This window comes from Spea bombifrons, chromosome 6, assembly GCF_027358695.1.
Source record: "Spea bombifrons isolate aSpeBom1 chromosome 6, aSpeBom1.2.pri, whole genome shotgun sequence".
NCBI classification, from domain to species: domain Eukaryota; kingdom Metazoa; phylum Chordata; class Amphibia; order Anura; family Pelobatidae; genus Spea; species Spea bombifrons.
In genome coordinates, this window is record NC_071092.1 from 12,047,908 (window position 1) to 12,260,019 (window position 212,112).

At 41.2% G+C, this 212,112-nt stretch overlaps 1 protein-coding gene and 1 long non-coding RNA gene across 6 annotated transcripts; both read right to left on the minus strand.

Annotated features, from left to right (window-relative positions):
• Positions 1–12,762: 12,762 nt before the first annotated feature.
• LOC128500160 (coagulation factor XIII B chain-like) lies at positions 12,763–182,724 on the minus strand. 5 transcript variants are annotated; one of them, XM_053469201.1, is made up of 27 exons: positions 182,569–182,724; positions 178,983–179,165; positions 178,771–178,876; positions 173,410–173,486; positions 172,686–172,874; positions 171,958–172,128; positions 170,690–170,866; positions 155,969–156,148; positions 148,548–148,730; positions 147,984–148,160; positions 146,725–146,889; positions 145,429–145,593; positions 141,627–141,800; positions 120,305–120,355; positions 118,752–118,925; positions 118,146–118,196; positions 110,979–111,011; positions 108,130–108,309; positions 107,167–107,349; positions 106,000–106,173; positions 104,928–105,107; positions 103,566–103,748; positions 102,625–102,822; positions 101,109–101,288; positions 95,113–95,286; positions 94,833–95,033; positions 93,685–94,369 (listed from the first exon to the last, which is right to left on the minus strand). In XM_053469201.1, the coding sequence occupies exons 1-27, from the start codon at positions 182,630–182,632 to the stop codon at positions 94,173–94,175; spliced, it is 4,170 nt and encodes a 1,389-aa protein (XP_053325176.1). In that variant the 5' UTR covers positions 182,633–182,724; the 3' UTR covers positions 93,685–94,172. The 5 variants fall into 5 exon arrangements, with proteins under 5 accessions (XP_053325179.1, XP_053325178.1, XP_053325181.1 ...); XM_053469204.1 differs by lacking the exons at positions 93,685–94,369; positions 94,833–95,033; positions 95,113–95,286; ... (15 more) ...; positions 148,548–148,730; positions 155,969–156,148 and adding exons at positions 12,763–13,051; positions 14,227–14,418; positions 14,889–15,089; ... (10 more) ...; positions 43,025–43,207; positions 47,265–47,447 and having other exon boundaries at positions 182,569–182,723; XM_053469203.1 differs by lacking the exons at positions 93,685–94,369; positions 94,833–95,033; positions 95,113–95,286; ... (15 more) ...; positions 148,548–148,730; positions 155,969–156,148 and adding exons at positions 12,763–13,054; positions 14,227–14,418; positions 14,889–15,089; ... (10 more) ...; positions 43,025–43,207; positions 47,265–47,447 and having other exon boundaries at positions 182,569–182,723.
• Positions 122,041–122,478, minus strand: LOC128500163 (uncharacterized). The gene is made up of 2 exons (XR_008354896.1): positions 122,283–122,478; positions 122,041–122,247 (listed from the first exon to the last, which is right to left on the minus strand). It is a non-coding gene; the product is annotated as an uncharacterized LOC128500163 (long non-coding RNA).
• Positions 182,725–212,112: the final 29,388 nt, after the last annotated feature.

Consider the following 212,112-nt stretch of genomic DNA (forward strand, 5'->3'; position numbering starts at 1 on the left):
TTACTAGAGTTTATGGTGAGAGGTTGGAATGAATTATAATATGTGGCTGGCAATGTGGAATGTAAAATACATACACAAACGCCATAGCTGCATGTGTCTTATTCATTTTGTCTCCACAATCTATGCAACACAGGTAAGGACAACTTCCCTATATAAGCTCCATGTAGGCATTTAGATTTTGAAGAGTTGAGTTACATATGCAGAAAAGCGCAAAGCCTGCAAGCCAACAAATATTGTTAAGAGAGGTTAGAATAGATTATTTGAGCATAGCTGCCCAGTACCAGACTAACGTACAAAATAAATAGATGGCGTATATGTTATCTTATATTTGTGCAAGAAAACGCACAATATGTTACTGGATACCTAATGATACCATGCATCCTTGTATATGTTAACATTTCATGAATTTATAATCTACCATAGAAACATGGAAACTTTTACAACATACATGTATTCATCCTTAGAGCTTCCTGTGAAGCTCAACTCCCCCTCTGTGCCCAAGTTTTGAGGTCTAACAGTGTCTTTCAGCCAGTACATCTACAACTGAAGCTAGCTCAGGGGATGTTATTAAATGCTTGTGCCTTGGTACACATCATATGTAAGTAAGAAAACAGATATTCAAATAAGCTGCCATGATAGCGTTATTAGTTATGGTTGGACTACATTAGTATGGAAGATGGAGTCATGGGTAAGCAAGCATCCAGAAATACTAGAAATAAACAAGTACCATGGTAGGTACGTCTACACTTGATTATGTCTTATGGCTTTGTTCCATTGGTATCTTTTATTGCGTTTTTCAATTAATTTAGCATTTTAAGATATATATATTAATACAAAGAACAGAGAAGCAAATAAAATCCAGAATGGTTCAATGTGCTTTGGTTCCAACAGTCAACAGCAATAAAAAAAATAAAATAAAAAATATAGCAATTTGGGATAGTCCCAAAATAATTAATTCTTGTATTTTATCCAACATCATCTTTGGAGAACATGTTATATGTATCTGTAGACCTACACATTTACAGGCAGAGGCAATCGGGACACTGGATTTTGTACAATTTTGTACAATGAATCTACTATATAAATACATATGGAATTAATATATATATATATATATATATATATATATATATATATATATATATTTATTTTTAAAGTTCTCTAAAAGAAAAGAGAGATCACCTTCAGATAAAGGAGAGCATACAAATGATGAAACAGAAAGATTAGACTTTGGCTTTGCCCAAGCTTGGAAATAATCCTGTTGCTTTTATCATTAATGTGAAAGTTTAGAGGACAGATTCATTTTCAAGTCTCCTCTATACATTGTTAAGTAAATAAAGCCCTAAGCCAATGTACATGGTTTACATGTTTAATGTCGGACATTTTCATGTACAATATTTTTGACTGTTGTAATTCGTAAGTTAATTTCTTTCCTAAATAAGCTACCCAAAGGGGGAAGTGAAAAGGGAACAGGTATACAATAGTTGTTTTATCAGTCTTAGTCTTAGACACTAGTCGGCCGTGTATATTTATTAAATTGCTATGCCACTATATAGAAATCACGTCATTATTGTGTATGTCATGTTATAATTAAGTAAGATAATGAATATGACCCTGCCTAATTTAACATTTAACACAAATATTAACACCAATATTTATTTCTAGTGGATGATGAATACATTCCAGCTTAAGTATATAAGAAACTTGCTTTTTAATCAGTATTATGGACCAATGACAAAGAATATTCTATTATATATTATATATTTTATAAAAGTAAAACAATATATTATATTTATAATAAAATATCATAAACCTGTTGAAGAACTATATAAAGGTCAAAACAAAAACACCAGAATTGTCTTACAAGTTTAAAACAAAAAACACAAAATGAGCCAGGAGCGTTGAATGCAAATTACTGAAATTGCAGAATATATGACTTTAACTATGTTCGATGATACTATTGCACAATTACCGGTTAACCGTTAATGTCTAAGGGTATTCCTTATCGTATTAAATTCTTATCATCTTTGTCAACAATAATTTGTTTCTTTATAAAAGAATATGGTAAAATGTATCTTTTTTTGAGGATGTAAAATAAAACATAGCAGTAACAAAACTCTTTATAGTATATTGCATACATGATGTAAAAAAGTGTCCTAAGTATTTGTAATGACTAATGTAAAAATACATAAAATACTAAAATGTACATTCATTTAACCATTATATTGGACTTTGGTATCATTTCATTAACCCTTCATGTTTGTTTGGGGGCACTAATACAATGACTGGAGCTACTGCAACACCATCCTCTTAGCTTTTATATTTTTGGGATGGGAAGGGTAATAATTTTAATTGAAGCTGCTCACGGGCCTGTCCTACTTATCAATGTGCAGTTGGGGTAGGGGTTTAAAATACACCCAATGCATAGGGATTCCTTATATCCTCCCCCTATATTCCCCATCCTAATGTTTGTTAAGAGGGTAGAGTAGGCCATAACTCCCATCTAACACTTATCACCTATATTGTGCAGGGGGTGTCATAGATCTATTTGGCCCAATCCATGCTGAGGGTTAACATCAAAAAGTACTCCTTACCTATCCGCTAAGAAGTTGAGACAGGTGTGTCTTAATCACTCACACACTTTCAGTGAGAAAGAGATGCATAATATAACTGATTGGCTCTTCGTGATTATGTGTGTTTGCCTGGATATATAATAATGTGTGTCTGAGTATGTATGTTAGTGTCTGTCTGGGTATGCATGTGTGTCTGTCTGGGTATGTTAGCATGTGAACATGCATCTTTGGGTATGTTAGAATGAGTATCTGGGTATGTTAACATGTATATCTGGGTATGATAGTGAAAGTGTGTTAATTTGTGTCTTTGGGTATGTTAGTGTATGTGTGTCTGTATGTTTGTATACTTTAGTGTGTGAACATGTATCTTTGTCTGGGTATGTGTAGTGCATTTTAATAATATGACTCCTGGGACCTGGCTAGAGGGCTAGCCTGCATCACAGAACAGAAGCCGCCTATAGGTAACACCATGACGTAAGGACACTTGTCCCTGGATTATTCTGGAAAGTTCCCACAACGGCTAAAAAACCCTAAGGCCGCAACTACCAACTTTGAAGCCTCACCTGTGGTGTTTGTAATAACATGCACGGGCAGCCCAGGACGGATCCAGGGATCCTTGCGTCCGACACAAGTGGCTCTTCGAAAAGACTGTTCTGAGGGGTTTCCCAGTCCCTGCTGAGTTGCAAATTAATCAGCAAGAGGAGTGATAACTACTAGGCTGGGTGATTTATTACTGTATTGACATTTGACACTATAACATTGATTGCTGTGATATTGATTGATTGTTCAACTTGTTTTACACATACATATATACATAGATATAAGTTTACACACATAACTATTTTATATTTGCTGTAGTAAGAGTTCTATATTAAAGTTTTGCCTGATCAAATGGCTGTGTGTTGTGCTGTCATTCCGTATCCTCATTGATTGGGCCAAACAGTTTGTTAGTATGTGTGTGTCTAGGTATGGTTGTTAGTGTGTGTGGGGGGGGGGTATATGGGTGACAGGGCTGGCCTTTGGGGGTATGCGACCTGCAATGTAGGCGCCGTCAGTGCAGGGGGTGGGCCATATGTATGATGTGCTCATATGACTCCACCCCCAAGGCAGTATATAAAGGGGCAGCAAAATGAGTTTTTTCCTAGGGTGACAAAAATCCTTGCACCAGCCCTGTGTATGTTAATGTGATTGCCCCTCCCGAAGTCTTTTTTCGGGGAGAATCTTGTTCTTTTTTTTTATTAGTTGGTTAGATGAGCAATTAGGTTGGATAAATGGGTCAGTGTAAGGTTATTTATAATAATAAAAAAATAAAAACAATAAAAAATACATTTATAGTTATGTGTTCAAAATGCTCCATATGTATAGTTTGGACAAGGCTTACATCATAAATCTGGCATCCAGTTTAGACAACGCAACAGCCCCAGATATTGAGCCGATTAGTAAAAGTTCAAGGAGCTCTGCTGCAAGCCTGCAACCCCCAAAAAGAATAGTCTCTATGCCTATGCCTGATGGAAATCTGTGGTTGCCACCTAATTTTGTGCAACAGACATATAACCGTTCTTGGTGAACCAGGCATCCTATATAGACCAACCCGCTTTTTCCTGCCATAATGACCAGGAGAGGTTGAACTACTCTTCTGTTTCCTCCACTTCAATGACAATGCTATGTCATTCCCTCATATGACAGGCTCTATAAGTTAAGTACCTTTCTAAGTGATCTGTCATAAAAATATTCTGAAATATATATGCCTGACCAAAAGATTTGTAAAAAACAAATCACTTAGTCATCTGAAAAAGAAAATACACACACTATATGATTTCTATGGTTTTAAATATTAGGACATAATAACGTTTGTTCTTTATTAGGTCTAAAAATTAGGTAAATGCAACCCCAGATGAACAACAAATCATGACATATTGTCACAGAGCTAGCTAGTCCGACCGACTACCTCCGCTGACTTGTGCTCCCTTAGCCTGGGACAACACACTTTCCCTGGTTTCCCAGTCACTAGCCGAGACTCAGTGTAGGGTATAACCAAAACAAAGACTCACTTTATTTTAGACACACAGGGCTGGATATATCCAGCAAAACAAATATAAACATAAAACAAGATATTGAAACACAAACCGCCCCCTTAATCTGCCTCCCAGAGACAACAGGGGCAGTAACGGCATTAAGAATACAATAGGGGTCCCAACCTCCACTATCACTGGTCAAAATCAGTTCCAGGGATGGCCGGGTAAAATGTCTGTAGTAATGGCAGTGGGGGGGGGGATGAATTATACAACATAAAAAAAATGGTGGTCACTACCTGGTTGCAGATCCGGATGAAGATAATCCCATCAGGAAGTGATGAGATGATATACTGCTGGGGTGACACAGAAGTCTTTACAAAGTCAGGGCCCATAGTCAATAGGGGGGAGGCTGGCAATCAGGCCTCTCCAGTGGCCCCAGTGATGGAGGGTTCCGTCACACATATTACACCATGTCATGATTTACGCAACAAAAATAAAACCAAAATGGAGAAGCCATGTGTGAAAAACTAAGTACATCTCATGATTGAATAGCTTGTAGAACCATCTTTAGCAACAATAACCTGGAATATTAATTTTCCGTATGACTTTATCAGTCTGTGCATTATGGCCAAACATCTCTACTTTGCTCTTGTCTGTCCAAAGGACATTGTTCCCAAAGTATTGTGGTTTGTCCAGATGCAACATTGCAAACCTAAGCCGTGCTGCAGTGTTCTTTTTAGTAGAGAAGAAGCTTTCTCCTGGAAAACCTTTTAAACAAACCATACTTGTTCGTTATTTTTATAATTGCACTGTTGCCAAGTTCCACCCTACACAGCCTGGAGTTTACACTAATTATTGACGCTCATGTTGCTTTACTACCACTAGTGGCCACCCTTCTCGCTCTGGAGCACACAAACCTCATTATTACAAGCAGCAGAACCTTGTTCCTGGATTGAGCCTGCCTATATAAACCTGCCCAGCCCTTCAGTCAAGGCCTTTGCATTGAAGTTAGAGGACCATTTTTCTCTGGCCCTGTACCTGATCCTGACTTGTTATTGGCTTTCTGTGTACCTTATCTTGAATTGTTCCTGGGCTCCCAAGCCGAGTGCCCTGCCAGTGGGCTCCCAAGCCGAGTGTGCCTGGTTCCCTGCCAAGAGACCTACCACCTGTACTTGTTTTTCATACCAACATCTTCTATATAGCTTATAGCATAGTATCCTGCCTGTGGTGTCTTTCATTGCGCCTGTCTGTATCTTCCCTCAGCTATGCGGGGGAACAGACGGCCTGCTTGCCCAGTTCCTGACAACCATCATGAACTTTAACATTTACCAAGCTAATTTAAGCCTTTAGAGTCTCTTGGGTTTTTTGCAATTTCTCTGAAATTGGGGTGAGTTTGCTGGGACATCCACTACTTGGAAGATTGGCAACTGTCCTGAATGTTTTCCACTTTAAATTATCTTTCTCACTGTCATTGTTTGGAAATGGCCTTATAACCCTTCCCAGATTACAACAATTGCTTCTCTAAGATCATTGGTGGTGTATTTCCTCTTTGGCACACCTAAATGCTCCAGACCAGCAAACTTCTAAAACTTAGGCTTTTATAGAGGTAGTCACACTTGCTGATGATCAATTAATCAGGAGCATTTGGTTAGCAGCACCTGTATGCTACTTGGCATCTTAATTCCTAAGGAAGCATTAAGGGTGCATTTTGGCTTCTCCATTTTGGCTTTATTTTTAATAAATCATGACCCCGGTGTAATATGTCATGTGTTGTTCATCTGAGGTTGTATTTACCTAATTTTTAGACCTGTTAAGAAAAAGATGATTGCTATTATATCCTGGTATGTAAAATCATATAATAACAATAAGAGAGTGTACTTTCTTTTTCACAACACTGTTTATGATTTAAAGGCAGATTGCTTTTCAAACAATACATACCATCAAAAAGGCTTAAGATCAGTGTTCCCTCTAAGCTGTGCGCTTGTGCGCGCGCACATAGCTTTCAGAGGGAGCGCACACGAACAAAAATTGTGCGCACAACCAGTAGCGTACCGAAGGGGGGCGGTCCGCTACCAGTTGTGTGCACAGTAATGTCCTCCGATAGAGGAGCAAGCTCGGTTGGGGAGATCAAGGATCTCCCTCCAACCGGCTTAAAATGAAAAAAAAAGCCGCCGCCGCACCGATCATCAAAGATCGGCTAAAACAGCTTAGGAAGCGATCGGAATCGCTTCCTAAGCATAAACCGTGTTGCTGACATGCCTCAAGTTGATAAAGACCTCATCGTGAGGTCGAAACGTTGTTGTTCGTCTTTTTCAATAAATCTGCCTGATGGAACCCTTGAGTGCCTGGAGCCTTTTTCTATTTTGATTTACTGGGGAGCTGGCCCTGACTGGCACAGCTAAGCACCTGAGTTCCTGTGGGAGTGTGTGCAGATTCCTGATTCTGGTGACATGCCTCGATATCGAGGCATGTCAGCAACACTACTCCCCTACCCCGATAGCCTTGTGATTGCTCTGAAGAGCAACCACAAGTGCCATCCTGTAAATGACGTTGCCGTCATTCATAGGATGGCATCAACAATAGATATGAGTTCATAGAGGGTCTATCCAGACCCTCTTGTGAACTCTCGAGCTCCTCATGCAGGTTGAATGCAGGTACTGCATCCAACCATGCAAGGTCAATGGAGCCCAGCTCACTGAGTGATTAGTAAAAAAAAAAAAAAAATTGTTCAAAAATGTTTAAAAAAATTAAAATAATATGGTAACATGTAAAAATCCCCACTGTCACCAAAAAAAAAATAAATTAATAAGCAAGTCCTAAAATTCTTTATCTTTACAAAAATTCCAGCATTGAAAGAGTTAAAATGTTGGCATTACAAATGCCCATAGGGTGTCTTGTATTAAAAAATGCATGAGTGGATGGGATAAATCGAATTGGCCGGGTTCAAAGATGTCCCAAATATGGGACATGGGGGCAGTAGGATCAGATGTCTAAATGGCCTAAAAATACACACCTCACAAAGGCATAAATTTTCAGGTCCAGAATTTTCATTTCGGTGCATCTATATATATACATATACATATATATATATATATATATATATATATATATATATATATATATATATATATATAGATACATACTAGGCCAGAGACTAAAGTGGTAGGCCTACACCACATCAATGTTTGGTTTAGTATATAGTGATTGGGGTTATGCTGCATTATTGTCAATGTCTGGCTCAATGTATAGTGATAGGTGTTATGTTGTACCACGGTCAATGTGTGCCTCTCTATATAGTGATAGGTGTTATGCTGTACCACAGTCAGTGCGTGCCTCAGTATATAGTGATAGATGTTCTGCTGTACCACCGTCAGTGTTTGCCTCAGTATATAATGATAGCAGTTATGCTGTACCACCGTCAATGTTTGCCTCAGTATATAGTGATAGCAGTTATGCTGTACCACTGTCAATGTTTGCCTCACTATATAATGTTAGCAGTTATGCTGTACCACCGTCAATGTCTGCCTTAGTAAATAATTATAACAGTTATGCTGTACCCCTGTCAATGTTTGCCTAACAATAGAAGCTATGCAGTTTCAAAGTGTGTGTGGGGGTCCCACTTACAGGATCCGCCCCAGGTGCCCCAGGTGCGCACAACAGTTTTTCCCAATTTTTTTTTTATCCTTTATGCGGCCTAGAGTCTCCGCTCGTGATCCGCTCATAATTTACTTATGCAGTGAGAATTTCACCTTTAAAAAAACATTACAGTAAGTAATACTGTTGTGTAACTAATACTACATTATCACACTATAATGTAGTGTTATTAACCATGAGCGAGCTGTTCCAAAAATATAGAATAACAATTTAAATTGAACATTTGCAGAAGCATATTGTGCGCACAAAACTTTGGCTCTGGAAAATTTTTTGCACAAGAGAAATTTTTTGCGCACACCACCTTAGAAAAATTAGAGGGAACAATGCTTAAGATATGGTATAAAATTCTGTAAACTTTGTAGCACAGGGTATACTTTTGTATTTATGATGGGAAAAACTCATCTAGATCCTCTAAGGTGTCCCGATTCAACTGGAACAAATGAATGTAGAAGGTTTTGGCCAATATTATCGGTAAACCTATAGTTGCATGTGCTGCACAGTTCTTAAATTTGTCATCTGCCACTTTAAGTTCTTCAAAGAAAATGGCACATTCTTAGTTTTTTTTAAAGATTATATCTTTTTTTATATTTCAAAATATATACTAAGCTAAAGCACCATTCAGCTACCTGGGGTGCTGAAAAAACTTCTACTTAGCCCAGCAGAAACTGGTAGCAAAGTGAGTGCATGAAATTCTTGGAAATACTCATGGGTTTTATTTTAAAAAAACGATGCTTTGGTGGAAAAAGTTTGAGATGTGCACTGCTAAAGTGCTAAAGTGTGATATGGACCCCAAAACAATGTAAAATATCCATTGGAAACATTATTTTTGCCCTGTAAGGTCTAAAAACCACAAGACACCTATGCTATTTACAGTATCTCACAAAAGTACCACCCTAACATTTTTGTAAATATTTTATTTTATAGTTTCATGTAACAACAATGAAGAAATGGCACACTGGTATAATGTAAAGTAGAGAGTGTACAGTTTGTATAACAGTGTAAATTTAGTTTTCCCATCAAAATAACAACACACAGCCATGAACCCCTTCATTCCCCTATAGACGTACCGGGACGTCCAAAAAACGCCCACAAAGAAACCCCTATGGACGTCCCGGTACGTCCAGCCCTTCGTGCAGCGTCAGGGACACATCCCTGCCGCTGCACGGGAGACCAGGCTGTCGTTTGCTCCCCCCTGGCAGCAGAAGCCGGCATCGCCGGCTTTCTGCTGCCCGATCTCCCGTAACAGCTTCCGGCATGAAAGCCGGTAAGCTGTTACCGTTGCAAGCGCGCGATCGGGCATTTCCTTCCGGGTTGCGTCACTTCTGAGGTCATCGGAGGATAGTTTATTTTTCTGCCCTCCGATGAGGCACAGAGACGCTGCGATCTCTATGCAGGTCTGTGAGGACCTGCATAGAGATCACAGTGTGATCGGTGCAGGGGGATCACGGGGAGGGGAGTGAGAAACCATCTCTCTCACTCCCCCTCCCGTCCTGAAAGAGAAAAGCAGAAAAAAAAGTTAATTCATTTATAAAATAATATTAAATAAATCATTAAAATAATAATATAAATAATACAAAAACATTTTTTTAATGTGAGGTGTGATGTCATTGTGACATCACTGGCATGTTCAGGAGGTCCCTAGGAGGACCTCTAACCATTTCTGTGTAAAAATAATATATAAAAAATAAAAAAAAATGTAAAAAAATTAAAATTTAAAAAAAATATATATAAAAAAAGATAATAAAAAAATTATTAAAAAAAACTTACTTCCCATTGCCCTAGCATAACATCTAGCCAGTATAACCCTTCTGCCCCCGTTCACAACCCCCAAACCCGTTAAGCCATAGGCATAAAAATTATACAAAATTGTACACCTTATAGTATGGTCCCTGGTGCTTGGAAAGTCTGGAAAATCTATATAAATTTGGTATTTCTGAAAGCTCTATCTCTCCTTGAAAAAACAATATATAGTTTATATGGGTACACTATTCACAGGAAAACAGAATCATCGCTAAACCAACATACCCCAAAAATGGCATAATTGCTCTGGGCTTTGAGGTACCAAAAACCCCTGGGATTGAAGGGGTTAATGTCCAAACCTTGGCAACAAAAGTGAGTACACCCAAGTGGAAATATCCAAATTGGGCCCAATTAGCCATTTCCCCTCCACACTGTCATGTGGCTCATTAGCGTTACAAGGTCTCAGGTGTGAATGGGGAGCAGGTGTGTTAAATTTGGTGTTATCGCTCTCACACTCTCTTGCTGTACTGTGACATACTGAAGCAGAGCATGATCCCCTCCCTTCAGAGACTGGGCTGCATGGCAGTATTCCAACATGGTAACGACCCCAAAAACACCTCCAAGATGACCACTGCCTTGCTAAAGAAGCTGAGGGTAAAGGTGATGGACTGGCCAAGCATTTCTCCAGACCTAAACCCTATTGCCCTATTGAGCATCTGTGGGGCAAACTCAAACGTAAGGTGGGGGACCTCAAGGTCTCTAACATCCGCCAGCTCCTTGATGTCATCATGGAGGAGTGTAAGAGGACTCCAGTGGCAACCTTTGAAGCTCTGGTGGACTTCATGCCCAAGAGGGTTAAGACAGTGCTGGAAACCAATGGCGGCCACACAAAATATTGAGACTTTGGGGCCAATTATTTAATTCATTTATAAGTTAATTTATTTTTTCAGATTCCTAGTTTTTTCCATTTGCAATACAGTTTAAAAATTTGTGCCAACATTAATGGGAATGGCATAAGAAGATGGTGTGGTGGTGTCATTTCTATAAATAATCTAAATTATACTCTGAATCTGTGTGCGTTTTTTCCCCCCAAAAATGGTAAGGTCAAATTAGTATTAGCCGAACTATGTATTATCTAAAAATAAAACAAACAAAAACCCAAATGTAGCAGGTTGCCCCAAAAACACCTCCAAGATGACCACTGCCTTGCTAAAGAAGCTGAGGGTAAAGGTGATGGACTGGCCAAGCATTTCTCCAGACCTAAACCCTATTGCCCTATTGAGCATCTGTGGGGCAAACTCAAACGTAAGGTGGGGGACCTCAAGGTCTCTAACATCCGCCAGCTCCTTGATGTCATCATGGAGGAGTGTAAGAGGACTCCAGTGGCAACCTTTGAAGCTCTGGTGGACTTCATGCCCAAGAGGGTTAAGGCAGTGCTGGAAACCAATGGTGGCCACACAAAATATTGAGACTTTGGGGCCAATTTGGACATTTCCACTTAGGGGTGTACTCACTTTTGTTGCCAAGGTTTAGACATTAATGGCTGTGTTTTGAGTTATATTTGAGGGGGCAGCAAATTTACACTGTTATACAGGCTGTACATTGACTGCTACATTGTAGCAGAGTGTCGTTTCTTTAGTGTTGTCACATGAAAAGATATAATAAAATATTTACAAAAATATGAGGGGTGTACTCACTTTTGTGAGATATTGTATGTATTTTTGCAATTATGTAGATAAAGCTGAACATGCTTTGGGGGTTTTATCTTTAGCTGCACATAAGCTGTTTAAGAAAAACAGCAAAGCAGCATACACAAAAAAAAAAATGCTGAAAAAAATACTCAACGTATGGCATATATTTGTGGCAAACTGTCTTCAAAGGACACCAAATAAATACCTTGAGTTTCTACTTCTCAAGAATATATGGTTTCATGGGGGTGGATTTATAGCTGGCTTCTGCCTGGGTACCATTCATCAGGGGGGTGCCGCAAAGGCAGCCTAATGTGGGCCCTCAGCTTACCGCCGTGGCGGCGCAAACTGTGTGAAACATTTTTTTTCCCACCCAGGTTCCTTTTTCCCCTGGGCAGAAAAAGGATTTCCTCACACAGTGCCACCGTCGGGCTGTATAGACGTGTGCCTCGCCCTAGTGATGCTCGGCCGGCCCCCGGACCAGTGAAATCTGTAAGAGAAGTAAGGGAGTGCGGGAGAGTGAATGGGGGAATGAATGAGTGAGTGTTTAGGGGCAGAAATGGGACTGGCAGGGAGTTTTGGACGGGCAGAGGTGGCAGAGGCAGGTTGCTAAAGGGGCAGAGGTTAAACAGGAAACCTGCTAAAGGGGTAGCAGTGGCACAGGCAAGCTGCTAAAGGGGCAGCGGTGGCACAGGCTGTTTTAGGGGCAGTGGCCTACCATGTCAATGTCTAGCTTAATGTATAGTGAAAGCTGTACCACCATCAATGTCTGGCTCAGTATACAGTCATACAGGAGTTACGCTGTACCATATCTGTTCAGTGAACGTTATTTAGTTAAACTTATTTAATTCATTTATAAGTAAATTTATTTTTTCAGATTCCTAGTTTTTTCCATTTGCAATACAGTTTAAAAATTTGTGCCAACATTAATGGGAATGGCATAAGAAGATGGTGTGGTGGTGTCATTTCTATAAATAATCTAAATTATACTCTGAATCTGTGCGCGTTTTTTTCTCCCAAAAATGGTAAGGTCAAATTAGTATCAGCCGAACTATGTATTATCTAAAAATAAAACAAAGAAAAACCCAAATGTAGCAGGTTGCCACACTTTTTTAATTCTGTAATATAGTCTGAAAGTGTTTCCTGTGTAGATGATTATTTCAGTCATTTTACAGTACAAAGTTAGAGAACAAAATTTTTTTTTTTTAAATGCAGTATATAGAACATGTGGAACTTTTGATTTATAACCAGAGTAACATCTCAGCCATTAATGCTTTCTGCAGATTGGAATTGTTGAATATATACATCTGGAAAAAATGCGTGAATATAGTTGAGAGGTCTGGATTATCTTGCTTTTTGCCTTTAGTTCATACCGGAGATCCTCCTAGAAAAAAAAAATATTAATCTAAATGATATGCATTTAGTACAATACAGTTAACGTTATGATAAGTGCAGGTGTTTAGTTTCCATTAGCACCATAGGGAAACCACCTCCGGCAACCACCTCCTGCATGCACTTGTTTACTAACATGAACAATACCAGGAGGCAGCCCTTTCGACTGTGCAAGGGGTTTCCCTAGTGCGCGACTTACAACATCATGTAACTACCGTGAGAGAAAATGTAAGAGAGCTTAGTGTTTTCTCACAGTGACTTTCAAAAACATCTGGGTTAAAGCCAAATAATAATTGTGAGATGTGCCACACTCATTTTTATCTGAAATCACAACTCACCAGAAAAAAAACACTACATTGTTGAAATAAACCCTCAGTTTCCAAGGCAGCCACCTAGCTCCCTATATGGTAGCACTCCCCATAATATATTAATTCATATTAAAACTCATTTGAACATGTGTCATTATATATATCAGCCTGTGGAGGATGCTTGACGAGAGGGTCAATCTGATTTTGAAATTTGAGGCCACTACCTTAAGCTCTTACATGTGCTTGCCCTGCAATTCCATAAATAGGCATCAGGGTTGGCTAGAATAGCAAGCTCTTACACATTAACACCCTACGTGGGTGCTCCTTTTAAGGGATTTGTATACATTTGTATGTAATCTGTTTTGGACACAACTGGCCAGTGCACATTGAACACACAGTCAGCTAAATTTGGTATTAGCCACTATAATATTGGGCCACAAGGCTGGACTTGGCCCATGGTCTGATTGGTGCCAGTAAATCTACCATGTCTGCTTGACACATTTTGTTAAAAGTTTATATTGTTGGTGTTGTCCTTTCACTTACAACAAAAACAATGTAAATTGAGTGTAAATAAATCATATAAACAACCTAAAGTGTGAAACTCTATTTTCTTATAGGAATTACCATACAACTATAGTAACAACATAATATAGGAAATAAACTGAAAGAACAGTGTATGGTTACTTAAAATGTGTCAACTTACATAAGCCATTACTATGACAGAATTGCATCTTTCACAAAGTGCATTGATAATAGGGCAGATAAGGGTAATTTCTATTTTATGGAACATATCAGGATAGCGATGGAAAAAAATGGTAAAATAACAAAAACATAGAGATATAAGGATTCTACTTACCACTTGGTATGCATCGTGGATAAGTCAGTTGAGTCTTGGTACATTTTTGGGTCAGTTCTGATGTACTAGAAAATCCCATCTTACATTTGAATATAACATCTTCACCTTCTCCATAATAAATGTCATTATTGTGCACAGGATCCAGCTCCAAATTAAACTGATCAAATTGGTCTTGATTTAACCGACATGTTGCTATAACACAAAAATGAACTATTTATCAACATTAAAGTTCAAAATATTAACCAATTAGTGACATGTCCATGACTGTCCCTTAATGACAAAAGATAAAAAGATATAATAGTACCATACATGGAAAGATCTTGGGATTGGCTTCCTGGAGCTCTGCCATTTCTGAGGGAGTAGCTTCATGTGGCGGTAGGGTTAGCAACGTTGGGGTAGGGCTAGCCAAATGAAGGGATGGGGTTAGCCCCTGATATCAAATACCAGGAGGCAGAATGATGGTGGGGAGTGAGCATAGTGAAATTTTAATTTTCCACAGATTGAATAACAATTGTTTGACTATAAAACCATTTTGAAGACATAATCCTTTAATGCTGAAATATTTACACAAATATATATTTTTTTTGCCAAGAAGTAATAGTAACACATTGTGCAAAAGAAAATAAATAAACAAACAAATAAATATAGTAATTTATACTTACACCCAGAGAAACACCTTTGGTATTTCATTTTACCATCACTGCATTCCCCTTTTAGAGAAGATGATGGATTTGGATTTCGGAATCCTGAATTGCACTTAATATTAACCTCCTCACCATCTTTATAAATCTTATCCAGATCATCTGATGACTGCAGTGCAATATTTTTCTCCTTAAGGTCTTCTTCCAAAATTTTGCATGGTCCTGAAAAAATGGATTTTCATTTTACTGTCCATAAAGAAAATGTAGTTTTTGATAAACAAGCAGTTTACACAGTACTTACTAAGACATCGCGGAAGGTCAACCCAGATACCATTTTCACATTTAACATTTATAGACCCTGAGAGCGCATAATTCTCATTACATTCAAATTCAACAGATGAGCCTGACTCATAGCTGTCTTGTAGTCCATTCCTAATCTTCCCATTCAGAATTTCAGGAACAGATGTACATTTTTCTGCAACACAAGAAAAACAAATGCAAAACAAAAGGGAGTTACTTCTAATGGGACAGTGTTGAGACTTTGCATAGGCCTAAATTTAAATCCCCAACCCTAAACAAAAAGACTGCTGCTGCCACCCCACAGTCTACAAAACACATAACTGAATAATTGGAAAGACAGTTATTATTTCCTCTGAAGTTTTCAACACAAAAAGACACAAGAACTCCACAACTCCTTTCAGGTCATGCTACTGAATCACATGACAATTTGTTATCCTATGAAAATATATAATGTTATTAAATAATTATTTTTGGGAAAGGTTTGGACATTTCAACATTACTAGGCAGTGTGTTTGTAATGTAGAACTTTGTTACAAGTTGTACATTCAGTCATATAGGTCATATATGGTCATATATAGCCAAATAAAAGAAATAGTAATATTCTCACTTGGAGCTGTCTCTTTTGTGGTAGTGCTGAGGTGGGACTAGTCTTTAATGTGTGGTGAGTAGTTAGAAAGTTGGCTAGGAGAGGGAGCCAAACACCACTTCTCTGCTTGGAGAAAGAAGAAACCAAACTAGAGACCGGAGAAGCAGGTAGGGCCGGATAAATAGCATCATCGGCCTGGTGCTGAGGATTTTGGTGGGCCTTTTTACGGAAATAAAATAGACAGAATCTTAACTCCTCTGCATCCATGTGTACTGGATAAAGAGATCATCAGTGCTAGGAAGATAGTATAAAAAATAATCTTATGTGATGGGATTGGGAGTACATCAGTATACTAAAAAAGTCATGATACACCTGAAGCCACAATTTAGCGCCACAAATAACACAAATCCTTTACTTTTCCTCTCACTGATTTCTGGGCCTAGAAAGTATTCCTCTGAAGTGACTACAAATTCAGGAGGCGTTTTATCTCTGGATAAGTAAAACTGAGATAATTCAATTTATTCCTACAATAAGTAAAGTGCCAGGAAACACATGACCAACCAGACACACCAGGGCAGGATCTGCCACACCGACCCCCAAACACACACCGGACAGGCTCTGCTACACCGACACCCAAAAACACACACCAGAACAGGCTCTGCCACACTGACACCCAAACGCACACACCAGGATGGTCTCTGCCACATCGACACCCAAACGCACACACCAGAACGGGTTCTGCAACACCAACACCCAAACACACACATCAGGACGGTGTGGCTCTGTCACACTGACACCCAGACACACACCAGGCCAGGCTCTGCCACACCAACACACACACCAGGACAGGCTCTGCCACATTGACAACCACATCCGGACGGGTTAAGTTAACAATATTTTTTAAAAACATTTTCCACACTGCTTATGTCTTTTGTGTTTATGCCCCCTTGTGTATCGCCCCCAGTCAGCCCTATGTGTATCTATGCCCCCAGCCTGCTCCTCCCTCGGATATCGATGCCACCAGCCCCCACATGTATTTGTGCACTCCAGCGAGCCACCCCCCCAGCCAGCCCCACATTGTATATTTATCCCACCAGACAGCCCCCCTTTAGTATTGATTAATGTGATGCCTCAACCAGCACCCCCATGTGAATTCATGCCTCCGCACTAGGGCTGCAACTAATTCGTTGGCCAATTATTTTTTCGATTAATCGATTAATCGGATGAAGAAAAAAACAATTTTCGTTTATTTAAAATTTAATGAACTGGATGTTAAAAAACAACTTAAAATTTACATTAACATTCTTATTTTGTTATGATGTAATAAAAAACAATATTTTCAAAGTACAAGAACCCAAACACAATATTTATCAAACTAGTTTTAATAGCTAAACCACTCACTTTGCCCCAGCACTCACTTTGCCCCTTGCCCCCGCACTTTGCCCCTTGCCCCGGCACTTTGCACCCTGCACCCAGCACTTTGCACCCAACACTTTGCACCCTGCACTTTGCACCCTGCACCCAGCACTTTGCCTCAGCACTTTGCATTTTGCCGCAGCACCTAGCACTTTGCACCCAGCACTTTGCACCCTGCACCCAGCACTTTGCACCCAGCACTTTGCCGCAGCACTTTGCCCCAGCACTTTGTACTTTGCCCCAGCACTTTGCACCCAGCACTTTGCACCCTGCACCCAGTCTCCCACTCTGCCCTGCACCCACACTCACACTCTGCCCTCCACCCCCACTCTGCCCTGCAACCACACTCACACCCTGCCCTGCACCCACACTCACACTCTGCCCTGCACCCAGTCTCCCACTCTGCTCTGCACCCTGCCCTGCACCCACACTCTGCCCTGCACCCACACTCACACCCTGACCTGCACCCCCACCCTGCCCTGCACCCACACCCCCACCCTGCACCCAGTCTCCCCCTCTGCCCTGCACCCAGTCTCCCCCTCTGCCCTGCACCCAGCCCTGCACCCCCACCCTGCCCTGCACCCACACTCTGCCCTGCACCCCCACCCCCACTCTGCCCTGCATCCCCACTCACACCCAGCCCTGCACCCAGTCTCCCACTCTGACACTCACACATAGACATTCACACATAGAGAATCCCTTACCTCAGCTATGGACTCGTTCCACTTCCAAGCTTCAAGAAGTTGAAAACTTTATTCGAACTGCAGACCAACATCCTTTCTTAATTGAAGTGCGTCACGTAGCTCAAAGAAGGCGGAGACTGCAGACATCTCTACCCCCAAAACAGCCTGCCCGTGGCATCTCTGCTCCCAAAACAGCTTCCCTGTGCCATGCTATTCACTTATTCACAAATATTAATTCACAGATACTCAGATATTCACTTATTCAGATATTGATTCATTCACAGAAACTCATTAGTTCCCTCATTCAGATACTTATTTATATATATTCATTCCCTCATTCACAGATGCTCATTCATTCCCTCATTCATATACTCATTAATTCATTAATTTATTCACTCAATATCACATACTCATTCATAGGGCTTCGACAATGAATCGATAAAATCGATATAAATCGATTATGAAAATAGTTTTCAACGATTTTCATTATTGATTAGTTGAATCGATTTGTCTCGATTTATAAAATTAATTTTTTCAGAACAAATGCTCGGATAAACATCCTCCGCTTCTCTCCTCCTCTTCCGCTGGGGCTTCTATTACTGAACGTCGGTGTCACGTGACCTTCCGGTGCTCCATCATGGAAGTGGAGGGGAGAAGCGGAGGCTGTCTGCGCGCATCCCACAGACCCCCACCTGCTGCCAGAGAGGATCCAGGTCCCCTGCAGCGCTGCAGGAGATTTGGATTTTAGTGTGCGATGTGCGCAACCTTCGCTACTTCCCTTCACTTCCACTTCTACCTGCCCCACCAGGGGTTAACATATCAATAGAAGAAAAACGGGGCAAATAAGCTCCACTAGGTAAAATAAGCCTGGAGTATTATCTTTATTTTTATGCTCATTAGCCCCGTGTTCCTTCTGTTGATATACTAACCCCTGGTGGGGCAGGTAGAATGTGTTCAGTATCTATTAATTATGTGCATTCTTTAATTTGTGTTTTTTATTTTTTGATTGCTCTAATATTTGATTTATTGTTTGTATTGTTCATATATTTGTAATCCATAGGGGTTTCTTAGTAGGCGTTTTTTGGACGTCTCGGTACGTCTATGGGGGATTGAAGGGGTTAAAATATAGCTTTAGTTATTATGTCAGTAAAATTAAAATGCGAATAGAGAAATGCCATTGTGATAGAGATAAAAGTGTTAATGACACATCTTAATGTAAATTATAAGTTTTTATTTTAAATAAACAAAACATTTGGATATATTTTGTTTATCCAATTAATCGAAAAAATAATCGGCCAACTAATCGATTATGAAAATAATCGTTAGTTGCAGCCCTACTCATTCATACAGCCTCCCCCACCCCTTTACATGAACAGCACATGCCTCTGTGCAGATGTCCTGCTGCATCCTTCTGTGTTGTTCGCACTCTGTGCGAACAACCTCTGTTTACTGCAAAAGGGAAGCAGACGCGCAGCATAGTGTGCGAGCAACGCACAGGTAAGTAGCGGGCCCCTGCGGAAGTGATCGTGGGGGGTCGCCCGGGCCCCCTAGAATGACGGGTCCGGTCGCAACCGCGGGCTAAAGGGGAAGCTGCCCCTTTTGCCTGCATTAAAGACAGCCCTGGCGGCCGCATGACTGGGCCTATTTTCAGGTAGGGGCCTGGAGCTGCAGCTCCATCAGCCCCTACGTTAAACCGGCCCTGGAAGCAGGGCTTCACCTGAAGACTGTAGGTCAAACCGCAGACCCTTCCAGGTATAAACATTTTATTACAACTAACCATCACATATATCCAACACATTTACCGTATTGGCCCGAATATAGGCCGTACTTTTTTCCCCCACTTTAAGTCTTTAAAGTGGGGGTGCGGCCTATATTCGGGGTCTAGCTTTAAAAAAGCACCAAACTTTTAGGGTGCGGCCTATATACGGGGGCGGCCTATATCCGAGCCAATACGGTATATCCAGACATATATTGTCACATCCTATACTTACTTGAAATCACACATTTTGGGTAGTTAAGTTTTCTGTCAACACATGTTGCTGACAGGCTGGTTTCTGGGACCATTCCTTCATAACACTCAAAAGTAACTGTTTCTCCAGGTAGGATTTCCTTAGTTTTGTTCAAATATACATTTCTGGTCTTCATTTCTGATTGTGATAGGTAACAAGAGCCTACAAAACATACATTTGCTTCAGAAAAGTATACAATTAATATATGCAGATTCAAAATAAAAATAAATCTAACTGTATAGGCAAATTCAAAATATGAAAACTCATCCATATATTTCAAAAATGACCGTATTAGGCAATACCATGCTACCATACTCCTACTCTTTGAACTCTATGAATGCGGAGAAAAGTACTAAATGGTTATCTCCCTCTACACAAACAACTTTTTTATCTAAAGATGTTAGCCTAAAAGTGATCAGACTGACTTCCATCACCAGTCCATTCACTGCATAAGTGAGGAGCTGAGCACACTTTTTGGGCAAAGCTGACTCCTGTACTGTAAGATAGCACAAGTAGAGAATGTACAACACAGAGACCAAATGGGGATTTTAAAATGTGCGCTCAACACCAAAAATAAAAGATTCTGCAAACCCTACTTTTAATATAAATAAAACCGTATGAACTTATATAATGCTACCCACAACTTAAATACTTACATGTGAATGTATAAAATACAAAGACTAAATAGATATATAATAAAACATTTTATTATAATATAATTGAGAGCAGAAAATAAGTTTAATGTCACTGCTAAAAAATAACTCATCTTTACTTTAGCAGATATTTTAATAATAACTTAGTATGTCATATAACTGGGTGGGCTTACCCCCATCTTGCCACCAATGGCTTATATTTAAGCGCTTTGAATAGCTTGAAATGGGTAAGACATTTCTAGTATTGGTTCCCTGCCTCTGCTTTCACCCCTCACATTTATGTTTTCGCTTAATAATAGGATTACATTACACGCTGAAGCTGTTCAATTGGACTTTTTGTTCCAGTTAGGCCTAGGACAGTAGGTGCAGGGAAACTACAGGTCCAGGAAAGCAACAGGTCAAGGGGAGCAACAGATCAAGGGGCGCAGCAGCCTCTCTGCCACATAACACGGAGTCAATTGCCCTATTAAAGTGAATGATATCCCTGAAGCTCTGCTTATTATCACCTCTCAAAATGGCCCATTATCACTATGGAGGATTGTACTGAGCCAGTTTAATTCAGCAATGTACTGCTCTTTCATAAAAAGCAAAGATAAAGAGGTGCAGAGGGGCCAAGGGTGCCACTGCCTTGGGACAGTCCTAGGGAAGCACCAAAGAGAAATATTAAATTAAGGATGAATTAAATCCTGAGAACACCCAGATAGCTGCCCATATGGAACACACATAGGCTGGATTTGTAATACTTGTATTTGTTGTGGCAGTCTTTACCACTGAATGCAATTACAGAAAATGTAACCATGAATTTACATATATATATATATATATATATATATATATATATATATATATATATATATATATAGGGGCTTACCAGTCTTGACACACTTAGGATACGGGATTACGCCTTGATTACACTTTGTTCTTAGTTCTGTTTTATTAGCTATTTCATGTTCACGAATACAGGCGAATTCAATATTGTCACCATGTTCACTATAGAGTTTAGAAGCAGCTTCCCATCTAAGTACGATGTTATTTTGCTTCATTTCAATCTCTTTTGCTGTACAAGGCTCTGAAATACAAAGGAAGCATTTGATTTAATTTTAATGATAGCTCAACTAGTGAATGAACTATTTCAACAAGATGTCCAGAGTCCCAGTCCTAAAGATTTTGGTGGTTTAGAATATACAATAATATGTTAACAAAGCAATGCCAGACATCCTATGTAGCCTATTGGCAGATGTTTAAAATTGGAATAAAATATGCTGTTTATTGTATAACAGTACATTTTAGCTAAGTCCTATAATCATCCAGTCACTCTTTTCCTGAAAGAAGATACACGCTAAATAATTAATTTCAGTTTCTTATACAAAATTTCTCTTTTGCTGACCAGCTGCCTGTACACTTTTTTACTTAGGTTGTATTACTACAAAAGAGATATACTCTGCTCCTTTTCTAAATAAGTAAGCAATCAGGAAAGTGGTGTTTTCCCTGCCCGTCTCCCCTACTTGTCATTTCCTGCTTTTATTTAAATTTGTTTTATTAGGCTGAACAACGACTTATTTTCCCAATAACTTGCTGGAATGTTTGAATTTTTTTCTTAAATATGTCAGGGAAGATATAACCCCTTTAAAAATGCATACTATTTCTTTTTAGTTAAAATTAATATTTGCATAATTGTCAAATGATACATTTGTTAAAGTATGAACACAACATACCTAATATTTTCACAGACTGAGATATTACATTGATCCGAATACAGCTCCGAAGTTAGCTTTAAAAGTAGAGCTTTGCACAAACCTAGACAAGTTGGTGGCTCGCCCCATACTCCATCCTGGCATCTCACAAATTTATTTCCTTGCATTTTATAAAAATCTGGACACTTATACTCCACGTAAGAGCCCGATTCATAATAATTCCTTCTTTCTCCAAGGTAATCACCAAACTTAACAGTAGGTGGTTTGATACAGCGTTCTCCTTTTCCTAAAAATAAAAATATTATTTAATGAAATTATTAAAGAGATTAGGTAAATGTTATGGTACACATAAAAGTGAAATATAGTATCATGAACAAAAACAAGACAAAACAGCTAATAGCGAAAAGTGTTACTAATAATAGACACAGTCCTACGATGTGTTTTGGGGTCAATTGTTGTGATCAGAATAATAGACCTCCAGGGGACTTGACTGCCCAAGAGAGTGATCTGCCCCCTGGTTTTACAGAAGAGGAACAACTACGCGCCTGGAACTGCCATCCTAGACATAGTCAGCCTAGGCTAGAATAAGCCAATGGTGATGAATTATCAGAGAAAGAGAGTTTAAGAGCAAAGAGGACTCACATTTGATTTCCTAAATTCAACACATACCGCCACGCCATTCAAGGTGTTCAAAATCCTTAACTAATATAATTTCTCACAGATTCTGACCAGTGCATGAGTATCTCTGGAAGTGGTAGGTTTGTGTGGATTGCAATGGTTGAAGTAGAAGCACTCCAACAGTGGGAGCTACCTCATTTAGGACTGAGGCTAGCGGATGGTTGTGCTGTGCTGTGGCAACATCGGGGCAGGAAGAGATAGGTATATTGTACAGGAGAGGCAGAGGTATGTTAATTGTAAGGGTTATGGTCATGCTTTGGACACCTGAAATGTTGCAGTGGCAGTGTATGTTAGTGAATTGGCCAGCTATCAAGTACGACATAGCCTACCCAGTATTAATTTGCATGCATGTGCAAATATACCTTCTCATGACCACTGGCAACAATGCAGCTCTGTGCTGGCACGCAGTCTGTATTAAATAAAGATCCCCAGATTCCATGACTATCCAGCACAGTACAATACAGTACACAAGGTCACCCGAATATCCTTAACACCACTAGCAATATAGTTATACTCATATTCACATCATACAGAAGACAAACTCTTTTGTCATAAAAGCGTAGATTGAATTTTTTTTAAATCAGGATTTAATACTTGTGTCTATAGATTAATTTAAAGCATTACCATTTAAAGTTTAATATTATTACTGTAAAACAATACCTAGAAATAAGAATTTGTATCTTTACATATATTTTCATATAAATGTATTTCCTGAAAGTATGCTTATCTGTTACAGTTAAAAAATGTTTTGGTTGCATAAGGAAAACCTACTCCTGCACACTGGTATAGACTTCCATTCTCTTTCCTCACAAATGGCTTCATCCTTGTTGTTCTGGAACGCATAACCACTTCTGCATTCATAGTGCACCTTTTCACCAGATTGATACTCATTCTTTACAGGATATTTCAGATGCCCATTGTCAATACTTGGCGGTGAATCGCATGTGGTTGCTGAAAAGTAAAGCAATAGCATTTGTACTGAAATTCTTTTTAATTATAATTTCCTATAGTAAGTGAGTTAATGCATATTATCTGGGTCAACATAGAAAAATATATAAACAGGGGCCAGTGGGCAAGGCATGCAAGGGCCGACTGCCCTGTTATGGTTCTTGTCAGCTTTAGATATGAGGCCAGTATTTAAATACAACCTTACTTTTTGCTAAACTCTTACTTAATAATCAGCTTTATCACTGACAGGAATACAGGAGTACACATCCACTGCAGCATTACTGCTCCACACTGACTGAAAATGGCTGCTGTGCTCTCTGATCTGTGTGTAACGCCACTATTTTATGTGAGAGGGAAGAGAGAAGGAAGTGTACATTCCAAGTATAACATGCTCCTAGGCTGGTCTGAAGTTTTTATAAGTGTTTGACAGCTATTTTATATTTAGCCACCATGGTTTATTAAGTAAGATATATATATATATATATATATATATATATATATACATATATATATATATATGTATAGTTTGGGATCACTTTAACAAAAGCACATTTCAATGACTATTGGAATCTCTTCTAGGCATACAGAGGTCATTTATCACTCCCATCACTCCTGTGTTCCAATGGCCATTTATGGCCCATCGTGATTTGTCTGCACCTCTTTTTATTTTTTTTATACATTACCTTTCTGTAAATGTCAGAAGTTTGGTGCATACTGAGGCAGATTCACCGGGTGCAATTGCAAATATGATAAAGCAAAAGATATATAACAGTGTTTTGAGGTTGTTCAAGTACAATTAGATACAAGATTAAGCAAACTTCCAATATGACTCTCATAGCTTTAAATGCCATAATTACTTACATACACAAGTAGGGATGTTCCACCACTTCCCTTCTAAACACTTAGATGGTGTGTTATCTGTTTTCTTGAAGCCTTTGTGGCAGACATATTCTATGCTGTCACCATGTTCATATCTTACTTTTCTCGATAACGCAGCCCCATTTGCAACAGGTGGAGGCTTTTCACATGAATCACCTTGACAAAGAAAAAACAAGCAACAAGGATGATTGATTTTTTTACATTGAAGCCAATATGAAAGAGAAATATTGTATAATTATTAGTGGATCACACAGGAGAAGTGTTTTATAAATAAGAGGTAGATATGTACATGTTCAATGTTGTGTAAGATAAAACATAGAAACTTCAAACTTATCTCAGCTCCTTCAGCAGGATCAGTTCTCCTTCACAAAAGAACAGAACCTGGTCTCAAGTCCTTTAAGCTGTTTCTATATAGAGTGAACAGTAAGGATCCGGTTGATCCATTTGTTCGCCTGTTCACCGAAGACTGGAGGAATGTCACAGCTCATATTTGACACAGAAGCCTAATAGGTCCAATTGAAAGCGCTGAACATATTTAGCGGTATGAGAGTCAGTGCAATACATCTATCATCTATGCTTATTGCTGATACTGAAAGTACTGCACAATGCACTTTATTCCTTATTTTCTCCTTGTGAGGTTCTGATCCTTTGTGAAAGAGAAATGATCCATCTACACAAGCTGGAATAAGTTTGCAGTGTTTATGTTTTATCTTATACAGCTTTTACTGTTAGACATTATTTGATTTTTTTAGCGCAAATCTTCACTTTTCTATTTTGTATACTTTTCTTCTGTGCAGCTTATATACACGAGCGCAGTGTGTACACCTTTGTTTCACTACATGTATTTATCCCTTACAAGCTCCCTACTGCAAAATTATGCGATCAACTCAGTGTTCTGCTGCACAATAGACTGGTTACAAGGGAGATCTTTCATCAGTCTACCGCCTTTTAATGTGATAAAGATTAAGACTGTGGAGGGGGACAGTTGGAGGGGTCAGTCCTAGGCAGCCCCAAAGGTGAATATGTCATTCGATACATTTTCACTGGATGTATTTTCACTGTGTGGCATGTTACCAGTCTGTTGTGATTAGTATTAGAATTTATCTTTAAACTTTCATTTTACAAATATTTACTAAAAAAAAATCTCACCGATACATTCAGGAGGAGACAACCACTTTCCTTCCGTACATTGGCTTTCCACTGACCCAATAATGTGGAAACCACGGTTGCATCTGTATTTCACAATGTGGCCTGTAAAATAATCTCTGCTCTTGGTTTCTTCAATTATCTCACCATCAGTTATAGAAGGTGGTTTTTCACATTTGTGTAGTTCTTAAACAGACAATTTAAAAAAGAAAAATGAATTTATGGCAGATATGGCACCTTCTAGAATACCTTTTTGTTTTCATACTAATCCTAATTGTACAGTAAAATCCAGCAAGTTAACAAAATCCTTCTGTAATAGGGGAAGTATTATTCTTAATACATCAGAGAAATGGAAGAGGTTAAAAGCCACAGAATCACAGAGGATAAATTAAAAGCTCTGGTCATTATAATGAAATCATTACCTTCAGAAGGTAGATTCTTTACCTGGGTTTCAATCGTATACCAAAGCTACACAATATACAGTTTTTTTAAAAGAGCAATGCAACATAACTAAACATATTGTTATATACAGGAAGGAAATGATTAATGATATATTGATACCAAGACAGGGGTCCCTTTAACTATGCATTTACAAGCTTATTACATATTGAGCTGCTTTTTGGATCATTTGTGATCAGCTACACAAAGACAATCAGAGTATTCTGTAACACTGAGGGATCCCTCCTGCAAGTCAGCTCTGACACCACATGAAGACAATGCTCAAATTTCTGTTCAGTCATTGAGACCTCGTTACCCTGTTTCTAGCTGCAAGTAGCCAGTATCTCACCAGACAGCCTGACCTCCCTTATACTACCAGGGAGATTTTCCTGTTGATACAAAATGCATTCCATTCGGGGGGCAAAAATGTTGGTTTTGCAGTGGGAATAATATTAAAGCTACTGACATTAAAGGGTTAACACACATCATTTCCTATCACACAATAGACAAAGGTAAACATTACTCACGAATGCACTGTGCAAATGAATTCCATTTTCCATTTTGACAATGGATTACTGCAGGTCCATAAAGTGTAAATCCATGCACACATCTTATCTCAATTGTATCACCATCATAATATTCATTCTTTACTTCTACTATTTCAGCATTTGGCGGACTAGATGCAGGTGGACATTTCAGTCTTGCTTCTAAAAAAGACAGAAGAACTGAGCGATGTAGGTGGTTTCAAGAAATCTTATATGTTTTTTCGATTTAATTTTTTTAAATGTACAACACGTACTAAATTGCACTAAACCTTAAATTCCCCATAATAATGGATCATGACATAATCAGAACAGAATAATACAACAGAATAGGTTTGTTAAAACATTTTGTTAAACTTTCTATTTATATACAGTATGCTATTAACATATTTTGCTAAACATATTGGATAGGAAATAAACAAAATTACAGAAGTAATGGGAGGGAAGTGCCCATTGCACAATAGCCAATAGTTTTATAGGGTAATCCACCCCATGTGTGTTATTTGTTATTGTGCATCTAATGTTATGTTTTTAAATTTTGGTTGGGTTTTCTAATTTGTCTGACTAGTTTAAGATATCAGTTTGAAATTCAGATAAATGAATGGCACCATCCTGTACACATGTTGTGTCATGTTCGGTCTAGAGTTTTACCATTTACATAATGGTAAATTATCATGTCAACCACCACATGTTTGTGCTGAAGTTTTTAAAAGGGAACAGTAGCATTCCAGATTCTACCAAACCCAGATTTGCTAATTTACATTTCTTATAGTTTGTGTTTCCCTTTCACTCATCATTAGAAAATTACCTATATTTTTATTTTGTGATGCTTCCTCACTACATATTGTAAACAAATCTACCATAAGATATCCATGAGTTGTATCTGACTTGAGAAGTAAAATAATCCATGGCCCTTTTAAGCCAGAAGCCTATAAATAGCATACTTTTATTGCCTAGGAGCAGTAGCGTACCTAGCGGGGGGCGGGGGGCGGGGGGGCGGTCCGCACCGGGTGCCGCTCATCAGGGGGGTGCCAACCTGCCAGGACCCGGCACCCCTCCAGAGACGGACAGTAATGTCCGCCGCTGGAGGAGCAGACTCGCAAGGGAGCGGTATCGGAGGTCTTTAACAGACCACCGGCTCCCTTGAGTGATTTTAAGCCGGTTCAAGGATTTCCCTTGAACCCGGCTTAAAATCACTCAAGGGAGCCGGAGGTCTGTTAAAGACCTCCGATACCGCTCCCTTGCGATCCGCGCGGCAACAGCTGTTGTGCGCCGGGGTTTGTTGTCAGATCCCGGCGCACAACACTGAAGCCGCGCCCACCGCTGTCCGTGCCCTCTGAACCCCGTGCCCTCGGAAGAAGACAGAAGAACAGAAGAAGAAGAGGAGCGAAGAGCAGGAAAAGGAGCTGTAAGGAGAAAGGAGGAAAGGTAGGAAAGCATACAGTGAGAGTGGATTGGTGTATGTGTGTGGATTGGTGTATGTGTGTGGATTGGTATATGTGTGGATTTGTGTATGTGTGTGGATTTGTGTATGTGTGTGGATTGGTGTATGTGTGTGGATTGGTATGTGTGTGGATTGGTGAATGTGTGTGGATTGGTGAATGTGTGTGGATTGGTGAATGTGTGTGGATTGGTGTATGTGTGTGGATTGGTGTATGTGTGTGGATTGTTATGTCTGTGGATTGGTATATGTGTGGATTGGTATATGTGTGGATTGGTATGTGTGTGGATTGGTATATATGTGTGGATTGGTATATGTGTGGATTGGTATGTGTGTGTGGATTGGTGTATGTGTGTGGATTGGTGTATGTGTGTGGATTGGTGTGTGTGGATTGGTGTATGTGTGTGGATTGGTGTATGTGTGTGGATTGGTATGTGTGTGGATTGGAATATGTGTGGATTGGTATGTGTGGATTGGTATGTGTGTGGATTAGTATATGTGTGTGGATTGGTATGTGTGTGGATTAGTATGTGTGTGGATTGGTATGTGTGTGGATTGGTATGTGTTTGTGGATTGTTATGTGTGGATTGGTAAGTGTGGATTGGTAAATGTGTGAGAGTGATGGGTGTTATGCTGTACCATTTCCAATGTATTTTTCATTATATAATTATGCTCTAAAGTACATCATAACTCCCATCACTCTATACTGTTTCATACAGTGGCAGAGCTGGGAGACAGAGGCCTTGCACCCCCACCGCAGGACTCCTGAAAGGTAAGTGAACTTCAAAGAGGGAGAGGGTAGATAGTTAGGAGGGGTAGATAGGGAGAAGGGAGTGAGAAGGGGTAGATAGGGCAGAAGGGAGCGAGAAGGGGTAGATAGGGCAATCATACTCCTATCATGCCAAGTCTGCGAGTGCCTCCTGGAATCTGGGTATGCCTGGGCATGATAGGAATGTGATTACTGTTAACAATTATATATATATATATATATATATATATATATATATATATATATATATTGTTATTTAATTGTTTTGTCCTATTTTGGTGTGTTACTTTAAATAAAAGTGTTAGATTTTTTTATGGTGTGTGTGGGGGGGTCATATTCAGTTTCGGCCAGGTAGTTTTAAAGTGTGTGTGTGGGGGGGTGCCACATACAGGATCCGCCCCGGGTGCCAAATACTCTAGGTACGCCCCTGAGTTGGAGTGTGTGACAAGCTTAGCATAGCCTGAGACTGATGCTCATTGGTCATTTACAATGCTGCAAGTTAATAAAGATAAGGTAATACGCGTCTTATAATGCAAAATGTGTACTATTGTGGGGAGGATTGGAGAAGCTGTAGTGGATGTACAAAATTTATATATACCACTTACAGGGACTGCATCAGATATATTTCCCCCAATATATTTTAGGGCAAAAATTATAGTTTTTGGTCAACACACAAAAAAAAATCTTTGTAACAAAAACTAGACATTTGACTGGGCTTGCATACAACTTGCTTTAGTTGTTTATTAACACCCTAACGACCAATGACACGTCATTTGATGGGATGATTACACGGCTCAAACGAGACACATTGGGGATGGGACATAGATTATCATTTGATATGATGTTTTTTTGGTTTTCTGTCTATATTAGGTTAATTCACACTGGTCTTACACCACTGGAGTTCACGTTAATGATCTAATTATGTCACTAATTAAATAATATACAAATAGGGTATTTTTTGCTCTCTCTCTCTCTCAATTACGTCACTAATTTAATAATGTATTGGTGATTTAGGTATTAACCCCTTCAATCCCAGGGGTTTTTGGTATCTCAAAGCCCAGAGCAATTTTGCCATTTTTGGGGTATGTCGGTTTAGCGATGATTCTCTTTTCCTGTGAATAGTGTATCCATGTAAACTATATATTGTTTTTTCAAGGAGAGATAGAGCTTTCGTTTGATACCATAGTTGGATGATTAGCTGAAAATTTAGAATGAGAAATTTAGTAAAAACTAGCGAAGATTAGAAAAATAAACTAAATTTTTTTTTACATTTTCCCTCTGAATCCTCACAAAATTAGGTAAAGTGATGGAAAATCCCCTCCAAGTTCATCAATTCAGGTGTCCTGATTTCAGAAATACCTAATTTATATAGATTTTCCAGACTTTCCCAGCACCAGGGAGCATACAATTAGGTGTACAATTTTGTGTAATTTTTATGCCTATGGCTTAACGGGTTTGGGGGTTGTGAACGGGGGCAGGAGGGTTATACTGGCTAGATGTTATGCTAGGGCAATGGGATGTAAGGTTTTTTTAAGAATTTTTTTTATTATCTTTTTTTATATATTTTTTTTAAAAAAATTTTATTTTAATTTTTTTACATTTTTTTGTTTTTTTTTATATTTTTTTTCTTACACAGTAATGGTAAGAGGTCCTCCTAGGGACCTCCTGAACATGCCAGTGATGTCACAGTGACATCACAGCTCACATTATAATTTTTTTTAGTATTATTTATATTATTATTTTAATGATTTATTTAATATTATTTTTTAAATTAATTAACTTTTTTTTTTCCAGCTTTTCCGTTTCAGGACGGGAGGGGGAGTGAGAGAGATGGTCTCTCACTCCCCTCCCCGCGATCCCCCTGCACCGATCACACTGTGATCTCTATGCAGGTCCTCACAGACCTGCATAGAGATCGCAGCGTCTCTGTGCCTCATCGGAGGGCAGGATATCCCCGCAGGGGATATCCTGTCCTCCGATGACCTTTCGGGTTACGTCAGCAGTGGCGCAACCCGGAAGGGAATGCCCGATCGCGCGTTTGAAACTGCGCGATCGGGCAGTTTACCGGTAACAGCTTACCGGCTTTCATGCCGGAAGCTGTTACAGGCGATCGGACAGCAGAAAGCCGGCAAAGCCGGCTTCTGCTGTCAGTGGGGAGTCCAGGCTGTCAAACGACGTGTCCCTGACGCTGCAAGAAGGGCTGGACGTACCGGGACGTCCATAGGGGTTTCTTTGTGGGCGTTTTTTGGACGTCCCGGTACGTCTATAGGGGAACGAAGGGGTTAATAGGGAAATGTTTATATTTATTTTTTCATTCAGACTGGCCTTTTCTAGAAATACACCACTGGAGATTCACGTTAAAGATCCAACTACATCACTAATTAAAAAATATATTGGTGATTTAGGATACACATAGGGAATCTCTTTTGTTTCTCTCTCTCTATATATATATATATCAGGTTAATTCAAACTGGTCTTATTTATTTGTTGAATTACACCACTGGAGTTTCATTTTAATGATTCAATTATGTCACTAAATAAATAATGTATTGGTGATTTAGGTATTCATATGGAAGTTTTTTTTCTTTCCACTCTCTTTTTGCATCTCCCCCACTCCCCAAACCCTATTATTCATTTATATAAGGTATAGGGTAGCATTCTCGGAGGGAAGATAGCCTTCTACCTTGTGTCACAATGAGATATAGAAATTGCACTGAAGATGTAAACGGCATGATGGGATAAGCTGGGATGTTTTCTTTATGTGTCTAATAAGTTTTATGTGTTATGTTTTTTATGTTTTTGTTTTGTATCATTTGTTGATTCTGGGGGACTGGAGGAACCCATTCCGGTGGTTATTGATTAAGGTTAGATTGGCTTCGGTAAATGTGCAGGGCCTAAATTCACCATATAGAGCAGGGGCGTCCAACATGCGGCCCGCGGGCCAAATGCGGCCCGCGTGACCTCGAGGTGCGGCCCGCGTGAGATCGTCAGCCAGGATCACAAGCCCTGCCGCTTACTTGTGGGAGGGTCTATTCTCTGCTCCAGTCCTGCCTCCTATGTGGGGAGAACGAGGGAGGCCGCACCCCCTGCTGAAGTCTGTGAGCGGCATCGAGAGCTGTAGTAGGTAAGGGGGTGGGGGAGGTTGTTTGAATGAGTATGCCTGTGAGGGAATAAATGTGTGAATGAATGAGTATATGAATGAATGAGTGTGTGTGACAGCATGGATGTATAAGTGCTGGAACCAAGGTATGATGGGACTGTGATTGCTGTTAGCAATCATACTCCTATCATGCTATGTCAGCCAGTACATGCTGAAACCTGGCTAGCTGCCCCCCTTGTGTATTGATGCTGCCAGCAGTATGGGGTCTGCACTTACAGCCACCCTGTACCAGCATGTACTGGCTGACTTGGCATGATAGGAGTGTGATTGCTAACAGCAATCTGCTAACAGCAATCTGCTAACAGCAATCACAGTCCCATCATCAGGTTCCAGCATTTACTGGTTGCCTGGGTATAAAAAGAGTGTGTTTGCTGTTAGCAATCACACTCCTATCATGCCAAGTCAGCCAGTACATGCTGAAACCTGGCTAGCTGCCCCCTTGTGTATTGATGCTACCAGCAGTATGGGGTCTGCACTTACAGCCACCCTGTACCAGCATGTACTGGCTGACTTGGCATGATAGGAGTGTGATTGCTAACAGCAATCTGCTAACAGCAGTCACAGTCCCATCATGCCTAGGTTCCAGCATTTACTGGTTGCCTGGGTATGAAAAGAGTGCGTTTGCTGTTAGCAATCACACTCCTATGATGCCAAGTCATATTGTTGATTTTTTTTGTACAATTGTGGTGTGTTACTTTTAATAAAAGTGTGGTTACACACTAAAATTGGACAAAAATTACCGGTACAATGCCCAGCCCACCAGTACATGCTGGAATCTGGGTATGCCTGAGATTGCTGTTAACAATCATAATATATAATTTTATTTGTACAATTTTGGTGTGCAACTTACTTTTATTAAAAGTATGTGGGGGGGGTCATTTTCAGTTTTGGCTAAGTGAACCCTGAATTTTCGGTTTTGGTCCAGAATTTTCATTTCGGTGTATCCCTAAAATAAATAGAACTATTTCATTTTAACTTATCCAGAATCCTGAATTTGTAGTCACAAAACTTTCTAGGCCCAGAAATCAGTGAGAGGAAAAGTAAAGGTTTTGTGTCATTTACTTTATTTTAATCTGCATATCTTATTAAAGGCCATATTTTCACGCACTGAAAAATGAGTGCGGCCCTCGCACGTATACAATTCTGATGAAGTGGCCCACTGCAGAAAAAACTTGGACACCCCTGATATAGAGGGTCATTTGTGTATAAATTTCATCTTAGAAAATGAGTCGATATCAGATTTTTCCAAGAGGCAGACAGATAAAATGAAATGAGGCGGTAAGCAGCTTCCAACTAAAAAATTTAAAACGGAGTGGCTATAATATTTTCTTAAGCGATAAATCTGAGGATTGATTATCAGATATTGGATCCAGAGGGTTGATATTTGATTTTGATTTGCAAAATAAATGATGTAAAATATAGTTTAGTTAATATATATTTACTTGACAAAGCGTCGGTAAGATGTTTAAATAAGATATTAAGAAAGGTGGAGTAGATCAAAACGGGACATATTATGGTGGCAGGTAACTTTAATTGCATCTAAGACGTTAATATAGACAAAAAACTAACTCATGGGACAAAAGTAGATGAATCAAGCTAGATTATTGAAAAAATGTTTTAACAGCTATGATACCTGAAGGACCACGCATCCAAATGAAAGAGACTATACGTATATATCTAGAGCTCATCTTTCTTACTCTAGAATAGACATGATTTTGGGAAATGTACATAAGACTAAATTATGTATAATATTAGAAAACGTCTGGCCGGACCATAGTATTATGCTTACTAATTTCAGCGATGATTATTCATATAGGCCAAGAACTACTTGGAAAATTAATGATTATCTGTTAAGGTCTCAAAACAATATAGAGTGAAGTTATAGATTGCTTTTTATTGAAAACAAAGCTGCAGATGCTGAAATAATTGGTGTATGTTTAAATCGGTAATCAGGGGACATCTTATCAAAATGAATAATAAACAAAGGAAAGAGAAAGGATTTAAATTATGCGAGAAGGTATCCTCTGAAAACAAGATTATTTAATCTCAGGAAAAAGCACAAGAAAGGTACAAAATTCAAAAATTAATAAATCAGAGACCCTTAAAAGCGCAAACTCAAATACTACATTAAGGGCAATAAAGTTGCAGAGAAACTACAGAAAAAGAATGCCATAAATAGAATCACCAAACTAACAGAGGGCGATAAGTCTTATATGACTTCCGGGAGCATAGGCAAGGTGTTTAATGAATACTATATAATTATATAACTTATTGCAATTCCCAGCTGAAGATGCTATTGAAGAAAACTTACCTAAAACAGATACCCTGACAATTTCAGATCTACAACGAGATAGACTAAATATCCCCATTACCATTTCAGAGATTGATAGAGCTATTTCTGCCTTAGACAATTATAAAACTCTAGGCCCTGACGGTTTTAGCAACATATTTTATAAAGTGTTTAGAAGCAAAATAAACACACACACCTAGTCAAAACTTTAAATAACATTGTACAATAGGGTAGTTTTCCTCCTGAGAAGATTAGTGCTAACATACTACCAATTTGGAAACCAGATAAACAACCTATAGAAGTAACCAACTATCGGCCGATCTCACTAATAAGCGTAGATGTGAAGTGATTCTCTTCTATACTAGCTAAAAGACTGGAAGATGTGATAAATACCGGAATCTACCCGGACCAAATTGGTTTTGTCCCTGGCAGGACATCCAGTTATAACACTAGAAGAACGCGGCCACCAGGAGGAAAACTCCCCTGTTGACAATAGCTGTCGACGGCGAAAAAGCGTTCGACAGAGTAAATTGGAACTTTCTCAAGAATACGTTTTTACCTTGCTTCTTACCGTCTAAGTTTGTAAACAATCTAAATCTATTGGAGACACAATGTAAAGTCTCTAATAGATGGTATTTGGTGTCTACCAGAATATCTAAAATGTACTCTGACAGTTCCTCTATTGGTTGGAGATGCAACAAAGTATAGGGCTCATATTAACATGTGTGGTGGAACCGCGAGGATATCAGACCTTTATGGTCTAAGGCTTTTGATTTCATTAAAAAAAGACTAATATCCAACTAAAGAAAACACCAGAATTGCATGTAAAATTGCCTAAAATGAGAAGAATCGATCTACAATATATTACCAACAACCTAATGGCTGTTAAGATAACAATTGCACGAAATTGGAAACAACCTCATCAGCTGCTTTGGTCTACTGTTATACAATTTAGCCTCCTTAAAATGGAAAAATCATTGCGTTGGCCATATTTAAATTCCCCAAACAATTATGAAATTTGGAAATTTTGGCAAGATAAAATAGACAGAAAAATATCGGGCCGATGCACATAACTAATATTGACTGATAAATATTAGCTAATCTATCTTTGGGTAAAGTGTACCGTACCTATGGTTCTCCTCCATGCCTCGTGCAATAGGTATATGATATTTGTAGTTTTAAATACCACACATGGAGTTTTATATGCATGAAGACTACCTTTATCGATAATTAAGCCGAATAGGAGAAAGGATGAAGCACAATTGTTTCTATTTTTAATTATAATAAGTTATCTTATAACTTTGGTATTTGTATTAAATTAACTATGTAAGAGTGATTCTTTTTTTACTTTCAATATTATGTAGACCAAAACATGGAAATACAAAATAATAATGTTGCATTATAATAACTCCTAAGGTTTAATAACAATAGTATTATACAATATATAAGCTAGGTTTAAATTAGGATTCTAAACAATTCTCATCTCTCATATACATGTAATCCTATTTGGGGTGGTGATAATATCCAGAAGTGTAATTGAAAGATGGGAAAGAATATGGATTGCTGTCTGCCTATGCAAAGAACTAACACAATGTGTTTTTTTCTTTTCATAATTTACTTTTATTATGATGTTTTTATTTATGAAAACTGAATAAAGAAAAAAAAATACTAGCATCTGAAATACCTTGGAGTGTCTAGTTTTCAAAAATATATGGTTTGATGGGGTAAATTGAATTGGCTGGCTTCAAAGATGTCACAAATAGCACATGGGGTAGCATGACCAGATTTGTAAAAAATGGTTTTGCAATACCAAAATGCTACTTATTGCCCTATAACGTGCAAAAAAAAAATCTATTTAGTAAGTTTTTTATTGGCTTTTGTAGATGAGTAAAATATTTTTCAAATAAAAGTAAAATACAGTTTTCCGCTACTGCATCTTCTTGTCCTTCGTCTTCTATCTTCTCTTTCATCTTCTCTCTTTTATTTTCCATTTTCGTCTGCATCTACTGACATAACCTGGCACAAACTTCCACCAAAATGGTGGCGCTTCCAATGACATCCTCCAGCACAATCCTCCAATTGGGTTGGATGATGTCACCAAAATGCAATCCATCTTCAATTCTTGACTCCTGCTGGTATCTGATTTTGACTATCCACCTGCCTGACTTGCCTACAGCCCAACCTTTCTCCATTCCTTAACTTCAGCTTGTATCCGACAGCAATTATTCACCTGCCTGCCTGCTTGGTTACCGACCCTGGCTTGCCCCCTTCTGAATACTTACCTTAACTCTCAAGTATTACGGCAGGCTCCTTCATCCCCATTTATATATATTTACACCGATCCCCCATAACATTATGACTACCTTTCTAATATTGTGTAGGTCCCCTTTTGCCACCAAAACAGCCCTGACCCGTCGAGGCATGGACTCTACGGGACCACTGAAGTTGTGCTGTGCAATCTGGCACCAAGACGTTAGCAGCAGATCCTTTAAGTCCTGTAAGTTGGAAGGTGGGGCCTCCATGGATGCAGCCTGGTACCATTTGTTCTCCAGGTAAGCGACGCATACGCACCCTGCTGCCCACATGGAATAAAAGAAATCGTGATTCATCAGACCGGGCCACCTTCTTTCATTGCTCACGTGCCCATTGTAGGCGCTTTCAGCAGTAGACAGGGGTCAGCCTGGACACCCTGACTGGTCTGTGGCTACGCAGCCCCACACACAACAAACTGTGTGTTCTGACACCTTTCTATCAGAACCACTTTTTCAGCAATTTGAGCTACAGTACCTTGTCTGTTGGATTGGACCACATCGGCAAGCCTTCACCCCCCATGTGCATCAAAGAGCCTTGGACTCCCATGACCCTGTTCCCCATTCATCACTTTTCCTTCCTTGGACCACTTTTGATAGGTACTGACCACTGCAGATCAGGAACACCCCCAAGAGCTGCAGCTTTTGAGAGGTCTAGCTGTCCCGATCTGGCCCTTCTCAAAGTCGCTTAGATCCTTACGCTTGCCTATTTTTCCTTCTTATAATACATCAACCTTGAGGATGAAATGTTCACTCTCTGCCTAATATATCCCACCCACTGACAGGTGCCACAATAACACGATTATCAGTGTTATTCACTTCTCCTGTCAGTAGTCATAATGTTATGGGTGATCAGTGTAAATGGTCTAAGTAGGTATACTTTAGTCACCCATGGGACCTACCTGTTATCCACACACTTGTACGCCACTTTGCTGTCTAAGAGACATTAGTACCGACCTGCTCCAAAGCTGCACAGACTGCGAAGATCCATCACCAACCAGACTGTCTTTTACCTCTGCTTCTCTACCCACTGTTGCTATTTCAAATTGTTTTTGAGAATAGCCTACAAAATCTCTAGTTTCTACTTTCAAGTATAATGCCACTGTAATGCGACTATTACCCTGGATCCCGTGGAGCAGAGAAGACTAGGAGTAGGTCAAACAAGCCAGGTCTTTAACAGGAGATCACGGTAACAAGCCAAATCAGGAGAAAAGGCCAAACAACCCGGCCACAATGGGTTAATGAGTTCAAAATAGAGCAGCAGCACAAAGCACAGGGGGGGTCAGAGAGGTGCCACCAGGTGCCGTACCAGTTTTAGGCCACTTACTCAAGGCTATACCATTGGGTGTATACAAGTTTAAGCAAATTTCAGCTTGGCTTCCTCCATAGCTACCAACTACCCATTACACAGGTTCCGGCATTGCTGATCCTTCTAGCGTTACATAAAGGAGTTTTCTTTACCTAACAATGATGAATGTTGACTCATTCATTAACAGTGCATTCACTAAATATACAAATGAGGATAGCACCACATTTCTGATGATCACTTACCTGGCAGATTCAAATTATTTGGATTTGCGGAATGCAGAAGATGACTTGTTTTCATATTAAAGTTGATAAAATGTTATATTAATTTTGATCAATTTAAACCAATATTAGAAGGTAGTCTAATGGAGCAAGTGTGAAAAATGCTTTAACAGTAAAAAAAACACAGCTTATTTTGGAAATGGAAGTCCTTATTGATATAATTCTAACTTCCACCAGTCCTTTAAATAAAATAACCAAATTAATTAGGAAACAAAGTATAGTCTCTTAAAGTCTTAATCGTTGCATCATCATTAGTTAAATGTGTAACATTGTCAATAAAAAAAAGATCATATGAGAGGCATACCTAGAGCATTTGGTACTGAGAGCAGATCCTAGAGCCCCCCCCTCCCATTTTAAAATTTAAAAAACACACACACTCTCACTTACGACAGAAGAAAAAGAGCCAAGAAAAGAAGTGGGGCTGTGGTAAAGGAGACAGGGACCCGGAAACAGTGAGCAGAGAAGGTAGGGAGACATTTAGAGAGAGGGATTTTCCCGGAGACTTGGGTCCTCTGTGTGCCAGTGTAGCAACCCCCTAATAAGTGATACCCGGGGTGGAAAGGCCCCTAAGTATGCCACTTGATTATATGATCTTTGAATAGAGGTAGAATTAACATTTTATAAAATATAACTTTACTTTCACATGTTGGCAGGGATGGTTCCCATCCTTTGTGATCACATCGACTTGTTTCTGATCCTATTAATTTGGTGTCAGGTGGACAAGAAAATCGAGCAATATCACCAAATTTATAATTCCTTTTCTGAGATTTCAATTGCCCGTTTTGGACTGCGCATGTACCGTATTTGCTCGATTATAAGACGAGGTTTTTTCCAGAGCAAATGCTCTGAAAAATACCCCTCGTCTTATAATCGGGGTCGTCTTCTCAGACCCCCCAAAAAATGTCTGCTGGGGCCATGCTGCTTACCGGTCGCGAGCAGCGTCTCTTCTGTTAGAAGCAGGAGGACAGGAAGCTTGCAGCGTCCTCACAGAGCTCTATCTCCCCCTCCCTCCTCTGGGGGCGGGGCCAGAGAAGTTGCTCTACAGCCGGTCCCCTGCAGAAGTCTTCGAGTGAGAGATCTGCAGTTCAGGTAAGGGGGTGGGGGAGGGTTTTTGGGTAAGTATGTGTGATTAATGTGTGTTTAATGTGTGAAGTATGTGTGATTAATGGAATGAATGAGTATTTAAATGTGTTTGTGTGTGATAGCATGGATGTGTAAGGGGGGTGGGGGTTGTAGCATGGCATAGGGAGGCTGTAATCCCACTACTATCATCCCCAGGTTCCAGCATGTACTGGCTGCCTTGGCTTGATAGGAGTGTGATTGCTGTTAGCAGTTTGATATATATATATATATATATATATATATATCAAACTGCTAACAGCAATCACACTCCTATCAAGCCAAGGCAGCCAGTACATGCTGGGTTAAAAGGCATATCATGGGGCTGAGTGGCATATAGGGGGTCTGGACCTCCAGAAATGCATTTTAACCCCCTATATGCCACTCAGCCCCATGATATGCCTATATACCTCCAGAAATGCATTTTAACCCCCTATATGCCACTCAGCCCCATGATATGCCTTTTAACCCCCTATATGCCAGAGTGGCATATAGGGGTATAAGGCATATCATGGGGCAGAGTGGCAAATAGGGGGGTATAAAGCATTTCTGGGGGCAGAGTGGCATAACTGGGGGGGGGCAGGTTGGCAAATAAAAGGAAATTTAAAAAATATATTTTTCTCAATCATAGCTTTTATTAAACATGAAAAAATAATTTACATGAATTAATATTTACTGGTAAAACTTTTTTCCTATAGGGTCGTCTTATATTCAGGCTTTTTGTTTTTTTCCTAAATTAATATTTTGATTTTGGGGGGTCGTCTTATAATCGGGGTCGTCTTATAATCGAGCAAATACGGTAGTTTCTTAGGAAAAAACACATAATAAATAATTAAAAACATTGCTTTTGTTCATGGGCAAAATTATTTATTTTCTGCTGAGTGTCACTCTAAGTTTGTAATTACCGGTAGTTTTTATTTTATTACAATGTTTCTAATGCAGTTACTGAATCTTTAAGTAAGGCTAGAAGCAGAAGAGCTCAGTTTATTTAACTGGGAGACACTGCTTTATAAAAGAACACAAAAAGAAAACATTCAATGACTGGGGGTAGGGATAAAAAACAATTATTACTAGACTTGTGCATTCGTATTCGGGCGAACATGAAAACGAACACGAAGGGTGCGTTTTTCGTTGTTCAGCCCGAATACCAAACATGGCAGCGACAAAACGTATACGAAGATGAAGACACACAACATGAAGAATCTTCATGTTCGTCTTCGTCTACTAATCTCACTGGTCTCTTCTCCATCTAGCCTACCTTATCTACGCAGCATTGTGTTCACTTGCACAGCCCTTCAACTCCTCACGGTGCAACTTTGCCTGGGGAGACCCGTTCCAAGAGTTAAAGGTCCGTACAAGCGACTCTATTGGTCATTTGTAGGGACCAATAACTCTTGGAGCAAGGAGACCAGTGGTATATTGGTCGTTCGTAGGGACCATTAACTCTTGGAGTGGGGAGACTAAGCTGCATGGTGTGTACCGCGTTAACCCTGTATTAACACAAAGAATGTACACAAATATTCGCCCGAATATTTGTAGTCCTGCAGCCGGAGCCCAGAAGTTCCCAGGTTTGATGATTAGTTGAATTACTAACAGTGTCAAGAAAAAAGTTCATATGGTCAATCATTCTAGCGGTAGAATTAACATAAAATTAGCTCAATCTGAATTTTATGTATCATTAATGTTCTTAAGTAGAATATAACTTTACCTTCACACGTTGGCAGCGATGGTCCCCATCCATAATGAAAACACTGACTCTTGTCTGATCCTATTATTTTGTAGCCACGTGGACAAGAAAACTGTACAACGTCACCATATTTATATTGCCTTTTCTCAGATATTAACTGACTGTTTTGTACTGTACATGTGATTTCTGTGGGAAAACATAATACATAATTAAAAACAGTGTTTTTATTAATGTGCACAACGTTATTTTTTTGTGGGGTGCCATTCTAAGCTATTCAATGATGTAAATTGTGACCAGCTTTTACTAAATTACGAGAGTAATTGCTTAGCATTGTGGATGTTTGGTTGAGACATAAAGTGTAAAAATTCAGGTTAGTTTGCCAGTTTTGTATATTCGCTAAACTCAAGCTTGGTAATTCAATTTGAGGATACACGGAAATAGTAGATATGTCAATGAGTATGATTTACATATATTATGCTATGAAATTATATATATATATATATATATATATATATATATATATATATATATATATATATACTTTCACCCTCACTGGTGCTTATAAATTTCAGGATAATGTAAAAAAAAAGCATTATCTAGCACAATGTACAAAATAATTTGTAATTGTTTGTGGATGATATGTAAACTTAAAATATAGTTTCATGTGCTTCAAAATAGGAGGCCAAGCTTAGAATTCCCCAGAGGTGCAAAAATTTTGCTATACTAGTTGACAGATGTATTTTCTAAATATTTTTAGATATATAGCATTATTAGTTAATTTATTATACTTGCCTAAACCTCATGGCTTCTCACTAATTTTTAATGCAAGCCTTATATTTTATTTCGAAATAAATTGTTTTTAAATGGATTTCACTATGAAATGTCCTTTTGCTTTTTATTATATGGCTACATCTTGTTGATTTATAGACTTGGAGTCCTACCTTTAGGAACTAGAATCACATGCTCCTTATCACATTAGTAAAAATTTGGCTTTCACTTTGTTGAACTTGAATCTTGTATATTACATAGAGCACTATTGTGTATTTTATTTTCCTTTCCTTACATATACACTCCAGTGCAAGAGGAACAACACTCTCTGGATGGTTAAAGATATTTATTATGTATGTTTACTTGTTTTCACATATTCACAATAAGGGTGCTCAAGTTCTAATTGGTTTTGCCCAGCCTTCCAGGGTGAACAATGTGTTTCAACATCCAGCCCTTATAGAGTTAATAGCATAAAATATACCTACCGATGCATTCTGGAATAACTGACCAGCCACTGTTAAGACATTGAGCATTTTCAATGATTTTTCTGGTTTTAATCATAAATCCTTCATTACATTCAAAACGGATATACTCTCCAACATCAAATACTCTTTTATTCGGGCTGTATTTTCCATTAAGTAATTGTCTCATTTCACAGGTCTCTGTAGAAATGGAAAGCAATAACAACAACATTATGTTATGCATTACCTCCCTCTCAGTCCCAAATAAAAAACATCAAATGTACCAAGTGGCAGCTAAGTGAGGAGCTAAGCATGCTTTTATAATAGCAACAAATTAACAGATATAGGAAAGGCTGAACTTGATGGACGCATGCCTTTTTTCAGCCTAAATAACTATGTAACTCAGTCAGCTCCTGAATGGTCAGAGGTCAGCTTCAGTAGTGAAGACCGGTACAAGATAGCTGTCAGAAGTAAGCAATTCTGCAAACATTTATTTTATGTAAGGTTTTCTTAATCATTTTGCTAAAAGTAAAACAAAAGGTTTAATGCCACTTCAATGTTTTTATCATAAGCGATAAATATTAAATTACTCACTGGAACATTTTGCTGGAGTAAACCTCCCATTCGGAAGACATTCTTTTTCTCCATTTTCTCTACCATTTGGAGTTGAATAGCCTTTGTAACAAGTGAATTTCACTTTGTCACCACTCAGATAAATCTGTTCAGAAGTCTCAAGATAAGCATTTTCAAGTGAAGCTTCCAGATGACTACAGGTTTCTAATGAAAAAAATAAAGTAAAATTTTGCTCACCAAAAATATTTTATTCATGTTTACTTGGAGTACGTTTACACAATCTCAGTTTACTACAAGTCAGTATTTTTTTTGTGTTTAACTTGTTGAAAAAATAAAAATAAATAAAACACTTTACGTACAAGCTATAGCTCTAGGAGTATAAGATGCAGTAAGATCAGTAGCTTAATGCTGCAATTCAAATCAATGGGAGCACTTTCTGGGCAGGAACTCTCCCTGAGCCAGCTAATTAGCAGTGGCATTGCTAATAACACATAGCATTCTGCCCACCATGTGCTCCCCCAACTGAAACGCTGTTGGCCACTGGCCCCACTAGGAGCAGGACTGGTTGGGGAGATCATAACTAACCGACACAAAATAAAGGAAGTGCAAGGTCTGTTTAGACCTCTGTCTCCTTGCTCCCTCACAAAATATACCAGCTAATAATGCTGAGCGAATAGATATAACGGCATATCCCGGTGCTCAGCGCTGAAGCCAAGAGCTTCAAGATGGAGTAGTGAGAGATAGGTCTGTATCAATACAAAAACAGTAATGTTTGCATATATACATACACTGTCCATATACGCATGCCTTCCCATACAGACACATATACACTGCCCATACACACACCTGCCTATACACACACATATATGCACACATATATACACTGTGCATATACATGTCTGCTCATACATACACATATGCACTGCCCATACACATAAATATACACTGTCCATACATATTTTATATATACATAGTCGTGTGTAAAAGAAAGTATACTTTCTAGCGTTTTACATATCAGAACATAATAACAATCATCTGTTTCTTAGCAGGTCTAAAAATTACATACACATCACAGCACATTACATATTAGACTGTGTTATGATTTATTTAGCAAAAATAAAGCCAAAATAGAGAAGCCATTTATGAAAAACTAAGTAGACCCTTACTGCTTCTATAGGAATTAAGATGCTTTGTAGCAGTCAGGTGCAGCTCATCAAATGCCCTTGATTAATTCATCAGCAGCAAATCTGACCACCTCTATAAGGCTAGGTTTCCACTTGGGTTTTTTTAGCTAAAAACGCCTATAAAAACGCCAATAGCGCCACCTGGCGTTTTTTTGTGAAAAACGCATGCAGCCAGATGTTAGCTGTAATTCAATAGGAAATCGCAAAATGCCATTTCCACCTGGCGTTTTTCTGTTTGGCGTTTTTTTAGTCCTCTTTGGCGTTTTTCTGCTTTTTTGGGCTCTGTGGCAGTTTTTCAAAACTGCAGCATGTTGACACTCTGGCGTTTTTTGCAAGAAATCTTGGCTTTTTTTCTCCAATAGAAGTCTATGGGAGAGAAAAAACGCCATGAAAAAGCCATGTGGGTTTATTGCCTTGGCGTTTTTTATGGCGTTTTTTCCACAGTTACAATGCAGAGGATGGACCCAGTATCTGTGTGTCCTACGAGAAATAGGCTGAAAACAAACAGTTTCACACAAAACAAAGTCCTGGACTGGTTCATATTGAATTTTACACCATTTGGAACAAACATGCCATTACAAACAAACATACGCGACCGGATCCTGCGTGCCAAAAGCAACAGCAAACAATTTGCACCATCATTTGGGGCCAATCTTCCCAGAGGAGCAGACATTCGAAATAAAGCATGCCTTACAAACCACAGAAAAGAGACAAAAGGGTCTACCAAGTAAATGACATCAGGAGAGGGCAGATACTTGCCATTTATCCTAATCCCTTTTAGCTGGGTGAAACTTCTAACTTGTAAAGGCTGGAAAAACTGCCTAAGGTCAAAAAAAGCAATTTCCACAGAAAGGCTAAAACGCCAGAAAAAACTGCAGAAAAAACGCCAAAACGCAGGTAAATGCAGCGGCAGTTTTCTTGGCAGTTTTCCTGGCGTTTTTCATCAAGAAAAAAACGCCGGACAAAAACCCAAGTGGAAACCTAGCCTAAGGCTAGGTTTCCACTTGGGTTTTTTTAGCTAAAAACGCCTATAAAAACGCCAATAGCGCCACCTGGCGTTTTTTTGTGAAAAACGCATGCAGCCAGATGTTAGCTGTAATTCAATAGGAAATCGCAAAATGCCATTTCCACCTGGCGTTTTTCTGTTTGGCGTTTTTTTAGTCCTCTTTGGCGTTTTTCTGCTTTTTTGGGCTCTGTGGCAGTTTTTCAAAACTGCAGCATGTTGACACTCTGGCGTTTTTTGCAAGAAATCTTGGCTTTTTTTCTCCAATAGAAGTCTATGGGAGAGAAAAAACGCCATGAAAAAGCCATGTGGGTTTATTGCCTTGGCGTTTTTTATGGCGTTTTTTCCACAGTTACAATGCAGAGGATGGACCCAGTATCTGTGTGTCCTACGAGAAATAGGCTGAAAACAAACAGTTTCACACAAAACAAAGTCCTGGACTGGTTCATATTGAATTTTACACCATTTGGAACAAACATGCCATTACAAACAAACATACGCGACCGGATCCTGCGTGCCAAAAGCAACAGCAAACAATTTGCACCATCATTTGGGGCCAATCTTCCCAGAGGAGCAGACATTCGAAATAAAGCATGCCTTACAAACCACAGAAAAGAGACAAAAGGGTCTACCAAGTAAATGACATCAGGAGAGGGCAGATACTTGCCATTTATCCTAATCCCTTTTAGCTGGGTGAAACTTCTAACTTGTAAAGGCTGGAAAAACTGCCTAAGGTCAAAAAAAGCAATTTCCACAGAAAGGCTAAAACGCCAGAAAAAACTGCAGAAAAAACGCCAAAACGCAGGTAAATGCAGTGGCAGTTTTCTTGGCAGTTTTCCTGGCGTTTTTCATCAAGAAAAAAACGCCGGACAAAAACCCAAGTGGAAACCTAGCCTAAGGCTAGGTTTCCAATTGGGTTTTTGTCCGGCGTTTTTTTCTTGATGAAAAACGCCAGGAAAACTGCCACTGCATTTACCTGCGTTTTGGCGTTTTTTCTGCAGTTTTTTCTGGCGTTTTAGCCTTTCTGTGGAAATTGCTTTTTTTGACCTTAGGCAGTTTTTCCAGCCTTTACAAGTTAGAAGTTTCACCCAGCTAAAAGGGATTAGGATAAATGGCAAGTATCTGCCCTCTCCTGATGTCATTTACTTGGTAGACCCTTTTGTCTCTTTTCTGTGGTTTGTAAGGCATGCTTTATTTCGAATGTCTGCTCCTCTGGGAAGATTGGCCCCAAATGATGGTGCAAATTGTTTGCTGTTGCTTTTGGCACGCAGGATCCGGTCGCGTATGTTTGTTTGTAATGGCATGTTTGTTCCAAATGGTGTAAAATTCAATATGAACCAGTCCAGGACTTTGTTTTGTGTGAAACTGTTTGTTTTCAGCCTATTTCTCGTAGGACACACAGATACTGGGTCCATCCTCTGCATTGTAACTGTGGAAAAAAACGCCATAAAAAACGCCAAGGCAATAAACCCACATGGCTTTTTCATGGCGTTTTTTCTCTCCCATAGACTTCTATTGGAGAAAAAAAGCCAAGATTTCTTGCAAAAAACGCCAGAGTGTCAACATGCTGCAGTTTTGAAAAACTGCCACAGAGCCCAAAAAAGCAGAAAAACGCCAAAGAGGACTGAAAAAACGCCAAACAGAAAAACGCCAAGTGGAAATGGCATTTTGCGATTTCCTATTGAATTACAGCTAACATCTGGCTGCAGGCGTTTTTCACAAAAAAACGCCAGGTGGCGCTATTGGCGTTTTTATAGGCGTTTTTAGCAAAAAAAACCAAATGGAAACCAAGCTTTAAAGTCGAAGTTTTAGCAGTTTGCTGGTCTGGAGCATTCAGGTATGTGTTAACACAATGCCAAGTAAGAAAGACATCAGCAATGATCTTAGAGAAGCAAACAATTTAAAGTCCATCATTCTACAGTGAGAAAGATTATTTAAAAGTGCAAAACATTCAAGACAGTTGCCAGTGGACATGCATACTTTATAAGGAATTGTTTTTTATATTATTGTGTCTTTACATTGGGCTTACAACAATTGGTCTCTAAAATGGTATAAACTTGTTTATAGTACTTACGTAGACACCTTGGTGGGGGATTCCAACCATTTTCAGAACAAAAAGATCTGCCATAATAATCTTTGGATGGTGACGAATATCCGCTGTTACAAGTATAGTAGATGTAATTACCCAGTGATTTTGGAAACCCATAGTTGTTATAAAGACGTCCATTTTCAATGTTGGGCTTGCTACATTTTTTACCTGAAAAAAAAACACAACACAAATGTGCATATTCACATTACAAAAAGTTATAAAATCCAAGTTCAAAATATTTTTAAAGAAAAGGATCTGTTAATGTGTTATGTTATAGTATATGTTATATTATAAACCTTTTAATGCCTGCAGGCTGTTGATGCTGAACACCAGGATATGATGTTATATCCCGATGCTCAACATTGAAGCTGTGTACACTGGGATGGAGCACTGAAACAGAGGTCTGTAGGGACAGACCTTGCGCTACCACCATAGAACTTCAGAGAGGTAACAGGTAAGGAGAGAGGGGAAAGAAAGATAATGTCATAGTAACCCCTGAGGGTGAGGACACATGTGGGTAGGTTTGAGTTTGGGAGGGGGCACAGAAGGATTCCCGGGTAACTCCTTGCCTGCCTGGTCCCCTCTTCTGTCTAAGTCACCCTGTGCTCGTTGGGGGGCACAGGGTGACGGGAAAACCCTGTCTGGTCTGTCCTAACCAGACTCCCATAGACTAGCTGGCTATGGGTGCCCTATATGGCCAGAAACGCTCCATGCGCCTGACCCGGACCTAGCCACAAATTCATGTAACTGTACAGTGGCTAGGAACCACGGGGATGCCTGCCGACAATTGGAACTGCGTCGCACTTTTGAGGTTACACTACGCTCGCAGTGAGCAACACTTGGAGGTGGTTACGGAGAGGAAGCTCATTTGGGAACCGTGGCTTTATTACCCATCTTTAGGACTGGGGGGACATCGGCTCAAGTGGCTTTTTGGAACATAACATCCTCGGACCCTAAACTCTGCATTGGTACCCCGGGATTGATGCTGCTCCCTCTGGATTACCCTGAAATAGTGACTTTTTGTCTGGTGAGCATTGCTGGCCATAGAACTGGTATGGAGAGGCTGGGCTGTCTGGTAGTTGTATGTATAAATATCTGTGCTTTTCCAAATAAACTCAGTTCCTGTTTTACCTCAATATGAGTTCTATCTTGTTATTGGGGTAAGTCTCGGTGCTGTCCTTGTCAGGACAGTAAAGCACTGTTTTGCAATGCTACCGTGCCAATGAGCTGTTCCTGAGTTGTTTTTTCTTTCAAAGTATTTTGTTGGGTATGCTCTGAATTCTTTCTCTGTTTTGTGTATTTTAGGTCATTATTATTCTAGCAGCAATCTGGGAATCTGATGTGAGCTCCCCTTTCTGTACATTAATTAATTATTGAGCTCGCCGTCCCTGTCTGGATAATCTCTTAAAATACCTGCCTCTTTTTACAGAATGTCAGTACTGCGATTAAATGTAAAAAGGATCTCCCCATTGACTATCTGTCTTTTTTATTTTATTCTGTCTTCTTTAACAAGGAATCTAGGAATTACATTTAGTTTAAGATTGGAGGATCGGGTAGAGGACATCACTGGAAGCTCAGCCATTATTAGCAGAAGTTCCGCCAGGTTATGTCCACGGAGATGCGGATAAAGATTGAACTTCTCAGGGAGAAGATAAATGATAGAAGGATGAAGAAAAATATGTGGAAGTGGTAGAGAAGGTAGGGAAACATTTAGAGAAAAACTAAACGAGAGGGAGTGAGAGTGAATATGGCCACCAGACAACAAATCCTGTTCCTGAATTAAAAGTGCCCCCAAATTTGTGGCCAAACTGAATGGGCGGCGAACATAATATGTTGGTTCAAAAACGAATGGGCTCAAAACAAACTGAAACATTTGTCCGAATCCTTTTTGGCCCATTGGCTACTGTTTATAGGTGTCTTTTTATATTTGAGTTTGCAGTAAAGCAGTTACCTAGTTTTCCTTAACTATTTATGCAGTTCTTTTGGTGTACCTCGAGGTTTTAATCACCGCTGGCTTTTTAGTAACCTGTTTTTATGTTTTTTTTTCCAAGTGACTTGCAGTAGGGGCTCACTTGGTATGCTGTTATTCCACTCCTCAGTCTGCTGTACCGTGTACGGTCCTTAGGGTTATGAGTACACATTCAGACTTAGCATGATATAACATTAAGCATAAATGTGAAGTTAAAATGTAATGCTGTAAATTGTAGGGAGTATAGTTTACTCCAATCCCCAAAAATGTACAGATGTTACTCAGATAAATGTAAGCATCAAATTTGGAAAATTTACAAATTAGAATTTTGATAGGGCTAGTATGCTTTTTTCTATTAATATAGAATGTTAAAAGTGTCTTGTTGGAAAAGGTAGAGAGAAATAAAAGCATAATACTCAACATGAATGTATGTAGGAAAATCCTAACGTTCTTTCATTAGAAGTTAGAGAATGCTTTTGTACACTAATATCCAGAAACTATCCACTAGTGGACGAGAAATATCACATACAAAACTGTATGCATGTGACCTTTCAGTGCACAACACCTAACCCTTAATGGTCACAAGGGTTACATGTAAAAAAGGTAGTCTGAAACAGTCTTATCACTTTAGCAACCAATATTAGTCCTGCTGGTTGCATAAGTTTGCAATGGTGATAAGATAACATTTAAAACTTTGTGCTAAAAAAACCTTCTAAAATGTAATTCTACATTTTTATTTTGTGTTACATTGATCTACATCCCAGTATGCACTCATAAAGCATATTGCCCTCACCAGAAAAGATAAGCCAAATAGTTATAGATGAGATAAAAGCACTGAAACAATGATGTTTGTTAGGATAATTTTAATATGCCTATCTTTGCTAAACGAAAAAAGGATGGACAACTGTAGACATTGATTCTCTTTTTTTCTTTTCATATCTAAACTCAAATATATATTTTAAAACTAACCTATACATGCAGGCTCAGGGCTCCAACCATTTTTAGTACAAGTTTCTTCAGAATTCCAGAACACTTTGTAGTTATTATTATTTATTATTATTTTTATTATTTATTGTTTTACATAGCTCCATCAAATTCCGTAGCGCTATACAATGGGTAGACAGGACATAACAAGTAGTATGTAACATAACAAATTGACTTACAGAGACAACAGGTGAGGAGGGCCCTGCTCAAACGAGTTTACAATCTAGAGGGATTTAGGGTGTGTTACACAATAGGTAAAAGGTAAAAGTGCCATAGTAAGGGATGGAGCAGCCACACTAGTATAAGTACTGCATTAGAGGGACTAGGAGAGGTGAGCTAATGGAATATGGGTGGTGTTAATGTGCAATATTATAAGCGTCCTTAAAGACCCCACCTTCTCACACTATCTACTCCCACCTTCTCACACTATCTACCCCCTCCCTAACCCCCTTCCCTCTCCCGATCCCCCTCACTTACCGTGCAGTCCTGTGGTGGAAACGCGAGGCCTCTGTCTCGCTGCTCTTCCGCGATATGCGCGACTTCTCTGCTGAGTGCCGGCATATGACTCAGCAGGGAGCAGAGGAGACAGAAGGACGCCGAGTGGTTGCTGAAAACCACCGCTCGGCACCCCTCTCTCCTCCTGTGGCGTTTCTATTGGGGGGTTCCTGGGGGGACTTCTTCATTACCGGTCCCCCCTGCATGAGTTACTGGGGGGGATCTGTCCCCTCTGCCCCCCTGGTTCCTATGCACGTGTGTGGATGAATTGTGTGATTAGGGGAGAGAATGAATGCATTAATGTGTGGATGAATTGTCTGAATGAGAGAGTATTAATTAATGTGTGGATGAATTGTCTGAATGAGGGAGAGAATTAATGAATTTGTGAGACTGCATAAATTAATATGTGTATTAGGGCTGCAACAACTAATCTATAAAATCGATAATGAAAACGATTTTCATTATCGATTAGTCGAATCGATTTTCTCAAACAGAGATCGGATTATAACACTAGAATCCAGATCCCCGCAACGCTGCAGGGGATCCGGATTCCCCTCACTGTCAGCCGGTGGATGTCCGTGCGATGCGCACAGACAACTTCCTCCTCTCCCCTCCACTTCCGCTGGGGCTTCTACGATGCAGCGCCATCATCACATGATGTAGAAGCCCCAGCGGAAGTGAAGGGGAGTAACGGAGGCTGTCTGTGCACATTGTGCAGACCCCCACCGGCTGACAGAGAATCGAGGTCTCCTGCAGAGGATCATCCTCTCCGTCAGCTGGTGGGGGTCTGCGCGATGCGCACAGACAGCCTCCATTACTCCCCTTCACTTCCGCTGGGGCTTCTATGAAGCTCCAGTGAAAGTGCCTGTAAGCAACGGAGGTTCACAAAACACCAGGGAGTCGGGAGAGAGGCAGAGGGGTGTATGGGAGGAGGAGGATGCAGTGTGGTGTATGGGAGCTGGGGGAGGGGGAGGTAGAGTGGCATATGGGGAGTATAATGAATTTCAGAGTGGCATATCTGGGGGAGGCAGAGTGGTGAATCAGGGAGTATAATGAATTTCATTCAGGGCATTTATGGGGGGCGGAGTGGTATATCATGGTGCACAGTGGCATATAGGGAGGTATAAGGCATAAATGGAGGCGAGTGGCATATTGGAAGTTATAAGGCATATCAGGGGGCACAGTGGCATATAGGGGTATAAGGTATATCAGGGGGCTCAGTTGCATATCACTGGCATATAAGGAGTATAAGGCATATCAGGGGCACAGTGGCATATCAGGGGGCACAGTGGAATGTCTGGCATATAGGAGGTATAAGGCATATCTGAGTGGCAAGCTGGGGGTCAGATGTGCATAACTGGGGGCAGTTTGGTAAATAAAAGAAAATATAAACAAGGCTTTTTTCTCATAGTTTTTATTAAATATGAAAAATAGTTAACATATGAATTAATATTTACTAATAACTTTGTATTAAAACCTAGTTTGAGAAACACTGTGTTTGGGTTCTTGTAGCTTTTATTATTATGTTAATAAAATAAGAAGGTGAATAGAGAAATGCCATTGTGATAAAGAGATGAAAGTGTAAATTTTAATTTTTTTATTACATTATTTTAAATAAAACAAATTGCATTTTTTTATCCGATTAATCGAAAAAATAATCGGCCAACTAATCGTTAGTTGCAGCCCTAATGTGTATATTATTTGTGTGAGTGAGAGAGTAAACAATTATGTGAATTAATTATGTGAATGAAAGTGTGAATTAGTGAATGACTGTAAAAGTGTTTGTGGGTATCATATCTGTATAATTGATTTGTAGGAAGGCAAAGATGGCACAGGCAGGGTATTTATGGGACAAAGATGGAATAGCATGGGCTCTTTGGGGACAAAGTTGACTAATGCGATGATCTATATCTGCTGTGCTATGTTTCCATACATTATTTATGTACAGGGCCGGACTGGCCCACCGGGATACCGGGAAATTTCCCGGTGGGCCGGCAGGTCCGTGGGCTGGGACCAGGGGCGGGCTGGGACCAGGGGCGGGCTGGGCAGGGGGGCAATTGCCCCCCAGGCTGCCCGAAATCTAATCTGAGCGGCCGCTGGGTGCTGATGCGGCCGGCCGGCGCTACTATAATACTTTTTTCTTAATTTAATATGGCAAGCTGGTCTGGCTTGCCATATTAAATTTTAAAAATGTATTACAGTATCGCCGGCCGGCCGCATCGGCACCCAGCAGCCGTGTGTGATGGCCGCCTAGTGATGGGAGCAGCGTGAGGGGTGAAAGCTCTGCCCCCTCGCACTGACCTTTCACCCCTCACGCTGCTCCCATCACTATGCGGCCGTCAGATTGCTGGGAATGTAATCTAAACGGCCAATGCGTGCTGATGCCGCCGGCCGGCTCTGCTTTAATACTTTTTTTTTTTACTTTATATGGCGAGCCGATCCAGCTTACCATACAAATAAAAAAAAAAGTGTTAAAGTAGCTCCGGCCGGGGGCATCAGCACGCACCGGCCGTTTAGATTACATTCCCAGCAGTCTGATGGCTGCATAGTGATGGGAGCAGCGTGAGGTGGAAGCTCCGCCCCCTCGCACTCAGACTGCTGCAGCACCGGATGTCAGGTCAGTGACATCCTGTCAGGAGAGAGAAGAGATATGTGTAAAAAAGGTGAGAAAAACCAGTATAGGGAATAGGATAGTGAATGGTAGGAATAATCAACCTTAATGACTTTCCTTGTGTATCTGGAACCACAGCTGCAACCCTTAAGCAACACTCTCCGGGTGTTGAAGTAATACAGCAAAAAGTCCACTAGGGGGCGCTCGTGTGTTCCATTATATATTTTTTTTCTGTTTTATTTTTCATTGAATGGAACACACGAGCGCCCCCTAGTGGACTTTTTGCAGGAGAGAGAAGAGAACAGTGTGCGGCTACCAGAGGACGGAAGTCAAGAGAAGTAGAAGGTGAGTAAAGTAATGTATTTTTTTGTACAAAATGTATAATATTTTTTTGTATGTGTTAAAAACAAAAAAAATCAGCATGTGTATGTAAGTGTGTCCCCCTATATGCCACTCTGCCTCCAGAAATGCCTTTTACACCCCTATATGCCACTCTGTCCCATGACATGCCTTTTAACCCCCTAAATGCCAGAGTGGCATATATGGGTATAAGGCATTTCTGGATGCAGAGTGACATATAGGGGATTAAAAGGCATATGATGGGACAGAGTGGCATATAGGGGAACATAAGGCTTTTTTGGAGGCAGAGTGCCCCATGATATACCTTTTAACCCCCTTTATGCCACTCTGCCTCCAGAAATGCCTTATACCCATATATGCCACTCTGTCTCATGATATGCCTTCTAACCTCCTATATGCCACTCTGCCATATAGGGGGTTAAAAGGCATATCATGGGACAGAGTGGCATATAGGGGTATAAGGCATTTCTGGATGCAGAGTGACATATAGGAGGTCAAAAGGCATATCATGGGACAGAGTGGCATATAGGGGGCATAAGGCTTTTCTGGAGGCAGAGTGCCCCATGATATGCCTTTTAACCCCCTTTATGCCACTCTGCCTCCAGAAATGCCTTATACCCCCTATATGCCACTCTGTCCCATGATATGCCTTTTAACCCCCTATATGGCAGAGTGGCATATAGGAGGTTAGAAGGCATATCATGAGACAGAGTGGCATATAGGGGTATAAGGCATTTCTGGATGCAGAGTGACATAGAGGAGGTCAAAAGGCATATCTGGAGGTATAGTGGCAAAAGGGGGGTTAAAAGGCATATCACGGGGCAGAGGGGCATAACTCGGGGGTAGGTTGTCAAATGAAAGGAAATAAAAACCAAACATGTCTCAATCATAGCTTATATTAAATATGAAAAAAATAGTCTACATGAATTAATAAAGAAACAAAAGTTTCTTACCAGAATATCGTGAAGAATAATGTGATCAGTGTTTTGTTCCACTGAACTTTTTCATCTAAAATGTTCGCAGTAGTAAATGTTTTGATCCCATTATGTGTAATGTATTTAATTTATTAGGGCCTTTTAACACTTTTGCTTTCTGGCATTTTAATACAAATAATGAGATAAAAAGAATGGCGAATAGTGTGAGTCGGGTATGTATAAGGGGTGCGTGTGGTTAAAGAGCGCGACCGTGAGATAAACTATATGGGGCTGGTCTCCAAATTTTTCCAGGGCTGCTTTTCAGTCCCAGTCCGGCCCTGTTTATGTATGTAGTTATGTAGGTTTGTATGTCTTATTCGGTTGATCCATACATGAAAGCCCTGTTTTATGTGTTTATTTGATCTGTACCTATTTTTTGGTGCGGGAGGGGAGGGATTGCTAGGGAGCGTGGAGCAGGGCCCAAGGAAATGCTTGCCTAGGGTCCAATTTTTTTCAATATAAAATGTATTGGCAGCAGAGTCTAATATATATATATATATAGATATATATATATATATATATATATATGCGGCAGGGGATAATAGTATTATATATTGGCAGCAGGGTCTAATAATACCGCCAGTTCTACTGTTATTTTGACGTTCATATATTTAATCATAGTCTTTACTTCAGAGAGATAAGTACATATTATGTAGTTAAAAATGCATGTCTAACGCATAAATATATATATATATATATATATATATATATATATATATACACATACACCTGTGTGTGTGATGTCACGGGCTTCATAATGTGTCCTTGAATGGCAGAAATAAAATGTGGTCACCCTTTGTTGGGTGTGTTTAATGAGACACCCGACGCACATGCCCAAAAAACAATGGTAAATCAACTGGAGCATTTCCCTGCAACTAAATCTTTAGACTGCAGAAGGACATCAACTTTTGTAATGAAATGCCATTACAAACATTATTCTTAATCCTGTTGAATGCTTTTCTTTTTTGCTCATTTATAATTTTTGCAGGGAACAAATGCTTGTCATGTGCCACAAAAGCATGTACTATGACTATAGAAGTGGAATGAGCACCTTAAAAGTTTATGTGATGGACCTTATTTTTCAAGCACTGCTGGATTTTCAGAAAACACAATGAGGGTTATTAATTAAGGTGTTGCAAAAACACAACATACAAATTGCTTAAAATTGCTCTTTTACCATAATCAAACTACCAGCCTTTATGGAGACACTGGTTGTAGGGTGTAATAATAAGCCTTGGTTTTTTTGCTCAGGTGTAAATCACTAATTTTAATTTTTAGCTAATATCCTAAAGTAAGTTTACAAATAAATTACAACTCATAACATTTCATATAGTTAGAAAGGCTTTAAATGCAACACTGTATCTTATTGATAGTTATTTATACAATAAATTTAGGTATTACACAATGTTAATTATGCTGTTTCTATTCACTTTATTGTGACCTTTTGGACTGTAAAACACTGTGATACACTGGAACCCATTAAATATCTTCAGCTAAAAAAGAGGGACAACAGGAGATTAAAGATGCACAGGTGCCTTTGGGTCCCAAGGATGGCCTGTCCCTCCTAAAAGAGGAAACTCGGGTGGTATGAATCCCATCTCCTGAATGTCATCACCTTACATTAAGATAAATATTATGTGTGTTTGGAAAAATTACCAATTATGGTTACTAGCCATGTTTTGCCATGACTGGTTAAGCCTCAAGCCTCCCTGTGTTTCTATACACAGGTACGAGGCTGCACAGCTGTCAGTATCTTTTCTATTTTTGAATTAATGAAATTGTTTGGTATTGCATTAAAGTTGACATTCTACCTACTTTAATGAATGTAAAACATGTTTCCCTAAGAGCATCATTAGAACCATTATACTTAACAATAACTCTAAAATCATGTAGGTCATTCATAATTTTTGCTGGGAACACATGAACACCAATGCATGCACTTACCACAGTAACAGATGAGCATCTTAAGAGGTTTCTGTTAGAGAAGTTGCTTCTACTAAGCACTGCAGGAATTTTTAGAAAATGCATTGGATGTTATGTATAAATCTACCAGCCTGTAGAAATGCAGGCACGGTGAAGAATGTATGGTGCAGACACAAAATGCTAGTTTTAGCTTTTCAAAAGTCACAAAATTAACTTAGATTTGTTTTCCCCACAAATTAATGCAGTCATTCTTGGGAAAGCTAAAGGTGGGTAAACTGGTGCCAATTGTTTTGTTTGGTGGGTTTAGTTCTATCAAACTGTAGCTCATCCAGGCACACACATGTATTTACACACACACACATTATATATACAGTATACAGTAAAAAAAAAGTATAAAAAAGAATGGAACATATTTTCCCCCCGGAGTTTAACACAATTGTGCATTTTTCCTACACTGAACAACTACAGGGACCCTGTACATTATTTGTAACTGAATGTCTGTGGGGATGCAATTGTTTAGCAATATTTACAAACTATGTTCTGTAATCATGGAATGGCTAGCATCACCTGGCCCAAAGGGAAACCCAGCCGGATGGCTCATTATCACAGCAATGTAACATATTTGGGATGCAACACCAAGCCATCAAAACGGGCAACCTAGAGTAAGGATCATTTAAAAGGAATATGGAAAGGATCCAGACAATGGGTAAATGTTTCATAAAATAATTGTAATTGTACATAAAAAAAAATTCTACTAGAATGTTGAAATGAAAAACAGTCAAGGAGCCAACTCCTCTTGCCAACCCAAACCTGTAAGTATCAATGCTTTTTATCTTTAAGTATTAATATATAAAACAGGATCTAGAGCAAATAGTATAACAGAGCAACGAAAACATTTGATCCAAATGGGATATGTAGAAATATATTTTGTCTTACCTGGTGGTGAAGTAGAACAGCATAAGGCGGCTGTAAGCAAAACAAGGCATCCCAATAATAACATTGTCAATTAACTGAGCATTGGCTTCTGATTCTCTGCAACTCTTTCTCTGCCTGCCTGAGCCGATGAGTGTCAGAATGCAGACTGATCCTATCTGTTAATCTCTCTTTAACTTCCCTCTTGTTGATTCGATTTCGAAACCTCTAACAAATAATTCATTTGGGAGTTTTTTTTTCTTCCTCTCTCTTTCAGCAGTACTATTACTTCACCCTTTTCAAATTAACAACTAGAATCTCAATTGTAGATGATTTAAAATCCCTCCCACAGAGAAGGACATCTTATGTTTGGCCAACAAAGTAAATATTGGGTTGTCTCAAATGTAACTTTGCCTTGTGATAATCAGTGACAAGTTTTGCTTGTTCATGTTTGGCAATTTTCTTCTGGAGAAATGTCCTTAGATATCTTTATTCAGACTGAATTGTGAGAATTTAGCATTGTTTTATATATTCAAAATATTTATATTATTATTAAATGCACATGAGATTTACCAAATCATACTATTCTTTGTATAAATCCTTTAATCAATCACACACACAAATTAGCCATTTGAAATGGTATATAGAGATGAGATACAGCATAGCATTTTTTTAATTCAATAAAAAAAACACTGTTTTCAGAAAGAGGATTCGAGGAGTTACAAATTGCATTGTTATACTGTTTTTAATACTATTACTAGTACTAATACTTTATTTTTTTGCACCCTTCAAAAATTAACAGTTCTGCCGTGCTTGTATTTAGTTGTAATTTACTCCTTTATCATTTAGTGCACCCACACACATTATATATATTGTTCTTTTCAGGACAAGAATAGCTTTCTTTAGATACCATTATGTTGATTATAACATCGAATTTACCATTAAAATATATAAAATAAGGTGAAAACTTAAAAAAGCATTTTTATTTGAAAAATCTTTTACTCATCTACAAAAGCTAATGGAAAAAAAAACTGCTAAATAGATTAGGGTATTTGTCCTGAGTTTAGAAATACCCAATGTTTTTATGTTTCTTTTTTCAAGTAAAAGTAACAAAGTACAAGTAGCATATTGCTATTTCAAACTCATTTGTTTTCAAAACTGGTCATTCTACCTCATGTGCTATGTTTGGGACACCTTTGAAGGCGTCAGCTCAATTTACCCTAATCAAACCACATATCTTTAAAAACTAGACACCGCAGAGTATTCCAAAGGCCAATATTTCAACTCTTTCTGTGTACTAATTCTACATTGTCAAACATTGTGGTAGTATTTTTTTTTGCGTTTGTTTCACACACATTTTCCTTCAGAAATGAATTTATAGCCACGTTTGTGAGGTGTGTTTTTATTGGGAGGTTTTCAACATCTGTATATTTGGACCTTTTTAAAATGTTGTTGGAACTGGATGGTTCCCCTGATCATCGGTGTTATTTTTTTTTTTGTTTATTATTTTTTTTATTTTACTAATCATTGTGATTAGTAAGCTGGGCTCTATTGACTTGCACGGTTGAATGCAGTACTTGCCCAGAGTTCTCGAGAGGGTCTGGAGATCTTGATGTTGCTGAATGCCTCACCATTACAGAAAGCGATCATATTATACTGAGGACTTTTATACTGTATTTTCAACTCTGATTATGTGTTGGTGTGTATATATAAGCGGACTTTCACCGTATTGCTGTGTTTACATGACATCAAATGCCATTCACGTTATGAGGGCGGCAGTGATTTAGGACCTGTGTTTTTTTATTATTTTATACAAAAATACAAAAGACATAGATTACATAATTACATATAAAACATCAAACAGTTACAGAAAAAACACTATTAGGATTCCATTGTCCAGTGCATTACCAAGAAAAAAAAAGAAAAATGCGCTCTGAATAAGTGTGTAATTGGCTCTTATGGGGTATCGATTTTGCTAGTATTTCTATCAACAAGAATGTTTCAAGAAACTTATTATTATAAGGATTGCTGAGTATTACCAATCCAATTTACCCTCTAGAAGAATATTTATCCAGTTTTCGAAATCAATTTCTCCATATGACATTGGTGTAATATTTGGGCTAGAATTTCTGGCTAGAATTATCTTAATTGCCGTCAAGAGATGTAATAGAAATTTTCTCTTTCTGGTGTTAATTCCCATTGCAGACCAAATAGATCTATAAGCTTTTTGGAGACTTTCAACCAGACTATTTATCAAAGTACAACTCCACCAAATATGAAGAGTATCTCCTTTATAATATCCACATCTCCAGCAATTCGGTATGTTATTGGGGAACATTCTAGCCAGTGTTGCGGGTACTAAATACCACCGATTCATCCTTTATATTGCAGCTCATTTAAATTTAAGCAGTGTATATTTTTATATGATAAGTTTAATGCTTTATTCCATTCCTCTATTTTGATCGTAATTTCTAGATCTTTCTCCCATTTTTTTAGCGCTGGAGGAATATATTCCTTTTTGAGTAGCATTATCAAATTAGCAATTTTCTCTGGACTTCACCTTCAACTAAGTCACATAGCAGATTTTGAGCTTTGGAGCTTTGGTTCCAGTTTATCGATTTTGATAAGAAACTCTTGACCCTTAATTATAAGATTCATCTAATGGAAGCTTGAATTCTGATTGAAGTTGTGTAACTGTTTTAATATTAGTTCCATGAATCTAATCTGTTATATAAAATTTTTAAATTTAAATTACCAATTATATTTTCTATAATGTGAAGCGGGAGACCTATTATTATCTTGTCTTCAAGGCCCTTTTTTTTTTACCCAATTCCAATTCTTGAGAAGCTGTCTGAGAACTGAGCTATTTATTGTTACCATTATTTCCAAAGCTCTCTTAGGAGGGATCCAGAAAAGGGTTTGTAAATCGTTCTAAGGATAGTTTTTTGGAATCTCTCCCCTGTACCATGGCTTCATTTCTCTGAGTTATACAGGCTTGTACTAATAGAGCTGCTTGTGAATATTCCTGAATAAGGAGGCACACTAAGACCACCGTGGGATTTATTTTTTGTGATGAGTTGGGCTTTTAATCTAGGTTTCTTGGCTCCCCATATAAATCTATTTGTAGAACGTTGAATTAAATCCAACCAACTATGGGGTATATTCAGTGGAATCATCCTAAATAAGTATATAAACTTAGGTAAGGCATATGTTTTCACTACGTTTATCCTTCCCCACCAAGAGATGAAAAGGCCTTGCCATTTTTTAAAGGATACATTCATTCATGTCTTAGAGTAATTTAAGCAGTAAAGAATCCGATAGTATTTGTCACTTAATCTCAAGGATTCATTTAACAATCACTGCTGATAGCACTACAAAATCTTTTTATCTGTCCACCACAAAGATACACAAATGGTGATTTATTCTTTGTTTTAGATTTAACTTTTGGCTTAATAGCAACAGACAAAAACTACACAAATTGTCAAAAAGACAAATATGTCTTTTTAACATGCAAACATGTAGACTTGTCTCCATTAGATATCAAGGTCAGAAGATAATACATTCTGAAGAGAACACTTGGTGCTGATAAAAAGCAATGATAAACAATAAAAGTATTTGTCAAAGAGAATAGCACTGAATGTTTCAAGTTCCGCTGGAGTCTTCGTTACATAAGCTAAATAGCATAACAAAAAAAATTGCATACAAAAAGAAATGTACAATCTAAGAACAAAGGGAAAGAAAACAGAAACGTGAAGAAACTGCCAAATAAGTGTGTAGTGCCAAAAGCTTCATAGATTGTACAAAAGTATCAACATAATATTCTAACATTAATCACTAGGTTCTACAGCATATAGTGTCTATACATATTCAGAGATCAATAATGTGATGAGACCTGACTTGGGAATAGTGTTATGGAACTAGAATATATCAGCAAGAAACGCTTATTGCTTTAATGAATATAAGCTGGCCTCGACCAATAAAGGGTTACACCTCACGCAGATACGTGAGAGACGCAAGTAGCAGTGTATTCAGTTATCTATATTTTACTAACCGCAAGCGCCATTCTGGCTATATCTAGTTGCAGGAAAGTATCTAATATTTGCTTCTAACTGTTTTCTTCTTTTCTGCCTATTTCCGCATAGTTTCAGGATTAACCAATTAATAAGCTTTACGTAACCTGACGTCCCTTTTTCCGGGGACTATATAATCTATAATATAAACAAAATAAAGCAGAGTGATTTTGGACCTGACCCAGAGTGTGTCGTGTGTCTCATTTCTCTCTCCGTGCACGTACATTTATATTCATATAATTTGGAGCAGTTCAACAATTGAAGAAAGGCTTTATTGGAAAGCATCCAAAACAGTTGGCGCCCAACGTGGGGCTCGAGGAAGTCATACCTGTCGGAGGTCCTTCCCCGGGAGAGTTCACGCCGTGAGCTGACGATTGGACCCTGGGACTGCAGCCCAGTTACAAGGTAAGATCGTTTCTTATCTACCTTGTGTGTCACTCGTTACTCACGTGTGTATTCGGAGGAGGGAACTCAAGTGGTTAACGCACCCTCGAGAGGCAATAAAAGAACCCCATGTAAATATACTGTCGTAGTCACTTGTTGAACTGTGGTGCCTCCCTTTTCTGGCAAGCACACTGTAGTAGGAAGGAATCCTTAAAGTGTTTCAAGTCTACACCTGATCAACCCAGTTGCTCTGATCCCAGACGGTGCCGTAAGACTAACACTATTTTGGGCAGCCCAGTCGCCTGTCCCCAGGTTTAGCTGACTGCCTCAATGAATATTTCTGTTCAGTTTTTACAGATGAGAATGATGGAATGGGACCTCAGTTGGGAAAAAAGACTGAATCATTTGAAATACGTGAGTTTATCGAGGCGGAGGTTTTACTTCAGTTGTCTAAGGTAAAGACAAATAAGTCGATGGGGCCTGATGGGATACACCCCAAGTTATTAAAAGAGCTTGGGGGTGTACTAGCAAAACCGTTAACTGATATATTTAACGAATCATTGGTAACGGGAGTTGTCCCTGGGGATTGGAAAGTAGCGAATGTTGTGCCTATACACAAAAAAGGCAGTAGGGAGGAGTCGGGCAACTACAGGCCAGTTAGACTTACATCTGTAGTGGGAAAATTAATGGAAACAATGTTAAAGGAAAGAATTGTTGAACATCTGAAGTCACATGGCTTTCAAGATCAAAAACAACATGTGTTTTCCTCAGGAAGATCTTGCCAAACAAATCTTATTGATTTTTTTGATTGGGTGACTAAAGTAATTGATCAAGGTGGTGCAGTAGACATTGCGTATCTGGATTTCAGTAAGGCCTTTGACACTGTCCCACATAGAAGACTTATAAATAAACTGCAATCTCTGAGTTCAGATCCCAATGTTGTTGAATGGATTAAGGAGTAGCTGAGTGACAGAAAACAGAGGGTTGTAGTCAATGGCGTATATTCAGAACAAGGTCTTGTTACCAGTGGGATACCTCAGGGATCTGTACTTGGACCCATTCTCTTTAATATTTTCATTAGTGATATTGCAGATGGTGTTGATGGAAAGGTATGTTTATTTGCCGACGACACAAAAATTTGCAACAGGGTTGATGTTCCTGGAGGAAGAAGCCAAATGGCAAACGATCTAGGTAAGCTGGAAAAATGGTCAGAGCTGTGGCAATTGGCATTTAACGTGGATAAATGCAAAGTAATGCACCTGGGGCATAAAAACCCAAGGGCAGAGTATAGACTATTTGGTACTGTCCTAACCTCAACGTGTGAGGAAAGGGATTTAGGGGTAATTATTTCTGAGGATTTAAAGGTAGGTAGACAATGCAGTAGAGCAGCAGGTAATGCTAGCAGAATGCTTGGTTGTATAGGGAGAGGTATTAGCAGTAGGAAGAGGGAAGTGCTCATGCCGCTGTATAGATCACTGGTGAGACCTCACTTGGAGTATTGTGTACAGTACTGGAGACCATATCTCCAGAAGGATATAGATATGTTGGAGAAAGTGCAGAGAAGGGCTACTAAAATGGTTTATGGATTACAAAATAAACCTTACCAGGACAGGTTAAAGGATCTTAACCTATATAGCCTGGAAAAAAGACGGGACAGGGGGGATATGATAGAAACATTTAAATACTTAAAGGGAATCAACAAAGTAAAGGAAGAAAGTTTATTTAAAAGAAGAAATAAAACCGCAACAAGAGGACACAAGCATAAACTAGAGGGGCAAAGGTTTAATGGTAACATCAGAAAATATTACTTTACGGAAAGGGTAGTGGACGCATGGAATAGCCTCCCAGTGGAAGTGGTAGATGTTAATACAGTAAAGTCATTTAAGCAAGCATGGGATAGGCATAATGCCAAGCTAGATATAGGATAAGGGCAAGTACTAAAGGAGAGTACTGAGAGGTTGGGCAGACTGGATGGGCCTTCTGGCTCTTATCTGCCGTCACTTTCTATGTTTCTATAATATTACTACAGTGTGTGTGTGTCTCGCTCGTATTAGAAGGTTTCGGACGGTTGCGGACAAGGTTACGATACCGTTGCGGAATGGGGAACAAAAACAGCGTTCCGAGTGGGTTCTGTACGCCCTCCCAATTAGTTGCTGACAGACGAGGGAAAAGATATATTAAGCAATTATCTAAGTTGGAAAAACGATATAAAGTACCCAGAGGAGGAACCTTATCAACTTGCACCTGGCAAAACCTCCTAAATGAAAAAGCAGGAAAATTAGACGACGACGGATTGAAAGATGCTGTTAAAATCTGGCTAGATTGTAGCAAATAATTGAAATCGTTAGATGGCGAAGAAATGTATGATGAAAAGCACTCAAGATATCTGTGTAAAATCCCAATGTCTCATACGCCACCGCTCTATAATGGCGCCGAGTCGTCTGACAAGGGGTGGAGCTGCCCAGCCTGTAATGCAATGACGTCAGGAAGCCGTCGCTCTTGTCTGTACTGTGAGGCCCCCCGCCCCCTGTCTACTCCGGCTACTGTGTCGTGTCTGACACAGACACCAGCGCCATCTTGTGACGCACTTCACCAACTGTCTTCAGTGGAAAATCCCCACCAATTGCCTGCCCCGCCTTCTATGTTATATCCGGTACAGGCATCGGCGCCATCTTTGTTAACTGATAACGTCCAAAATTCTGGCCTACCTTCAGCTCTGTTATCTTCTATGTCTATTCCCACAGTGTCATTGTATCCAGTAGTTAATCCGGATGGCACATTTGTATTACCTACCCAGATTACAGCACCCAGACATATGGTCCCAATTATGATAATGGCAAGCGGTGAGGAAACAAAGAAGGAAAATATATCTACTAGTGCTGTTATGCTTCCGGCCCAACACCAGGCTGAGGAAGGCCTACTACTCCAGGAAGGCAAAACACTAGAAAAACCTCAAGCAGTACTATTTCCACCCACTCCTCCTGCAGTTACACCCCCGGTACCTACACCCAGCACTACTGTCCCGTTAATGATGATGGGCCCGGACGACAGTGCAGAAGGGGAGGAAATAGATACGACCGAGGGCGCAACAGCTGCCCCGACCCAATCCGATGCCAACAGCGGTATGGTACTTAAAAAGGGAAAAAAGTTACCTAGACCGAAACCAATACCTAAACCCCAAAGAAGAATTAAGCCCAAACACACACAGTCCCCCTTGGTGGGTTTTGACCCACCTGTTCTTCTTGCTGAGGAGATGGGAGCTAGGCCTAAGCACCAACCTATTTTCACTGATGAAGAAATAGGTACTCATTATAGTCTATCAGAAGAAGAGGGCTCAGAGGAGGAGGAATCCCGAAGCATTTACCATGGCTTACCTTTTGCACGTTCCCCTATAGGCCATCGCCGTATAAGACATACTCGACAATCTGATACCGAACAGCCCTCAAGTACGTCAGCCCCTCAGCCACCATCCATTGGGAATACAAATCCCAATAATCCGTTTTCTTCTCAATTCGCTGAAATTATGTCTGCAGCTATAGTACAAGCCACCCGACTCGCCACAGAAAATGCTACTCCACGAGATGGTCTCGCTTCCACGGAGCCGCGTTCCAAGTATGTAGCATTCAATCCGCAACAACTGTATACGATCGTCAAAGATCTCCCTGAACCTGATACTCATCCAATGCCATTTTATCGAAAAGTTTCACAGGCCTGGACTACCTATGGATGTACCTGGTCTGACCTTGTTAGTATGGTCCAAGCCAAAGCAGGAGATTACGCAGATCTTATTCTCAACCAAATTATACGAGATCCATCTTATCTACCTTGCGATCCCAGATCCACTGAATCAGGTCAACAGTTTATCAAGCAACTGGAAATCTGGGCGAAGGACAGATTGTCCGAACAAACAGTATCTCTACAGGATATAACTCAAGAAAAAGGAGAGTCAGTGGAGAAATATGCCTACAGAATCAAACGACATTTTCGTGATCTAGGATTCTCACTCCAAGAAATGGCACATATTCGTATGTTGGGTCGTGCCTTTGTAGACGGCCTCCATTCTGATCTCAACAAAGTACTCACTACCTGCCGCCCGGAATGGAGGTCAATGGAACTCGAAGTCCTTATACAGGTTGCTAAAGGATTGGAGGCAGGAAACAGCAAGAAAAAGTCCGCCATCGTGGCGGTAATGACCGGAGCCGACGCCACTAATGAAGCCACGGACGGACAGCGACAACCTCGTAAATGCTATGGATGCGGAAAAGTCGGTCATCTTAAAAGAGTATGCCGTAGTCGCCATCTGTGGGCCGCTTATCAAGCCCAGAACCAGAACATTCCTCCTCCACCTCCTCCTCCTCAGCTATAGGAAATAGGCGATCAAATGGAGGAGGGGGACTCTATTTGCATGGCCGTCTCCGCCCCTCCTTCCGGCCCTTCCCCTAAGATCACTCTTGATGTAGCCGGAAAACCTTGCTCATTTCTTGTTGACACTGGCGCTGCTCGCAGCGTGCTTTGTGAGACGGATGCACACCCATCCTGGTTATCTGATATACAACTCCCCTGTAGTGGGTTAGAAGGCGTGGTTCAACACAACCCACTCACACGCCCCTTACCTGTCACAAGCTCTTCAATACATCTGCCTTCATCTACTCTAGCTCAATTTGTGGTCAGTGCCACTTGCCCTTTCAATCTTCTAGGAGCGGATTTTCTCAGCAAAATCCAAGCTATTATCTCTTTTACTGACAATGGAACTGTCACTCTCAATACTGCTCTCGCCCCTGAAGAAACCTGTATGCTTATGGCAGTAATACATGATCCACCTCAAGATGAGCCCCCAGACTTTCTAAACAAATTGCTTGACAATCTTCCAGCTATTTTGTGGGCCTCTGGGCCTATGGATATTGGACGACTCAACGTCCCACCAGTACAAGTTGTGCTTAAGGATCCTAACGTTCTTCCATACAAGGCCCAATATCCTTTATCAGTGGTCCAACTAGATGCAATATCTATTCAAGTAGCTGCACTCCTAGAATCCGGTGCAATAATACCTACTACTTCTCCTTGCAATACTCCGCTGTATCCAGTCAAAAAGAAGCAGATCAAAGGCCAACCTCCAGTGTACAGGATGGTACAAGATTTACGCGCTCAATGAAGCCACGGTTCTGGATACCCCTATTGTGCCAAATCCACATACTCTTCTATCCAGCATTCCACCTATGGCATCCTGGTTCACTGTAATTGATCTTGCTAATGCCTTTTTCTCCATTCCATTACACCCTTCGTGTCAATATCTTTTTGCATTCACACATACTGGTCGGCAATACACCTGGACGGTGATGCCACAAGGAGCTCAAAACAGCCCGTCCAGTTTCAGCAAAGCTATGTCTTCTGTGCTTTCTTCATGGCAAGACGCTCACCCGGAAGTTGAGCTCCTGCAATACGTGGATGACCTACTTCTTTGTGCTCCAGACCCATCCATGTGTCAAGAAACTACTCTGGACCTACTCTATTTTCTAGCTACAGCTGGCTGTAAGGTCTCCAAATCGAAACTACAGTTATGCCTTCAAAAAGTGATTTTTCTGGGACATTGTATTACCAAAGGCCGTAAACACCTTACAATGGCACGGAAAAAGGCCATCCTGGAGTTGGCTCCGCCAGAAACTCCACATCAGCTACAGACCTTTCTGGGTCTCATTTCATACTGTCGTCCCTGGATTCCCGACGCTTCTGTTCTAATGCAACCACTATATGACTGTATACCTCGAGAACTACCAGCAATTTTTTATTTAACACCAGAGGCACTGGACTCATTCGACGCTCTACAACAAATGATTGCCTCATCTCCAGCTTTAGGAATTCCGAACTATTCTCTTCCGTTCCGTCTCTATGTTATGGAACGGCAAGGCCATGCCACAGGCGTTCTCACTCAGATGCACGGTGGTCGACATCGTCCCCTCGGATTCTACTCCAAACGATTGGACCCAGTTGCTCGCGCGACGCCTTCCTGTGTAAGAGCTATTCATGCTGCCAGTTGTCTTCTGGATGTCACTTCAGATATTGTCCTCGGACATCCCTTGACAATTCTAGCTCCACATGACATCTCAGCTATTTTACAACAGACCCAACCCAGACATCTCACTGCTCAGCGTCATCTTCGTCTCCAAGGGAGTCTGTTGTTGCCCGACAATGTTACTATTCAACGATGCAATGTTCTCAATCCGGCTGCCCTCCTTCCACTTCCAAGGGGGGAGTATACTGATATTCCGTCTACGGATTTTATTGATCTAGCCACAGAAGAAGATCTTCAGGAACAGCTATTGTGGCATACACAGTCATCAAATGTCGATTTTCCAGATGTACCACCCGAGGACGATCCACATGATTGTCTGACCATGATGCAAGCGGAAGTCGGTTCACCTCCGAACATACAGGATACCCCACTCTCAAACCCAGAATGGACCCTATTTGTGGACGGCTCCAGATATGCCGATGACAAGGGTCGCTTCCATACGGGAATGGCGGTTATGACTGACACCACTGTACTCTGTGCAAAAGCTCTACGGCCGGATCAGTCAGCTCAGGAGGCTGAACTAGCTGCCCTCACCGAGGCCTGCATTATGGCTAAAGATTCTACCGCAAATATCTATACGGATTCCAGGTACGCCTTCGGAGTTGTACATGATTTTGGAGTCATCTGGAAGGCAAGAGATTATATCACTGCAGCAGGGACTCCAATCAAGAACGGGAAAGCAGTTGAAGCTTTGATGACTGCGGCCCTACTCCTGAAACAAGTTGCAGTGATCAAAGTTAAGGCACACTCACGGGCTGACACTATGGAAGCAAAAGGAAACACCTTAGCAGATAGTGCAGCCAAGCAAGCAGCCCTCAATGAAGACTCAGCGGTCCCTTTAATGACGGTGACCAAGGAAGCACCAATGGAATTAGACTGGGATATTTTAATTCAATTACAACAACAAGCTTCAACCAAGGAACAAAATCAATGGATACAAGAAGGAGCATCCAAGGATGAGCGGGGAGCCTGGGCCAGAGGCCAATATCTTTGTTTACCCCGGACTTTATATCCTTTAGTCGCATCACTAGCTCATGGACCGACCCATCAGTCTAAAACCATTATGAAGGAGATTATCGACAAAATCTGGATCGCACCAGGAATCACCCCGATGCTAGCACGAACCACCGAATCATGTTTAATCTGTGCAATACCGGAAGGACAGAACCTACACCATCCAAATGTTTACCGAATGCTCAATACCCTTTCCAACGGATTCAAATTGACCACATTCAAATGCCGATGTGTCAGACATTTCAATATGTACTGGTAGTGGTCGATGTGTTTTCCGGATGGCCAGAGGCCTATCCAGTACGAAACCAAACCGCACCCACTACCGCCAAGAAACTCATTCAAGAACTTATTTGTCGCTTTGGGGTCCCTGAGGTCATAGAAAGCGACCAGGGACCTGCATTCACTGCAAATATCACCCAAGAAGTGTGGAAGATTATAGGTTCACATCTTGCTTTTCACACTCCCTACAGACGCCAGAGTAGCGGGAAAGTGGAAAGACTAAATGGCATTATCAAGTCAAAAATGTTGAAAATGACACAAGAGACTGGTCTAAATTGGGTACAGTGCCTACCCATCGTACTTTTTGCTATCAGACATACGCCAAAGGCATCACACAAATTGACTCCACACGAAATACTTTTTGGAAGTAGCCCTAGGCTAGGACAGTACTTCCCACAACAGTTGCAAATGAATTATGAAACAATGGCAAAATATGTTATTGCTTTGACTACTCAATTATCTAATATACATGCCCAAGTTTTCTCTTCTATTCCAGATCCCAATATCTTCGAAGGTACTCACTCTCTATTGCCTGGAGAGTGGGTGGTCGTGAAGAAACACGTCCGATCTACCCTGGAGCCGAGATTCGAGGGCCCTTTTCAAGTGTTACTAACGACTCCTACCTCAATAAAAGTTGAAGGGAAACCCACCTGGATACAGGCATCGCATTGCAAGAGAGTCAAAGGATACGACCCTCCAATCAATGACTCCTAGAATGCATATCCTGTGCATCCCACTATTATTATATTTCATTTTCCAACATACATGGGGAAAACCAGCCCAAGCTATCAGTCACCAGGGGGGTCGGGTAGCCATTACGAGAGATGCAAAACAAGCAGGTCCTCCCATTTTTTGGTACAACTCCAGTAGCACAACAGTAGCCACATACTCATTCCAATTTTGTCACATTATAGATTGTGTTTCTAAACGCTACACCAATGTATATACCGGTGTGATGACACAAGAAGGGGATACCACCGACAATTTTGACCCCGGGTATTGTGATGTTCAAATAGGAGAATGTGTTGGGTACATATGCTATGTTGGAGGGAAATGGGATGACAACTGTAGGTATTGGGGCTCTGTAATAACTAATTCAGGTACCAAATGGGGATATAAGCCCCCTGAAGCCCTAGCCCTCAAAGATCAATATGGTAAATCATTGCTCTCACGAATGACTCTCATATCCACCGGAACTGGTGATAACCAACGATACACCCTTACTATAGAGAATCCCCGGCCAACTGATGCTCGAAAATATATTTTCGGGATTTACAAATATGGTTTCATGAGCGGCAAGGCCCCCTTCTAGCTTAAAGATATGTACAATAGTTTAGAATGGAAAGAGCCACAAGGTAAACCATCAAACCAACCAGTTTCAGAACCACCAGGAATCCCATATATGGTCCAGCGTGCCATTCTACGCATGATAGCTATAGCGAATCCCACTTATGATGATACTGTAGCCATAGAAACTGGATATAATGATATTAATCTATGGCTCGAGTGGATGCAATATTCTGCTATTACGCACAATAAGTCCAATTGCTATGTGTGTGGTAGAGCCCGTCCACATCTGGGTACAGTACCCCTACAGTTGTCCGATCAGTCACTGTTATGTCTATTGAGTCTTTATACCAATACCAGTAACAAATTTACCGAATGTGAGAAATGGAAAAGAGAATATCCTCTATTAATCGAGGCTCCCAAGCTCAACGGAGGAATTACTATATATTCTGGCACTTACATTTGTATTTCAAACACCAAAGGAACAGGCAAATTTCTTGGTAAATTCTCTAATGGTAATTGTGCTGAATACAGCAATTTGACCGGTTCCCCCACACAGAATCAAGTATATTCTCTGGGAGACATCTATTGGCTATGTGGAGACATGAATCTGCGCACCAGATTAGAAGGTAGTTGGACTGGTGAATGTGCACTGGCCAAAGTTATAATGCCGTTATTTATAATGTCCGAAGAGCCAGAAGCTGTTGAGGCCCAGTCTACCCTGTTCCGTAAGAAACGCAGTGTCTCAAAAGCCCCCGAGGGAAGCTTCGACCCACATGTGTATATAGATGCAATAGGAGTTCCTAGGGGGGTCCCAGATGAGTATAAAGCCCGAGATCAAGTAGCCGCTGGTTTCGAATCCATTTTTCCTATTGTTACAATAAATAAAAATGTTGACTGGATTAACTATATCTATTATAATCAGCAGAGATTAGTTAACTACACCCGAGATGCACTCCAAGGACTTTCGGATCAATTGGAGGCTGCAACCCAGATGACTTTTCAGAATCGTATGGCATTAGATATGATTCTGGCAGAAAAAGGCGGAGTCTGTCAAATAATTGGAGAAACTTGTTGTACTTTCATCCCAGTTAATACAGGCCCCGACGGAAAAGTGACCGCGGCTATTAAAAAGTTAAATTCTGTAGGAGACGAATTAAAGCGCAACTCCGGAATTGATGGGCCGTATGGTTTGGCTGGCTCAAAGGATGGAAACAAGCTCTGGTCCAGCTGGGAATAATTTTACTGATTATTGTGATTATTGTCGCTTTTATGCTATTATGTGTAGTCCCTTGTCTTCGACGTCTATGCGATAAAATGCTTGCAGTAGGCGAGACTACCCCGTTAATGCTTATGTATGATGACACTATGCCAAGCTTTGCATCTTCTTATGAAACACCATTTAGTTCGATAGTTCCCCCTGACGGTAATCCCCGCCCCGTGTAGGGACATATAGATCCGAGGGACATGTCCAAGACCTGAAACCGGGATTTTATCCAATAGGGATAATTTGTCGCCACTGCAGGTGAAGAGGATGCAGGATTATGTCCGGTATGATCTGTCAGGATTAGGGACAGTCGGCCATCGTATATTCAAGGGGGGACTGTTATGGAACTAGAATATATCAGCAAGAAACGCTTATTGCTTTAATGAATATAAGCTAGCCTCGACCAATAAAGGGTTACACCTCACGCAGATACGTGAGAGACGCAAGTAGCAGTGTATTCAGTTATCTATATTTTACTAACCGCAAGCGCCATTCTGGCTATATCTAGTTGCAGGAAAGTATCTAATATTTGCTTCTAACTGTTTTCTTCTTTTCTGCCTATTTCCGCATAGTTTCAGGATTAACCAATTAATAAACTTTACGTAACCTGACGTCCCTTTTTCCGGGGACTATATAATCTATAATATAAACAAAATAAAGCAGAGTGATTTTGGACCTGGCCCAGAGTGTGTCGTGTGTATTATTTCTCTCTCCGTGCACGTACATTTATATTCTTATAATTTGGAGCAGTTCAACAATTGAAGAAAGGCTTTATTGGAAAGCATCCAAAACAGTTGGCGCCCAACGTGGGGCTCGAGGAAGTCATACCTGTCGGAGGTCCCTCCCGGGGAGAGTTCACGCCGTGAGCTGACGATTGGACCCTGGGACTGCAGCCCAGTTACAAGGTAAGATCGTTTCTTATCTACCTTGTGTGTCACTCGTTACTCACGTGTGTATTCGGAGGAGGGAACTCAGGTGGTTAACGCACGCTCGAGAGGCAATAAAAGAACCCCATGTAAATATACTGTCGTAGTCACTTGTTGAACTGTGGTGCCTCCCTTTTCTGGCAAGCACACTGTAGTAGGAAGGAATCGGTAAAGTGTTTCAAGTCTACACCTGATCAACCCAGTTCCTCTGATCCCAGACGGTGCCGTAAGACTAACACTATTTTGGGCAGCCCAGTCGCCTGTCCCCAGTGCATAATATTACCACAGTGTGTGTGTGTCTCGCTGGTATTAGAAGGTTTCGGACGGTTGCGGACAAGGTTACGATACCGTTGCGGAATGGGGAACGATAACAGCGTACCAAGTGGGTTCTGTACGCCCTCCCAATTAGTTGCTGACAGACGAGGGAAAAGATATATTAAGCAATTATCTAAGTTGGAAAAATGATATAAAGTACCCAGAGGAGGAACCTTATCAACTTGCACCTGGCAAAACCTCCTAAATGAAAAAGCAGGAAAATTAGACGACGACGGATTGAAAGATACTGTTAAAATCTGGCTAGATTGTAGCAAAGAATTGAAATCGTTAGATGGCGAAGAAATGTATGATGAAAAGCACTCAAGATATCTGTGTAAAATCCCAATGTCTCATACGCCACCGCTCTATAATGGCGCCGAGTCATCGGACAAGGGGTGGAGCTGCCCAGCCTGTAATGCAATGACGTCAGGAAGCCGTCGCTCTTGTCTGTACTGTGAGGCCCCCCGCCCCCTGTCTACTCCGGCTACTGTGTCGTGTCTGACACAGACACCAGCGCCATCTTGTGACGCACTTCACCAACTGTCTTCAGTGGAAAATCCCCACCAATTGCCTGCCCCGCCTTCTATGTTATATCCGGTACAGGCATCGGCGCCATCTTTGTTAACTGATAACGCCCAAAATTCTGGCCTACCTCCAGCTCTGTTATCTTCTATGTCTATTCCCACAGTGTCATTGTATCCAGTAGTTAATCCGGATGGCACATTTGTATTACCTACCCAGATTACAGCACCCAGACATATGGTCCCAATTATGATAATGGCAAGCGGTGAGGAAACAAAGAAGGAAAATATATCTACTAGTGCTGTTATGCTTCCGGCCCAACACCAGGCTGAGGAAGGCCTACTACCACAGGAAGGCAAAACACTAGAAAAACCTCAAGCAGTACTATTTCCACCCACTCCTCCTGCAGTTACACCCCCGGTACCTACACCCAGCACTACTGTCCCGTTAATGATGATGGGCCCGGACGACAGTGCAGAAGGGGAGGAAATAGATACGACCGAGGGCGCAACAGCTGCCCCGACCCAATCCGATGCCAACAGCGGTATGGTACTTAAAAAGGGAAAAAAGTTACCTAGACCGAAACCAATACCTAAACCCCAAAGAAGAATTAAGCCCAAACACACACAGTCCCCCTTGGTGGGTTTTGACCCACCTGTTCTTCTTGCTGAGGAGATGGGAGCTAGGCCTAAGCACCAACCTATTTTCACTGATGAAGAAATAGGTACTCATTATAGTCTATCAGAAGAAGAGGGCTCAGAGGAGGAGGAATCCCGAAGCATTTACCATGGCTTACCTTTTGCACGTTCCCCTATAGGCCATCGCCGTATAAGACATACTCGACAATCTGATACCGAACAGCCCTCAAGTACGTCAGCCCCTCAGCCACCATCCATTGGGAATACAAATCCCAATAATCCGTTTTCTTCTCAATTCGCTGAAATTATGTCTGCAGCTATAGTACAAGCCACCCGACTCGCCACAGAAAATGCTACTCCACGAGATGGTCTCGCTTCCACGGAGCCGCGTTCCAAGTATGTAGCATTCAATCCGCAACAACTGTATACGATCGTCAAAGATCTCCCTGAACCTGATACTCATCCAATGCCATTTTATCGAAAAGTTTCACAGGCCTGGACTACCTATGGATGTACCTGGTCTGACCTTGTTAGTATTGTCCAAGCCAAAGCAGGAGATTACGCAGATCTTATTCTCAACCAAATTATACGAGACCCATCTTATCTACCTTGCGATCCCAGATCCACTGAATCAGGTCAACAGTTTATCAAGCAACTGGAAATCTGGGCGAAGGACAGATTGTCCGAACAAACAGTATCTCTACAGGATATAACTCACATATTCGTATGTTGGGTCGTGCCTTTGTAGACGGCCTCCATTCTGATCTCAACAAAGTACTCACTGCCTGCCGCCCGGAATGGAGGTCAATGGAACTCAAAGTCCTTATACAGGTTGCTAAAGGATTGGAGGCAGGAAACAGCAAGAAAAAGTCCGCCATCGTGGCGGTAATGACCGGAGCCGACGCCACTAATGAAGCCACGGACGGACAGCGACAACCTCGTAAATGCTATGGATGCGGAAAAGTCGGTCATCTTAAAAGAGTATGCCGTAGTCGCCATCTGTGGGCCGCTTATCAAGCCCAGAACCAGAACATTCCTCCTCCACCTCCTCCTCAGCTATAGGAAATAGGCGAGCAAATGAAGGAGGGGGACTCTATTTGCATGGCCGTCTCCGCCCCTCCTTCCGGCCCTTCCCCTAAAATCACTCTTGATGTAGCCGGAAAACCTTGCTCATTTCTTGTTGACACTGGCGCTGCTCGTAGCGTGCTTTGTGAGACGGATGCACACCCATCCTGGTTATCTGATATACAACTCCCCTGTAGTGGGTTAGAAGGCGTGGTTCAACACAACCCACTCACACGCCCCTTACCCGTCACAAGCTCTTCAATACATCTGCCTTCATCTACTCTAGCTCAATTTGTGGTCAGTGCCACTTGCCCTTTCAATCTTCTAGGAGCGGATTTTCTCAGCAAAATCCAAGCTAATATCTCTTTTACTGACAATGGAACTGTCACTCTCAATACTGCTCTCGCCCCTGAAGAAACCTGTATGCTTATGGCAGTAATACATGATCCACCTCAAGATGAGCCCCCAGACATTCTAAACAAATTGCTTGACAATCTTCCAGCTATTTTGTGGGCCTCTGGGCCTATGGATATTGGACGACTCAACGTCCCACCAGTACAAGTTGTGCTTAAGGATCCTAACGTTCTTCCATACAAGGCCCAATATCCTTTATCAGTGGCCCAACTAGATGCAATATCTACTCAAGTAGCTGCACTCCTAGAATCCGGTGCAATAATACCTACTACTTCTCCTTGCAATACTCCGCTGTATCCAGTAAAAAAGAAGCAGATCAAAGGCCAACCTCCAGTGTACAGGATGGTACAAGATTTACGCGCTGTCAATGAAGCCACGGTTCTGGATACCCCTATTGTGCCAAATCCACATACTCTTCTATCCAGCATTCCACCTACGGCATCCTGGTTCACTGTAATTGATCTTGCTAATGCCTTTTTCTCCATGTGTTAATATCTTTTTGCATTCACACATACTGGTCGGTAATACACCTGGACGGTGATGCCACAAGGAGCTCAAAACAGCCCGTCCAGTTTCAGCAAAGCTATGTCTTCTGTGCTTTCTTCATGGCAAGACGCTCACCCGGAAGTTGAGCTCCTGCAATACGTGGATGACCTACTTCTTTGTGCTCCAGACCCATCCATGTGTCAAGAAACTACTCTGGACCTACTCTATTTTCTAGCTACAGCTGGCTGTAAGGTCTCCAAATCGAAACTACAGTTATGCCTTCAAAAAGTGATTTTTCTGGGACATTGTATTACCAAAGGCCGTAAACACCTTACAATGGCACGGAAAAAGGCCATCCTGGAGTTGGCTCCGCCAGAAACTCCACATAAGCTACAGACCTTTCTGGGTCTCATTTCATACTGTCGTCCCTGGATTCCCGACGCTTCTGTTCTAATGCAACCACTATATGACTGTATACCTCGAGAACTACCAGCAATTTTTTATTTAACACCAGAGGCACTGGACTCATTCGACGCTCTACAACAAATGATTGCCTCATCTCCAGCTTTAGGAATTCCGAACTATTCTCTTCCGTTCCGTCTCTATGTTATGGAACGGCAAGGCCATGCCACAGGCGTTCTCACTCAGGTTCACGGTGGTCGACATCGTCCCCTCGGATTCTACTCCAAACGATTGGACCCAGTTGCTCGCGCGACGCCTTCCTGTGTAAGAGCTATTCATGCTGCCAGTTGTCTTCTGGATGTCACTTCAGATATTGTCCTCGGACATCCCTTGACAATTCTAGCTCCACATGACATCTCAGCTATTTTACAACAGACCCAACCCAGACATCTCACTGCTCAGCGTCATCTTCGTCTCCAAGGGAGTCTGTTGTTGCCCGACAATGTTACTATTCAACGATGCAATGTTCTCAATCCGGCTGCCCTCCTTCCACTTCCAAGGGGGGAGTATACTGATATTCCGTCTACGGATTTTATTGATCTAGCCACAGAAGAAGATCTTCAGGAACAGCTATTGTGGCATACACAGTCATCAAATGTCGATTTTCCAGATGTACCACCCGAGGACGATCCACATGATTGTCTGACCATGATGCAAGCGGAAGTCGGTTCACCTCCGAACATACAGGATACCCCACTCTCAAACCCAGAATGGACCCTATTTGTGGACGGCTCCAGATATGCCGATGACAAGGGTCGCTTCCATACGGGAATGGCGGTTACGACTGACACCACTGTACTCTGTGCAAAAGCTCTACGACCGGATCAGTCAGCTCAGGAGGCTGAACTAGCTGCCCTCACCGAGGCCTGCATTATGGCTAAAGATTCTACCGCAAATATCTATACGGATTCCAGGTACGCCTTCGGAGTTGTACATGATTTTGGAGTCATCTGGAAGGCAAGAGATTATATCACTGCAGCAGGGACTCCAATCAAGAACGGGAAAGCAGTTGAAGCTTTGATGACTGCGGCCCTACTCCCGAAACAAGTTGCAGTGATCAAAGTTAAGGCACACTCACGGGCTGACACTATGGAAGCAAAAGGAAACACCTTAGCAGATGGCCAGTATCTTTGTTTACCCCGGACTTTATATCCTTTAGTCGCATCACTAGCTCATGGACCGACCCATCAGTCTAAAACCATTATGAAGGAGATTATCGACAAAATCTGGATCGCACCAGGAATCACCCCGATGCTAGCACGAACCACCGAATCATGTTTAATCTGTGCTCAGTGCAATACCGGAAGGACAGAACCTACACCATCCAAATGTTTACCGAATGCTCAATACCCTTTCCAACGGATTCAGATTGACCACATTCAAATGCCGATGTGTCAGACATTTCAATATGTACTGGTCGATGTGTTTTCCGGATGGCCAGAGGCCTATCCAGTACGAAACCAAACCGCACCCACTACCGCCAAGAAACTCATTCAAGAACTTATTTGTCGCTTTGGGGTCCCTGAGGTCATAGAAAGCGACCAGGGACCTGCATTCACTGCAAATATCACCCAAGAAGTGTGGAAGATTATAGGTTCACATCTTGCTTTTCACACTCCCTACAGACCCCAGAGTAGCGGGAAAGTGGAAAGACTAAATGGCATTATCAAGTCAAAAATGTTGAAAATGACACAAGAGACTGGTCTAAATTGGGTACAGTGCCTACCCATCGTACTTTTTGCTATCAGACATACGCCAAAGGCATCACACAAATTGACTCCACACTAAATACTTTTTGGAAGTAGCCCTAGGCTAGGACAGTACTTCCCACAACAGTTGCAAATGAATTATGAAACAATAGCAAAATATGTTATTGCTTTGACTACTCAATTATCTAATATACATGCCCAAGTTTTCTCTTCTATTCCAGATCCCAATATCTTCGAAGGTACTCACTCTCTATTGCCTGGAGAATGGGTGGTCGTGAAGAAACATGTCCGATCTACCCTGGAGCCGAGATTCGAGGGCCCTTTTCAAGTGTTACTAACGACTCCTACCTCAATAAAAGTTGAAGGGAAACCCACCTGGATACACGCATCGCATTGCAAGAGATTCAAAGGATACGACCCTCCAATCAATGACTCCTAGAATGCATATCCTGTGCATCCCACTATTATTATATTTCATTTTCCAACATACATGGGGAAAACCAGCCCAAGCTATCAGTCACCAGGGGGGTCGGGTAGCCATTACGAGAGATGCAAAACAAGCAGGTCCTCCCATTTTTTGGTACAACTCCAGTAGCACAACAGTAGCCACATACTCATTCCAATTTTGTCACATTATAGATTGTGTTTCTAAACGCTACACCAATGTATATACCGGTGTGATGACACAAGAAGGGGATACCACCGACAATTTTGACCCCGGGTATTGTGATGTTCAAATAGGAGAATGTGTTGGGTACATATGCTATGTTAGAGGGCAATGGGGGGACAACTGTAGGTATTGGGGCTCTGTAATAACTAATTCAGGTACCAAATGGGGATATAAGCCCCCTGAAGCCCTAGCCCTCAAAGATCAATATGGTAAATCATTGCTCTCACGAATGACTCCCATATCCACCGGAACTGGTGATAACCAACGATACACCCTTACTATAGAGAATCCCCGGCCAACTGATGCTCGAAAATATATTTTCTGGATTTACAAATATGGTTTCATGAGCGGCAAGGCCCCCTTCTATCTTAAAGATATGTACAATAGTTTAGAATGGAAAGAGCCACAAGGTAAACCATCAAACCAACCAGTTTCGGAACCACCAGGAATCCCATATATGGTCCAGCGTGCCATTCTACACATGATAGCTATAGCGAATCCCACTTATGATGATACTGTAGCCATAGAAATTGGATATAATGATATTAATCTATGGCTCGAGTGGATGCAATATTCTGCTATTAAGCACAATAAGTCCAATTGCTATGTGTGTGGTAGAGCCCGTCCACATCTGGGTACAGTACCCCTACAGTTGCCCGATCAGTCACTGTTATGTCTATTGAGTCTTTATACCAATACCAGTAACAAATTTACCGAATGTGAGAAATGGAAAAGAGAATATCCTCTATTAATCGAGGCTCCCAAGCTCAACGGAGGAATTACTATATATTCTGGCACTTACATTTGTATTTCAAACACCAAAGGAACAGGCAAATTTCTTGGTAAATTCTCTAATGGTAATTGTGCTGAATACAGCAATTTGACCGGTTCCCCCACACAGAATCAAGTATATTCTCTGGGAGACATCTATTGGCTATGTGGAGACATGAAACTGCGCACCAGATTAGAAGGTAGTTGGACTGGTGAATGTGCACTGGCCAAAGTTATAATGCCGTTATTTATAATGTCCGAAGAGCCAGAAGCTGTTGAGGCCCAGTCTACCCTGTTCCGTAAGAAACGCAGTGTCTCAAAAGCCCCCGAGGGAAGCTTCGACCCACATGTGTATATAGATGCAATAGGAGTTCCTAGGGGGGTCCCAGATGAGTATAAAGCCCGAGATCAAGTAGCCGCTGGTTTCGAATCCATTTTTCCTATTGTTACAATAAATAAAAATGTTGATTGGATTAACTATATCTATTATAATCAGCAGAGATTTGTTAACTACACCCGAGATGCACTCCAAGGACTTTCGGATCAATTGGAGGCTGCAACCCAGATGACTTTTCAGAATCGTGGCATTAGATATGATTCTGGCAGAAAAAGGCGGAGTCTGTCAAATAATTGGAGAAACTTGTACTTTCATCCCAGTTAATACAGGCCCCGACGGAAAAGTGACCGCGGCTATTAAAAAGTTAAATTCTCTAGGAGACGAATTAAAGCGCAACTCCGGAATCGATAATCCATGGGCCGAATGGTTTGGCTGGCTCAAAGGATGGAAACAAGCTCTGGTCCAGCTGGGAATAATTTTACTGATTATTGTGATTATTGTCGCTTTTATGCTATTATGTGTAGTCCCTTGTCTTCGACGTCTATGCGATAAAATGCTTGCAGTAGGCGAGACTACCCCGTTAATGCTTATGTATGATGACACGATGCCAAGCTTTGCATCTTCTTATGAAACACCATTTAGTTCGATAGTTCCCCCTGACGGTAATCCCCGCCCCGTGTAGGGACATATAGATCCGAGGGACATGTCCAAGACCTGAAACCGGGATTTTATCCAATAGGGATAATTTGTCGCCACTGCAGGTGAAGAGGATGCGGGATTATGTCCGGTAGGATCTGTCAGGATTAGGGACAGTCGGCCATCGTATATTCAAGGGGGGACTGTTATGGAACTAGAATATATCAGCAAGAAACGCTTATTGCTTTAATGAATATAAGCTGGCCTCGACCAATAAAGGGTTACACCTCACGCAGATACGTGAGAGACGCAAGTAGCAGTGTATTCAGTTATCTATATTTTACTAACCGCAAGCGCCATTCTGGCTATATCTAGTTGCAGGAAAGTATCTAATATTTGCTTCTAACTGTTTTCTTCTTTTCTGCCTATTTCCGCATAGTTTCAGGATTAACCAATTAATAAGCTTTACGTAACCTGACGTCCCTTTTTCCGGGGACTATATAATCTATAATATAAACAAAATAAAGCAGAGTGATTTTGGACCTGACCCAGAGTGTGTCGTGTGTATTATTTCTCTCTCCGTGCACGTACATTTATATTCATATAATTTGGAGCAGTTCAACAATTGAAGAAAGGCTTTATTGGAAAGCATCCAAAACAATAGCAATATTAGATTGGTACAGATCAGACTTGGATGAGATGTGTTTGTATAAAGGTTGTTTGAGGAAATTAGACATCTCTTTTGCAACCAACCCATTGAACAGTGGCACACCAGAAGCCTGTTCGCCTCTGAGGTTGTTGTGAGAAATGTAAGTATTTTTTTGCAGTATCTTCAAGAATTAGAACTGATCAAATTAACCCCTTCAATCCCCTATGGACGTACCGGGACGTCCAAAAAACGCCTATCAAGCAGTAGCGTACCTAGCGGGGGGCGGGGGGGGCGGTCCGCACCGGGTGCCGCTCATCAGGGGGGTGCCAACTTGCCGGCACCCGGCACCCCTCCAGAGATGGACAGTAATGTCCGCCGCTGGAGGAGCAGGCTCGCAAGAGAGCGGTATCGGAGGTCTTTAACAGACCTCCGGCTCCCTTGAGTGATTTTAAGCCGGTTCCCTTGAACCGGCTTAAAATCACTCAAGGGAGCCGGAGGTCTGTTAAAGACCTCCGATTCTGCTCCCTTGCGATCCGCGCGGCAACTGCTGCTGTGCAGAGGGCACTGTGGGCGCGGCTTCAGTGCCTCCGGGATCTGACAACAAACCCCGGCGGCACTGAAGCCGCCTCCACAGTGCCCTCTGACCCGGAAGAAGACAGTAGAAGAGGAGCGAAGAGGAAGACTGCTGTAAAAAGAAAAGACTGCTGTAAGAAGAAAAGAAGGTAGGAAATCATTCATTAAGACTGAGTGACAGTGAGAGTGGATTGGTATGTGTGGAATGTGTGGAATGTGTGGATTGGTATATGTGTGGATTGGTATATGTGTGGATTGGTATATGTGTGGAATCTGTGGATTGGTATATGTGTGGATTGGTATATGTGTGGATTGGTATGTGTGGAATCTGTGGATTGGTATGTGTGGAATCTGTAGATTGGTATGTGTGGTATGTGTGGAATCTGTGGATTGGTATGTGTGGTATGTGTGGTATGTGTGGAATCTGTGGATTGGTATGTGTGGAATCTGTGGATTAGTATATGTGTGGATTGGTATATGTGTGGATTGGTATGTGTGGAATCTGTGGTATGGTATGTGTGGAATCTGTGGATTGGTATATGTGTGGATTGGTATGTGTGGAATCTGTGGATTGGTATGTGTGGAATCTGTAGATTGGTATGTGTGGAATCTGTAGATTGGTATGTGTGGTATGTGTGGAATCTGTGGATTGGTATGTGTGGAATCTGTGGATTGGTATATGTGTGGATTGGTATGTGTGGAATCTGTGGTATGGTATGTGTGGAATCTGTGGATTGGTATATGTGTGGATTGGTATGTGTGGAATCTGTGGATTGGTATGTGTGGAATCTGTAGATTGGTATGTGTGGTATGTGTGGAATCTGTGGATTGGTATGTGTGGTATGTGTGGAATCTGTGGATTGGTATGTGTGGTATGTGTGGAATCTGTGGATTGGTATGTGTGGAATCTGTGGATTGGTAAGTGTTGATTGGTAAATGTGTGAGAGTGATGGGTGTTATGCTGTACCATTTCCAATGTCTTTTTCATGATCTAATTATGCTCTAAAGTACATCATAACTCCCATCACTCTATACTGTTCCGTACAGTGGCAGAGCTGGGAGACAGTGGCAGAGCTGGGAGACAGAGGCCTTGCACCCCCACCGCAGGGTGCTGGTCAGGTTCTATGTGGGCAATGTGGACGCTGGCTTTGGGGTGTGCAATCTGTGATCTATGCCTGTAATTTAGGGTGTTTTATCTATAACTTTAATGCTGAGTTTTATGTGAATTCCAATTGATCAATACCTGAAAAGCTGGGTTTGTGTGTTAATGTGTCTATATCTGCTATGCTATGTTTCTATACATTATTTATGTTTACCAGCAAATACAGGATTTGTATGTCTTATTCAGTTGATCAATACCTGGGGTGCTGTTTCCATGTGTTGTTTATTTGATCTATACCTTCAGTGCTGAGTGATTTCCAGTTGATCTATACCTGCAATGCTGGGTTTGTGTGTTCTATTGATTTATACCTGCAATGCTATGTTTCCATACATTATTTATGTATACCTGTAAATACAGGATATTTATGTCTTATTCAGTTGCACGTGCTGTTTCCATGTGTTGTTTATTTGATCTATACCTGAACTACAGGGAGTAATTAAAAGAGAGTTGTGGTTTAGTGACGTAGGGGACAAATGGACTGGGGATGATTACGGGGAGAGGACCTCCCAATGTCACGGTGCAGTCAGAAGAAGGGAAGGCTGTACTGACTCTCACAGTCTTCCCCTGATCTGCAGTTGAGGGCAGTACAACATAATCCCTATCACTATACATCGATCTAGACATTTACAATAATGCAGCATAACCCCTACCACTATATACTAAGCCAGACACTGAAGTGGTAGGCCTACACCACATCAATGGCTTTGTATATAGTGATATGGGTTATGCTGCATTATTGTAAATGTCAGGCTCAATGTATAGTGATATGGATTACGCTGCCCCACCGTCAATGTGTGCTCACTATAAAGTGATAGGTGTTATCCTGTATCACCGGCAATGTGGGCCTCAGTATATATTAACAGTTATGTTGTACCACCGTCAGCGCGTGCCTCAGTATATAATGGAAACAGTTATGTTGTACTACTATCAGCGCGTGTCTCAGTATATAATGATAGCAGTTGTGCTGCACAACTGTCAATGTCTGCCTCAGTGTATAATGATAGTTATGTTGTACTACTATAAGTGTCTAGCTCAGTATATAAAGATAGCGGTTATGCTGTACCACCATCAATATCTGGCTCAGTTATAGTGATAGGTGTTATGCTGTTCCACTGTAGTATCTGGCTCAGTGTATAGTGATAGGAGTTATGCTGTTTCACTGTAATGTTTGCCTCAATATATAATGAAATTACTTAAGCTGCACCACCGTCAATGTCTGTCTCAGTATAGAGTGATAGGCATTATGCTGTACCACCGTCACTGCCTGGCTCAGTATATAGTGATAGGTGTCATGCTATACCACAGTCAGTGTCTAGTTCATATGGTATATATAATCATGAGTAGACATGGCAACACCACTATATATGCAAATGCTTAAATAAAAAGAGAACAATGTTATGGTGACTCCTGATTATAATATCAGATTTTTTTTTAGTTTATAGTGTCTTTAGCTGCTTAGCCAGTACTTAATTTGTAATGTTTGTCACTCATTTGTTAGGTCTTCTTAGAAACTTGTTGTGTTTGTTGTTTTTTTGGGGGGGTTATTAAAGAAAACACTATTATATGTTCAGTAAATGTTATTTAAACATATTTATTTTACTTATAAGTTATTAATTTATTTTTTCAGATTTCTTGTTGTTTACAGTTGACATACAGTTTACAAATTGGTGCAATAAATATTATTGCCAACATAATTTTGTAGATGTCTTTACATTTGGGGGGGGGGTGCCACTTACAGGATCCGCCCCGGGTGCCAAATACTCTAGGTACGCCCCTGTGGAGAAGCCATGTGTGAAAAACTAAGTACATCTCATGATTGAATAGCTTGTAGAACCATCTTTAGCAACAATAACCTGGAATATTAATTTTCCGTATGACTTTATCAGTCTGTGCATTATGGCCAAACATCTCTACTTTGCTCTTGTCTGTCCAAAGGACATTGTTCCCAAAGTATTGTGGTTTGTCCAGATGCAACATTGCAAACCTAAGCCGTGCTGCAGTGTTCTTTTTAGTAGAGAAGAAGCTTTCTCCTGGAAAACCTTTTAAACAAACCATACTTGTTCGTTATTTTTATAATTGCACTGTTGCCAAGTTCCACCCTACACAGCCTGGAGTTTACACTAATTATTGACGCTCATGTTGCTTTACTACCACTAGTGGCCACCCTTCTCGCTCTGGAGCACACAAACCTCATTATTACAAGCAGCAGAACCTTGTTCCTGGATTGAGCCTGCCTATATAAACCTGCCCAGCCCTTCAGTCAAGGCCTTTGCATTGAAGTTAGAGGACCATTTTTCTCTGGCCCTGTACCTGATCCTGACTTGTTATTGGCTTTCTGTGTACCTTATCTTGAATTGTTCCTGGGCTCCCAAGCCGAATGCCCTGCCAGTGGGCTCCGAAGCCAAGTGTGCCTGGTTCCCTGCCAAGAGACTTACCACCTCTACTTGTTTTTCATACCAACATCTTCTATATAGCTTATAGCATAGTATCCTGCCTGTGGTGTCTTTCATTGCGCCTGTCTGTATCTTCCCTCAGCTATGCCGGTGAACAGACGGCCTGCTTGCCCAGTTCCTGACAACCGTCATGAACTTTAACATTTACCAAGCTAATTTAAGCCTTTAGAGTCTCTTGGGTTTTTTGCAATTTCTCTGAAATTGGGGTGAGTTTGCTGGGACATCCACTACTTGGAAGATTGGCAACTGTCCTAAATGTTTTCCACTTTAAATTATCTTTCTCACTGTCATTGTTTGGAAATGGCCTTATAACCCTTCCCAGATTACAACAATTGCTTCTCTAAGATCATTGGTGGTGTATTTCCTCTTTGGCATTGTGTTAACACACACCTAAATGCTCCAGACCAGCAAACTTCTAAAACTTAGGCTTTTATAGAGGTAGTCACACTTGCTGATGATCAATTAATCAGGAGCATTTGGTTAGCAGCACCTGTATGCTACTTGGCATCTTAATTCCTAAGGAAGCATTAAGGGTGCATTTTGGCTTCTCCATTTTGGCTTTATTTTTAATAAATCATGACCCCGGTGTAATATGTCATGTGTTGTTCATCTGAGGTTGTATTTACCTAATTGTTAGACCTGTTAAGAAAAAGATGATTGCTATTATATCCTGGTATGTAAAATCATATAATAACAATAAGAGAGTGTACTTTCTTTTTCACAACACTGTTTATGATTTAAAGGCAGATTGCTTTTCAAACAATACATACCATCAAAAAGGCTTAAGATCAGTGTTCCCTCTAAGCTGTGCGCTTGTGCGCGCGCACATAGCTTTCAGAGGGAGCGCACACGAACAAAAATTGTGCGCACAACCAGTAGCGTACCGAAGGGGGGCGGTCCGCTACCAGTTGTGTGCACAGTAATGTCCTCCGATAGAGGAGCAGGCTCGGTTGGGGAGATCAAGGATCTCCCTCCAACCGGCTTAAAATGAAAAAAAAAGCCGCCGCCGCACCGATCATCAAAGATCGGCTAAAACAGCTTAGGAAGCGATCGGAATCGCTTCCTAAGCATAAACCGTGTTGCTGACATGCCTCAAGTTGATAAAGACCTCATCGTGAGGTCGAAACGTTGTTGTTCGTCTTTTTCAAAAAATCTGCCTGATGGAACCCTTGAGTGCCTGGAGCCTTTTTCTATTTTGATTTACTGGGGAGCTGGCCCTGACTGGCACAGCTAAGCACCTGAGTTCCTGTGGGAGTGTGTGCAGATTCCTGATTCTGGTGACATGCCTCGATATCGAGGCATGTCAGCAACACTACTCCCCTACCCCGAAAGCCTTGTGATTGCTCTGAAGAGCAACCACAAGTGCCATCCTGTAAATGACGTTGCCGTCATTCATAGGATGGCATCAACAATAGATATGAGTTCATAGAGGGTCTATCCAGACCCTCTTGTGAATTCTCGAGCTCCTCATGCAGGTTGAATGCAGGTACTGCATCCAACCATGAAAGGTCAATGGAGCCCAGCTCACTGAGTGATTAGTAAAAAAAAAATAAAAAAAAAATAATTTAAAACAATTGTTCAAAAATGTTTAAAAAAATTAAAATAATATGGTAACATGTAAAAATCCCCACTGTCACCAAAAAAAAAAAAAAAATTAATAAGCAAGTCCTAAAATTCTTTATCTTTATAAAAATTCCAGCATTGAAAGAGTTAAAATATTGGCATTACAAATGCCCATAGGGTGTCTTGTATTAAAAAATGCATGAGTGGATGGGATAAATCGAATTGGCCGGGTTCAAAGATGTCCCAAATATGGGACATGGGGGCAGTAGGATCAGATGTCTAAATGGCCTAAAAATACACACCTCACAAAGGCGGCCTTTTACCTCCCAAATAACCCAACAAACCCATGCATGTGGGGTATCACTGCGCTCAGGAGATGTTACTGAACACATATTGGGGTGTTGTTTGACATATACCAGGAGCGATAAATTTATACCTGAAGTACAACGTACCATAAAGTTTCACAAAGGCTGGTGGTAAAATTAGTGCATGGAAAGGGTTAAATTACCAGCATTTGAAATACCATGGGGTGTCTAGTTTTTAAAAATATATCATTTGATGGGGTAAATTGCATTGGCAGGCTTCAAAGATACCAGAAATGGCACATGGGGGGAAGAATTACCAGATTTGGGAAAAAAAGGTTTTGAAATAGCAAAACGCTACCTGTACTTATTGCCCCATAACGTGCAGAAAAAAGCAAAAACAACATAAAAACATTGGGTATTTCTAAACTCAGGACAAATAGTAGAATCTATTTAGCAGTTTTTTTCATTCGTTTTTGCAGATGAGTAAAAGTTTTTTGTTTAAAAAGTGAGAAAAAGTAATTTTTTAACAAAAAATCCCCACATTTTATCATTTTTTTTATAGTAAATTAGATGATATGATAAAATGAATGGTATCTAAAGAAAGCCCTGTTTGTCCTGAAAAAAACAATATATAATATGTGTGGGAGCACGAAATGAGAAAGAAGAAAATCACTTATATTAACCCTTCAGGGGTTAATAAAATTGCTTTTTTTATTTTTGTTTTTAAAGGTGTGGGGGGTCATTTTCGGTTTCAGTCAAATGAATGCTAAATTTTCAGGTCCAGAATTTTCATTTCGGTGCATATATATATATATATATATATATATATATATATATATATATATATATACATACTAGGCCAGAGACTAAAGTGGTAGGCCTACACCACATCAATGTTTGGCTTAGTATATAGTGATTGGGGTTATGCTGCATTATTGTCAATGTCTGGCTCAATGTATAGTGATAGGTGTTATGTTGTACCACGGTCGATGTGTGCCTCTCTATATAGTGATAGGTGTTATGCTGTACCACAGTCAGTGCGTGCCTCAGTATATAGTGATAGATGTTCTGCTGTACCACCGTCAGTGTTTGCCTCAGTATATAATGATAGCAGTTATGCTGTACCACCGTCAATGTTTGCCTCAGTATATAGTGATAGCAGTTATGCTGTACCACTGTCAATGTTTGCCTCACTATATAATGTTAGCAGTTATGCTGTACCACCGTCAATGTCTGCCTTAGTAAATAATTATAACAGTTATGCTGTACCCCTGTCAATGTTTGCCTAACAATAGAAGCTATGCAGTTTCAAAGTGTGTGTGGGGGTCCCACTTACAGGATCCGCCCCAGGTGCCCCAGGTGCGCACAACAGTTTTTCCCAATTTTTTTTTATCCTTTATGCGGCCTAGAGTCTCCGCTCGTGATCCGCTCATAATTTACTTATGCAGTGAGAATTTCACCTTTAAAAAAACATTACAGTAAGTAATACTGTTGTGTAACTAATACTACATTATCACACTATAATGTAGTGTTATTAACCATGAGCGAGCTGTTCCAAAAATATAGAATAACAATTTAAATTGAACATTTGCAGAAGCATATTGTGCGCACAAAACTTTGGCTCTGGAAAATTTTTTGCACAAGAGAAATTTTTTGCGCACACCACCTAAGAAAAATTAGAGGGAACAATGCTTAAGATATGGTATAAAATTCTGTAAACTTTGTAGCACAGGGTATACTTTTGTATTTATGATGGGAAAAACTCATCTAGATCCTCTAAGGTGTCCCGATTCAACTGGAACAAATGAATGTAGAAGGTTTTGGCCAATATTATCGGTAAACCTATAGTTGCATGTGCTGCACAGTTCTTAAATTTGTCATCTGCCACTTTAAGTTCTTCAAAGAAAATGGCACATTCTTAGTTTTTTTTAAAGATTATATCTTTTTTTATATTTCAAAATATATACTAAGCTAAAGCACCATTCAGCTACCTGGGGTGCTGAAAAAACTTCTACTTAGCCCAGCAGAAACTGGTAGCAAAGTGAGTGCATGAAATTCTTGGAAATACTCATGGGTTTTATTTTAAAAAACCGATGCTTTGGTGGAAAAAGTTTGAGATGTGCACTGCTAAAGTGCTAAAGTGTGATATGGACCCCAAAACAATGTAAAATATCCATTGGAAACATTATTTTTGCCCTGTAAGGTCTAAAAACCACAAGACACCTATACTATTTACAGTATCTCACAAAAGTACCACCCTAACATTTTTGTAAATATTTTATTTTATAGTTTCATGTAACAACAATGAAGAAATGGCACACTGGTATAATGTAAAGTAGAGAGTGTACAGTTTGTATAACAGTGTAAATTTAGTTTTCCCATCAAAATAACAACACACAGCCATGAACCCCTTCATTCCCCTATAGACGTACCGGGACGTCCAAAAAACGCCCACAAAGAAACCCCTATGGACGTCCCGGTACGTCCAGCCCTTCGTGCAGCGTCAGGGACACATCCCTGCCGCTGCACGGGAGACCAGGCTGTCGTTTGACAGCCTGGACTCCCCCCTGGCAGCAGAAGCCGGCATCGCGGCTTTCTGCTGCCCGATCTCCCGTAACAGCTTCCGGCATTAAAGCCGGTAAGCTGTTACCGTTGAAAGTGCCCGATCGCGCAATCGCGCAGTTGCAAACGCGCGATCGGGCATTCCCTGTGAGGTCTGTGAGGACCTGCATAGAGATCACAGTGTGATCGGTGCAGGGGGATCACGGGGAGGGGAGTGAGAAACCATCTCTCTCACTCCCCCTCCCGTCCTGAAAGAGAAAAGCAGAAAAAAAAAAGTTAATTCATTTATAAAATAATATTAAATAAATCATTAAAATAATAATATAAATAATAAAAATTTTTTTTTATAATGTGAGGTGTGATGTCATTGTGACATCACTGGCATGTTCAGGAGGTCACTAGGAGGACCTCTAACCATTTCTGTGTAAAAAATAATATATAAAAAATAAAAAAATGTAAAAAAATTAAAATTAAAAAAAAATATATATAAAAAAAGATAATAAAAAAATTATTAAAAAAAACTTACTTCCCATTGCCCTAGCATAACATCTAGCCAGTATAACCCTTCTGCCCCCGTTCACAACCCCCAAACCCGTTAAGCCATAGGCATAAAAATTATACAAAATTGTACACCTTATAGTATGCTCCCTGGTGCTGGGAAAGTCTGGAAAATCTATATAAATTTGGTATTTTTGAAATCAGGACACCTGAATTAATAAACTTGGAGGGATTTTCCATCACTTTACCTAATTTTGTGAGGATTCAGAGGGAAAATGTAAAAAAAAATAGTTTATTTTTCTAATCTTCGCTAGTTTTTACTAAATTTCTCATTCTAAATTTTCAGCTAATCATCCAACTATGGTATCAAACGAAAGCTTTATCTCTCCTTGAAAAAACAATATATAGTTTATATGGGTACACTATTCACAGGAAAAGAGAATCATCGCTAAACCAACATACCCCAAAAATGGCATAATTGCTCTGGGCTTTGAGGTACCAAAAAACCTTGGCAACAAGTGAGTACACCCAAGTGGAAATATCCAAATTGGGCCCAATTAGCCATTTCCCCTCCACACTGTCATGTGGCTCATTAGCGTTACAAGGTCTCAGGTGTGAATGGGGAGCAGGTGTGTTAAATTTGGTGTTATCGCTCTCACACTCTCTTGCTGTACTGTGACATACTGAAGCAGAGCATGATCCCCTCCCTTCAGAGACTGGGCTGCATGGCAGTATTCCAACATGGTAACGACCCCAAAAACACCTCCAAGATGACCACTGCCTTGCTAAAGAAGCTGAGGGTAAAGATAATGGACTGGCCAAGCATTTCTCCAGACCTAAACCCTATTGCCCTATTGAGCATCTGTGGGGCAAACTCAAGCGTAAGGTGGGGGACCTCAAGGTCTCTAACATCCGCCAGCTCCTTGATGTCATCATGGAGGAGTGTAAGAGGACTCCAGTGGCAACCTTTGAAGCTCTGGTGGACTTCATGTCCAAGAGGGTTAAGGCAGTGCTGGAAACCAATGGTGGCCACACAAAATATTGAGACTTTGGGGCCAATTTGGACATTTCCACTTAGGGGTGTACTCACTTTTGTTGCCAAGGTTTAGACATTAATGGCTGTGTTTTGAGTTATATTTGAGGGGACAGCAAATTTACACTGTTATACAGGCTGTACATTGACTGCTACATTGTAGCAGAGTGTCGTTTCTTTAGTGTTGTCACATGAAAAGATATAATAAAATATTTACAAAAATATGAGGGGTGTACTCACTTTTGTGAGATATTGTATGTATTTTTGCAATTATGTAGATAAAGCTGAACATGCTTTGGGGGTTTTATTTTTAGCTGCACATAAGCTGTTTAAGAAAAACAGCAAAGCAGCATACACAAAAAAATGCTGAAAAAAATACTCAACGTATGGCATATATTTGTGGCAAACTGTCTTCAAAGGACGCCAAATAAATACCTTGAGTTTCTACTTCTCAAGAATATATGGTTTCATGGGGGTGGATTTATAGCTGGCTTCTGCCTGGGTACCATTCATCAGGGGGGTGCCGCAAAGGCAGCCTAATGTGGGCCCTCAGCTTACCGCCGTGGCAGCGCACACTGTGTGAAACATTTTTTTTCCCACCCACGTTCCTTTTTCCCCTGGGCAGAAAAAGGATTTCCTCACACAGTGCCACCGTCGGGCTGTATAGACGTGTGCCTCGTCCTAGTGATGCTAGGGGCAGCGGTGGCACAGGCTGTTTTAGGGGCAGAGGCCTACCATGTCAATGTCTAGCTTAATGTATAGTGAAAGCTGTACCACCATCAATGTCTGGCTCAGTATACAGTCATACAGGAGTTACGCTGTACCATATCTGTTCAGTGAACGTTATTTAGTTAAACTTATTTAATTCATTTATAAGTTAATTTATTTTTTCAGATTCCTAGTTTTTTCCATTTGCAATACAGTTTAAAAATTTGTGCCAACATTAATGGGAATGGCATAAGAAGATGGTGTGGTGGTGTCATGTCTATAAATAATCTAAATTATACTCTGAATCTGTGCGCGTTTTTTTCTCCCAAAAATGGTAAGGTCAAATTAGTATCAGCCGAACTATGTATTATCTAAAAATAAAACAAACAAAAACACAAATGTAGCAGGTTGCCACACTTTTTTAATTCTGTAATATAGTCTGAAAGTGTTTCCTGTGTAGATGATTATTTCAGTCATTTTACAGTACAAAGTTAGAGAACAAAATTTTTTTTTTTTTTAAATGCAGTATATAGAACATGTGGAACTTTTGATTTATAACCAGAGTAACATCTCAGCCATTAATGCTTTCTGCAGATTGGAATTGTTGAATATATACATCTGGAAAAAATGCGTGAATATAGTTGAGAGGTCTGGATTATCTTGCTTTTTGCCTTTAGTTCATACCGGAGATCCTCCTAGAAAACAAAATATTAATCTAAATGATATGCATTTAGTACAATACAGTTAAAGTTATGATAAGTGCAGGTGTTTAGTTTCCATTAGCACCATAGGGAAACCACCTCCGGCAACCACCTCCTGCATGCACTGGTTTACTAACATGAACAATACCAGGAGGCAGCCCTTTCGACTGTGCAAGGGGTTTCCCTAGTGCGCGACTTACAACATCATGTAAGAGAGCTTAGTGTTTTCTCACAGTGACTTTCAAAAACATCTGGGTTAAAGCCAAATAATAATTGTGAGATGTGCCGCACTCATTTTTATCTGAAATCACAACTCACCAGAAAAAAAACACTACATTGTTGAAATAAACCCTCAGTTTCCAAGGCAGCCACCTAGCTCCCTATATGGTAGCACTCCCCATAATATATTAATTCATATTAAAACTCATTTGAACATGTGTCATTATATATATCAGCCTGTGGAGGATGCTTGACGAGAGGGTCAATCTGATTTTGAAATTTGAGGCCACTACCTTAAGCTCTTACATGTGCTTGCCCTGCAATTCCATAAATAGGCATCAGGGTTGGCTAGAATAGCAAGCTCTTACACATTAACACCCTACGTGGGTGCTCCTTTTAAGGGATTTGTATACATTTGTATGTAATCTGTTTTGGACACAACTGGCCAGTGCACATTGAACACACAGTCAGCTAAATTTGGTATTAGCCACTATAATATAGGGCCACAAGGCTGGACTTGGCCCATGGTCTGATTGGTGCCAGTAAATCTACCATGTCTGCTTGACACATTTTGTTAAAAGTTTATATTGTTGGTGTTGTCCTTTCACTTACAACAAAACAATGTAAATTGAGTGTTAATAAATCATATAAACAACCTAAAGTGTGAAACTCTATTTTCTTATAGGAATTACCATAGAACTATAGTAACAACATAATATAGGAAATAAACTGAAAAGAACAGTGTATGGTTACTTAAAATGTGTCAATTTACATAAGCCATTACTATGACAGAATTGCATCTTTCACAAAGTGCATTGATAATAGGGCAGATAAGGGTAATTTCTATTTTATGGAACATATCAGGATAGCGATGGAAAAAAATGGTAAAATAACAAAAACATAGAGATATAAGGATTCTACTTACCACTTGGTATGCATCGTGGATAAGTCAGTTGAGTCTTGGTACATTTTCGGGTCAGTTCTGATGTACTAGAAAATCCCATCTTACATTTGAATATAACATCTTCACCATCTCCATAATAAATGTCATTGTGCACAGGATCCAGCTCCAAATTAAACTCATCAAATTGGTCTTGATTTAACCGACATGTTGCTATAACAAAAAAATGAACTATTTATCAACATTAAAGTTCAAAATATTAACCAATTAGTGACATGTCCATGACTGTCCCTTAATGACAAAAGATATAATTGTACCATACATGGAAAGATCTTGGGATTGGCTTCCTGGAGCTCTGCTATTTCTGAGGGAGTAGCTTCATGTCTGGGTAGGGTTAGTAACGTTGGGGTAGGGCTAGCCAAATGAAGGGATGGGGTTAGCCCCTGATATCAAATACCAGGAGGCAGAATGATGATGGGGGGTGAGCATGGTGACATTTTAGTTTTCCACAGATTGCATAACAATTGTTTGACTATAAAACCATTTTGAAGAAATGATCCTTTAATGCTGAAATATTTACACAAATATTTTTTTTTTGTTGCCAAGAAGGAATAGTAACACATTGTGCAGAAGAAAATAAATAAACAAACAAATAAATATAGTAATTTATACTTACACCCTGAGAAACACCTTTGGTATTTCATTGTACCATCACTGCATTCCCCTTTTAGAGAAGATGATGGATTTGGATTTCGGAATCCTGAATTGCACTTAATCTCAACCTCCTCACCATCTTTATAAATCTTATCCAGATCATCTGATGACTGCAGTGCAATATTTTTTTCATTAAGGTCTTTTTTCAAAATTTTGCATGGTCCTGAAAAAATTGATTTTCATTTTACTGTCCATAAAAAAGATGTAGTTTTTGATAAACAAGCAGTTTACACAGTACTTACTAAGACATCGCGGAAGGTCAACCCAGATACCATTTTCACATTTAACATTTATAGACCCTGAGAGCATATAATTCTCATTACATTCAAATTCAACAGATGAGCCTGACTCATAGCTGTCTTGTAGTCCATTCCTAATCTTCCCATTCAGAATTTCAGGAACAGATGTACATTTTTCTGCAACAAGAAAAACAAATGCAAAACAAAAGGGAGTTACTTCTAATGGGACAGTGTTGAGACTTTACATAGGCCTAAATTTAAATCCCCAACCCTAAACAAAAAGACTGCTGCTGCCACCCCACAGTCTACAAAACACATAACTGAATAATTGGAAAGACAGTTATTATTTCCTCTGAAGTTTTCAACACAAAAAGACACAAGAACTCCACAACTCCTTTCAGGTCATGCTACTGAATCACATGGCAATTTGTTATCCTATGAAAATATATAATGTTATTAAATAATTATTTTTGGGAAAGGTTTGGACATTTCAACATTACTAGGCAGTGTGTTTGTAATGTAGAACTTTGTTACAAGTTGTACATTCAGTCATTTATGGTCATATATAGCCAAATAAAAGAAATAGTAATATTCTCACTTGGAGCTGTCTCTTTTGTGGTAGTGCTGAGGTGGGACTAGCCTTGAGTGTGTGGTGAGTAGTTAGAAAGTTGGCTAGGAGAGGGAGCCAAACACCACTTCTCTGCTTGGAGAAAGAAGAAACCAAACTAGAGACCGGAGAAGCAGGCAGGGTCGGATTAATAGCATCATCGGCCTGGTGCTGAGGATTTTGGTGGGCCTTTTTACGGAAATAAAATAGACAGAAAATCTTCAGCATCCATGTGTACTGGATAAAGAGAACATCAGTGCTAGGAAGATAGTATAAAATATAATCTTATGTGATGGGATTGGGAGTACATCAGTATACTAAAAAAGTCATGATACACCTGAAGCCACAATTTAGCGCCACAAATAACACAAATCCTTTACTTTTCCTCTCACTGATTTCTGGGCCTAGAAAGTTTTCCTACAAATTCAGGAGGCGTTTTATCTCTGGATAAGTAAAACTGAAATAATTCAATTTATTCCTACAATAAGTAAAGTGCCAGGAAACACATGACCAACCAGACACACCAGGACAGGATCTGCCACACCGACCCCCAAACACACACCGGACAGGCTCTGCTACACCGACACCCAAAAACACACACCAGAACAGACTCTGCCCCACTGACACCCAAACGCACACACCAGGATGGGCTCTGCCACACTGACACTCAAACGCACACAACAGAACGGGTTCTGCAACACCAACACCCAAACACACACATCAGGACGGTGTGGCTCTGCCACACTGACACCCAACACACACCAGGCCAGACTCTGCCACACCAACACACACACCAGGACAGGCTCTGCCACATTGACAACCACATCCGGACGAGTTAATGTTTTTTAAAAACATTTTCCACACTGCTTATGTCTTTTGTGTTTTTGCCCCCTTGTGTATCGCCTCCAGCCAGCCCTGTGTGTATCTATGCCCCCAGCCTGCTCCTCCCTCGGGTATCGATGCCACCAGCCCCCACATGTATTTGTGCACTCCAGCGAGCCACCCCCCAGCCAGCCCCACATTGTATATTTATCCCACCAGACAGCCCCCCTTTAGTATTGATTTATGTGATGCCTCAACCAGCACCCCCATGTGAATTCATGCCCCCACACTAGGGCTGCAACTAACGATTATTTTAATAATCGATTAGTTGGCCGATTATTTTTTCGATTAATCGATTAATCGGATGGAAAAAAAAATATGCAAACTTTTCGTTTATTTAAAATTTAATGAACTGGATGTTAAAAAACAACTTAAAATTTACATTAACATTCTTGTTTTGTTATGATGTAATAAAAAACAATATTTTCAAAGTACAAGAACCCAAACACAATATTTATCAAACTAGTTTTAATAGCTAAACCACTCACTTTGCCCCAGTCTCCCACTCTGACACTCACACATAGACATTCACACATAGAGAATCACTTACCTCAGCCATGGACTCGTTCCACTTCCAAGCTTCAAGAAGTTGAAAACTTTATTCGAACTGCAGACCAACATCCTTTCTTAATTGAAGTGTGTCACGTAGCTCAAAGAAGGCGGAGACTGCAGAGCACGTAGCAGAAGCCGGGAAACGCTCACGGAGGAGGTAAAACGAGCCGAGTGCTCCAACAACGAATCGATCACTCGATTAATCGATAACGGAAGTCGTCGACAATAATTTCCGTCGTCGATTACTATCGATTTTATCGATTTGTTGTTTCAGCCCTACCCCACACACTTGCGTATTGCTCCCATCCAGCCCCACATTGTCTATTTATGCCACCCATCCAGCTTTAGTATTAAATCAGCCCTGGCACCCAGATTGTGTCCACAGGACCTGCCTAGCACCCAGATTGGAAGCATAGGACTTGCCATCTTTGCCCCAAAACAGCCTGCCTGCTGTATCTTTGCCCCCCAAAACAGCCTGCCTGCTGCATCTTTGCCCCCAAAACAACCTGCCTGTGGCATCTCTGCCCGCAAAACAGCCTGCCTGTGGCATCTCTGCCCCAAAACAGCCTCCCTGTGGCATCTCTGCTCCCAAAACAGCCAGCCCGTGGCATCTCTGCCCCAAAACAGCCAGCCCATGGCATTTCTGCCCCCAAAACAGCTTCCCTGTGCCATGCTATTCACTTATTCACAAATATTAATTCACAGATACTCATTCACTTATTCAGATATTGATTCATTCACAGAAACTCATTAGTTCCCTCATTCAGATACTCATTTATATATATTCATTCCCTCATTCACAGATGCTCATTCATTCCCTCATTCATATACTCATTAATTCATTCATTTATTCACTCAATATCACATACTCATTCATAGGGCTTCGACAACGAATCGATAAAATCGATATAAATCGATTATGAAAATAGTTTTCAACGATTTTCATTATCGATTAGTTGAATCGATTTGTCTCGATTTATAAAATTATTTTTTTCAGAACAAATGCTCGGAAAAACATCCTCCGCTTCTCTCCTCCTCTTCCGCTGGGGCTTCTATTACTGAACGTGACCTTCCGGTGCTCCATCATGGAAGTGGAGGGGAGAAGCGGAGGCTGTCTGCGCGCATCGCAGACCCCCACCTGCTGCCAGAGAGGATCCAGGTCCCCTGCAGCGCTGCAGGGGATTTGGATTTTGGTGTGCGATGTGCGCAACCTCCGCTACTTCCCTTCACTTCCACTTCTACCTGCCCCACCAGGGGTTAACATATCAACAGAAGAAAAACGGGGCAAATAAGCACCACTGGGTAAAATAAGCCTGGAGTATTATCTTTATTTTTATGCTCATTAGCCCTGTGTTTCTTCTGTTGATATACTAACCCCTGGTGGGGCAGGTAGAATGTGTTTGGTATCTATTAATTATGTGCACTCTTTAATTTGTGTTTTTTATTGTTTGATTGCTGTAATATTTGATTTATTGTTTGTATTGTTCATATATTTGTATATATATATTTATATTCTATTGTGTATTATCTATTCTTTTTGTTTATATTTATTAAAGCATATATTTTTATATCTATTTTAGCGCTGACAATTTTTCTTATATCAGGGGGAGCATAAGACATATCTGGGGGTATAAGGCATATCAGGGGGGCACAGTGGCATAAAGGGGCTATAAGGCATATCAGGGGGCACAGTGGCATATTGGGTTATAAGGCATATCAGAGGGCACAGTGGCATATCAGGGGTATAAGGCATATCAGGATGCACAGTGGCATCTCGGGGATAAAAGGCATATCAGGGGGCATGGTGGCATATAAGGGGTATAAGGCATATCAGTGGCATATCGAGGGTAAAAGGCATATCAGTGACATATCAGGGGGGGCACAGCGGCATATAGGGGGTATAAGGCATATTGGTGCACAGTGGCATATCAGGGGACAGAGTGGCATATCAGTGACATATAGAGGGCTAAAAGGCATATAGGAGATATAAGGGATATCAAGGGGCAGAGTGGCATCTCTGCCATATAGGAGGTATTTCTGGGGCAGAGTGGCAAGCTGGGGCAGGTTGGCAAATAAAAGAAAATATAAACAAGAGGCATTTTCTCATAGTTTTTATTAAATATGAAAAAATTGTTTACATGAATTAATATTTACTAGTAAAACTTTTTTTGGTATTTTGGTAAAACTTAGTGTCAGAAATAATGTGTTTTGGGTTCTTGTACCTTTAACCCCTTCAATCCCAGGGGTTTTTGGTACCTCAAAGCCCAGAGCAATTTTGCCATTTTTGGGGTATGTCGGTTTAGCGATGATTCTCTTTTCCTGTGAATAGTGTACCCATGTAAACTATATATTGTTTTTTCAAGGAGAGATAGAGCTTTCGTTTGATACCATAGTTGGATGATAAGCTGAAAATTTAGAATTAGAAATTTAGTAAAAACGAGCGAAGATTAGAAAAATAAACTAATTTTTTTTACATTTTCCCTCTGAAAGTGATGGAAAATCCCCTCCAAGTTTATTAATGCAGGTGTCCTGATTTCAGAAATACCTAATTTATATAGATTTTCCAGACTTTCCCAGCTCCAGGGAGCATACTATTAGGTGTACAATTTTGTATAATTTTTATGCCTATGGCTTAACATGTTTGGGGGTTGTGAACGGGGGCAGGAGGGTAATACAGGAGGGTTTTTTAATATTTTTTTCATTATCTTTTTTTATATATTTTTTTTTATTTTTTTTTAATTTTAATTTTTTTACAATTTTGTCAATTTTTTATATATTATTTTTTATATATTATTTTTACACAGAAATGGTTAGAGGTCCTCCTAGGGACCTCCTGAACATGCCAGTGATGTCACAATGACATCACAGCTCACATTATATTTTTTTTGTATTATTTATATTATTATTTTAATGATTTATTTAATATTATTTTTTAAATGGACTAGGTTTTTTTTCTGCTTTTCTCACTCCCCTCCCCGCGATCCCCCTGCACCGATCACACTATGATCTCTATGCAGGTCCTCAGCAGTGACACAACCCGGAACAGAATGCCCGATCGCGCGTTTGCAACTGCGGGATCGCGCGATCGGGCACTTTCAACTGTAACAGCTTACCCGCTTCTGCTACCTGGTCTCCCGTGTAGCGGCAGGGATGTGTCCCTGACGCTGCACGAAGGGCTGGACGTACCGGGACGTCCATAGGGGTTTCTTAGTAGGCGTTTTTTGGACGTCTCGGTACGTCTATAGGGGATTGAAGGGGTTAAAATATAGCTTTAGTTATTATGTCAGTAAAATAAAAAGGCGAATAGAGAAATGCCATTGTGATAGAGATAAAAGTGTTAATGACACATCTTAATGTAAATTATAAGTTTTTATTTTAAATAAACAATATATTTGGATATATTTTCTTTATCCAATTAATCGAAAAAATAATCGGCCAACTAATCGATTATGAAAATAATCGCTAGTTGCAGCCCTACTCATTCATACAGCCTCCCCCACCCCTTTACCTGAACAGCACATGCCTCTGTGCAGATGTCCTGCTGCATCCTTCTGTGTTGCTCGCACTCTGTGCTGCAAAAGGGAAGCAGACGCGCAGCATAGTGTGCGAGCAACGCACAGGTAAGTAGCGGGCCCCTGCGGAAGTGATCGTGGGGGGTCGCCCGGGCCCCCTAGAATGAAGGGTCCGGTCGCAACCGCGGGCTAAAGGGGAAGCTGCCCCTTTTGCCTGCATTAAAGACAGCCCTGGCGGCCGCATGACTGGGCCTATTTTCAGGTAGGGGCCTGGAGCTGCAGCTCCATCAGCCCCTACGTTAAACCGGTCCTGGAAGCAGGGCTTCACCTGAAGACTGTAGGTCAAACCGCAGACCCTTCCAGGTATAAACATTTTATTACAACTAACCATCACATATATCCAACACATTTATATCCAGACATATATTGTCACATCCTATACTTACTTGAAATCACACATTTTGGGTAGTTAAGTTTTCTGTTAACACATGTTGCTGACAGGCTGGTTTCTGGGACCATTCCTTCATAACACTCAAAAGTAACTGTTTCTCCAGGTAGGATTTCCTTAGTTTTGTTCAAATACACATTTCTGGTCTTCATTTCTGATTGTGATAGGTAACAAGAGCCTACAAAACATACATTTGCTTCAGAAAAGTATACAATTAATATATGCAGATTCAAAATAAAAATAAATCTAACTGTATAGGCAAATTCAAAATATGAAAACTCATCCATATATTTTAAAAATGACCGTATTAGGCAATACCATGCTACCATACTCCTACTCTTTGAACTCTATGAATGCGGAGAAAAGTACTAAATGGTTATCTCCCTCTACACAAACAACTTTTTTATCTAAAGATGTTAGCCTAAAAGTGATCAGACTGACTTCCATCACCAGTCCATTCACTGCATAAGTGAGGAGCTGAGCACGCTTTTTGGGCAAAGCTGACTCCTGTACTGTAAGATAGCACAAGTAGAGAATGTACAACACAGAGACCAAATGGGGATTTTAAAATGTGCGCTCAACACCAAAAATAAAAGATTCTGCAAACCCTACTTTTAATATAAATAAAACCGTATGAACTTATATAATGCTACCCACAACTTAAATACTTACATGTGAATGTATAAAATACAAAGACTAAATAGATATATAATAAAACATTTTATTATAATATAATTGAGAGCAGAAAATAAGTTTAATGTCACTGCTAAAAAATAACTCATCTTTACTTTAGCAGATATTTTAATAATAACTTAGTATGTCATATAACTGGGTGGGCTTACCCCCATCTTGCCACCAATGGCTTATATTTAAGAGCTTTGAATAGCTTGAAATGGGTAAGACATTTCTAGTATTGGTTCCCTGCCTCTGCTTTCACCCCTCACATTTATGTTTTCGCTTAATAATAGGATTACATTACACGCTGTTCAATTGGACTTTTTGTTCCAGTTAGGCCTAGGACAGTAGGTGCAGGGAAACTACAGGTCCAGGAAAGCAACAGGTCAAGGGGAGCAACAGATCAAGGGGCGCAGCAGCCTCTCTGCCACATAACACGGAGTCAATTGCCCTATTAAAGGGAATGATATCCCTGAAGCTCTGCTTATTATCACCTCTCAAAATGGTCCATTATCACTATGGAGGATTGTACTGAGCCAGTTTAATTCAGCAATGTACTGCTCTTTCATAAAAAGCAAAGATAAAGAGGTGCAGAGGGGCCAAGGGTTCCACTGCCTTGGGACAGTCCTAGGGAAGCACCAAAGAGAAATATTAAATTAAGGATGAATTAAATCCTGAGAACACCCAGATAGGTGCCCATATGGAACACATATAGGATGGGTTTGTAATACTTGTATTTGTTGTGGCAGTCTTTACCACTGAATGCAATTACAGAAAATGTAACCATGAATTTACATATATATATATATATATATATATATATATATATAGGGGCTTACCAGTCTTGACACACTTAGGATACGGGATTACGCCTTGATTACACTTTGTTCTTAGTTCTGTTTTATTAGCTATTTCATGTTCATGAATACAGGCGAATTCAATATTGTCTCCATGTTCACTATAGAGTTTAGAAGCAGCTTCCCATCTAAGTACGATGTTATTTTGCTTCATTTCAATCTCTTTTGCTGTACAAGGCTCTGAAATACAAAGGAAGCATTTGATTTAATTTTAATGATAGCTCAACTAGTGAATGAACTATTTCAACAAGATGTCCAGAGTCCCAGTCCTAAAGATTTTGGTGGTTTAGAATATACAATAATATGTTAACAAAGCAATGCCAGACATCCTATGTAGCCTATTGGCAGATGTTTAAAATTGGAATAAAATATGCTGTTTATTGTATAACAGTACATTTTAGCTAAGTCCTATAATCATCCAGTCACTCTTTTCCTGAAAGAAGATACACGCTAAATAATTAATTTCAGTTTCTTATACAAAATTTCTCTTTTGCTGACCAGCTGCCTGTACACTTTTTTACTTAGGTTGTATTACTACAAAAGAGATATACTCTGCTCCTTTTCTAAATAAGTAAGCAATCAGGAAAGTGGTGTTTTCCCTGCCCGTCTCCCCTACTTGTCATTTCCTGCTAACAGTTTTATTTAAATTTGTTTTATTAGGCTGAACAACGACTTATTTTCCCAATAACTTGCTGGAATGTTTGAATTTTTTTCTTAAATATGTCAGGGAAGATATAACCCCTTTAAAAATGCATACTATTTCTTTTTAGTTAAAATTAATATTTGCATAATTGTCAAATGATACATTTGTTAAAGTATGAACACAACATACCTAATATTTTCACAGACTGAGATATTACATTGATCCGAATACAATTAATAATTTGCAAAAGTTAGCTTTAAAAGTAGAGCTTTGCACAAACCTAGACAAGTTGGTGGCTCGCCCCATACTCCATCCTGGCATCTCACAAATTTATTTCCTTGCATTTTATAAAAATCTGGACACTTATACTCCACGTAAGAGCCCGATTCATAATAATTCCTTCTTTCTCCAAGGTAATCACCAAACTTAACAGTAGGTGGTTTGATACAGCGTTCTCCTTTTCCTAAAAATAAAAATATTATTTAATGAAATTATTAAAGAGATTAGGTAAATGTTATGGTACACATAAAAGTGAAATATAGTATCATGAACAAAAACAAGACAAAACAGCTAATAGCTAATAGTGTTACTAATAATAGACACAGTCTATAATAGACACAGTCCTACGATGTGTTTTTGGGTCAATTGTTGTGATCAGAATAATAGACCTCCAGGGGACTTGACTGCCCAAGAGAGTGATCTGCCCCCTGGTTTTACAGAAGAGGAACAACTACGCGTCTGGAACTGCCATCCTAGACATAGTCAGCCTAGGCTAGAATAAGCCAATGGTGATGAATTATCAGAGAAAGAGAGTTTAAGAGCAAAGAGGACTCACATTTGATTTCCTAAATTCAACACATACCGCCACGCCATTCAAGGTGTTCAAAATCCTTAACTAATATAATTTCTCACAGATTCTGACCAGTGCATGAGTATCTCTGGAAGTGGTAGGTTTGTGTGGATTGCAATGGTTGAAGTAGAAGCACTCCAACAGTGGGAGCTACCTCATCTAGGACTGAGGCTAGCGGATGGTTGTGCTGTGCTGTGGCAACATCGGGGCAGGAAGAGATAGGTATATTGTACAGGAGAGGCAGAGGTATGTTAATTGTAAGGGTTATGGTCATGCTTTGGACACCTGAAATGTTGCAGTGGCAGTGTATGTTAGTGAATTGGCCAGCTATCAAGTATGACATAGCCTACCCAGTATTAATTTGCATGCATGTGCAAATATACCTTCTCATGACCACTGGCAACAATGCAGCTCTGTGCTGGCACGCAGTCTGTATTAAATAAAGATCCCAAGATTCCATGACTATCCAGCACAGTACAATACAGTACACAAGGTCACCCGAATATCCTTAACACCACTAGCAATATAGTTATACTCATATTCACATCATACAGAAGACAAACTCTTTTGTCATAAAAGCGTAGATTGAATTTTTTTTAAATCAGGATTTAATACTTGTGTCTATAGATTCATTTAAAGCATTACCATTTAAAGTTTAATATTATTACTGTAAAACAATACCTAGAAATAAGAATTTGTATCTTTACATATATTTTCATATAAATGTATTTCCTGAAAGTATGCTTATCTGTTACAGTTAAAAAATGTTTTGGTTGCATAAGGAAAACCTACTCCTGCACACTGGTATAGACTTCCATTCTCTTTCCTCACAAATGGCTTCATCCTTGTTGTTCTGGAACGCATAACCACTTCTGCATTCATAGTGCACCTTTTCACCAGATTGATACTCATTCTTTACAGGATATTTCAGATGCCCATTGTCAATACTTGGCGGTGAATCGCATGTGGTTGCTGAAAAGTAAAGAAATAGCATTTGTACTGAAATTCTTTTTAATTATAATTTCCTATAGTAAGTGAGTTAATGCATATTATCTGGGTCAACATAGAAAAATATATAAACAGGGGCCAGTGGGCAAGGCATGCCAGGGCCGACTGCCCTGTTATGGTTCTTGTCAGCTTTAGATATGAGGCCAGTATTTAAATAAAACCTTACTTTTTGCTAAACTCTTACTTAATAATCAGCTTTATCACTGACAGGAATACAGGAGTATACATCCTCTGCAGCATTACTGCTCCACACTGACTGAAAATGGCTGCTGTGCAATCTGATCTGTGTGTAACGCCACTATTTCATGTGAGAGGGAAGAGAGAAGGAAGTGTACATTCCAAGTATAACATGCCCCTAGGCTGGTCTGAAGTTTTTATGAGTGTTTGACAGCTATTTTATATTTAGCCACCATGGTTTATTAAGTAAGATATATATATATATATATATATATATATATATATATATATATATATATATATATAGTTTGGGATCACTTTAACAAAAGCACATTTCAATGACTATTGGAATCTCTTCTAGGCATACAGCGGTCATTTATCACTCTCATCACTCCTGTGTTCCAATAGCCCTTTATCACTCCCATCACTCCTGTGTTCCAATGGCCATTTATGGCCCATCGTGATTTGTCTGCACCTCTTTTTATTTTTTTTATACATTACCTTTCTGTAAATGTCAGAAGTTTGGTGCATACTGAGGCAGATTCACCGGGTGCAATTGCAAATATGATAAAGCAAAAAATATATAACAGTGTTTTGAGGTTGTTCAAGTACAATTAGATACAAGATTAAGCAAACTTCCAATATGACTCTCATAGCTTTAAATGCCATAATTACTTACATACACAAGTAGGGATGTTCCACCACTTCCCTTCTAAACACTTAGATGGTGTGTTATCTGTTTTCTTGAAGCCTTTGTGGCAGACATATTCTATGCTGTCACCATGTTCATATCTTACTTTTCTCGATAACGCAGCCCCATTTGCAACAGGTGGAGGCTTTTCACATGAATCACCTTGACAAAGAAAAAACAAGCAACAAGGATGATTGATTTTTTTACATTGAAGCCAATATGAAAGAGAAATATTGTATAATTATTAGTGGATCACACAGGAGAAGTGTTTTATAAATAAGAGGTAGATATGTACATGTTCAATGTTGTGTAAGATAAAACATAGAAACTTCAAACTTATCTCAGCTCCTTCAGCAGGATCAGTTCTCCTTCACAAAAGAACAGAACCTGGTCTCAAGTCCTTTAAGCTGTTTCTATATAGAGTGAACAGTAAGGATCCGGTTGATCCATTTGTTCGCCTGTTCACCGAAGACTGGAGGAATGTCACAGCTCATATTTGACACAGAAGCCTAATAGGTCCAATTGAAAGCGCTGAACATATTTAGCGGTATGAGAGTCAGTGCAATACATCTATCATCTATGCTTATTGCTGATACTGAAAGTACTGCACAATGCACTTTATTCCTTATTTTCTCCTTGTGAGGTTCTGATCCTTTGTGAAAGAGAAATGATCCATCTACACAAGCTGGAATAAGTTTGCAGTGTTTATGTTTTATCATATACAGCTTTTACTGTTAGACATTATTTGATTTTTTTAGCGCAAATCTTCACTTTTCTATTTTGTATACTTTTCTTCTGTGCAGCTTATATACACGAGCGCAGTGTGTACACCTTTGTTTCACTACATGCGTTTATCCCTTACAAGCTCCCTACTGCAAAAATATGCGATCAACTCAGTGTTCTGCTGCACAATAGACTGGTTACAAGGGAGATCTTTGATCAGTCTACCGCCTTTTAATGTGATAAAGATTAAGACTGTGGAGGGGGACAGCTGGAGGGGTCAGTCCTAGGCAGCCCCAAAGGTGAATATGTCATTCGATACATTTTCACTGGATGTATTTTCACTGTGTGGCATGTTACCAGTCTGTTGTGATTAGTATTAGAATTTATCTTTAAACTTTCATTTTACAAATATTTACTAAAAAAAAATCTCACCGATACATTCAGGAGGAGACAACCACTTTCCTTCCGTACATTGGCTTTCCACTGACCCAATAATGTGGAAACCACGGTTGCATCTGTATTTCACAATGTGGCCTGTAAAATAATCTCTGCTCTTGGTTTCTTCAATTATCTCACCATCAGTTATAGAAGGTGGTTTTTCACATTTGTGTAGTTCTTAAACAGACAATTTAAAAAAGAAAAATGAATTTATGGCAGATATGGCACCTTCTAGAATACCTTTTTGTTTTCATACTAATCCTAATTGTACAGTAAAATCCAGCAAGTTAACAAAATCCTTCTGTAATAGGGGAAGTATTATTCTTAATACATCAGAGAAATGGAAGAGGTTAAAAGCCACAGAATCACAGAGGATAAATTAAAAGCTCTGGTCATTATAATGAAATCATTACCTTCAGAAGGTAGATTCTTTACCTGGGTTTCAATCGTATACCAAAGCTACACAATATACAGTTTTTTTTAAAAGAGCAATGCAACATAACTAAACATATTGTTATATACAGGAAGGAAATGATTAATGATATATTGATACCAAGACAGGGGTCCCTTTAACTATGCATTTACAAGCTTATTACATATTGAGCTGCTTTTTGGATCATTTGTGATCAGCTACACAAAGACAATCAGAGTATTCTGTAACACTGAGGGATCCCTCCTGCAAGTCAGCTCTGACACCACATGAAGACAATGCTCAAATTTCTGTTCAGTCATTGAGACCTCGTTACCCTGTTTCTAGCTGCAAGTAGCCAGTATCTCACCAGACAGCCTGACCTCCCTTATACTACCAGGGAGATTTTCCTGTTGATACAAAATGCATTCCATTCGGGGGGCAAAAATGTTGGTTTTGCAGTGGGAATAATATTAAAGCTACTGACATTAAAGGGTTAACACACATCATTTCCTATCACACAATAGACAAAGGTAAACATTACTCACGAATGCACTGTGCAAATGAATTCCATTTTCCATTTTGACAATGGATTACTGCAGGTCCATAAAGTGTAAATCCATGCACACATCTTATCTCAATTGTATCACCATCATAATATTCATTCTTTACTTCTACTATTTCAGCATTTGGCGGACTAGATGCAGGTGGACATTTCAGTCTTGCTTCTAAAAAAGACAGAAGAACTGAGCGATGTAGGTGGTTTCAAGAAATCTTATATGTTTTTTCGATTTAATTTTTTAAATGTACAATACGTACTAAATTGCACTAAACCTTAAATTCCCCATAATAATGGATCATGACATAATCAGAACAGAATAATACAACAGAATAGGTTTGTTAAAACATTTTGTTAAACTTTCTATTTATATACAGTATGCTATTAACATATTTTGCTAAACATATTGGATAGGAAATAAACAAAATTACAGAAGTAATGGGAGGGAAGTGCCCATTGCACAATAGCCAATAGTTTTATAGGGTAATCCACCTCATGTGTGTTATTTGTTATTGTGCATCTAATGTTATGTTTTTAAATTTTGGTTGGGTTTTCTAATTTGACTGATTGGTTTAAGATATCAGTTTGAAATTCAGATAAATGAATGGCACCATCCTGTACACATGTTGTGTCATGTTCTGTCTAGAGTTTTACCATTTACACAATGGTAAATTATCATGTCAACCACCACATGTTTGTGCTGAAGTTTTTAAAAGGGAACAATAGCATTCCAGATTCTACCAAATCCAGATTTGCTAATTTACATTTCTTATAGTTTGTGTTTCCCTTTCACTCATCATTAGAAAATGACCTATATTTTTATTTTGTGATGCTTCCTCACTACATATTGTAAACAAATATACCATAAGATATCCATGAGTTGTATCTGACTTGAGAAGTGAAATAATCCATGGCCCTTTTAAGCCAGAAGCCTATAAATAGCACACTTTTATTGCCTAGGAGGAAGGGGTTGTTGACAGGGCTGCTGTAATACAGGGAAATCATAGTCCACTAGCACAGACCTCCCTGCTAACACTTCCTTCTAAAGGGCTTTTACCATCAGCTGTTGGGGAGTGCCAGGATAGGATATCATAACATGATATAGGATTGTGGCGCTGACTGGCAGATGTGACTCCCATGGTAAAAGTGAGGGTGCTTGCACAGTGTGCCAGCGGAAAAGAGAAAGCTCCGAGAGAGGAGGGAGTGAGTTAGTGAGTGAGTGGGAGGGTATAAATGTATGTTAGAATGAGAATGTATTTATAAGTGTGTGAATGTGTAAGTGTATGTGAGCATGAATGTGCACTTGTGTAGGCGCTCGTGTGTGTGCATGGAAGTTTTTTGTGGCGGCAAAGATAGCATAGGCAGGTTGTTTAGGGTCAATGACAAGCTGTTTAGTGGCAAAGATTGCAAAGACAATTAAGGTGCATAGACAATTTGGGGGCACTGACAAGATGTTTTGAAGAAAATATGGCACAAGTTGTTTGGGGCACTGACAAGCTATTTGGGGACAAATATGGCATAGGCAAACAGTTTGGGCAAAAGATAGTACAGACATGTCTGGAATCTATGATGGCACAGGCAGACTGGTTGCAAAGATGGCACTGACACGCTGTTGTGGGGGCAAATAAGGCACTTACAACTGTTTGAAGACAAAGGTAGCACTGTTGTTTATGAAGTCAGGTGGACAATTTTCACACTGGGGCCCTGTTGTTTCTTGTTATACCCCTGTGTTAAATGAACTAACTACAAGTATTATAATTGTGATAATTGTATGAATATAAAGGGGACATGCTAAGGGTATTAAGATAATGGGGAAATAACGGGGGATCTGGATCTTAGTCTCATAGTCAGACCTCTGTTTGAGGTCTGATTATAAGACGACCCCGATTATAAGACGAGGAGTATTTTTTAGAGCATTTGCTCTGAAAAAAACCTTGTCTTATAATCGAGCAAATACGGTACTTAAGATTTTTTTTTCCATTATACAAACTACCAGTGCTCTCTCCAGCTCATGATGTCATGGGCAGCAGTGATATTAGGAACTATGCATTTTTATATGTATCTTAATAAAGCAGATGTGTTTTTCAAATATACTTTAAAATGCATGGTTTGTCACTATTCTAAACCAAAAATATTGGGACTAGAATCCAACATGTGCAGTGTGGCCAAAATTGGCACCATGAAATATGGGGCTGGTATTCAATTACTTCCAGGTCTGGTTTAATTTTCCCAGTCCTGCCCTGCACAAAGACCATAGAAGCATCAGGAGCTATATCTCTGGTGGTAGCCGCGCAGACCTCGCTCGCACTAATGTATGACTTGGCTGTTAGGGAAATATGTTAATAGAAGACACAAATCAACTGGACATTTCCCTGTTGTGCCTTACGTCCTCTCCGGGCCTGGTAATCAGGTAAACAGTGATATTTTATTCTAGTATTAGAAGAACTTTGTGTTTGTCCATTAAAATAACATAAAATGGATCAGAGATACAGTGTACACATTGTTAATTTTGTAAATGTTGGAAATGGCTGCTTTTTAATGGAATATCTTCCTAGGCATGCATAGGCTTTTTAATCAGAAAACATCACTCCTGTGTTCCAATGGCACATTGTGTTAGTTTTTTGAAGTTTAGGGTTAAAAGGCTAATTGATCATTAGGAAACTCTTTTGCAATTATTTAAGCACAGCTAGAAACACCCATAAAAACAGCTAAGTGACCCCAAACTTTTGAACTGTAGTATATATATATATATATATATATATATATATTCCTATTATGATATTTTTTCCCAGCAAACTGCAAATGCACTGGTTTTTCACAATCGTCTTTTCACAATACCTTTATCACCAGTAGATGGTTCTTCGGATTCAGCTGAAAAGGGAAAGTAGATTACATGAGTTAAATTGTATTGCACCTGCTTTTCTTGCTTTTTTTTCTTGAAAATATGAAACGTGTCCTAATCCATGTCCTATCTATGTGTGACTTGACCCAATCTAAGTGGACATTTACGACACCAAAACCTGCACATGTAACCAGGTTTCTTTTGCACATTTGAAGAAACAAAACATGTAACTCACAACATTTTTTTAGTTATACTCCTCCTGGTCTGTTCCATAAATCATGTGTAATCACAATAACATATAAAAACATATTCGAACTTGATCCTACCATTTTCACATTGTCGTTGCATCGTTATGGTTTACATAGAAAAACTAGCCTAGCTATGCTATATTGTCCAAGAGAATTGTGGTTTCAACTCCTTGATGTCACTATTCATTAAGAAGCGCAACACGGGTTTCTTTAATAAGAAGATCCAAGCTGGCACTATATAATGCATAATTCAATAGGTGAATAGACTTTGAAGAAATCTTTTTGATATACAATACATGACCAGCATTTGGTAGAATTGTGCATTCAGATTCATACAAACCTGTTTTTTTTTTAAAAGAAAATTGCCTGTTTCATGCATTTGTATGAATTTCTGATAACGAGGGCGATCCTGGTTAAACGGATAAAAACGAAGTGCAAAAGTGCCTAAATTTAGTAGGATTTGTCGATTCGTTACCACATGTAGCTGCCATTACAAACAGTTTTGTCGTTCCTTAATGAGGTAAAGTTGGAGGGACTGTGTGTAGGAGGGTATATATATCAATGACTGATAGAAGTGGAAGTAGCCAAAAGGTTGTCTCATGACTGTGACTCCAGCAACATGTGGGAGTTTTTTGTTCCTTTTTATCACTGTGGCCAATCAGAATTCACAAGTGGAAGGGACAAGCATTACCTGATGCCATTTTAACTTGTCAGTAGCAGCAGTCACAGACTGATGGAAGTTGGAGTGTGTGACAGTGACAAGCTTAGCATAGCCTGAGACTGATGCTCATTGGTCATTTACAATACTGCAAGTTAATAAATAAGGTAATACGCGTCTTATAATGCAAAAGGTGTACTATTGTGGGGAGGATTGGAGAAGCTGTAGTGGATGAACAAAATTTATATATACCACTTACAGGGACTGCATCAGATATATTTCCCCCAATATATTTTAGGGCAAAAATTATAGTTTTTGGTCAACACAAAAAAACTTTGTAACAAAAACTAGGCATTTGACTGTGCTTGCATACAACTTGCTTTAGTTGTTTATTAACACCCTAACGACCAATGACACAGATGGGATGATTACACAGCTCAAACGAGACACATTGGGGATGGGTCATAGATTATCATTTGATATGATGTTTTTTGTTTTTCTGTCTATATTAGGTTAATTCACACTGGTCTTACACCACTGGAGTTCACGTTAATGATCTAATTATGTCACTAATTAAATAATATACAAATAGGGTATTTTTTGCTCTCTCTCTCTCTCTCTCTCAGGCTAAATCAGACTGGTCTTATTTATTTCTTGAATTACACCACCGGAGTTTCACATTAATGATTCAATTACGTCACTAATTTAATAATGTACTGGTGATTTAGGTATTAATAGGGAAATGTTTATATTTATTTTTTCATTCAGACTGGCCTTATTTATTTCTAGAAATACACCACTGGAGATTCACGTTAAAGATCCAACTACATCACTAATTAAATAATATATTGGTGATTTAGGATACACATAGGGAATCTCTTTTGTTTCTCTCTCTATATATATATCAGGTTAATTCAAACTGGTCTTGTTTATTTGTTGAATTACACCACTGGAGTTTCATGTCAATGATTCAATTATGTCACTAAATAAATAATGTATTGGTGATTTAGGTATTCATATGGAAGTTTTTTTTCTTTCCACTCTCTTTTTGCATCTCCCCACTCCCCAAAACCTATTATTCATTTATATAAGGTATAGGGTAGCATTCTCGGAGGGAACATAGCCTTCTACCTTGTGTCACAATGAGATATAGAAAATGCACTGAAGATGTAAACGGCATGATGGGATAAGCTGGGATGTTTTCTTTATGTGTCTAATAAGTTTTATGTGTTATGTTTTTTATGTTTTTGTTTTGTATCATTTGTTGATTCTGGGGGACTGGAGGAACCCATTCCGGTGGTTATTGATTAAGGTTAGATTGGCTTCGGTAAATGTGCAGGGCCTAAATTCACCATATAGAGGGTCATTTGTATATAAATTTCGTCTTAGAAAATGAGTCGATATCAGATTTCTCCAAGAGGCACACAGGAGGCAGACAGATAAAATGAAATGAGGCGGTAAGCAGCTTCCAACTAAAAAATTTAAAACGGAGTGGCTATAATATTTTCTAAAGCGATAAATCTGAAGATTGATTATCAGATATTGGATCCAGAGGGTTGATATTTGATTTTGATTTGCAAAATAAATGATGTAAAATGTAGTTTAGTTAATATATATTTACTTGACAAAGCGTCGGTAAGATGTTTAAATAAGATATTAAGAAAGGTGGAGTAGATCAAAACGGGACATATTATGGTGGCAGGTAACTTTAATTGCATCTAAGACGTTAATATAGACAAAAAACTAACTCATGGGACAAAAGTAGATGAATCAAGCTAGATTATTGAAAAAATGTTTTAACGACTATACGTATCTATCTAGAGCTCATCTTTCTTATTCTAGAATAGACATGATTTGGGGAAATGTACATAAGACTAAATTATGTATAATATTAGAAAGTAATAGTATTATGCTTACTAATTTCAGCGATGATTATTCATATAGGCCAAGAACTACTTGGAAAATTAATGATTATCTGTTAAGATCTCAAAACAATATAGAGTGAAGTTATAGATTGCTTTTTATTGAAAACAAAGCTGCAGATGCTGAAATAATTGGTGTATGTTTAAATCGGTAATCAGGGGACATCTTATCAAAATCAATAATAAACAAAGGAAAGAGAAAGGACTTGAATTATGCAAACTCTATATTCTACTGGAGAAGGTGTCCTCTGAAAACAAGATTATTTCATCTCAGGAAAAAGCACAAGAAAGGTACAAAATTCAAAAATTAATAAATCAGAGACCCTTAAAAGCGCAAACTCAAATACTACATTAAGGGCAATAAAGTTGCAGAGAAACTACAGAAAAAGAATGCCATAAATAGAATCACCAAACTAACAGAGGGCGATAAGTCTTATATGACTTCCGGGAGCATAGGCAAGGTGTTTAATGAATACTATAAAATTATATAACTTATTGCAATTCCCAGCTGAAGATGCTATTGAAGAAAACTTACCTAAAACAGATACCCTGACAATTTCAGATCTACAACGAGATAGACTTAATATCCCCATTACCATTTCAGAGATTGATAGAGCTATTTCTGCCTTAGACAATTATAAAACTCTAGGCCCTGACGGTTTTAGCAACATATTTTATAAAGTGTTTAGAAGCAAAATAAACACACACACCTAGTCAAAACTTTAAATAACATTGTACAACAGGGTAGTTTTCCTCCTGAGAAGATTAGTGCTAACATACTACCAATTTGGAAACCAGATAAACAACCTATAGAAGTAACCAACTATCGGCCGATCTCACTAATAAAGGTAGATGTGAAGTTATTCTCTTCTATACTAGCTAATAGACTGAAAGATGTGATAAATACCGGAATCTACCCAGACCAAATTGGTTTTGTCCCTGGCAGGACATCCAGTTACAACACTAGAAGAACGCGGCCACCAGGAGGAAAACTCCCCTGTTGACAATAGCTGTCGACGGCGAAAAAGCGTTCGACAGAGTAAATTGGAACTTTCTCAAGAATACGTTTTTACCTTGCTTCTTACCGTCTAAGTCTGTAAACAATCTAAATCTATTGGAGACACAATGTAAAGTCTCTAATAGATGGTATTTGGTGTCTACCAGAATATCTAAAATGTACTCTGACAGTTCCTCTATTGGTTGGAGATGCAACAAAGTAGAGCTCATACTAACATGTGTGGTGGAACCGCGAGGATATCAGACCTTTATGGTCTAAGGCTTTTGATTTCATTAAAAAATTACTAATATCCAACTAAAGAAAACACCAGAATTGCATGTAAAATTGCCTAAAATGAGAAGAATCGATCTACAATATATTACCAACCACCTAATGGCTGTTAAGATAACAATTGCACGAAATTGGAAACAACCTCATCAGCTGCTTTGGTCTACTGTTATACAATTTAGCCTCCAGATTAAAATGGAAAAATCATTGCGTTGGCCATATTTAAATTCCCCAAACAATTATGAAATTTGGAAATTTTGGCAAGATAAAATAGACAGAAAAATATCGGGCCGATGCACATAACTAATATTGACTAATAAATATTAGCTAATCTATTTTTGGGTAAAGTGTACCGTACCTATGGTTCTCCTCCATGCCTCGTGCAATAGGTATATGATATTTGTAGTTTTAAATACCACACATGGAGTTTTATATGCATGAAGACTACTTTTATCGATAATTAAGCCGAATAGGAGAAAGGATGAAGCCCAATTGTTTCTATTTTTAATTATAATAAGTTATCTTATAACTTTGGTATTTGTATTAAATTAACTATGTAAGAGTGATTCTTTTTTTACTTTCAATATTATGTAGACCAAAACATGGAAATACAAAATAATAATGTTGCATTATAATAACTCCTAAGGTTTAATAACAATATTATTATACAATATATAAGCTAGGTTTAAATTAGGATTCTAAACAATTCTCATCCCTCATATACATGTAAACCTATTTGGGGTGGTGATAATATCCAGAAGTGTAATTGAAAGATGGGAAAGAATATGGATTGCTGTCTGCCTATGCAAAGAACTAACACAATGTGTTTTTTTTCTTTTCATAATTTACTTTTATTATGATGTTTTTGTTTATGAAAACTGAATAAAGAAAAAAAAATACTAGCATCTGAAATACCTTGGAGTGTCTAGTTTTCAAAAATATATGGTTTGATGGGGTAAATTGAATTGGCTGGCTTCAAAGATGTCACAAATAGCACATGGGGTAGCATGACCAGATTTGTAAAAAATGGTTTTGCAATATCAAAATGCTACTTATTGCCCTATAACGTGCAAAAAAAAAAATCTGTTTAGTAAGTTTTTTATTGGCTTTTGTAGATGAGTAAAATATTTTTCAAATAAAAGTAAAATACAGTTTTCCGCTACTGCATCTTCTTGTCCTTCGTCTTCTATCTTCTCTTTCATCTTCTCTCTTTTATTTTCCATTTTCGTCTGCATCTACTGACATAACCTGGCACAAACTTCCACCAAAATGGTGGCGCTTCCAATGACATCCTCCAGCACAATCCTCCAATTGGGTTGGATGATGTCACCAAAAGCGCTGCGACTTTGGCTGAAGTTCATCTTAGGGCAAAATGGCAGGGCTTTCGGGGATGTCACGCAATTGTCTCACCCAATTGAAGGATCAGATATAATCTGGCGCGAAAGATGGCTTTCTGTCACATCCTCCTGCCTGACTGGAGGATTGTGCGAGAGGACATCACTGCAAGCTGCAATTTTGGCGGACGTTCTCGCCAGGTTATGTCCAATCCTACAATCAGGTCACAGGACGTCAATGAAAGCATTTCGCCATTCTGTGACATCCCCCTCCCTCCCGATTGAAGGATAAGATAAGAGGATGTCACTGGAAGCGCCACCATTTTGGTGGAAGTTTATGCCAGGTTATGTCCGCGGATATGCAGATGAAGATAAAAGAGAGAAGATCAAACATAGAAAATAGAAGATGAGGAACAAAAAGATGCAGAAGTGGTCGGCAGAAGCGGAAGTGGCCGGCATAGAAGGTAGGGAAACTTTTCAAAAGCGTGAGATAGAGAGAGTGAGTGTATGAGTGAAAGGGCCTGCAAATTTCTGACGAAAACTCCGTTTTTTGCTTCATTTTCAGCCACTTTATGAGCGGTCTGGCCTCGCTTTTGTGGCTTTGTATGAATGGTTGAATGTGCCAAAATGCTGTAAATTTGCAGGAATCCGAATGCACAAGTCTACTCACTATTACAAAATTAAGTGCTTAATTGTAGTACCTGCGTTTTTGGGGGTTATTTAGGGGTTATTTATACAGGATCATCTGCTTTAGTGTGTTGTAACTTTATGTACTTTTCAGTATTTGCAGATGACAAAATTAGGAAGGTAAAACACTCTAAACTAAACATTACCGTATTTGCTCAATTATAAGAAGAGGTTTTTTCCAGAGCAAATGCTCTGAAAAATACCCCTCGTCTTATAATCGGGATCGTCTTATAATCAGACCTCAACTAGGTCTGACTATGAGACTAAGATCCAGATCCCCCGCAGCGATTCAGGGGACCTGGATCCTCCTGCCCCCCCCCACACTTACCAGTACTTCTGAGTTCCCGGTGCTTATCCGGGCAGCGTGTAGAGCTCTACGCGATTGACGTACACAACTTCCGCTGCAGCCGGGAGGAGATGCGGTTAGCAACGGGGGTAGTCTGCGTTCATCGCGCAAATCTTCCCCGGCTGTCAGAAATCAGAGTTCCCCGTGATCTCTGACAGCCGGGGAAGGTCTGCGCAATGGACGCAGACAACCCCCGCTGTTAACCGCACCTCCTCCCGGCTACAGCGGAAGTTGTCTACGCGAATCGCGTAGAGCGCCACACGCTGCCCGGACTACGCACCGGGGACTCAGAAGCTCCGGTAAATTTGGAGGAGGGAGGGGGAGGGAGTGTTAAATGGGGGGCATAAGGCATTTCTGGAGGCAGAGTGCTCTGTGAAATGCCTTTTAACCCCCTTAATGCCACTCTGCCTCCAGAAATGACTTTTAACCCTCTATATGCCATTCTGCCTCCTGAAATGCCTTATACCTCCCTTACTTTGAGGTTCTTTATTATGATTATCTTAATTCTTCACATTTAACATAAAAAATATGCATTTTCCTGGGAAAATCTGGAGTGCTGTTCAGCAGATAAACCTCCTGAATAGTTCATGTTCATGTAGCGTAAAGAGGGTGAGTTGTAATCAGCCACTGCTGAAATAATATATTACAATACTCCTCGTGTCTTCATCATATATATATCATACCTGGTTGAATTATCCCTTCTGTATCGTCAGTAGGTTCATCAGAGGTTTTAGCTGAAAGAAGCAACATAGTGAATTTGTTTTAATCTAACCTTTTTATGGTATATAAAGCATTATATATATATTATATATATACATATATATATATATATATATATATAAACATACAGTATAAGTAAGCTAGAGGTTATCTCTCAATGTTGGTAATGTTGTATAATACAACAAAGCAGGGCGAGTGTGTTTTAGGACTGCTACATTACACAGAAACAAAGAATATGACAGCAGATAAGAACCATTCAATCCATCTAGTCTGCCCATTTTACCTGATGTAAGGGACTCAAACTCATTGATCTGGTCCTATAGTGAGCATAGTTTCATTTCTATCTCACAGATGTTTAAAGTCCCTCAATGTATTACCTTCCACTACTTCTGCTGGGAGACTGTTCAATTTATCCACTATTCTCTCAATAGATAAATGCCATTGGATATAACACCAAACTGTTTTTTATATACATGTAAGCTAGAAATACTGCTACCAAAATAAAACTGGCCATTATTATCCGTGCTAGATAAAATAGACCAAGACAACAAAAAATATTTTGGAGCTACCTTTACAACTGGGTACTTCTGGTTCCCAGCCATGTGCGTGACATGTTATTTCACTTGATCCAACTAGTATGAAGTTTTTTTTACAAGAAACTTTGACTTTCTCGCCTACTTCATATTCCTTCTTCTTGGGATCTTTGGAAGCTGTACTATCTAATTGCAGCTGGCACTTTGTAGCTAAAAAAAGAAAAGGAAAGAAGAAAAGACAGTTACAAGAAACTTTGTGACCTTCTAATGTAGTGTTTGGTACATTAATAATGAAATATTAAGAGGAATTTATGGTTGAACTGTTCACCACTTAAACATATTCCTAGGATTATTCCCGGGAGACAAAAGCTAAATTAAAGCTTAACATTAGACTCTGACATTAGAAGTGATAACTGACTGTTGTGTCTATCATTGGTGAAGAGATGATAGTCAAATCCATCATGGTTTTCCTAATGACATTTGGAACTATAACTAGTAGGAATACTTACAAAGCATGCCATCAAATATTTATAATTAATATCATCTGTGAAAACCATTTCAAAACAATCTGCACAGATATTTTTTAACATTTAAGAATCTTTTAAGGAAGGCTAAAATAGGAAATAAAAACCCACAGACAAGGAGGCAGTAGGGAACCTTTGAAAATGTATATATAATTCTGATACTTAAAAGCACACTCCAGCCATAATATGCATTTTAAAAGATGTCAGTTTAAATTTTCGTGGTGCCTGTCTTGCAGAATAGTTCTGCAGAATACCCTCATATGTATTGGACCCTATTGCCTGCCCCCTCTCTATTTCCAGCCGAAGACCTCCTGCAATGTGATATACTTCCAGGGTTTTTTGTAACATTTTTAAAGAATGTATATTTAAGTAAAATAATGTGCATTCTCTTTTTCTTGAGGCTGTCAGGGACATTATAATGTTCTCAATGTCTACTTTTAACAGATTGTCAAGTGTCAGACCATTGGCGTATTTTGTAATGTAAGTCATTGTATTGTAATTGTAAGTTTTGTATTACTGAGAGGATGATAGAAGTAGAACAGCCTTCCACCAGCAGAGATAGCAGTCAACACACTTAAAGGAATTTAGATATGCATGGCATAGACATAAGCCTGTCCTAAATTTAAAGATGAGCCCATTGACTGGTTAAAGTTTGAGGCTTTAAAGTGACAATGAGGAAACTAGATGAGCATAATAATTCTAATAATAAAAATACTACAATTTGACTGCAAATGAAAACCACTCAGACCATCTAGTCTGCCATTATTTATGCTGTATATGCTCCAACCTTTAACTGGCGCTTCATCTTGTCTATGATTTAGGATATCCTATGCAATCCATGTCCAATTCTTGACTCCAGCTGGTATCTGATTTTGACTATCCACCTGCCTGACTTGCCTACAGACAAACCTTTCTCCATTCCTTAACTCCAGCTTGTATCCGACAGCAGATAAACCTCCTAAATAGTTCATGTTCATGTAGCGTAAAGAGGGTGAGTTGTAATCAGCCACTGCTGAAATAATATATTACAGTACTCCTCGTGTCTTCATCATATGTATATCATACCTGGTTGAATTATCCCTTCTGTATCATCAGTAGGTTCATCAGAGGTTTTAGCTGAAAGAAGCAACATAGTGAATTTGTTTTAATCTAACCTTTTTATGGTATATAAAGCACAGCATTATATATATATATATATATATATATATATATATATATATATATATACGAACATACAGTATAAGTAAACTAGAGGTTATCTCTCAATGTTGTATAATACAACAGAGCAGGCCGAGTGTGTTTTAGGTCTGCTACATTACACAGAAACAAAGAATATGACAGCAGATAAGAACCATTCAGTCCATCTAGTCTGCCCATTTTACCTGATGTAAGGGACTCAAACTCATTGGTCTGGTCCTATAGTGAGCATAGTTTCATTTCTATCTCACAGATGTTTAAAGTCCCTCAATGTATTACCTTCCACTACTTCAGCTGGGAGACTGTTCCATTTATCCACTATTCTCTCAATAAAGTAGAGCTTCCTTACATTTCATGAAATCCTCTTACCCTTGTTTTACATTATGACCTCTTGTTTGAACATTGCTCTTCCTTTCACTTTTTTTTAATTAAATGTTTCTATCACATCTTTCCTCTCTCTTTTTTCCTGTAAACTATGCATATTAACAGGGACTTAATGCCACCTGGGGCGAAGTTTAAAATGCCGCCCCCCCCGCCGACGCCAGGGGGGCGGCATTTTAAACTTCGCCGACGCCATTATCTACCCTAACCCCCATCCCCCCCGGTACTTACCTTTAAACAGTCCTGCGGCGAGTCTCCCTGCTCTGCCACGGTGCCGGCTTGTAATGCTGAGCGCCGTAAATTGACGTCACTTCCGGCGCTCAGCATTACAAGCCGGCACCGTGGCAGAGCACGGAGACTCGCCGCAGAGGAGAGAGAGAGGGGCGCCGAGCGGGTAAGCGAAAACCACTCGGCGCCCCTCTCTCTCTCCTCCGCTTAAAAAAAAAGCGCTTGGGGGGGCAAAGTGCCGCCCCTACAAAAGTGCCACCTGGGGCAATTGCCCCAGTCGGCTCCATTGTAGGGTCGGCCCTGCATATTAAGACCTCTTAGTCTTAATCATTTTTAGCCTGCAAACCACTTACCATTTTCTATCCCTCCTCTGAACTATTACCAATGTGTTAACATCCTTCTGGAGATTGGGTCTCCAGAGCTGTGTGCCATACTCTAGGTGAGGATTGACCAGAGATCTGTAAAGTGGTAGAACAGCCTCTATCTTCCTGCTACTGCAGTAATGCCTTTAGCTATACAACCCAACAATGTGCTTGCTTTTTCTGGAAAAAAAATGTATATGTATGTACGAACATACAGTATAAGTAAACTAGAGGTTATCTCTCAATGTTGTATAATACAACAGAGCAGGGCGAGTGTGTTTTAGGAATGCTACATTACACAGAAACAAAGAATATGACAGCACATAAGAACCATTCAGTCCATCTAGTCTGCCCATTTTACCTGATGTAAGGGACTCAAACTCATTGGTCTGGTCCTATAGTGAGCAGTTTCATTTCTATCTCACAGATGTTTAAAGTCCCTCAATGTATTACCTTCCACTACTTCTGCTGGGAGACTGTTCCATTTATCCACTATTCTCTCAATAAAGTAGAGCTTCCTTACATTTCATGTAATCCTCTTACCCTTGTTTTACATTATGACCTCTTGTTTGAACATTGCTCTTCCTTTCACTTTTTTTTAATTAAATGTTTCTATCACATCTTTCCTCTCTCTTCTTTCCTGTAAACTATGCATATTAAGACCTCTTAGTCTTAATCATTTTTAGCCTGCAAACCACTTACCATTTTCTATCCCTCCTCTGAACTATTACCAATGAGTTAACATCCTTCTGGAGATGGAGTCTCCAGAGCTGTATGCCATACTCTAGGTGAGGTTTGACCAGAGATCTGTAAAGTGGTAGAACAACCTCTATCTTCCTGCTACTGCAGTAATGCCTCTAGCTATACAACCCAACAATGTGCTTGCTTTTTCTGATGCTTTATCGCATTGTCTGCTTCTCTTTAAGTCATCCAAAATAATTACTCCTAAGTCTCCCTCTTTTGTTGTCACTGATATAACAGTGTATCCAATAAAAAATCCACCTTGGGATTTTATCATCCCAAGTCCATTATGTTACAGTTATCAACATTAAACTGCAGCTGCAACACACTAGACCAGGGGTGTCCAAGTTTTTTCTGCAGTGGGCCACTTCATCAGAATTGTATACGTGCGCGGGCCGCACTTATTTTTCACTGTGACAAAAAATATGGCCTTTAATAAAATATGCAGATTAAAATAAAGTAAAATGACACAAAACCTTTACTCTTCCTCTCACTGACTTCTGGGCCTAGAAAGTTTTGCGACTACAAATTCAGGATTCCCTAGATTTATTCTAGGGATGAACTAAAATGAAAATTCTGGACCAAAACATTCAGGGTTCCCTTAGCCAAAACCGAAAATGACCCCCACCTTTAAAAATAATAATAAAAACTCACATTTTTAATAAAAGTAGGTAACACACAACTGGACAAAATTAGCAATATGACTTGGCAACCAGTAAATGCTGGCAACCCAGGCAACCAGTAAATGCTGGTACCTAGGCATGATGGGACTGTGCTCGCTGTGATTGCTGTTAGCAATCACACTCCTATCATGCCAAGTCAGCCAGTACATGCTGGTACAGGGTGGTTGTAAGTGATGTGCAGACCCCATACTGCTGGCAGCATCACTACACAAGGGGGGCAGCTAGCTAGGTTTCAGCATGTACTGGCTGACTTGGCATGATAGGAGTGTGATTGCTAACAGTAGTCACAGTCCCATCATGCCTAGGTTCCAGCACTTACACATCCATCCAGTAAATGCTGGAACCTAGGCATGATGGGACTGTGATTGCTGTTAGCAATCACACTCATATCATGCCAAGTCAGCCAATACACGCTGGTACAGGGTGGCTGTAAGTGATGTGCAGACCCCATACTGCTGGCAGCATCAATACACAAGGGGGGCAGCTAGCCAGGTTTCAGCATGTACTGGCTGACTTGGCATGATAGGAGTGTGATTGCTAACAGCAATCACAGTCCCATCATGCCTAGGTTCCAGCACTTACACATCCATCCAGTAAATACTGGAACCTAGGCATTATGGGACTGTGATTGCTGTTAGCAATCACACTCCTATCATGCCAAGTCAGCCAGTACATGCTGGTACAGGGTGGCTGTAAGTGCAGACCCCATACTGCTGGCAGCATCAATACACAAGGGGGGCAGCTGGCCAGGTTTCAGCATGTACTGGCTGACTTGGCATGATAGGAGTGTGATTGCTAACAGCAATCACAGTCCCATCATGCCTAGGTTCCAGCACTTACACAATTATGCTATCACACACACACACACACACACTCATTTATTCATATAATCATTCATTCACAGATTCATTCCCTCAATCACACACACTCATTCAAACACCCTCCCCACCCCCTTACCTGCACTGCAACTCCTCGATGCCGCTTACAAACTTCAGCAGGGGGCGCGGCCTCCCTCTGCCTTCTCTGCTAAAGCACAGAGGAAGTAGGATGTCACGTGAACTCCGCTTCCTCTGTGTGCAGTCCAGAAGACCCTCCCACAAGTAAGTAGCAGGGCTTGAGGTGCGGCTCTCGTAAGATCGGTTGCCCTGGCTGCCGATCTTACGCGGGCCGCACCTTGAGGTCTCGCGGGCCGCATTTGGCCCGCGGGCCGCATGTTGGACGCCCCTGCACTAGACCATTCTTCTAATTCAGCTAAATAATTTGCCATTTGACTTGTTCCACCCAGAAGGTCTATCCAGTTGCAGACTTTTGTTTCATCTGCAAACAGAGACATCTTACCATTAAGACCTTGTGTAATATCACTAATAAAAATATTAAAAAGTCCCAATACTGATCCTTGAAGTACCCTACTAGTAACAAGTCCTTCCTCTGACAATGCATTATTAACTACAACCTTCTGACTTCTCAATCTCAATCAATGCGTTATCCATCAGATTATTTTGACATCCAAACCCAAGGCCTGCAATTAGCCGTTTTTCTGTGCTGGAGACAAGCACATACCTAAAGGACTACCTTTAAGTGTGTGGGATGTGAATACTAACAAAAGGGAAACAATTACTTGAATTGACACACCACTCATCATATGCACTTTAATATATATATATATATATGATAGTTGTGTAGTCCCTTTCAAGTTGTGGTGTGCCACCTTGCAAATGCACTCATATGAACTTTAAATTAAAGCGGGTCTTTCAGGCAAGTTGTTACTCATTTATTGCACTAGGGTTTCTCTTGATTATCTACAGTTATTTGATTAGGAAACCTATAATAATATTGCTCTATAACAGCTGTTACTAGGTAATTAGGATGCTAATTCTGAGCTATTACGTTAGTTCTATCCTCATTCGGTAGTAGCCATTTTGTTCTGGAGTGTGAGATCAGTGATATTTCTTTTATAAAGTAGCACTGCCATCTTTTCATAAAGATTTTAACTTACAAATGGTTAAATAGTCCTTTTTACACTAAACATCTAACAATTATTACACTGAACAAATAACAAAAATATGAGTTATATATACATATGTTATGGAACTAGAATATATCAGCAAGAAACGCTTATTGCTTTAATGAATATAAGCTGGCCTCGACCAATAAAGGGTTACACCTCACGCAGATACGTGAGAGACGCAACTAGCAGTGTATTCAGTTATCTATATTTTACTAACCGCAAGCGCCATCCGGCTATATCTAGTTGCAGGAAAGTATCTGTTTTCTGCCTTTCTGCCTATTTCCGCATAGTTTCAGGATTAACCAATTAATAAGCTTTACATAACCTGACATCCCTCTTTCCGGACACTATATAATCTATAATATAAACAAAATAAAGCAGAGTGATTTGGGACCTGACCCAGAGTGTGTCGTGTATCTTATTTCTCTCTCCGTGCACGTACATTTATATTCACATAATTTGGAGCAGTTCAACAATTGAAGAAAGGCTTTATTGGAAAGCATCCAAAACAGTTGGCGGCCAACGTGGGGCTCGAGGAAGCCGTACCCGTCGGAGGTCCCTCCCGGGGAGAGTTCATGCCGTGAGCTGACGATTAGACCCTGGGACTGCAGCCCAGTTACAAGGTAAGATCGTTTCTTATCTACCTTGTGTGTCACTCGTTACTCACGTGTGTATTCGGAGGAGGGAACTCAGGTGGTTGACGCACCCTCGAGAGGCAATAAAAGAACCCCTTGTAAATATACTATCGTAGTCACTTGTTGAACTGTGGTGCCTCCCTTTTCTGGCAAGCACACTGTAGTAGGAAGGAATCGGTAAAGTGTTTCAAGTCTACACCTGATCAACCCAGTTGCTCTGATCCCAGACGGTGCCGTAAGACTAACACTATTTCGGACAGCCCAGTCGCCTGTCCCCAGTGCATAATATTACTACAGTGTGTGTGTGCCTCGCTTATATCAGAAGGTTTCGGACGGTTGCAGACAAGGTTACGATACCGTTGCGGAATGGGGAACGATAACAGCGTTCCAAGTGGGTTCTGTACGCCCTCCCAATTAGTTGCCGACAGACGAGGGAAAAGATACATTAAGCAATTATCTAAGTTGGAAAAACGATATAAAGTACCCAGAGGAGGAACCTTATCAATTTGCACCTGGCAAAACCTCCTAAATGAAAAAGCAGGAAAATTAGACGATAACGGATTGAAAGATACTGTTAAAATCTGGCTAGATTGTAGCAAAGAATTTAAATCGTTAGATGGCGAAGAAATGTATGATGAAAAGCACTCAAGATATCTGTATAAAATTCCAATGTCTCATACGCCACCGCTCTATAATGGCGCCGAGTCGTCGGACAAGGGGTGGAGCTGCCCAGCCTGTAATGCGATGACGTCAGAAAGCCGTCGCTCTTGTCTGTACTGTGAGGCACCCCGCCCCCTGTCTACTCCGGCTACTGTGTTGTGTCTGACACAGACACCAGCGCCATCTTGTGACGCACTTCACCAACTGTCTTTAGTGGAAAATCTCCACCAATTGCCTGCCCCGTTTTCTATATTATATCCGGTACAGGCATCGGCACCATCTTTGTTAACTGACAATGCCCAAAATTCTGGCCTACCTCCGGCTCCGTTATCTTCTATGTCTATTCCCACAGTATCATTGTACCCAGTAGTTAATCCGGATGGCACATTTGTATTACCTACCCAGATTACGGCACCCAGACATATGGTCCCAATCATGATAATGGCAAGCGGTGAGGAAACAAAGAAGGAAAATATATCTACTAGTGCTGTTATGCTTCCGGCCCAACACCAGGCTGAGGAAGGCCTACTACTCCAGGAAGGCAAAACACTAGAAAAACCTCAAGCAGTACTATTTCCACCCACTCCTCCCGTAGTTACACCGCCGGTACCTACGCCCAGCACTACTGTCCCGTTAATGATGATGGGCCCGGACGACAGCGCAGAAGGGGAGGAAATAGATACGACCGAGGGCGCAACAGCTGCCCCGACCCAATCCGATGCCGACAGCGGTATGGTACTTAAAAAGGGAAAAAAGTTACCTAGACCGAAACCAATAACTAAACCCCAAAGAAGAACTAAGCCCAAACACACACAGTCCCCCTTGGTGGGTTTTGACCAACCTGTTCTCCTTGCTGAGGAGATGGGAGCTAGGCCTAAGCACCAACCTATTTTCACTGATGAAGAAATAGGTACTCATGATAGTCTATCAGAAGAAGAGGGATCAGAGGAGGAGGAATCCCGAAGCATTTACCATGGCTTACCTTTTGTACGTTCCCCTATAGGCCATCGCCGTATAAGACATACTCCACAATCTGATACCGAACAGCCCTCAAGTACATCAGCCCCTCAGCCACCATCCATTGGGAATACAAATCCCAATAATCTGTTTTCTTCTCAATTCGCTGAAATTATGTCTGCAGCTATAGTACAAGCCACCCGACTCGCCACAGAAAATGCTACTCCACGAGATGGTCTCGCTTCCACGGAGTCGCGTTCCAAGTATGTAGCATTCAATCTGCAACAACTGTATACAATCGTCAAAGATCTCCCTGAACCTGATACTCATCCAATGCCATTTTATCGAAAAGTTTCACAGGCCTGGACTACCTATGGATGTACCTGGTCTGACCTTGTTTACAGAACTGGTGTAAGTTAGAATTATATCAATAAGGGCTTCCATTTCCAAAATAAGTTGTGTTAAAGCATTTTTCACACTTGCTCCATTAGACTACCTTCTAATATTGGTTGAAATTGATCAAAATTAATATAACATTTTATCAACTTTAATATGAAAACAAGTCATCTTCTGCATTCCGCAAATCCAAATAATTTGAATCTGCCAGGTAAGTGATCATCAGAAATGTGGTGCTATCCTCATTTGTATATTTAGTGAATGCACTGTTAATGAATGAGTCAACATTCATCATTGTGTTAGGTAAAGAAAACTCCTTTATGTAACGCTAGAAGGATCAGCAATGCCGGAACCTGTGTAATGGGTGGTTGGTAGCTATGGAGGAAGCCAAGTTGAAATTTGCTTAAACTTGTATACACCCAATGGTATAGCCTCGAGTAAGTGGCCTAAAACTGGTACGGCACCTGGTGGTACCTCTCTGACCCCCCTGTGCTTTGTGCTGCTGCTCTATTTTGAACTCATTAACCTATTGTGGCCGGATTGTTTGGCCTTTTCTCCTGATTTGGCTTGTTACCGTGATCTCCTGTTAAAGACCCGGCTTGTTTGACCTACTCCTAATCTTCTCTGCGCCACGGGATCCAGGGTAATAGTCGCATTACAGTGGCATTATACTTGAAAGTAGAAACTAGAGATTTTGTAGGCTATTCTCAAAAACAATTTGAAATAGCAACAGTGGGTAGAGAAGCAGAGGTAAAAGACAGTCTGGTTGGTGATGGATCTTCGCAGTCTGTGCAGCTTTGGAGCAGGTCGGTACAAATGTCTCTTAGACAGCGAAGTGGCGTACTATAGTGTGCATAACAGGTAGGTCCCATGGGTGACTAAAGTATACCTACTTAGACCATTTACACTGATCACCCATAACATTATGACTACTGACAGGAGAAGTGAATAACACTGATAATCTTGTTATTGTGGCACCTGTCAGTGGGTGGGATATATTAGGCAGAGAGTGAACATTTCATCCTTAAGGTTGATGTATTATAAGCAGGAAAAATAGGCAAGCGTAAGGATCTAAGCGACTTTGAGAAGGGCCAGATCGGGACAGCTAGACCTCTCAAAAGCTGCAGCTCCACTGAGATCTGTAAAGTGGTAGAACAACCTCTATCTTCCTGCTACTGCAGTAATGCCTCTAGCTATACAACCCAACAATGTGCTTGCTTTTTCTGATGCTTTATCGCATTGTCTGCTTCTCTTTAAGTCATCCAAAATAATTACTCCTAAGTCTCCCTCTTTTGTTGTCACTGATATAACAGTGTATCCAATAAAAAATCCACCTTGGGATTTTATCATCCCAAGTCCATTATGTTACAGTTATCAACATTAAACTGCAGCTGCAACACACTAGACCATTCTTCTAATTCAGCTAAATAATTTGCCATTTGACTTGTTCTACCCAGAAGGTCTATCCAGTTGCAGACTTTTGTTTCATCTGCAAACAGAGACATCTTACCATTAATACCTTGTGTAATATCACTAATAAAAATATTAAAAAGTCCCAATACTGATCCTTGAAGTACCCTACTAGTAACAAGTCCTTCCTCTGACAATGCATTATTAACTACAACCTTCTGACTTCTCAATCTCAATCAATGCGTTATCCATCAGATTATTTTGACATCCAAACCCAAGGCCTGCAATTAGCCGTTTTTCTGTGCTGGAGACAAGCACATACCTAAAGGACTACCTTTAAGTGTGTGGGATGTGAATACTAACAAAAGGGAAACAATTACTTGAATTGACACACCACTCATCATATGCACTTTAATATATATATATATATATGATAGTTGTGTAGTCCCTTTCAAGTTGTGGTGTGCCACCTTGCAAATGCACTCATATGAACTTTAAATTAAAGCGGGTCTTTCAGGCAAGTTGTTACTCATTTATTGCACTAGGGTTTCTCTTGATTATCTACAGTTATTTGATTAGGAAACCTATAATAATATTGCTCTATAACAGCTGTTACTAGGTAATTAGGATGCTAATTCTGACCTATTACGTTAGTTCTATCCTCATTCGGTAGTAGCCATTTTGTTCTGGAGTGTGAGATCAGTGATATTTCTTTTATAAAGTAGCACTGCCATCTTTTCATAAAGATTTTAACTTACAAATGGTTAAATAGTCCTTTTTACACTAAACATCTAACAATTATTACACTGAACAAATAACAAAAATATGAGTTATATATACATATGTTATGGAACTAGAATATATCAGCAAGAAACGCTTATTGCTTTAATGAATATAAGCTGGCCTCGACCAATAAAGGGTTACACCTCACGCAGATACGTGAGAGACGCAAGTAGCAGTGTATTCAGTTATCTATATTTTACTAACCGCAAGCGCCATCCGGCTATATCTAGTTGCAGGAAAGTATCTAACTGTTTTCTGCCTTTCTGCCTATTTCCGCATAGTTTCAGGATTAACCAATTAATAAGCTTTACATAACCTGACATCCCTCTTTCTGGACACTATATAATCTATAATATAAACAAAATAAAGCAGAGTGATTTGGGACCTGACCCAGAGTGTGTCGTGTATCTTATTTCTCTCTCCGTGCACGTACATTTATATTCACATAATTTGGAGCAGTTCAACAATTGAAGAAAGGCTTTATTGGAAAGCATCCAAAACAGTTGGCGGCCAACGTGGGGCTCGAGGAAGCCGTACCCGTCGGAGGTCCCTCCCGGGGAGAGTTCATGCCGTGAGCTGACGATTAGACCCTGGGACTGCAGCCCAGTTACAAGGTAAGATCGTTTCTTATCTACCTTGTGTGTCACTCGTTACTCACGTGTGTATTCGGAGGAGGGAACTCAGGTGGTTGACGCACCCTCGAGAGGCAATAAAAGAACCCCATGTAAATATACTATCGTAGTCACTTGTTGAACTGTGGTGCCTCCCTTTTCTGGCAAGCACACTGTAGTAGGAAGGAATCGGTAAAGTGTTTCAAGTCTACACCTGATCAACCCAGTTGCTCTGATCCCAGACGGTGCCGTAAGACTAACACTATTTCGGACAGCCCAGTCGCCTGTCCCCAGTGCATAATATTACTACAGTGTGTGTGTGCCTCGCTTATATCAGAAGGTTTCGGACGGTTGCAGACAAGGTTACGATACCGTTGCGGAATGGGGAACGATAACAGCGTTCCAAGTGGGCTCTGTACGCCCTCCCAATTAGTTGCCGACAGACGAGGGAAAAGATACATTAAGCAATTATCTAAGTTGGAAAAACGATATAAAGTACCCAGAGGAGGAACCTTATCAATTTGCACCTGGCAAAACCTCCTAAATGAAAAAGCAGGAAAATTAGACGATAACGGATTGAAAGATACTGTTAAAATCTGGCTAGATTGTAGCAAAGAATTTAAATCGTTAGATGGCGAAGAAATGTATGATGAAAAGCACTCAAGATATCTGTATAAAATTCCAATGTCTCATACGCCACCGCTCTATAATGGCGCCGAGTCGTCGGACAAGGGGTGGAGCTGCCCAGCCTGTAATGCGATGACGTCAGAAACTTGTCGCTCTTGTCTGTACTGTGAGGCCCCCCGCCCCCTGTCTACTCCGGCTACTGTGTTGTGTCTGACACAGACACCAGCGCCATCTTGTGACGCACTTCACCAACTGTCTTTAGTGGAAAATCTCCACCAATTGCCTGCCCCGTTTTCTATATTATATCCGGTACAGGCATCGGCACCATCTTTGTTAACTGACAATGCCCAAAATTCTGGCCTACCTCCGGCTCCGTTATCTTCTATGTCTATTCCCACAGTATCATTGTACCCAGTAGTTAATCCGGATGGCACATTTGTATTACCTACCCAGATTACGGCACCCAGACATATGGTCCCAATCATGATAATGGCAAGCGGTGAGGAAACAAAGAAGGAAAATATATCTACTAGTGCTGTTATGCTTCCGGCCCAACACCAGGCTGAGGAAGGCCTACTACTCCAGGAAGGCAAAACACTAGAAAAACCTCAAGCAGTACTATTTCCACCCACTCCTCCCGTAGTTACACCCCCGGTACCTACGCCCAGCACTACTGTCCCGTTAATGATGATGGGCCCGGACGACAGCGCAGAAGGGGAGGAAATAGATACGACCGAGGGCGCAACAGCTGCCCCGACCCAATCCGATGCCGACAGCGGTATGGTACTTAAAAAGGGAAAAAAGTTACCTAGACCGAAACCAATAACTAAACCCCAAAGAAGAACTAAGCCCAAACACACACAGTCCCCCTTGGTGGGTTTTGACCAACCTGTTCTCCTTGCTGAGGAGATGGGAGCTAGGCCTAAGCACCAACCTATTTTCACTGATGAAGAAATAGGTACTCATGATAGTCTATCAGAAGAAGAGGGCTCAGAGGAGGAGGAATCCCGAAGCATTTACCATGGCTTACCTTTTGTACGTTCCCCTATAGGCCATCGCCGTATAAGACATACTCCACAATCTGATACCGAACAGCCCTCAAGTACATCAGCCCCTCAGCCACCATCCATTGGGAATACAAATCCCAATAATCTGTTTTCTTCTCAATTCGCTGAAATTATGTCTGCAGCTATAGTACAAGCCACTCGACTCGCCACAGAAAATGCTACTCCACGAGATGGTCTCGCTTCCACGGAGTCGCGTTCCAAGTATGTAGCATTCAATCTGCAACAACTGTATACAATCGTCAAAGATCTCCCTGAACCTGATACTCATCCAATGCCATTTTATCGAAAAGTTTCACAGGCCTGGACTACCTATGGATGTACCTGGTCTGACCTTGTTTACAGAACTGGTGTAAGTTAGAATTATATCAATAAGGGCTTCCATTTCCAAAATAAGTTGTGTTAAAGCATTTTTCACACTTGCTCCATTAGACTACCTTCTAATATTGGTTGAAATTGATCAAAATTAATATAACATTTTATCAACTTTAATATGAAAACAAGTCATCTTCTGCATTCCGCAAATCCAAATAATTTGAATCTGCCAGGTAAGTGATCATCAGAAATGTGGTGCTATCCTCATTTGTATATTTAGTGAATGCACTGTTAATGAATGAGTCAACATTCATCATTGTGTTAGGTAAAGAAAACTCCTTTATGTAACGCTAGAAGGATCAGCAATGCCGGAACCTGTGTAATGGGTGGTTGGTAGCTATGGAGGAAGCCAAGCTGAAATTTCCTTAAACTTGTATACACCCAATGGTATAGCCTCGAGTAAGTGGCCTAAAACTGGTACGGCACCTGGTGGTACCTCTCTGACCCCCCTGTGCTTTGTGCTGCTGCTCTATTTTGAACTCATTAACCTATTGTGGCCGGATTGTTTGGCCTTTTCTCCTGATTTGGCTTGTTACCGTGATTTCCTGTTAAAGACCCGGCTTGTTTGACCTACTCCTAGTCTTCTCTGCGCCACGGGATCCAGGGTAATAGTCGCATTACAGTGGCATTATACTTGAAAGTAGAAACTAGAGATTTTGTAGGCTATTCTCAAAAACAATTTGAAATAGCAACAGTGGGTAGAGAAGCAGAGGTAAAAGACAGTCTGGTTGGTGATGGATCTTCGCAGTCTGTGCAGCTTTGGAGCAGATCGGTACAAATGTCTCTTAGACAGCGAAGTGGCGTACTATAGTGTGCATAACAGGTAGGTCCCATGGGTGACTAAAGTATACCTACTTAGACCATTTACACTGATCACCCATAACATTATGACTACTGACAGGAGAAGTGAATAACACTGATAATCTTGTTATTGTGGCACCTGTCAGTGGGTGGGATATATTAGGCAGAGAGTGAACATTTCATCCTTAAGGTTGATGTATTATAAGCAGGAAAAATAGGCAAGCGTAAGGATCTAAGCGACTTTGAGAAGGGCCAGATCGGGACAGCTAGACCTCTCAAAAGCTGCAGCTCCACTGAGATCTGTAAAGTGGTAGAACAACCTCTATCTTCCTGCTACTGCAGTAATGCCTCTAGCTATACAACCCAACAATGTGCTTGCTTTTTCTGATGCTTTATCGCATTGTCTGCTTCTCTTTAAGTCATCCAAAATAATTACTCCTAAGTCTCCCTCTTTTGTTGTCACTGATATAACAGTGTATCCAATAAAAAATCCACCTTGGGATTTTATCATCCCAAGTCCATTATGTTACAGTTATCAACATTAAACTGCAGCTGCAACACACTAGACCATTCTTCTAATTCAGCTAAATAATTTGCCATTTGACTTGTTCTACCCAGAAGGTCTATCCAGTTGCAGACTTTTGTTTCATCTGCAAACAGAGACATCTTACCATTAATACCTTGTGTAATATCACTAATAAAAATATTAAAAAGTCCCAATACTGATCCTTGAAGTACCCTACTAGTAACAAGTCCTTCCTCTGACAATGCATTATTAACTACAACCTTCTGACTTCTCAATCTCAATCAATGCGTTATCCATCAGATTATTTTGACATCCAAACCCAAGGCCTGCAATTAGCCGTTTTTCTGTGCTGGAGACAAGCACATACCTAAAGGACTACCTTTAAGTGTGTGGGATGTGAATACTAACAAAAGGGAAACAATTACTTGAATTGACACACCACTCATCATATGCACTTTAATATATATATATATATATATGATAGTTGTGTAGTCCCTTTCAAGTTGTGGTGTGCCACCTTGCAAATGCACTCATATGAACTTTAAATTAAAGCGGGTCTTTCAGGCAAGTTGTTACTCATTTATTGCACTAGGGTTTCTCTTGATTATCTACAGTTATTTGATTAGGAAACCTATAATAATATTGCTCTATAACAGCTGTTACTAGGTAATTAGGATGCTAATTCTGACCTATTACGTTAGTTCTATCCTCATTCGGTAGTAGCCATTTTGTTCTGGAGTGTGAGATCAGTGATATTTCTTTTATAAAGTAGCACTGCCATCTTTTCATAAAGATTTTAACTTACAAATGGTTAAATAGTCCTTTTTACACTAAACATCTAACAATTATTACACTGAACAAATAACAAAAATATGAGTTATATATACATATGTTATGGAACTAGAATATATCAGCAAGAAACGCTTATTGCTTTAATGAATATAAGCTGGCCTCGACCAATAAAGGGTTACACCTCACGCAGATACGTGAGAGACGCAAGTAGCAGTGTATTCAGTTATCTATATTTTACTAACCGCAAGCGCCATCCGGCTATATCTAGTTGCAGGAAAGTATCTAACTGTTTTCTGCCTTTCTGCCTATTTCCGCATAGTTTCAGGATTAACCAATTAATAAGCTTTACATAACCTGACATCCCTCTTTCTGGACACTATATAATCTATAATATAAACAAAATAAAGCAGAGTGATTTGGGACCTGACCCAGAGTGTGTCGTGTATCTTATTTCTCTCTCCGTGCACGTACATTTATATTCACATAATTTGGAGCAGTTCAACAATTGAAGAAAGGCTTTATTGGAAAGCATCCAAAACAGTTGGCGGCCAACGTGGGGCTCGAGGAAGCCGTACCCGTCGGAGGTCCCTCCCGGGGAGAGTTCATGCCGTGAGCTGACGATTAGACCCTGGGACTGCAGCCCAGTTACAAGGTAAGATCGTTTCTTATCTACCTTGTGTGTCACTCGTTACTCACGTGTGTATTCGGAGGAGGGAACTCAGGTGGTTGACGCACCCTCGAGAGGCAATAAAAGAACCCCATGTAAATATACTATCGTAGTCACTTGTTGAACTGTGGTGCCTCCCTTTTCTGGCAAGCACACTGTAGTAGGAAGGAATCGGTAAAGTGTTTCAAGTCTACACCTGATCAACCCAGTTGCTCTGATCCCAGACGGTGCCGTAAGACTAACACTATTTCGGACAGCCCAGTCGCCTGTCCCCAGTGCATAATATTACTACAGTGTGTGTGTGCCTCGCTTATATCAGAAGGTTTCGGACGGTTGCAGACAAGGTTACGATACCGTTGCGGAATGGGGAACGATAACAGCGTTCCAAGTGGGCTCTGTACGCCCTCCCAATTAGTTGCCGACAGACGAGGGAAAAGATACATTAAGCAATTATCTAAGTTGGAAAAACGATATAAAGTACCCAGAGGAGGAACCTTATCAATTTGCACCTGGCAAAACCTCCTAAATGAAAAAGCAGGAAAATTAGACGATAACGGATTGAAAGATACTGTTAAAATCTGGCTAGATTGTAGCAAAGAATTTAAATCGTTAGATGGCGAAGAAATGTATGATGAAAAGCACTCAAGATATCTGTATAAAATTCCAATGTCTCATACGCCACCGCTCTATAATGGCGCCGAGTCGTCGGACAAGGGGTGGAGCTGCCCAGCCTGTAATGCGATGACGTCAGAAACTTGTCGCTCTTGTCTGTACTGTGAGGCCCCCCGCCCCCTGTCTACTCCGGCTACTGTGTTGTGTCTGACACAGACACCAGCGCCATCTTGTGACGCACTTCACCAACTGTCTTTAGTGGAAAATCTCCACCAATTGCCTGCCCCGTTTTCTATATTATATCCGGTACAGGCATCGGCACCATCTTTGTTAACTGACAATGCCCAAAATTCTGGCCTACCTCCGGCTCCGTTATCTTCTATGTCTATTCCCACAGTATCATTGTACCCAGTAGTTAATCCGGATGGCACATTTGTATTACCTACCCAGATTACGGCACCCAGACATATGGTCCCAATCATGATAATGGCAAGCGGTGAGGAAACAAAGAAGGAAAATATATCTACTAGTGCTGTTATGCTTCCGGCCCAACACCAGGCTGAGGAAGGCCTACTACTCCAGGAAGGCAAAACACTAGAAAAACCTCAAGCAGTACTATTTCCACCCACTCCTCCCGTAGTTACACCCCCGGTACCTACGCCCAGCACTACTGTCCCGTTAATGATGATGGGCCCGGACGACAGCGCAGAAGGGGAGGAAATAGATACGACCGAGGGCGCAACAGCTGCCCCGACCCAATCCGATGCCGACAGCGGTATGGTACTTAAAAAGGGAAAAAAGTTACCTAGACCGAAACCAATAACTAAACCCCAAAGAAGAACTAAGCCCAAACACACACAGTCCCCCTTGGTGGGTTTTGACCAACCTGTTCTCCTTGCTGAGGAGATGGGAGCTAGGCCTAAGCACCAACCTATTTTCACTGATGAAGAAATAGGTACTCATGATCAGAAGAAGAGGGCTCAGAGGAGGAGGAATCCCGAAGCATTTACCATGGCTTACCTTTTGTACGTTCCCCTATAGGCCATCGCCGTATAAGACATACTCCACAATCTGATACCGAACAGCCCTCAAGTACATCAGCCCCTCAGCCACCATCCATTGGGAATACAAATCCCAATAATCTGTTTTCTTCTCAATTCGCTGAAATTATGTCTGCAGCTATAGTACAAGCCACCCGACTCGCCACAGAAAATGCTACTCCACGAGATGGTCTCGCTTCCACGGAGTCGCGTTCCAAGTATGTAGCATTCAATCTGCAACAACTGTATACAATCGTCAAAGATCTCCCTGAACCTGATACTCATCCAATGCCATTTTATCGAAAAGTTTCACAGGCCTGGACTACCTATGGATGTACCTGGTCTGACCTTGTTAGTATTGTCCAAGCCAAAGCAGGAAATTACGCAGATTTTATTCTCAACCAAATTATACGAGACCCATCTTATCTATTTTGCGATCACAGATCCACTGAATCAGGTCAACAGTTTATCAAGCAACTGGAAATCTGGGCGAAGGACAGATTGTCCGAACAAACAGTATCTCTACAGGATATAACTCAAGAAAAAAGAGAGTCAGTGGAGAAATATGTCTACAGAATCAAACGACATTTTCGTGATCTAGGATTCTCACTCCAAGAAATGGCACATATTCGTATGTTGGGTCGTGGCTTTGTAGACGGCCTCCGTTCTGATCTCAACAAAGTACTCACTACCTGCCGCCCGGAATAGAGGTCAATGGATCTCGAAATTCTAATACAAGTTGCAAAAGGATTGGAAGCAGGTAACAGCAAAAAGAAGTCCGCCATCGTGGCGGTAATGACCGGAGCCGACGCCACTAATGAAGCCACAAACGGACAGCGACAACCTCGTAAATGCTATGGATGTGGGAAAGTCTGTCATCTTAAAAGAGTATGCCGTAGTCGCCATCTGTGGGCCGCTTATCAAGCCCAGAACCAAAACCAGAACCAGAACACTCCTCCTCCACCTCCTCCTCCTCAGCCATAGGAAATAGGCGAGCAAATGGAGGAGGGGGACTCTATTTGCATGGCCGTCTCCGGCCCTTCCCCTAAGATCACTCTTGATGTAGCCGGAAAACCTTGCTCATTTCTTGTTGACACTGGCGCTGCTCGTAGCGTGCTTTGTGAGACGGATGCACACCCATCCTGGTTATCTGATATACAACTCCCCTGTAGTGGGTTAGAAGGCGTGGTTCAACACAACCCACTCACACGCCCCCTACCCGTCACAAGTTCTTCGATACATCTGCCTTCATCTACTCTAGCTCAATTTGTGGTCAATGCCACTTGCCCTTTTAATCTTCTAGGAGCGGATTTTCTCAGCAAAATCCAAGCCAATATTTCCTTCACTGACAAAGGAACTGTCACTCTCAACACTGCTCTTGCCCCTGAAGAAACCTGCATGCTTATGGCAATAGTACATGATCCTGGTGCCGAAACCTGGGATAATCTATTTAATTCTTTGAATACCTTGCTAGACCATCTTCCAGCTACCCTATGGGCCTATGGACGTCCCACCGGTACAAGTTGTGCTTAAGGATCCTAACGTTCTTCCATACAAGACCCAATATCCTTTATCAGTGGCCCAACTAGATGCAATATCTATTCAAGTAGCTGCACTCCTAGAATCCGGTGCAATAATACCTACTACTTCTCCTTGCAATATTCCGCTGTATACAGTCAAAAAGAAGCAGATCAAAGGCCAACCTCCAGTGTACAGGATGGTACAAGATTTACGCGCTGTCAAGGATACCCCTATTATGCCAAATCCACATACTCTTCTATCCAGCATTCCACCTACGGCATCCTGGTTCACTGTAATTGATCTTGCTAATGCCTTTTTCTCCATTCCATTACACCCTTCGTGTCAATATCTTTTTGCATTCATATATGCTGGTCGGCAATACACCTGGACGGTGATGCCACAAGAAGCTCAAAACAGCCCGTCCAGTTTCAGCAAAGCTATGTCTTCTGTGCTTTCTTCATGGCAAGATGCTCACCCGGAAGTTGAGCTCCTGCAATACGTGGATGACCTACTTTTTTGTGCTCCAGACCCATCCATGTGTCAAGAAACTACCCTGGACCTACTCTATTTTCTAGCTACAGCTGGCTGTAAGGTCTCCAAATCAAAACTACAGTTATGCCTTCAAAAAGTGATTTTTCTGGGACATTGTATTACCAAAGGCCGTAAACACCTTACAATGGCACGGAAAAAGGCCATCCTGGAGTTGGCTCCGCCAGAAACTCCACATCAGCTACAGACCTTTCTGGGTCTCATTTCATACTATCGTCCCTGGATTCCCGACGCTTCTGTTCTAATGCAACCACTATATAACTGAATACACTGCTACTTGCGTCTCTCACATATCTGCGTGAGGTGTAACCCTTTATTGGTCGAGGCCAGCTTATATTCATTAAAGCAATAAGCGTTTCTTGCTGATATATTCTAGTTCCATAACAGTCCTCCCTTGAATATACGATGGCCGACTGTCCCTAATCCTGACAGATCCTACCGGACATAATCCTGCATCCTCTTCACCTGCAGTGGCGACAAATTATCCCTATTGGATAAAATCCCGGTTTCAGGTCTTGGACATGTCCCTCGGATCTATATGTCCCTACACGGGGCGGGGATTACCGTCAGGGGGAACTATCGAACTAAATGGTGTTTCATAAGAAGATGCAAAGCTTGGCATCGTGTCATCGTACATAAGCATTAACGGGGTAGTCTCGCCTACTTCACGCATTTTATCGCATAGACAAGGGACTACACATAATAGCATAAAAGCGACAATAATAACAATAATCAGTAAAATTATTCCCAGCTGGACCAGAGCTTGTTTCCATCCTTTGAGCCAGCCAAACCATTCGGCCCATGGATGATCGATTCCGGAGTTGCGCTTTAATTCGTCTCCTAGAGAATTTAACTTTTTAATAGCCACAGTCACTTTTCCGTCGGGGCCTGTATTATCTGGGATGAAAGTACAAGTTTCTCCAATTATTTGACAGACTCCGCCTTTTTTCTGCCAGAATCATATCTAATGCCATACGATTCTAAAAATATTATCTGGGTTGCAGCCTCCAATTGATCCAAAAATCCTTAGCAAGCAGCCCTCAATGAAGACTCAGCGGTCCCTTTAATGGCGGTGACCAAGGTAGCACCAATGGGATATTTTAATTCAATTACAACAAGCTTCAACCAAGGAACAAAATCAATGGATACAAGAAGGAGCATCCAAGGATGAGCGGGGAGCCTGGGCCAGAGGCCAATATCTTTGTTTACCCCGGACTTTATATCCTTTAATCGCATCACTAGCTCATGGACCGACGCATCAGTCTAAAACCATTATGAAGGAGATTATCGACAAAATCTGGATTTGGGGTCCCTGAGGTCATAGAAAGCGACCAGGGACCTGCATTCACTGCAAATATGACCCATATATACATATGCCAAAAGCTGAGAAGGTTGAATTTAACATTTATTCACACAAGAAACATATATTTTGTTCAGAAACGACTATAAATATTTACATTTACATCCAATGTATGTAATGGACACTAGTGGAAATAAGTCTGTATGTGATAGCACATGCTGTATATTTTTACAGACAGCAAAATTGTGATCTGGAAAGAAGCTGTGAAAATAACATAAACCATGGGGTGAGATGAGCAACTCGCTACTTAGTGAATGGACAATCAAGACCTAATTCATAACCATACCTGGAAGCTCTCTGAGTTTGACCTGGAGTCTCTGGATGAAGGGTTGCTTTCCTAGGTGTCTAGGTTACTCTCCTCTTTCAGGGGCAGTGCATAGGTACTCATTCTCTATATAATACCCCTTCCTCTAGCGATAGTTTTAGTGGTATCTGGGGCTTCAGAAGAGGGAGTGCTTGTCCTGGGAATAGGTAGCCTGTCATGGGAAGTTCCTAGGTGTTTTCATAACTCCTAATGCCAAGTGCTTTCATTCAGGGCCAAATAAATCAATAGAAAAAGACAGGTTCAGGAAAAAAGTGGCCTCAAATTTCTATCCAAGTACCTCTTGGGTAGTCTCACTCACTTCTATCCACCACTTCCCTGTTTCCACCCCTTGTGTTGTACTGATTCTGCCCCATATTCAGCCCAGGTACTACTTCTGTACCCATCTCAATTCTAGTACCTCTCCTTCTCCTATTTCTCCCAAGTCCCTCTACTGCCTCCCATCTATATTTAAACCTCATATTTGCCCCTATCCCTCCCCCAGAACCCCCATGTCCTCTGCTTTTCCCAATTCCTTTTCTCAATTCCTAAATTTAAAAAAAAAACATTAAACCTCCTCCACTATTGCCACTCTTATATGACATGGGAGGGAGTCACATTTATGGTGGTATAGTAGAGGAAGCAAGCAGCCAGTGTATCCTGAGAACTCCCTAACGTGCCAAAACTCATGTGGCTCTCTAGGGAGGAGCCCAATTGAAATACCCCTTCTTATTTGTAAGCAAGATATATGATAGCTGTTACAGAGTTTCCCTAAAAATAGAAATTCTAGGAAGTGGGTTCATGGTCTTATTGGGAATCCTCTATCAACTTTGTTCTTTTTCTTTTCTTCTGTGTGTTTATGAGTGTGTGTGTGTGCTGCAAATACAAGGGTCTACGTCTTAATTTAGGTTGAAACAAAATTTTGCAGCTCTTCAGTTCAATATTTTCTTATATCTAATGGCATTTATCAACATAACACCAAACTGTTTTTTATATACATGTAAGCTAGAAATACTGCTACCAAAAGAAAAATAAAACTGGCCATTATTATCCGTGCTAGATAAAATAGACCAAGAAAACAAAAAATATTTTGGAGCTACCTTTACAACTGGGTACTTCTGGTTCCCAACCATGTGCGTGACATGTTATTTCACTTGATCCAACTAGTATGAAGTTTTTTTTACAAGAAACTTTGACTTTCTCGCCTACTTTATATTCCTTCTTCTTGGGAACTTTAGAAGTTTTACTATCTAATTGCAGCTGGCACTTCGTAGCTAAAAAAAGAAAAGGAAAGAAGAAAAAGAAAGTTACAAGAAACTTTTGTGACCTAATGTAGTGTTTGGTACATTAAGGGACTCATTCATTGATATTTCATTATCTAATGAAATATTAAGAGGAATTTATGTTTGAACTGTTCACCACTTAAACATATCCCTAGGATTATTCCCGAGAGACAAAAGCTAAATTAAAGCTTAACATTAGACTCTGACATTAGAAGTGATAACTGACTGTTGTGTCTATCATTGGTGAAGAGATGATAGTCAATTCCATCATGACTTTGCTAATGACATTTTGAACTATAACTAGTTGGAATACTTACAAAGCATGCCATCAAATATTTATCATTAATACAATCTGTGAAAACCATTTCAAAACAATCTGCACAGATATTTTTTTAACATTTAAGAATCCTTTAAGGTAGGCTAAAATAGGAAATAAAAACCCACAGACAAGGATAAGTCTTAAGGAGGCAGAAGGGAACATTTGAAAATGTATATATAATTCTGATATTTAAGGGCACACTCCAGCCATAATATGCATTTTAAAAGATGTCAGTTTAAATTTTTGTGGTGCCTGTCTTGCAGAATAGTTCTGCAGAATACCCTCATATGTATTGGACCCTATTGCCTGCCCCCTCTCTATTTCCAGTAGAAGACCTCCTGCAATGTGATATACTTACCATCAGTAAGTTCCAGGGTTTTTTGTTACATTTTTAAAGAATGTATATTTAAGTAAAATAATGTGCATTCTCTTTCTCTTCAGGCAGTCAGGGACATTATAATGTTCTCAATGTCTACTTTTAACAGATTGTCAAGTGTCAGACCATTGGCGTATTTTGTAATGTAAGTCATTGTATTGTAATTGTAAGTTTTGTATTACTGAGAGGATGATAGAAGTAGAACAGCCTTCCACCAGCAGTAATAGCAGTCAACACACTTAAAGATATTTAGATATGCATGGCATAGACATAAGGCTGTCCTAAATTTAAAGATGAGACCATTGACTGGTTAAAGTTTGAAGTAAAGTAGAAAAAACGAGGAAACTAGATGAGCAAAATAATTCTTATCTGCCGCCAAATACTACAATTTGACTGCAAATGAAAACCACTCAGACCATCTAGTCTGCCATTATTTATGCTGTATAAGCTCAAACCTTTAACTGGCCCTTCATCTTGTCTATGATTTAGGATAGCCTATGCAATCCATCTCCAATTCTTGACTCCAGCTGGTATCTGATTTTGACTATCCACCTGCCTGACTTGCCTACAGCCCAACCTTTCTCCATCCCTTAACTTCAGCTTGTATCCGACAGCAATTATTCACCTGCCTGCCTGCTTGGTTACCGACCCTGGCTTGCCCCCTTCTGAATACTTACCTTAACTCTCAAGTATTACGGCAGGCTCCTTCATCCCCATTTATATATATTTACACCGATCCCCCATAACATTATGACTACCTTTCTAATATTGTGTAGGTCCCCTTTTGCCACCAAAACAGCCCTGACCCGTCGAGGCATGGACTCTACGGGACCACTGAAGTTGTGCTGTGCAATCTGGCACCAAGACGTTAGCAGCAGATCCTTTAAGTCCTGTAAATTGGAAGGTGGGGCCTCCATGGATGCAGCCTGGTACCATTTGTTCTCCAGGTAAGTGACGCATACGCACCCTGCTGCCCACATGGAATAAAAGAAATTGTGATTCATCAGACCGGGCCACCTTCTTTCATTGCTCACGTGCCCATTGTAGGCGCTTTCAGCAGTAGACAGGGGTCAGCATGGACACCCTGACTGGTCTGTGGCTACGCAGCCCCACACACAACAAACTGCGATGCACTGTGTGTTCTGACACCTTTCTATCAGAACCACTTTGCAATTTGAGCTACAGTACCTTGTCTGTTGGATTGGACCACATCGGCAAGCCTTCACCCCCCATGTGCATCAAAGAGCCTTGGACGCCCATGACCCTGTTCCCCATTCATCACTTTTCCTTCCTTGGACCACTTTTGATAGGTACTGACCACTGCAGATCAGGAACACCCCCAAAGAGCTGCAGCTTTTGAGAGGTCTAGCTGTCCCGATCTGGCCCTTCTCAAAGTCGCTTAGATCCTTACGCTTGCCTATTTTTCCTGCTTATAATACATCAACCTTAAGGATGAAATGTTCACTCTCTGCCTAATATATCCCACCCACTGACAGGTGCCACAATAACAAGATTATCAGTGTTATTCACTTCTCCTGTCAGTAGTCATAATGTTATGGGTGATCAGTGTAAATGGTCTAAGTAGGTATACTTTAGTCACCCATGGGACCTACCTGTTATGCACACTATAGTACGCCACTTCGCTGTCTAAGAGACATTTGTACCGACCTGCTCCAAAGCTGCACAGACTGCGAAGATCCATCACCAACCAGACTGTCTTTTACCTCTGCTTCTCTACCCACTGTTGCTATTTCAAATTGTTTTTGAGAATAGCCTACAAAATCTCTAGTTTCTACTTTCAAGTATAATGCCACTGTAATGCGACTATTACCCTGGATCCCGTGGCGCAGAGAAGACTAGGAGTAGGTCAAACAAGCCGGGTCTTTAACAGGAAATCACGGTAACAAGCCAAATCAGGAGAAAAGGCCAAACAATCCGGCCACAATAGGTTAATGAGTTCAAAATAGAGCAGCAGCACAAAGCACAGGGGGGTCAGAGAGGTACCACCAGGTGCCGTACCAGTTTTAGGCCACTTACTCGAGGCTATACCATTGGGTGTATACAAGTTTAAGGAAATTTCAGCTTGGCTTCCTCCATAGCTACCAACCACCCATTACACAGGTTCCGGCATTGCTGATCCTTCTAGCGTTACATAAAGGAGTTTTCTTTACCTAACACAATGATGAATGTTGACTCATTCATTAACAGTGCATTCACTAAATATACAAATGAGGATAGCACCACATTTCTGATGATCACTTACCTGGCAGATTCAAATTATTTGGATTTGCGGAATGCAGAAGATGACTTGTTTTCATATTAAAGTTGATAAAATGTTATATTAATTTTGATCAATTTCAACCAATATTAGAAGGTAGTCTAATGGAGCAAGTGTGAAAAATGCTTTAACACAACTTATTTTGGAAATGGAAGCCCTTATTGATATAATTCTAACTTACACCAGTCCTTTAAATAAAATAACCAAATTAATTAGGAAACAAAGTATAGTCTCTTAAAGTCTTAATCGTTGCATCATCATTAGTTAAATGTGTAACATTGTCAATAAAAAAAAGATCATATGAGAGGCGTACCTAGAGCATTTGGTACTGAGAGCAGATGCTAGAGCCCCCACTCCCATTTTAAAATTTAAAAACACACACACTCTCACTTACGACAGAAGAAGAAGAGCCAAGAAAAGAAGTGGGGCTGTGGTAACGGAGACAGGGACCCGGAAACACTGAGCAGAGAAGGTAGGGAGACATTAAGAGAGAGGGATTTTCCCGGAGACTTGGGTCCTCTGTGTGCCAGTGTAGCAACCCCCTAATAAGTGATACCCGGGGTGGAAAGGCCCCTAAGTATGCCACTTGATCATATGATCTTTGAATAGAGGTAGAATTAACATATTTTATAAGACATAACTTTACTTTCACATGTTGGCAGGGATGGTTCCCATCCTTTGTGATCACATCGACTCCTTTCTGATCCTATTAATTTGGTGCCAGGTGGACAAGAAAATTGAGCAATATCACCAAAATTATAACTCCTTTTCTGAGATTTCAATTGCCAGTTTTGGACTGTACATCTAGTTACTTAGGAAAAAAACACATAATCAATAATTAAAAACATTGCTTTTTTTCATTGGCAAAATTATTTATTTTCTGTCACTCTAAGTTTGTCATTACCGGTAGTTTTTAATATATTACAATGTTTCTAATGCAGTTACTGAATCTTGTGGTTAAAAGCAAACTTTTAAGTAAGGCTAGAAGCAGAAGAGCTTAGTTTATTTGACTGGGAGACACTGCTTTATAAAAGAACACAAAAAGAAAACATTCACTGGGGATAGGGATAAAAACAATTATTACTAGACTTGTGCATTCATATTTGGGCGAACATGAAAACAAACACGAAGGCCGAATACCGAACATGGTGGCCGTAAAACGTATACGAAGACGAAGACACACAACACGAAAAAATCTTCATGTTCGCCTTCGTGTACTAATCTCCCTGGTCCCTTCCCCATCTAGCCTACCTTATCTATGCAGCATCACGTTGATGCCAGAGGAGGCCCCTGCAGGCGACCAATAGGCTCACTCGCATGGCCCTTTAACTCCTGACGGTGCAACTTTGCCTGGGGAGACCATGGTCTCCCGTTCCAAGAGTTAAAGGTCCGTACAGACCATTAACTCTTGGAGCGGGGGGACCAGTGGTCTCTCCCGGCCAAGTTGCGGCACCAGGATTTTTAAAGTCTGTATGAGCGACTATTGGTCACCAGCAGGGGGCTCGTTTGCCATCAACCAATGAAGTACAGGTGTACTTCATTAGTTGATGGCAGAGGAGGCCCCTGCAGGCAACCAATAGAGTTGCTCGTACAGACATTTCAAATCCTGGCACCAATGCTGCTGCGTAGTGCATACTGCGTTAACCCCGTATTAACATGAAGAATGTACACAAATATATTCGCCCTAACCGAACACAAGAATGGGCGACTATTCGTGGTATACAAAGATTATTTCCCCCAACGAACACGAAGACGAACACGAAGAGTCAGCGCCCACTGACGTCAGCGGGACCGCCCGCTGACATCAGTGTGCAGTCCTGGCCTCAACAGTGTCAAGAAAAAAGTTCATGTGGTCAATCATTCTAGTGTTAGAATTAACGTAAAATTAGATAAATCTGAATTTTATGTATCATTAATGTTCTTAAGTAGAATATAACTTTACCTTCACACGTTGGCAGCGATGGTCCCCATCCATAATGAAAACACTGACTCTTGTCTGATCCTATGATTTTGTAGCCACGTGGACAAGAAAACTGTACAACATCTCCATATTTATATTGCCTTTTCTCAGATATCAACTGACTGTTTTGTACTGTACATGTGATTTCTGTTGGAAAACATAATAAATAATTAAAAACAGTGTTTTTATTAATGTGCACCACGTTATTTTTTTGTGGGGTGCCATTCTAAGCTATTCAATGATGTAAATTGTGACCAGCTTTTACTAAATTACGAGAGTAATTGCTTAGCATTGTGGATGTTTGGTTGAGACATAAAGTGTAAAAATTCAGGTTAGTTTGCCAGTTTTGTATATTCGCTAAACTCAAGCTTGGTAATTTAATTTGAGGATACACGGAAATAGTAGATATGTCAAGGATAAAATTATGGAATGAAAAGGTCCTCGAGTATGACTTACATATATTATGCTATGAAATTATATATATATATATATATATATATATATATATATATATATATATATACTTTCACCCTCACTGGTGCTTATAAATTTCAGGATAATGTAAAAAAAAGCCATTATCTAGCACAATGTACAAAATAATTTGTAATTGTTTGTGGATGATATGTAAACTTTAAATATAGTTTCATGTGCTTCAAAATAGGAGGCCAAGCTTAGAATTCCCCAGAGGTGCAAAAATTTTGCTATTACTAGTTGACAGATGTATTTTCTAAATATTTTTAGATATATAGCATTATTATTTAATTTATTATACTTGCCTAAACCTCATGGCTTCTCACTAATTTTTAATGCAAGCCTTATATTTTATTTCGAAATAAATTGTTTTTAAATGGATTTCACTATGAAATGTCCTTTTGCTTTTTATTATATGGCTACATCTTGTTGATTTATAGACTTGGAGTCCTACCTTTAGGAACTAGATTCAAATGCTACTTATCACATTAGTAAAAATTTGGCTTTCACTTTGTTGAACTTGAATACTGTATATTACATAAAGCACTATTGTGTATTTTATTTTTCTTTCCTTACATATACACTCCAGTGCAAGAGGAACAACACTCTCTGGATGGTTAAAGATATTTATTACTTAAGTATGTTTACTTGTTTTCACATATTCACAATAAAGGTGCTCAAGTTCTAATTGGTTTTGCCCAGCCTTCCATGGTGAACAATGTGTTTCAACATCCAGCCCTTATAGAGTTAATAGCATAAAATAAACCTACCAATGCATTCTGGAATTACTGACCAGCCCCTGTAAAGACATTGAGCATTTTCAATGATTTTTCTGGTTTTAATCATAAATCCTTCATTACATTCAAAACGGATATACTCTCCAACATCAAATACACTTTTATTCGGGCTGTATTTTCCATTAAGTAATTGTCTCATTTCACAGGTCTCTGTAGAAATGGAAAGCAATAACAACAACATTACGTTATGCATTACCTCCCTCTCAGTCCCAAATAAAAAACATCAAATATACCGAGTGGCAGCTAAGTGAGGAGCTAAGCATGCTTTTTTAACAGCAACAAATTAACAGATATAGGAAAGGCTGAACTTGATGGACGCATGCCTTTTTTCAGCCTATATAACTATGTAACTATGGAACAGCTCCTGTATGGTCAGAGGTCAGCTTCAGTAGTGAAGACTGGGGACAAGATAGCTGGCAATTCTGCAAACATTTATTTTATGTAAAGTTTTCTTATTTTTTTTTGCTAAAAGTAAAACAAAAGGTGTAATGCCACTTCAATGTTTTTATCATAAGCAATAAATATTAAATTACTCACTGGAACATTTTGCTTGAGTAAACCTCCCATTAGGAAGACATTCTTTTTCTCCATTTTCTCTACCATTTGGAGTTGAATAGCCATTGTAACAAGTGAATTTCACTTTGTCACCACTCAGATAAATGCGTTCAGGATTCTCAAGATATGCATTTTCAACTGAAGCTTCCTGATGACTACAGGTTTCTAATGAAAAAAATAAAGTAAAAATTTGCTCACCAAAAATATTTTATTCATGTTTACTTGGAGTACGTTTACACAATCTCAGTTTACTACAAGTCAGTATTTTTTTTGTGTTCAACTTAAAAATAAAAATAAATAAAACACTTACTTTACGTACAAGCTATAGCTCTAGAGTATAAGATGCAGTAAGATCAGTAGCTTAATGCTGCAATTAAAATCAATGGGAGCACTTTCTGGGCAGGAACTCTCCCTGAGCAAGCTAATTAGCAGTGGCATTGCTAAAAACACATAGCATTGTGCCCCCCATGTGCTCCCCCAACTGATGTTGGGGGAGCACATGGCGATTGCCCACTGGCGATTGCCCACTGGCCCCACTAGGAGCAGGACTGGTTGGGGAGATCATAACTAACCGACCCAAAATAAAGGGAGTGCGAGGTCTGTTTAGACCTCTGTCTCCCTGCTCCCTCACAAAACACACCAGCTAATAATGCTGAGCGAATCGATATAACGACATATGCCGGTGCTCAGCGCTGAAGCCAGGAGCTTCAAGATGGAGTGGTGAAAGATAGGTCTGTATGAACAGACCTCGTGCTCACACCCCAGAACTTCAAAAAGGTAAGTGAAGGAGAGAGATAGTTATAGAAAGAAGGGAGGTAAAGTGAAATCGGAGAAGACATAAAGAGAATGGAAGAGTTGAAATAATAAAAATAAAAAGATAATGAGAAAGAGGTATCAAAAAAAAGTGAAAAGTTAAAAAACAAAAGGGGAGGTAGGAAGAAAAAGGGAAAAAGAAAATAAATAAGAAGGAGCTATCAATAGCAGGAGAGCTTAAGAGAAAGAGGAGAGGAGATCTGCAGAAAGGGGAGAGATAGGGGAAAAAAGGTGAGGTAAAGAAAAAAAGGAGGAGAGATAAAAAGAAAGGGGAGAAAAGGGAGAAGTACAGAGAAAATGAGAGAGAAAAGGAGGAGAGATAAAGCAAAAGGCTGGGAAGTTAAGGAGAACGAATAAACATAAAAAACATTAATCAGGGGCATTACCAGAGCATTAAATTCCAGCACATAACTAGTTAATATGATGCATTACAAAAAACAATCAATACAAAAACAGTAATGTTTGCATTTATATACTGCGACAGGCCTCCCTTTTCCTTGGGATTTTTGTCAAGGATCTTGGTTGTTACCACAGTCTTCTAGGGTAAATGAAGCCCAGGATACATCCAGCTCAGTTTCAATGTTTATTTTACAGGAAGAAACAGCAGCAGTTATAAGCAGCACAGGATAACAGTCTTTGCTTGTTCACTGACTTAGTACAAAACAGCTCCAAACATTCACCTTCCAACAAGTCACAAGTTTCCATCAAAATGGCTTTTCAGAGAGAAACCACTCCTCAGTTCCTCAGCTCTCCCAGCTGGAATAACAATGGCCTTCCCCTCTGAATCAGGCTCAGTTCCTTTTACCCTTTGCCTGCTAATTAATCAACCACAGGTGAGCTGCTACTTAGTCCATACCTGTGGAGCTCCTGTCCAGAATGCAGACTCTGGACAGCAATTAGTGCTGTTGGAGCACTGGCCCACCCTGCTCTTCCAGATGCTCCGCCCCAGGGACCCTTACCATGTTTTGCAAACTGCCAGTAATGCAGTTTGTAGTCAAACAACATCTTTCCCTGGGACTTTAATTTTACACATAAGGACACACAAAATTAGCCAGAGTAGGGCGTATATACCGCCCATCCACTACTGTACCGGCCTTTCTGTCACATATCCTCCCCCCCAGCTCATTCCTACAGGGGTGAGCGACCATGGATATCAAGGAGAGTACCCTGGAGAGCCCGTCCGCATTTCCTTGTTTAAGACCTGCTCTGTGTTGCACAGAAAAATTGAAGGGTTGTAAACTGAGGAACCACCTGGTTACCCTTGCATTTGTTTCTTTATTTTGAGACATCCATGTTAGAGGAGCATGGTCGGTAATTAATCTAAAGTTCCTCCCCAGAAGATAGTACCTAAGAACCTCTAAAGCCCACTTAATCGCCAGACACTCCTTCTCTACTATGGAGTAATTCTTTTCTTGTGGGTTTAGTTTTCTGCTCAAATAAAAAACAGGATGTTCTTCACCTTGGTACTCTTGGGAAAGGACAGCCCCCAAGCCAACATCAAAAGCATCAGTTTGTACCATAAATTCTCTAGAAAAGTCTGGAGTTACCAAGACCGGCTGAGCACAGAGAGCTCCTTTTAAAGTATGAAAAGCTTGATCAGCTTCTGGAGACCACTTAACAGAAACCGGGGATCTTGCTTTTGTAAGGTCAGTTAAAGGGGCTGCAATAGTAGCAAAATCACGAATGAACCTTCTATAATAACTAGTTAACCCTAAAAATGCCCTCACTTGCTTTTTTGTGAGTGGTCGAGGCCAGTTTTGTATAGATTCCACTTTTGCCAACTGTAAGCCCAAGTACTTTGCCTCTTCAAGGCCAATAGTGCACTTGGCAGGATTGGCAGTTAAGCCAGCAGAGCGAATAGAATTAAGTACAGCTTGAACTTTAGGGAGATGAGATTCCCAGTCTGTACTATGGATAACAACATCATCGAGGTATGCTGCAGCATAACGGACGTGAGGCCTTAGAATCTTATCCATCATCCTCTGAAAAGTGGCAGGGGCTCCATGTAACCCAAATGGTAATACAGTATATTGAAAAAGACCATTTGGTGTTGAAAAAGCAGTTTTTTCCTTTGCCTGTTCAGTGAGTGGGACCTGCCAGTATCCTTTTGTTAAATCTAGGGTCGTCAGGTAACGAGCCTTCCCCAGCCTTTCTATCAATTCATCAACGCGAGGCATCGGATATGTGTCAAATTGAAATGCAATTTAACTTACGATAATCATTACAGAATCTTATAGTGCCGTCAGGTTTTGGAACCAGCACAATAGGACTGTTCCATTGACTATGGGATTCTTCAATTACCCCCAGCTTTAACATTTTTTACACCTCCAAGGTTATAGCTTTCCTCTGAGCTTCGGGAATTCTGTATGGTTTTAAGTTTACCTTTTTCCCGGGTTCTGTTATTACATTATGTTTGATGATACTAGTTCTTCCTGGGACTGCAGAGAAAATGTCCTTGTTTCTCCTGACAAAATCTCTGACTTCTTGTTTCTGATGCCCTGAGAGTGTTTCTGGAAGATTTACCTCAGGATCAGGGATGGGAGGCTCTGGGGGCTTCAAAGCGGTTAAGACTTCCCTATCTTTCCAAGGTTTTAACAAATTGATATGATAGAGCTGCTCAGGTTTTCTCCTACCTGGCTGCCTTACTTTATAGTTAACCTCTCCCACCTTTTCAATGATCTCATAGGGGCCATGCCAAGTTGCAAGAAACTTATTCTCCACTGTAGGGACCAACACTAGTACTCTGTCCCCAGGTTGGAATACCCTGATCCTAGAATTACGATTATAGCAATTTTTCTGTGCTTCCTGAGCTTTCTGCATATGTTCTCTGACTACAGGCATGACGGCTGCCATTCGGTCCTGCATCTGTGCTATATGCTCAATCACACTTCGGTAAGGTGTGGTTTCCTGCTCCCATGTCTCTTTAGCTATATACTTTGCAGACATATTACGTAGGGGAACTGCTTCCGGATAACGAGTTGCATAGTCCATAACAACCAAAATATATTGGTGTCCCCTAGCTGATTTTACCAATGGCCCCACTAAGTCCATAGCAATCCTTTCAAAGGGTATGTCAATTATAGGTAGAGGTATCAGTGGGTACGAAAAGCCTTGAAAAGGGCTCTGAGTTGGCACTCAGGACAAGAGGAACAATAGTTTGTTACTGCAGCAAATACCCCAGGCCAGTAAAATTGTCTAAGAATTCTCTCTCGTCTTTTTTCTACTCCCAGGTGTCCACCCAAAATGTGGCTATGTCCGAGACTAAGTACAATTTTTCGGAAAGCCTGGGGAACCAATAACTGTTTAGTGGTATCTACACCCTTTCTTTCTACTCTATATATCAGATCATTGATTACTTCAAAGTAGGGATTGGGCAATCTGTTTTCTGGCTGATTAACAACTCCATTTGTGACTTGAATATTATTTCTAGCAGCAACTAATGTAGGATCTTCCCATTGAGCACATTTAAAGTTAACCGGACTGACCCCTAACTCTGGGAAATCATCCTCCTTCTCTGTGCTAGTACCAGCCTCCTCTCTGTTTCCAACAGTATTATCCCCTACTAACACAGGTAAAGGGTGGAAAGCTTTACATTTATTTTGTCTCATGTCATCCAGATCGTCTTCCAAATCAACATCAGAAAAGGGAAACACAGACCCTTCACCAGTTTGACTGCTTCCTAATGAGGTATGGCCTGTTTTCTGTGGATCCCCACAGCTGGAGAAAGTTGGGGAAGTCTCGTCCAATCACCACATCATGTGCTAAACTGGGCATTACACCTACTCTATATTTTATATTACCATACTCAGTTTCAATTTGTACCTCAGCAGTGGGATATTCTCGCTTGTCACCGTGTACACAGATAATTCCCATTTTATGTACATGATCTGTTTCTACCTCAGGTATTATCGACTCGGCTACTAAAGTGACCATGCTCCCTGAATCTAGCAGTGCTCTAGACATTTTCCCATTTACATTCACATAACACCAATGAGAATTATCATTATTAGCAGAACCAACACATTGATAAAGAGAACATGGATTTCCCCCTGTATTGCATTCCATACGTTCGTCGTTGAGTGGGCAGTCCTTGGCTGTATGACCAACCTCGTTACATTTATAACATTTGATAACATAGTCATATCCCCAAATAGTTCTTTTCCCAGGTTTGTTATGTCTGAATGCGGCTCTGACTCCTGGAATAGCGTCTCTGGTGTCTTGTGCATATACCTGCCGTTCTTCAGTACCCCTTAAATCATGAACAGTCTTACCAGCTTTCCCAGGATCTTGGATCTTCTGATTGCGGGATTGCTCAGTTGAAACAGGACGTGCAAGTTCTCCTGCAGCTACATACCTCTCCACCAAAGCAATTAATTGGTCTGCTGTCTGAGGGTCACTTTGACTAACCCATCTACGCAGAGTGGGAGGCAAGCCCCGCAAAAAAACGGTCCATTACTAAGAGTTCCACAATGTGACTAGCTGAGTTGACCTCCGGCTGTAACCACTTCCTAGCCAGATGTATTAGGTCAAACATTTGGGATCTTGCAGCTTTGTCAGAGGAATATGACCATGAATGGAACCTTTGTGCACGTACTGCTGAGGTTACTCCAAGCCTTGCCAGGATTTCATCCTTCAACTTGCTGTAGTCACTGGCCTGTGCTGGCTCCAAGTCATAGTAGGCCTTCTGGGGTTCTCCACTCAGGAACGGTGCCAGTATACTTGCCCACTCAGCTGCCGGCCATCCTTCTCTCGCTGCTGTGCGTTCAAAAGCCAGAAGATATGCCTCAGTGTCATCTACTGCAGTCATCTTTTGAAGATAGTGACTTGCCCGAATCACCTTGGGTCCTTGATAGGTCCCTTCAGAGTCCCAGTTCAGCTTTTCAGACAAAGCGTGAATCTCCTGCTGTAGCGCATGGGTAGCAGTTTGCTGTTCCTCACGGGTCATTCTGAATGCCTCAGCTTGTGTCATAACAATATGCTGTACCAAGGTATCAGTGCTTTCCTTCTGTGCTTTGGCCATTATCATAGCATTCTCTGCTTGAGCCAGCACCAGCTGCTGTAGGGCTGCACTATTTTCTGCAGCTCTCCTATTAGCTTCCTGCTGTGCAGAAGTAGACTGGATCAGTGCTTTAATAACTTCCTCCATGGTGAGCTGTAAATGGCTTCTACCCACAGACTTACGTGGATGCCCGCATTCTCCACCATATGCGACAGGCCTCCCTTTTCCTTGGGATTTTTGTCAAGGATCTTGGTTGTTACCACAGTCTTCTAGGGTAAATGAAGCCCAGGATACATCCAGCTCAGTTTCAATGTTTATTTTACAGGAAGAAACAGCAGCAGTTATAAGCAGCACAGGATAACAGTCTTTGCTTGAGCACTGACTTAGTACAAAACAGCTCCAAACATTCACCTTCCAACAAGTCACAAGTTTCCATCAAAATGGCTTTTCAGAGAGAAACCACTCCTCAGTTCCTCAGCTCTCCCAGCTGGAATAACAATGGCCTTCCCCTCTGAATCAGGCTCAGTTCCTTTTACCCTCTGCCTGCTAATTAATCAACCACAGGTGAGCTGCTACTTAGTCCATACCTGTGGAGCTCCTGTCCAGATGGCAGACTCTGGATTGGATCAATACAGCAATTAGTGCTGTTGGAGCACTGGCCCACCCTGCTCTTCCAGATGCTCCGCCCCAGGGACCCTTACCATGTTTTGCAAACTGCCAGTAATGCAGTTTGTAGTCAAACAACATCTTTCCCTGGGACTTTAATTTTACACATAAGGACACACAAAATTAGCCAGAGTAGGGCGTATATACCGCCCATCCACTACTGTACCGGCCTTTCTGTCACAATACATACACTGTCCATATACACATGCCTTCCCATACAGACACATATACACTGCCCATACACACACCTATATGCACACATATATACATTGCGCATACACGTCTGCTCATACACACACATATGCACTGCCCATACACATAAATATACACTGTCCATACATATTTTATATATACATAGTCGTGTGTAAAAGAAAGTACACTTTCTAGCGTTTTACATATCAGAACATAATAACAATCATCTGTTTCTTAGCAGGTCTAAAAATTACATACACATTACAGCACATTACATATTACAGTGTGTCATGATTTATTTAGCCAAAATAAAGCCAAAATGGAGAAGCCATTTATGAAAAACTAAGTAGACCCTTACTGCTTCTATAGGAATTAAGATGCTATGTAGCAGTCAGGTGCAGCTCATCAAATGCCCTTGATTAATTCATCAGCAGCAAATCTGACCACCTCTATAAAAGTCAAAGTTTTAGCAGTTTGCTGGTCTGGAGCATTCAGGTATGTGTTAACACAATGCCAAGTAAGAAAGACATCAGCAATGATCTTAGAGAAGCAAACAATTTAAAGTCCATCATTGTACAGTGAGAAAGATTATTTAAAAGTGCAAAACATTCAAGACAGTTGCCAGTGGACATGCATACTTTATAAGGAATTGTTTTTTTATATTATTGTGTATTTACATTGGGCTTACAACAATTAGTCTCTAAAATGGTATAAACTTGTTTATAGCACTTACTTAGACACCTTGGTGGGGGATTCCAACCATTTTCAGAACAAAGAGATCTGCCATAATCATCTTTGGATGGTGGCAAATATCCGCTGTTACAATAATAGACGATGTAATTACCCAGTGATTTTGGAACCCAATTGTAATAAAGATGTCCATTTTCAATGTTGGGCTTGTTACATTTTTTACCTGAAAAAAACACAATAAAATCCAAGTTCAAAATATTTTTAAATGAAAGGATGTTATAAACCTTTTAATCCCTGCAGGCTGTTGATGCTGAACACCAGGATATGATGTCATATCCCAATGCTCAACATTGAAGCTGTGTACACTGGGATGGAGCACTGAAACAGAGGTCTGTAGGGACAGACCTTGCACTACCACCATAGAACTTCAGAAAGGTAACAGGTAAGGAGAGAGGGGAAAGAAAGATAATGTCATAGTAACACCCTGAGGGTGAGGACACATGTGGGTAGGTTTGAGGTTGGGAGGGGGCACAGAAGGATTCTCGGGTAACTCCTTGCCTGCCTGGTCCCCTCTTCTGTCTAAGTCACCCTGTGCTCATTGGGGGGCACAGGGTGACGAGAAAACCCTGTCTGGTCTGTCCTAACCAGACTCCCATAGACTAGCTGGCTATGAGTGCCCTATATGGCCAGAAACGCTCCATGCGCCTGACCCGGACCTAGCCACAAATTCATGGAACTGTACAGTGGCTAGGAACCACGGGGATGCCCGCCGACAATTGGAACTGCATCGCACTTTTGAGGTTACACTACGCTCGCAGTGAGCAACACTTGGAGGTGGTTACAGAGAGGGAGCTCATTTGGGAACCTTGGCTTTATTACCCATCTTTAGGACTGGGGGGACATCGGCCCAAGTGGCTTTTTGGAACATAACATCCTCGGACCCTAAATTCTGCATTGGTACCCCAGGATTGATGCTGCTCCCTCTGGATTACCCTGAAATAGTGACTTTTTGTCTGGTGAGCATTGCTGGCCATAGAACTGGTATGGAGAGGCTGGGCTGTCTGGTAGTTGTATGTATAAATATCTGTGCTTTTCCAAATAAACTCAGTTCCTGTTTTACCTCAATATGAGTTCTAACTTGTTATTGGGGTAAGTCTCGGTGCTGTCCTTGTCAGGACAGTAAAGCACTGTTTTGCAATACTACAGTGCCAATGAGTTGTTCCTGAGTTGTTTTTTCTTTCTAAGTATTTGTTGGGTATGCTCTGAATTCTTTCTTTGTTTTGTGTATTTTAGGTCATTATTATTCTAGTAGCAATCTGGGAATCTGATTATGTGTGCCTTTTATGCTTTTTACGTTGTGAGCTCTCCTTTCTGTACGTGAATTAATTATTGAGCTTGCCGTCCCTGGATAATCTCTTAAAATACCTGCCTCTTTTTACAGAATGTCAGTAATGTGATTAAATGTAAAAAGGATCTCCCCATAGACTATCTGTCTTTTTTAATTTATGCTGTCTTCTTTTACAAGGAATCTAGGAATTACATTTAGTTTAAGATTGGAGGATCGGGTAGAGGACATCACTGGAAGCTCAGCCATTATTAGCAGAAGTTCCGCCAGGTTATGTCCACGGAGATGCGGATAAAGATTGAAGTTCTCAGGGAGAAGATAAGTGATAGAAGGCTGAAGAAAAATATGTGGAAATGGCCGGCAGAAAAGGTAGGGAAACATTTAGAGAGAAACTGAACAAGAGGGAGTGAGAATGAATATGGGCACCAGACAACAAATCCTGTTCCTGAATTAAAAGTGCCCCCAAATTTGCGGCCAAACTGAATGGGCGGGGAACGTAATATGTTGGTTCAAAAACGAATGGGCCCAAAACAAACTGAAACATTTGTCCGAATCCTTTTTGGCCCATTGGCCCATTGGCTACTGCTTATAGGTGTCTTTTTATATTTGAGTTTGCAGTAAAGCAGTTACCTAGTTTTCCTTAACTATTTATGCAGTTCTTTTGGTGTACCTCGAGGTTTTAATCACTTCTGGCTTTTTAGTAACCTGTTTTTATGTTTTTTTTCCAAGTGACTTGCAGTAGGGGCTCACTTGGTATGCTGTTATTCCACTCCTCAGTCCGCTGTACCCTGTACGGTCCTTAGGGTTATGAGTACACATTCAGACTTAGCATGATATAACATTAAGCATAACTGTGAAGTTAAAATGTAATGCTGTAAATTGTAGGGAATATAATTTACTCCAATCCCCCAAAATGTACAGATGTTACTCAGATAAATGTAAGCATCAAATTTAGAAAAATGTACTAATTAGCATTTTGATAGGACTAGTATGCTTTTTTTCTATTAATATAGAATGTTAAAAGGGTCTTGCTGGAAAAAGTAGAGCGAAATAAAAGTATAATACTCAACATGAAGGTATGTAGGGAAAATCCTAACGTTCTTACATTACAGTTTAGAGAATGCTTTTGTACACTAATATCCAGAAACTATCCACTAATGGTGGTAGCACTTTTTTCTTAATTATGCCCCTCTTATTGCTACATGTTTGACTTTGCAAGGTGAGTGAGCATGGCCTACCATTACTTGATAATGTTTATATAGCAAGGATGTCTGTACTTTGAAGGATCTCTACTCTTTGAATACAAATATAGCCACCAGAGGAAAATGATCCCTGTTGATGACATTATAACTAGACTTGTGCATTCGTCTTCGGGCGAACATGAAAACGAGCACGAAGAGGCCGTTTTTTTGTTCGTTCCGAAGGAACGTAGAACAGAATACAGTGCCGGCAAACCGTAGGCGAAGACGAAGACTCACAATCACGAAGAATCGAAGATTCTTCGTGATCGTCTTCGTTTTTGCCGCGCAACCGCCAAAATTTCAAACAGGAGTGAGCTGATCCTCGTCTGTCCAATCAGCTCACTCTTGTGACGTAACGCTAAGGGTCTCGTCCAATGCCTGTGCTGCTGTTTTTTGAATTCTGAAGGCGCCTTTATAAGACCAGAGCTTGCCTGAGAGATCCATTCATTTTTCGCTGTGACTGCTTTGGCAACACTGCTGTGCTGCATCCGAGCGTTACAGAGAGAGATTGTTCTGTTCTGTGTGAGACTGGTAAGCCTTAGCCTGCCATTTCTCACTGTGTACTTCATCCTCACTTCAGTGCTACTTAATTAATATATTTAATAATAATAATTTGATTAATTTAATTTTTTTAAAATTAATTTGTCATCAACTTTAGTGTAAGTGCTGTTGAGTTGACAGTGCACCCAGTGCCTCAGTGGCACTGGGGTGCCCTTGCCCTGGGCTGGCACTAGTGCCTATTGCCTGTCCTGCTTAAATAAATTAAATAGAATTTATAAATTACAATTTAATAGAATCTATAATTTAATAGTTCATTATAATATTATATATATATATATATTTGTCAGTCATATATATATATATACTATAGTATACTAGTGTAGAGTGTACTGTAGACATTCATCTACTAGTGTCTAATTTAAAATCAGTAATATTAATTAATATAATTAATAATTGAATTCATTATAAAATATATATATTTGTCAGTTATAGTTAGTAATAGTATACTAGTGTAGAGTGTACTGTAGACATTCAGAACATCTACTAGTGTCTAATCTAAAATCAGTAATATCAATAATTCTCTAATTCTTTCTTATCTTAATAGTTAATTAAATTAGCTATAAATAAAAGTAATAATATTAATTAATTACTACTAGCGTATAGTTCAGCTAATCTTATTAGTACTGGTGCTGCAGCTCTATAGTTTGTGCTTTGTTTTAGCAACAGTAAGAGACCAAGTCAATTTTTCTTAATTAATCTTTCATTTTATTTCATTTGTTTTGCTCACCTCAGTCCATCAGTGAAGTGAACTTGTTGGGCTAGTGAGTGCAGCCGCATAAGTGCTGTGTTTTTTTTTGATCAGCAAGCAGTGACGTTAACTGTTTTGCAAAGATTTTCTCATTTATTTTACATTTTATTTCAATTTTATTAAAAGTACCCTTAGTGTTTTGCTCACCTCAGTCCATCAGTGAAGTGAACTTGTTGGGCTAGTGAGTGCAGCAAGCAGTGAAGATAACTGTTTTGCTGTGACATTTTATTTTATTTCTAATTCTTTTCAAGAAAAATTGACTGTGACGAGCTGTACTAAGCAAAGCTTCAAGCTACTAGCTGTAGTACTAAAATAATTCTAATCTTCTTTAATCTTAATCTATAATATATTATAAATAATAATATTCTAATTCATAATCTATAATATAAGTAATTCTAATTCTAAATTCTAATTCATAATCTATATTCTTCTATCTATAATACATAATATATAAGTAAATTAGTTCTAATCTATTAATATTATATAACTTAATATTAATTAATAAATCATATACTGAATCTGATTTAACCTCACTTTAGCTTAGTGGGTTTGAGAGCGTCTGCCTAGAGGTAGACTTATAGTAAGGAAATATAGCTTTAGGCTAGCATAGTAGTAGGCTAAGCTCTTAGGCCCGTGTAAATTCAAATTAAAAATAAAATACTGCTAGTTATTAAATAGTTAATCTTGAGTTAATAATTTAAATAACTTTAGGATTTTGGCAGATTGCACACAGCACAGTGCAGTAGTGCATAGTTTTACTTTTTAAGCAGTAGCACTGAAGAGAACTTCCTCTAATTTTTTTGTCTTTAATTCGTTTTTCCTTTTTTTTATTTTTATTTTTTTATTTTTTTTTTATAGTTTTTTAAACACTACACTACACTACACTACACTACACTACACTACACACACAACACAAAATTTGAAATGGATCCTCCTTTTGGGACTAAGGAGGGACAAGCTCCATCTACCACCACCAGCACCACCACCAGCACCACCACCAGCACCACCACCAGTTCTAAGATGCAGCCTTTGCGTCAGTCTAGTCGGCCAAGTAGGCCAAGCTCTCGCTTATCATTTGGGGAAGCATTGCTTGAAGGATCATCAAGTAAAGGAAAGGCACCAAAAGCAGGCAGTAGTAGTGCGGCTAGGCCCACAAGCTCTATGGTTTTTTACGGAAAGCCTAAAGCACCAGAAGCACGTTCAAAGTTAAAGGGTAGCACAAGTAGTACCAGCCCAGTGACTAAAAAGAAGTGCCTTTTGCCCCAAGCAGCATCTTCCCCATCCACCAGCAGCATGCAAGGTACCAAGCAGAGCCAAATTAGCAGCAAGACTCAGAGGGGTCCCAAACCAAAGCGATCTCATTCCTTTGTAGGGAAAACCACCACCACCACCCCCACCTCTACCGCCTCTACCACCACTAGTGCTGCGCCTACTGTTCCCACTGGTACCGCCACGCCATGTCCTCCTAGTACCTCTAGCAAGCCACCAAGTCCTTACAAAATTTTTGTAAAGACAGTTAGAGAGAGGGCTACACATAGTGGAACTCCACCTAGCGAGGTAGCAGAGGAGCCTGAGACTGAGAGGCCAAGTGCAGAGTCTATTCTTCCTGCTCGCACTACTACTAGTCACGAGTCTCACGACGATATCAGTCTTAGCTCCAGCCTAGCAGGAATTCCATTCGATCTGGCTAATGAAGAGCTAGACTATGAGCCAGAGGAAGTAGAGGAGATGAGTGGTCAGGAATCAGATTCCTCAGGGAGCAGTGTCCAAATGACTAGTGCACAATTTTCCCCTGAGCCTCCACCTTCTCCGCTACGATCATCACCATCACCACCACCAGCAGCAGCAGCAAAACCTAGCAAATCTAAAGCAATTAGCAGTCCCACTATGGCCAGTACTGTTACCACCAGTCCCACCACCACTAGTTCTGCCTCTGTTCATCCACCCCGAGCAGTAAGAGCAGCACCCAAGGCACACTCCAAGGCTATGCGCGCCCCAATTTGGGAGCACTTTGAAAATGTTGAAGAAGGGCGCTATGGAAAGTGCAAACATTGTGGGAAGCTAATAAGCAGAGGGAAAGTGTCTGGCCATTTTACCAGTGCTAGCATGAAGCATCACCTCAGCACTCAACACAACGCTGTGCTATTGGGGAAAGATGCAGAGGTAAAACTTAGTGCAGGCAGCATAGCTGGTGGCCGTGGAAAAACCCCAACAGCTTCTTCTTCTGAGCCAATAGCAGCAGCAGCAGCAGCAGCAGCAGCAACTAGTGCTGGCAGCCAGAGACCAAGGCAGGTTGGAGCACTGCATGCCCAGCCCACCCTGGAAGAATTTGGGGCATTCCACTCCAAGAGAACGATGCCCAAACAGCAGGCCAATAAAGTAACGCGACTTATTGGTCAGTTCATTGCTGTTGGAGGGGCATCCTTCTCCATGATTGAAGGGGAGCCTTTCAAACAATTGATGGCGGCTGTGGCTCCACAATACACAGTTCCGTCACGTTCCACTTTCAGCAGGAACATTGTCCCCTCGCTGTATCGGTCCTGTGTTGCAGCAGTGAAAGAGGAGCTTTCCAAGGCTGCTGGTCAGTGTGTTCATTTCACTACAGATTTGTGGAGTGCACCTAGCGCCCAGCATGCCTTTCTTTCTTTGACAGCACACTGGTGGCAGCCCGGTGTGTCTAAGGAAGTTGCTGCAGCAGGCTACCGATCATTCCTTCTCCATGCAGAAGTGATGGATGAAAAGCACACTTCCCAAAATATTCTGCATGCGATTAGGAAAATGTTTAGCCTTTGGGTGGGAGCAGAGGCGGGCACCAATGTTGAAGTTGGTTTTGTGGTAACTGACGGAGGTGCCAATATGGTGAAAGCGCTGCGAGATGGTCATATTGTTGGTGTGCGCTGTGCAGCCCACATCATCCATCTTGTAGTGAAGGCAGCAATGTCAGAAGGAACTAATGTGGCAGCAGTAGTTCTGTCCCGCTGCAGAAAGATCGCTGGGCACTTTCACCATAGTGTTAAGGCTAGCCAACTTTTGAGGGAAGAGCAAGAGAGGTCAGGTCTTCCCGTACACTGCCTACGTCAGGATGTCAGTACACGGTGGAACTCCACGTTAGACATGCTAGAGAGGATTTTGGAGCAGCAGAGGGCAATCCATAATCTTGCCTCAGAGCACAATATAGGGATTACCTCTCCATTGAATAGGGAGGATTGGACAGTGATCGCCCAGCTAGTGGCAGTCCTTAAACCATTCAGGGATGCCACAGAAAATTTAAGCTCAAACACTGCCAGTCTGGCCCAGGTAATCCCAGTGTTCTCCCATCTAGGCAGCAAGATGGATGTGTTCCTTGGAAACCGTGAGGCTGTTCAAGGTGGCACTCTACATCCTGACGTAGCAGCCATAGTCAGGAAGCTGAAGGATCTGCTAAAAGTACACCTTCGCAAGCGAATGGAAGAGAGTCCCGAAATGATGCTAGCGTGCCTTTGTGATCCAAGAATTAAGGGAAAGCTAGCTTTGAAATTCAATGTTCTCAGTAGCTACCGGGAGCAATTGGTCAACAAGGTGCGTGACTGGCAGCGTAAAATGGGAATGCTGTCCGAGGAGGGTGAGGTGCAGGAGGAGGAAGAGATGATGTGGTCTGCTACCCCTAGCAGCAGCATCAGCAGCAGTGCCACAAGCAGCACAACACAGCTGAGTGGAGCAGCTGCGTTTTGGGAAGAGGCACTTGGCAGTATAGTTGGACCATCTGACAGAGCTAGCAGCAGAAAGGAGAGTAGTGCTGCTGAAATGGTCAAACTTTACCTCTGTGAAGTTCCTTCTGCTCCTAATGTTGATCCTCTTAGCTACTGGGATGAAAAGAAGAGTGTGTGGCCTGCACTCTCATGGGTTGCGCAGCAGCTTCTATCATGTCCGCCAACCACTGTTCAAAGTGAGCGCGTGTTTTCTATGACTGGAAACATACTGAGTCCACAGCGCTCACGCATGGCACCTCATCTCATGGAGCAGATTGCCTTTCTTAAATTCAATCTGCCCAAATTGGGTTACCCAGCTCTTAGCTTGGAAAGTTAAATTTTTTCTCTCTAATGTTTAAGGTAGTTTCTCCCCCTGGTTGCACTTGCTGCGGTGTGGCAATGCCTGCTACCTCCGCTGGTGTAGCCAATTTACGCTAGGGCCTAGTGTCTGAGCTCTGTAAGTCCGCTCCCAAACGCCTAGGACTGACAGTCTTTGGATGCTTTGCCCTGGGGTGAAACAGGTGAGTGGGTCGTCAATTGCCCACTCATTCACCTTTTTCCGTTTCCAACGCTGCTGCTGGTGGTGGTGCCAGTATCTTTTGCCAGTTCGCTTCCTGGCTGAAATCATGCCTCAGATGTCCCTAATGGAAAGGGTAGTTTCTCCCCCCTGGTTGCACTTGCTGCGGTGTGGCAACGCCTGCTACCTCCGCCGGTGTAGCTAGCTTATGCTAGGGCCTTGTGTCTGAGTTCTGTAGGTCTGCTCCCAAACGCCAAGGACTGACAGTGCTTGGATGCTTTGCCCTGGGGTGAAACAGGTGAGCGGGTCGTCAATTGCCCACTCATTCGCCTTTCCCAATTCTGCTGCTGCTGGTGGTGGTGCCAGTGTCTCTCTTCAATGCCAGTTCGCTTCCTGGCTAGTGTCATGCCTCGAATGTCCCTGATGGTGAGGGTAGTTTCTCCCCCCTGGTTGCACTTGCTGCGGTGTGGCAACGCCTGCTACCTCCGCCAATGTAGCCAGCTTACGCTAGGGCCTTGTGTCTGAGCTCTGGAAGTCCGCTCCCAAACGCCAAGGACTGACAGTGTTTGGATGCTTTGCCCTGGGGTGAAACAGGTGAGCGGGTCGTCAATTGCCCACTCATTCGCCTTTCCCAATTCTGCTGCTGCTGGTGGTGGTGCCAGTGTCTCTCTTCAATGCCAGTTCGCTTCCTGGCTAGTGTCATGCCTCGAATGTCCCTGATGGTGAGGGTAGTTTCTCCCCCCTGGTTGCACTTGCTGCGGTGTGGCAACGCCTGCTACCTCCGCCAATGTAGCCAGCTTACGCTAGGGCCTTGTGTCTGAGCTCTGGAAGTCCGCTCCCAAACGCCAAGGACTGACAGTGTTTGGATGCTTTGCCCTGGGGTGAAACAGGTGAGCGGGTCGTCAATTGCCCACTCATTCGCCTTTTCCAATTCTGCTGCTGCTGGTGGTGGTGCCAGTGTCTCTCTTCAATGCCAGTTCGCTTCCTGGCTAGTGTCATGCCTCGAATGTCCCTGATGGTGAGGGTAGTTTCTCCCCCCTGGTTGCACTTGCTGCGGTGTGGCAACGCCTGCTACCTCCGCCAATGTAGCCAGCTTACGCTAGGGCCTTGTGTCTGAGTTCTGGAAGTCCGCTCCCAAACGCCAAGGACTGACAGTCTTTGGATGCTTTGCCCTGGGGTGAAACAGGTGAGCGGGTCGTCAATTGCCCACTCATTCGCCTTTTCCAATGCTGCTGCTGGTGGTGGTGCCAGTGTCTCTTCTCTGCCAGTTCGCTTCCTGGCTAGTGTCATGCCTCAAATGTCCCTTATGGTAAGGGCAGTTTCTCCCCCCTGGTTGCACTTGCTGCGGTGTGGCAACGCCTGCTACCTCCGCCAATGTAGCCAGCTTACGCTAGGGCCTTGTGTCTGAGTTCTGGAAGTCCGCTCCCAAACGCCAAGGACTGACAGTCTTTGGATGCTTTGCCCTGGGGTGAAACAGGTGAGCGGGTCGTCAATTGCCCACTCATTCGCCTTTTCCAATGCTGCTGCTGGTGGTGGTGCCAGTGTCTCTTCTCTGCCAGTTCGCTTCCTGGCTAGTGTCATGCCTCAAATGTCCCTTATGGTAAGGGCAGTTTCTCCCCCCTGGTTGCACTTGCTGCGGTGTGGCAACGCCTGCTACCTCCGCCAATGTAGCCAGCTTACGCTAGGGCCTTGTGTCTGAGTTCTGGAAGTCCGCTCCCAAACGCCAAGGACTGACAGTCTTTGGATGCTTTGCCCTGGGGTGAAACAGGTGAGCGGGTCGTCAATTGCCCACTCATTTGCCTTTTCCAATGCTGCTGCTGCTGCTGCTGCTGCTGCTGCTGCTGGTGGTGCCAGCATCTCTTCTCTGCCAGTTCGCTTCCTGGCTAGTGTCATGCCTCGAATGTCCCTGATGGTGAGGGTAGTTTCTCCCCCCTGGTTGCACTTGCTGCGGTGTGGCAACGCCTGCTACCTCCGCCAATGTAGCCAGCTTACGCTAGGGCCTTGTGTCTGAGCTCTGGAAGTCCGCTCCCAAACGCCAAGGACTGACAGTCTTTGGATGCTTTGCCCTGGGGTGAAACAGGTGAGCGGGTTGTCAATTGCCCACTCATTTGCCTTTTCCAATGCTGCTGCTGCTGCTGCTGCTGCTGCTGGTGGTGCCAGCATCTCTTCTCTGCCAGTTCGCTTCCTGGCTAGTGTCATGCCTTAATTGTCCCTTATGGTAAGGGCAGTTTCTCCCCCCTGGCTGCCTCTGTTTGCGGTGTGGCAACGCCTGCTACCTCCGCCGGAGTGGCCAGCTTACGCTAGGGCCTTGTGTCTGAGCTCTGGAAGTCCGCTCCCAAACGCCAAGGACTGACAGTGTTTGGATGCTTTGCCCTGGGGTGAAACAGGTGAGTGGGTCGCCAATTGCCCACTCATTCGCCTTTTCAATGCTGCTGCTGGTGGTGGTGCCAGCATCTCTTCTCTGCCAGTTCGCTTCCTGGCTAGAGTCATGCCCAAAATGTCCCTAGTGGTAAGGGCAGTTTCTCCCCTCTGGCTGCGTCTGTCTGCGGTGTGGCAACGCCTGCTACCTCCGCCGGAGTGGCCAGCTTACGCTAGGGCCTAGTGTCTGAGCTCTGGAAGTCTGCTGCCAAACGTCTAAGACTGACAGTGTTTGGGTGCTTTGCCCTGGGGTGAAACAGGTGAGTGGGTCGCCAATTGCCCACTCATTCGCCTTTCCCAATTCTGCTGCTGCTGCTGCTGCTGGTGGTGGTGCCAGTGTCTCTTCGATGCCAGTTCGCTTCCTGGCTAGTGTCATGAATCAAATGTCCCTAATGGTAAGGGCAGTTTCTCCCCCCTGGCTGCCTCTGTCTGCGGTGTGGCAACGCCTGCTACCTCCGCCGGAGTGGCCAGCTTACGCTAGGGCCTAGTGTCTGAGCTCTGGAAGTCTGCTGCCAAACGTCTAAGACTGACAGTGTTTGGGTGCTTTGCCCTGGGGTGAAACAGGTGAGTGGGTCGCCAATTGCCCACTCATTCGCCTTTCCCAATTCTGCTGCTGCTGCTGCTGCTGGTGGTGGTGCCAGTGTCTCTTCGATGCCAGTTCGCTTCCTGGCTAGTGTCATGAATCAAATGTCCCTAATGGTAAGGGCAGTTTCTCCCCCCTGGCTGCCTCTGTCTGCGGTGTGGCAACGCCTGCTACCTCCGCCGGAGTGGCCAGCTTACGCTAGGGCCTAGTGTCTGAGCTCTGGAAGTCTGCTGCCAAACGTCTAAGACTGACAGTGTTTGGGTGCTTTGCCCTGGGGTGAAACAGGTGAGTGGGTCGCCAATTGCCCACTCATTCGCCTTTCCCAATTCTGCTGCTGCTGCTGCTGCTGGTGGTGGTGCCAGTGTCTCTTCGATGCCAGTTCGCTTCCTGGCTAGTGTCATGAATCAAATGTCCCTAATGGTAAGGGCAGTTTCTCCCCCCTGGCTGCCTCTGTCTGCGGTGTGGCAACGCCTGCTACCTCCGCCGGAGTGGCCAGCTTACGCTAGGGCCTTGTGTCTGAGCTCTGGAAGTCTGCTGCCAAACGTTTAAGACTGACAGTGTTTGGGTGCTTTGCCCTGGGGTGAAACAGGTGAGTGGGTCGCCAATTGCCCACTCATTCGCCTTTTCAGTTTTCAATGCTGCTGCTGGTGGTGGTGCCAGCATCTCTTCTCTGCCAGTTCGCTTCCTGGCTAGAGTCATGCCCAAAATGTCCCTAATGGTAAGGGCAGTTTCTCCCCCCTGGCTGCCTCTGTTTGCGGTGTGGCAACGCCTGCTACCTCCGCCGGAGTGGCCAGCTTACGCTAGGGCCTTGTGTCTGAGCTCTGGAAGTCTGCTGCCAAACGTCTAAGACTGACAGTGTTTGGGTGCTTTGCCCTGGGGTGAAACAGGTGAGTGGGTCGCCAATTGCCCACTCATTCGCCTTTCCCATTTTTCAATGCTGCTGCTGGTGGTGGTGCCAGCATCTCTTCTCTGCCAGTTCGCTTCCTGGCTAGAGTCATGGCCAAAATGTCCCTAATGGTAAGGGCAGTTTCTCCCCCCTGGCTGCCTCTGTTTGCGGTGTGGCAACGCCTGCTACCTCCGCCGGAGTGGCCAGCTTACGCTAGGGCCTTGTGTCTGAGCTCTGGAAGTCTGCTGCCAAACGTCTAAGACTGACAGTGTTTGGGTGCTTTGCCCTGGGGTGAAACAGGTGAGTGGGTCGCCAATTGCCCACTCATTCGCCTTTCCCATTTTTCAATGCTGCTGCTGGTGGTGGTGCCAGCATCTCTTCTCTGCCAGTTCGCTTCCTGGCTAGAGTCATGCCCAAAATGTCCCTAATGGTAAGGGCAGTTTCTCCCCCCTGGCTGCCTCTGTTTGCGGTGTGGCAACGCCTGCTACCTCCGCCGGAGTGGCCAGCTTACGCTAGGGCCTTGTGTCTGAGCTCTGGAAGTCTGCTGCCAAACGTCTAAGACTGACAGTGTTTGGGTGCTTTGCCCTGGGGTGAAACAGGTGAGTGGGTCGCCAATTGCCCACTCATTCGCCTTTCCCATTTTTCAATGCTGCTGCTGGTGGTGGTGCCAGCATCTCTTCTCTGCCAGTTCGCTTCCTGGCTAGAGTCATGCCCAAAATGTCCCTAATGGTAAGGGCAGTTTCTCCCCCCTGGCTGCCTCTGTTTGCGGTGTGGCAACGCCTGCTACCTCCGCCGGAGTGGCCAGCTTACGCTAGGGCCTTGTGTCTGAGCTCTGGAAGTCTGCTGCCAAACGTCTAAGACTGACAGTGTTTGGGTGCTTTGCCCTGGGGTGAAACAGGTGAGTGGGTCGCCAATTGCCCACTCATTCGCCTTTCCCATTTTTCAATGCTGCTGCTGGTGGTGGTGCCAGCATCTCTTCTCTGCCAGTTCGCTTCCTGGCTAGAGTCATGGCCAAAATGTCCCTAATGGTAAGGGCAGTTTCTCCCCCCTGGCTGCCTCTGTTTGCGGTGTGGCAACGCCTGCTACCTCCGCCGGAGTGGCCAGCTTACGCTAGGGCCTTGTGTCTGAGCTCTGGAAGTCTGCTGCCAAACGTCTAAGACTGACAGTGTTTGGGTGCTTTGCCCTGGGGTGAAACAGGTGAGCGGGTCGCCAATTGCCCACTCATTTGCCTTTCCCATTTCCTTTTCCATTTCATTATTTTCCTTCTGATACACAACCAACCAAACATAACACACACAATAACACATATAACACATATAACACACAGTGACATCACACATAACACACATACACACACACTTACAATGCACAAAACACAAGGACCTTTTCCTTGTTATTTGCCCTGGCCTTCACTCACTAATAGCATTACATTAACACTATAACTCACACTTCACCCTATAACATTTTTCCATCCACATACCTGCCAACAGACCCAACTTTTTCAGGGACAGTCCTGCTTTTTTCCAGTCCTGTCCCATCTAATTTAGCTAAACTAGGTATGCAAAATGCAAATACACATAGGTAGGTATAGCTCGGTAGGTAACGCTACTATAAACATTTAATAAATATAATCAAGTACTAAATAATAAATCTAACTTTAAAATACATTTAAATAAACCCCTATTTTTTTTTAAAAAAAAACATTAAAATTAAATTATTATTATTTAGACATAATCCATCTTTAACCAAACCAGTGCACTGCTACTAATCTTAAACATAACCGTACATTAACCCTAAGCTATTTTTTAGTTCTTGTCCAACATTTTTCCATCAGCATACCTGCCAACACACCCAAGATTTTGGTGGACAGTCCTGCTATTTTCCAGTCCTGTCCAATAAGTAAGTTGGGTTGTTGCAAAGTATGCCATTGTAAATAGGTAGCAAATGTTAGGCATGTAAAGTGGTCCAAAATCAATTTAAAAATGTAAAATATTCCCTATTCTTTTATTAAACATCTATGGACAGTACACCTCGGTATGTGTGTGCAACTCTATTGGTCGTTTCGGCAGGGGGCTCGCCTGCCATCAACGAATGAAGTGCATTCTGCAGTTCTGCAATTCACTCGTTGATGCCAGACCAGCCCCCTGCCGAAACGACCAATAGAGCTGCACACACGTACCTTCACGGCAGCTGCTGCTGCTGTGATGTGTTATTAACCCCGTATTAACCCCTGCTAGGCAACCAGGAAGAAAACGAAGATTAAACGAGCACGAAGAATGTCCGCGAATATTCGCCCGAAGAGAAGACAGGAACGGGCGAATATTCGCGGAATACGAAGATTTTTTTTTCCCCGAAGACGAGCACGAAGACGAACACGAAGAGCCCCCTGGTGCCCAAGTCTAATTATAACCAAAGCACATCTTGAGTGCCTACCAAAGTGTATATTAGAGGCATGTAACAATGGTAACACACATTTTCCTACTCCTCCTTACACTACACAAGCAGGTATGTGGAGGAGGAATATCACCTACAAAACTTAAACAACTGGTATAGCTTAATTTGGTACCCCATACAACATCTTCAGTTTACCCCAGGACTCTTAGTTTTGGTGCTGGTGATGGAGGGTCATTAGGGGTTCATTAGGTAAACAGACAACAGGGAACTAATGTATCTATTAGTGTATAGAAGAAACAATTAGTACACATCAGTTTTCGTTTTAAAATGAAAGTATACTTACTGATGCACTTCGGAGGAGGAGACCAGCCAGTAGCAGTGCATACCCGTGGTTCGTCTGGTTTATGCTCAATTTGGAATCCATAATCACACTTCAAGTCAATGATTTCTCCATCTCTGTATATATCCTTAGTCTTTTCAAGTTTACCATTTGCCACATATTCAGGATAGCAGATGATTTCTATGCCATAGTATGAAGCATATATTAAAGAACCATAATAAACAGTAAAACAAGCTGTATATGCTCATTCACCACACATGATACATTTTAGTATGTACATTTACAGTTACATATGATGCATGTGACCTTGCAGTGCACAACACCTAACCCTTTATGGCCATAACGATGAGTTACATATGTGAGGCTGAAACAGTCTTATCACTTTAGCAAGTGATATTAGTCCTGCTGGTTGCAAACGTTTGCAAAGGCGATAAGATCACATTTAAAACGTTGTGCTAACAAAAAAACTTTCATAAATGTAGTTCTACAATTGTAACAGTGATAAGGAGTTTGCATACAACTCTGTTTGAACACACAGATAAATGAATACCACACGTGCAGCACCTAGTAAGACATTTGCAACCAACATAAAAATAGCATGCAGTTTATGTTATTATATGATTTTAGTTTGTGTGACATTGATCTACATCCCAGTATGCACACAAAAAACATATTGCCCTCACCAGAAAAGGTAAGCCAAATAGAGATAGATGAGATAAAAGCAGGGAAACAACAATGTTTGTTTGGATAATTTTTATTTCCCTACGTACTATCTGTGCTAAAAAAGGATGGGCAGCTAAAACACAATCAGCCATAACAATTCAATATGCATATTTGTGTTGCTTTCTATGCAGATGATAGTGATGACTTAGTGACAACTCTGTGCACTAATTGGGGCCTATTTACTGATAAACATTTCTGCTCCCTAATAGTACTGTACGTTATAATTGGGCAACCTGAGTAAGCTTTTAATGCAAGTAAAGCTTGGTTAGAGTTAAATCGGTACAATTTCTTGAAAATCACCTGAATGGTTGAGTTGTGCATTAAGCAGGACCAGTTCAGCTCCTTTAGAGTTGGAGTACCAACTGAACAATGGGGACACATCAGGTGACTATTATGCACCTGTTTCAATTTCACCTATACCATATGCTAACTTGCTAGCAAATACATATATTATTTTGTTGTTTAAACAATGTCCCTATTATCTCTATGTAGACATTGGTTCTCTTTTTCTTTTCATATCTATACTCAAATATATTTTTAACACCAACCTGTACATGCAGGCTCGGGGCTCCAACCATTCTTAGTACACGTTGCTTCAGAACGCTGGTACACTTTGTATTTCTCATCACATTTATATGATAATTTTTCATTCTCTTTGTAGATTGGTATTGGATTGTCTACTGAGCCATTAGGGATCTCTGGCACATTGCAACTTGCTTCTAAATAAAAAAAAGACAAACAAGCATGCTAAAAAACGCAAAAGGGTTCAATCCAGAATTTATCTCAAAACCAAGGTGTCCTTATAGGAGCACCAACCTACTGTGGCCCAGCCAAATTATAGACTGGTGATTGAAGGTAAGGACCTACAGAAATGATAGAGTAAAAAGTATGAGTGGCTGTCAATTTTCCTCTCTTAATCTACTCCTGCAGGCACCAATACATGGACCACAGGTGAGCAGAAACTAGGCCAGAGAGCTGCACACATGCAGTGGGCAAAATGACTATATGGCATCGCACATGTAGTGTTGGGAAAAGTGAGATTGGCAAAAAAATCACAAAATCAGGACAGTTGGGAGGTCAATAGGTTTTTCTATAACCATTCTGCTTTTATCTCTTAATTCTAAAGATTGAGAGGAAAATGGACACATTACAACCACTCAGAATATGTCAATATATGTTACTATTAACCTTTTTATAAGCTGCCATATTTCAACTTAGTATATATAATAATAATACTAATACCTAGTATTTTCTAGAGCTATAATAATGATCTAACCTTTACATATGGGTGGTTGTTCATTCCACTCTCCCTCTGATGTGCAGAAAACCTCCGAAGGCCCCTCCAGTTTAAGTCTGGGATTCTTACATTCAAATCGTACTACCTGACCCATAGAAAACTCTTCATCATAAGAAGATGATATAACATTAACGCCTTCAGCAGGCACCACGGGTGGGCATTTTCGAGCTGTAGTAAAAAAAAAAAAAAAAAAAAAGGTCAAAATGGATTGCATATAGATTTATACTATATGTGAACCCTAGACCTGTTTATAATAGAAAATAGAAATGTGGACATTAAAATATTTTTTGTGATTCCTTTTTTGTACCCAATATTTCAGGGTATTGCATGTTATTGCTTGTGGGATGGCTTCTTAAACAGTACATACCTATACATATATATATATATATATAGACATACATAAGGCTTGTAGGGACCAGCAGAAATTAAGTTAACTTGAGTCTCTAATATGAACCCTCCAATCGTCCATCTTAAAGATTCCATTATAGTGACACACTAATGGTAGCAACCAGAAAGAATGTAACGTTTCTCCCTCATGAAGAGCACTGAAAACAAATATACTTGAATATACCAAAAACATTAAACTAAAATACAAAAATAAAATTAAACGAACCCGAATGATGTCAAAGCAGTTTTGAAGTAATTTAGTAAGGACAACTTTTAAGTTGTATTACATTTACTTAAGTATTAACATGTTATTTACCTTCACAATGAGGGGGGAAATTACTCCAGCCATTTGCAGTGCATTCTCTAGTTTTCTGTTTGCTTACCATCTGATAACTAGATACAAAAAGAAAAAAAAATACATAAACTGTTAGAGATGTTGCATATTATACTTACTTCAATACACATCGAATTATTATTTTTAGCCCACATAAATATGTAATTTAAGAATTTAGTTCTCTTTTATCCCAAAGTGGACCTGATGTCCAAAGGTAATGTAATGGGTGTTTGCTTGTCACGCTATTGAGAGTACTATACACTCCCACAGTGTTCCTGGCACCCTCACAGGCTAAATTGCATGTAGTAAACAACAGGTATGCCTATGCATTGTCAATTGACCCATCAATACCCAAGGCTGGAAAAATCTCAGAAGCTAGGAGCCATGTCTCTATTTTTGTTTACACCTCCTCGTAACTCATACAGTCATTTAGTATTATTTTTATGGATGTATCTGGCTTCTAAAATATCAAGTTGGCTTCCAATTTTTACATAAATTTGTCAAGCTCAGAGTACATTTTTCAAGAACTTCACTAAGAGCTTAGCTTTCATTAGTACTGGGTAAGACTTGCTCACAGTAACACAACAACATAGACTCATAGGTTGATTTACACTTTAAGTGTTTTCTCAATGGCTCAATTATATCGATAAACTACAGCATAAAACGTAAAATACATGACAAAGGTGTATTTTACAATATAGATACACATTTTATTGTACAATTATGTATTTCTAAATCATAAAACAATAGAAAATGGAAATATTTTCTTTAGCAAAAAACAAACACAAACTGCTTATGTCATCTAAACATAAACATAAAATCAATGGAGAACAATGTTACCAGTTTGATTTGTAAATACTTTTGCAGCCGCTACCAAAAATAAATCCTCCTCTTTGAAGTCAGTAAGGAAGCATTTACACCCCATAACTGCCAGCAGGGCCGTCTTTCATATTGATTGTACCCTGAGAAATAATTTTCTTTCCAACACTTTCTCCCCCCGCACGCTTCCTAGTATGCAAGCGCGTTCAAACCAAAGTTCTTGCCACACTGATTCTGATTAGGAGGAGACAGTTACAGTCAGTGTGATCTCCCCTCCTTTTTGCCCAAGCCTGACTCCAAGTAAGATGTCCTCCAGCCACACGCACAGGGCAGGGGAGAAGCGCAATACATTGCAAATTAATGGGTTGGGTCCGGTGAGTGACCAGTAAAGGATGTGCAACAATTAAGTGTTAACTAAGTGTTATTATAATTATGCTTTTTTATTAAGGTTGGGCACAGATGAGAAATGTGCATGCCACTTTGCCTCTTACTGAGCAGTAAGGTGAAATGTGTTAACTGGAAAAAGTTACAATTACATAGAGGCTAATGAATCATCAAGTGGTTGATGTTTTTTTCCCAATTCTGCTGCAGTATATTTTAATGTGTTAAAAAGAGTTGGCAGAAGGGAATATGCAAGTTGGACATTATACAAATTCACCTGCATTGTTACATAGTTACATAAGGTTGAAAAAAGACCTAGTCCATCAAGTTCACTACCTATCCTTTCTACTCTTGATCCAAAATAAGGCAATTAAGCTACTTCGAATTCTGCTATCAGGGGAAAATAATTCCTTGTTGACTCCAAAAGGCAATCAGATTTCTCCTTGGATCAAGAAGCTCTGAAATATTAATTCTATTTATAGCCCTGTATGTCATGCCTTTCTACAAAAAAAATATCCAGACCCCTTTAAAAGGCATCTACCTCCCTTGGCAGTGAATTCCATACCTTTATTGCCCTTACTGTAAAGAATCCCTTCCTTTGTCATCTATGAAAGGTGTGTTTTTGCAGCACGGCACAGGGAAGGCCAGGCACACACATCCAGGCAGAAGACTAACCCCCCATTTAAAAAAAAATAAATGATTCCCCAGAGTAAGGATGGGGATTGAGGCACAGGGGCAGGGAACAGGACAAGGCAGACCAGGCAGCGGGAAACAGGCACATCCAGCCAAAAGCACTGGCGTAACTACAGGAGTCCGTGCCTCTAGGGGGCCCAGTGTAACCCCTGGAAACCCTTTTCCTGTCTCTTTGTACTGGTTCAAAATTGTTTAGAAAGGGCCCTTCCGACCTGGACCGCACCAAACCAGGTCTGAAGGGTCCTTTCTAAACTATTTTGAACCGGCACAGCGAGACAGAAGCGTATCGAGGTCACAACCTAGGCTGTTCGCACACTGTGCGCGAGCAGGCAGAGAGGAGAGGAAAAGTAAAGGTTTTGTGTTATTTACTCTATTTTAATCGGCATATTTTATCAAAAAGGATTAGTGGCACTAAATTGTGACTTCAGGTATCCTGTGTTTGATTACTTTTTTTAGTGTACTGATGTGCTCCCAATCCCATCACATAAGATTCTATCTTGTATTATCTGCCGAGCAATGATGTCATCTTTATCCAGTACACATGGATGCCGAGGTGTTAAGATTCTGTCTATTTTACTTACTTCCATAAAATGGCCACCAAAATCCTCAGCACCAGCCATCTTAAATCCAGCTTGTACCCACAGTGTGCTCCAGCGTTGTGCAGTATTATTTGGCAAAACTTGTTTTAAATGGTATGTGGACTAACTTTGTTTTACTGCTTAAGTAATTTAGTATTGATAGAATGACATATAAAAGTTGATCAAAAAACTGTTTGTCCCCAGCTTTTCTCATTATCGCCAAATTAACCCTGTATTGATATGCATTATGAAGCCAAAAGGCCATATTTTCTCTCAGGGAAAAATGACTGCGGCCCACGCACACATACATTTCTGATGAAGTGGCCCACTGCAGAAAAAACCTGGGGACACCTGCTGTAAGTGGTTTATAAATCATATACATGCACTCCAGAAGTACACTCCAGCTTCACCAATCCATCCCACACTAGTACATTTTCTGCACTAAAATAAACTATTTTAGCAAGTATGTGTGATAAATGGAACGAATGAGTATTTTTAAATGTTTGTGAATGAGTGTGTGTGAGATAGCATGGATGTGTAAGGGGGGTGTGGTGGTAGCATGGCATAGGGAGGCTGTACTCACACTCCTTTCATCCCCAGGTTCCAGCATGTACTGGCTGCCTTGGCTTGATAGGAGTGTGATTGCTGTTAGCAGTTATATATATATATATATACCTCCAGAAATGCCTTTTAACCCCCTATATGCCACTCTGCCCCATGATATGCCTTTTAACCCCCTATATGCCACTCTGGCATATAGGGGGTTAAAAGGCATATCATGGGGCAGAGTGGCATATAGGAGGATATAAGACATTTCTGGTGGCAGAGTGGCATATAGATGGTTAAAAGGCACATCATGGGGCAGACTGGCAAATAGGGGGTATAAGGCATTTCTGGGGGCAGAATGGCAACCCTGGGGGCAGATGTGCATAACTGGGGGGGCAGGTTGGCAAATAAAAGGAAATTTATTACGACTCAATCTATGACCAATAGCTAGCCCCCATATGTTTCTCATCTCCTCCCAAGTATGACTGATGTATGAATGATATACGTGGTATTTGTGATTGATATTTGGCTGCTATATTTACAGCTTATGCCAAATATCCTGTAACTTATTCTTCTGCTGTTTTTCTTCCATTCGGTGGGGTCAGAAATATAGTGTCTGTTTGCTCATAAAGTCCTTAAACAAATATACAATCTATTGTAGTACTAAATATAGTAATGAATGAGGACTGGACAATTTGTTTTGTTTTGAATAATCGTTTAAATTCATTTAAGATTATATACTTCTTTGTTGGCAAGAAAAAACTGACATTGTAATACCCTACCGATGTACTTTATATTTTTGTCAAACTGCTTGAAAACTTAAATAAATATAAATATTAAAAAAAAAAAAAGGAAATATATTTTTCTCAATCATAGCTTTTATTAAATATGAAAAAATTGTTTACATGAATTAATATTTACTAGTAAAACTTTTTTTCCTATAGGAAAGTCTTATATTCAGGCTTTTTGTTTTTTTCTTAAATTAATATTTAGATTTTGGGGGGTCGTCTTATAATCAGGGTCGTCTTATAATCGAGCAAATACGGTAATTTTCATTGGGGATTCCTATGAACGCACAAAACGGCAATTTTCATTAAAAAAGCACGTTCATACAAATCCGAATGCACAAGTCTATTGCGTATAGCCAGCCGGCAGCTACACGTACATAATTTATTGGCCTCTGGAATGTAGTATCAATGCTCAAGAATGTGGGCATAGCTCCAAGCTTGTACCAGTAGGTCCTCCTATGTGTCAGTTTTCACATTATTGTTAATTTTCACTGTCCCTCCATTGTAATAGCCTGAAGGAAACTCCTGGCACTCTATACATAAATGTAGTAAAATGGTAGCGGATATTAAAGAAAACCTCCACTCAGGACTGTATTTACCTTTGTTGCTGGCCTAGGCCTTTAAGACATGGAGCGTTGGGATATGATATTATGTCCAGGCACAAGGGCCGGGATACGTCACTGCCTCCACCAACGATTTTTATTCCTAGTATTAGTTAAAGCATTTTTTAAAGCATTGTTTTTTTTAAACAGTTCTAGTTTTGAAGGATTTCATTGCACAAACAGGAATTCATTAGCATGGCCATTTAGATTTGGATGGGTGTTTGAGCAGGGAAAGCCATCCAGAATATCACATGACTGACAACAATGGCAATTTCTACCTCTGCTTATAAGTGAAGTTTATTATTTTAACAGAATATGATTAAACCAGGTTTCTATCAATCCTAACCTACATTGCTATATACAGCACTGCATTGTATGCATTTTCATGGGAACTCCCCATTGGAATGTGAAAACCATGCTTTTTACATTGACAGCACATTTATGTTTTGTTATTGAAGAATTTCCCTTTAAATGTAATAGCACTGTTCTATTCAATTCTGTTAACTTGTAAACTAAAACACACACATACTATATGTAAAAATGAAATGTGAATAATCAAAATACAGTGGTCAAGCAGCTACAAAGAAAGGATCCAGGCAAGTTATGGAGTGATGGTGTGATGATATAGTGAGTGTGGATGTTTTAGTATGACTGCGTATGTGTGAAAATGTGAGTGTGTATGTGTATGTGGTAGTATGTTTGTTAGTAACGGGAAGGGGGAAAGGGCCAGGAGGTGCCAGCCCTTCCCTGAGGGGAAATGTGGGTAAAAGAAAGTTATCTGCTTTGTTCTAATGATGGATAACACTGTACAATTATTTATTTTAGAAAAGTAACAGAATTGTGTATTCCCCCGTTCGTGAATTGTGTATTCCCCCGTTCGTGACACAATGCATTGGTTTTAATGGGTTTAGTGGGTTCATGTCAGCCAATACTCACCCTTCATCACAGAAATACTCAACAACAGCACCAAACACAAACTCATCCCCCTCCTTCAACTCAAAGAAGCCAAAGGGGATATCTTCTGGATGACCACATGGTTTCTCTAAAAAAAAGTCATAAAAACACTGTTAGAAATTATTATAAACATGTTTAATTCTTCAGGTCTTTCAGAAACTCAATGATATTTCTTGTATAGCATGGATGCTTACTTCTGCATTTTCCACTTGATGTCGATATCCATTTGCCTTCTGAACAAACCTTTTTAATAGCGCCAAGGCGGCTATAACCAGGCCGGCAATTGAAAACTGCTAATTTACCAGGGGGGTAAGATTCATCTGGCCATTCGCCTTGTAACTCTAGTTCTTGAGACCGTTCTGGGATCCCACAATGACCTAAAAAGAAAGAAATATTTTATAACACAATTGTCAAACCAAATTTAGGGACCAATTATATTACATTGTATCCAGAAATGTCAAGTTGTACACGCACAAGAGGTCTATGCCTACATTAACATTATAAATGTCTAAAAAAAAAAGACATGGCAAGTTCAAGTATGGTGGCATCTGACACGGGGAGCTATTTGGTCAAAGACTGACTGTAACTTACTACATTTCTTGATGACAACTGCCTATAGCTTATTCTTTTGTTTGTTAAAGGGACCCTCCATATAAACTTTAATGCACACGATAGGTATAAGATGCCCTTACATGTATATACCACCCCCCCCCACACTTTGCAAATTCATGGGGATTCTGCAAAATCTCCAACTCCGGCTCAGTGAATATACTTACTGCTGGTCAGTGCTGGCTTGTTAAAGGGTGTGGGGTGTGCACATGTGTAAAAAAACAATGGTAAATCAACAGGAGCATTTTTCTGCCACTAAATCTTTACTCTGCAGAAGGACATCAACTTTTGTAACTAAATGCACCATTACAACTTCATTACTAATCCTGTTGAATGCCTCCACTCCTTACCGGAATAATTCTGTAGTCATGCAATTCTTTTTCGCTCATTTATAGTTTTTGCTGGGAACACATGCTTGGCATGTGCCACAAAAGCATGTGCTATATGACTATAGAAGTGGAATGAGCACCTTATTTTTCGAGCATTGCTGTATTTTCAGAAAACACAATGAAGATTATGCATAAAGGTGTTGCAAAAACACAACATGCACAATGCTTAAATTTGCTCTTCCAACATAATCAAACTACCAGCGTTTACTGAGGCACCGGATGTAAGGTGTACAATTAAGCCTTGGGTTTTTGGCACATGTGTAAATCACTCATTTTAACTTTTTAACTAATACTAATACTAATACCCTAAAGTGAGTTAAATAAATCACAACGCACAACATTTCAAATAGTTAGCTTTATATGTGGTACTGTATCTTATGCAATACATTTAGGTATTCGGAAGTGTTTCTATTCACTTAATTGTGACCTTTTGGACTGTAAAACACAATGATACACTTATACCCATTCAATATCTTCAGCTGGAAAAAAGGACATCAGGAGATGAAAATTGGACAGATGCCTTTGGGTCCCAAGGGGGTTTGTCCCTTCTAAACGAGTAAACTCGGGTGGTATGCAATCCACCTCCTGAAGGACATCACCTTACATAAAGATACACATTATGCGTCTTTGGAAAAATGGCCAATATGGTTAATAGCGTGCATCATATTTGTGCCATGCCTGGTTAAGCCTCAAGCCTTTCTGTTTAATAGTCTGTTTCTATACACAGGTACAAGGCTGCACTAGGCACTAGGCAGCTGTCAGTATCTTGTTCTATTTGTTAATCAATTAAATTGTTTTGGTATTGCATTAAAGGTGAAGTTCTACCTACTTTGCTGAAAGTAAAACATGTTTCCCTAAGTGCAGCATTAGAACCATCATACCTAATCATGTTGAATACCTATACTATCTACAAAAATAACTCTATAATCATGAAGCTCATTGATATTTTTTGCTGGGAACACATGAACGACACAAACAGATGAGCATCTTAAGAGGTTTCTATTAGAGAAATCACTTTTATTAAGCACTGCAAGAATTTTTAGAAAATGCATTGGAGGTTATGTATAAATATGTGGCAAACATCATGTGCCTAACACCGTCCTTGCAACATGTGTAAACCAACCTGTAGAAATGCAGGCATGGTGAAGAATGTATGGTGCAGACACAAAACGCTAGTTTTAGCTTTTCAAAAGTCACAGAATTAACATGGATTTGTTTTCCCCCAAAATAAATGCAGTCGTTCTAGGGAAAGCTAAAGGTGGGTAAACTGGTGCCAGTGGCTTGGTTTGTTGGGATCATTTCTATCAAACTGTAGCCAGGGCCGGCCCTATAATGGGGCAGACTGGGGCAATTGCCCCAGGCGGCACTTTAGAAGGGGCGGCACTTCTTAGAAGCCGCCCCAAACGCTTTTTTTTTTTTTTGAAGCGGAGAGAGAGGGGCACCGAGTGGTTTTCGCTTACCCGCTCGGCGCCCCTCTCTCTCTCTCCTCTGCGGCGAGTCTCCCTGTTCGGTCCCGGTGCCGGCTTGTAATGCAGAGCGCCGGAAGTGATGTCAATTTCCGGCGCTCAGCATTACAAGCCGGCACCGTGGCAGAGCAGGGAGACTCGCCGCAGGACTGTTTAAAGGTAAGTACCGGGGGGGGGGGCGGGGGTAGATAATGGCGTCAGCGAAGTTTAAAATGCCGTTTTAAACTTCGCCCCAGGCGGCGTTAAGTCTTCGGCCGGCCCTGACTGTAGCTCATCCAGACACACACACACACACACACATATATATATATATATATATATATATATATATATATATATATATATATATATATATATATATATATATATATATATATACACACACACACACACACATATATATATATATATATATATATATATATATATATATATAAACTATATATACCGGTATATATATATATATATATATATATATATACACCTCCTGTACATGCATCCTGTACATATTTATGAAAATCCAATTTTAAAACATGAATTTAAAAAATATTCTACTCTATAATACGCCATTGTAAATTCTGAACTGAAATCACAAAATGCTCATCCTTTTTATCAAGCCAGATGTACTCTAGTTAAATTTACACATCTCCACTTATAATGTACCCCGTTCTTAACACTGTTATATATTCTTGCTTCCTCTAAACTACAGGGATTACTTTAATCTGTTGAGCCATGGGGTTGTGCAACAGAAAGTCTAAATTCCTAAGCATTGCAAAATTTACACGGCTAAAGTAAGCGGCTAAACTAAAAAAAGTGAAGAAATATTTTTCCCACTCTGAACAACTACACGGGGACTACATTATTCGTAACCGAATGTCTGTGGGGATGCAGTTGTTTAGCAATATTTACAAATTGTTTTCTGTAACCATGGAATGGCTAGCATCACCTGGCTCATTATCACAGAATGCAACACCAAGCCATCAAAAGAGGCAACCTAGAGTAAGGATCATCTAAAAGTAATTTGGAAAGGATCCAGACAAGGGGTAAATGTTGGGTAAAAAAATTGTTAATGTTGGCACTTTTGTGTTGAAATTCAAGCAAAATACCTGAAAATGCTTCTGCTACAATGTTCAAATGAAAAAAAATCAAAGAGCCAACTCCCCCCTGCCCCCCTTTCCAACCCCAACCTGTAAATATCAATATTTTAAACCTTTAAGTATAAATATGTAAAAAAACAGGATCTAGAGCAAATAGTATAACAGAGCGATGAAAACATTGGATCCAAATGGGATGTGTAGAAATATATTTTGTCTTACCTGGTGGTGATGTAGAACAGCATAAGGCGGCTGTAAGCAAAACAAGGCATTCCAATAATAACATTGTCAATTAACTGAGCATTGGCTTCTGATTCTCTGCAACTCTTTCTCTGTCTGCCTGAGCCGATGAGTGTCAGAATGCAGACTGATCCTATCTGTTAATCTCTCTTTAACTTCCCTCTTGTTGATTCGATTTCGAAACCTCTAACAAATAATTCATTTGGGAGTTTTTTTTTTCTTCCTCTCTCTTTCAGCAGTACTATTACTTCACCCTTTTCAAATGAACAACTAGAATCTCAATTGTAGATGATTTAAAATCCCTCCCACATAGAAGGACATCTTATGTTTGGCCAACAAAGTAAATATTGGGTTGTTCAAATGTAACTTTGCCTTGTGATAATCAGTGATGTTTCACTGCCAGTGTTGCTTGTTCTTGTTTGGACAAAATGTTGATGTTGCAATTTTCTTCCGGAGAAATGTCCTTACAGATATGCCAGTCAGACTGAATTGTGAGAGTTTAGCATTCTTTTATATTTTTTAAATATTTACATTATATATTAAATTGTGCACATGAGATTTACCAAATCATACTATTCTTTCTATAAATCCTTAATCACACACACACGCAAATCAGACATTTTAAATGGTATATTGCAACGAGATACAGAATTGAATTTAATTCAATTAAAAAAAACACTGGAAAAGAGGTTTCGAGGAGTTACCCATTGCATTTTTATGCTTTTTTAATACTATTACTAATACTTTATTTTTTTGTACCTTTTGTGACAATGGCTGTTTTAACAGTTAGTTTTTTTCAGGACAAGAAGAGATTTCATTAGATACCATTATGTTGATCATAACATTTAGTTTACCATGAAAAATATACCGTATTGGCCCGAATATAGGCCGCACTTTTTCCCCCCACTTTAAGTCTTTAAAGTGGGGGTGCGGCCTATATTCGGGGTCTAGCGCCCGACGCCCGGGACATGCAGTCCCGGGCGCCGGGCAGGCAGCGGGGTTAGGATACAGATCCCCCGCAGCGGTGCAGGGGACCTGTATCCTACTGTCTGATATGCCACTCTGCCCCCCCCGAGATATGCTGCCACTCTGTCCCCCCCCCCCGAGATATGCTGCCACTCTGCCCCCCCCCGACTTACCAGAGCAGACTCCCGGGTGTCTTGCAGGGCCGGCGGAAGACATCTACGCAATACGCGTATACAACTTCTGGTGCCGGCACTTCCGCTGAGTGCCGACACCGGGAGTTGTATACACAATGTGCATAGATGTCCCCCTCCGGCCCCGCAAGACACCCGGGAGTCTACTCTGGTAAATCGGGGGGGGGGGGACAGAGTGGCAGCATATCGAGGGGGAGGACAGAGTGGCAGCGTATCGAGGGGGGGAAGAGGACAGAGTGGCAGCATATCTCGGGGGGGGAGAGGACAGAGTGGCAGCATATCTCGGGGGGGGCAGAGTGGCAGCATATCTCGGGGGGGAGAGGACAGAGTGGCAGCATATCTCGGGGGGGGACAGAGTGGCAGCATATCTCGGGGGGGAGAGGACAGAGTGGCAGCATATCTCGGGGGGGAGAGGACAGAGTGGCAGCATATCTCGGGTGGGGGAAAGGACAGAGTGGCAGCATGTTTTTTGGTGCTTTTTTAAAGAAAAAAACTTTTTCTTTAAAAAAGCACCAAACTTTTAGGGTGCGGCCTATATACGGGGCCGGCCTATATCCGAGCCAATACGGTATATAAAATATTGTGAAAACTTTAAAAAATCAGTTCACCTGCTAGATACATTATAATCTGTTTGTCCTGAGTTTAGAAATACCCAATGTTTTTAGGTTTTTCAAGTAGTCGTACAAAGTAAGTACAAGTAGCATATTTCTATTCCAAACGTATTTTTTCAAAACTGGTCATTCTGCCCCATGCGTGATGTTTGGGACACCTATGAAGCCAGTCAGTTCAACTTACCTCAATCAAACCAAATATTTTTGAAAACTAGACAGTACCTAAGTATCCCAGATGCCAGTATTTTAACTCTTTCCGTGCACCAATTTTACTACAAGCCTGTCAAACTTTGTGGTAGTATTTTTTTTTGCGTTTGTTTCACACACATTTTCCTTCAGATATGAATGTATAGCCACCTATGTGAGGTGTGCCTTTTGGGATTTCTTCGACATCTGTATATTTGGACTTTTTTTTTACACTTTGGTGGAACACAGACAAAAGAGGACCGCACTTGAGGTAAAAAAAGTTTCTTCTTTTATTAAATGAATAATTTAAAAACATTTTTTTTTATAAAACATACAACGCTACATGTTTCGCTCCCACGAGCTTCGACCAGGCTGTGTACGGTCCTCTTTCGTTTGTGGTGAGCCCGTGGGTCGAGTTAACAGCGGTGGTCGGGGGCCCCAGGAGGGGGTTTGTGAGGAGCCTGCCCGGTGTTGTGAGTCCCTGTAAAGCTGAAGTCTGACAGCGATCAAGAGCCCTGAGGGAAAGACCTATGACGAGCCTGTACATATTATGGAATGTGTGAGTGCAATAACAAATTGATAGGGTTAAATATACCCTAACTGTATCACACTATGTGCTTTTTTTCTCTTTTTCTGTTTTAAGATATTATGTCTTAAGAAGTCATTTATGTACAAGATACAAATACAGGTTCTGTAACATTATTTGTACAATTGATAGATTTACACTGAGCGCACTTATTACTTTTGTTTTATATTATTTTATGTGCCATTGACACTGTATGTGGAATGGAAACCACATGATTCGGGTGCTAACAGGGAAGGCGCAGGAATAGTCACTTTTTTTGTGTGTGACACTAAAACATAATTGAGAATTATTTTTACATGTTACCAAATTATTTTTTTTCTATTTTACTAATCACATGGTAAGCTGGGCTCAATTTACTTGCATGGTTGAATGCCCAGAGTTCTCAAGAGGGTCTGGAGATCTCGGTGATGCTGAATGCCTCAACATGGAGGTATTACAGCAACATTGTTGAGAAGAAAGCGATCTTATTATCTTATTATACTGAGGACTTTTTTTACTGCATTTTCCACTCTGATTATACTATATGTTGGTGTGTATATATTAGCACACTTTCACCTTATTACTTTATTTACATGACATCAAGTGCCATAGCGGATGTCAGTCACAGATTCAAGCTGTGAGGGCAGCAGTGACTGATGCCCTGGATCAGGCCTAGGATAAGGGCGAACCTAAATACACTACTGTGTGGGACTGAGCTCATCAGGAGACATTTGTCAGGTGAGTACCTGAGCATTGTTTCACAGTGACATTTAGGACCTGTAGTTTTAACCTCAGTGCTGCTGTTTATTTAATATAAAAATATTATTTTCTGTTTCTAAAAAAAAAATCTTCAAGTCTTAAGAGTAATTTAAGCAGTAAAGAAGCTGACAGTATTTGTCACTCAATCTCAAGGATTCATTTAACAATCACTGCTGAGAGCACTATGAAATCCTTTTATCTGTCCATCACATAGATACACAAATGCTGATATTTTTTTGTTTGTTTTAGATTTAACTTTTGGCTTAATTGCAAAAGCCACAAACTACACAAATTGTCAAATAGACAAATATGTCTTTTTAACATGCAAAAATGTAGACTTGTCTCCATTAAATATCAAGGCCAGAAGATAATACATTCTGAAGAGAACACTTGGTGCTGATAAAAAGCAATGATAAACAATAAAAGTATTTGTCAAAGAGAATAGCACTGATTGTTTCAGGTTCCGCTGGAGTCTTAGTTACATAAGTTAAGTAGCATCACAAAAATAACTGCATACAAAAGAAGAAATGTAGAATCTAAGAACAAAGGGAAAGAAAACAGAAAAACAAAGAAACCGCCAAGTAAGCATCTGTAGTGCCAACAACTACATAGATTATACAAAAGTATAAAATAATATTCTAACATTTATCACTAGGCTCTACAGCACATAGTGTCTATGCATATTCAGAGATTGATAATGTGATAATAAGACCTGACTCACTTGTGAGCAATTTAAAAGTATTTTTTATATTCAAGAATTAGAATTTATCAAATTAAAGTCCACCAACAACAAATAACAAGCAGGACAAACACCCAACATAAACAATAGGTGTGAGGGTAGCTAAATAACAAAGACTCAGGAGATTTTGTTCCAATTAGACAACTGTTTGCCAAATATAAACATCAATGTAGTTGCTGTCCTCGACTTGAGTATTTAAAAAGCTGAAAGGTCAATGATTATGTACCTTTTTTAAGAGTTAATAGACATTTGTTGAAAATCCTCCGTTTTTTTGCATATTGGACATTTTAAAACCATTCAAGATCTTCCTATTCCTAATGCATCCTTTAATAGTTGCCCAAAATACATTTAACTGGCATTGGGTTGAATGCACATTATACAGCGCTGTAGAACAGACAGTTGCCGAATCATTGTGCAAACACATGTGGGTCTTTTGAGTAAAAGGATAATTGACAAGAGAGTTGTTGGTTCCAGCTCCCAGACTTCACTATACATTAAGAAGGTCCAACGCCAGTGTGCATCAGCTGCAGGAAGAGCTTGGATGGCCTCATATAATGTATAGTTAAATAATTGAATTAGGCATTATGCAGGACAGCCTCAGACATTTTTTTCTGGAAAAACTTGCCATTGTCAGCCCATTTATAATAAATAGTGAAGTGACGAAATTGAAACTACAAATCTCTAAAATCCTTGTTATTTCAGGTACCCGGGGCGCCTAAAGGTACTTTTAATGAAAATCAATTTAAAATGCAACTAAATATTGTTAGGTAAATTGAATTGCCAATTATCTCTTTCGTGTTACCTAAGATTGCATTAAGCCAAAGAGTATACATTGTGCATAAAAGTACTCCTCAAATCAGGGTAATGCTTGCCAAGTGCGACATGCGGAGTCAGACTTCTGCCACAGTGGCCACTTCCTAAAGATTTTTTTTTATATTTTGCTTGTTTCCACATACACCCTTAAGGGTAACAAACACTGGATACACACTCCCGCACCCTGCAAGTATGTAACGACATAGTATACGCATGTACGTATTACTTACATACAGTAATTAATGCTTTATTTAAATAATATTTGGCAGGGTAGTGGGTGTTCCCCTTTAAACTCTGTAATGTAATGCAGACTGGACAATATATTATAATATACTAAAGTTAGGTATTTTGTTGTTGTTGTTGTGAAAATGTACAGTGCATTAGCCACTCAAAAGTACAACTAAGGCACTCTTCCTGTAAACTTGCTAAAAAGGACGATGCAGAAAACCACACCTTTCATTTATATAATCATAGTAGAAAAAAATGAGTATGCATCTATTGGTGTGAGCTATAGATATCAAGACATTGAGCTAGTGTAAATAAATAAATAAATACATGCTACCATCGATCATTGATGAAACTAATCCTTATCTTTTACATGCATTGTTACTGTAATGCTGTTAAATAACCTCTAAACATGCAACACTGTTTGTATGTCCCTGGAGAACAATGCAGCCTTCATTTCACAACTTAATGTGTCAAAAAAAAAAGTTTTGTTCACCTCTACACTATCTCAGTTTTTTCACATCCTTGACTAATCCTTTAAACTTCCAGGATAGCTAAAAACTTTTAAACCCTTTCCCAAGCGCAAACACAGATGTACGAGGCTAATCAAATTGGGAAGTTGCAAGAAAATAGCAAGAATGGCCGCAAGAATGACCGTACCATTCTAGATATGCCTGATCCTGTCTGATCTTGAAAGCTAAGCAGTGCTTTGCCTGGTCAGTACTTGGATGGAAAACAACCTGCGAATACCAGGTGTTGGTACCTTTTTTTTCCATTACGAGACTTACTCAGCTGATGTTTAATTAATTGCCTTTCCATCTGTTATCCACCAGTCTACTATCAGCCATCCATTTTCTGGCTATTTGCTTATATTTAATGCTGTGCATTTGTGGAAGTCATGTCCCACCTGTCAGGGAAAACAGGTGGAGCTTCCGCATACCTCAGTAAACCATAAAAAGCAACCACTGGTCTCAGTCCTGCTCTCCTGGTGCAAGACTTCAACCCAGACACAGGCACTCATTGATTCTGGAGCTGCAGATCTCTTTATAGATAGTGCCTCTCCACTCGCTATTGAAGCCATTGATGGCAGATTCCTTCAGGCTGCTCCTCTGTCTATGGCTGTAGGGGCTCTCCGCCACAAGGTCATCCAGTTCCAGGTTATCCCTTCTCCACACTACCCATTGGTCTTAGAATACCTGTGGTTACGGAGGCACAATCCCACCTTTGATTGGTGTAGAGCTGACGTTTTTACATGGTCATCCAGTTGTTCCCACACTTGCCTCTGAAAAGTGGGTTAAAGTGCTGAGCACATCTCCTGTCTCTTCACTGCCAGAGGAGTACCAGGAATACCAAGATGTGTTTGATAAGGCTCAGGCTGGTGAGCTACCACCTAACTGCCCATATCACTGCACCATCGACTTGCAGCCTGGTGCTATGCCTCCTCGGGGTCAAGTATGCCCTCTCTCTGACACAGGCCATGGAGGAATACATTGTGGATGCTCTATCCCGGGGGTTCATCCGCAAGTCCTCCTTTCCTGCCAGGGCCGGGTTTTTCTTTGTGAAGAAAAAGAATGGTGAACTGAGGCCCTGCATCGACTACCACCACGCAGCTTTCTCCCAATTTTTACAGAGACTAAGGGAAAATAACCTCTTTTGCAAATTGGAGTACGAGTTTCACCGTTAACAGGTCACCCTTCTTGGGTATGTAATTTCTGAGGCTGGATTTTCCATGGACACTGAGAAACTCTCTGGTTCTGAAATGGCCACGACCCATGGGCCTCCACTCCATACATTTTCTTGGGTTTGCCAACTACTATAGTGAATTTGTTTTCAACCCCTCATTAAACCCCTCACCTATATGACTTAGAAAGACGGTAACCACACACTCTGGTCTCTGGAAACCACCAAAGCATTTGAGTCCCTCAAGACTGCCTTTGCTGCAGCTCCAATTTTGGCACATCGTAAGCCTGAATTACTCTTCATTCTCGGGATCAACACGTGAGACAGGAGTAGACGCCCCCTTCTGTCTTAACGTCCCACTCCTGAGAGCCAGTTACTCCCATGTGGTTACTACTTCAAAAGGTTGAGCCCAGCGGAGTGTAACTACGAGATTGGGTCTCAAAGAATGGAGGCATATTTTAGAGGGTTCACCAGTGCCAATTTTAATTCTCACCGAGAAGAACCTCACCTATCTATCCAATAGGTAAACGCCTGAATTCTAGGCAAGCTAGATGGGCCCTCTTTCTATAATGTTTTACTAATGTAGTCTCCTATTTTCCGGGGACTAAAAACATTTGTGCCAATGCTCTGTCACAGCAGTGAGTGACACCTAGCCCCGTGATACTGTACCGTGTTTTGGCCACTATACATCTGAGTATTACTTTTCCTCTCGGAGATAAGATCCGGGCTGCACAAATTGATGCTCCTACTGAAACACCCACTGGGCGTTGTTTTGTACCAGTACATCTCTGCACAAAGGTACATAACACTTACCACAATACTAAAGCAGCAGGTCATCCCAGTAAAAAATGGCTTATTTGGTCAGTCTCCCGCCTTTTTTGGTGGCTTGATCTCCAAGCTGATTTTGCTTCCTTGGTTGCTGCCTGCCAGGCTGCTCTCAGACCACGACTCCTCAACACCTTCCAGAGGGCCTTCTCCAGCCCATTCCTAGTGGAGAGAGACCATGGTCCCATCTTTCCATGGATTTTATAGTGGACTTTCCACACTCCAATGGCAACACAGTGATCCTCATGGTTGTTGATCGGTTCTCTAAGATGACAATTGTGAAAATGTGCAGTGCATTCGCCACTCACAGGTACAACTAAGGCACTATTCCTGTAAATTAACTTTGCTAAAAAAGCCGAAATGCATAAACCCATGCCTTTTATTAACATGATCATGGTAGAAAAAAATGTTTATTTCATTTTAGAGCATGCAGGTGTTTTGGACTTCCATCTTTTGGTGTGAGCTATATCAAGCCATTAAGCCAATGTAAATAAATAAATAAATAATAGATACCATGTATCATTGATTAAACTAATCCTTATCTTGTACATGCATTGTTATTGTGATACTGTAAAATAACCCCTAAAAATATAACACTGTTTGTATATCCCGGAGAACAATGCAGCCTTCATTTCACAATTTAAAACAAAACAATGAGTTTTGTTCACCTCTACAGTTTTTTCACATCCCTTTTTGTACCAACGATGAGTAATCCCAGGTGCAAACACAGATGTACCAGGCTAATCAAATTTGGAAGTTGCAAGAAAATGTAATACTGTGGATGAAAAACAAGCAAAATAAAAATAAAGTATGATCATTCATTGACTGAAGTTTTTTTCAGAGCCATTTATATATATCTTTGTTCAGCCATTTTATATATATATATATATATGTTTTTATATATTTTCTTTTTATTAAAAATGTCCAATCTTTCACATTTTCAAGATACGAAGGTTACAAGAACGTTACAATTTCTCAGACATAATAAGACAATTCCCCAAGCCCTTATTGACACTATAACATTATCCAAAAATATCTGATGGTACCTCCACTTCAAGACAAAAAATTGTTTTGATCAACAACCAAATGAAAAACAAAAACATAGCTGAATTTCATGCTTCACATTTTCGAGATTCATAATACTTCAAAGCTCACAGAAGACAAGTATGGTAAGTACAAAGTCAATTCTCATCTTGTCATACCCCTTGAATATATATTGTATTAAGTGCTGCGTAAATTGTTGGCGTTTTCCTATCATCTTGGCACCACAAGTAAGCAAGAAAAAAAAGACTAACAGAAATATAATATTTCTCTTTCAGATACAGCTATTGTATACCACTGGGATGTACTGTAATGCCAGTCATTTAAGGTTCCAGAAAAACAGAACCAAATGCATCTGTGGAAATAAATTTCCTCCAAGGCAGCCCTATGGCCATACACTGCTGGGACCTATATTTATATATCAATATTTTCTCTACATTAAATAGGTTTTCCATTATATGACACCATTCTGAAATTGCTGGAGTGATAAGACTGATCGAAGACGATCTGAATAGTCGCCTATGCTGTTGTCCCCCTTTACCTCTAACTGCACCTTAAGTTAACCTTATTAAATTAATTAAATTAACTCTCAATCCTTAGCATTAAATTAACCCTAAAGACCCCATCAACCCTAACTGCCCCTAAATTAACCCTAACAACCCCATTAACCATAACTGCCCTTAAATTAACCCTAAAGACTCCATTACCCATAACTGCCCTTAAATTAACCCTAAACACTCCATTAATCATAACTGCCCCACCTCCCCTAACTTTCAGCAGCCCAAATATTAATTTTATACTTACTGTTAGATGAGTTGCTGAGCAGTATGGACGCTATAAGGAAAGGGACGGGGCTGATCATCAGTGTGATCGCAGGGAGGGACTGGGAAGCAGAAAGGGGTGGGTCCAATCATCAGAGTGACTGCATGGAGGGACTGGGAAGTAGTAACTGCTGTGAGTGACATTGAATGAACCAAAGAATCGGATCCGAACTTCATCGCACAGACACCCCCCACCGGCTGTTAGAGAGGAGGAACCAGGTCCCCTGCAGCGCTGCGGGGGGAGCTGGATCTTAGTGTTATTATCCGACCTCTCATTTTATAATCCATAAAATCAATTCAACTAATTGATAATGAAATTCGTTGGCAACGATTTTCATTATCGATTATTATCGATTAGTTGTTGCAGCCCTAGAATTAATGTGGGTGAAATGTGAGAATGAGTGAGAGAATGAAAAAATGTGTGGATGAATTGTCTGAATGAGTGAGAGTATGAATTAATGTGTGGCTGTATTGTGTTAATGAGTGAGAGAATAAATTAATTTGTGAGAATGCATTAATGAATATGTGTAAATGGTTTGTGTGAAAGAGTAAGAGAATAAATGATTATGTGAATGAATTGTGTGAATTAGTGAGTGACTATAAAAGTGTTTGTGTGTATCATAGATGTTTAATTGATTCGTGGAAAGGCAAAGATGGTACAAGCAGGGTGTTTCAGCCTTGGGGACCAAAATAGCACAGGGCAGGGTGTTTATCGGACAAAGATGGTACAGGTACCGTGTTTATGGAACATGATTGGCACAGGGCTGGCTGTTTGGGGAGAAAGTTGACTCATGTTGGGCTGTTTGGGGACAAAGATGGCACGTCCTATATGTGTAATTTGGGTACTGTTCAGGTTCTATGTTGGCAGTGTGGACACAAAGGCTGACCTGTGGATGCCCTTTGCTCCACCACGTCGCTCTTTCGAGCGATTCCTGGATTTCCATACGCTCTGTTCTGTGTTTCTGATTCCTTGATTCCGGTTTTGCTCTTAGCTTCAGCTCTGTTTACTTTATAAGGTGTGCCCCACCCATTTGTTATGTTTGTCTCAGTCTGCAGTCTAAAGGTATGTCCTTCTTGGTTCTGTGTTTAGTTTCAGTTTATTAATAATTCAGTAGGCAGGGTTTAGTGCTAGGACCCACCGAATATTGGAGTACTTTGGCGTAGTGGTGGGCTAAGCATACTATGGCCATGTGATGTGATGGAATCTCCAATTGTTATCTTATAGTCCTAGGCTAGTCCTGTATCCATGTGCGTCTGCATTATGTATACCTTTGCCCTCATACCCTGAATCATCTGAGGATTTCAGTTCCTCTCTCTTCTCCCCATGTCCCAGTTAAGATGTCCTATCCTTGCTTAAAGGAGACACATCTGATGATGCCAGCGCCTCACTCTATCCCCTGTGTTCCTTGCCTTGTTCCCTGTCCTTTGTTGTGTCCTGTACAATGTATGTATTGTCTGGCTATGTTTCATGCTTGGTCTCCTTGTTCCTTGCTCTGCCCCCCTTGCTTGCTATGTTCTGCTGTTATTCTGCTGTTCTGCAGGATATCACTTTGTTTTGTTCTGGACAACATCCGCTGCTATGCCAGGGCGCTGTTATGTGGCTGCACAACCTTAGGTGTTCAACACGCGGGTGAGTGCAGTCACCCTGCACCAGGCCCTGTCCAACTCCGCTACTGCACAATAACTCCTAAACACAATCTTTGAGTGGTCTGGGTCAGGACATCGTCTGTATGGACCCAGCACCTGACATGTTCATTTTCTATTTTTGGAATTCATTAGCTTTTCTTAAACGTGTACGTCAAATGCTAATAATGGAAACATAATGGGCAAAACAACCATAATGGAAGGTTCTAGATGTTTTCTTTGACTGGATCATCTCATATAATCCAGTAGTAACATAAAATGGTATAGAAAAGTCTCTTGAAAGTGATGCTAACACTCATGAGTCCTTTGTAACTGAGAAGCACCATTTGCCAACAATCTTTGTGGCTGAAATATTATGAACATATTTAATGTAATGGGGCTCAGGCTCATGAAGTAAAAGAATACCATCTCTTTATAACACCCATTTGTATAACAAATATACTTATAGGGCCTGTTTTAATGTACTGAGTAGGTCTTAAGCATTCATTTTATAGATATAGATATCAATCCCTCTTTTTTCTAGGTACATACCCACTAGTTAGGAAGCAAGACTGGCCATTGTTGCCCTTGAATGCTTTTGTTCCTGTTGTCACATGGAAAAACCAACAGAATGGAAGATACATTATTGTAGAAATTGTTAAACAAAAAGGTCTGTTTGTACTCTGGTATCACATGGGTACGAAGTAAGCAAAATAAAATACACTTAAGAAGAAAATTCTTTGTACATTCATGAAATGAAGAAAGTTTGCGGAAATTAGTTAAAGGATTTGCTACATATCTCCCATTATAACCAGCGGTACATTTATGTATGGTGCTGCCCTAGGCTAATTGCAGCCTAACTGTTAGGTAGGCTGTGCTGGCTCTGTACAGACTGAAGATATCTATTTGTTAATAAAGTATCCATAGGGCTGTCAAAGCATATCTGACTATATCTTGCTCCTGAAATGTTTTGTTTCTCTAATTGTCTATGTATAAGGTCCTTAGACTTTCCATAGGACCAATGTCCTACGTTATGTTGAAAGTAAACTGTTTCCATGTCCTAAAAAATGTTTTTTAATTGAACCATGAGTTTCAAATATATAAAACTCCTGTCTAGAAGCAGAAATATTTGTGATTCTAATATGTGAAAGAGTCTTGTTTAATATTTAAAGATACTGTATATAAGCCTCATGTCTGCTTTTGAACAATAATAGTCCAGATGTGTGTGTTATGTGTAAATATCTGTTTTGGGTTCCACTTTTCATGCTTGATTGCAGGGCTATAATGCGGGTGATTAGGTGGCCCTGACACTTTAAGGCTGGCGGCCTGTGAATGACGTAAGTGTGGCCTATGGCGTACAGGCACACTCTAGCCATCATATGAACCTTAATGTGTATGACAGCTGAGCAGTCACTTTAAATTTCCATGCGCTTGCAAATTTATGGAGGGATTCTGAAGAAGAATCAGTCAGTTGGCAGCCTGGTCATATGTCACAACAGAGGCCTTGGTGTGCCAGTTGTGGCATGCATTTTGTGAACATACGAACTTTAATGCATATGAAAGCCCATTAAAATGTTTGCTTGCGTCCCTTTGCAAATCTGACTACATTGGCAGACAAGCTATTGTTATGTTAACATTTTTTATGAATAAAAAAGACAGAGGAACTGGACTGGAACCCTCACCATGATGATAACATAATTAGAGTCGTGTGAGTTGTAGTCCACAAAAGTAGAATTACCAGTGGTGCAGAAATGTATCTCTTATTAGAAAAATACACAGAATAAACTATAGCATTTAACATAAGTCTTTAAGATGTATACTGTACTAGCGGGGAGCGGGGGGCGCCCCTCCAGAGGCGGACATTACTGTCCGCTGGAGGAGCAGGCTCGCAAGGGAGCGGTATCGGAGGTCTTTAACAGACCACCGGCTCCCTTGAGTGATTTTAAGCCGGTTCAAGGATCTCCCTTTAACCCGGCTTAAAATCACTCAAGGGAGCCGGAGGTCTGTTAAAGACCTCCGATACCACTCCCTTGTGATCCGCGCGGCAACAGCTGTTGTGCGCCGGGGTTTGTTGTCAGATCCCGGCGCACAACACTGAAGCCGCGCCCACCGCTGTCCGTGCCCTCTGAACCCCGTGCCCTCGGAAGAAGACAGAAGAACTGAAGAAGAAGAGGAGCGAAGAGCAGGAAAAGGAGCTGTAACGAGAAAAGAGGAAAGGTAGGAAAGCATACAGTGAGAGTGGATTGGTGTATGTGTGTGGATTGGTATGTGTGTGGATTGGTATGTGTGTGGATTGGTGTATGTGTGTGGATTGGTATATGTGTGGATTGGTATATGTGTGGATTGGTATGTGTGTGGATTGGTATGTGTGTGTGGATTGGTGTATGTGTGTGGATTGGTGTATGTGTGTGGATTGGTGTGTGTGTGGATTGGTATGCGTGTGGATTGGTATGCGTGTGGATTGGTAAGTGTGTGAGAGTGATGGGTGTTATGCTGTACCATTTCCAATGTATTTTTCATTATATAATTATGCTCTAAAGTACATCATAACTCCCATCACTCTATACTGTTCCATACAGTGGCAGAGCTGGGAGACAGAGGCCTTGCACCCCCACCGCAGGACTCCTGAAAGGTAAGTTAACTTCAAAGAGGGAGAGGGTAGATAGTTAGGAGGGGTAGATAGGGAGAAGGGAGTGAGAAGGGGTAGATAGGGCAGAAGGGAGCGAGAAGGGGTAGATAGGGCAATCATACTCCTATCATGCCAAGTCTGCGAGTGCCTCCTGGAATCTGGGTATGCCTGGGCATGATAGGAATGTGATTGCTGTTAACAATTATATATATATATATATATATATTGTTATTTAATAGTTTTGTCCTATTTTGGTGTGTTACTTACTTTAAATAAAAGTGTTAGATTTTTTTATGGTGTGTGTGGGGGGGTCATATTCAGTTTCGGCCAGGTAGTTTTAAAGTGTGTGTGTGTGGGGGTGCCACATACAGGATCCGCTCCGGGTGCCAAATACTCTAGGTACGCCCCTGCCCTCCCCTACACAATTTCTTCATCAGATGCCCTTGTGGCTGTGTGTGCCAGCGCAGGGAGAAGGAAAGCCCAAATCTTGCGATCTCGGACGTCGCTAGATTTGGGCTTTCCTTCTCCCTGCGCCGGCACACACAGCCACAAGGGCATCTGATGAAGAAATTGTAGGCAGTGGCGGAACTACCGGGGTCGCGACTGCGACCGGGCCCTGGAGTTCTGCCAGTCAGTGGGGCCCAAGGGGTGCCGAGCGGTTGCTGAAAACGACCGCTCGGCACCTCTTGGGCCCCCCTGACTGACAGAAATCCAGGACTCCTCTGCTCGCTGCCGCCGCCGCCTGCCTCTTCGCTGCCCAGAGTGCAGTGTTGGAAGCATGAGGTGTTTGTCTCGGGTGCCGGCGCTTCACGCTGAGCGACGGCATATGACGTCATATGCCGGCACTCAGCAGTGAAGCGCCGGCACCCGAGACAAACGCCTCACGCTCCCAACACAGGAGTTGACGGTAAGTGACCTACAAAGGGGAGTAGGGAGGGAGTGGGTAGATCGTGAGAAGGGGGGGTAGGGAGGGAGGGAGAGGGTAGATCGTGAGAAGGGGGTAGGGAGGGAGAGGGTAGATCGTTAGAAGGGGGTAGGGAGGGAGAGGGTAGATCGTTAGAAGGGTAGGAAGGGAGAGGGGAAATTGTGAGAAGGGGTAGGGAGGGAGAGGGGGGGATTGTGAGAAGGAGGGGTAGGGAGGAAGAGGGGAGATTGTGAGAAGGAGGGGTAGGGAGGAAGAGGGGAGATTGTGAGAAGGAGGGGTAGGGAGGAAGAGGGGAGATTGTGAGAAGGAGGGGTAGGGAGGAAGAGGGGAGATTGTGAGAAGGAGGGGTAGGGAGGGAGAGGGGAGATTGTGAGAAGGGGGTAGGGAGGGAGAGGGGAGATTGTGAGAAGGGGTAGGGAGGGGAGATAGCGAGAAAGGGATAGATGTGGTATGCCGTTTTCAATAAACTTTGCATAAAATAGTTAATTTGCATTTAATTTTAATGGTTCAGAAAATGTCGGCCCTCGCACATGTTCACTTCATCAAATCTGGCACTCTTCGAAAAAAGTTTGGACATGCCTGTTGTAGGATTTTAAGAAGGCGAAATTCTGTTAAAATCTGTCATGAAATCTATTAGCTTTAACATGAAGGAATTGTTACAGGAGCTACGTTCTAGGCTTGCAGCTGAGGGGACTGGCTTGCTGCGTGATCGAGTTGTGGGTCTCCTGTCAGAGTCCCAACCTAATGTGCCAGTGTCACCTAAGGCAGCTAGGGGCCTGTGATCGATGAGGACCCGTGTGACTCGCCCCCCGTTGCGCCTTAGTCCTGATGCGTCTGGGTGCACAAGACCCGCTTCTGTGGAGGCTAGGAGTGACGGCCACCAGCATACCAAGAGGAGCCGTGCATCGGCATGGAGCGGACTATCCAGAGAGCCGTGGGCACCGAGACGGAGGAGTCCGGACATCCCACTTACCTGCAGGACACCGAGCAGCGTTTCCGAGGATGACGTGGACAGGGTTTCTGCCGATCCGATGCAGGGGGATCCGGCTGCGTCATCGGGTGCAGCTGATGGTGGTGGTCACGGAGGTGTTTCCCGTTCCTCTCGCACCGGGGCTCCTGCTCGGAGGCAACAAGCAGGCAGGTGCAGCAGTGGCCAGACTTCGCGTTGTCGCGGCAGAGTGGGCGGTTCTCGCGAGACCTGGGCTGAAGATGGACGTCTGGATGAGGTTATCCCTGCCAGTACTGCCGAGGCCCCCGGGACCCTGAGCTGTTTACGCCAGTGCCTGTCGATTCGTCGCCACGGGAGGCTATGCCTTCTACATCTTCCCCTGCAGCTGGCCAGGCGAGGGGTGAGCATAATTTCAATCATTCTTTCCCCCTTTTATCCACTAATCTTAGTAATGTACTTGGAAGCTTATTGGGGCATGTGGGGTAACAAGGGCAAGTGGGGTCACAGAATTTTTTGGGTTCAGTCGTTACAGGAGGTTTTGTAGGGCTAGACGGGTCCACGGCTTTTCCTAGGGTTTTGACTCATGGGGCTACGGGGGGTTCTGTGCCTCAGGGTTTACCGGCAGTTCAGAATAATGTGTCTGGATATGCCTTAACTGTGCAGCAGGGTGACTGCGGGGCAGCAGGTATTGGCTCAGGGCGCTACTTTGAATCCACACGCTGCTGTTCTGCCTGCTTTGTCTTAATTTGTTGATGGTTTTAAGGATTTGTTAGTCCGTTGTGGTTTGCAGGGTTCTGGAACCCCGGCACAGGCTTGGGGATCTTATGGTGTGGCGAGTGGGCAGTCTGTTTCGGGGCCCCCCTTGGCTCATGTGGCGGGGCTCGGGTCTCAGGTGGCTAATACGTTGCAAAGTTCCACTGGACTTGTCGCGCCTGCTCCTTCTGGAACGAGTGGTTCAGTTCCTGGTGTGGGGGAGAAACAGGGTGATCAGGCCGCCGTTCACCTGGCTGATGCTGCCAGAGGCGAGGTTTATGTGTGTTTTGAGGTGCCCTTGGGTGCTCATTTGAAAGACGAGGTACGGAAAAAAAATTGGAAAGGTGAGTATGTCGAAATTTTTTCGTTGCTTCCTTTGGGTAAATTTAATTTAGACAGGGTTAAAAAGGGGGAGGAGGAAGAAAAAAGGCAATATTGTTTAATTCCGAGAACCTTCTCAAGCATTCGCTATCCTAGCCAGTGTCATTGGTCAAAAGAACCTTGAGCATTGTAGTGGTTTGTTCGGTTACATGGATAGCATCGGGGAAGCATACAGGGTCTATGGTGGTCAGTCATGGCTTCGCTATGACGAACAGTTTAGACAGAGGATGGCCTTCGGAAAGGGTTTGCGATGGGATCACAAAGATATTTCCTTGTGGCTCAGGGTTATGACACCTGGCCGCAGTCAATCCCAGCCCTTTCTATTAGTGGCCGGTAACAATTCCAGTTCTGGCTCATCGGCTGGCATGCAAAAGGGCTATTGTTGGAAATACAATGACGGATTATGCAAATGGGGTTCATTGTGCAGATTTAAGATCTGGGTGTAATGGGTCCCACCCCTTCGCCACGGTATCTTATACCTCTTTTGACCAGGATGTCGAGTGGGTGCGTTCTTTTGGTTGGGGGGGCTTTGATGGTTAAAACGGATGTTGAGGCGGCATTTCGGTTATTTCCGGTTCATCTGGATTGTTTCCACCTGCTCGGGTGCAAATGGGACGGGCACTATTTTGTGGACAAATGCCTCCCAATGGGATGCTCCATATCATGTAAATATTTTGAAGTGTTCAGTTAGTTTGTTGAATGGGTGGTTCGGGAGGTGTCGGGTCTACCGTCTGTCATTCATTATCTAGACGATTTTTTATGTATTGGCCCCCCTTCTGCGTCTCACTGTGGTGCTTTATTGGCGGCTGTTAAACAAGTTTCTAGGGAGTTTGGGATACCTTTGGCTCTGGACTAGATGGTGTCTCCTTGTACACGTTGAGTTTTTTGGGAATTGAATTGGATTCGGAGGAGATGGTCTGTCGATGCCGTCATGGTAGCCAGTTTTTTGCGGGTTTCTAAAGTTACTTTGAAGCAGCTTCAGTCCTTGATTAGTAAGCTCAACTTTGCGTGCCGTATCATGCCCATGGGGAGGGTTTTCTTGCGGCAACTGTCTATGGCTACGGCCGGGGTTAGTGCTCCCCATCATTTTGTCAGGCTGACTGTGGCCTTAAAGGAGGATCTGATGGTGTGGGATACTTTTCTGTGTGATTATAAGGGTCAATGGTGAATGGTGTGCGCGTCATTGGACTACGTGTTGGGAGGCAAAGGGTTTAACCAAAAATTTAACGTTTTTGGAACTCTTTCCGATCTTGGTGTCTTTGGAGTTGTGGGGTGAGCAACTAGCTAACAAACATGTTAGGTTTTGGTGTGATAATTTGTCTGTAGTTCATGTTGTGAACAATATTTCATCTTCTTCCTTGCCTGTCTTAAAGTTCTTATGTTGGTTAGTTTTACGTTGCCTTCAGTTGAACGTATGTTTTCGGGCAATTCATGTGATGGGGGTTGACAATGGTGTGGCTGACTCTTTGTCTCGTTTGCAGTGGGACAGGTTTTTCCAGCTGGTGGCACAGGCTGCCCTTGAAGGCAGACGGTTTCCAGATTGGATGTGGACGCTGGCAGACTGATGGCAGAGTAGCTTCGGTCACGATCATTGGTTCCTTCCACTAGGGCCTTTTATGACAGAACATGGCAGGAGTAGGAGAGCTTCGAGCGGCTAGCCAAGGAATCTGACGGGAAGGTGAACAGGGCTGAGGTATTATCATGGTTCGTTGGGTATCTTTTCAGTAGGAAGGTTTAGTTTGGTGTCTGGTTTGGATCGTCGTTTGGCGGCCCTGGCCTTTATGTTTAAAGAAACAGGTGTTCCTGACGTGACTAAGGTTTTTTCTGTACGGCAGGCGGTTAAAGGGTTTAAGAAGGGTCCCAAGGTAGGGAATTCCAGACGACTGGTGTTGTATAGGTTGTTGGTGGATTTGGTGGGTAAGCTTCAGGAGGTTTCTTCATCTTCATTTGAAGTTTTGCTCTTTCGCTCTGCCTTTTCATTGGCTTTCTTTGCCGCATTCCGAATCGGTGAATCAGTGAGTCCTTCTAAAAAGATTCAGGGTGGGATACAAGCTGATAACGTGGTTTGCCTCGGAGGGGTGGTTAGCATTCTGATTCGGCGGTTCCAAACTGATACGGATGGTAAGGGGCTGTATGTGGAGCTTATGGAGTGTTCTGGTAGTCCGGTTTGTCCGGTTGCCTGCTTACGGAAATATTGTGCTGGTGGCCCGTCTTCCTTTTTGGTGCACACCGACGAATCTGTGTTGTCGCGTTTCCAATTTAATTCTGTTTTCAAGCGTGTTTTGCATTTATTGGGACTGGCCGAATCGGATTTTGGCATGCACTCTTTTCGTATCGGTGCGGCCACCGAGGCGTGGGGGTTGAGTCAGGACGTGATAACGTTGGGAATCTACTAGTTTTAAGTCTTATATTCGGCCCCATTTATTGCTGTGAGTTGGATATGTTGAATTTCGGTGGTCTGTTTGTTTTATGCTCTGTTCTGTTTACTTTCTATTTTACAGGAACTGTCACATGGGAGGTTTGGTTTTTAGGGCATTCGTATGTGTATTGGGCGGCCAGACAGGTGTTGGTTTGACCTTCCGGACGGCGGCTTAGTTTCGACAGAGATAATGTTTCTGTCAGATGGCTCGGATTCAGAGGTATGCGCTGGGATAGGATTTCTCGGGAGCTGTCTCGTCATGTTCAAGTGCATGGAATACCACATGTCGTGGTTTTATATGTGGGGGTAATGATTTATGTTATGTCCCGTTGCGAGTATTGGTTAGTAATATTAAGGCCGATTTTTGGCAATTTTGGGCTGCCTACCCACATACCGTTTTCGTGTGGTCTCATGTAGTAACTAGAAAGGTTTGGAGGGGTGCCAATTCCCGCGAAGAGATTTAGTGGTTAGGCATGTGGATTTGGAAGGCAATTTGTCAGTTCTTTTTCGTGGTGATGCCGTCCACTTATCGAACGTAGGTTTGGATTTATGGAATTTGGCTATCCAGTCCGGGATCGAGCGTGCTTTGTAGGTTTTAGGGGGCCAGTAACAGTGCAAGGGGTCGCGCGTTACAGGCTGTGGCGGTTGGTGTTTATGTTATGGTCATTGTTCAAATGTGGTTGGCTGGTTCGGTACTTGAGGCAACTGTCTAAGGTATGGTTGTACTCGTGGTGCACAAGCCTAAGGGCGGAAGAGCAGAACACTCCCTGGGCGCATTGCTCAGGTGCTACGTTGGTTGACGTATGGCTACTGGGCATTGGATGCCGGCAGCCTCTACAGGTGACGTGGAGTGGTTACGCCCTTACCAGCCGTTATAGATTGATCTGTGTTATATGGTTGGCGTTTAGACAAATTTGTGGTTCATTGATTATTATTCATATTAGACACATATTAAAAAGTATGCTATAATGAGTGACATTTATAAATAAAGCACTTTCGATTACATATGGTGTCTATTGTCTTATTGGGAAATGGGGGCTAAGTTGACGATACCAAGGTCATGTTTTACTGGGTGAATTAGCAAGAATTCCCACATAAACTCTCCAAACGCTTATGGAAATCCATCCCAGAAGATTGGAAGCTGTTATAGCTATTAAGAACATGCAGAGCCATAGCTAGCTCCTTTTGCATCCAAGGCAAGAATGAAAAATTGTGCCCCCAGCTATTTTTACTGCCCTTGCACACACCTGCCCATAAACACACACATACACTGCCCTTACACACACCTGCCCATATACACTGCCTTTAGACACACCTGCCCATAAACACACATATACACATACACTGCCCTTACACACACCTGCCCATACACACTGCCTTTAGACATACCTGCCCATAAACACATATACACATACAATGCCCTTACACACTACTGCCTTTACACACACATATGCACATACACACACCAGCTTACAAACACACAAATACATACACTGCTCTTACACACATGCCCTTACACCCCTTTCTCCCCATCCCTTACCTTTCTCATCCTCCATCCTGTGGTAGGAGCACGAGGTCATGTCATTTCAGGCATGTGCTTTAGTGCTGTCTAATCTCTATGCACTGGTTATTGATGCAGAGCGTGGGGGATGACATCAAATCCTGGTGCTCAGCATCATTTGCCAGCCCATAGTGATTAGGGAGCACGGAAGCAGAGGTCTGAAGTGACAGACCTCATGCTCCCTAATGTTAGGACGGGTTGGGGGGTTTGTGATCTCTCCAACCAGTCCTGCAGGCTACAGCTGCTGATCGGGCGTCTGTGCGCCTCCTTGCAGCGATGCAAAAGGCGAGTGCCTCTCTCGCCTCACCCTTCCTACGGCCCTGATGCAATGTCATAAAAGTCCTTGTTGGTGTAATTTTTCAGGTGTTCCCATAATTTTGTTCATATAGTGCATATGCTTCAATAACAGGGATGATCCTACTCCTATTTTTGCTTTGAGTAAATGTCTGCATTTATTCTGCAGATGTGCTATTCAATATAAAATGAGAAAGTAAATAATGAAATTTCCTCTGCAATTCCCATTTGCTTATACATGGCTTTGTAGCTTTTTATTTGAAAACCTGTACAATGTAGAGGGAAAGGTATAATTTTCTATTTACTTTTTTGCTTGTTTCCCCAAACTCTTTTTAACACATAGAACAAACAGTTAATCAGTAAATTTGATTTTTAACACACATAACTGAGTTCATGAATGTTGCATCTACCAAATTAACCATAATTGTCATAGTTATGTGTTTAAACACACTCATTGTGTTGAAATACTTAATTGGAGATTATACAGGCTAACCCCTATTTACTGGAAGAGACATCTGTTCCAGTAAATGACTGCTAATCTCCTACATTATCTCTTACAAAATACGAAGTTCAACGCAAGGTAAACATACCTACACGGACTGCTATTTAACTTGAATGTAATAAGTAGGATTTTGCATAGCTCTATTTGATCTCTGTCCTGCTATTCCTTGCACAATAGTTTTTATTCACACTGTAGAGGCTTTACAAAGCAATCTTTTTCTAATGAAGAATAACCAGGAAGATTCTTTTTTTTTTTTTTGTTTATTGCAAGTAAGATATGAAAGAGCACAAAATCTCGGTAACAGTATCATACAATCAAGATATACACTATACATGGTAAGGGATGGGTCGTCTACCACAGGACGCATACTGATAAACTGTTACCACAGACATATATGTACAGGTTCCATGAAGGGCGAACAGGCATATGTGCTACATAACATCCGCATCCGATAAACAGTGGCTGAAGGCAGAATGCCAATAGTAACAACAACAATGGAAGTATCTGGAGGAAACGCACAGCATAAGGGGGAGACGGAGGCCCGGCCGGGACACCAGTCAGCCCCAAGCCATAGGTAAGTCAGGTACATAAACATATCGTGTGAAAACAAATATAATGTGAGTGTGAACCACAAAGGAAATAAAAACAAAAATTGAATGGACTGAAAGTGGAGACCCGAAGTGGAAGTAAGAGGCAGGTAAGAACTCAAGGCACCAGAGAGTCTGGACGGTCAGCAAGGGAGGAAACCACTGGAGCTCGACCGACTGTTCCTGGCACTAAGCGGCCCCCGTAAGGACCTCAATCTGGTAGATAAATTTGACGGGGAATCTGGGGGAGAAACCTGTGAAGGTCAAGGGGGACTTTGTACCAGCGGGTAACGATTTTAAAGAGTGTTTCCTGCACTCTGCTGGAGACGGTCCCCTTGTGCACAATCATAAGCATCCTCTCCCACTCCTCGAGGGAAAAAGAGATCCCCAGGTCCCCCTCCCATAGACTAAAGTAATAGAGTTTAGTGAGCACCGCTGGAGCGAGCTGGATGGCGTAGAGGGCAGAGAGGAGGTGTGTAGGCTCCTTGTGCGCAAGGCAAAGCTGTTCAAACGCGGTAGGGGCACGAGTCCCACCAGCAAGGGCACCGCAAGAAGTGAGAAAGTGCTTAATTTGGTGGTATAAAAAAACAGTCGGGAAGGGGTTAGTCGGATTTCCTGTCAATTCCGCCAACGGTTTAAAGGTGGAGCCATGGGACACATGGCAGACCCTAAGTACAGAGACAGTAGGGAGGTTAAGTGACGACATAGGACGTTCATTTTAAGGACACTAACTCTGCCGAACCAGGACACATGGGGGAAGGCCCACTTAGTCAAGTCAGCGTGGAGGCTAGCTAAAAGGGGATCAAAGTTCAGGGCCTTGATCTTAGTCAAGTCTGAGGGAATGAGGACACCTAGATATTTAATAAAATCCTCCTTCCATCGAGGTCCGGCGGAAGGTGGAACCCCATCACCTCGGACTTGGACAAGTTGATCTTATAATTGGAGAGGTAGTGGAAATGCTAAAGCAGGGACAGCAGTGCAGGGAGAGAATGAGACGGGTCAGAGAGTGTCACGAGGACGTCATCAGCAAACAGCGAGATCACATGGGAGTGACCCGCAATGTCAATGCCTTTGATCGCCGGGTTGGACCGGACAGCCGCAGCAAGTGGTTCGACCGCTAGGAGGAACAAGTGGGGGGAAAGAGGATACCCCTGGCGCGTCCTGTTGGACAGGGCCACCCCACCGGACTGGATTCCATTAACAGCCCCGGCAGGAGGGGACGGAGGGGACGGAGGCGATTAGCCAACACTTTGGCAAAAAGCTTGACGTCCACATTGATCAATGAGATCGGTCTATAGCTACTGCATAGGTCCAGATTTTTTTCAGGCTTGGGGATGACCACAATACTGGCATCGAGGGCCCGGGGGTCAAAGGGCTCGCCCCTAGCGATAGCATTAAAATGAGTGACCAAACGGGGGGCCTAGGAGGGGAAGAAATCTCTTATAATAGATGGCAGAGAAGCTATCCGGGCCGGGGCTCTTACCCGAGGGAGAGCTCTTGCGGATAGCGTACGGATAGCGTAATCGGATCCTCAAGGAGCTTACTGTCCTCAGCGGCCAGAACCTTCCGGAGGTGCGCAGCCAGGAAATCAGCAGTGGCCTGTTGAACAGCCGAAGGGGGGCCCGAACTAGGGGGAAGATTATAGAGAGAGGCGTAGTATTGCTGAAAACATTCAGCGATTTTGTGGGAGTGGAAGTGCAGCTTATTGTGTCTATCATGTATCTTGAGCATGTAGCCCTGAGCCCTTTTCACCCTCAGGGCCCTAGCCAGTAGTTTGCCTGGCTTATCCCCGAATTCGTAAAATTTATGGCGCGCCAGCAGAAAGTTGCGCTTAATATGTGTGTCCAGCAGGGACGCTAGTCTCGCCCGGAGGGTAGTGAGTTGGAGTTGCAGGGACGGATGGAGTGTTAATTTATGTCTCACCTCCAGCTGCGCTATCTGTCTGGTGAGGGACAAGATGGAGTCTAAGCGCAAACGCTTCGCTGCAGCTCCCAGTCCGATCAGGTGGCCCCTCACAACCATCTTATGGGCCTCCCAGACGATCGCCTCGGGGACGTCCGGGGTGGAGTTCTCCGCAAAGTAGGTAGAGATATGGGAGGACAGAGTGGATACATTATGGGGGTCATCCAGCAGAGTCTCATTGAGCCTCCAGCTCCACTGTGGTTTGTGGAGCGTGGACAAAGAGAGAGACATAAACACCGGAGCGTGGTCACTAATAGTGGAAGGGCAGAGTGCAGGAAGGAGAGATGGAAGTGGGAAACAAAAAAGGTATCGATCCTGAAGTAGGTAGCATGGGGCGTCGAAAAATGAGTATAGTCCCTACCGTCTGGGTGTAAGACCCGCCAAGCATCTATGAGCTGATTCAATTTAAAATGTTTGAGGACTTTGCGAATCATGGAGTACGGAATATGAGATCTGCCCGAGGACGTGTCAGATATAGGGTCAAAGACCATATTGAAGTCCCCACCCAGGACAGTAACCCCCTCCTGGAAGTCTGCCAGATGAGATGATATATCTACTCTGCGACCTGTTAGGGGCGTAAATATTTGCCAGGGTAATTTTTTGGGACCCTACGTAGCCCATCACAAAAACACATCGCCCCTCCTCATTGCTCCAATCGTCTACAGGTTGGAATCGGGCTATCTTATGGATAAGTTGGGCCACCCCCTTCGTTTTGGAGGAGGGCGAACTGGAAAAATAGGAATGAGTGAAGTTTCGCTCCACGAGCCGACACTCAGCTCCTTGCCTAAAATGAGTCTCATGAATAAAAGTGATATGGGTTTTAGAGGACCGAAGAAAGGAGCAAAGTTTGGAACGCTGTTCTGGTTTATTCAAGCCCCTCATGTTAAGGGTAGCAAAGCGTAAGTGGTCAGAAGACATAATGGTGTCTAGTGAATGGTTGGGGTGGGGGAGAGAACCACAATGGGTCAGTCAGTCCAAAAACAGAAAAGAAAAGAGACCAATAAAACAAATAAATGTGTAAGGTGTAGTGCGTGAGTCCCGGATAGGCCGGTAACCAGCCTAATGCAGCGACACAGAGTGTCAAGAACATATGAGCTGTGGGACTGCAGAGAGTCCCTAGGTCACTGTCCATAGAGGACAGGGGAGCTCGGGGCGGATGGCTCGCGGAACAGGTATAGGGGGAAAGAGGTGAAGGGGGTGAGAGAGCAGAGAGAGAAATAGGTGGGAGAGTAGGAAAAGAGAAGGAAAGCAACTACTGCGCTGTCCGCCTAGGAAGCAGAAAACTCCCCACAGGTCCCAAAGGACGGGGAGGCAGGACGAGGAGGTGATGGGGTCTCAGAGGGGGCATCTAGTGGCAGGCCCCGCGTCTAGGAGTCACATGCCGGTGGCCATGGCGGAGAGGAAAAGGCGGCACCGCATGCCAGGTCGTGGCACCACTGACATCAGTCCCGAGATGCATAATAAAAATTATAAATTGGACGCTAAAATCACAAGAGATATAGGATAAATGAAAAAGTAAGCATAACGACAGCCCCAGGCGTGTGTAGTGTGTGTGCAGTGAGTAGGCGAGGGTTGACAAGGGTCAGTCCCACGGGGCACCAGGGCAAGAGTGAGAGCACAGTAACGGGCTACCAGGGAGAGGTAGGTTAGCGGGCGCACAGGTCAAACATCTGGGACATGGACCCAGGCTCGTGAGGTGTGCGTGCATGGTTGGGAGGAACAGTCCGGGCATGAGACCCAGAAACCAGGGCCACCGGCGTACGTGATCGTGTCTGGAGCGTGCGTGACAAGAAGTGTATGAGTGGGTGCAAGGAGGTCAGTATGAGTAAACAAAAAAATAAAAACGTGAGAATCGAAAACCGCACAAAAAAAAACCATAACATGAAACAGAACAAAATACCCGGTCAGAGGTCTACAAGTCCCGGATTACGATGCTCCCGTCTAGAAGGCCGATTGGTGGGCTTCAGAACCGGCAGAGATGGACAGAGTCCAGCAGGAGGGCGTCCATTATCAAACCGGAGTCAGAGATGGCCATACCAGGAGATGCAGCGTTGAGGGTGGTGAAGGAGGCCGGTTCAACCGGTGGCTGGAGCAGTCGAAGGGGCATGCCGGGTCCTCTTCCTCCGGTTGGTGTGCGGGATTCAGGAGCCGGCCGGGTCGGAGAGAGGTTGCAGAGTCGGTGGAGCAGCCTCCCAGTCAGAAACATCAATGGGGGTAAGTCCAGCTCCTCCAAGAAGAACTTCAATTCACCGGGATGTCTCAGGGTGGAGGTGTCTACATTCTGTCTCGCGATGAGCACAAATGGAAAACCCCATTGGTACGGGATCCCAGCATCACGGAGTGCCGAAGTGACGGGCCGCAGCGCTCTATGCTTCTGGAGGGTAAGTGGAGACATATCCTGGAAGATACAGATCTTTTCTCCTTCAAATTCCACGGTACTAGCCGAACGGCATGCCTTGGGAATCGCCTCCTTGACCGTGTACTCATGCAAACAACAGACCACGTCTCTTGGCGGGGAAGACGGGGAGCCCCTAGGGCGGAGAGCACAGTGGGCTCGGTCGAAATGGATGGGAGAGTCGTCTGGTTGTTTGAGCAGTGAGTTGAAGAGGGTTTGCAGGGTCGAGTGGAGTTTCTCCAGTGGTATCGATTGGCCTTCCTCTGAGCATTCGCTGGCCTGGCTAGCAGGAGAGGGCGCCATCTTGGCCTCAGAATCCCATGAATCTTGGTCAGGCGTGCCGTGAAAATATGACCGCACGGATGGACTAGATGACTTGTCACGGGTCCCCAGTGCCCTGGGGGTTCCCCCAACACGATTAGTTTTCGCCATTGGGCGGGGTAGAGCGGAATGAAGCGTAAATTAAGGCGGACGGCGAGCAGAGCTGATGGCTTAAGCGGCCATCTTCATCGAGCGCTGGCTCCGCCCCAACCAGGAAGATTCTTAACCCCTTAATGACAATTGCCGGTTCTGGCATGTTTTAAATGTCGCTGAAATGCCTCGATCGGAGAGCGGTCACAACCGCCATTGCAAGTGATTTTGCCACTAGCAACATGGCGGCGTCCTTTAAAAAAACCAATGGAGTTGAAAAGACTTCTGGCTCCATTTGCAGGTTGAATACATGTACTGCATTCAACCATCCAAGTCAATGGAGCCCAGCTTTCTAATCACTATGTGATTAGTAAAATAAATGAAAAAGGAAAAAAAAAAGGTAACGTAAAAATAATTTTCAACTGAAAAATTTTCACCAGTTCCAAAAATTTTAAAAGAAAAGGGCAATTCTCTCGCATGGAAAGAGCTAAAATACTGGCATGTTAAATGCCCATGGGGTGTCTACTTGTAAAAAATGTCTGATTTGATTGGATAAATTGAACCCAGCAAACCCATGCATGTGGGGTATCACTGTACTCAGGAGATGTAGCTGAACACATATTGGGGTGTTGTGTGACAGTGACATATACCAGGACCTGTAAATTCATACCTAAGGTACAACGTGTGTGGGAAAAATACACACAAAAATACTGCTGCTAAATTTCACAAAGGCTGGTGGTAAAATTAGTGCATGGAAAGAGTTAAAATACCAGCATTTGAAATACCCTGAGATGTCTAGTTTTCAAAAATATATGGTTATATTGGGCATATTGAAGTGGCCGGACTCAAAGATGTACCAAATAGGGCATGGGCACAGGATCACCAAATAAAGTTCAACATTGAAAAATGTGAATGCCTTAAATGTGGCCCTTTTGCCCCAAAACAGCCAGGCAAATCCATGCAATGTAGGTATCACTGTACTCGGGAGATGTTACTGAACACATATAGGGGTGTTGTGTGACAGTGGCATATACTAGGAGCTATAAATTCATACATGAAGTAAAATGTGTGTAAAAAAAAAATGCAAAACAATGACTACCACAAAGTTTGACAAAGACTGACAGTAGAATTAGTCCATGGAAAGAGTTAAAATATTTTAAATACCCTGGGGTGTCTAGTCTTCAAAAATATATGGTATGATGGGGTAAATTGTATTGGCCAGCTTCAAAGATACCCAAAATAGCACATGGAGGAACAATTACCTGATTTGGAAAAAATGGTTTTGATATAGCAACACGCTACCTCTTACTTATTGCCCCATAACATGCAGAAAAAAGCAAAAAAAAACCATAAAAAACACTGGGTATTTCTAAACTCAGGACAAATAGTAGAATCTATTTAGTGGGGGGGTTTTATTAGCTTTTATAGATGAGTAAAAGATTTTTCAAGTAAAAGTCAGAAAAAGTCATTTTTGTCTAAATCTGTCATAATATTTTATACTTTTCTAATGGTAAATTATATGATACAATCAATGACATCTAAAGAAAGCCCTTCTTAACCTGAAAAAAAAACAATCTATAACTTGTGTGGGTTCAGTAAACGAAAAAGAAGAAAATTACAGTTAAACACGAGCACCGCAGAAAGGTTAAAACAGCCTTTGTCACGAAGGGTACAAAAAATAAAATCAGCCTTTGTAACTAAGGGGTTGAAAGAAAACAGCTCAATGAGTCTGGCATGGCCAAAACTCTAAATGACACACCTAACTTCAACCAGGAAACCGAGAGAACTTCTGATTACCTTGATATTCTAATGTTTGAGGTTGCTATCATGTCCGTGCATTTCTTAATGGGTTTGCCTCCAATAAAGACAAGACATAAAATTATTTTGATTGTGAACGGTCACAGAGTTTTTTTGCTCAGTTGCCACACACTCAACCGGATCTAACGAATGTCTACCAAGATCAATAAAAAAAATCCAAATTTCAGTTGAGGGGGTCCAACCCGTATGTATTCCCATCCCCCGCACAAAAAATAAGATTGTGAATACCGCCTCCTGCATGATAGATCTAATGAAAAAACAGTTGATCTTACCGGATCCAACGAATATCTACCAAGAAGAAAAAAAGAAAATACAGCGCTGTTATTACCAATATATATATTTTTAAGTGTAATAGGTATAGTGATTAAAATGTGTATTAAGCAAAAAAAAGGAAAAAAAAACATCATATTTTTCAAAAACAAATCTATTAATAGAAAAAACAAGTGATAGTTACCTATCTTATCAATGTCGGTGAAAAAAAGTGTTAGGGGAATAAATTTCAATATTTGAGTGTTTGTGAACAGAGCAGCTTATCCTTGTAAGTAGGGCTGAAACAACTAATCGATAAAATCGATAATAATCGATAATGAAAACTGTTGACAACGATTTTCATTATCGATTAGTCGACTCGATTTTTATCGATTATAAAGTTTTTTTCAGAGCAAATGCTCTGAAAAACTCCTCTCCTTATATAAGATCGGAATTAAACACTGGAATCCAGATCCCCCGCAACGCTGCAGGGGACCTGGATTCCCCTCACTGTCAGCCGGTGGGTGTCTGTGCGAGCCACCCTCCCATACACCACTCTGGCTCCTCCCCCTCCCATACATCACTCTGCCTCTCTACCTGGCTCCCTGGTGTCTTATGAACCTCCGTTGCTGACAGGAGGAAAAGT

What these genes read in the sequence shown, in the direction of transcription:
- LOC128500160 (XM_053469201.1), bottom strand. Translation starts at nt 182,632, where the DNA reads ATGTTATTATTGGAATGCCTTGTTTTGCTTACAGCCGCCTTATGCTGT. An exon ending in TCCTCCTCCGAAGTGCATCA is followed by an intron (nt 156,149 to 170,689) that starts GTAAGTATACTT and finishes TGTTTTTTTCAG; the next exon opens with GTAAAAAATGTAACAAGCCC. An exon ending in TGACCTTCCGCGATGTCTTA is followed by an intron (nt 95,034 to 95,112) that starts GTAAGTACTGTG and finishes CAATTTTTTCAG; the next exon opens with GACCATGCAAAATTTTGAAA.